This window comes from Rhinolophus sinicus, chromosome 13 (genome assembly GCF_057876585.1).
Source record: "Rhinolophus sinicus isolate RSI-liver-muscle chromosome 13, RSI-T2T, whole genome shotgun sequence".
Lineage (NCBI taxonomy): Eukaryota > Metazoa > Chordata > Mammalia > Chiroptera > Rhinolophidae > Rhinolophus > Rhinolophus sinicus.
In genome coordinates this window covers 16890675-17133756 of record NC_142513.1, presented here as the reverse complement: position 1 = coordinate 17133756, position 243082 = coordinate 16890675, and the positions used below count along the sequence as shown (strand labels likewise).

The 243082-nt window shown below is 46.4% G+C and overlaps 2 pseudogenes; both read right to left on the bottom strand.

Moving 5' to 3' along the window:
* Positions 1-13218: 13218 nt before the first annotated feature.
* On the bottom strand, positions 13219-190322 carry LOC109456243 (large ribosomal subunit protein eL28 pseudogene; annotated as a pseudogene).
* Positions 190323-241918: 51596 nt separating this feature from the next.
* On the bottom strand, positions 241919-242893 carry LOC109456238 (ubiquitin-like-conjugating enzyme ATG3 pseudogene; annotated as a pseudogene).
* Positions 242894-243082: the final 189 nt, after the last annotated feature.

Below are 243082 nucleotides of genomic sequence, written 5' to 3'. Positions count from 1 at the left end.
CCCAGTGCTGATGGCTTCTGTCAGTCATTTCACAGGGCCGAGTGGTGGGGGCAGAAAGCTGAGGCACCACATCCAGATGACCACGAGACCCCATCCTGGGACGACTGGACCAGACCTCTGGGAGTGGGACCTGGGAGTCTGCAGGGTGAAAAGCACCAGACCAGATGATTCTAATATGGTGTCTTGGACACCACAGGTAAAGAAGACAGGACTTGAAGATGTGAGGACCTCAAGACCGGGGAGGAAGGTGAGCCACCAGCTGGCTGGGAAGTCAGGAGGAGGAGCATCAGGGTTGAGTGACAGTTGATAAATTTGTTTTTGCACAGGTCATACATATCCTAACATGTGCCTAAATCCCACCCCAAGCCCACTGCTGCTCCCCCACAGCACTGATCAGAGGGGTTGGAATTCAATTCCAGGCAGGTCCCGGCAGTGGGTACCAATGTCCGCCCACAATGAGAAACACGGAATAATGAGCATTTCATAAAGCTCAAAGTTATTCTATATAAAACACCCTCCTCTCGTCTTTTTTGGCTACGAAAATGTTCTTTCTTTTAGAAAATGATGGTAGTTTTAAAAAATGTTTTCCTTGGAAAAATAAAATACCGACAATTGTACATGAGTCTCCCAATTGAAAACAAAAACACCCAGTTGAAGAAATCCTTGGCTGGGAACCACTGGGTTGTGGGCTAACCAGACTGTGTGAGCCGGCTGGCAACATCAGCTCCAAGCATCCTAACTGGGCAATGGGTCTGCCTGGCCAAGCAACTGAATTTCGAGTGAACTTTCGGAGCAGCTGGGGGACTACCTGTCTTTGTATAATTGGAAGGGTTCAAATTAGCAGGACTCAGCCCCCGTGTCCCTTCCTTCACCTTTAGATAAGATCAGCTATTTCCCACCCTCTAATGACTCATCTGGATTTTTCCTCAGCTTTCTAACTCGTGCTGAAACAAGGTGATAGAACTCTGGATTTCCTGTCAGTTTAATCTGTTTCTGTCATGGACATTGGAAATAGCCAGGCAATTCATTTCCCATGCCGCTGGCCACTTGGAGTGAGTAGCTAGTCTGCATGGCAGACCTCCTGGAGAGGGCTTGTCCCTGGGTCCTTGAAGTTTGCTTCCCCTGGCGAGATCACGTTCTGCCATCTCTGATGAAACATGGAGATGTTCTCTTGTGCACTCTTAGTGGTATTGAACTTGCTCAAACAGGCTGTCTCCTTGCCTGCCAAAGAGATTCCCAACGCAGCATTTTCACCTGGACCTTTGGCCTCTGTGGCCTCAGCCCCTATTTGTGGGTTCTACGGAATGCAGAGAGGCTGGCAGCTTCATGAGGGAGTGGGTATGGTGGTCAGGGGCTCAGGGTGATGCCCAGAGGCTCCATAGCTAAGCAAAGGTCCAGCACTGGCCTGCCCATTGACCACGGCCTGGGCAGTGGCTCTGAATGCAAAGGTGCCGACAGGGCTCTTCACTGGCCCCGGGCTGATGGGGTGAATCCTGACAGGCTCCAAAGGTAGTCCAGGCTCCTTCCTGCCTCTGGCCTGCTGCACCTGGGCCCCGGGGCCCTGAGGGCAGGACAGGCCCATAAGGACCTACCAGTCTGCCCTCGCTTGGTTTATTTAGCCTTTTTCTCTCCATTCCCACTAGCTTTGTTTTCTGTTTCAAGTACTGTGGAGCTTGCTTAGTGTCTGCTGTTACTGTGTTTACTCTTGGTCTTCTTTGCTTTTTTTGTTTCCACTTGTGAGAATATTTTATGCCTTTCATTTTCACCTCTCTGACATTGGCATTATTTCCATTTTTAACCATGAAGTTACTTCCCTTTTATACTGTTCTAAAAAAGTATTTTTACCTTAACATTTCTTTTAATTTCTTGGTCTGTTTTACACTCCACTTATTTGTTTCTACTTTTATTTTGTATTTTTAGGTACAAAAAAAAAAGATCTCATTTAGTTGTTTTTTATATATAAATATTTTGTTTCGTTATTTTCCTTTTCTCATTTTCTTAGTTGTAAACTCTCCTTGACAATTTGCCTCCTGTTTCATTTTCCATTACTCCCCTTCTTTCATATCTTAATATGCTTAATTTGTTTTTGTGGTTGGCAAAAGGCCTAACTGTAGGTGTGGGAGCTGAGAGAAGATGTTTGCAATGGTTGAAACCAACAAAGGACTAACTGTCAAGAATATACAAGGAGCTCCTGCAAATCAACAATAAGAGGACAACCCCAACAGAAAAAGATGGGCAAAGGGAAGGGACAATTTATAGAAGCAGACCCCAAAGACTACCAAGCCTGTGAAGAGATGTTCAAACTCCATCATCAGAGAAACACGAACTAAAGCAACAATTAGATGTCACTTTGTACCCCATCAGATTAGCAAAAATTGCAAAGGTGGGGGATGCCAGGTGTTGGAGGGGAGATGGGGACCTTGGTGCACCGTTGGTGTAGCCATCTTTGGAGAAACCCCTGGCACAACTCATCAAATGAAGTATGTGCATTTCCCGCTATCCAGAAATTCCATGTCTGGGTAAATGTTCCCAACAAAATTCTCACCCTGGTCCTTAAGGAGACGTGTATAAAGATGTTCACCCAGTGTGGTTGTGGAGTAACGTCCATCACTGGGAGAAAATGTGTAGGGAAACTTCTGTGGAGGATACCAGGGAGCACTACAGAGCAGTTTCAAACCACAGACAACATACAACCCGGACCTTAAAAAGAGCTGAGTGCAAAAAGGAAGGAACAGTGAGATGCGGTAGTATCATTTACTATCGTTTACAGTATGTACACACGAGAAACACATCTGCAAAACACATACAGACCAAACGATGCACATTAAAAGGGTTACCTGGAGGAGGTAAAGGGAGGATGGTAGTGAGGATTGGAGGTAAAAGAAAATGTAAAACGAAATGAAACAAAATGGGATGGAAGAAGGAGCCTCGAGTATGTTCTTGTGCAAGAGGCCTGGATTCGAGGACACTTACCTGTTCTTCACGGCTTTAGACAGGTTTACGCGCGACCCCAGGTCGGCAGGTGGGAGGCGTGCACGGCTGGCCACACTGACGTGTGATCTCAGTTACCTGCTGCTGGCCTCCCAGCTCCTCTCCCTGCAGGTACCACTTACACCCTGGGTGTGATCCTCTGATGAACACCAGGAAATGTCTTAACGCTTGCCTCCCCATCGCAGTGCGTTTCTGCTCAGATGTGTTCTTGTGTGATGCCCTTTCTACTAACACTTCTACAAACACCCGTGGTGAAGTTCCTTTTCACCGGCCATCTGCAAGCCAGCCACGGCAGCCCGCCGTATGTGAAAGGCATGTAGCCCTGTGATCCCTTTCAGCGGAGGCCCATGAATGAATTCACTGGGAAAGCCCTCCGCACATAGACAGACAGACTGCTGGAGTGGACGGTAGCTCATAGGGTTCATCTGGGCACAGCTCGTCCATGTTTCCAAGACAGGAACTCACAGGACAGATCACATCCTAGTGAGTCCTTCCTGCTGACCAGCGTCCTTTAGGTGGAATTTATGCTCTCAACCCACAGGGACTGTTGTCCCTTTACTTCAGCTCATGGCACTGTTTCGTCCGGAAACTTCTTGCCCTCAGCACTGGCCTGGATCGTTCTGAGGCTAAAAAGAACAGGATGTGCGAAGGCTTTGAAAATGCCTCCATCTTTTATCATCCAAGGAGCCTGTAACCTTCATCTGTGTTTGCTGTCCCACTACGGCTCCTGACTGTCCTTCTCATGAGCTGGCTGGTCACGGAGAAGCTGTTTAATCAACACCGGTGTCTGGGTTTCCAAGAACCGCCTCATTGTGGGGAGAAATCTGGGCCAGGTGAGTAAAGCAACACGCACATTGGAAGAGGCCACTGGGGCACTTACTACATTTAATCTTATTCTAAACTTTTCATTGCTCGGAGCAAGGGTATTAGGAACCACCTGGCTTGGGCTGAGGACTCAGAAGGAGGGCAGATTCTGGAACAGTTCCCCGATCCAGTGGTGAGTAGGGTCATGGACACCAGCTTCTAGGGAAACAGGCAAGTTTCCTGTCCCCAGATGTATACACCAAGGTCAGTTCTGGGCTGTGACCATGCCTGGCCCAGGTCTGAGTGGGCCCGGATGGAGTAAAGTTTTTACATTTGATTTTGCCTATAGATTCATCCGTTGTTCCAGCCAGAATTAGGATAAAAGATCCCCTGCCTTCCCAGAGCCTTTCCTGACGGCTCTGGTGGTTTGTGCCCAGATGGGATTCGGACACCCATTGGGTGCCAAGAATAACTCTTGCAGGCCACATGGCCACAGCAGTGACAACATGCCTGGGTGTCTCCTGAGTGGTGGGTGCAAGACCACTGAAATCTGAGTCAGATGACCTAGATTTAAAAACAAAAACCTTTATTGAGGTATAATTTACATATAATAAATGCAACCATTTTAACTGGATAGTTCAATGAGTTTGGGCAAATATCTGCACCACGAATGCTCACCAAAATCAAGCAGAAAACATTTCCATCCAAAAGCTTCCCTCCTCATCATCTTTAGTCACCCCCCCCCCTGCCCCCCGGCATCACTATTCTCCTTTTTATCACTACAAAGTAGTTGTGCCTTTTCTAAAATTTCACATAAATGTCTGGAGAAGACCTGGGTTTAAGCCCCAGTCCCACCATTAGATAACTGTGTAACCCTTAGCAAGATACAACTTCTGTCTTCACCTCAGTTTCCTTATCTGTAAACTGAGGCTAATAATAACTTACGACATTCATTCATTCCAGTTTGTGCTGGGGCTGGAGTTAACGCCACTGCACCACTCCCCAAAGGTGTGGGGCCAGCAGTTGCTCAGGAACCAGGGACCTCTGCTCTTCTCAGCCCGACTGTGTCATAGGAGGCCCCCTACTGCCCCTCTCTCCACACCTATCCTAGCCTCCCTGGTGCTATGATCGACACGTCCCTACAACCCCTTCAAGGAGGACTCCTTTTATTTAAATAAGAGACACGAAGACACCCCCAGGAAAGAACGGGATGCAGTGGTGAGGGCCCCCCACATGGACAGAGGTAACCAGGGCCGAGCAGAGAGGAGGGATATGTCTGGGAGATGTCCACAGAGGCATGCACGGGCCTCCCCGAGGACACTGGGGCTTCCTGGGGGAGCGAGTGTGAGCAGAAGGCATGCAGGGCTGCTGGACTCTCCAGGTGAGTGAGTGGTGGCATCAGAACCAGACCCACGCTTAGACACACACTCAGACCCAGCCAGGAACAAACCTGACGGACACGCGCAGGCGCTGCACAGTCAGACACAGACTCACTGACATCTGACACACCCAGAAGCACTTTCAGATCCGAGAACTGCACACACCGTCACACTCACCCCAACATTCTAAATATGTATTGATCGTCTTCTGTGTATCAGGCACTGGGAGATATGGCAGTGAACACAACCGAGTCTCTGCTCCCCTGACTCTCACATGCTGAAAGAGGATCCCACATTCAGGCCGCACCCCATCCTTAGCCAGGGGTATCAAGGGACCTGGATGTGGCCCTGAATTCCACTCTAAGAGTCAAGCCTGCCAGTCTGCTCAGGGTCTGACTGCAGAGTGGGTCTGTGCTGCCCTCTGCTGGCCATTTGGAGGCAGTGACTCCCCAGAAGGGGGGCGGGCTTCCACAGGACAGTGGGCTGAGGGCAAGAGGTACCAGGTGCTTTCCGTCCCTTGCTTCTGGCAACCTGGCAGAGCAAACATGGAGGGGCACGAGCAGTTTGAAAAACTCTTCCCCTAAGTTCTGGTCTCCCTGTTATTTCCTGCATGCCCCACTCCCCTTTCCCGTACGTACCTGGATTTGAAAAGTGAGAGTTGAACCAAATCGTTTTTTTGAGCTGTTTCCTGCAGCACCTCCTTGGCGTGGCATCCTCCTCATAACCCCCAGCTGCTGAAACTGGTTCAGGGGATCCCTTCTCAGCCATCTGCCATCCAGCAGGGATGGAGGAACCCACATCGTGTATTTGGAGGTGGAATCCCAGCTGATGCCTAAGGAGGCCAACCACCTGAGGCTAGCGTGCTGGAGAGGCCAGCCAATAGCACAGGGTCCTGCCAGTAATCCAGGGGACGCAGCCTTAGCCATCCCAGCCTGGAGCCAGGATGTACGTGTAGAGGCCATCTTGGAAGGGGCTACTCCAGCCCCAAGTCTTCCAGGCCTCAGCCTTTTGAATTACCCTCAGCTACGGCCCCAGAAATCCAGAGGGCAGAGACAAGCCATCTCCACTGTGCCTGGTCCAAATTCGTGACCCACAGACTCTGTGGGCATAATGAAATGGTAGTTTTTGGTGCCACCAAGTTTTGGGGTAGATTGTTTTGCAGCTCCGGGCACACCAGTCTGCCACGTCAGACCCAGGCCACGACAGGCTGACGGGTTCTGAAGCCTGGTCTGGAAGTGGAACCCACCGTGGTAATGCTGTCTCCTTGGGAGAACCCCCCTCTGGGTGACCAGTCTGGACATCTGGGGGCTTCTATCCCCTGTGATTCCTCTGGGGTTGGTGGTGCCGACCTAGCAAGCTCCATGTTCCCTTATTTGGGTCTGTCTGACCCATGTTTCTAATAGGAAAATAATGCTTTATGTAGCAAGCGTTGCACCTGAAAAGTTTTAAGTGGAGAAGTGGCACCATGCAATTTGGAATTGCAGACAGTGTCACGCCTGTGGGGTGTGAGGAGTGGTGGGGTGGGAACTGGACCAGAGTAAAGGCGGGGGCACTGAAGATGGAAAGGCTGCGACCTCTGCCCCCAATTCTTTTTTCCTGAAAAGAGGAACTGAGGTTCAGTCACGAGCCTTGCCCAAGGAGGATGCAGTTTGCGTTGGGTCAACACCCCCGGGCTTGCGGTGCCCTCAGGGGCGGGCCAGCCTGCGGAGCCGCGCTCCCCGCGCAGGGCAAGGACTGACCTTTCACCTCCTTTCCCCGCTGGGGCTGCTGGAGCCGTAGTCTCGCCGGCCTCTAGAGCAGGCCCAGGGCGGGATGCTCTGGCCGGTCTGGCGCGCGGCGGCCGGCAGGGGGCGCTGGCGCCCCGCGTTTGCGCCTCCAGAAAACTTTCTAGCTGCGTCCAGACCTGTGTCCTTTCTGGTGCACTCTCGCCGCCTGCCCACCAGGCATGCTCCCAGCGGATTACCTCGAAATGGAAAGAGCGCCCCAGCCCACGCACACACCGCCACTGCCCATGACTGAGTCCCCGGCTCTGCCCACTCTGCTCAGAGCTGGACTAGACCCAGCGGGTCCTTAAATCTTGACCACCTCCCAGAGGAAGGCACGAATCTCCCTAGTTTACAGGTCTAGTTCATGATAATAACGACAGAAATCGAATAATACCAGCCGACCTTTACGGAGTTCTAATTACTGACGTGGCTCGCCAGGGTCCTTCAGAGTGGAGCCTGCGAAGCAGGGGAGGGGTGTAAGGCCAGCTCCCTGAAGGTGGCCACCGTCACAGCGTCCTGCTCCACAGTCAGGGTCCCTGTAGACCTGAGAATCTGACAAGAAGAGCAGGTGGGCCATAGTAAATCTGAGGGGCCAGTGGGATGTCCAGACCATCCCAGGTCACCCCATATCTGCATTTCTTCCATTGCAACCATCCCTTCCGTAGCCTTGAATGGCCAGAGTGCTTGGGCAGTGACCCAGGAACAGGGTTAGCACCTACCAGGGAGCATTGCTCAAGGTCATTAGGCTCAGAGCTACGCTTGATCCCACAGCTGTGCCCATTTGTGCCAGGGCCATGAGGTGGAGGCCATGGCCACAGCCGAGGGCACTTGGGGCCCGGCCCCATCCCAGTCCTGGCCCTGGTCTATTGGAGACCAGCCAGTGAGCAGCTTCAGCTTGGGAGGCAGCCCTGGCATGAGGGAGTGTGTTATGGTGGGGTTATGGGCTTGGCCTTGGGAGCCACAGGGCTGGGTTCAAGTACTGCTGTCGCCACCTCTCAGCTGGGGACCTTACACATGACACTTAAGACTTTGCCTTCATTTCCTCATTTTAAAAATGAAGATAATAATAGTATATATCCTTGTATTAATCATGCTTTTGTGTGTGTGTGTTTTATGATGCTTTGGCATCTTGGGGTCTTGCAAACCCAGGGAGGGACTGTCTCTCCCAGGACTAGCTAAACAACTTGCCTAGAGCACACCTTTCATTTGCAAGCTGACAACCTAAAGCCCCACCGTAATGGTCTCCTTTATTTAACTCACACTCCAAGCCAATATTCCCCCTGCCCTGCCCTGTCACAATGGGGCCAAGTACTAGACAATCAGGGACAGCCCCTATAGCCTCGAGCCCACGAAGATGATTCACACTAACCAATCCTAAACTGCTTCCCTTGCCTTGTCCAGTTCTTCCTGTGAAACCACAACAAAGGCTCTAGCCCCCGCTTCCCCTCATTCCTTTGCCTCCTGACAACACTGCTGCCTCTCCATAGGGCCCTGCATGGTGTGGTGTGCCTCCTTCCTCTTGGGAACTGTGAGTAATAAACTCTTCTTTCAAGGCAGTTGTCTCCGCATCTATCATCTTACCAAACCCGATTGCAACAAAGCCCCAGGTACATTTTAAAACAACATAAGATTGTTGCAGCGATCAAACGACTTAACTTTTCTAAAGTGCTTACAACAGTGCCTGACACATGGTGGATGCTAAGCAAGGAATACCTATTATTACATCTCCTCTGCGCAGTTTGCACCAATTGCCTCCCTCTGGGTGACTCTGAGCACGCAGGCTGTACAAGATGCAGTCAGCGCCAGGTGCCTTGTCAAAGGGCAGCCAGGTGCTCCCTTCCCTTGGCGGTGGGGCTGAACACCGCAAGCTGACAGTGAGTGCCAGGTGAGGAGGGCTGCCAGGCGCAGAGCAGGGAGGGCTCTAAGAGCCAGCAGAGGGGACGCTGTCTTTGTCATTTGGCTGCAGGAACTAACTCCCTAATCAAGGTTTCCATCAACTCCCCCTCCCCAGCCCACTCTCCTGAGAACCCCCAGCTCAAGTGGGGAAATTGCCCATTGATAACTACTACTACTACTACTACTAAATTTACTGAGTGATTCATGACCAGGCACTGTGCTAGCATCTCTTGTGTGTGTGCTAGCATCTTGTATTAATAATTCTCAAACTTTTAAAAAAGATATTTTATTAAAAATATAGCTAACATACAATATTACATTAGTTTAGGTATACGCCATAGTTATTCAGCATTTATACACCTAGAGAAGGGATCACCATGATATGTCCAGCAACCATCTGGCACTGTACCAGGCTATCACAATATTATTGATTGTATTCCCTATGCTGTACATTCCATCCCCATGACTTATTTGTTTTATACCTGGAAAGTTGGACCTCTTATTCCCCTTCTCCTTTCCCTCCTCTTTTTAATTTTTCAGTTACAGTTGACATTCAATATTATTTTATATTAATTTCATGTATACGGCATATGGTTATACATTTATATAATGTAAAAAGTTTTCTATCCCCCTGACTAGTCTAGTACTCACCTGGCACTATACATACCTATTACCATATTATTGACTATATTCCCTATGCTTTACATCCCCATGACTATGTTGTAACTACCAATTTGTATTTCTTAATCCTTTCACCATTTTCACTCTGACCCCCAAACCCTCCTCCCATCTATCACTCTGATAAATCTAGTACCCATGGGACACTATATGTAGTTCTTACAATATTGTTGACTATAATCCTGATGCTATACTCTACGTCGCCATGACTACTTTGTAACAACCAATTTGTACTTAATCCCTTTCCTTTTTCACTCACCACCCCCAACACCCCTACCATCTGGCAACCATCAAAATGTTCTCTATATCTGTTTCTGTTTTGTTTATTTTGTTCTTTAGATTCCACATATAAGTGAAATCACATTGCATCTGTCTTTCTCTGTCTGACACTCCACTCAGCACAGTACCTTCCAGGTCCATCCATGCTGCCACAGATGGCGAGAACCCATTCGCTTTCCTGGCCAAGCAATATTCCATTGTATATATGTACCACCTCTTCTTTATCCATTCTTTCATCATTGGATACCCAGGCTGCCTCTACATCTCGGCCATTGTAAACTATGCTGCAACGAACATATGGATGCACACGTCCCCTTGAAGTAGCATTTTGGGTTTCTTCAGATAAATACCAGGAAGTGGGGTTACTGGGTCCTTCTTTGTCTCTTGTTATAACCTTTGTTTTAAAGTCTATTTTGTCTGGTATAATTATTGCTACCCCAGGGTTTTTTTTGTTTTTTTTTTCATTTTCATGAAATAACCTTTTCCATCTCTTACTTTCAATCTGTGTGTGTCTTTTGGCCTAAAATGAATCTCTTGTAGGCAGCATACTTGTGTGTAAGGGTTTTGTTTTCTTACCCTTTCAGCCACCCTATGTTTTTTATTGCAGGATTCAATCCATTTATATTGAAAGCAATTATTGATAGATATGTAGTTATTGCCATATTATTATTATTATTATTATTATTATTATTTTCCATCTTAAAGAAGTCCCTCTAAAATTCCTTGTAATACTGGTTTGGTGGTGATGAACGCCTTTAACTTTTTCTTGCCTGGGAAGCTATCTGTCTTTCAATTTCAAATGATAATCTTGCTGAGTAGAGCAATCTTGGTTGTAGTTCTTTGTTTTTCATTACTTTGAATATTTCATACAAGTCCCTTCTTGCCTACAAAGTTTCTGTTGAGAAATCAGCTAACAGTCTTATGGGAGCTCCCTGGTAGGTAACTAACTGCTTTTCTCTTGCTGCTTTTAGGATTCTCTCTTTGCCTTTAACCTTTGCCATATTAATCACAATGTGTCTTGGTGTGGGCCTGTTTGGGTTCATCTTTTTGGGGACTCTGCACTTTGTGGACTTGTATGTCTATTTCCTTCGCCAAGTTAGAGAAGTTTTCAGTCATTATTTCCTCAAATAGATTCTCAATCCCTTGCTTTCTCTCTTCTCCTTCTGGTACCCCTATGATGCGAATGGTGTTACACTTGATGTTGTCCCAGAGGTCTCTTAAACTGTCCTCATGTTTCTTGGATTCCTCTTCTTCCTCTTCCTCCTCCTGCTGCTTCTTTTTGCTGTTTTGATTGGGTGTTTTCTGCTATTTTGCCTTCCAAATCACTGATTTAATCCTCTGCTTCATCTAATCTGCTGGTGATTCCTTCATTTCAGTTATTGTATTCTTCACTTCTGACTGGTTCCGCTTCATGGTTTCTATGTCATTTTTTATGCTTGCTCTCTCTTTGTGGGAGTTCTCACTAAGTTCCTTGAGCATCCTTATAACCATTGTTTTGAACTCTGTATCTGGTAGGTTGCTTTCCTCCATTTTATTTAGGTTTTTTTTTTTTTTTTTTCTGGAGTTGTCTCCTGTTCTTTCACTTGCGATATACTTTGTTTCCTCATTTTGGCTGCTTCTCTGTTTATTTTGATGCATTAGGTAGATCAGCTATGTCTGTCAGTCTTGGCCAGGTGGCCTTATGTAGTAGGTTTCCTGTGGGGCCCTGGCCAGTCTCCTTGGTCACCTGAGCTGGGTTTTCCAGGAGTATCCCTTGTGTGGGTTGTGTGTGCCCTCCTGTTATAGTTGAGCCTTGGTGGCTCTTGGCATGTCAGTGGGTGAGATTGATCCTTAGGCTGATTGGCTGTGGGATTTGGCCGTGTCCACAGCTTAGGTTGCTGTGTGGGTGGCTTACCCCACTGAATGGGGTTTGCCCCAGTGGGCTCTGGTGCCTGTTGAGACTGCCCTTTGGGTGTGCCACTTGTGGGGTTAATTGGGTGGTGCTCTGCTCTGGCCTGTGGTGCTCTGCTCTGGTCTGAAGCCACCCTCTAAATATTTTGGTTCTGGGGCCTTTTGTGAGGGGCTCCTGTGCAGGCCCAGGTTACTCACTGCCTGTGACCAGCCAGGAACTACCTAGTAAGAGCTACAAAATAACCTGCGGTTGTTCGCTGCCTGTGTTAACTCTGGAGGTGAGTGGGAGAGATTACAATGCGAACTGAGAACAGCTGCCACCAGTACCAGGTCTGGGGTAGCTCTGCAAAAAGCCAGGACACTCTGAGGCCTGCTGCCACCTGCCGGCTCCTGTAAGGTTCAGCAGCTGATAAAGCCTCCTGTGCTTTGCAAGTTGTGTGAGGCAGGGTCTCAGTGAGTCAGCAGGGTGGAGCCGTGGAGCTCACCAGGCCAATCAGATTCATATTTGGCCTGTGTGGGCGGGCTCAACACAGGAAAAATGGCACCTACCTGCCAGCTGCATGGGAATATGGCTCCACACAGGAAAAATGGGGACTGTCCCTTCAGTCCTAGCCCTGAAGTTACACAATTCAGTCTTTCTCCAACGCTCCCAGAGTCACCGTCCTTCTGCCAGAGCACAGGGTGAGTGCTTCAAGGGCCCTTTAAAAGGATGTCTGGGTTTCCTGCAGCCTTCTGTCCTACGTGGAAGGTCAGAACCCCCACTGTTTTTCACAGACAGAAGTTGTGGGGGCTCCTTTTCCCGGCACCGGTACTCTGGGCTAGGGAGCCTGGTGTCAGGGGCTGCGGTCTCTCACTCCTTCATGGGGAACCTCTGTGGCCAAGTGTGGGGACAGAGTCCCAGAGAGCAGTTTCCAGGCTCTTGGCCTTGCGTGGAAAGGTGCTGGCTCGGGTAGCAGTTGACCATCAGCTATTACCTGTTAGTCATTAGCCACTGATATAACTGTCCGCCGTGGCTAAGTTAGCAAGTGGGGATTGCAGCTAGCAAGTGGGGTGGGTTGGCAGAGAAGTAGACGGCGGATTGTGGATCGTGTGGCTCCTGCTTCCCGTGTCTCCAACCCAGCCGCCAGTGAGAATACAGCGGTATGACTCCCCTATTTATGGCTCCGTGGGTGTTCCTTTTTGGCCTCACCGTATCCTGCGTTCTTGTGTGGGGAGCGGGACTGGAGACCTTGCATGACACAGAGATAGCTATCCTAGTTTTCAACTGTCACATGTGGGTGTGGGACCAGCCTGTTTTGCATCTCTGCCCCTCCTACCAGTCTCGATGTGGCTTCTTTATATCCTTAGTTATAAAACTTCTGTTCAGCCAGACTTCAGGTGGTTCTCCAGGTTGAGTGTTTTATAATTTAGTTATAATTTTGATGTGCTCATGGGATGAGGCAAGCACAGCGTTTATCTACTCCGCCATTTGGGTCTCCTCTAACAGTTCTCAAACTTTTTTTGGGGGGGAGGAAAGTTGGCTGACACTTCATGCTTTATTGCTTTGGGAGGGAGGTGCTCAGGAGTGTCACGGGCTTCTGGCTGCGCAGGATGGCGCTGGCTCAGCGATGGCGGCCATGTCCACGTCTGGGCGGTACTTGTTCTTGCGGATCATGTGCCGGATGCTGCTGAGGGTGGCCCAGGCGCTCTTGTTGCCGGTGGTCTGCACGTAGGAGGTGGCCGGCTTTCGCTGGCCAGATCTCTGCTTCATGATGACCACCACACCTTTGCCGATGGCAGCTGGCTCCACGCCCACTGTCTTGCGGTGAATCAGACCGTTGTAGCGGAAGGAGTTGGGGGCCCTCAGATTACTGGGCTCGGTGCTGGACGTCTGCTTGTTCCGTTTGATCAGGAAGCTGGAGCAGTTGCCTACGACCATCCGTTGCAGATGTGCGGACACGGCAATGGTTTCCCTCGTTGTGGCAGCCGGAGATGGATAGAGGCCAGTTCTCAAACTTTTTGATCTCAAGAACTCTTTATGCTCTTAAAAATTATTCAGGATCTCAAAGAGCTCTTGCTCGTGTGGGTCATATCTGTCACTGTTTACCATCTGAGGAGTTAAAATGGGGAAATTGCAATAATATTTGTTTATAATTTAAAATCGCAGTAATAAACACATTACATGCTAACGTAAATATTTTATGAGCTATAACAATATTTCCCAACACAAAACATTTAGGAGGAAGGAAGCGTGTCATTGTTTTACATTTTTGCACATCTCCATAATGTCAGGCTTAATAGAAAACAGCTGGGTGTTCATATCTGCTTCTGCATTCAAGGTTTTGAGATAGCACATGTCATATAGTCTCTGGAACACTCCACTGAGAGTTAAAAGAAAAATCTTTAATTAGGAGTGAAAAAGACAAATAAATAACATCTTTGTGTTTTTATGAACATAGTTTTAACTACTATGGACACCCCAGAAGGGTCTCAGGGACCCCCAGAGGTCCCCAGAGCATACTTTGGAAACTGCTGCCTTATATATAGGATGGGTAGGTATTAATATGCCCCAGCTGTATAAATAAGGAAACTGAGGTACAGGGGGTTGAAGTGACTTGCCCAAGGTCACACAGCTGGGATTTAAAGCCAGGCTGCCTGGGGGGCGGAGCAGGTAGGTCACTGGGAAAAGGCCTTGACTTGGGTGTCAGTGGCCCTAGCACTCAGCCCTGAAAGACAGGGTAGGGATTGGACATAGACAAAGCCAGTTGGGCAGGATGGGCCAGCGGGGAGGGGAGCTAGGTCTGAAGTGAGGGGGGCTTGGGAGGGGTCGGGGGATCAGTTAGTCACCAAGTGGTCCCGGTGACAGGGCTGGAGATGGCAGCTGGCGGGGGATGCAGCCTCCGCGGGAAAATCAATAGGTGATCAGTGGTCCAGGGGCACCGCTGTTCATCAGGTGCGTGGAGAGGCGGGGGCGGGGGCTGGGAGGAAATATCACTGACCCCCGGCAGGATTGATCAAACAGCCAGACACCCAAGGCCAAACTCACTAATAAAGTGAGACGTTCAGCTCAGCCAGGCGGCTGCTGGCTGAAGGTCTTATAAAAACCGCTTAGCTGGGGAGTTCTTGCTAAACTGTCTTTGTTTCTTGAGGCCAGTGGGAGGGACGACTGGCTGTGGGAGGCGAGCTTGGCTGCTGTTTGGCCGGTCTTTTGCCTTGACACAGGCCTGCCCACAGAACCCTGGAGCCCACATGGCATGTGTGTATGTGGACATGTGTGCTCGCTACAGCACACACCATTTACACACGGCACGTGCATGCACATATCGGCACGTGCTATGGCACATATGTGTACAAATGTGCCTTGCATGTTTGTGCATGTATATGCACATGTGACAGCACACATAATGCCCACACGTGTGCACACACATTCATGGTATAGCACATGTGTATACAAATGTGCATGTGTGTGCTTAAGGATGCATGTGCAATGCTGGGCATCTACCATGGCCACGTGACACATGGGCACACATATGCATGTTACATCACATATGTGTGCACAAATGTGCCTGCCACATGTGTGCATATCCGTGCACATGCCACAGCCCACACCATTTGCATTTGAGGGATGATCATGAGTGCTTGTGGGTTAAATATCATCACTTCCTCTGCCGATCGCCCCAAAGATGCAACATTTGTAATGACAGTCATGATTATTATGGGGGGTGTGGACACAGAAGTGGAGCCTGGGAAGTTGCATCTGAAAGGCTAGGATATACAATAGAGAGAAGATGGGGAAGAAAACGTGAAGGGCCCTGTGGGTAGAAGTTAAAGAATGTATTGGCCGGAAGTTGAGAAAGAGGATTTGGGGGGTGGGGAGAGGTGAGAAAATTAAAGGATAAAGGATGTGCAAATGGGATCCTAGAAAGCAGTGTGAGGGGTGATGATTTTGACATCCTTGACATTCCCTAGCAGAGGAAGAATAGAATGACTTCCAGTAACTTTCCGATTATTGGACGGTGTTTTGTTAAAGGTGCCACCATACTGAGACTGGGCTGGTGGGTACAGCAAATTCATTTGAGTTGAATGATAACATCATGTATATTAAGGGTTGCATTTTATGAAACGCCTTTGTGAACCAGAGATTGTACCAATAGCTTTCCTCGTGCCCTCTCCTACTAGCCCTAAGTCATGTGGTCAATAAGGGATGGACCTGGGATTTGCGCTCCGTCTGCCAGAGCCCACGGCTGCCTTTATCATAAAGACTCTGTACTGATTGCAGAGTCTTTGAGGGGTGCAGTGTGGGTGCCGGGGGACCGAGTGGGTGGACCAAGCCTGCATCTGGAAGGGGGCATTTCTCATCACTGAACCTTGCCCTAAGTTAGGAGAGCAGGGCTCTGGGGTGAGGGGCCGAGTATTTGGCTTGCCACCAGCAGGTACAGCCTGTGCACCCCCAGCCTGCTCATCCAGAGCCCCCATTTCAGACGGTGATGACCACATGGATGCACAGGAAGGGGTGGGGAGGATGTGCCGTGCTCTGGGAGCCAACTTTCACCGCGTTGTAGGTCTTAAACCCTAAAGCCTCTGGGCTTTTATAAAAACATACAGCAGATTCACTGGGAATGACCGAGGACCTACACGACAGGGGAAATGTAAGACCACAGACCACTTGTATCAGAATTACTCGAGGAACATGAAAATGGAGATAGCTGGGTCCCCCCCAGACCTACTAAACCAGAATCTCTGAAGCTGGGACCAAGGGATCTGCATTTAAAAAAAATGTCTTGAGTAATTCCTCTGCACGTTCTGATTTGACTCTGCACTTGCTGTTCCCTCTGTCTGGCATGCTCTCCCTGCAGCTCTTTCTTGGCTCACACTTGCACGCCTTTAGGTCTCTGTTCAAATATCACCTTCTCAGATGCCTTTCCTGCCCACCTTACCTAAAACAACACCGCTTTCATTCTCCACCTCTTTACTCTGCTTCAGTATTTATTTTCACTGCGTGGTTCACTAGCTGAAATTATATCTATGTAAAATACAATAGACAATGCAAAAGGCATGATGCATATTATATAATACGTATTGTATATCAAGGTGCTTATTTGCTCCATTTGCACTGCCCTACTGGAAGAGAAGCCCTCTGAGGGCAGGGCTTGCCCACTTAGTTCAATGCTGCACCCGCCGTGGCAGCACTAGGCCAGGAGAGGTTAAAGTGGGGGAGGGATAACACATGCAAAGTGCCCAGTGCTTAGTGGGTGCCCAACCCCTGATCCCTAGATATAATGACAGTGGCCTGGGCATAAGTGTGTAATATGAAAACAAACAGCCAGGGGCCCTGTGGTTCTGGTAGCAATTCTCCATCCCCCACCCTCACCCCCTGGGAATCAGTGAAACTGTTACAAGGGCACAGAGAAGAAATGTTTCCCCCATTCTCTTCATTGCTTTAGTCCGGCATCAAGCAGATCCTCTTCTGTGTCTCGCCCGTTTACTCCGCTTGCTTTCTTCCTTAAGAATATCAGCATTAATAGTCTCAGCAACTCGAGGCTGAGCAGTGTGGGGTGTTTACCACGTGCCAGGCACCAAAGCTGAGATTTGGCGAGTCAGCGGCTTCCCTGAATCTCTCCCTCCTACCGAGTGCAAGGAGTTCTCCCCAACTCCTCTGAAGGGCTCAATTCTACATCTCAAGTGGACGCCTCCTTAACTCTTTTTGTAGCTCTTGCTTTCAGTCAATTTTGAAAAGCAATCTGTCTGGTTGTTGGGCAGTCTGGTCCAAGGTCAGTCTACCCATTGGCCAGCCAATGACCAATCAAACTCTCCCTCTGGAGAACGAGGGGACACAGACATAGGGAGAGCAGGTGCTCTAAGCACTAAGCCTAGTGCTTTCTCTTCTCAACACTGCTCCTTGTAGCTTGATGAAATTTGATAGAGTGCTTCAAGACTTTAAACTTGACCAAGTGCCAAGTCTTCTTAGGACATCTTGGTGGAAAAGATGGAAAAACATCTACTGGTTTTTGGGGGCCATTAGGTAGGCTATACCAGTACCAATGGGAATAAAACGGACTTGGCGTTTTGCCATCTGAGGATTGGCAGGAAAACTGATGCTGTTTTCTTGGCAGACTAAAGAACTTAGAGGCGCCTAACAAATATGGCGCCTCTGCTTCCTGGATTCTGATGTGCTACCGTCGCCTGGAGGGCTGTCGCAACTCAGAACATCACTCCAGGCAGCCGTCAGAGGAGAGCAGTGCTTTGGATCTGCCATCAGCTTGGGACATAGAACTTACGTGATGCAGAGACCCAGCCAGGATACCCACGGCAAGGCTTTTAGTTCTGGGAAAGACCTTTCTATTCCTTTCTCTTCTGATGTGGGTCCAGTTTCCAGAAAGGTAATTCTGCTCTTTGAGGATGGAGACAGGCCACCAACGAGGACATCCAGAAGATGCTTCCAAAGGGAGTGAAGACACTTGCGAAGAGGCTCCAACATGCGCTCAGCAATGGCAACCTTTTAAAACTAAGAGCTTGCCCCTTCCGTGTGATTATTTTGAAGAGGAAACACTCAGCTGTATATTTACATTCTGGTGTCTTGGTTTACAATGTAATCTGTTACTTCATAGAGGTACTTAATGTCAGAAGAAAAAAAAAAAAAGAACTCAGGGGTGTATTAGATTGAGTGAAGGAGCTCCAAAAGATATGTCCTCTTGGGACTTGTGACTGTGACCTGCTATGGTCTGAATGTTTGTGTCCCCAGCCCCCAAATTCCTATGTTGAAATCCTAACCCCCAAAGCTGAGGGCATTAGTAGGTGGGGCCTTTGGGAAGTGATTAGGTTATGAGGGTACAGTCCTCGTGAATGGGATGAGTGCTCACATAAAAGAGATCCCACAGGGCTCCCTCGGCCCTTCCGCCATGTGAGGACACAGTGAAAAGGCAAAGGCTGTGACGCAGGAAGAGAACCCTCGCACGGCGATGCAGCAACCCGGGTCTAGCACCTCGGCCTCTAGAACTGTGAGAGAGAAATCTCTGTCATTTATAAGCTACCCAGTTGGTGGTGTTTTGTCCCAGCAGCTGGAATCAACTAATATTTCTGAACTTATTTGGAAAAAGGGTCTTGACAGATGTAATGAAGGTAAGGATCTCAAGCTGAGATCATTCTGGAATACCTGGGGGAGCCCTACATCCAGTGACTCTGTGTCCTTATAAGAAGAGGAGACACAGAAACATGAGAAGGGGATGTGAAGACAGAGGTAGAGATTAAAGTGACGCATCTACAAGCCAAGGAATGCTGACCACTGCTGGCAGCCACCAGAAGCTCAGAGAGAGAGTGTGGAACTAAGTCCCTCAGACCCTCCAGAGGGAACCAGCCCTGCCGACACCTTGATTTTGGAGGGCCTTCAGGACTGTGAGAGAATAATTTCTTGTGGTTTTAAACCATCGAGTTTGTGGTAATGAGTCATGCCAGCCCTAGGAAACTAATCCATAGGGGTAGAGTGCTGTTCTCGAAGGAACGAAAGTTGACATGTAAAAGGGGGTTCCATTCTCTCTGTATGTCCCTGGAGGGACGAGGAACTCCCAGACATCCAGCTTGCAGCTCCAAATGACAAGGACTTTCCACAGCACGGCATCCCTGACACGGCCACAGGGCAGCTGACGCTTCTGGTATGGAGTTGAACTTGACAACTTGTGAGGTCTCCCCCAGCCCTGAGAACACATGCTGACATGGCCCAGCCAAATGGGAAGAGAGGCTGGTGTTTCCCCAGATGACCTCGTCCAGTGTTCCCAAACCGTACGATCCTCTGAAGGTGAGCAGCTGCACTTCCTCTGTGCCAAGCCAGGGCGTCAGTCTCTTCATGCGGCTTGGAAGTTGTGGCAGTCAATGCGGGCGTCCCCGGGCAGCCCCAGCCCTCCCTCCTGGGTGCGGCAAAGTAGGATACCCAGCAACCCTGGGTTGCAGCTCCCAGCCCCTCTTCCCTTGCCGCCTTCTGCTTCTTCAACAAGCTTTGGAGCCCTCCCTCCCCCTCTGATCTATCTTCTCAAGGATTCTATACAGAAAGGCAGAAAATAAGATGGAAATTAGCACATTATTTTAGGGATACAAGAAGCAGCAGTGTGTGGCGGACAGGGGTTTGGATTCTGGGCCTGGGTTTGGATCCTGGTTCTGCTACATACTGGCCTCTGGGCCTCACCTTTCTTATCTGAAAAGTAGTTTATAACAGTGTCTGCCTTATAGGGTTATTAAGAGTATGGACTGAGCAAATTGACATAAAGCGCTTAGAACAGTGTGTACGGCACATAGGACGTGCTATGTAAGAGTTAGATTTATTATTACCCTGCTGGCTGTATCTATATTTGTATGTGCCTGTAGAAAGTTCTAGAAAATGGGTAATGATGCTACCTCAGGGGAGGAAAGCTGGGCTTAAAAAACAGGGACTTTCACTTTTTTGCTTTATGTACTGTTGTACTACATGGATTTTTAGAAAAGAAGTATATAGTACATGTAATCATATTTAAAACTAAAACCGGATTTTAGAAATTTCAACTCTTCAGAAGCAAAAGATAAGCTTTTGAAAAAAATGGCAAGATTTGCACCATTTAATGTAGAATACAAGACATGACAGATTGTCATCAATCTCCCTTTCACTGCTTGTGTGCCTGGAAAGCAAAATTTATGAGTGTGCCTGGGGTTGGGGTTGGATTGCCCCTTCCCCAGCTCCTGGGGCCCCTAAACTTCTCCTGCTAGACATGGCCCTGGACTGCAGTTCCCCATAACCCCCCATTGTGGGTCTCCTGGGTCCCCCCCACACCGCAGCATCTGCCCTGGTTGCTAGGGAAACAGCCCTTTATTGAGTGAAGCCATTCCCCACCCAGTCCAGTGATTTGTCCTTGTCTAATTATTACCACTCTTTGCATTTCCCCTTTGGATGAGTAATGGGGGAGGGTCGGGGGGTGGGAGGGCACCGGAGCCGAGGAGCGGTGATTTGTGGGGTCGGCAGCTCATCTGTGAGGGGAGGACATTTATCTTTCTGGAAGCAGAAAACAGCTCAGTGGAGACAAATTCAACAGTTCATGTGGGGATCTGTTTGTGTGTTTGTGTGTTCACACATGGGTCGGGAGTCACCCACCTGGAATGGGCATGCGTGTGGACGGATGGCCTGAGAGTGTGTGCCCAGCTAGCCGACCTCTCAGAGCCATGACACCTGTGGGTGTGTATGGTTATGTGCTCCCTGAGCACGGCTCCTAAAGCTGTGTGTGTACACACGTGTGTGCGTCTGCATGTGTGTGCACCCTTTATACTGTGCCTCCTCGAGCTTCAGGAGGGACACAGGGAGAGCTTCCTTTCTGGGCAAAGTGGCCTCCGCCCCAATGCCAGGACCAGGATGCAGGAGAAATGAAGGCTTATGTCTGTCAAAAAGCATACACATGCAATGGATGTCCACAGCCGCTTTATCCACAGTAACCCAAGCTGGAAAATATCCCCGTGTGCATCAGCAGTAGAACGGATCAACGGACGGTCGTATATTCATTCCCTGGAATACTACGCAGCCCTGAAAACGAAGTCCTGCTACACGATGCGTCTCATGGGCATCATGTTGAGCCAAACAAGCCAGAAACAAAAGACGCTACCTTGTGAGTCCATTTACATCCAAAATGGGCAGCGGGATCTATGGCCAGAAAGCAGGAAAGTGTTTACATTTGTGGGGTAGTGACTAGAAGAGGATTTGATGAGGGGTTTTGGGGCCCAGGTAATACTCTCTTTTTAAAATCTGGGTGCTGGTTTCATAGATGTGTTCACTTTGTAAATCTCCATACGTGGAACATTTGCTCCTTTCTGTATATATGCTATGCTAGAACAGAAAGTGTACTGAACAAAAATGCACGCTGGAGAAAGTAAAACAGGGAGGCCTGGGGCTTGTGGGGAGAGAGGAGGAAGGTGACAGACGGAGCTGTGGCATTAGCTGGGACTAGATCACGTTCGGACTGACAAGCCATATTAAAGATGCCGTGAGCAGTGCAAAGGTGCAGAGGTGCGGGGGGCGGGGGGGGGGTCCTACACAGGTGAATACCATTTTCAGATTTTCATTTCGGAAAGCTCGCCCTGCTGGAGCTGAGAAAGGATGCCAGGGGAAGAAGGGAAGTTGGGAGATGGACAAGGAGGTTCTCAGCGTGGTCCAGGGAGAGACGATGGAAGTTTAGGCTCACGGGAGGCAGTGGGGACAGAGAAATGAGGGTGGATGAGGGACATTTAGGGAGTTGACCAAGCTTGGAGGAATTAGATATAGGGGCTGGGTGGGGAGCTGGTGCAAGAGGAAGTAAGAGGGAGGTGAATGAGACAGCATGAGACTGGGCTCCTTTCTGCAAAGTTCACTGGGGATAACGAGCACCTTTGGCATTTGACTAATGAACGCAGTGGCTTTCATCCCCCATCTGGTGTTGGGAGGCTGAGTCCCAGGCACTGATGATACGTGCACAGCGGATTTCCAGAAGGACAGGCAGAACCTTAGAGGCAGAGAGGCGCTTTCAGGAAGAGTGGGAGACCGTGTCCCCTGCCCTCTCTCTTTCTCTAGGGAGGTGGATGTCAGGCGCCTGAGACTCTGGGAAGACAGCTCAGGTCCACCCTTTCCTCCGAGGCCCTACCCATTCAAGATCATTTCTCAGGAATGACGGAGCCCTCCTTCTCTTTGCCCCTCCTTTCGTTTTATTTTTTTAATTTATTTTTTAAATTTATTGGGGTGACAATTGTTAGTAAAATTACATAGATTTCAGGTGTACAATTCTGTATTACATCATCTATAAATCCCATTGTGTGTTCACCACCCAGAGTCAGTTCTCCTTCCATCACCATATATTTGATCCCCCTTACCCTCATCTCCCACCCCTCACCCCCCTTACTACTCTTTGTTTCAGTCCTGTTCCTGTGTTTGCTCTCCGAACTCTGAACTCCATTTGTCAGCCACTTTCTTGACTTGTATCATCGAAGCATCTAGAGACTCGTCTGCCTTCAGGAAGAGCCGGGTCCGGGACGTCAACCAGGAATCTACTCTGCTTTATCTTTTCGGGCTCCTTTCCGTTCTGTGTTCTTGATTCTCAGCCAAAATGGCTACTATAGCCCTCGACTTCCACCTGCGCTGCTTAGCCACCCCAGAGCTAAGAAGATTTTTCATTTTCATGATAGTTTCAGCATCCACCCAGGATTGACTCACGTTGGTGTGAACCAGTCACCGGCCTGGCAGAATGTGGCGTTTTGCCTGGCCAGGCATGTGTTGGTGCTCACACAGAGGTTGGGTCAGCTGAGCTCAAACCACGTGGCCTGACAGTGAGTGCAGGCTGGTGCTCAGAGTAAAACGGGGGCTAGAACCCATGCAAGGAGAAACGGAAGTGGGGCAGGTAGGACCTGTGAATATTGACCACGGACCCCAACTCTTCCCTGCCTCCGTGACTTCCAGTATTGGAAACTCACCTGCTTAAGCCAGCCCCATGTTTGGCCCTGGCACCCTCCTTTGGCTTCCTGGAGTAGAAAAAATGTGCCCTAATGTCACCAAACCCTGTTCCCATCCTGCTCACTGAGGAGCAGTTGTGTTAGTCAGGGTTCTGCAGAGAAACAGAACCAATAGGATTCCTGTTTGCTCGTCTGGTTGATTTTTTGTTTGTTTATTTATTTTAAGGAATTAGTTCCCAGGACTGTGGAGGCTGACAAGCCCCAAGATCTGCAGGGTGAGTCTGTAAGTTGGAGACCCAGGAGAGCGATTGGTGTAGTTCCAGTCTGAATGTCAGCAGCCTCAAGACGCAGGAAGAGCCAGTATTTCAGTTTGAGTCGCAATGGTGGGAAAAAAGCTGATGCCCCAGTCCAAAGGCCACCAGGCAGGAAGAAGTCTCTTTTACTTGGAGGAGGGTCAGGCCTTCCCCACTCAGAATGGGGAGGGCAGTTGGCTTTACTTAATCTCCCAAGTCAAACGTTCGTATCCTCCAGAAACATTCACAGACACACCCTGAATAAGGTTTGACCAAATATCTGGGCACTCTGTCACCCAGTCAAGGTGACACGTGTAATTAACCATCACAACTAGTGTGGTTGGAAAGTTTTCCCTATGCTGAGGAGATATTTATATTTATTCTTTGATAAATTATAGGGTTTTATCGTCTGCCTGTTGCATTAAGGGCCGGTGATTTTCTTTATCGCTTTATAGACATTAACCTTTATATGTAAAACAACAAAAAAAAAGGTTTGTCGGTTTGACTTTTGACCTTTACCTGTATGTGTTGAAATACAGGCATACAAGTGTTTTGGAAGGTAAATCTGTCTTTTTCTTTGGCAGTTTTGTCCAAGGTCATGGATAAAACCTTATGCATCCAGACATCAAATCATTTTCTTTCTATGTTTTCTTCTAGCCTTTTCTTGTTTTATTTTTACTTCCAACTGTTTCACCCATTAGTTGTTATTTTTTCGACTCTAGAATGAGATGAAGATCTAAATGGACGGTTTCCCAAATAGCCCAATGTACAGATAGCATTTACTGAGTAATCCATCCCTTCTCGACTGATACGTGGTCCTTCAGTTTTCATAGGCCAAGTTCTTAACTCAGGGTTATTTATTTCATTCCATCGATTTATCTGTCTAGTCTTATGCCAGTAACAGACTGCTTTTATTATTGTAGCTTTATAATGCATTTTAATAATTGGTAAGGCCAGGCTTTTTCAAATCGATTTAGCTATTCTCATCTTGTTGGGTTTTCTATTTTTTCACTTGCACTTTAGAATCTGTTTTTATCCCTTTTTGTCACTTGTCATCACAGGGATGTGACTTTGACATTCGCAGGAGGGCTGTTTTGTGGGGACATCGCGGACATGCCCCGCTTCCCTGAGGGGTCCCTAACTTGCCCCTTCTCTTTGGCTGTGGTGTGTGTCTCACAGAGACTCGGAGGGAAATGCAGGTGGTTGTGGCTAAGAAAGCTTGGGTAGACTGTGTGTTCCGTTCCCCCAACTACTTTAGTGTTTCTGCTAAATAAAAGTCCAGTTTTATTCTTATAGGAACTGAGCAGGGAGATGTTTTACACCCCAGTTCTCCCCCGCCATGATCTATGTCCCTTTTACAAACTTATCTCTGGGTTTTTGCTCAGTTTATAAGCTAGGGGCCATCTTTCTTCCCTAAAGCCTCCTTCCACCACAGTCTGGAGGAACCTTGAGATTTCCTGCTGATGATTTAAAGGGCTATAACACTCGCAGGCTAGATTTGTTTTAGTGTCCATAAAACTCAAAAATTTCATAAAACAATTGGTGAAAATAAAATTACCAAAAAATGATATAGTGCCAGCAGACTGTATAATAGTTACGGGAGAAATGGAGACTATGATTCACTGGGGGATAAAAATGACAATGTATTTATTGCAGTGCACTGACAAGAAACTAATTTGTCCCTTTTACTTTTGAGACAGGGCAAGAATCCCGATTTTTCTCCTCTTGCTCTGACTCTGACAAGGGAGCAGAAGGTGGTAGCAAATGGTTCTCGGCTTTGGGCGCTGTGTGTGTGTGTGTGTGCGCGTGTGCACGTGTGTGTGTGTGTGTGTGTGTGTGTATGTGTGTGTGTGTGTACCAACATGAAGAGTTTTGATAACAACAAAACTGTTTTGTCTTACCTGGACCTGTGTCTTCTTGAGCCTCGCCAAAGTTTCCTTAACCTAAAATATGTATGTAAGTCTGTGTATTTTATGTATGTGTGTGAGTGTGGGTGTGTGAGTGAATATATTGTGTGCGTAAATATGTAGGTATGTGTAGGTGTGTGGGTTAGTGTGTATGTGTTATATTGGGCCATTATCACCAATGATTGAAGAAGGTAGCTGGCAGAAAAATGAATATTATTTTACCAAGGAGACGTGTGTCCTAAAGCAAAAAGGAAAAAGAAAACATACCAGCAAAAATAAAAGTAAATGAAAACTTAAGCTGAGGGAAAGAGACAAAAATCAGATCGATGGTTGTTTGATGGTGAAGAAGTGGGTAGGAGATTTACTGCAAGGGGAGGGAACCTTCCAGAGTCATGGAAATGTGCTCTGCCTTGACAAGGGTGGGGGTTACACAGGCATATACATTAAAAAAAATTTTTGACCTATAAACCTAAAGTGCATAAATTTTTATTTTATGTAAATTATACCTCAATGAAGATGATTTTAAAAAATCCTTAGACCTGAAGACAAGAGAAAAGAGAAGGAAGCTGCTTTTAAGCTGATGGATAATGGTCAGACACACAGTCTGGCAGCCCAGAGGGCAGTCTAGTTCCTGAGTGAGTGAATGAATGAATGAAAGAGTGGCCAAACTTAATCCTTCCCAAAGACAGAGTCCACAGTTTAGGATGAAGTCAGCTGCAGAGAGAGAGTAGCCCCTGGGAAGGTCTTATACCCACTTTACAGATGGGGTAATTGAGGCTCAGAAAGGTCACCTGGCTTGCCACTGGTCACACAGCTAATGAGAGGCATTAAAAGAAAGTGACCTGGGCTCAGCTAAGGGCCCAAATTCATCATCCCAATGAAGGGGGGTGAGGTTAGCTTAGGGTGACCCTGTGGGCTGATTGGAGCCTTCTCAGAACACAGGGCCTTACACACACTTGTGAGGAGGCGAGTCCACAGCAGACTCTCAGGGCGGGGCTCCTGCATGCTCCCCCCAGTCGGCTCCCACGGGAAGCCGGCCCTCAGCACACTCCACCAGAATCCTGAGGAGATATAAACAAGGGACAGTGGACAGAAACGGGCAGGGTTGCGGGCATCAGAGGTACCCTGGAACCAGTACGCGGAGAACTTCTCCTGCCTGACTGCCTTTGAGCTGGAACATACGTTCTTGTTTTTTTTTCCCTGCCTTTGGACTTGAACTGAAATATTGGCTCTTCTAGGATCTTGGGCCTGCTGGCGTTCAGACTGGAACCACACCATCGGCTCTCCTGGGTCTCTATCCAGCTAGCCGACGGCACAGCTTCAGATTGGTCAGCCTCCATAATCACGTGAACTAAATCCTTATACGAAATCTTGTTTTTATATAATATCTACATCTCCGTAGCCTATTGGTCCTGTGCCTCTGGGGAACCTTGACTGATAAACCAGACATCAAAGAAATACCAGTGAAAGTCCCGATGACGTGCTAATGTTTCTCATGCCTCTTGATGTATTGAGGGTTCTCGACTCTTGAGTCCTCCCCATCGGCATCTAGACATTTTCAAGGCTCTCCCAATCTAAGGAAAGTCTCCCTCTTGGCCCACGGCCCTCTCAAGCCACTAGCCTCTCGTGTCCCTCTCGCACCTTCCAGTTTCTTTAGACGGCTCTCAAGATGTGCATCTCCCTTCTTTGCCATCAAGCACGTCAACCTGGCATCTCTGCCTCCTTCTCCCACTAGACCCCACGTCCTAGGCAGCATCTCTGTGTGTGGCTACGCGACTCCAGGGGGCGCCATGTGCATGCACTTGGACGTGAATGGTGCCCTCTTGTATACTGCAGCTGCCCTGCTAGAAATCCACTGAACCTGGCAGCCCCCTCCTTATTGATGTTTTCAGGCTCGTTTACCAGGAGGCAGGGGAGAGGTGAGGAGGTTCTATAGGAAAGAGAAGAGGTCCTGAGACAAAGACCCTTCAGGCCGTTTTTTAAACCAGCATTTCTTCCCACTGTTTGCAGGTAAATGGGTACAGGTCTCCTGGAAGGCTATGTTCTGTCTGTTTCCAGTAGGAAACACAGGCTCCAGAGAACACACTTTTATGTGTCTAACTTTGCATTGAAAAGATGTAGCAGATATTCAGTTTAAGCCTTTGAGAATGTGAACAAGGCTCCCTAGCTCTCCCCTCCCACCCACCGGCCTTTGCCAAGGTGCACGGCACAGCGTTGGGCAGATGGGAAGGGTGCAGGCCCTGCCACTTGAACCCAGGTCGCCTGGACACTGGTCCTCTCCAGGCTGTTCTCTAGCCAGCAGAAGGAGCTTTCTAAGACATTACTAACATCCCATCACTCCCCCATATTTGCATGTACGATGGAATTCTGACTCCTCCCAGGCCATGCTCCTTGCCCGTCTGTCGCATCTTTCTGTCTAGCCTGCCCCCTGAATCACTGGTTCAGCCGCACTGGCTTCGTCTGTGTTTCTGGAACATCTGACACTTGCCCATGGAGGGACCACGGCCTGAGCCATGCCTTCTGCCTCCTCTGCGCACCTCCCTGCACTTCATTCGGCTGGTTAGTTCTCAGGCCAGGTTCCAGCATATCCTCCCCTCAGCAGAGTGGCCACCTGGACACTGTCTAAGGGTCCGTGGGTGCCTTCTGATTCTTTATCCCAATGTTTTGTGGGTTCCCTCTTCAGCACTCATCACAACTTGCGATTTTGAAAGAGTTGCTTTGGTTGTTTACTTGCATTTTGCCTGAATGTCCACCAGAAGGTACGGTCCGTGGGGACAGGAGTATCTGCCTTGTTCACCGTGGCACACCCAGCACCGAGCACAGCGCTTGGACATAGAACACACTCAATATAAATGTGTTAACAAGCTGGGTGACTGAGAATAAATGAATGAGATAAAATGGTTGGAAAACGCTGTGGCTTATGAAAAGCCCACCTCCCCTTCCCTGGCTCCCATGACCAAGCAATCCTCGGACAGCACCGTTTCCAGGAGGGGGGCAGGGTGCAAGGAGTACAGGCAGTGAACTTGAGCTGGCTGGGATGGTGAGCTGCTGAAGGTCTGTGCAGAGGGGGGCAGGTTGTACCCAGGTCTGTGCATTGACTTCCTTTTGGTTCTAGAGTGATGCCTTTTGTTAAAACGCAGATTTGGAAGCAGCCAGCAGGATGCTGATGCGGTTAGCCCAGGGCCACGCTTAAAGCGGCAAGATCTGGACCAGCGGGTCTCAAACTTGGACGCACACTGAATCGTCCGGAGGCTTTGCACCTGGGGATCCTGATGAATTGGTCTGGGTGTGGCTTGGGGCGTGGCTTGGGCGTGGCTTGGGCACGGGGGTTTCATAAAGCCAGGTGATGCTCACGTGCCGCCAACGTCTGTTCTGGATGCGGGTTCCTTTATAAATAATTGTGACAAAATTAAGCAATTCATTTATTAATTACTTTCGGAATTATTTTTGTGTTGTCAGAAATTCGTTTTGCAGACGCATACTGCATTTTTAGGGGGGAAAAGCCTTCCTCGACAAGCCTGCCTGCAACAGATCCTAAGTCATGGCAGGGCCTGAAAGTGGGGCGAATGCTCTGGTAGGACAAGGCAGGGATGGGGCTCTGCCTGTCCAAGGGAGGAGGGGGGGACGGAAACAGCTGTGAGTGTTTGGGTTCCAGAGATGGAGGAAGACCTCTTAACTCTTCAGAAAAAATGTATAAAGTAGTGAAATGCTTGAAAAGGATGGAATTTATTTTAAAAGATGCCAGTGAAGGCAGTGGTTTCCAGGCTTATTATCTACACATTGGGGATCTCTAAAACATTCCAGATAAACTCACAATCTTGGGGTGGGACACAGGCACCAGAACTTCCTGTGGCTCCCCAGGGGATCCCAACATGCAGACACGTTTGGTAACCACCTGTTCAGGTGATGAACCTCCAGTGCCCAGGTAGATTCATGCAGAGCACAAAGAGAGAGGCCAGAGGGGGTCAGCTCAGGGATGGAGATGGTGGGGGGTGGGGGTGGGGTTCCCCAAACATAGGGAGGGTTCTCGACTCACAGTGTGTGTGAAATCAGGACTTCAAATCAAGGCCAGGAAGGCCCCCACGAACAACGAGGTGATGCCATTAAGGAGGCCCTTGTTTTGAGAGAACTGTTTATATAAGCCTCAGTTTCCTCCTCTGTAAAGTGGGAATGATATCAGAAGTGTTTTGAGGAACAAAGGAGAGGATGTGGGTGGGCATGCTCTGTAATATGCTGTATAAAGAGGAAGCGCCATATAGCTCTTTGAGCATGGTTTGCTATCTTACAGGGCATGGTTTTTGGTAGAAAAGCATCATGGAAAAGAAGAATTTGTGAATCTAGGCTGTGAATTACCCACCGGTATGAGTCGTGCTAGCTCAAGCGCCACCTTGTGGTAGAAATGTGAGTTGCAGGAGTAGGAGTTGGAAACTTTTTTTTTTCTTGATGGATGAATGGGCTCAAATAACATCTACTCCCGCAGTTTCTCATCCTCTGCACTATTAACATTTTGGGCCGAATAACTCTAGTAAGGAGGGGGTTATATTTTGCAAGGTAGGATGCTTAGCAGCGTCCATGGCTTCTCCCCAATAGGTAGTGCCCCTCCCTGCAGGTGTGATAACCAAAAATGTCTCCAGACTTTGCTAAATGCCCCTACAGGGGCTGAATCGCCCTTGGTTGGAAACCACTGAGCTACAGCAAATAGTAAACAACAATAATATATCTGCCACCAGTGTTGGAGTGCTTAGTGTTTCCTGCACGTTGTCTACGTGTGGGCTAAGGCAGCAGGCCTGTGGGAAGGGGACATTGGCCTCCGCACCTCCAACCATTATGCGTGACGCATGGGCCCGGCAGCTGGCAGGATAGGGATCCTGGAGGCGGTGGGCTGTGCACGTGGGCCTGAGGGTCTCCACTTGCCAACACGAGTCCCCGCGCCTGAAGGAACGCAACATTAAATAGCAAATAGAAACATCATGACAGGCCAAGTCAGAGAGCAGAACCGTGAAAGAAAGGGAAGAGTTTTATATTTTCGTGCTTTCAGGGGCACATGTTTCTTGCTATTTGAACAAGGGGTCCTATGTTTTCATTCTGCACTGGGCCCTGCAAGTTACGGAGCCGGCCGCAGGGGTAGAGGTGGGTGAAGTGAGCCACAAGAACATGGGGACTTTTACCTGACGATAGAGGGTGATAGAGTTTGAGAGCAGCTTTGGGGGAAAAGGGGGGCAAGGAGGATGCTGACCCCAACCTATGACTCTGGACAAGCTCACCCCGAACATTTAAAGGACCTGGGGCAAGAGTGCAAATGGAACCGCAGGCCCTTGGCCCGTCCCTGTCTCCTCTCACTCCAGCTCTGCCTCGCACAGTGAAGGGTGCTGTGTGCATGCATGTGGGTACCCCAGCCCTGTGTCTGACCTCCGTCTATACCCTACTGCTGCTCTTGGGTCACCATCCCCCGGCCAGTGGCGTGGTCGGTCTTGGGAGCATAGATCTGGGAAGAGGCCCGTGCAGCAGACCCTAGGAGTGAGCTTGAGGATATTTGGGCAGAGAATTCTGGGGTGCAGGTACCTGGAACATGATCTGGGAGGAGGGTGTAGGCTCGCGGGGGGCATGGCCCTTTGGTCCCATGCACTCCTCATGTGGAAGGAGAGACTGGACAAGAGGCAGGCAGTCCCAGGTCCAGGAGTGGCACTGACCCCGAGGGAGATGGGGTGTGAAGGGAAGGGCAGTAACTGTTCCTATTTGCTCGGAATGGGTCTGGGAGGGAGGGGGGGCTAGGAGGCCGGGTCAAAGGAGAGGAAGCTGGAATCGGGAAGCCTGGGAATCCTGCCGGGTCCCGCTGCCCCCTGGTGAGGCATCATGGGAGCACCGAGGGCATCCCGGCCTCCCCAGCAGGTTGCACAGAAGCTCTTCACTCTTCCTTCCCAAGGGGACTTTTCTCTTTCCTCCTCCTGCAAAATCTCCTATTCTTTCTTAGCAGCTCATCTTCTAATGAGACCAAGGATACCTTTATCTGTATTAGAAGGTGGGCAAGGCATTCCAAAGGGAGGGACTGGCATGAGCAAAGGCCCTGAAGCAGGAGGCTAGGTGGGCAGAGAGAGGAGGTGATGGAGGGAAGGGTGGAGGGGGCACGGGCCCCCTGGAGAAGGTCTTCCTATGTGGGAGAAAAGTGACACTTTCGCTGTTTGGGCGATGGGTACTCAGGAGGTGTTTGAGTGGAGTGACCTAGTCAGACGGGTGATAGCTGAGTGTGGAGGCTGTGAGCAGAGGCCAGGGGATAAATACCCCAACCTCTCTCTCTTCCCTCCTTCAGGTCTCCAGTGCGTCTCGTTGTCCAAATACAGCCAGAAGCCAGGGGTCAAGTGGTCATATAGGTCACCTTCTTCAGTCACCTAGCAGGGGGAAGAGGCTGGTGAGAGGACCTGGGTGGGCCAATGGATACATCTGGGCTGGGGAGACTGGTAAGAAACTCAGAGAAGTGTCAGGTTGGGAGAACGTGACAAGTTCAGGTGTGGCCTGGCACTCTGAAGAGAAGTCTGGGGAGAGCTGGATTCGGGAGGGGAAGGGCCCTCAACAGTTAGATCAGGTCCCCCTGTCACCCCCAGCCTTGCACATCCAGGTTGGGACAGACGTGGATAAGGAAGGGGGTGTGGGAGCCTTTGCAAGTCTGTCCTGTGGAACTCATTTTCCACTTTGCCCTGGAGGACGCCAGACAGCAGCCTCTGGCTGGGGAGGGTGTACCTGGACCCCTTCCCCCCACCCCTCCCAGTCGGGGCCCTGGCCTTTTCCCCAGTCCTGGGGGTGGGGCAGTTTCATCTCTCCCTTGGCCTCAGGCTGGCCTGGCCAGCAACAGCTCTGTCTCATGCTGTCAGGGCTGCCAGGATGTGACAAGCGGCAGATGGGTCTCTGATCAATGGACCCCGTCCCTGAGCAAGGACGGTGGGGCTGGGAGCAGGACAGGGGAGCAGCTGCTAATGGATGGGCCCAGGAACAGTGATGGATGGGCAGGAAGCAGCTGCCATTTGTCTTGGGGAAGTGAGTGACTCCAGGGAACAGAAGGGAGGGTGGCTGGTGGGCTGGGAGGGTGAAGGGAGCAGCCAGGAGCTCGGAGCCCAGCGTGGCTGGGGAGGTGGGGTCGAAGGTGCCCCTGCTGGGGAAAGGCAGGGAGGAAGCTGTGTCCTGCCTTAAACCAGAGATCCCAGCCCTGGCCAAGAGGATCCCTCTGTGCAGTGTGGAAGATGCAGAGGGACCCTGGACGCTTCTAATAACACAGCAGTGGTTCTGGGTCCTGTGCCCTTGCCTCTGCCTGGTACACACCATCACCCTTATTTTGTCTTCTTGTTATTGTTTTGTTAGTGCCAGGCACCATTTATTTGTTTACTTGCCATGGTCTGTCACCCCATAGACTGTGGCCTCCATGAGGGCAGGGCGTTGTCTCTTCTGTTTGCTGCTGTGTCGCCACAGCTTAGCACCCAGGAGAGGCTCAACAAAGATTTCTCACCAGTGTGAACGAAAGGGTTCAAACTGCAGCTCGGAAGCTTACTGGCTTTGTGAGTTTTCGCCGTCTGCGAAGCCTCAGTATCCTCACCTACAAGATGAGGGTGACTATCCCTCTTCCAGAGCCCCTGTGAAGATGACATGTGGCGGTTGCATCCTCGTAAGGCCTGGTGATGGCCAGTGCTATTTCTTAGAGAAGTTATTGCCAGTGTCTTCCATGGACCCTGGTCACGAGGTTGTCCCCTCTGTCTGTGCAACCCAAGTCTCTGCCCTCACCTTGGATCCCCCCTGGGATGCTGGCCTCCCCTGCTCCCCAGTGAGCTCTGATGGAGAAGCTCTGGCTTAACTCCTCAAGCCACAGCCTCCACCGAGGGTCTGCCCTGGTGCCGGTGGCTCCCAGCCCCTTCTTCACCCCAGTCAGGAAACCACTGCCGACAGCATGTACAGGATAGAGCCCTTTGGAGTCTGGCAGAGCTGGATTCAAATCCTTCTCAGTCGCACCCTCACCAAGTGATGGGTATGAGTCACTTCCCTGAGTGCAGGAGAAGCTATTGGTCCTTCACCTAGTGCTCCTTCATAGGCCAAGGACTACTTCCTGCAAACCCCTGCCACTGCCTGTGTGGCACTTTTCTGGCTTCGGGGTGTTCGGGATGCAAGGGAAGTCAAAACACTGGAGACTTAATGTCCTAGGAGCAGCCAGCCCTCCACAGATGGCAGACAGTTGGTGGACAAATGCCTCAGCTGCCCCACCTGCAGGGTAGGGGACGGTGCTGAGGCGTGTGGGCATCCAGTTGCCCACATTGTGACCTGTTGGATCACGGTCTCTTTACGGGTTACCTTTCCTTCTCTTCCTCACCTCCTCTCGCTCACCGGTGTTTCCAGGAATCACCTTCCACATTCGTCAACTTGCACTTCAACCCTTGTTTCAGGGTTTCTTTCTGGGGGAACCCAAATGAAGAAGACATTGAGCCTCAGTCTTTTCACCCTGAACTTGAGGATAACAGAGTTCCCACCACCTAGTGTGTGTGATGGTTAATTTTATGTCCACTTGATTGGCCACAGGTGCCCGGATGCACGTTATTTCTGGTGCGTCTGAGGGTGTTTCTGGATGAGCTTAGCATTTGGATTGGCAGATTGGTACACCAATGGTCCTCCTCCATGGGGGTGGGCCTCATCCAATCAGTTGAGGGCCTGAATAGAACAGAAGTGGAGGAAGGAGCAGTTTCCCCCTCTTTTTCCTACTTCCCTGTCTTTGCTGGGACCTTACCTCGTTTTCTCCTGTGCTTGAACTGGGATTTACGTCATCAGCGTCCCTGGTTCTGAGATCTTCAGACAAGGATTGAATTACACCACTGGCTCCAGCTTGCAGACGGCAGATCGCAGGACTTCTCAACCTCTGTAATCATATGACCCAATTTCTCAAAATAAATTGCCATATATATGCACATTCTATTGGTTCTGTTTCTCTGGAGAATCCCAACGAATACAGCTTGTTATAAAGATTAACTGAAAAATGAAAAGAGGCAGGTACAAAGCATAGAGTCTGCTTGTGCACGTCATAGCTTAAAGCAAAAGAACTAACCGAGTAATTCCAAAGGCAGTTAAGATCCAGAGCAATGGGATCTTGTCCCCTCAGCCGTCCCCTCTCCTGGTTGAAATGTTCCCCACCAATCGATGCCATTTAATCCTCTCTGGATGACATTTTCTCTTCTCTCACCATAAAGATGGGTCCTTAGCACAGCCAGGTCTGGCCAAGCACCTCTTGAAGCGGGGAATTCATGTTTTAGGTGTGTCAAGGACAGCATAGAGCTACACTGGCACCTCCTTGCCTTATACCTCTGTTGATGAATCCCTCTGGTAATGAATCTGCCAGTGTTAGCACTGGCAGGGTTAGCTCCAGGGGTTCTTACTGCATTAAAGAGGAAACTTACAGCACTTGTCTTTTCTTTCTCGCTGTGTTGTATTTAGTCCCAAGGGCAGAGCTCATGTACCCAGACCACTGGTAGACTGATAATGAAGCATAGCGCTCCCAACACTTGAATCAGATTCTATCATCATAGATAAGCCCACCAGCAAAAGAATCTGTTGAATTATAGAATCGTGACAGATACGGCGTTCCTACTCTGAGAGGATTGGCGACCTTAGAAGAAGAGGCAGAGAAGTCTCACCCTTTTTCCATGTCCCTACCAAGGGGAGGCCATGTGAAGACACAGTGAGCAGGTGGCTGTCTGTAAGCCAGCAAGAGAGGCCTCACCAGAACCTGACTGTGCTGGGGCCCTGGTTTTGGACTTCCAGCTTCCAGAGAAAATAAACTTCTGTTGTTTATGCCACCCAATCTGTGACATTTTGTTATGGCCGCCTGAGCAGACTAAGACAGGAAGGTAAGGTCCTGGACATTAAGCCTGAACACGAAGCCATACTGGGATGACATTTTTGGGGGGGAGATAAAGAGCATATTTTGAATCTGGGGGAGAGATGGAAGTAATTGAGGCAGAGAGTGGACCGGGATAAATGGAAAGCATGAGCACAGTAGTTTGTAGTCCTTCCCAGGAAGAAATAGAGTCTATTTTCCTACACTGCAACACTAAGCTGGCCTCATGACTTGCTTTGACCAATAGAATGTGGTGAAAGTGATCTTGGCAAATTCTCGAGTGATGTGAAATATTAGAAACAACCCACATGGATGTCATTAGGGGATTGGCTAAATAAACAGTGGCACTTGGAGGGTTAAGTGGTTCACATCCTATGTTATAGGAGGACTTCTCAGCAGTCCTGGCTATGATGCCACGGGGCAGGGAGTCTTCTCACCGTGGAACCGGGCCCCTGAGCCCCTGCAGAAGAGAGAATGAGGTGGAGGTGTGAGCCCTGTCTCCCCACCTTCCCCATCCTATCCTGGGTCTCTCCTTCATCACAGTGTCTGCTCATACGCACCTGGGGGCTCATCCTCTGTTGCTCAGAACCTGAGGTCCCCACAGGAGGTCCCCCCCGACCCCCCCACACCCCGCATTGCGGGAGCTGGAGCTCAGTCTCCCTGCAGGGATCCTGGCTTTCTGGGCCTTGCCTCCAATCCCATGGTACCTCTCCCTGCAAGCCTTCTGAGTCTCTCTCCTCTTTTCCCCAGGAGAGCTGAAGGGGCTTAACCTGCCCCTTTCCCAGGAACCCTTCCTGCAGCCAATCTGGGGGCTAGACAGGCCCTGGGTTGGGTGAGGGAAGGACTGATATGTCCTCCCAGCTATGTGTCTGCTTTGAATGGACTCAGCTCCAAGAACTCACCTCTTTAAAATGCAGGGGAGTCTTTGAGCCAAGGGGCTGTCTCATCACCCAGTGGCCTCACCCACCCATTCCCCTCCATGTAAATCCCCAGGCTCCCTCCCCCTCCCTGTGGGGGGACTGTTGTCAGCCCACAATGGTGATGCTTTATTACAGCTCACTTCCTGCTGTGAGTAAATAAGTTTGTCTCCTTTAAATTCCCTGGGCAATTAGGAGAATGAAAGACTGAGCTTTGGATTAGCATTTATTTCCTCCAAACATTTATATGAGGCCATTTTCCCCCCCGCTGACAAATCGGGAAGACTGTTCTTCAGAAAGTCTTGTCTGCAGCAAAGGTGCTATGATTAAATGGCTTGTGTAAATTTGGGGCCATAAATCCTTTCCCTGGGTTAACGGAATTTATTCGCAGCAACTGCCATTACGGGCTCAAAGAAATAATAATAAGCGAGGTTGATTTTGCACCTGTTTCGGGGTAATTAATATGTACACTAAAGGGAAAATAGGTTGTTTTTACAAACTGCCTGGTTTGTGGCTCAGCATTTGGAGTCGTTCTGGGCGTCCTAGGGTCAGCAGCCAGTGGGTACAGGACCGAGGGCTGGGGCTGCTGGGAAGGGGCTTGAGGCGGGGTATAGTCTGGAGGGGGGTGACCTGAAGCTCTTGTGTTGTAGAACACAGACCCCTCAAGTCAGCTTGACTAGTGAGGGGTTGTTACAGGACAACAGGGTGAGCAGGACGTATATGAAACTCAAGTGTGAAGTATTGGACAGAACTTGCTGGTAGCAAATGGGAGAAACTCAAGACAGCAGAGCTCCCAGCACTGAGGGAAATGCCGGAGGACCCTGGATTCTAGGAATTGGGGACCCAGGGTCACCAGGTCTCTCTCTCTCTCTCTCTCTCTCTGCATCTCAGCCTTGCTGCTTCCTCTCTGCTCCCTTAGAGTTGGCCCTGCTAAGAAGCCTCTCTGAAGGAATCCCCAAATCCTCTAACTGGAAGCTCAATGTGTAAATCCCACTCACTCTTTCCTCAGTATCCCCCATGCAGGGATGAGGGGGTGACAGTTATGTCTGGGATGGGGGCTCAGTCTTCCTAGACCCTACCCATTTGGGCCAGAAGAGACCTGTGGGCATCCAGGGATGTTGGCCATCCGCCTGGCACCATTTTGCCCCCTTGCCTAGCTGTCCTGCCTTGTGCCTACAGCCCTTGTCCAGCTGGAGCGCGGCCGTCTGGGACCCCTGCCCAGCCCTGGCCAGATCCCTCCCTGGGAACTCAGAGCTTACAACTCCAGATGCTACCTGTATTTTTGTTCTCAACAGACTCACGCAGGTGGGAGCTTCTTTGGAGGGGAGTTTGGGCTTGTGGCTGAGAACAAGATTTGTTCTGATTGCCTCTGCCTGTTTAGGTCCCGTCTGGTCCTCAGCTGTCCTCCTCCCCCCACTTCCTGGCCTGGACAAGTTGAGGTCCCACGGGGCCCCTCACTGAACCCCTGTGGGAAAGCGGTTGGAGTGACCCGTCCAAACACAAATTTGACCATGACATTTACCTGAGAGGCAGTGAAAATGTAGCAACTGTGAGCTTGGACTCTGGAGCCAGACTGCCTGGCTTTGAATCCTAGCTCATCACTTCTGAGCTGTGAGATCCTGGCCTAGTCCTTCACCACTGTGACCCTCGGTTTCCTCCTCTTATAAATGAGTCCAGCTTGCCTGTTGTTTGTCAAAATGGAAATGAGATGGATTTTATGACTTTGACTATGGATTTTAAGCCAGGAAGACAGAGAAGGGAAAGATGAGCGAGTGGAAGTAGGGAGCATTGCTGATCCTTGAAGACTTACTGGAAAGACAGAATAACTAGGTACGTTGAACTCAGCCCTTCCTTCTCGAAGCTCCTTGGGAAGTCCAGAGAGTGGCTGACTCAGCCTGGGGCAGCCAGAGAAACATTCATAGAAGAGAGGACATTGGAGATGGGGCTTCAAGGGTGAATAGGAGTTCTTCAAGTGGAGTCAGGAGAAAAGTACATTATTTCAGGCAGAAAGAGCAGCCCATGCAAAGTGGGAGGGAAAGAGTTCACTGTGTGTTCAAGGAACAGTGAGGAGGTAGGGTGTGGCCCTACATGGATGTATTCTTTTGAAGTTCACAGCAGAAACTCAGATCTGGAGAAAATATCCAGTTAGACTTTTTTCTTTCAATTGATTAAATCTGATTCTACCCCCTGCCCCCGGCCCCCTGAACTGGTAGGAAATTCACCTTCCATCAATCCTGAAGCCCTGCCCTTCTGGGGTCTCACCAGAATCTGGGGGACTCGGGTGGCATCTGGCAATGGGGAAAAGTCTTCAAATCTGCTCTCTGAGTGGCCACTACAGCTGATTTTCTTCTTGTCTGAGTTCATGGAATTCCTGAAGCCCGTGACATTCTCCACCCTGAGCTCCTATCTGTCCAGGCTGGGTGTCACGAGGCCTGGGGTCTTGCTCAGTGCGTGATGCAGCTACTCCTTGGGTCATCTGTGGGGAGGGTCACGGGCTGTCTGGGACGAAACTCCCTCCTCCCTCCTGGTGGTCTAGGATATCTTCTCCCTGACACTCCTGCTCTGGCCACCTCTCCAGTGGCTCTGAGCTTGTTATCAAAGCCAGGAAGACAACTGGCAGGGACTCTTATTTTGTTCTCCAAAATCCTGGGAGCAGGAACATACAAAAGGCTCTGGGTACAGGCTCAAAATGCAGGGGAAACAAAGGAAAAAAAAAGAAAAAGAAAGAAAGGAAGAGAGAAGAGAGGGAATCTGCTGTCCGAAATTTCTGAAAACATCCTGCCGTGGTGTGATGCAGGAGGGTAGGTGTAGGAGGTGGCTGAAGCCTGAACCGGAAGGGGTTTCAATGTCCGGCTCTGTACCAGGGAGCACGTGACCCAGGGAAGGAATGATAAGGTCAGGTGTGATACTTAGGAGTGGGAGGAGAGGGGGTCCAGAGAAGGACTGCTTCAGTGTCCAAGGGGATTCCAGCTCCCAAGACCCTTTGGTCCTGGGGACAAAGGCAAAGCTAGGTGTTCAGGTCAAACCTTGCACCTCAACCCAAATCCCTCTATCCTCTTTTTGGGATCATCCTGGGAGAGCCCTGGAATAATGGTAGGAATAGCCAGATGCCACCCTTGCTGGTCCACGTCTGCAACATGAGTTAGTGTCTCAAAAACTTCTGTGTGAGTCTGCCAAGGTGGCTATAACAAAGTGCCCGGACGGAGTGGCTTACATAGTACCAGCAATTTATTTTCTCGCAGTGCTGGAGTCCAAAGTCAAGAGAGTGGCAGTCAGTTCCTTCTGAGGGCTGTGAGGGAAGTATCTGTTCCAGGCCCTCCCTCCTTGGCGTGTAGAGGGCCGTCTTCTCCCTGTGTCTTCACATCATCTTCCCTCTATGTGTGTCTCTGTGTCCAAATCCTCCTCTTAAGAGGACACCAGTCATATTGGAATAGGGCCCACCCTAAGCACCTCACTTGGACTTGGTTACCTCTGCAGAGGCCCTCTCTCCAAATAAGGTCCCCTTCTGAGTTCTTGGGGGCTAGGACTTCAACGAATGCAGTGTGGGGGAACACAGTTCAATGCACAACACCTCCCGACAAGTCCGCGATAGGGAGAAAGGATTATTGTCTTACAAATGAAGAGGTGGAGGTTGAGAGGAGTCAAGTTAACTTGCTCAGGGTTTCAGAGCCCAAGAAGGAACAGAGAGGATGTAAACTGGGGCCTGGGGAATGATGTTTCTGCTGGATCTCAGGGTCCCTGTGAAGGCAGAAAGCTGGACGCCTGGAGGGCTGGATCCCGGCCTGGCCTCTCTGCCTTGTTCGAGGCCAGATTTCCTGGAGGGCTGCAAGGAGGCAGGGAGGAGAGAGAATTTCATTCGGAGAGTCACTTTGCTGCTCCTTTGTCTCTCTGTTCATTTCCTTCGATGTGTGTGCATCTTACTCCTCGAGCTAGGTAGATTTTTGCTTGGCTGAGCTGAGATCAAAAAGTAATTTTTCTTTGTGCAACAGCCAATTACAAATTCATTTATTTTCACATTATGGACATTTGGCAAAAATTTCTTTGGCAATTTAGCTCCATTTATAGAGTCTGCATAAAAGGAGACAGTGAGGCTGGGAAAAAAAGAAAGGAAAGGCCCCGGGCAATAATTAAATGCAGAATCATGTATTAGAAATGAGATGTATTTACTATTGTTTTTGAAAATTAATGGTGCATTTTTAGCTTTTATAATGTAATTTAATGATGCAATTCATTTAATAAAACAGAAATAACACATTTTTAACTCAGTCACACAGATTTACTGGGGCACAGCTCGGAACACCTTTTCCAGAGAAAGGGGTTGGAGCGTAATGCTGGGGGCCCTTTCTCTTTCTCTGCAAGACAAAAAAAAAGAAAGAAAAGAAAGAAAAATGGTGTGTGTGTGTGTGTGTGTGTGTGTGTGTGCGTGTGAACGCGTGTGCGCGCGCGCACATTCCCATCTGGGGTATTTACAGGAATCCAATAAAAAGGACATTTTTCTTTTTCCATATTGGTGTTTGTGCCGTTTTATCATAGCACAGGAGCAGCCATTGATTCTGGAATGTTTGGGGGTGTTGGCTGCCCCCGCTTGCTAAGTAAGCCCTGATGCTCAGACCCTGGTGGGTGGGAAGGGTCTGTGTCGGGGTCCATCCCTCCTGGGTCTGAGTGGGGGTGGGCAGAGTGTGGTCTGGGCATCCGTCCCAAAGTGCTGGCCACACTTGCGAGTTCGGGACCTCTGCTGACCTCTGAGCTCTAACACATTTTTCTCACATTCACGTCAAACACCTGGATTTCCACTTGCCATTGGTCCCACTTGGTGTTAAGGCAATGGCGGTCCCTTGTGGATTGACAGGATGCCTGGGAGATAATTTGGGAAAGAAGAGAGGAAGCGGGGTGGTGGTGGGGGGCCAGGGTTGGGGGTGGGGATAGGGGTGGGGGCGGTGTGTGAGTGGGCAAGCACTGACTTGTTCCTGTCACGTGTTGGGCACTGCAAGGGCTGTTTGATTGCCCTGCCCCCCGCTGGAATGACAGCTCCTTGAGGGTGGGATGCATTTCTATCTTGCTCAGGCCAGATCTCAGCCCACACTGCACTGTAAATACTCACTAGATACTGTGTGACCAGCAGACTGACTGATGAAACGCCTGGGCTGAACGCATGATGTGCAGGGAGGAGATGGGTCCTGTTACTCGCCTGTTTTATAGGAGCGGCTCAGAGAGGTTAGGGAACTGTCTGCACAGCTAGTAGGCCACAGAGCAGGACCATAGGCGGGGCTGCCTCAGTCCAGAGCACTTGCATATGCTGTGAATGAATGAATGAATGAATGAATGAATGAGTGAATCAAAGCATGAGTGGAAGGATGGATGGCTTTTTCCAAGGCTACCTAACTAAGGAGCTGGGATTTTAACCCAGATCTTCTGATTCCAAGTCGACAATTTTCCTCTGCCCTCTTTACCATTAGCAGGAGGATAGAAAAGAGGATTTGGGGTTCAGTTGTGATTGTAGGGATGGGTGGTGATGAGGGTTGTTAATGTAGAGGAAGCCAAGGGTCACACAGGCCCAGGTGTCCTCTGGATGTTGGGGTACCTGGGGTACCTGGGGGGTGACTGGGGATGGGGCACAGAATTGTCCCAGGGGTCAAAGGAAGTATCCAAGCCATTTTTAATCATTTGTTTCACAATTATTTATTGAATATCTACCATGTGCCTAGAGCTCACCTGACCTTTTTGAGCCTCAGTTTCCTCACCTGCAAAATGAGGCTAATTTCTCCACGTTTCTCAGCGGGGCACACTGTTGGTGTCTTGAATGGGACAATTTGTTTTAATTGCTTGGCCTGGCAGGGTGATTCCCCACCCTCCAGTCATGGTGAGGTCCCCAAATGCTCCTCAATGTCCCTTTTCAAGTGAAAATAGCAGATTCCTACACATGATGGGAAGACTCAATGAGATAATCTGTACAAGATTACTTTAAACAGAGCCTGGCACACAGTAGGTTTTTCACACCTTCCTCTGCTGTTTCCCTTTCCCCCACCTCTCCCTCCTCCTCCCTCCAGTCCCACGTATCTGCTCTGAACGACATCTGAAGCCCTTGACCCTGCTGCTGTCTGGTCCAGGCTCTCAGCTCTGCCTCCTGCCCTTCCCTGCCCTCCAATCCCCTCTTCCCACCAGGTCTGCAGCTGGCTGCAGCCACCGTGCTCTCAGCCCCCACCCGTCCAGTACTGACACCTAAACTTGGGTCTTGCCCAGCTGCTGCAGCCTTGACAGGAAGGAAGGAAAGTCATTTTCTCGCCAGGAGGGCAGGGTGCTGTACTGACCCTCCATGTTGGAATGTGGCCTTTTGGTGCTGAAAGGCTAGACCTGTGCTCTCCAGTGTGGTAGCTGTTACCCACACGCAGCTACTGAGCCCTGGAAACGTGAATTGAGGGGCGCTGTCAGTATAAAATATACCCCAGGTTTTGAACACTGCATGCCCTTGGGTGCAAGCCGCTGAGCGTCACGTTTCTTTATTTTTCTAGATTTCATTGGAGCGGCTCCTCCCTATATTGATGAGCAACCCAACGTCAGCTAGTCAGGATGATTCTCCTCTCTGGGCCACGTAAATCCCTAAACTCAGGCATATCCCAGTGTTGGGATTCTCACCTCTCTCCCTTGAGCACCAGAGCCAGCCCACTTCCAAGGAGCAGAGAGAGCTTCCAGGGAGAACATGCAAGCCCCTCTCTCTTTCTAGGTTTCCAGGATTTTACCCCCTGAGGCCCAGCTGGACGGCCAGCCTCTCTATGAAGCTGCTCCCTTCCCAATACTGGGGTTGCAGGGTTCTTCCGTGGGATCTCAGAACACTTTATGTACCCTGTGGATTCCATTCCAGACCTTTCCCCCAGCATGCCCTTCTTGGCATAAGCTCCTGGGTGGCCGCACGCTGCCTGACTCACCTTTGTCCCCCATCTACAGGGCGAGGCGTGTGTCCCACACCCAGCAGTGTGGTTCAAAGTGAACCAAGGCTGTCACTTCCACAGAAGAAGCATCTTTGTAAAGGTCCTGCATGGAGCTACCAGCCACAAAGACGATTCAATTCACATCCTGGAGCTCAAGCAGGTAAGAGCTGGAAACAGAAGTTGCCATTTGTCGGTGTGGGGCCACCACCTCTGACACAGACACTGTGCCCCATGTGAATTGAGGGCTCGCTGGTCTCTGTACCATATGCTTTGCATACCTCAGCCCACTTCATCCTCACAACTCTAGTCAGAAGGCTACAGTATCCTCACTTTGCAGATGAAGAATTGAGTCCCAGAGACCTTACGAAAATGGCTCAGGGTCACACCGCCAGCAAGGGGCAAAACTAGTATTGGACCCCATGCCATGTGACCCCAGAACTCGGGTTTTCCACAAAACAGTGATTCTGCCTCTCCCAGGCACACATGTGCAGAACTAAGGGCACGTGGGGACACAAAGACATATAGGCATGCATATATGAACAGGCATATAAAAACACAGAGACCCACATGGATATGTGGACAGACATACGGACACACTCACATTCCCACAGCTGCCCCGATATAAAGAGACACCTACGCATACATCCACGTACACCTACCCCTATATGCCTCCTGAGGCACATACCTATACATGCACCTGCAGCTGTACAGACACACACACCAATATACATGTAGCTACTCAGATATAAATATGTCTACACCCCCCGCATATATCTGCACATACCTGACCTCCATACTTATGCACACCTATACATACACCTGCACTATACCTGCAGATATACCCATATACACGTGGCTATCAGACATGAAGGCAGACACACAATGCACACATTTCTGCGTGGACATGTCCACAGATATGCAGAGTTGGAAGCCTCTCCCACTCCCAGCTAAGCATACAGAGATGTGTGCCCACCCCTTCTCATTTATACCCTCCCAGAAAAACACACAAATACACAACTCGACGTGCTTATAAGGGCACGCACCCCCAGGTATACAGAACACCCACTCCCCAGACGCACACTCGCAGACACTCACTCAAGCGCAATGATCCAATTTAAACTGAAAAGGGAAAACCAAGTTGAAAATTAGAGGGGAAAAAAAGTCCTTCAGAAAGTATAAAGCTAATAAGCTGCAAGTGGTGAGCCTGCTGCCTTCACGATATCAATAACTCAGTATTGGGTTTCCAAAAAGACATCACATAATTTTTCAATGAGAAATCCATGAGCCCTGGAGATGCTGTTATGGTGTGAATTACAATGCACGCGGCTTGTCAGCCTTCCCCGTCAGCACTTTCTCGGACGCCTTCACGGGCGGGAAGTGCTGTGGCTGCAGCAGGATGGTTATTGTTGTTATTATTTCTTCCTTTTGGAGCCTCAAATTAAGAACGCAGGAAGCCAGCATCTCCTTTCCTCCTCTCTCCCCTCCTCCCATTGTACCCAAATCAAGAAGAAGTTTTCTGGTTTGATATTTTCTTGAGCGTGGCTTCTTAGCTCTCAGCACGCCCTCCCTTGTCCTGGAGCCCTAACTGAGAAGAACTAGTTCTTGGTGCTTAGGAACGAGGGTCAGGATATGTGGGAGGGGGCCACCCTCCCTTTGAGCTGGGGCATGTTTGAGACAGCTGGGGGAATAGGAAAAACTGTGTTTTCTTGTTGCTTTCACCTGGCCCTGGGGATATCATTTAGCAGAGGCAGCCTCCGGGGCATTGCTTTCTCCTGAGGTTGCCTTCCGGGCAGGATTTTAGTTCAGGAAGGCGGACCCCGTGGGAGGGGGCAATAAGGTGTGATCTGGGTAGAGGGCGTAAGGCATCCTTATGGGGCCCTGGGCACAGCAGGAATTAGGTGGGCTTGAGGAAGGAGCTGAGTGCATCACCTGGGAGTAGGGGAAGGGGGCCTTGGGTGCCAGAGGTGGAGCTGGGCTCAGGACTGTGGTCATTGTATTACTGTGCTCACCCCTGTTGTGATTCTTCTATTTGTCATGAGAAGAGGATGCTCCAGTTTGTCACTGGTTCCCGAATGTGAGTCTTGGGGCGCCGACCTGAATGTGGGCTGCAGTCAGGAGTGAAGCCAGCCCTGCTGACCACTGACCTGTGAGTATCCCTGTATGCTGCTGAGATATGGGGGCTGCTTGTTACGTAGCACGAATGCAGCAGAGAGCTGCCTAACACAGGGCCCCCAGGGCTCAGCCCATTGTAGCGTTTACTGTCATGGCGGCTCAGGGTGTGGAACCACCCTGGTTACTAACCAGTATGAGGCTTAGGGGTGAGGAGTGGGCGTCCCACAGGGTCTGGGTTCACATCCTGACTCTTCCATTTACTGACTGTGAAGTCTTGGGTAAGTCATGTTACTGCTTTTTGTTTCAGTACCCATTTCATTGGATTAGTCCCTCCTTCTTCCACGCCTCCCTTACATGGTGAGAATCAGGAAATGGCCGACTCCTTTCCTGGCAGCCCCCTCCCTGCCTGCCCAACAGCTATGTAGATGCCAGGCCCACATGCAATTTTGTGCCTCCGGGCTGTTGCTCCGTTTGCTCCTTATTCCTAAATTTCCCTGCCCACCCTGCTCATGCTTCTACAAAACCCTCGGGGTCTCAATTCAAATGTCACCTCTTTCCTGAAGCAGGTGCCCGGTCTTTGAATACCTCTTTGCTACTCCCAGACGGTGCTGTGCTGTGCTTACTCATTCCTGGCCTTCTGGCCCGGGAAGGGGCTTAGGATGACCAGTTGACCTTTCCAGCTTCTCGCCAGAGTTTTAGCAGGACACGCAGAATCCAATACCCTTTCTCTCTTCCTCCCCTACTTAGATTTGACACCTGGCTCACCAAGGGAAGATGAACTGCTTTTGCCTGCTAAGCTACTTGGTGCATAATTTCGTACCTGGCATTGTATGGGGTTTTTCAGGGTAATCATCCGAGCCCTGACTTCCAGGGTGTGTGTGTAGCATGGAGGTGGGTGAGAAGTGCTGGAGTCCTGCCCTGTGGGAGGAGAGTAAGGTCAGGAGGTGGCTGAGCCCTGGCAGGAGGGGCCGGGGGCTGGCCGGGGATTTCCTGGGAGCTCAGGCTCCGTTAGGCAGCTTGGGTCAGGACAACTATGTGGAGATCTCAGTTCTTATCTGGTTTGAAGTCTGCGTTCACTTGCTATTTCCTTCTCTGAGCATCTCAAGCAGGTACCAGCCCTGCCTCTGGGGTCCCCAGTTCCTTTGGAACATTCCCTTTTAGTCTCGGTAGTTTCCTGCAGTTTATGTCTCCTCTGAGATCCAATGGGGTGAGTGTGGATAGACTGGACTGGAATAAGTTGGAGGCAGTGCAGGCCCTGGCCTCTGGGGTGGGAGATTCCAGCTTGGGGAGTGGAGGAAAGGGGTAGGTGCCTAAGGTCTGGGAGTGGTCCCAGAAGGAGTTCACACTTCCGGTCTTGTGCCCAGGACTGGTGCTGTCTCCTCTTAGTGTCGGAGCCTCTGCTTCTGCAGAGACCCAACCGAGCCTGTGGGCAAATAAGATGTCGTCAGCACCGTGGTGCATAGGTGCCCTGTCCATGGGGCCTCCACGCCCTGTATCCTCACCCTCAAGGGCTCTGAAGTCCACCAGGGCAGGCTTTGCACACACTTCTACATCTGACGCAGTGCCACCTTTATGGTTTGGTTTTCACGTAAGATTTTGTTTGAGGAAAGGGCTGAACAAAGGTTTCTAGAGCGCTGCATGACAGCGAACTGTATGGGAGTATCTGTTTGCCCCGCCTGGCCGCAGTGCAGCTGGGGTCTATACGGTACACAGGCTGTGCCGTGCAGGGGCACTTTTCACATGGTCCGTGACGTAAGCTGCGTCCCCCAGGGAGGTGCATTGGGCTGGTCCTGGGTCTGCCTCTGGCCTTGACAATGAGCCCCAACTGCTGGCTTTGGGGCTCTCTAGTGGGACGGTTAACTGTGGTCTGTAAGCTTGACCTTGTGACTCCATTAGGAGTTCCAGAACGGGGAGCAGGTGTTGTGAAGCCTGTATCACTAGGGTGACTTTGGAATAGTCATTCATTCATTCATTCATTCATTCAATAAATAATTACTGAGCCTCTTACTCTGTGCCAGGTGCTGTGCTTGTCATGAAAACAAAAGATTCCTCCCTTCCTCCCAGAGGAGCATTTAGTCTATTGGGAGAGACAGACTGTGAGGAAGAAAACAAATACATCTGTGATTAGAAGTTGACACCAGTGCCATGAAGAAAATAAATAGGGTGCTGACATAGAGCTAAGAGGCGGGGTGCCAACTTAGACAGGAGAGGGAGGGGAAGCCTCTTTGAGGAGGTGACGTTTAGCTGAGACCTGAAGGATGAGGTGACAGCCATGGGAAGAGTGTGGATAAGCGTGTCCTAGACAGAAGGGACAGTGAGTGCAAAGGCCCTGAGACAGCAAAGGACGTCATGTGTCCAAGGAGCCAGGAGAATGCCATTGTGGTTGGAGGGTCAGGGGGAAGTGGGGCCCAAAGCTTCAGAAAAACAGCGCAAGGAGGCTCCAGTTGGGTGGGTATAGGTGTCCTGACCAGCCTTCATTCAGGGTATGAGGATGGGGAGACCTGGAGGTGAAAGCTCTTAACACATCCAAGGAATTACCAGGAAGGAAAAGAAAGAAGTTATTTAGAGAGAACACAGTTATACTTCTGTCTCCAGGGAAGGGGCTGCCTTCACCTCAAATGGGAGAGGCTCTTTGGCGGGGAACAGCGTCTTTAATGGTTGAGACAGGTGAGGACCTTACCTGGACTGGTCTGGATGCCTGAGGGAGCACAGGAGCAAAAGATGATTGTATCACTCAGCTGGGGAGTCCCAGGAACACTGAGATTCCCAGGAAACTGTGAGGAAGGAAAGACAGGCCCTCCACACATTAAAGAGGAGAAGGAAGACGTGGGTAGGGATGTGAGGGAGGGAGAGAGAGGAGAGAGAATGAGAGAGAACAGACCTCTAGGAACCGTCACGTCCAGCCTTAAATTGGAAGTTGTTCCTTGTTCGGCAATGTTCTCTTTACCTTTAATATGAACCATATGTGCAACTGCCTTATATTAATGGAATTGAAGGAATGAAGGGGGGAGGAAGTGTGTAAGTCACAGTTCTCATTTAGGTTCAGGCAGGAAAACAATGGATTCTGACTCATTTAAGAAGCAAAGGCATTTATTAAGGGAATGTTGGGTAAGCCGATGACGCTTTGGCACAGGGACTCGACTCACAGGAATCACCCCTCAACCACTGGGTGGATGTGGCTGGCCTTAGATGCCCTCACGCTCCGTCTCTTCCAAACGCCCCTTCCCTTCCTCTGATGAGATAATGGACAAGCGCAGACTGATGCCGGGCAGGCATGTCTGGCCCCTGTACTTCGTTCTTGGCAGACATGACTGAAAATCACATCTTGGTGTACGTCCTTATGGAGCCCAGAGCAGCTCCGCAGGCCATTTATAGTCCCCATTCCAGGAGTCATTACTAATGGGTCACAGACCACACACGGAATAAAACTTATTTCTATTTCAGGGTTAATACGACACCCTCTTTCTTCCAAGACAACATGTGTGCCATGGAATTGAGAATGTCATTGTCTTAGCGCAAAGGAACCACGATTTCATGCCCTGGGGGTGAAGGGTCCATGTGGGGGGCCACTGATTCTGATCCTGCTGACGCTTACAGGCCATCGAATGTCTGCAGTGCCATTGATTCCTGGGGGGCCCCGAAGGAAATCCGAGAGGGCAGTTCCCCGTGGGGATCCCACCCTTCTCCTGACCACTGTCTCTGTCCTTGTTTGGGGAGGCCTGAGCTTGGCCTCCACCCCCTAGTCTGTGTGCTCTGCTTGGCTCTGACCTCACAATGGGTTCTGTCCCAAAGGCAATTATTTGCTAGCTTTTCACCCACCCGTCAGGCCCAGGGCTGCAGAGAGACATAGGACTGGTGGTTTGGAGACACCTCAAGCAGAGCGAGTCCAGCCAGCGCCCGCCTTGACCTTCCTCACTTGGCCTCCAGGTGGCGGTAACGGGTGTCCTCTTCCACTGGGTTCCTCCGAGCCCTCATAATAACTGCTACGTCCTTGTCCCCAAACTTATCATTGTCAAGTTCCACCAATGGGCTTCTTGCCGAGGGAAAGAGAAAAAGCAAGAAGCATTCAGAATGGGAGCGTGGGCTGTGTTTATATCCCGAGTCATCCCTTCCTTGCTGTGTGACCTTGGGCATGTTCCTCCACTTCTTTGAGCTGTATTCTGTAAAATGGGGAAAACAGCCTCCTGCTGGGATTTTGGGAGGATTAAATGATTTACGTGTGTAGCTCAGTAGGTAAAGGCTGCTACTGATTCTTGTTACTCTCGTTCTTGTCGGTTTGGGATGAAGTTTTAGGGTCTGGCGTGGGGTACAGGTTGGGGACTTGTATAGTCTCTTTTTCTTCCCCAAGAGCTGCTGGAACTAAGCGCTCCCTCATCTCTTCAAGGAAGATGTGACGCCACCTTTGTTTTAGCAGAAACAAAACCCAAATAAATCATCCACAGAGGGACCAGCAGGCCAATAGAATATTCTTAAAAGGGCATTTTGTTTTGTCAAATTGCTCGAGTTCTGGTGAACTTTGGTTGCCATTTGTTTGCAGTATTTCTGGAGGGTTTGTTTGCAGGAAATGAGAACAAGGGGCTGCTCTGATATTTGTCCAAGTGAGGGGGCCGATGGCTTTTTTCCTGTGCACCCCTCGCTGCATCTGTCTGTCTGCTCCTGCCAGCACTCACGCCTGCAACACCTTCACCGATTCAGTGTGCAGCAGGAACAGGGGGAGATGTGAGGGTAGGTGGGGGTTGGGGGGAGAAACTCCCCCCACCCCCCAGTCCTCATTGGGTGCCACCATTAGAGCAAACCCAGAAACCCCTTTCTCAACCTGGGGGAGCTGGCCGGCCCATTCCCACTCCAGCATCATCCAGGCTCGTTTCCCTGCCTCTCATTTTCTGAAAAGCTGTGTGTCAGCACAGGCGTGGCAGGTGTGTTCCCTCCCCGAGACTGCGCCGGTGCCCCAGCATGGGAAGAAAAATGCCGACTCGGAGAGAATCAGAGTCAGGCGCTGCAGTAGCCTCGGGTACGGGAGAGAATTGGTGGGAAGGAAGCACTGGGAAAGGGCCAGGTGGCAGGAACGGAGGGTGTGAGCAGGCTTGCCTCCACAGAAGTGCCCCCTCCTCTCCGCCAAGAAAAGAGGCCCCTGTTAGGTGACTTCAAGAAGTAGGGCAGCCTTTCTTCCTTTCTACAGCCCCTCTCTCTACCTTTTCCTCCTCTCCTCTCTCCCTTCCCCATTCTCTCCCTCCCTTTCCTCCCCATCTCTCCTCCCCCCTTCCCTTTCCTCCAGCCTCACTCCCATATTCACTGAGGACCCCCCATGTTGCTCAGGGCCCCAAGCTGGACACAGCTACATGGAGAGACACCCTATTCTGTTTCCTCAAGAGCTCTCTGCTTAGTGGACCATCCAGTGGGGGGCAGGTGACGATCCTGCCATGTGATCCATGCCCTAACGAAGGTCTGGGCTGATTCTCCTGGGAGGTTTGCTGTGCCAGCAGGGGCAGATAAAGCCCCCACAGGGCAGGGGAAATTTGGCCTGGGTCTCAGCTTTTCAGGCGGAGTCAAGAGGGAACGGCATTCTCAGCAGAGGAAGCAGCTTGGACAGAAGCTCTGGGAGACAGGAACGGGCTTGGTGTATGTGAGGAAGCTGCGACGTTCAAGGTGGCCTGAGCCATTGGTGGCTTTGGGACTCACTCACTCATCCACTGCTCAGCAAGCATGGTGGGCTTGGTGCCTCTGCCCTGACACGGTTAACCATAAATATGTTTAAGCCCCTCCAGTGTGCCAGCCACTGAGCTTAGTTCAGGGCGGACAAAGACAGTGGTGGTGAAAACTGTCTGCCTTCAGCCCGCTCACAGTCTGATGGGGAGAGATCGTCCATGAACACTCATTCAAACTTTAACATTGGGCACACCTGGGCTCAAGTCCCATTTCTGCCCTTTATTGTCAGCATGACCTCTGGCCAATAATGTCAGCCTCTCTGAGCCTCAGGAGTCTCCCCTGTAAAATGGAGGATGATAATAGCCAGGATGCCCTGGGACGTGTTGGCAACTGAATCAGCTCTTGTGTGTAAGGATCCAGCCTGATGCATGTTGTTTCATTTAGCCTTCATGACAACTCTGGAAGGGAAGCAGTATAATCTCTCCGTTTTATAGACCTGGAGGTTGAGCAATTCGTCCAACGTCCCATGGCCAGTAAAGGTGTCGAGTGGAGACAGAAACATAGACAGTCTGACCCCCAAGCCTCAGTATCTAATAACAGCTTCGCACAAGTCAGCATGTGAGCTTCGAACAAAGTGAATAATCAGGAGAATGGGGTTGCACAAAGCTGGCAGGATTCTGGGGATAAATGCAGAGGTGATGGCTCTTCAGCGCTTGTGAGGGACAGCGCTCCATCTCCTCTGGTTGGCGGGAGTGGGGGATGGAGAGTGGGGGCAGAGGAGAAGCAGCTTTGTCCCCACAGGGGTCTGAATCCCTCTCCTCGGCCCCCCCCCCCCCCCCCCCCCGAAACGTGGCTCGTCCTTTCTCTGGATTTCCAGCCCAAGGTGTCTTGGGAATCCAGTGCTCCCTAGAGGCCGTCAGGATTCCTCTCCTGGTAGTTGTGCTTTTTCTGTTCACATGGAACTTTCTTTCTCTTGACATCCTTTCTTCCAGGAGCTTTTGGTCTTTTCAGACCAGCTTTTATGTATAAAGCCACAGACTCCCCTGGCACCCTTTTTGTCCCCTTGTGCTGGCCTCTGTCTTCTATTCCTCTTCTCTGCTTTCCCTCTATTCCGATCTCTCCCAGAGGTTGAATAGTGGGGCTTCTAAGGCCTAAGGAAGGGCTTGGACACACTTTAGTGCTGGGCTAAATAAAAATCAGGGACTTTAGAAGGAGCTGAGAGGACAGTCACCAGAAAAGGGCCCCTTGGTCATTACATAGACTGGCCACACGATGGCGCCCTGGGACCATCAAGTAAATGCCCAGTCTAACCAAAGGGCTTATTCTCTCTCCCATGTTCCACTGGCACCAAATGGTCTCTACTTTATTTCTTCAATGTTGTCCTCCCCCTGCCTCCTCCTTCCTCTTTTCTGTACCTGGGCAGCTGACTTCTGGGTCACCTGCTCACCCTGGGCAGACAGACTACTGTCACTGCCGGCTGAGCTAAAAAGGAGGGGAGTGGAGAGAAGAGAGAAGGGGAGAGGAAAGGAGAGAAAGTAGATGCTAGCCAAGGGGCTAGAGGCTACAGCGATAAGGAAGGAATATCTGGAGTTACTTATGGTCTTGGTCCTATGGACCAAAAAAATCTTTAGGAACGCAAAATAGAGCCTGTGTCTCCATCCCAAGGGACATCCAGCTGTCTGGCTTCGGGTCCCAAACATAGGTCTCACTTCCTGGAACCGTGAGGGCTAGAGATGACACAGAAAGGGATGCCATCAGCTTCCAGGAGACTGAGAAGGAGCAAGAAGAGGTCAGAGCTCCAGCTGGAGGTGGCCCTGATGGCAGACGCAGCTCCGCCAGCTGTGGCCCTTCCAGAGATGTGGTTTGGGAGGTGATGGTGCTGCTAGCTAGGATGGCAGGCTGTGACCAAGATTGAATTTCACACATTCTCAGGGTAGTGACAAGTTAGGATTAAGGTAATGATAACCATTTGTTGTGTGTTTACTACATTCCAGGCACTTCTCTAAGTGCTTAATGTAAATTATTTACATGGATTACCCCAGAAGGTAGGGTACTAGAAGAGGATTTCTAGTGAAAAAATCAAGCCTGGAAAAAAGACAGACTTTGTTTTAACTCAGTCAAGTCCAGGGTACGTGCAAGCCTCTGATTGCAGGGGTGGAGAGAGAAAAATCCCTCCTTGTCAATCGCAGTGTATCCTGGGACCTGTCATTACAGCCTCTTCCATTTCTAACCATTTTCTACCTAGTGGAAGGAACATTCCGCAGCTGGAGTTGGATCCTGATTTAATAAGGCAATAACCAGAGAAATGCATTTCAATTGATTATTAAGCATTTGTTTATTAGGGCTCAGTAGCTCTGACCCAAATAGCTGCTAAGCAGTCATTAAACATCAAAGAAGATGTTTCTGTTTATATATTTTGTTTATTTACCATCATGAACAAACATTATTGCATCAATTAAATGTTGATTATGGGCCCATGATTTGAATTAGATTATATACATAGTGTCAAATCATTTTCCTGTCTCCTTTGGAGATAGAACCCATTTCTGTTTTAATATTAAAAAACGGTTCAATCTAAGTGTTAGAGGCGAGGCGGGCGGGTGCCACAGGGTCGATTCTGGGTGTTTCTCGAGCTGATCTTTCCTTTTTTGGTGTTTGAAGTCTGGGCCACGTAATCATGACATCCATTCATCACTGATTATTCGTGGAGGTGCTATTTCTCCGTTGTAATTCTTTGGTGGTTTTATTTTGGGGGGAGGGGAGTTAGTTTCTTAAAACACAGAACAAAACAAAACAACACCCTGATCACAAGACCCTTAGAGAGTTTCCTCCAGGGTTGCGCCATTGAGGTGCAGAAATGAAACTCAGTTCTCTAAAATCAGCATCGAAATGAGCAGCATTGGGCTCAGGAATGATGCACTGGAAAGAATACAAAGTTTTTGGTCACTTAGTTCAGAAGCATTGAAATAACATAGTTTGGTACCTTTAAAAGAGTAATTCAAAGGAAACTTTGGAGAAATTTCTAAATGTATGAGAAAAATACTTTAAAAAATGAGCTCACATATAAATCTTGGTTTTTTTAAGTCAGAAGAGAAGGGACCCAAGGAGGCATCTGGCTGGGATGAGCCCCATTAGACTCATAACGGAAACCCCTTAGTCCCCAGAATTTGTCCAGTGTATAATCACCGAGTTGGCTGAAGTAGGACTCCCCATGGGAACTGGGGACCCAGATCTTTGGGATTGGGAAGGGGAGGCAAGGGTGTGGCTGATCGAGTCTTTTCCCTGCCTGACTCCCAACCCAGCCCAGAGAAGCCTGTGTTCAGCCCGCCCTGGGGAGGCTGAGTTCAGGCTGACCTAGGTCAGTCCCAGTGGGGTGGAGTGCAGGGGAGAGGGCAGAGGGGTCAGCCAGGATCTGGTTCCTGCCCCTTGGGGGCTGGGCGGGGGCGCAGGCAGGGCTGTGAGGCTCAGCTATGCTCCCCACCTAGGGAGGGGCAACACGGTCATTTACTTATTGAAGAGCTTCTTAAGTTTTCTTCTACTTCTAACGCAGACATTTTCCAACTTTATTTTTTAAGCCTTAGAATTCTTTGACTAAATGAACCCTTTGTGAAAGTGCCATATGTAAAAAGTTTAAACACAGTTGAAGTGTTGGGGGGCAGCCCCCTCGACCCTCCACCTTCCGGTGCCCTGAGGCATCTCTGCAGACATCCCCCTGTTCTGTAAACCCCTGCATGAGTACATGGGACTGGGACGACCCTTGTCTCAAGGCCAGTCCCCATCCTGGGTCTGGGCTGACAATACAAGAATCACTGTTCTGGGGATAAGACCTTCTTCTCAAAGTCCTATGTCCATCTAAGGATATTCTAATTCTGTAGGGCTCGATTTGGCCCAAGAATATACAGTGAACAAGATCTTTAAATAATTCTAATGCAGGATTGGGATGAGAGGCAAGTGAGGAGCCTGGGGCATAACATTTAAGGAGGCAGTCACTCTCAGGGGCTCACCCTATACCTGCGTAACCCCGAGAGTGGGGCTTCCTTAAATGTGACCCTAATCCCCTTACTCGCCTGACCCCAGTCCTGGCCCTGGCAGTAACCCTCTAAAAATGAACACACACCACCCTATGGGGTACCCCTGCATATAGAGGTGCTCAAACGGGGCTTGAATAAATGAAAGCTATTTAACCTGCCATAGCTATTTAACCTCCTGACTCCCCATGGGGCAGACGGCAAAGAGATCAGGCTGGGAGGCAGCATTCATGATCATTTTTATTGCCATTATTCTAAATTTAATTTTTGAAGCTTACAAGGTGCCAGAAACAGTAAGAAAGAATGGATAAACATTCCCATATTTTGCCCTCACACCAACACTATAATATTAAACCCATTTTGTAGATGGGGAAACTGAGGCTTTGAAGGGTTAAGGTCTTGTCCAAGTTCATACTGCCTGTTGGTGATGGAGTTGAGCCTCACACTCATGTCTAATGTTCCTCAAAGCTTGGGATCTTTACCTTTATGTTGTATTGAGAGTCTGTGTATATGGACTTGCCTCAGCAGTGGGGATCACGTCCCCAAATGATCCTCACTCTGGTATAATAGCGTCCAGTAGGGACGGTAGTAACTGTATTGTTTGCCCAGCGAGCATCCCCATCTGCCTTCTTGGAAGCAAATCTTACCTCGACCCTGGCCATAGAGGTCACATGACTCTGGCTGGGCCAGTCAGAATCCCCCATTTCCTGATACATCACGATGGACCCAGAAGTAGACTCGGGACCCCAGTCAAACCAATCACATGCCTTCCCCTGGATTTTTCCGTTAGGAGCTGGAGCAGAAGCTGTCTTCCTCTGGGGTCATTGTGCTAGAGGAAGGCGAGGGGCTGTGGCAGCCAGAGCTCTAGGAAAGCATGAAGACAGACAGAGATAAGAGGAGAGGGAGCCAGATCTGGTGACCGAGTCTTGCTGGCACAGTCCTCCAATTTATATGACATTCCCAGCTATGTCAGAAATTTCCGTTTTCACTGTAGGATTAGGTAAGTTAGTTTTCTGTCACTTGCGACCCAAGTTCAACATTTAACATTAACACCATAGTCCATCCATCCTGAGCCCCCTCTGAACCACTGCACGCCCCCTTGGCATGTCCCAGTGGTATGTGTGTTTCTTTCCCCCTCTCCCTGCTGTCCGTGCTTTTTCACAGAGTGGCTAAGTGTTCTCTGAACACTACTCACTCCCAGGAAGTTCCCAACCACTTATTTTGTTATGTACGCATTTCTTTTTTTATTTTTAACGGTGGCAAAATATGCATCACATAATATTTGCCATGTAAACAGCTGTGAAGGGTACAATTCAGTGGTATTAAGTACCACTGATGGTTATTGTGCAGCCATCACCGCCTTGCATCTCCAGAATGCCCTTTCTTCTTATTTCTGTCTGTCTTCATGCTTTCCTGAAGCTCTGGCTGCCACAGTCCCTCACCTCCCTTTAGCACAATCACCCCAGAGGAAGACAGCTTCTGCACCAGCTCCTAATGGAAAAATCCAGGGGAGAGAGCGTGATTGGTTTGACTGGGGTCCTGTGGAATTATTTAGTGTTTGTCTTTTTGTAATTGTCTTATTTCACTGAGCATGATGTCCTCAAGGGGCATCCATATTGTCACCTCTGTCAGAATTTTCTTCCTTTTTAAGGCTGAATGTATTCCATTGTATGTATAGACTGCATTTTGCTTATCCATTATCTGTTGACGGACACTTAGGGTTTGTCCCCATTTTGGCCATTGTGAATAATGCTGCTATGGACATGAATATACAGACCTCTTTTCCAGACCCTGCTTTCAATTCTTTTGGGCACATATCTAGAAGTGGAATTGCTGAATCGTATGGTAGTTCTATTTTTAAGTTTTTGAGGACCCTCCACACTGTTTTCCAGTGGACGCACCATTTTGTATTTCTATCAACAATGCGTGAGGGTCCCAGTTTTTCCACATCTTTACCAACATGTATTATTCTCTGTTTTCCTGTAGTAGCCATCCTGATGGGTGTGAGGTGGTCTTCATGCATTTTTAATAAGAACAACTGTATCCGTTTGCTGCAGCAAAACCACTCCAAAATCAGTGGCTTAAAACAACCTCCTGTTACTCAGCTCATGAGCCTTCAAAGTGGGCTGAGCTCAGCTGGGTGGCTCTTCTGGTCTTGGCTGGGCTCGCTCCTGCGTCGAGGGCTAACTGAGGGGTGGACTGGTCTAGGGTTCCTTCCACTGGGATGCCTTATTGGTACTTCATGCCATCTGTCGTCCAGGCTCATTCACAGGAAGGCTGGGCAGAGTTCCAAGAGAACAGACTGAAGCATGCCCTGTCTCTTGACACCAAGGCTTAGAAGTGGCACAACATGACTTGCTCTGAATTCCCTTGGTCAAAGCAAATCACCAGGCCCGTCCAGATTCAAGGGGTGGGGAAATTTACTCTATCTCTTGATGGGAGGATCTGCAAAATCAAATTGCAAAGGGAGGTAGCGATGGGAAAGTAAATGATTACCACCATTTCCCAAATATCTATGTTAACAAGTGTTCAATGAGTTTTCCTATCACACAGCCAAAATTTGCGTTTAAGATTTACCTTGATGGGCTCACCCAGTTTGTAAGTTTCAGAGGTTCAGGTTCATACCTACAAGACTAGACTGTGCTGGGCATCGTGGAATCAAGCCCATTAATTCCTCATTCATTTGCTACAAGTCGTTGATTCAGGGTTCGCTCTGTCCTTGCGCTATTAAGGACAACCACTATGCAACTGGTTTTTCTGTCACCTTTAGAAAAATGCCAACTCACACCCTCTCTGCACAACCCACAGTGACCAGGGAAGCCTCCACAGAGCTCCAGAACCTGCTTAAAGAAAGACAAAACTAAATGAAGACCAAAGGCTTCTGAAGCTCAGAGCCTTCCCAGTACCTGGATAAACACAAGGTTAGATTCAAATAGAGCTAGTGCTGGGGAAGCACGGGGAAGCAGGCACCCCCGAGCATCCTTTTCGCCCTGTACATCAGTGCCTGGAGGAGAATCTGGAAGGTTTGGAGAGCGTTTCCGACTTTATCATTTTGGTTACTGCTATAATGATATTGCATAACGAAATACCCCAACATCAGTGGCAAAGGACCAGCATTTACTTTTTTTCTTCCTGGGTCTGTGAGTTGGCTGGGCTTCAGCTGGTTTGGGCTGCACCAGGCTGGACTCCAGGAAGTGGGTTGGGTTCAGGTCTGCTCCCCAGAGCTTTACTTTCCTTAGACCAGCAGCTCTCTGAAGCATCATCTTCTAATGGAGAATGGGAGAAGTGTAGAGGGCAAGAGAACCATCCATAGACATTTCAGGCCTCGGCTTGGCCACACCTGCTGCCATTCTATTGGCCAAAGTGAGTCACATAGCCCAGCCAAACATCAATGGGGTAGACACATAAACTCTGCCCTTAGTAGGAGAGCCCTGCAAGTTACATGGCAAAGGGTGAGATGTATAATCTTAATGCGGTAGAGTAGGAACTGGGACCAACAATACATTTTACCATATTTACCCAGAGAAATTTCTTTTGAGGCCGAGGGATCATTATTAAACCTAAGTTCTGTGCAGGTGAAATGTCATACTTATTTGAGAATGTCTGATAAACTGTGGGCTGGGTAGGTAGGAGGCTATTTACAGGAAAAACCAAGGATTCTTATGAAGGGTGAGCCCCTTCTGGAATAATACAGAGCTAGACCAAAGAGCATATCCAAGTAACAAAACCTCAGTCCTTAAAAAACCGGGTAGTTCTGATCACTGCGTGATGGAAGGCTCTGGTTTCTTCCTCTGCCTGGCCCCCTTCCCCACCATTGACACTTACCTGGTTTCCGGGGAGAGTTCATTGTTTCCATCAAGCTGTGAGTCATTGGGACCTCAGCAGCATTACTGAGAGTCCGGGGTGGGGGTGGGGTTAAACATGAAGGGGAAAGGAGCTTTCTCCCCTAAATCACAGACCTGAGGCTCACAGTGGTTCTAGAGCATCTGCCATGGACAGGCTAGAGAAGTGCTCATGACAGCAGAGACAGTGTTCCAGAGACGCAACGGCACCCATCGGAAGGGGCATTGGTGTGTACCTGTGAGAGAGGCAAGGTTGAAGACAGAGGAGGAGGTGAGCGTGGCCTCTTGGTGTCTAACTTTGGAGAGAGTGTTTTCATCCCCCAGTTATGGCCTGGCACACTCTCCACACATGAAACGGTCTCAACCATACCAGGGCTAAAGCTTAATGCCTAGACAGCCCTCTCCAGACTTTAGGGAGATGGTGTGTTAATTCAGTCCTATTAGGTGATGACAGGGATGGCAAACAATTTTTTAACACCATCTCTTTGTTCATCGAGTATCAATTACCTTCTCTGTGCCTGGCACCATGGTAGGGACAGTTGAATAAGAAACATTTCCTACTTTGAGAAGGTCATCATCTAGTGTAGGACAAACGATGGACAGTGGGCCGAATGGGCCCATCATCTATTTCTATAAGTAAAGTTTTATTGAAACACAGCCATGATCATTTGTTTACATGTTGTCTATAGCTACTTTAACACTGTAAGGGCAGCGTGGTTGTGATGGCTAAACTATGTATTACCAGGTCTTTAAAGAAAATATTTGCCAATTCACTGTCTGACAAGCAGATAAATAGCCAATGATAATACAGAATGATCATCCTGTGACAGAAGTCAGTTCATGGCTTTAGAGGTGGGATGGGGTCAGGGAAGGCTTCCTGGAGGAGGCAATGTCTAATCTGAGACCTACAGGATTAATTTAGTAATTTTGGCAAAGGTATGGGGGAGAGATCCCTGGAGGAGGAAAGCATGAACAAAGCTAGGGATAAGAGAAAACATGGAGTTTGGGGCTTGGTGTAGGTGGAACCTAGGGTGAGGGGGAAGCCAAGGGAAGAGGCTGCCTATAGTTCTGGCGGCACGTTGGGGGGTTGCTCGCCATCGAGGAAGGTGGAGTTTTTCAGTAGTGAGCTGTGATCTGCACTACGCTAGTGATAGGAATGCATTTTGCTCTTTATTTCTTTTAGGGCTGGATTTCATTGTTTCTAATTCACGGATGTGAACATGGACGTGGCAGTAAAGGAACGGGCATTTGTGGAGGCGGGCGGTGGGGGGAGGGATGGAAGGATGGTGAAGGGTTTGTCACATCCTGCCGTGTTTCCCTGAAAATAGGACCTAGCCAAACAATAAGCTCTAATGCATCTTTTGGAACAAAAATTGATATAAGACCCAGTCTCTTTTTACTATAATATAAGACCGGGTCTTTATAATATAATACGATATGATATGATATGATATGATATGATATGATATGATATGATATGATATGATATAATATAATATAAAATACTGGGTCTTATATTAATGTTTACTCCAAAAGATGCATTAGAGCTGATTGTCTGGCTAGGTCTTATTTTTGGGGAAACACAGTAGGAGTGCTGGGAGTGGGTGCTGGTTAGAAAGTTGGGGCTGTACCCTGGCCTTGACTCTGGGTTGCCAAGTGACCAAGATTAACTGCTGATCCCTCTTATAGGCGTTTCAAGATTTAGTCCAGCTTCAGAGCGTCCTGTGCCCACACTCAGCCTTCCCAGTGGGGTCACCACCTGGGACAGGGCTCCCTGAGCTGCGGGTTAAACTCCAGCTCTGACCTTCCTTCCTTTTCCTTCTCATCAGAGCTGTGCCCTTTGCCCATAGGCCCTTCCTCTTCTGGAGTCAATATCCACCCTGAGGACAGGACTCTGTGACACAGGCAGCCACACTTAATGCCTGAGTGTGAGCCACGAGCATCCTTACTCCCCCTCTCGCGCCCAGGGCAGACTTGGTACAAGATCAACACACTTCCCATTGAGTCCAGATACAACCTCAGAACCCTGCTGAACACAGCCCTCTGTGGGTCAGCCAATATATTTCTTACCCCTTCCTTAATCCAGGGGAGAAGGTTAAGCTTGTTCTGCACTTTCAGCACAAATCTAATCACCCCCTCCTCAGGCAGCCAGCGTCTTTTTGACCCAGAATTCAACACAATCCAACAAATGTTTTCCGAGAATTCACTAAGTGTCAAGGAGCAGGGATGAATAAACATGGGCTCTACGCCCTAAGGAGCTCACATTTTGATGAGAGAGGTTGATTTCAGCTACCTCTGAAGTGGCAGCTTTCTCCTACTGCTGTTCAGGGTGGTACAGGGCACACTCCATGCAAAACTGGACTCAGCTTTTCCCATCTGAGATGGGCCATCCTTGCATGTGGCTCTGTGGCCGGGAACTCAGCATCTTGGACCATTAGGCGAGGCAAATGCAGGTGGGGAGGGGGAGAGGACCGCAGAGGAGTGGCAGAGGCTCAAGGCAAGAGATGAAATCAGGTTTGGTCAGGCTGGGAACAAGGAATAGTGGGTGTGGCCTGAGCAATGGGGACAGCACCAGGGTTTCTGGAATGCTCTAATACGGTACGTGTGCTAATAAGCAAAGAGCTCAAGTATCAGTGCCTCAGTCTCCAAAGCAGGAACACAGCAAGAAGGAAACTGAGGCAGGGAGTAGCCGGTGCATGTCTGTGGTAGGGTGGACCCGTGCACAGATTCACCAGGCTTTAGAAAGACTCCATGTCTAGGAAGCTGGAGGGCTGACTCTTCTTGTCTGCCCCATTCTGCCCAGCACTGATTCTAGGATACTGGACAGTGGGGTCTCCCTGTTTAGAACTCCCCAATGCAAGCCGCTGGTTACTTGCTGGGTTTTCGCTTCAGCAAAATGCATGGCTATTGCAGGCTGGCGATGGTCACCCCACCATACAAGAGCAGGCAGTCTCATCATTCCCGGGGGGACACCAGTACCTTCTTAGACCTTGTCACAGCCTTGTACTACTTGCCTTTCCATGGAGATTTCCAGCGTCTACTAAGTAGATGCCAAAAATAGACAGAGGAGGGAGTGTGTGTGAGTGTGTGTGTGTGTGTGTGTTTGTGTGTGTCTGTGTCAGTTTCTATGAATCAGAGAGAGAGAGAGAGAGAGAGAGAGAGAGAGAGAGAGAGAGAAAGAAAGAGAGAGAGATCTACTTCATCAGAATCAGTTTGCAAACTTCATTTCTTTAGGATGAAGAGAAAAAAAATTATTATTAACATATCAGTGGCACCTCCATGCTGAGAACAAGATTACTCTCAGACACACACAAGCTCCCAGGGAGGCACAGAGGCTGTATTTTAAATGTGCTCCGTCTCCGAGTCCCACTCTCCCCCACCCCGCCTCCACTCTCTTTTTATTTTTATTTTTTATTCCTCCAAGCTTGTTTCTCTTGAAATTTCCACCTTGTGGTTGTGTACTGCTGACTTCACATTTGCTGTGGTGTGAACTCCACATCTGTGAATGGATGACAGGAAAGATTAATAGCCCTGCTCCCTTCTCCTTGACTGCGGGCCCAGCTAATGAATAAATAAATAAATAAATAAACGGCGCTCCAATCCCCTACATAGGGACCCAGAGCCGGGGAGAAAACAGTATTTTGCTGAATCCATTCTTTAAGGAAAAACCCAACCTCTAATGATCTCTGATTTACATAGTCGGCAGTTTTTCGCTAAACATTTTACAAAGACACAAAAGTTTGGGGTGGAGGGATGGGCCCCCATGCTCTTGGCAGACGAGGCAGGGGGCCCAAGAAGCCCACAAGCCAAACCGGGCTGCCGGGAAGCTTGGGCTGGTGATGAGAATGAGCCGATTTCCCACCCAGAGTGTCTTAGGCTAGGGATCACTGAGGCAAGTGATGGCAAAGGGGGCAGCGAAGTGACCCCCGTGGGTCCCCACAGTGTCTGTGCTCACCAGGTGGGAGGAAGCATGAAGCCGCATCAGCCTGGCTCAGAAAGTCCATGCTGATCAGCAGAGCGAGATCGTTCTCTCCCTGGCGCCTCCTGCTTGCCTCTAATTCCTGTGAAAGAGAAGCTCAGATGTCTGAGGAGAATGCTTCTCAAACTTGAACGTGCCCCCAGATTACCTGGGCATCTTGTTACGAGGCAGATTCTGAGTCCGTAGGTCTAGGCTGGGGCCGGGATGCGGCATTTCTAACAGCTTCCAGGCGATGGCACGCTGCTGCTCTGGGGACCACACTTTGGGAAGCAGGACGCCAGGGAGACGACAGCTGCTGAGGCGATGTCCCTTCCTGTGTGGGTTTTGTCCGAGACTGCAGGGCAGAGTCACCCCCTCCTCCTGTCCCCAGAGCTTCGCTGTTATTTGGTTCTCCAACCTCGGCTAACTCTATGGCCTAATTATTCCAAGGCACCCAGCCAAACCAGCATGCACACTCTCTCTGGAGCCAGCATGGAGAATTCTGGCCTTTGCTGGTTGCATTTTCAAAGTCCCGTTGCCTTCCACCCCTCACTGGATCTTTCACAAGGTCCATTGCTAGATAGGGAGATGCTGTTTGCAGGGTGCCCTAGTTGAGGTGCAGGCAGGTTTGGAGGCAGCGGAAGTGTCTGCAGCCCTGGTTGGCTGACTGCAGGCCAGGGGTCAAGGGCAGGGATATTGGAGGGGCGGTGAGCTGGGCTCCTCTGAGCAGCCAGGAGTTTGGGGCCCAGACGTCACATGTCCCTGCCATCGGCCTCAACCAGGGGGTGGTCGAGTGTGCCCACACGGTGGTGAAAGGAGCTGACCCAGGTGGTTTTCTGCTCTTTCTCATCACTCAGCCAGGAAGTCCAATGTATCCCGGTCCTTAATTCCCAGCTGGACTCCCAGCGGTGAGTCAGCCTGTGAAAGCCCCAAGGCTGAGCTATGACTCAGCGCAGTGAGCTGACGGTGTTACTCCCTGTCATCCTCACATGACCCCCATCCAACCAGGGGCAGCCCTGCCTGTCCCACTGCACCAGGGGCTCCTGCCCAGTCAGCTCTGCCTTCGCCAGCCCTGCACCTCGTGACCGGAATCTGGGTTTGCTCATCTATAGGACAGGGGCCACAGCACCTTCCTCGTGGGGTGGGAGAGGGTAGAGGAGACCATACTCTCAGGTGCCTGGGCCAGCGTCACAGCCGTTGGACACACCCCCGACCTGGGCATCAGCCATACCTTTGGCCTTTGTATTGCCGCCTCTTTCCATCCCCTCCCCCCTCTCCCATTTACTGGGGCCCTGCTGGGCCCTATCTGATCAGCTCCCTGAGCCTCGTTCCCTCTGGTGTGTTTTATGAAACAAATCCCATGAGAGGCTTTGCAAAAAAAAGTCTACAGAAAAAAAAAAAAAGAAGAATTGAAAAAAAAAAAAATTGGGAAAATTGCGTAACATTCTTCTCTTGGAGTGAGTTGGTTTAACCTTGCTTGGCGCCACCTTACCCAAACTAGTCTGACCATGGAAGGTTTTCAGTGTAACACTTATTAACCACAGGGGTGTCAGGAGATGGGAGCAGCTGACCCCTCTGCTCCTCCAAAGCCTGAACCCCAAGGTGTGGCCAGGTCTGGCACCTGGGCTGTGTTTTGTGGGTGCAGCCTTCTCCCACCCCAGTCGCAAGTTGCAGGCATTTCTCTCCTTGTTCCTGTTTCCTGAGCGTTCTGACCCCACGATTCCCTGGGGCTTTAGTGTCCCACATCTGGGCATTTTAGGCTGCCCCCTTGCAGAGACAGGTGAGAACTTAACCCTATGGGCCCCCAGAGAAGCCCAACCAGAGTCCCTGGCTGTGGTCGACTCCAGGGGATAATGCAGTCACACAGCCCACCCAGGCCATGCCCCCGAGACTGCTGTGGTCCGTGGTCTGTCCCCATCCCCTTGGCATTCATCATTCCAAGAGATGCTAACTGATATCTCACTGCAAGCATCTGCGACTGTGCCAGCTGGATTTGTCTCTGCCATTTGAGGGGAAGGCTGGCAATGCAGACCATTAATGCCCCGGGGGAACCCTCTGCCAGTGCCTGATGGGGCGTATTAGTTTCCTGTGGCTGCTGTAATGAAGTACCACAGACTTGATGGCTTCAAACAACAGAAGTTATTCTTTCACAGTTCTGGAGGTCACAAGTCCAAAATCAGTATCAGTGGGCCAAAATCAAGGTGGTGGCCTTCCATGCTCCCTGCAGGGACTCTAGGAGAGGATCTGCCCCTGGCCTCTTCCAGCTCAGGTGGCTGCTGGCATTCCTTGGTTTGTGGCCCCATCCCTTGGATCTCTGCCTTCGAGGTCACATTGCCTTCTCCTCTTCTCTCTGTGTCAAATCTCCCTCTGCCTCCCTCCCTTTTATGAAGAAGACACTTGCGATTACATTTAGAGCCCACCTGAATAATCCACGATAATCTCCTTATCGCAAAGTCCTTCATTTAATCACATCTGCAAAGTCCGTTTTTGCCATACAAGGTAACACTTGCAGGACCCAGGGACTAGGACGGGACACCTTCGGGGGCCATTATCCAACCTGCAACATAGGGGTTGGAGAACAAACATCGGGCTTCTTACCCCGGGGGTAAGAGAATGCTAAAGCCTGTTCCACTGTCTCCTAGAGTTCCCAGAGGGGACAGAGGGACCAGGCTCCGTTGTCCATAGCGACACACTGCTCAGTGACACACTCTGTTGGCCTCCTTCCCTTCCCGGCCCCACTTCTGCTCTTCTCTAACCAGTGGCTCCTGGGATTTCTTCCTAAAGAAACTCCTTGGCCTCGAATGCTCCTCTCGGTTTGCTTCTGGGGGATCCAACCTGAGGAACCCATGTATCACCAGCCGTCCACAGCGAAGGTGATGGCTTCCATCGGTTATCTTTCAAACTCCAGGAATCTCGGTGCCTGTGCCGTGTGGACACAAGGCTGGGAGTGGTGGATGAAGCAGGCTGGGTCAGCGGCCGCTCTGTGAGGGCCTTGAGTTGCTTCCCACCCAGCAGGATTCTCCCGCTTCCCCTCAAAGCCAATGTCATTCAGCAAAGGGACGGCATCCTGTCTGGATCCATCCTGACATTTCCCAGGGAAACGGGAGTCGTGGTGGAATGTGAAGACCTGGTTCCACCACAGCCACCCTCATCTCTTTGATTCAGAGACTTGACCCTCTCCAGACATTGGGGAAGCAGAGGCCCTTGTTAGTCCGAGCAGCTTGCAGAGGATGTTGAAGCCGACAGCTGCTTAGAAGAAATATCACACAGACATAGAAAGGCCATAGAACTGAATGACCCTCCCGGAACTGGCGTGACTGTTTCTCCACCAATTACAGAGGAGAATGAGCCCTCCATCCAGGGGTGTTTGGGTAAATGCTTGACCCCGGGCTCTCTGGGGAAAAAAGCCCTGATTTGTAACATTTGCCAATTTCCATGGTATAAATACTCCCACCACAGCCAATTTCAAGGCACCAACTTGCCCACTGGCCTGAAACTTGAACAATCAGCTTTTGCAAGACAATATGCGCTAGCTCCAGCCCATCATAACCTGTGTCCTTTATTTCATTATATTTTCTTAAATTAGATTTTTATGTACTGAAAAGGATTTTTATTAAATTTTATTTAAATTTCACACTTACAGAAAAGTTGCAAGAATAGTAAATAGATTCCTGTATACCCTTTACCTTCATTCCCTAAGTATTAATGTTTTGCCATATTTGCTTTATTTCTCTAAGCATGTACATTTATTATTGTTGTTGTTGTTATTAGTCCTTGCAGGCCCATGAGTCTTTACGCCTAGGTACTTCATCATGACCTCCTAGAACCCGTATTTTCTGTAACCACATTGACAAAATATTATCGGATCTGTAGTCTGTATTTATTTATTTATTTGTTTATTTATGTATTTATTTATTTATGTATTTATTTATTTATTTTTAAAAGATTTTATTGGGGAAGGGGAACAGGACTTTATTGGGGAACAGTGTGTGCTTCCAGGACTTTTCTCCAAGTCAAGTTGTTTTCCTTTCAATCTTAGTTGTGGAGGGTTCTGTTCAGCTTCAAGTTGTCCTTTCATTCTTAGTTGTGGAGGGTGCAGCTCAGCTCCAGGTCCAGTTGCTGTTTCTAGTTGCAGGGGGCACAGGCCACCATCCCTTGCGGGAGTCGAACCAGCAACCTTGTGGTTGAGAGGATGTGCTTCAACCAACTGAGCCATCCGGAGCTCAGCGGCAGCTCAGCTCAAGGTGCCGTGTTCAATCTTAGTTGCAGGGGGCGGAGCCCACCATCCCTTGCGGGACTCGAGGAATTGAACTGGCAACCTTGTGGTTGAGAGCCCACTGGCCCATGTGGGAATTGAACCAGCAGCCTTCAGAGTTAGGAGCACAGAGCTCTAACCGTCTGAGCCACCGGGCCGGCCCTCTGTAGCCTGTATTTAAATTTTACCAGTTGCCTTACTCATGTCCTTTATAACAATACAACTTTTTTTTGATTATTGACCCAGGCTCATATGTTGCATTTCTTTGTCATGTGTCTGTCTCTCCATTATTCTGGAATTATTTTCTCCTACTCCTTGTCTTTCATGACATTGACATTTTTTGAAAAGTCCAGGTGGTTCTTCGAGCTCCTATTTGATGTTTAAAGTTTATCCCAAACCCACCCAAGTTCTCTGTTCTCTTTCTGGGTCTTATATTCTCAGTGACACCTCGGCCTTGGTCCTCCTGCCTTCAAGATTTAGGTCTTCGATTAACACTTGCAGACCCAGTTGGGACACTCAGTGCCTTCCTTCAGGTCCATGAAGAACCCACTCCTTCCAAGTGTTCATGAGTGTGCAGAGTGTAGTAGAACTTAAGTGAAGATGTCTTTGGGGGCTGAAGGGTTAACACTACAGGAAAATAGTCTCTTAAATTAACTGTAAGCCCCTCCATCATCAGGCCTTCAGCCAGTGTCGTAGGGCACAGTTTCTTTTTCAGCTTTCTCTCCCCTTTTTTCTCCACTGTTTCCCTTTTTCACTCCCCTCTGCCCTTTCTTTTCAACAGTAAGAAACAGTCCTTGCCACAGGCAGAAAAGTCTAGTTGTTTTCCTTTGTTGGTTCCCTGCCATGCCTGATTCATTGTCTGTCTCAAGTGTCTTGTTGAGGCCTTTTCAACAAGGTCTGCTCCCTGCTCCCAGAGGTGCTAGCTGTTCAGAGGTGCTCATTTCTGTTCCTCTAGGATGATTGTGTGTCACCACCAAGGCACTGGGGACCCCTTGAGGACAGGAAAGAGGAACAGAACCAGCTTCATTGTTGTAGGGATGGTGACAATGATAAAATGAGACGTTTTCCTCTTTCTTCTTCTTCTTAGATGTTGTTATTGATATTTTTCACTTCTCGTTATATTGACTGAATTGACCCCACTGGCCGTTGTGCAGACCTAGCTGCCTCTGTGTCTGAGAGCTTCTCTGGCTCCTGTGGCCTTGTCTGCTCACACTGGCCCTCAAGGAAGGAGATCCAAGAGTGTTTTGTACCTACAGACTTTGGAATCCAGGTTTCAGGGAAGCCAGTGTTTGTCTAACCTTTGGGGCTGAGGAGGACGTTGGTGGCATGTATGGGGCACAGGGCTGGTGGCCCCATTGCCCACTTGTTCTTGGCTTCGTCTCGCAAGTATGTGGCGAGACCCAGGCAATAACAGTAATTTTCGCTTCTTTCCCTACCTTCACACACACACACACACACACACACATACACACACACACACACACACACACACACACACTCTTCTAGGCAACAAATGGCTGTAGGTTTTGGGGGCAGACCCGTCCTTTAGTTCTAGGCCTTCTAATATGATCTGGGGTTTTGGGGGCAGGCGATGGGAAAGCTGAGCTGTCACTTTGAATTGCAAAGTCTCTATCCATAATGCATAAAGGGGCCTCCACGAGTGGCCCCAGCCTCCTGTCGTCCCGTGGCTCAGGGAAAGTAGACGGCTTCAGAGCCCCTTATGAAAATGCAATGTATGACTGCTGCTTTTGGACCAGTGAATTATGCATTCAAGAGTGACAAATTCCAAGGCGCCGCCTTTATTAGGAACACAGTGGCGGGTGGGGTGGATGGTGCTGTCTTCCAAGCTTGTGACAGAATGTTTAATAACTTTTTCTGACTGTGCTTCCCGGAGGTGGTATTTATAATATGTATTTCCCCCTACCTCTTTCATTTTATCAAAACATTGATGCTGGAGATTATTGCTCTAGTTATGCATTTGGAATCTCTTCCTGGGTCAGAGGGCAGCATTATTTGAAATGACAAAGGCAACGATAGTAATAGTTTTTTTTAAAACCAGTCTCTCCCGTGCCTGTGACCTTGGACTTCTTGGCTTTTTAAAGACCCATCTGTCTGGAGGAGTCAGTCGCTTCTTGAACGTCAGGCCTTCAGGCAGGAGACAGCGTGTACCATCTCCTGCCATTCTTTCGGTAGGAAGGGACCTGTGATGGTACCCAGGATACAAGAGTCATCTTCCCCTGGGGTGCTGGCAGCGGAGGCTCATGGAAAACTACTCAGAGATAGTTTGCTCTTTACTTAGATTTCAGTCCAATTCTTGCTGTCATGACCACGCGATGCCAGTTTTATCACCAATAAAGGCAATAAAGGTTCATCTCCAATAAAAAGGTTGGGCAACCAGTGTTCCTACGTGGGATGCTACGTCCAAATGTCCCAGGATTTGTGCTTTTCTGCTTTTCCCAAGGCATTCCTTGCTCAGGTACCCGAGGGACCATTCTAGTGAGCAAATCTGACCAAATCACTCCTCTGTTTTGAAGTCCTCAGTGGCTCCCCATTGCTTATGAGGCCAAAGCTAGATTTCTGAGCCTGGCCTAAAAGGTGCCTGATGATTTTGATCTGCTGACCTTGCTAACCTTCTTGTCACATCTTGTTCTCAGGCCGTGCTCCAGCCAGACTATGGCATTGTAACCTTCATGCTACGTAACTTAGTGACTCCCCGAATATGCTGGGCTCTGACTCTTTTACAACTTTGCACATGCTGTTCCCTTGGCCTGGAATGCCTTCCTCTACTTGTCTGTCCAGCAAATTTTCATCTATCTTTTAAGACCCAACACTGGCTCTGCCTCCTATGGGAAGTCTTCCTTGATTTCTTGGGCAGAATAAAGTTCCTTTCCATGCCCATGTACTCACTGTTTGTACATCTCTCCAATAGAGGAATAATCATGTCAGATTTTAATGACTGGCTGTCTTTCCTCCCACTTCGTTGCTAGTGCAACACCTAGATTCAGTTAGTGCTAAATAAATGTTTGTTGGTTGTTTGTGTCACATCTTGGATTGCCTGACATAGAATCTTGGCAAATTCATTCATGCATTTAATGTATGTATCAAACACCTATTACATGCCAGGTACCACTAGAGCCTGACCTTTCAGTTCTACCACCTACTGGCAATGTAACTTTGAGCAAGTTCCTTAATCTCTCTGTGCCTCAGTTTCCTCTTCTGTAAATGGGGATATTGGTGGAACTCAATTTATGGCAAGTTGGTAAGAATTAAATGGGAGTGTTAGGGACAGCCCCTATTAGCACAGGGAGGGGCTAGCACACTATAATCCTACAATAAATGTTAGCTGCAACAATCATAATATTATTATAATTATATTGCATTATTATATGTTAATATTATATATTTATTATAATAGAAATACTATTATTATTATTCTTCACGTTACTTGCTCTCTTTGAACTCACTGGGCTTCCATCCTTCCCTGGCTGCTTTGCCCTGCATTTGGCAGATGGGATGTGGATCATTTTAATTAGGTTTTATTGAGCTGTTATATGGGTCATAATTGCAGCCATTATTCATTTTCATGGGCCTGCTGACACAGCCTCGATTTAGACATGATGATATCTTGACGAGACAAGTCCCCTTATCAAAAAGATCTTGGATTGAGGGGTCAGAGCTGCGGCAGGAAAAGGGTCCTTCTGAGGCCCCCAAATGCAGCTTCTACGAGCTACACGCCAGGAGTGTTCACCAGAGAAAGAAGCGACTGTGGCTCACAGGGGCGCCATCGGTGTGGATGTTGGGGTCGCCCCCGTGGGGAGTGGGGTCATTCACCCCACCTGGCTGTGTGCTCCAGGCTCACCACTGGATCCCCAGTGCCCTGGACAGAGGAGGCACTGGAAACAGAGGTGCTGAATGAAAGCTGCCTTTCCATGTGTGCCGGAAGGCCAGGGCAGGGAGTGAGGCTGAGCCACAGGCTTGTGATTGGGAGCTGGTGACCGTCCCTGGGTTCAGAGCCCTGTCGTGTTCTTGGGAGCCCCAAGCAGACGCTCAGCGAGGCATTGAAAGTGAGGAGACGCCCATGCAGGCCCATGGCTCGGTCTTGCCCTTCAGTTCCAACTATTTGGATCAGTGTGTTCTTAGGTTTAGGAGAGATGCTTAATATTTGTTGAGTAGATATTCACTCACCTCCTTTGGTGGGTGGAGTCATATTTCCCGGCCCCACTGACTTGATACTTGCTCAGGTGACATGACACATTTGCAGACTTGCTGCCAGAAGAAGCTGCAGACATGCTTGTGTGATCTGGTGTCGGGCCATCTGCATTGCTGGTGATCTGCTGTCACAAAGAGCTTGTCCACCCTAGCTCCAGAAAGAGCATGCTTGGAACAGACCTGAATCTCATTGGCAGCCTGAAGCTAAGTGTAGTCAACTTTTAGCTTGATGCGGAGCTGCTGTGCGTGGCCCAGCCTAGATCAGCTGGGCCACGCAAGGCAGTCAACCTGCAGACCTGGGTACATGAGAACCAATGCTTGTTGTTGGAAGCCTTTGCGTTTTGGGGCATCTGTTATGCAGTGTTTGTGTGGCATTAGCTGACAGATACAGAGGCCTAGGGCAGCTCTGCTCCAATGCGTTTCATATATTGGGCTTCTATGTAAAACTATGTTTGAAATAAGAGTTTCATTGTTGAAAACAGATTGATAACTCTAGCTCAACAGTTCTCGACCAGAGGCGATTTTGCCTCCAAGGCACTGGCAATGTCTGGAGACATTTTTGGTTGTCACAACTCAGGGGGAGTCGTAGCTAGTGGGTAGAGACAAGGGATACTGCTAAACATCTTACAATGCTCCAGGCATCCCCCCTCCCCCACAACAAGGAATTAATTCAGTTCAAAATGACAGTAGTGCTGAGGCTGAGAAAACCTGCGCTAGACCATGTGATGCTCCAGCACCACGTATCTATGCTCCTTCCCTCCCTTTCTCCTTCACTTCTTTCCCTACTGCCTCCCTGCTTCCCTCCTGCCTAAACATTATAGATATATGACCAGCCCTCAGGGAATTTATGTGGGGGAGTGTCAACTCAGACCTATAGGTGTGAACCTGCAAAATAATTATGATAAATGCTATGCAGCCAGTCGTGCCAGAATAACAGAGAGGTCCACCTTCAGACAGGGGTGTTCAGAGAAGGCCTCTCTGAGTGGCTGAGATCTAAGTGAGGGCCTGAAGGAGGAGGAAGAACCAGACATGGAGAACCCATGTTCCTGGCTTTGGGAACAGCAAGTGTGGAAGTGCCAGGGTGGCAAAAAGCTTGTGGGTTGCAGGAAACAGAGGGGCCCCCTGTCTGATGCAGGAAAGGTGAGGACCAACCCTGTTCTCTCCGGCCTTGGGGCTGGATGTTACTGACTGATTTGCATGCTCCACACCTGCCCTGTGGAACACCCGGAAATTCCTGTAGACGCCAGAGTCTTGGGGGCTCATGAGGGTCCAAATGTAAGTCTGGGAAGTTGCCTCAGTGTCATGTTCAATCTATTTTTTATAGGTTTAGGGCTGAAAGTTGATCAGCATTCAAAGTAATGAATTGCAATGTTTTTATATGAGCACCAAAACCCATGGCAGTTTCTGATTCAAACGTACCAGGCGGTGTGGCTTCACCATGACACACGCACCTGCTCTGGTGGGCTCAGCTGGCTGGAGGTGTTGGGGTCCTGCTGAATGATTGTGCTCTCCTCACTTCTGCCTTGGTCCCTTCCAAGGCAGCCTTCATGGGAAAGCCAGGGCACAGTGGGGGTCCCTGTATCCCACTCTGCTCTCAGGAATAAATCCAACCTTTTTGCTGTGGCCCCAAAGGGGCCCTCATGATCTGGTTCTTGCCAGTTCTTCTATCTCATCCCATCCCGAGGGTTCTGAGGACCACACCTTTCCTGCATCAGAAGGGGGCTACTTCTTGTTCCTGGGACAGAGAAGCCATGTGACGTCCTTTCTCTTTCTTTGGACCCGGCATCTTCAGTCTGGCTGTTCCCTTGCCTGGAAAGTTCTTCCATGAACACTTGAGCACAGTGGGCTTTCTTCTATCCTTCTGGCCTCGGCTGAAACATCTCCTCCTTGGAAAAATCTTCTCTGACCACCCTCTCCTAAATCACACACCTCTCCCCCATCCTCTCCCTCCTCCGTCCTGTTCATGTCCTCCCCAGCATGTCACCCACATTGGGGTCACTCTCCCTATGCACTTCCTGTGTGTGGCCCTTGTTTATCTTGGTCACCCAGGACGATGCCAGGCACATGGAAGGTGCTCAAGGAATACCCACTGACCCAGTGAGTGAATGGGTGGGAAGGTATGAATAGCGTGTTAACCCCCTGCCGGTCAGACCACTCCTACGTGACTCAGAGCGGTAGTGTGAGGCCTTGCGCTGGGTCCAAAGGTGTGAGCATGTATGAGCCACGACAGAGCCGTGTCGTGGGCTGGGCTGTGTCCGTCCCCTCATCCCCCTTCTGTATATTGAAGTCCTAACTCTCAGTAGCTCAGAAGCAACCTTATTTGGAGATTGAGTCTTTACACAGGGTAGTCAAGTTAAAATGAAGTCAGTAGGGTGGGCCCCAATCCAATATGGCTGGTGTCTCTATAAAACGGGGAAATTTGGACACAGACGCGCGCAGGAAGCACAGGAGGAACGCCGTGTGAAGATGAAGGCAGAGGTTGGGTGACACGTCTACCAGGAAGCCAAAGAACAGCAAACGTTGCTGGCAAAGCACCAGAAGCTGGGGAGAGGCCTGGAGCCGATCCTCCCTCACAGCCTCAGGAGGAACCCGCCCTGCTGACGCCCGGATCTTGGACTTCTGGCCTCTAGAACTGGGAGACAATGAATTTCTGTTGCCGAAGGCACCCAGGGTGTGGTGCTTTGCTATGGCAGGCTAGCAAACCATGCAGACAGGTTGGAGGCCAGGGGGCTGCCTGGAGGTGCTGTGGAGGGAGGTGCTGTGCAGGGGCTGTATTGGGTGGGGTGGGGGCTAGGACTGGGGGGACGGGTGAGGTGGGGCAGACGCACTTGTGCTAATTCCCACTTTGACCCTGGGCCAGGCAGTGGTGATGGGAGCCGCAAGCTTGTGCTGGCCTGGGGCCCTGACCCTCAGCCCCTCATGGGGTGTGTGTGTGTGTGTGTGTGTGTGTGTGTGTGTGTGTGTGTGTGTGCTGGGGCCTCAGGGTGTGGCAGGGCATGGTGGGGTGCCAGAGCCAGAGGCATAATTTGGACATGGAGAGGAAGAGCAGCGGAGCTGGCAGGACCTTCTCTCCTGGAAGCGGCTGGTCGGCTGTGAGTTCTTCAGCTGAGTCCCATCCCTAATTACTGCCCAGACTGAGCCTCCGGGCGGCTTCGCCCATCTGCAGACTCTGAGATGCCCAGGATCCAAGCCAGGTGCTGGTGTGCAGGTCCTCGTGGCCGGTGAGTGGCGAGAGGACTTTAATTAAAGAGCTAATTACTGTGACTCTCCCCTGGAACAGCCGCAGCCTCCCAGCTGGTCTGGAGGAGGATTCCCCCTTTCAGCTGGGCATTCAGAGCAGTGCTTGAGTGTGGGTGGGTATGTGCGTGCCCAGGAGGTGTGCATGTGTGTGCCCCTGGGTGTGTGTTCATGCACTTGCAGACGTGTGTCGTGTACATGTGTGTGCAGCCCGGTGGGTGCATCTGCCCATGTCTGGGTGAGTAACCATGTGCGTGGCTTGCATTTTTATTTGTGTATCTTTCTGTGTGCAGGGGGTTATCTGGGAACATGCACACGTATGTGGTCGTGGTCCTGTGTATGTACGTGGGTACACATGTGTGAGTAAGCGGTGTGGATGTGAGAAAGCTCATATAATTCTTTTCCCTCTTCTTAGAGCTTTGGTGATTGTGTGTGTATGTCTGCCTGGTCATTGCGCGCGCGCGCGCGCGTGTGTGTGTGTGTGTGTGTGTGCAGTGTGTGTGAGCCTGTGTGTACAAACAGGGCTCCAGCCAGGTAACATCTGCATTTGAACTGGGCTCTCAGAGGCTCTGCCCAAGGGAAGGGAGAGTGTGCAGACTTCAGGGGGTGGGCGAAGGAGGGCTGGTCTACCGGGTGGGTGGTTGGCGGTGAGAAGGCTCAGCTGTCCCCTGATGCCCCATTTAGTTGTGCTGGACCGAGGTGGGTGGCTGTTCTAGTCAGCCTGCCAGGGACAGAGTGGGAGGGTTGGTTCGGGACAGGGGCGGGGAGATAGTTCCATGGGGACAGTGTGAGTCCTCCCAGGGTGAGGGCTGTGCTCCCCGCTTTGCGCTCTGGGGCTGGGAGCTGGAGGGCATGTGTATCTCATGTGTATCTCTGTGTACACACAGAGGGGATCTCCAGGTAGTTCTCATGATGGGACTAGAGGGAGATGGTTTCCTGAAGACTTCTGGGCATCAGGGGAAGGAAACTGAAAAGGGCTCTTTTGATGGCAAAACAGAGTTTATAAGTTTTAAACTCCAGATGAGATCGGGGCCTCAAGCTGGCAAGAAGGAAATTGTGGTGTTTGCAGAGGTGGTGTGGGCTGTTTGAATCCTTGAATGCTGAGCACAAGGGGTTTTGAGGCATCTTGGTGAACATAAAGAAATTGGAAGGGCAGAGTGGGGCCCTAAGGCCCAGGGGAAAGGACTGGTGGGCCTTTAATGACCCAGGAGAGGAGATGGATTGTGTGCCTGCGGCTGGGTTGGGTTCTTACAGAGCGTTAATGGGATGGACAGAGCCCTCTGGATGGTGAGCTGGATGGAGGGAGAACTTGGCACAGTGAAAACATCGATCAGCTCAATCCATGATCTCCTTTTTCACTCTTTCACTGTAAGATCATTTCCCAAGGAGAGTGCAGGACCCCATCTAGCCCCCACTGGCAACTAAGGATGCAGGGCTAGAAGAAAACAGACGTTTCTTCAGAAGTCTCGAGTAAAGTATTTCTTTAGCAGCTCACTAAATAACTTTCTTTTTGACTTTCTTTTTGACTGCCCAACTGGCATGTCGGGAGTTGTGGATGGCACACAACTCACAGACCTAGATATTCCTGGAGCCACCTGTTCCCTTCAGCTCCTTCACAGCCCTGAGGTGTTGGATCTGCTGTGATCCTGCCATCTAGAGGCCTGGAGGGGGCTGGACTAAAATAATTCCTTGGGCTGTCCTCACCTACTAGAGAGATGCTACTGGTCAGGCAAAGCAGCTATTGAAACGCTGGCCTATGTTTCTTGCACTGTAAGGGAGACGGCTAATGAGTTAATTAACTTATAGTAGGAGCAGTAATAATAATGACAATAGTAATTATCAGGACCTATAGTAGCCCATGTAGAACTTTTGTGAGAATTAGAAAAAGGCACCATCTCAAGGCAAATAGGTGATTAAATGTGTTTCCTTTAGGTGGCCAATGAGAAAGAGATGCGTCTCTCTCTGAGCCAAGGTGCATGGCTGAAGGAGTGGATCCCAGGCTGGAGTCTAGCCTCATTTGACACCCTGTTGGCTAGGAGCTGTAGTGTAGGGGTCAACCTACACTGCTGTGTGTGACACCCTGGATGACAGGCGCCATTTTTCAAGTGTTCACTGCGTGCCAGGCACTGCGCTAACAGCTATACGTGTCTTATCTTATCCAACCCTCACAACTGGATGACCCAGGATCATTAACTCTGTTACAGAGAAGGGCCCCGAGGCCCTGGAGGTTCTGCACGTTGCTGGAGGCCACACGGACGTTGTGTGCTGTATCTGAACCCAGGCAGTGTGACTCTGAGTCCAGGCTATTAGCCATGATGCTAAAGGGAGGGCCTCAGGGGGTAAGAGGATGGGTGGACGGTCCCTCAGGGAGGTCCGGGATGGCAGTGCCCGGCCTGTGTATCCTTCCGGATCCTGGTTCCACCCATGTTCTTACCTTATCCGCCTGAGGCCTTCCCTCGGAAGTGCATCCAGGGCAGGTTGGAAGGCTCATGGTCAATGTTCCAGGGAGCAGCCCAGGTCACTGAGGATGGGAGTAGGTGGGTAAATACCCCAGCTCTCCAGCTCCCTTTCCCCTCCACTGGGGTAACACTGAGACTTGTCCTATCCCCATCTCCTAGACGTTCCCAATGGATTGGATCCCATTGCCCGAAGGGGTCACCGGCTCATGAATGGACATTGCATTGGCTGCCTTCCCTTCCCTGCCTTCCCGGGGACCCACTCCCAGCTAAACCATTTGTTCTCAGGTCCTGGTCTCAGGTTCTGCTTCTGGAGGATCCTGGCCTAAGATAGTGGTCCTGTGATAATCTTTCTCAAGCCCATGGCCAGCCTTACCTACCCAGGAAACAGGAGTGGAGCCGCTTTAGGAGAAAAGGGAGTGGTTGTGGAAGATCTCCACACCTGGAGCAGAGAGTGTGCTCAGAGCAAGTCTTTTCAGCAGAGGTTCCCAGGGTGGGGCCGCCCCTTGGGTAGTTTCAAGGGGATCAGGGAAGAGCAGCCTGGGAAGAGAGTGTGTGTGTGTGTGTGTGTGTGTGTGTGTGTGTGTGCATGCTCACGTGTGCACACATGCGCATATGCACACACACACCACACACAGTTTCTGAGCACCAAGCAACGCTCAGCCTCACCTAGTCTCGTGGCCCTGTGCACTGTCAGTTCCCAAACAACAGGGTAAGAGGCCTCCCTGGGGACAAGACCAGGAAGAAGGGAAGGAAACTGGGTGGGTGGCAGGAGTGTCGGGGTGACTAAGAGCCCAGAAGGTGTGATACATAGAAGGTTTTGCACTGGGAGCAAGCACACCCACGTTTGAATCCCAGTTCTGCCCCGAAGCGCTGTGTGACCTTGGGGAAGTTACTGCTCCTCTCTGGGCTTCCCCTGCCTCTGAGATTTTGGTCCCTTTGAGTTTTGCATCTGCCATTACACATCGCTTCCTTGCCGTGAAAGTCAGAAAGTCAGGCCCTTCTTTGGCACTCATTCCCAAAATTGAGGAGATGGGTTCATTTTAGTGAAGTTTTGGGATGTTAGTATATTAGGATTTAGGGTTCTTCAGAGAAACAGACTAATAGGATATATATCTATCTCTATCTCTATATCTATCTATATCTATATCTATCTATCTACAGATATAGATATTATGAGGTATGGGCTCAGACGATTATGGACCCTGAGACATTTCACAGTCTGCTGTCTGTGAGCTGGAGGCCCAGGAGAGCCAGTGGTGTAAGTTCCTGTCCAAACCCAAAAGCCTGAGAACCAGGAACAATAATGCCTGAGGGCAGGAAAAGATGGCGGTCCCAGCTCATATGACGAGAGCCAGCTCACCCTTCCTCTGTCTTTTTTGTTCTCTCCAGGCCCTGGAAGGGTTGGATGATGCCCACCCACATTGGTGAGAGTGATTGTCTTTATTCATCTACCAATTCAAATGCTAACCTCTTCCAGAGATGTCCTCACAGACACACCCAGAAATAGTGCTTTCCCAGCTCTCTGGGCATCCCTTAGCCCAGTCAAGATGACACATAGAATTCACCATTATAGCCGGGGGCAGGGCCACACCCACAGTGCACAGCCTTTGATAAGCACAGGCATCCCTCTTTCTACTTCTCTAGTCTCAATTCCCATAAATTCCCCTCCTTGACTAGGCTCAGCAGTTCAGCTCTCATAGACTCTCCTAACCTAGCCTATCGTGAAGCTGAGCAGAACAAAGTGGGCAAGACAGCCTCTTGACCAGACTCCTTAGAAACCGGCTGGGCTTAGAAATAGCAAAACTGTCATCCTGTTATGACCAGGGGGCTTTTGAGTATCATTTCACATAAACAGAGAGTTTGGTATCTACACAAGATGAGTCAAATAAAAGTAAAATAAATTCTGCACACTGACAGCTCTGTCAGGAGAGCAGTGGCTTTGCAAACTGCTCTGACTGGGAACAGCTCTTTAAAAGGCAGGCCCATGAAGTCCCCACAGAAATCTGCCATGATTATTGTGATTGTCCCATTAGCAGAAGTCGTCACTGGAAAAATAAAAGAGTGATGTTTCCATTTTACAGCTGAGGAAATAGAAGCACAGTGACCTTACGTGTTTTGTCTTATAGATGAGTCAGAATGCTTTTTGCAAGTAACAAAGAACTCAATTAGAATTCTCTTAAATGATGAGGACAATTTATTACCTTGGATAGTGAGACATCTGGACAGAAAGTGGTCTGGGGATTGGGGGATCCCACAGCCCAGCACCTCTTTCATGTGCCCACTTTATGGAGGAGGAAATTGAGGCTGGGTCACTCCCCCACGGTATCCCCAGGATGTGTGCCAGATCTTGTCCCTCTAATTCCCAGGTTCCTTTTCGTCCATGCTCCCCCACCACAATGCCGGTATTGCCTCTATGGGAAAACTCATGCCGCATCTCTGATCTGGTTCCAGGAAGATATTAATACCTGTTCTGCCCCCTCACCCTCTGGTCCCTCTGTCCCCAGCTAATACAGGGATGGGCCCCCTTTGTTCCAGCTGCAGGAGAGGAGAGGGAGTAGGACCAGGGTTGGAGGGCGTTTAAGGGCTGATTTGCAGCAACCTGTGAGAAAGACCTGACTGAGCAGGTGTCTGTGAAGGACACTGAGCTTCTTTGCCCTTCACCTCCAGTGGTGCCTATTCATAAAATGTTTTAGGGAGTCACCGGCTCTCTCTAGGGGGCAGTAGAGTAGTGTTTGGAGCAGTCAGATCTGCTGTATCAGTTTAGGCAATGCTAGCTGCTGTAACAGGTAAACCCCTACATCTCAGGGGCTCAGAACAAAAAAGTTTCTTTCTCATTCACATGAAGTCCCCTGGGTGGGAAGCTCTGAGGCCAGTCTGCTCTCCAAAGCCATTGGGGGATTCAGGTTCATGGAGACTGTGCCTTCAACACGTGGTTTCCAAGGTCACCTTGCATTTCATTAGCCAGAGTCTGGAGGACAGCACATAGGAGGTTGGGCGTGGGCCACCCCAGGGAGTGGCACACATCACTCCTCTCATTCCATGGGCCAGGACTCAGTCACGCAGGTACGTGTAACCCTAGAGGAGACCGGGAAGTGTCATCAGCCGTGTGCCCAGGAAGAAGAGGAAATGAGTGTGGGTAGCCACACCTGGTTTTGCATCTGGACCCTGCTTCACAGTGTTTGTGGGACCTTGACTTCCTGACCATGTTCGAGCCTGTTTCCTCATTCAGGGTGAAAATGGTGGTGATCTCGTGGTCAGCGCTGTGGTGAGCGTCGCTGAATCCTTTTTAACACTCGCGTGGTCCACTCCTGCAGAGCACTTGCCTCTACTGACAATTGTCTACGTACTTGCAGACTTCCTTGGTAATGCCTTCTCCCCTTCAGTGAAAACTCCACTGGAGCAGGGGACACGCCACTCTTAATCAGAGCTGCCCCTGTATCAGCTGGCCTGGAGCCGGGCGCTTAGTAGGCATTCCATAGATGCGTGTTGAGGGGGTGAATGTGTGGATGAATTAATACGAACGCATACGTGCTAAGGTTTACCCCTTTAAAAATTCTTCTTCAGGAAATATTTCTTCCTCTATGTTCCACCGTGGGGTGGTGGGGGGAGGAGGGAAAGCGAGAAGGAGGAGGAGGGGCACCTTGGAGCCCGAGCTATAAATAGCTCCAGTTGGAATCCGACTGCAGATTCCTCCAGCAAAGTCAGCATCCCCAGGACCTCTCATCCTAGATGGGGACCAGGAGTGCTTCCTCATTAATCACGGCTCTTTAATTAACAGCTCTGAGCCTGGAACAAAAGGTGCTTACCGGGAGGACACCAGCGGGCGCTGAACTCTGGCCGCCTGTTTTTATTTGGAGGACCCGGCGCCTTGGGGAGCAGGCCTGGCATGGCTCAGCGCTGAGCCCGGCAGGGGTTGGGGTTTGGAGGGCGAGCAGCTGGCAGGCTGGCTGCCTGTCTCCAGCTCGGACATCACCTCACAGAGCTGACTCGACTCCGAGCAAGTTGCTGGCAGTTCTGTTCTCCCAGGGCCCATGCAGGGGAGGTGGCTGGACAGTTTGGGACAGTTGTCTCAAACCTGGGCATGCTAGAATCACTCGAGGAGCTTTATAAACAACAGTGCAAGGTCCCACGAGGTGCTGAAGTACTTGTTCTGGGACGGGGCCAGGCAGTGGCAGCTTTCAAAGCATTGCAGGCGATCCTAACGTGTAGCACAGGTTGAGGACTGCTGCTCAGGGATGGCCGGCTTGGGGGAAGGCATTTGTTTATCATCGTGGTCTAGATGTAAACGTTATAAAGTTAAGAACTGTGTTTCTCTTGTTCCCTTTTGTGTCCTCACAGTTTAGGAGAGAGTCTGGTCTATAAGTAGTACTCAAATGCTTGTGGAAGGAAGAAAGTCCCTCTGTTCACTTTTTCTAGTTATAATTCCCTTAACTTTTCCTAGTCCACCCTTCACTGGGTCTTTTGTTCTCCTGAAGAAGTCTTTTCACGGATTTCAGATGACCTTGTCTCCCTCCCTACAGTGATGGTGTCAAATTTCCTTAGTTCCTTTGGGGAGAGGATGCAGGGATGGGGTATGTGCTGGTCAGGTACCTCTGTGCTGAAGTACCACCATGCCCCGGAAGCGTGCTTTTGGGCGAGTCCATGCCCTTCTCTGAACCACAGTTGTCTTTTATATCATTTGAAAATAATACTCATCTCCTCACATACTGTCCTGATATTTATAGGACTAAATGACTCTAAAATGCCCAGAAAATGTAAGGGCTCAGAGTTGGTTCACTTCTGAATGTTGAGGACCAAAGTCCACCCTTCCTCCCTCCCCTTCTAGATATAACTGCACTGAGGTAAAAACATGAATTTTCACATCTTCCTCCCGTTGACCTCACTTCTTCACTCTACAGTCCTCCTTCTCCACCTCCAAGACTCTAATGATCCCCTCTCTATTCTGGGCCCACCAGGAATCAATTGTTGCCATTTTCATGCTTCCCAATCTAGCCACACAGGCTCTAGCCATACGGTTTTGTTCTCCAAAACCAAACACTCCAGCATGATGCCTGCACAGCCATTCCCTCTGTCCAGGTGCTGACTTCCCCTAAATTCCCAACTGGCGGTTTAAGTGTTAGAGGTGATCCCTGGTGGTAATCTGGGTATTTAGCACTTTCCAAAAAGTAGTGTTTTCCCCATTCCACTTATTTTCCCCAATCCACGTGCGTGTTTATTAAGGATGCACATTCCCAGATGTCATCTAAAATGGACGGAATCAGACCCTGTTGGAGTGGAGACTGGGAATCTGTGAGTTTCAAGCACCCAAGTGATCCTGACTCACTCTGAAGTTTGACAGTAACTTAGAGAATGTTCCTGAAGCTGGACCCCATTCCAACGGTCCCTCGGGATACCCTGGTGTTTCTGTTTATTGGCTTTACCCCTTTTAATTGCTTTTAGCCATAATTCTCAATCTGGTCCACACTAGATTCCAGATTGATTACACCAGGAGTTCTAGAAGTGGGGCACTGATACTTCTAAAAAGTCTTCTAGGTGATTAGAATGGGTGTCCAGGGCTGAGAACCACGGATCCCTGAGATTCCAGCTTCAGAGAAAGATGGGAATCCTTGGTCCTCTTCTTATTTCAAGAGAAGCAGAATTTTTCTTGTTCTTCCCTCTTAAGTCTTGCACATTGGGACAGACTCTAGCCATCTGACAGCCCCTGGTGTGCAGTGGGCAGACTTACTGGATGGTAAAACCCCCTTTTTACTCATGGACTTGCCTTCACTTCTGCCTCCCGCCTCCACGAAACTGGTGCAGCACCATGGTAATTTTGCCTGACTTCTGTCACACACAGTTTAGGACTCACATCTCTGTTCCCCCACACCATGGGGCTGGCGGGAGTGTGGTATTGTACCATGATTCTGGTTGGGCACGAGAGGGATGGGGAGACCCTCCCGGGATGAACTGGCTCCAGCCATTGTCCAGGAGATGAGTCCTGGTGTTGCTGCCACCAAGGAGCGCTTTGGCCCCTACAAGAGCATCTCCGAGAAGGAGCTTGTCATCTCCTTAGGCAGCTTACTTCATACTGGAGAAGTGGTAGGGGCCAAATTGGGGGCCAAATTCCCCCTGCCCCCTTGGTCCTGGATTATATAAGAACAGCTCTTCACTCAGGTAATTCTCATCCTCAGATGCCACATAATCTTAAATAAGCCTAAATGCCACATCTTTAGGAGCGTCCCTGACTACCCCAAACTATTTGGTGCTCCCACCCCATGCTGCTTCCTGTGCCAAGTCGTTATTTTTATGAGACTTATCACAATTGGTTTCCCTGTTTATCACCTGCCTTTCCTACCAGACGGTCAACTCCACTAGGGTGGGGCGCAAGCCTGCTCTATTCCTGGAAAGAAATAGATGTCACACTTGAATCCCATAGTTAGAGTTCACTCAAGGGGCTATTTACAAGGGTGTGGACAGATTTAAGGGAATCAGTAAGGGGTGGTGCAGCACCCTGGGGCTAGCAGCACTGAGAAACTGTCACTAACCCAGTGACTGAAGGTCAGAGGAAAGGAGTGCTACTGAAACGGGGGAGCAGAGAGAGGACCACTGGGCAGGAGCGGAGGTCTTCAGTGGAGCCAACATGAAGCAACTAGGTAAATACCATGACCTTACTCTCCTCCTGGTTTCTGATCTCTTATTGGCGGAGCCCAACTAGAAGTGAGAGGGGAGGGGAGTGTGTTGGTGCGTTTCATTACGGTCATCCTCACAGGATGGAGAGCAGGATGAAGAAGGGAGAAGGGGATAAGGAGAGGTTGATGGAAGATACCCCACGTTGGCTGTTGTAAGCCCAGAGCCTGGCACAGTGCCTGGCACATAGTAAGTACTTACGAAATGTTCGTTGAACTAGTCAAGTCTGATTCTCTATTGAAAAGCATGGGGCTCCAGGTGAAGCTCCCAGTCCATTTTATTGACCTTCACATAATGGAGTTCTGTGACCCCTCCAAGCTGGGCATGTTTTTCTGAGTTTAGAAAAGTAAGTTAGTTATGTCTCTCAAAAGTGTGCAGTCTAGGTGTGGTCTGATTGGCAAGGAGCAGCAGGACTCTCCCCCTGTAATCTCTCTTACTACAGCCTGAGGTCCTGGTATGTTTTTTGAGGATATGTCATGATGTCTCTTTGCTCTCAAGTGAGTTCCCTACGTACCTCCTTAAGTTGCTGAGTATGTCAATTCAATTCCACTACGCGTATTGGGTCTGCTTTGGACAGTCTTACGAGTGATTATGGGATTAGATCAAATGGCAAATACCATGCAAAGCATGCTTCCGTGACAGACATTGTTCATCACTTATGGTCACTCTTTTCTGTTGTACCTCTGAATCCTTCTCAACACGGTACCTTAGGCAGTCATACCAATCGATTGCAGGTGGTGTGTGAAATAAAACCTGTTTGACATTTTTGTCTTAGGTATTCTTTATATTTGGGAAATGAATGTGCTTGCACAAGCTGACAGAGAGGCTTCTTCCTCAGTTTCTCTGCTGGAGCCCAGCTTATTTGTTGGATCCAGATTTTTGACTTTCTCTTTGTAGTTTGGATTTTATGAGCAAAGCTTCAGTTGCTGGTTTGTACTCCAATTCCCCTCACTTGGCTAATCCGTATTCATCATTTAGATCATGCTATCCTTTTAAATGTCCTCGTAGTCACATCATAAAAAGTAAAAAGAAACTGGTAACATTAATTTTGATAATACATTTTACTTAACCAACATATCCCAAATCTTAGCATTTCAACATGTAATCAATACAAAATTATGAAGGAGGTATTTTGCATGCTTTCTTTTGTATTTTGAAGTCTTTTGAAATTCCGTGTGCATTTTACACTGGAGGCTCATTTCAAATTCGTAGGAGCCACACTTCAAGCATTCAATCGCCATGTGTGGTTTGTGACTGTCATACTGGATAGCACAGGCTTATGGCTAAGGAAAAATCCCACGTCCCTGGGGATGGCCCCAAGCCTGGACCTATTTGCTACTACCTTGGGTTCTCCTTATCAAAACAATTACCGTATTTTATGGTTATGGATAGCTTAATATTTCTCCTCCTCTCTAGACGATAAGTTCAATAAAGGCAGGGAGCCAACATGCTAGTTTTGCATATCTCTTTACCAAATTTGCCTGACATGTACTAGGGGCTCAATAAATACGTGTTGAATGAACAAGTTAATAGGGCCCTCTGTTCTCCAGGGACCCTCCACATTGCCTTTTATGCTTCCACTCCTGTCCCTGCCTCAGTTTCTCAGTTCCCAGTATATCTCCTCACCTCCCAGCCATTGTGTCAGGACAGGTTGTAGCTGGTCTCGTCCTGAGGCACCTGACAGCCAGATTATTAGGAGGCAGCCTAGGCAGGAGCCTAATAGAGGTGGGCAGGGCTGAGGGGGAGCCGGCACTGCGCAGGGGGTGGGCAGAGCTGCCCAGAATGAAGGATGGCCCTGCCCGCTGGCCCGGGGAGGCACCATGCACATCCTTCCCACCGATCGGTGCCAGCAAACGTCCCAGGGACACTGCTAAATGCCTGCTGTAAATCTTGCTTAAAGGGCCATCAAGAGCAGCTTTTGGCTGCGAGCATCTTCACCATTATTCTTTACTAGGCCCTTTTAACGTAACTGGGAACAGGGCAATATTTTGTTCTTCTGTAGCTATTGGAAAGAAGCTCGGTGGAGTTTAATGGCTGAGATCTGGGCAGCAGCCTTTTCTGGAAAGGACCTGGGGCAGCTGCAGGCAGCTTGGGGGCCTTTTTGGGGGTTGGGTGAGTTCTGGGGTAGTTCCTGTGAGGCTCGAGGGGCTGTGCCCTGTAGCCTCTGAGGACGCAGGGGACATTCCACCTCTTCTACAGACCTGTTTAAGCTCCTTAGGTGGGGTGAGGCATTGGATACTTCCAGAGGCCTCTGTTGACTCCTGGGTCCCCGAGTTACTAGGGGTCAAGAGCAGGAGGCTCACAGCAGGGGCACATTTGGGCCAGGCAACTCTTTGTCCCCAAGTCACATGTCCTTTAAGCTTCAGCAGGAACAGTTTTTCCTTAGTACCCATAATGCCCTGCCCCCCCCCCCCCCAATAATTCCCAATCCACTCCTTCCAAGGAATCTGCAGCCCTGGCCCCCTCATCCTTAAACTGTCTATGTAATGTGAAAGCCCCCGTCATACTGTTTCCAAAGAAGCAGTGATTCACAGCCCTGATATTGGGAGAGACACCCTTGTCCCACAATTATTTGAATTAGCGAAATACGTAGCAGTCAAGAGTGCATGTGGTCTCCCCACCAGCCAGTGAATCTTCCTCACAAATATTGATGACCTCCTTGATGACCCTCATGAAGGTTTGACAACCTTGACAAACCAAATGACACTCGGGAAGTTTGTCCAACTCAAGGAGGGCATCATTCCACTACAATCAATATGACTAGAACCTCTTGGATTTGTGCAGTGCACAACCTGGGCAACCACACACAACAGCCCTTTCCTTAGTCTTCATTAGGTCTTCACTTTGGTATGATGTTGAATGTGGGGATAGGGTCTGGTTGTGTGGTTCCCAGAAAGTGTGCTGGTGGGTTAGGCCGTCTCAATAACCAGAGGCCACTGCTGTCACTGGTGTGGGTCTGAGCCTCTCTTCCCTCTACTTTAGAATTCTAGACTAGAGATTGGTAGATTATAGAGTTTTATTGGACTGCAGCCACACCAATCTATTTATGTGTTGTCTATGACTGCTTTCAAATGGCAGAGTTGAGTAGAAGCCACAGAGATCACATAGCCCTCAAAGTCAAAATTATTTACTATCTGGCCTTTTAAGAAACAGTTTGCCACCCCCATTCTAGACTGTGGTGAAAGGAAAAAAGATGGCTTTTAAATGCTCACCTACTGGACATCTTTGGACAACCCAGGGGGCTTTTATTGACTGCTTTAATCAAGCAAGCCCAGACGCATGTACCTCTTCTCTTGCTGTCGCTGACTTAGTGGAATTAGGAATGTCCAAATCTGTTTGTTTTGCACTGTGTTGGCATCTGATTCAAGGATGTATGATCCTAGTGACCGACCATGGGTATGAGAGCCAGTATTCAAGAGCTCATTCTGCAAAGGTTTATTCTACCTGTGAGTGTCAGGAACCAGATGCTGTGGTACAGAAAGGAATAAGGCACAGGCCTACAGGCCCTGCCCTGGAGGGTGTCATGGACCAGTAAGGGGCAACTGTATGCACACAGAAAACTGGAATATGTTGTGAATATTATAGAATATAAACCCTGTGGTAGACTCTTCAATGGAGGCTAATTAGGAGGAGGGGGACAAATGAATAGGGCTTTGAAGTAGGAATAGAAGTTTTCTAGGTATATGAAAAAGGGTGGGTATTCCAAGCATATGGTCTCAGTTCTGATGTAGTCTCAGTCATGTGGGAATGTGGAAAACATTCTTAAAAGGTTTTCCCTAGATCTAATGTTTGATATTATAATCATACACACACACACACACACACACACACACACACACACACACACACAGAAAGACATATGTCTCCATTGCTCTCTCCAGGCACACTTGTCTTTATGCAGATAGACAATTACATGGGCACCTTGGACAGAGATATTCTGGGACATGCTCACATTAGCTTTGTTCAACACATGTGCCTGCAATGCAGTTTTGCACACAGCTGAACATGCATGTGGACACATATGTGGACACTCTGAGGCTGGCGTGTACTTCTGCACCCCCACCCCATGCCTGGGTAGACATTGTCCTTAGTCTTCTGTGAACAGCGTATCTGACCACCTAAACTTCGTCCTTTACCATCACTGCTAAGTTGGACACGGAGTCCAAGAATAAAGGACGCGTTGACTTACTCACACGTTGTGCCCTTTCCCTAGTTTCCACCTCCCCCGTGCTCCGTTCTCCTCTCCCAATGAAACCTTACTTCTTGCAGAGGATACATGGTCGATGCTGTGACCTAGGGACAAAGAGTGAGGTGCTCTGACTAGGCTGGAGCCCGACAGGAAGTCTCAGAGAGCCCACTCTTCTCGAAGGGGGAACCCAGAGGCGCGTCACACAGCCTTGCAGCTAAACACAGTTTCTACCACTGGCTCCAGCAGCTACTTCCTGGAAATCAGGTCCCCAGCAGAATGCCCAAGGCTCACACGTACCAAGATGGGGAAGGAGGTCATTTTCAGACCCCTGGGCGAGTGAGACAGCCACCCCCCGTTTTTAGATGGGAACTTGTGTTCACCTCAGAGAAGGGAGTGTGTCTTTCGTCCTCCTTGCTCATGGGTGGAGTCCTCTCCATGTCTACCCTTGCCTCTTCAACAGGCCTTGGAATCCACTGGGCTCCTCTGTGAGGACCTACAATTAAACTACCCACAGTGAATGTCTTCTCCGTCATCAGGGTCTCCTGACAGGAGTTGAAGGGTTGAGGGAATAGGGGTGTGGCTTTCCCAGGTGGCTGTGAGAGTCCTCCTGGCTGGGAAGGTCTGTCCTTAGGTGCTAACCTGTGCCATTGTCTTGGACATCATTGCTCAGAATGACACCAAAAGGGAGGCAGAGTTCCCTTGTGACACAGGAAGGGCTGGAATGAGGAAGCAGGGCTGGAGGGCGCTGGCCATATTGGAGGACTATGGGCTGGACTTGTTAACCCCTGGATGCCCTCTTTGATCTCCTCTCCACCAAAAAGCAACCATACTGATTAGAATGACTTTAGATACAGTCACCATTGGTCCCTTGTATTTCTAGGGCTGCCCAGTTATCATCCGGGCAGATTTTGGTTTGGAAAATCTGACCCCGCACCTTTAAATGTTTCACCTCCTTTAGCCACGATGAGAAAAAGAGAAGGGGAAGGAAGTTGGAATTGAGGTGTGAGTGGGAGTGAGGGGTTGTGAGAAGGAATGGGAGGGCGGGCTGGATGCTGGGGGACCCCGAGATATTTTCTTTCTTGTCTGTTTTTTCCACCCTATTTCTTTTTCCTCCATGTCAACACCAAACAAGACAGGACTAAAATTAATGGGGAAAGCAGCAATTAGCAAATTAGGTTAGCGGCGTGTTGCCGAGTGGCACGGCTGCCAGGTGCGGGGTCTCTGGCAGGATATTTATTAGGGCCTGTCAGAGAAGTGACACTTTGATAAATGGAGTTAGGTAATCAGCCCCTCTACGACAGCAAGCATTGTGAGGCCTCAGCATGTGTAACTACAGAAGCCAACCTTTGTTATGATTTTAAAAAATTTAACGTGCACAAAAGTCACACAACAGCAGCGTCCGCCTCCACGGAGAGCAGCCTGGAACCCAAATCCTCATGTCCAGGGGAAATCATGGGTCTTGAGTTTTCCTTTTGTAATGGACGACAGGAAAACACAGTCAAAAGCAACGGATGTGGGAAAGTCCGTCTGAGTTTTGGAAATGCATTAGAGTTGGGATGAAAAAAGAAAAAAGAAAAATAGGAGTGGGTTTTAAAGAGCCAGCAGTGGGAGGGTTCTGTTTTCATGGGGATCATTGGCAAGGTGACCACTTGCTGAGGTGTCAGAGCACTGGAGTTGGGCAGGGGCAGCAGACACTGGAGCTCAAGGTGGGTGGCTCTGTCGGAGGGTGGAAAGGCCTGCATAACCTATGCTGCCAAGCATGGCTTTCCGAAGATTCCTGCCCTGGGAATTCCTCTTTCCCTCCCCCCACTGCAAAAAGATGTGACTCGGTTTTCCTCCACAATGGCCAGCTTCCCAGAGGGAGGTGTCAATAACCAGGTGGAGGGTCGTTGCTCAGCCAGTAACAGGGCTTGGCAGGGAGGGCCTGGTCCCTGTCCTGAGAGGGGTCACTGCCATTTCCAGAAGACTTGCCATACCTGGCAGATCCTGCCAAGGCCCTGCCTCCATGTGCCTCTCCTCCCTGGCCTTAAGCCTGCTGCCCTCAATGCCAGGTGTGACCTAATGTCCATTAAGCCCTAGCCTTCCTCAGCTACCCATTGCCAGCACCACTTCTCTGGCTCTGGTCATGTAGCGGTAGTCACGATCTACCAGCTGGTAGTATGATCAGCTGTTCTGGTATCTCAGGTGCCGGCTCTCTAACCCCGTTTTGCTTGGCTGGGGCCCTGATTTGTGGCCCTCACGTCACACCTCCCCATCCCATTGGACACTATCTCTCAGACTCCAGCTACTATCTTGTGTCCTGCTCTGGGTTGGACACATCTGGATGTTGATCTAGGCTGAGTAGAGCTGAATTTGCTATATCTCTGTGGACACTAGATGCTGGCCTGCCGACCTTCCCACCAAGGGGCCAGGGCCACAGCCAGGTGGTCAGCCTCCAGCCTGCCCAGTCCCAGCCTCCTGTTTCTCCCCATCTGCCTCCCGCTGAGGATCAGAGAGCCTCAAGCTTGAATCCGCCCCAGGTATGACTCTTGCGAGTACCTGGGTCTGGGGGTAACCTCTAGCAGGTGTGTCTCAAATGCAGACGCAGGTCTTACCTCTCTCTAACAACATGTCTGAGTGCAAATGGCCATTCATGTGGTCCAAGGGTGAGGGTTTGAGGTTTGAGTTGTGACTGGTTGTTCTAGGTATTGGACACCCGTGTCTCCTGTGTTGCCCCCATATTGGTCCCGAGTCTCTGGGCCTTTCTGGGGACTGGAACCAGAGGTGGATAATAGAACCGACCCCCTTCCCAGCCTGCCTTGTGGCTCATCACAGACCTGTCTCTGCTGAGGGAGACTGAGGTGTTGGTGGTGATGGATGACGGCTCGCGTGCTGAGAGGAGTAGAGGAGCGTGATGTCCTCGTCGCCACCTTCAGGGGCCAGGCTTGTGGCGAAAGGCCGTGTAAACCACGTCCACACTCATTTGCCAGCACCTTGCTGATGCTCTCGCAAACACAGTTCTCGTTGCCATGGGTTTGGGCTGGGCCAGGGAAGCACTGTCCCCTGAACCGGATACAGGGCTCCAGGTGTGCTCTGAGCAGCCCAGAGGACTAAAGAGGAACCCCATCTCGTGCCCCAAGGTTCTGTTTCTGTCCAAACGATCTTATATTTCACAGGAGAGTCAACAGGGTTCTAAAGTCTGTTTCCCTGAGCCGCAGCCTCTGCGTGTGCCATGTACACGTGAAACCGTGTTGTGTGACATCAGAATGATCCCTTTGAATTTCTTCTGTTGGTTTCGTCCCAGCCTTCCAGTTTGGTGAGATCATTTTTGGTTCTGTCAACTCGGTCATTTCTCAGCCTTTGGCAGGGAAGTGTTCCCCTTCTAAGTCTTCACCCAACTTATTTATAAAGTTAGAAGAACGTGGCAAGAACGGAGCCGATGGTCCCCCTCCGGTGACTTCGGCAATCCTCGAGCACTCCCTCGGTGAGCTTTTATTAGCAACAAGTGACATTAGTGTGTTGTGAGAGTTATTTTCTAAAGGACTTTTCTGTGTATTTTTTCATTTGACTGTCACTTTATCTCTGTGATGGACGCAGGAGGTTTTATATAGTAGGTCTGAGTGAGAGACAAGAAAACTGAGGCTATGTGATTTGCCCAGTTACTCTGCTAATACGCACTAGAGCTTGAACCAACCCAGGTCTTTTTTTTTTTTTAATCAGTCATGCTAGTTTGTTGGTTTTGTCTAAACTAAACGACTTATTTTTATTAGCAACTTTTGGGAGTGTAGCATACAAACAAAAAAGTACACAGATCCTACATGGGCCGCCAGATGAGTTTTCACAAAATGTAACCGGCACCCACATCCAGAACTGAGTCTTCTGCTGTCCTGACTTTTGACAGCATAGGTTGGTTTTGTCCATCTTTGAACTTGATATAAATGGAATCATACAGGGCAAGACTCCTGTTTCTGGTTTCTTTCGCTCAGGTTAGCTTTGTGAGATTCATACATGTTATCACATGAAGCTGTGTATCATTCACTCCCTTTGCTGTGGTGTATTCCACGGTGTGAGTACCCTACACTGTACTTATCCATTCTTCTGTTGATGGGCCTTTCTGGCAATTGTGGAAGTACTGCTCCGAACATTCTAGAACATGCCTTTTGATGAGTCTGGTTCACTTTTCTGCTGGATATATACCTAGGATGGGAATTGTTGGGTCATAGGAATTGTGTGTGGGACCCAGACCTTTGATTTTAAAAGTTGTCATTTACCATCGACTCCCATTCACTTATTTCCTTCATGAATGCACCCAAGACACATTGAAAGGGCATGTTCTCCTGTCTTGCTTGACTCTGAGTTGCCTCAATAAGGTTGACTGGGCTACATGTCTTAGCTCCTCTCTGTTAAAGGCACAGCCTGACAAAGCCCCCATCCTGCACGTCCCCTCCCTTACCTTCCTGGCCATCACCTATAGCCACGTGGTCCTGTCGTTCCTCACACCGCCTGGCACACATGCCTTGGGCCTCAGTACGGGCTGTTCCTTCAGCCTTAGATGTTCCAGTCCCAGGTGTCTGCGTGGCCGCCTCCCTACTCCTTCAGTCTCAGCCATGATGCCCCCTCTGTGACATCTTCCCAAACCGCCCTATTTGATGCTCTGGCCTCCCTCCTCGTCAGCACATCTCCTGAGCTTGCCTTGGCTTTCCTCCATGAGCTCATGGCCATTGATCAGACTGTGTATGTCACCTTGCTGCGTGCTGGCTGTGCCTTGTACCTTTTGCAGCTCCCGCCAGGACATGGGTCTTGCCTGTTTTATTCATGCTGGGTCTGAAGTACAAGCACACAGCCTGCCTAGGGTGGCCACTCTATAAATATTTGTTAAGTGAACACTTATCTAAAATACAGATATGATCAGTCCCAAGCATGGGAACCTTGTCAGAAAGTAAATTATATAAATGTCTAACCACTTTGCTGTACAATACTAATATAAACTAATATAAAATAATATTGAATGTCAACTGTAATTGAAAAATAAAATAAAAAAAGGATTAGAATAATTTCTTCTGACATTTGCTGAGGATGGACATTAGAGCTTGGTAATTGCCTCATTCTTTGTAGATTAGTTGCCAGCTGACCAGTTAGGAGGAAAGTCTAGAATTTTTCTTGGGATTGAATCGGACTGTTTCCTTTTCTTGGAAAATCAATATATTATTTATTTTTTGGCCTCTCTAACACTCTTCTTGATTTCTTGAAGGTCCTTCATGTGACTCTGAGATGACGTCAGCGAGATTCGCTGCCCCCACCCCCCACCTTGTTTGCTGTGGAGTTTTTGTATCGTCATCAACTTTCCCTGTGCACCTGCCCCGTGCAGGGCACTGACCGGAGACTTGACGACACAAAGGCACAGAGGACACTTTCTCTGCTTCTGGGGCTTTCTCAAGGGTCAGTGTGGGAAGAAGGCTGCAGCTAAAGTGACAGAGGTGTGGTGAAGCTGCAGGTGGTGAGGGCACATGACTGGGTGGGCAGTGAGCGTGGTGGGAAGAGGGTATGTCAGCAGGGGCCTGAGGAGCTCGTGGACCCTGGTGGGAGTTTCTCTTGCTGTGGATTATGCATTCAGCACATAGTTGTGGAGCTTTTACGAGGGGACAAGCACTGTGCCGAACCATGGGGGAGCTGTCATGGTAGACACAGGTCCTGTCCTGCTGGAGCTCACAGCCTCGTTGAGGTAATAAACAAACAAGAAAACAAATGAATTAAAAGAATATTTTGCTGTGATAACTGCTAAGGAGGAAGTAAACATGGTGATGAGAGTCAAGGTGGGGGGAGAAGAGTTATTTACATGGGGAGGGCTTCGGGGAAGACCTCTCCAACGACCTTCAAGGAGCTGGTCATGGAGAATGAAGGAAGGTCATCCCAGGTCCTGGCAGAAGCTCCACGGTAGGAAGGGGGGGGGTGGCATGTTATAGAAACTGAGAGGAGACCAGTGTGTTGAGTGGGAAGGGGGACAGTGGCACCCCATGAGGTGGATGGGGCAGGGAAGGCTCAGACCACACAGGGCCTTGAGTGACGAGAGAGCATCGGGATTCCTGGTAAGCGCAATGAGAAACATTTTTTGGGGGACAGCATTGTTTTACTTTCATTTTGCGAAGATCCCTAAGGCTACAACATGGTGGACAGATTGGAGAGGGACAAGAGGAAAGGCAGGGAAGCTGCAGGGACAGTGGCTGCTGAAGTTCTAGAAGAAAGGGTGCCACAAACAACAAACAACAACAACCCATCCTAAAGGAAGCTCTATAATGTTTCGTTCATTGTGAATCACCAATGCATAGAGCAGTGCCTGGCAGAAATATCTACTACTTATGGATAATTAATACTACTACTGTTGTAGTAGCAGCTAACATTAACACAATGCTTATGTTCAAATCTTATTTAATTTTCACAGCAACCTTATGATTTAGGACAAGGGGTTGGCATACTGCAGCCCATATGCCAAATCCAGCTTGTGGCTTCTTTTGTAGGCCCACAAGCTTCCCATAGTTTTTAAGTTTTTCAAGAGTTGTAAACAAAACCAAACAAAGAAGAATGTAAGAGACCATCTGGTCCATAAGGCACACAATATTTACTCTCTGGCTCTTTGCACACCTCTGATAAAGAGTACTTGTTGGGATAGGCTGGATTGTGCTGTGTACCAAACAACCTGCAACCTTGGTGACTTAGCCTAACGAAGGTTTATTTCAGAGTCAGCTGTGGGTCTGTGCCACCCTCCAGGGCATCGGTCTGCCAGGCGATCCGCCATCAGGCTATTCCGATCCTGCAGCTCTGATATCTTCACAGGGGAAGAGATGGGCTGAGACTCATGGGTGCCTTTCATTGACTCTTGCTTCTTGTACGTATATTTCATTCATTGGAACGCGTCACATGGCCCTGCTTAACTCTGAGGGACTGAGAAATGTAAAGAAGCACCTGGAATGAGATGAGAAAACAGAGCTTCAGAGAAGTGAACACCTTGCTCGAGCTTACACAGCAAGGAAAAGTCAGGACAAAGACACACGCTAGGCAGATAGGATTTCCAGAACCCGTGATCTTATCTATTACATTCTCCTTCCCTTATATGCTCCTTGTCTCAGCTGCAAACTCCATCTCCTTGCGTTGGAGTGGCTCAGACAAAATGTGCCCATGGTTGTTGGCATATCTCCCAGAGAAGTCTTAGCTCTGTGCCTCCCTCCCCCACCCAGCCTCGGTCCTCCTGGCTCTGACCCCAATGGGGGTGGAAGGTGCCACGGCCTGCGTAACTCACAGCTCCATCGGCTCCCTGCAGTGATGAATGACACCCATCCATCGTGGGCCTTGCTGATGGCCCAGCTCATCTATCATGGCCCGGTGCTCTCAGGTGATATATTAGTGCCTGGAGAATGGATTGCTCAATAGCCGGTCTGCTTGGGAAGGAAACCGAGCCAAAAAGTGGATTCAATCTAATTACCTGCTCACCCTGGTCCTTTGGCAGCCCCTTTTGGGCTCCCTGCAGAAATATGACTTGTAGTTCTTGAGCCACTAGGTTATTCCTAACTCATTGCTGATGAACAGGACATTATTTTGAAAAAAAAAAAAAAAAAAAATCATGGAGGCGCTATTGGCAGGTTTGCTTTATGATAGAAAGCCAGGAAGGCCAGTTGAGTCTTCTGAGGAGGCGTGAAGGGTGAACCAAACAATATTTGGGGGTGACTAATAATCAAGATGGCTCAGAGGTGCTGGGTCAGTGGACAAGTCAGTAGTCAAGTCTGAACTCTGTAGCTTATAGAACTTAGGCTTGTGTTTTATTTCTGTCATTTACTGGTTGTGTGACTTTGGGCAAATCATTTAACTTCAGTTTCATATTCTATACTATGAGACTCATCATCGAGAGCATTAAATGGGTCTCTCTCTCTTTCTCTCCCCACACCCCCAGGTATCAAGCATAGAAACCCTGGTACATAGTAAGTGATGATGATGATGGTGATGGCAATAATGGTTGTTTTAATAAAAATCTGTAAAATTGTTCTCCCTGGTCTCTGCCACTTAGGGGTTGCAATGTTGTCAGGGATTCAAGGCTGGATAATGATGGCTGTAAATTATTTGTTAGTCTCCGACTGAGAGGTGGAGTGGTTAACCTCCCAACTGCTTCAATCAATAGAATATGGAAGAAGAGATGCTATGCCAGTTCTGACTAGCCTTTAAGAGCATGTGTCCCTTCTACATCCTTTTTCTCTGAACACTTGCACTGGGGGAGACCAGCTGCTACATAAGAAGTCCGGTTACCCTGAGACTGCCATGCTGTGTGGAAGCCCAAGCTGGCCGCCTGGAGAGGCCATGTGGAGAGAGATGCCCAGGTGGTCCCCATATCCTCTAGACCGAGGTGCGTGAAATAGTCATCTTGGACATTCAGCCCAGTTCGAGCTTTCAGATAATTACAGTCCCAGCCATCACGGAACTGCAAGGGCGTGAGAGACGCCAAGTGAGAACCACCCAGCTGAGCCCAGTCAACCCACAGAAACAGGATATACATTGCTATTTTCAACTACTAAGTTTTGAGATGGTTTGCTATGTAGTAATAGATAACTGGAATAGAAGCCAATCTGTATAGTGGGTTTATTCACACCCATGTTTATTGAATACCTACTGAATGCCAGGAACTAGCTGGAGAAATTAGCTAGAGGTTATTAATGCTGAGTCCTAGCACGATTCTTTTGAAACCATAGGGTTTCAAGATAATGCTGTAGGGAATGCCTTCAATAAATCAATGTGCTTCTTTAGTCTCTGAGAGGAATACACTGATTCTTTTGCATTACGGAACTTAAAAATTATTTCCTTTGTACCTAAGTTCCATTCCCTACTTACTTGTATGTAGCCTATTCTAATTTTATTTTTACCTTGAACATATATCATAGAATAAGGGTCCTATAGAACAGTGCTTCTCAAATCATCTATGTAGGAGGAGATACACACACACACACACACACACACACACACACACACACACACATAAAATTATATACATATATATAATTTTCAACCTGTTGCAGACTGATACTTTTGAAAGGACAATACAAATGAATTACTGGAAAAATGAAATAAAAAGACATACAAAACAGTGGACTGTTTTTCATTAGATTTATGGTTATATAGTTCTTCTGTCAAATTGTTATTAAGGTTTCTAGACATTTGCTCTCAATTTCTGTTCTTACCTATTACAGATCATCACCAATTTTTGTCCGTGGATCACACTTGGAGCAGTGTTGCTATAGAGTGCAACTCACATAGCTCCCTCACCTCAGGAGATGCTACTGTAGAGAAAGGGAAATGCAGGGGGTACGCAAAGACTCTCCTCTTCCTCCCTCCTTCCCTCCCTCCCTCCCTCCCTCCCTCCCTCCATTCTTTCCTTTCTTCCTTCCCTTCTCCTCCTCCTCCTCCTCCTCCTCCTCCTTCTTCTCCTCCTTTTTTCTTTTTAAAGATTTTTTATTAAGAACATAGCTAACATACAATATTACATTAGTTTAGGTGCACGCCATAGCTATTCAACATTTATACACCTAAAGAAGTGATCACTATGATAAGTCCAGCAACCATCTGACACCGTACCTGCTATCACAATGTTATTGACTATATTCCCTGTGCTGTACATTACATCCACGTGACTTATTTGTTTTATACTGGAAAGTTGGACCTCTTATTCCCCTTCACTTCCTCCCCTTTTAAAATTTTCCATTATAATTGACATTCAATATTAGTATATATTAATTTCAGGTGTATAATATAGTGGTTAGACATTTATATGATTTAAGAAGTGATCCCCCTGACTAATCTAATACCCACGTGGCACTGTACATAACTATTACCATATTATTGACTATATTCCCTATGCTTTAATTTACATTCCCATGACTATTTTGTAACTACCAATTTGTACTTCTTAATCCCTCCACCTTTTTCACCCTGCCCCCAACCCCTCCCATCCATCATCCCAACAAATCTAGTACCCATCTGCACCACACATAGTTATTACAATATTATTGACTATATTCCTTATGCTATACCCTACATCCCCATAACTATTTTTTAACAACCAATTTGTACTTCTTAATCCCTTCCCCTTCTTTCACCCACACCCCCAACCCCCTTCCTATCTACCAACCATCAAAATGTTTTCTCTGTCTGTGGGTTTGTTTCTGTCCTTTTATTTTGTTCTTTAGATTCCATATATAAGTGAAATCACATTGCATCTCTCTATTAGTATGTCTGACATTCCACTCAGTAGAGTACCTTCCAGGTCCATCCATGCTGCCACAGATGGCAAGAACCCATTCCCTTCCCTGTGCAAGCAATATTCCATTGTATATATATGTCACCTCTTCTTTATCCATTGTTCTATTGATGGACACCCAGGCTGCCTTCACATCTTGGCCCTTGTAAACAATGCTGCAATGAACACATGGATACACATGTTCTCTCGAAGTAGCATTTTGGGTTTATTTGGATAAATACCTAGACATGGGATTACTGGGTCTTTCTTTGTCTCTGGATATAGCCTTTGTTTAAGTCTATTTTGTCTGGTATAAGTATAGTTACCCCAGCATTTTTTTTTGTTTCCATTTTCATGAAATAACTTTTTACATCCTTTTACTTTCCATCTGTGTGTGTCTTTCAATCTGAAGTGAGTCTCTTATAGATAGCATACTAAGGGTGGACAACTAAGTTCGTGAACTTTCCACCGTGCTCGTATGTAAATTTTTTTTTTTTAAATCCATTCAGCCCTCCTATGTCTTTTGATTGGAACATTAATCCATTTACATTAAAAGTAATCATTGATAGATATGTAGCTATTGCCACTTTATTATGCATAATTTTGATCTTTTTTTTTTTTTTTTCCATCTTACAGAAGTCCCTCTAAGATTCCTTGTAATAAAGGTTTGATGGTGATGAACTCCTGTAGCTTTTTCTCGTGTGGGAAGCTCTTTATCGCTCCTTCAATTTTAAATGATAGCCTTGCTGGGTTGAGTATCCTTGGTTGTAGGTCATTACTTTTCACCACATTGGATATTTTTTGCCAATCCCTTTTGGCCTGCAAAGCTTCTGTTGAGAAATCAGCGAACAGTCTTATGGGGGCTCCCTTGTAAGTTGCTAGCTGCCTTTCTCTTGCTACTCTTTGGGGTTCTCTCTTTGTTTTTAACCTTTGCCATTTTAATTATAATGTGTCTTTGTGTGGGCCTGTTTGGGGTCTCTTCTTTGGGACTCTGCACTTCCTGTACGTCTATTTCCTTTGCCAAGTTAGGGAAGTTTTCAGTCATTACGTTTTCAAATATGTTCTCAATCCCTTGCTTTCTCTCTTTTCCTTCCTCTCTATGATGCGAATGTTGTTGCGCTTGATGTTGTCCCAGAGGTCTCTTAAAATGTCCTCATTTTTTTGGATTCTTTTTTCTTTTTGCTGTTCTGATTGAGTGTTTTCTGCTAGCTTGTCTTCCAAATCGCTGATTTGATCTTGTGCTTCATCTTGTCTGCTGGTGACTCTTTCTAGTGCATTCTTCATTTCAGTTATTGTATTCTTCACTTCTAACTGGTTCCTCTTCATGGTTTCCATGTCATTATTTTATGCTTGCTATCTCGTTGTGGAAGCTCTCACTAAGTTCTTTGAGCATCCTTATAACCATTGTTTTGAACTCTGTCTCTGGTGGGTTGCTTGCCTCTATTTTGTTTAGTTCTTTTTCTGGAGTTTTCTCCTGTTCCTTCATTTGAGGTGCATTTCTTTGTTTCTTCATTTTGGCTGCCTCTCTGTGTTTTTATCTATGTGTTAGGTAGATCTGCTATGTCTCCCAGTCTTGGCTGGGTGGCCCTATGTAATGGGTGCCTTGTGGGGCCTTGACACAGTCTCCCTGGTCACCTGCCCAAGGTGATCCAGCAGTATCCCTTGTGTGGGTTGTGTGTGCCCTCCTGCTGTAGTTGAGCCTTGATTACTATTGGTGCATCAGTGGGTGGGATTGACCTTCAGGCTGATTGGCTGTGGCGGTTGTCCATGTCCACAACTTATAGGCTGTTGTGCGGGGTATTTACCGTACCGAGTGGGATATGCCCCAGTGGGCTCTGGTGCCTGTTGAGATCACCATTTGTGTGTGGTGCTCTGCTGTAGTCTGAAGCCCATCTCCAAGTATGTTGGTTCTGGGCTCTCTTGGGAATGGCTCTGATGCAAGCCCAGGTCACCCACTGCCTGTGATCAGCCGGGGACTCCCTCGTAGGATTAATAAAGCAATTTGAAGTTGTTCACTGCCTGTGCTAAAATTGGAGGCATGTGGGAGAGGATACACTGTGAACTGAGGACGGCTGCCACAAATACCAGGCCTTGGGTAGCTCCACAAAAAGTCAGGACATCCTGAGGCTGCTGCCACTTGCTGGCTCCCTTAAGGTTCAGCCACTGATAAAGCTTGGTGCAGTATGCAAGTTGCGTGAGGCAGCGTCTTAGGGAGTCATTAGAGTGGGAAGAGTTGTCACCAGGTTAATGTAAATTCTGGTTTGGTGCCAATGCTGAGCCTGGAGCCACTCAGCAAAAGTCTCAGAGCACACTGAGGCCAGTTGCTGCCTGCCTGGGGCCACGGGACTCTCAACAGTTTTCCAAGAAACAGGGCAATGTGGGCGGGGCTGGCTGCTCCTGAGAAAGTGCCTCTGGTTGTGGGGGAGTTTAGTGGGGTGGGGTCCCAGTGAGTCAGCGCGTTAAAGCAGCAGAGCTCACCAGACCAATCAGATTCAGATTTGGTCATGAGGGGGCGGTTCAACACATTAAAGATGGCGCCTGCCTGCCGGCTGCAGGAGAGGAGAACGCCACACAGGAAAAATGGCGGCTGACCTCCAGCCCTTGCCTCAGTACCACACACCTCAGTTTCTCCCCCCCCCATGCCTCTGACACCCCCCTGAGTCACCATCCCTCCACTGGAGCCCAAGGTGAGTGCCCACAAGCGAGTTAGTCTGTGTGCGGTCCCTTTAAGAAAACGGCTAGGTTTCCTGCAGCCTTGCATCCCATCGGCAAGACGATCAGAAACCCCATTGTTTTTCACAGCCAGGTGTTGTGGGGGCTCCTTTTCCTGGCACCAGTACTCTGGGCTGGGGAGCTTGGTGTGCAGCGGGGTCCCTCGCTCCTTTGAGGGGAAACTGCAACTGAGGTGTCCCTCCTGAATTTCAACTGCCATACGGAGGTTTAGGGCTAGCCCCTTTCATATGTACACCCCTCCTACCAGTCTTGATGTGGCTTCTTTATATCCTTAGTTATAAAACTTCTCTTCAGCTAGACTTCAGATGGTTCTTCAGGTTGATTGCTCTATAGTTTTAATTTTAATGTGTTCATGGAAGGAAGCAGGCATAGTGTTTACTCTGCATCTTGGATCTCTCCCATGTGGGAGATTTATTCTTCTTTCTTCTCCTCTTTCTCCTTCTCCAATGAGAGAGACTTGAGTCTCTTGTGTATGTTGTGAGAAAGGAGCCAGTGTTGTTGGAGAGGCTGAAGATCCTGAGAGATGGGTGGACTGATGAAATATTGCCTTGGAGAAGCCTCAATTGACACAATTCCAGGGACAGAGGTTGACACAACCTGGAGGAAGGGCACAAAAGTAAAACCAGTCATGAGAGCCTTGCCTCTCCCAGGATGTCACCAGAATTCCCCACCTGCTTCCTCCCTCGACCCACTAGCTTCCGCTTTCTTCTCTCTCCCCGTCTATTCCAAGATGGCTTAGCCCCATCTGCTTCTGGTCACAGTGGTTTGGAAACATGCTTGGATTCTTTTTTCTGACCCTTGAGAGTCCCTTTCTATCAGCTTCTCAGCTCTGTATCCTGCTTTGACTATGGTGCCCTGAAGCTTAGGTGAGGGTTACTATGTCCACCAGCCCAAACAGTGCAAAACTTCTACTGACTGAGTAGGTTCTGGAGGGAGGAACTTGTGGGCATGTTCAGTGGATGAATCTGTCTGCCTCGTTGCCACAAGTGTGACCTGATGGGCTGGTGACATAAACCCTGTGTGATATAGATCTTCTTTTTGTCTGCCCAGATCTTGTTTCTTTAGGAAACTACCTACCCTGTGGTAGGTAAGTATTTTATCTATAAGTATCTTGCTTACCTCTTAAGGTTTTTGGGGGCTGACACCTTTCCCTCCCAGAGGAGGGCATGTGTCCCAGTCTAGGCCAATCAAAGTCTTTGTTGGGACTTTGCTGGCTGTATTATGAAAGATGATACTGACTTCTTTGGAATATGAGCTTAAAGGACGTAATGGGGCTGGGGCTGCCATAGGCCATCTTACTCACCCTTAGGACACAACCAAGAAATGGTGAGCAAAGTCAAGAGACTGAGAGAAAGGGACTGAGAGAGAGGCACAGAGCCAGGGCAGGCACCGCCCTCCTGCCTTCATTTGACTTCTACTGTGTTCAGACCAGTCCTACTTCTTAGACTTCTCATTGTACGAGCCAACATCTTCCTTTATTTGCTTATACTCGCTTGAATTGGGTTTCTGTCCCTCACAACCACAAGAGGTTGACAAGCACGTTCATAGCCCCTGAGGTGATAAATTCATGGTACCTATGCCACCACTTCCTACCTTCTATTCCCATGATAGGCATTTTTAGTAAATCACAACACTCTTTCTCATGAAAACTAAACTTGACTGCAGAATCCATCTTAGCACAGAATTCCAGGCAGCTTTTCATTTCCACCTCTGCCTGGATCCTGCTCCAAATATACCAAGGTCTAGGGGGTATGACTCTGCTGTTTACTTGATGGAGCTAAAGTCACCTCTGCCCTCCTGCTCCCACCCGGGACCTCCATTCCTCAGGTACTTGTAGACATAGCCTCCCTGTGCTTCTTTGTGCACTGGAGAAGCACCCTTGCCAATGAGTTAATCCCATCCTGAGTCTGTTTGTTCATGTTTTCTGCCCTTTCCTCAGACTATGTCAGTGAATTTTTAACAATGGCCGCAACCATCATCACACAGCTTGGGTTGTTCCCCTAGGTATCCCATTGAAGGCTGACATAGTCTCCTTTCAATTTATTCACCCCACTTCAGGGTGGTCGTTCGAAATGTAAATGAGACCCTATTATTGTCTGCTTATAACTCTGCACTGGCCTTCCTTTGCAGTTAGCTTATGTGCCATAAATGCCAACTTCTTACCATGGCTTTCAAGGCCTGGCATATTGAATTTCTGACAGCCCCTTCAGCTTCAGGCTGGGCAACCACCTTCTCGCTGTCTGCACTGCACCCACCTGAGCTTCCACCCATTGCTGGAATGGGCCATGCTTCCTCCTGTCACAGGGCTTTTGCACATGATGTTCCCATTGCCCTCCCCCCTTGATCTCCTTAATTCCTGCTCATTCTTCAGGTATCATTTCAGCTGCCTCTTTCATGTGGAAGCCCTTATTCGTCTGTCTGATTATGTTAGTAATATATAGCACTTACTTTGTGCCAAGAACTGTTATACTTTATGCATATTCATTATTTCATTTAATCCTCACGTCAACCCTATGAGGTGGGTATTCTTATTCTGTTACACAGATGAGGAGATTGAGTCATACGTTACATCCCCATGTACCTCTGTTTCATACCACTTCACAGACCTGGGATTTTATGTTAATTTGTGTTTTTCTAAAAAAAGTATTTGTTTCCACCCACCCACCCTACTCCTCAGAATGTGAGACCCATACCGTCCCCTTGTCCTTAGTGCCTAGCTCAGGGCTCGACACAGAGTTAGTGTTCAATAAATATTTCCATGGACACTGTTGGCAGCTCTGAGCCCCAGGGGTCTTCTCCATCATTGACACTGGCCCCAGACCCTAATAGCAGCTCTTTTTTATGCAAAGATTTATGATAGGGGTGGAGTATCTAAGGCAGAGAGCGGGGCTGCACTGCCTGCCTTCCAGGCAGCCTTTTGGTGAGCATCAGGCCCTGCAGGAGGACCAGGGCTGTAGAAAAGTGGAGTGTTTGGGGTTAAGGACAAGGCCAGCGGATGGAATGGGGGGAGGGCCGATAATGAGCACAGCTGCTGGGGTGAAGCCAGGCTGCAGAGGCCAAGCCCTGTCACTGATTTCCTGGATGGTTAGAGCTGAGCTCTAATAGCAGCCTTGGTGGTGACAGTGATTGAACTCACTGCCTTGGAGCCTGTGGCCTGGGTCAGGCTGTGGGGGGGGGACCCGGAGCGAGTTGTGTGTGCAGTGAAACAGACACACGTGCTCTGTGTGTGTGTGTGCGCGCACGCGCACGTGTGTGAGATAGCTGGGACTTCATGTCGATATGCGTGCATTAGTTTGAGCCAAAGGATATTGCCGACAGAATGGCAACTTCATAGGGTTCAGCAGAATACACGTGCACGTGGATGGCTATAAAACAAGTTAAGGGGTTGAGTATACGTGGATAGTGCATACGACAGACTCAGGGTGGTCTTGTGCTGTGAGTGCTGTGAATGTATAAAGTATAACAGTTCCACCCTGAGTACAACAGACTCAGGGTGGTCATGACCTGTCCAGAGGACACTGTGTATGTATGTGTGTGTGCATGTGTGTGTGTCTATGTATGATGATGAGGAAAGCTGGATGACTGAGTCAGGGCTTGTCTGTTACACTTAGATAATGACACATGCCCTCTAATAACTGAGTGAGGGCACATGCATCCTCCAACACCTAAGTGACCCAGGGATCAACTGTGTTCTGCAGAATACACTGGACATCCTATGGCCCCCTCCCCCAGCTTGTGAACACAGAAGAAGCTCCAGGGCCCCTCCAGGCACCATTTTTCACCATGCATTGGACACGACACACTGCCCCATCTCACAGCCCTGATGCCCACCATTGCAGGGATATCCCATCCCTTCTGTAGAAAGAACCCCAAGCAGTCAGTATTATTTGCTTCTGGAAGATGAGGCGGAAACAGGCTTGTAGAAGTTAAGTAACCCCGGAATGGTGTAAACAAGCGTGGGCATAATGCCTAGGCTTAAATCTGTGGAGTCAGATCCTGGTTCTAGCCCCTTACTAGCGTGTGGCTTTGGTAAAGACCACTTACATTGATTTCCCACTGTAAATTTTACCTAGCACAATGCCTGAGACGTCATAAGCCTCTCTGCTCTCAAGCTGAGTTTGAAATAAGTACTTTCTCTTATTTACAAAAACATTTACGAATGCCTGTTGTGGGAGTTATTTTGCTATTCGCCAATATTTCTGGTTTCAGCCTCCTAGACACACAGGGTAGGATTGTATTTCCCTATCCCTTTAGAATTCAGGTGCGGTCATGTGACTTCTTTTGGCCAATGACATGAGAGTCAAGTGCTGTGGACCATTCCTGGGCGGGAGGTTTAAGAGCTAACGCATTAGGTGCCATGTTTTCTTTCCACTTTCTTGACAAAGCGAAATCATAGAGCTGGAGTCTCCCCCCGCCTGGCTCCTTGAGTGAGGATCATGAGGAACGGAAATCCCAGCTGACCTATGATAGACATGTTGTGTAGTAAGAAATCAGACTTTGTTGTTTTAACTCAAGATCTTGAGTTGTTTGTTACCTAGCTTATCCTGCCTGGTGCACTTAATATATGCCAAATTCACCAGTTTTGTCTTTTAGTCTGCCTGTCACATAAATACTTATCTTTATTTTACAAATGACCAAATAGGCTTGGGGGCCTGCAAGGTTTATTTTCAGTCAGTAAACAGGATACGTCTTTTAATTTTAAACAGTGACATTTGGGACCTTTGGTATAAGTGTGATCTGGATGTAGAAGAACAGTGACCCAGTCTCAGAAACATTTCCAGAGCGTGACGGGGAATTGTTCAAGGGACAGCAAACAGACTCCTATGGGGAGAAGAACCTGCACAATATTTTCTGACCTGATTCAGACCACAAAGGAATCCCAAGGTAGGTGAGGATGATAATGGATATTTCAACTGGCCTGTCCCCTGCTGGGAGAGTCACTCAACAAAATGCAGAACAGGCTACTTTCATTTTTCAGAGTTACACAAATTATAGATGATCACTACGTAAAATTTAGAGGATTTAGAAAAACGAAAGATTAAAAAATTAAAATTAGAATCTCATATAGTTGAAATTACACAGTATGTAGCCCTTTCAGATTGATTGGCTTTTTTTTCACTTAATAATATGCCTTTAAGTTTCCTCCATGTGTTTTCATGGCTTGAGAGCTCATTTCTTTCTAGCACTGAATAATATTTCATTGTCTGGATGTACCACAGTTTAATTATCTATCTACCTACAAGGACATTTTGGTTGATTTCAAGTTTTTGCAATTATGAGTAGAGCTACAATAAAGCACATGCAAATTTTTGGTGTGAGACATAAGTTTTCAATTATTTTGGGCAAGTAACAATGAGTGTGATTATTGGATCGTACGGTAAGAGCATGTTTAGTTTTGTAAGAAATTACCAAACTGTCTTCCAAAGTGGTCATACCATTTGCATTCCCACCAGCAATGGATGAGAGTTCCTGTTTGTTCACATGCTTGCCAGCATTTGGTGGTGTCAGTGTGCTGGGTTTTGGCCATTCTAATAGGCATGTACCTCATTATTTTAACTTGAATTTCACTGATGACATAGGATGCGGAGCATCTTTTCATATGCTTATTTTTCATCTGCACACATTTCTTCTTTGGTGAGGTGTCTGTCAAGGTCTTTGGCCCATTTTTTAATTAGGTTTTTGTTTTCTTATTGTTGAGTTTTAAGTTTCTTTGTATAGTTTGGGTAACAGTCCTTTATCAGATATGTCTTTTGTAAACCTTTCCTCCCAGCCTGTGACTTGTCTTCTCATTATGTTAACATTGTCTTTCACAGAGCAGAAGGTTTAATTTTAATGAAGTCCAGTTTATCAATTGTTTCTTTCATGGAACATGCCCTTAGTGTTGTACCTAATAAGTCTTCACCGTATCCCAGGTCATCTAGGTTTTCTCCTATGTTATCTTCTAGGTGTTTTATAGTCTTGATTCCAACTATATGACCTTCTGGAAAAGGCAAAACTATGGAGAGAGTAAAAAGATCAGTGGTTAGGTGGGGAGGGATGAATAGATAGAGCACGAGGACTTTTTAGGGCAGTAATCATGGATACATGTCATTATACATTTGTCCAAGCCTATAGGATGCACTTCAAGAGTGAACCCTAATGTACACTATGGACTTTGGGTGATTATGATGTGTCAATGTAGGTTTATCAATGGTAACAAAAGTACCAATCTAGTGACGGATATTGGTAATGGAGGAAGCTATGTATGTGTGGGGGCAGGGGGTGTGAACCTAAAATTGCTCTTTAAAAAGTGCAAACAAATAAGTAAAATCATCTAATATTCTGCTACCTAGCGATAACCACTGTTAGTATTCAGCTTTCCAGACTTTCTTCATATGTACTTTAAAAATAGTGGTTACATTCTGTTTCATAATTCTTTTTCCCATTTAACAGATCATGAATGTTCTTCTCTCTAAGTAAATATAGGACCACATCATTATTTTATTTTATTTATTTATGTTGAACCTGTTTCCTAATCAGTAAAATGGGTACATGTGCTACTTAGGTAAAACACTTTGGAAATGGGATTTTTCCAAAGTCATTTTTCTTCGCCTAACCCAGGATTTCTCAACTTCAGCAGTACTGACATTTCAGGCCAGGTATTAATAATTAAATAATGATTTGTTGTGAGGCGCTGTCCTGTGTGTTGTAAAACATTTATCAGCATACCTGGTCTTTAATTACCTACCTATAATCCTCTACCATTTGGAGAGATGCCAGAAACATTCTACTGGGACATGGGGTTGAAAATGCTCCAGACATTGCCAATTGTCTCCTGGGAGGCAAAAATCGCTGCAGGTGAGAACCAGTGTCCTAACCCCATGTTCATCCAAAAAGGATTTGAGGGAGAAATAAATAAAACAGCCTCCAAGGAGTAGAATGCTGCCTCATGGAGGCTGGATTTGTGACTCAGAAAACTGGGGATGAGGAGCTTCAGCCGCCAGTGAGTAGACGAAGTCCTAATTAATAGATTGACGTAAAGAAAGGGGCAACGAGGGGCAAATGAGGAAGGCAAGGAGCCGAGCCTGTGGTCTCTGAGAATCTGAGGTTCACACTAGTCGCCACGTACAGCGCTTAGCTGACTCCTACGTAGAATTATTTCCTCTGAATGAACACACCGACACCGTGGGAAAGGCGGAAGGGAGGAATGTCAGGTCCAGTGTCCCCACCGCTGAAGGGTGGAGTTCCTGGGACCCACATCCTTATCTTATATGGTTGCATAGTATCTCATCACCTACTACATTTATTTATTATTTATTATTTATTTATTTATTTATTTATTTATTTATTTATTTATTTATATTTCTTAATAATAACAATGAGTCTAATACTTCTGGACCTTTAGGCTATTTGCAAGCTCTTGCTGTTAAAAACAATACTGTGATGAAACACCAAGGAGATACATCTTCTGGCAGTTGCCTAATTACTTCCTTAGAATAAATTCTTCAAAGTGGGATTGCTCGGTCAAAAAAAACGAACTTTTCAAGGGCTTTTGTTACATGTTGCCAAATTGCTTTCCAGAACCACTGTATTAATTTGCAGTACTAGCAGTAATGCATCGGAATGCCCTTTTCTTGATTTCCATGTCAATACTGGGTATTGTCAATCTCTTAAATCTTTGCTAATTCTATCAGTGAAAAAAGTTGTACTTCATTGTTTCAATTTACATTTCTTTAATTTCTAGTGAGTTTAGATTGTTTTTTTAAAGGTGCATTGTTAGAATATCTTCTTGGCAACTCTCTGATGGAATCTCCAGGATGCAGAGGAGAGGACTTGTTCATTCATTTATTAAACATATATACAGAGGCTGCCAAAAAAATGTATACACATTTTAAGAAAAAAAAAACTGTATTAAAATTGTAATACTCAATATATACTGATAACAAAAGATGAATACAAGTCACGTTTGACTTCTGCAATTATGAGAGGTGCTCAAAGTGGTTACCATCAGCATCCAGACACTTCTGATTACGTCAAACTACTGCTTGAGCAACGTTGACCAAAGTGTCCACTTTTACACATTTCTTTTTTGGCACCCCCAGTATATTTGCACGCAGTATGTGCCAGGCATGGCTTTGGTGCTGAAAATACAGCAGGGAACAAGACAGACGCAATTCTTGTTCCAGAGCCCACAGACAGTGTGTGTGTGTGTGTGTGTGTGTGTTTGACGGAAGGATGTGACTGGTACTGGAGACTCGGATCTTAACCGTAGGGACATCAGGTGCCTGAAACAATAGTGAAGGAATGACAGGAAGCAGTGACTTAGTTATACTTAGTGCTGTACTGAGCCATAATGGAGCCTGACGCAAAAGGCAAAACCAGTAATACTAATCTTTATTTGAATTTTGATATTTTGTTCATCATGGATTTTCACATTAACGGTGATTTTTAAAAAGTACTGTCTTATAATATATATATTTTTTTAATTGGGGAAGGGAAACAGGACTTTATTGGGGAACACTGTGTATTTCCAGGCCTTTTTTTTTTTTTTTTTCCAAGTCAAGTTGTTGTCCTTCCAATCTCAGTTGTGGAGGGTGCTGTTCAGCTTCAAGTTGTTGTTCTTTCAGTCTTAGTTGTGGAGGGTACAGCTCAGCTCCAGGACCAGTTGCCGTTGCTAGTTGCAGGGGGCACAGCCCACCATCCCTTGCGGGAGTCGAACCGGCAACCTTGTGGTTGAGAGGATGCGCTCCAACCAACTGAGCCATCTGGGAGCTCAGCGGCAGCTCAGCTCAAGGTGCCGTGTTCAATTTTTAGTTGCAGGGGGCGCTGCCCACCATCCCTTGCGGGACTCGAGGAGTTGAACTGGCAACCTTGTGGTTGAGAGCCCACTGGCCCATGTGGGAATCGAACCGGCAGCCTTCGGCGTTAGGAGCATGGAGCTCTAACCGCCTGAGCCACCGGGCCGGCCCCTGTCTTATAATATTTTTTATTTTGATTGCTGAGTTTTCTTGGTGTATGAGTTTTGCCCCTGAGATGAGTGCCTCATTCATCTTGTCCTAATCCTGGATCTTCTGATAGAGTCCTAATTTTTAAAATATCAGTGCACACACCGGTGAGATCCTGCAACCTCAACTCAGGGGTCTCCTGACTTATAAATAGATGCTGTTCTGACTATACAACCAGAAAGATTTCAAGTCAGTCTAGTAACTATTATTTTGAGGAATTACTCTGTGCCAGCCCGTCTGTCAGGGCCTAGGGATATGAAGTGAGAGCACTCAGTCACCATTCTGGAGGTGAGATTCAGAGGCCTAAGTAAATAATATGCCCTGTAATTGTCCATCAGCGACCCCTGTTCTTAGAAGGACATGGAGGGTGATTATGGCCCCTCGTTCCCATCCTGGTCGCCATCTTTGCTGGATTGATTACCATGTTCTCAAAGGTCTTGGACAACTAAGTATTAATAATGTTAGTCTAAGCATAATTATAATAAGTACAAGCTATTTAAGTGTTCTCCATATGCCAAGCATGACACTAGGCACTTGTAATAGTTAGGACCAGCAAGGAAAACAGAACAGAAACCACTCTAGAGGGAATTTAATTCGTGAGTTGATTACACAGCTGATGGTAAAGTTGAGAAGCTACATAGGAAATGGTGAGGCAACCCAGAGTTTATGCAGTAGCAGAGAGCCACTATACCCCCCAGGGCTGGCAAGACAAAAGAAGGAGATAGGGTTATCAGAGCTCAGGGCAGAAGCTGGAATCTTTAATGGTCTGTTACACAGGAGTTAAAACCATGGGGGAGATTCAGCTCTTGCTAGAGATGTCTTCTGAGAAAGGAGGAAGGAGGTGAGGGAAAATACCCAGATTTTGCCTTCCTCCTGCCTCCCAATCTCCCCCCAGTACCCTGCACTGGCCCAACCCTGCGGAAAACCATCTGACCTTGGAGCTGAGTCAGAGGTCAGCTCTCTTCAAGCAGGGGAAGAGGGAGGGACCCATCTGATAGCAATCAAGTCCCAAAACAGCCCCTCACTGCACAAAAACCTACTTTTAAAATTCTCATTACCTCCCTGGGGTCAAGTAGTTGATTCCATTTTAAATATGAGGCATCGGAAACCCCAAGGAGCTGAGAGTTATTAATATTTACTACAAATTCATACAACAAGTAATTGGTGGAACTGACGACAGGCTTGCTTGGGGCCAAAGTCATTTTTCTTTTTTTTAAATTCTTAATCCCTTCACCATTTCATCTAGCCCCCTTTCCCCCCGCCCTTTGACCCCATCTGGCAACCATCAGTTTGCCAATGTCATGTTTTTCCTGCATCTCTTCCTCTCTGCCTTGAATCCTACCATCATCTGGGCATCTTCAGTGCTCACGTGGGCCTCTCATCCAGTGCCCTGGACTCATAGTTCCTTGGCTGCTTCATCTTCAGTGACCTTCACGTGTTCTTCAGCCTCCAGGACCACCATATTGCACAACTTTAGTGAATTCTATATGAATGATAGTCCCAGAGTTATGCAATGTGATGGCCCTTTTGAGAGCTACCCAAGCACATGGCCGTAGTCTGGACCTCGTCATTACATCTGAACTCTTGGCCTCTGAAATGTTAGGTTCTACGAGTTCCTTCTCTGCTCTCCTTCCAGTTTCTTTCCCTTACTTTCATTGACTCGCCTTTTTGATCTTACTCTGACCCCATTAGCATATGTTCATATTTTTATCCGTCTAGCAGCTCTTCCTGGATCTCCTCTCCTCCCTGCCTAATTTAGGCCTAATGGTCATACCCTACTCCACGACCTTCATGCTCTGCTCCCTGGCCTGTTTTACTTGACCTTTAGCATTCTTGGCTGGAGGAAACCACACAACTGTGGAGTTGGGTTCGTTATACATTCATGATTTCCATACCTGTTTAATTCTCCTGGAGAGTCCCCTCTGCTTAACTGTAGTTTCAGAACTTCCATTTCCCCCCGTAGTAGCTACTCCTAACTTCATGATTGCCCTTTGAATGCCAGGCTGCCCTGTTCTGGGAAAGGTCCTAGTGCCTACATTCAGATGAACTCAGTTGTGGACTAATGCCGATGGAAGATCCCAGGATCATTTGGAAATGCAGAATGAGAGGACAGAGTAGAGCACGAAGATTTGGGGTGTCTTCATAATAGTGATGATAAGGGCATGATCTACCAAGGAGAGATACCAGAGTCACAGGTAGGGAGACTGAGACAGAAGTTGGCCATTTTCTCCTAGTACATGTGAAACACTTCCCCTTCTTGAGGTTTCCAATTTTCTAAGAATTCTGGGCTCAGTTGTTTCACAAGGGTTAACATACTCTCTCTCCATCTTGTGGCCCTGCCATTAATTACTCCAGTGGCTGCAGATACTACACCGAACCAGGTTCTTGTTGTTCCAGCATCTGAGTGGGTTTATTGCCAACCACGCATAATAAAGGACTAATTGTGAGTCCCGTGCACCTGCTGGTTCCCCTTGTGGCTGGGACTCAGGGAGGAGAGAGGGGTTCTTAATGAGCTTGTTGCTCATTAGAATCAAACAATGGGAAAGTTGGCAAAGGGGCCGGAGGTCCAGATGTGGTGTCAGAGAAGGCTGGTTGGCATTTCTGGAAACATGACTTTACAGTCTTGTCATCTGCCTCCTTCCCTGGCTTATGCTGTGACATCCAGTGATAAAAGAGCTGTCATGCTAAGGGACACACCCACTTGTGACCTCATGGCCAAGGGCAGCCACCTGGACGGAGGAGTTGCTGAGTCAATACATGGCCTCAACTGGGAATGCCGGGACCTCAGCCCAAGGTAGAGGGGACAGACCTAGCTGGATCCTGGGTTACCTGAGCTTAATAGATGCAGCTGAGAGATAGAGTGGAAGCCTGCAGGAGGCCACCAGAATGACAACCTCCTGCACCTGGAAGGGCTCTGGGTAATGTCCTGCTTCTGACGCAAGGGCAGGGCTGGGAATAAGGTGAGTAAGTGAGGTGCCCAGAATTTAATAAGACCCCACTCTCAGGCTGCAGAAGTGCAGCAGTGGCATTAAGAATGGGTGTCTCCTAATTTTTGTGGCCAGAGTGCCTCACCCTGGTCTGGGCCCATCGCAGACTAGGCGGGTGGCTGTCCTGGAAGGCCAGACAGTGACTCCTCCTTGATGTCCTCCCTTGGGGCCTGGGCAGGTCAGTGGGTATCTTTTCGTGGTCCCTGGTTCCTCGGGGGTGACGTGGAAGCTCTTCTGGAGGCCACCATTCACTCGGAAAAGGACGATGATGACAGCTAATAGCAACTAGGCAGTGTCTGTGGGGAAGGAGGTCAGAGAAACCCCACAGTGTGGTGCTGACAAGTGCCAGCTCTTGGATTTGAACTTCTGGGGTTAGGCCCTAACTGTTTTATTTACCAGCAGAGCGATCTGAGGCAAGATGCTTAATACCTCGGCATCTCAGTTTCTTCACCTGAAAGCGGCCTGCATCTGTTCCTCGAATATTCATCCCTGTAGGTGAATAGCTATCTTACCTATTGAGAGCAGATTAACGGGTTGATAGCGTCCTGTAGGGAGGTGTGTACTGGAGTGTCTAAGGGTTCCATCTCAGCCATGATCCTATGCAGTATTTTTAATGAATGACTTGGATGAAGAGATAGACTTGCAGATAAAAAAAGGTGAAAGAGAAAACGTGTGAAGAGGCTGAATGAAAGAATCAGGATCTCACAAGATCTTGGCCACCTGAGTGGGGCCCCGTCCTAAAAGGGAACTCAGAAGAGGGATAATGTAGCGTCCTGTGCCGGCCGGTGACACAAGGGCCACGTCCAGGATGGGGCTGCTCTGGCTCAGCACCACAGGTCGGGAAGGTCTTGGGGCTTTTAGCTAACTCTTGAGTTCGTATAAATAAGCAGGATGACGTGGACCCCCCAGAGCAATTCACCCTCAGGTAATGTTAATAGAAATATCACGAGAACTGAGATGCAGGGCAGAGAATTCAGTGGAAGGAGAGTGTCAGACCTAGAGGTATCCAGGTGAAACATAAGCCTCTTTACTTCCCTGAAAAATCTTTGGAGAGTTTGGGAAGGATGTCTGGTTTTCATTCTATGAAGGAAAGAGGCCTGAGAAGATTAGAACCATTGATCTATGGAAAATGGTAGGACTAGGTGACAGCCACGAGGCTGACTGACTAAGGATGGAATGAGATGTCCTTGAAGATGGTGAGTTCCCTGCCATTGAAAGTATTCAAGCTGGGGAAGGAGGCTATAGAGATGATTTAAACATTGAGTGGGACTAGTTGCATCATAATATACTCCCCTTTCGTTCAAGAGGTTCTTTGATTCTCCAGGTTTCCTGATGACCCGTGGAGGTATCTAGACCCAGGGGAGGTGCTGGCCGTGGAGACAGAGTAGCTGCTGGTTTAAGGCTCTCAGGCGGTTGATGAAGCCCTGAGCCCTCGATGGAAGCCCCTAGGATGATATGCACTGTTCCCAAGTGGTCTGTAGGTTTGGCTACAGAAGGATAAACTGAGCCAGAATCGAACATTAGCTAACTCAGTGTGGGGATGAAAGGTCAGCAGACTGTCTTCTAACCATGAGCCATCTTGGGCCTTGGGAAGAACTGGCTTAGGGCTGGAGATGACCAGGGGGAGTCAGCACCTTGGTTTATCCCTCTACCTCATTATGGGTCAGCCATCTGTGGCTTTATTAGCCATTAGTCTGTGGTGTGATGAGTATGGCTATAGGAGTGTAAGTGAAAATTGCATTTAACTTACCTACATTTACAGAGCATCTATTGTGTGCCAGGCATACTGCAGGAGCCAGAGGTGTCGTGAGGAATCACACATGGTTCCTGGGCTGGAGGGGCTCACAGCTCAGTGATGGAGAGGACCAAAACTCAAACAGATGTTTATAGGCGGAGGACCTTGGTGAACAATTGTGATGGGTATAAGAAAGCCCATTGTAACTACCCATGCCTGGGGCAGGGGGCATCAGGGGATGCCTTCTTAAAGTTGGGCCCTACAGGGGCAGTGATGTGGATGGATAAGAGCACATGGTGGGCTTTCCAGGTAGTGGGATAGCACCTGCAAAGGCTCAGTCTTGCAGCATCCTGGTGCATTCTGGGAATGACTTGCTTTTCTGCGTGGCGGGAAGGGGGAGATTCATGACGAAGGGTTAGACTCAGCAGATTCGGAACTGACATTGAATGCCACACTGAGGCATTTTTACTTTGCTCTGTCGGCACAAAGGAGCCACCTGCGGCTTTAAAAATAGGCCAGGGACGTGATCAGATATCTCTTCTGAAGGTTACCTCTTGCGGCTCTGGGTTTGAGGACTGGATGGGGCGAGGCAGGGGACAAAAGCCCAGCTGGACTCAAAGTGTCTGCATGAGGCTCCTTCTTCCTTTGCTGCTCCCACATTGATGCTTCACAGGAAGAGATTTCCTTCCCACCCTTTTCCTTTTTCCTCTGGGACCTCACTGGCCTGGGGAGGTGCCCTGTGCCTGCTTAGTAATCACATGTGGGTTCCCCTAAGAGAACCACGGGGTCTGGGTCAACAGCTGAGCACAAGGGGCAGAAGTCACTATCTGTTGCATGTCAGGCACTTGACACAGTCATTTCCTTTGCTCCTCACCATAGCTCTGAGAGGCTGCAGTTACGCTTCCTAGACTGGAAAATGAAGCCCGGAGAAGTGACAGGACTTGCTTAAGTCTTCACAGCTGATCAATGGCAGAGCTGAGAGTCAAACCTACATCTACTGACTCTCAGTCCGTGCCCCGCACAGTACAGCAGAGTCCCCAGAGTTTGCCTCCCCTGGGGGCTGTGGGCTGAGGCAATCGGTGCACCTGAGGCTGGCAGACGGCCTGTCTGAGGGCCCGGCCGACCCTTTGGGGAAGGCCGACAGAGCGCATCAGCTTGCTGGAGGCCCCCCTGTCCTGTCTGCGGCCTGTCTCCTGCACAGATTAATTGCTGCTCGCTAGGGATGTGATGTTTCCCTGTTCCGGCACTCGTGGGAGGGGTGGGGAGCAGTGCAGCCAGGCTGATCGGGACCCTGTACTGGCACAGCTGGCAGCCTGCACAGCACCCTCATCGGAAAACGATCCATCAGCCGGCAGCAGCACTGCCATCCAGGCCCAACTGCCGAGCTGGCACCTCTGGGCCTCCTCAGGTGTGACAGGCCTCCCAGCTCAGAGCCTCTGGGCCGGGCCCATGTGTCTGCCTCTTGAAAGGCTTTTGGAGGCAGTGGGAGCCTGGCCTGTCTGAGCTTTTCACTTTTGGGGAGTCTTGGGGGAAAACCCCAGGCTGGGTTACGGGCATCTCTTGAACAGAGCCCCTGTTTCCCCACTGTCCACTTCCGAGAGGAGCAAGAACCCCCAAGACACACCCATTCTCAGCGTCCCCTCATAGTTCCAGAGACTTGAGTGTCGCCACATATCCCAGCTGAGATGAGGCTGGACGGTCAGGCAGGGCAGGTGTGTGGCCCAGCGGACTGGTGCGTGCGTGTGTGTAGAAGCACAGATGCGAGGGGGGCTGCCTCCATTCAAAGGGCTCTGGCCCTTCCTGCTCCAGGGGCTTACAACACCTCCCCGAGACCTAGGCCCCATTAACTCGAGCTCCTCAGTTTAGAGAAGTGGTTCCTAGACAGGCCCATGTGTCAGAATCACCTTCAAGGCTTGTTAAAATGCAGATTGCTGGGCCCCACCCTCAGAACTTCTGTTTCATTAGGTCTAGGGTGGAGTTCGAAAATTTGCATTTTTTTAAAAAAAACATGCCCTGCTATACATTATTTCCCCAAGACTTATTTGTCTCATAACTGGATGTTTGTACCGTTTGACCACCATTACCCATTTCATCCATCTCCTAACCCCCACCTCTGGCAACTTTGTTTCTGTATCTGTGAGTTCAGTTTTTGTTTTGATTTTTTTAAGATGCCACATATAAGTTAGATCATACAGTAGTTGTCCTTCTCTGTGTGACTTATTTCACTTAGTACAATGCCCTCAAAGTCCATCTGTGTCACAAATGGCAGGACTTCCTTCTCTTTTTATGGTTGAATAATATTCCATTACAAACACCACATTTTCTTTACCATTCATCTGTTGATGGAGACTTAGGTTGCATCCATGTCTTGGCGACTGTAAATAATGCTGCCGTGAGCATGAGGGTGCAGCTATCTTTTTAGAGAGAGTGACACTTGCATTTCTAACATGTGTCCAGATAATGTCAATGCTGCTAATCCAGGGTCCACATTTTGAGAACCACTGGTTTAGAGAAAGTTCAATCAATGCGTCCCTAAGTCCCCTAAGACTTTGCAGACATCCAGGCTCTCCTGGTTTCTTAGCTCCCACTTAATTTTCTGCTTGCCTCACCAGCCTGCCTTAGCTGTCCCAGACCTGAACCTGGAGACAAAGCTCAGTCCCTTCTGATGACTGACGTGGCCAGCTTACTTTGGTGGTCCTTGGGGGCATCTAGAGCAGGTTTTTTTTTTTTTTTTTTTTTTTTTTTTTTTTTTTTTTTTTTCCAGAGCAATATAACCATAGTTTCATTCAGATACTTGTTTTAATTGTCCTTTGTCTACAAGTTGTTTGAGAGGATCACCTGAGATGATGTTTACAAGAGATGTGTCTTATGGAGGGTGCATACTCAAAGCTGGTTTCCCTCCATCCATCTCTGACTCATTAGTAGAGACAGGTTTGCCTGCAGTTGATCCGCAGAGGAAGTGTGCAGAGGGGAGACTCTTGGGAATAACTCAGCAGCATTCTCTTCCTCTTGCAGCTCACCGTTGGCTGAGGATAAAAGAGACTTTCTCTAACGGGTCCTTAACCCCACATGCCTCCAGAGGCAGGGCTGTCTTCTCTTGGAGTTTGTTCCTCTCACCTGTTACCAATGCCAGGAGCTGGCCTCATGGTGGGTCCCAGCTGGTTGAACTTCATAAAGACCCTAGGCTGTTCATACCACTTTTTAAAGACAAAATCCTGAACTTTACCTTCCTCTCCCATTCCACCTTCTGGGGGGTTTCCTACCTCTGTCAGAGCTATTTATGAGCTGCTGGGTGTCCTGCAACGGCAAAGGGGTCCACAGAATTTCCAGGGTCCTGACAGGAAGGCAGAGGTCTCAGATACCTCCTGGGGCTCAAACTCTCTGCAGAATGGGTAGATTTGGTTGGAAGTCTCAGTTTAAGTATCAGTGATCTGGATTATCATAACCACGAGAAAATATTCCACCCACTACTTCCCACCTGTCACCCCCTGCAAGCTTTGTTTCTGAGACCATGCACAGGCACAGGTTCAAGTTTACCTTTTGTCCTTTTGAATTCCCAGGGGGAATCATTTACGTCTTTCCTTTGCCCTAGTAAATGGGACTCTGCAGTTAGGGAAATAGTCCTGATTCCCTCCCAAGCAAATATAAGGTGCTTCAGTAGAAGGGATCAGGATATACTTTTCTCCTAGACTACTCATTTCTTGCATGAGATATGTAATCTTAACTGCATGTTGCATGTCATGCTTGCTTAGAGCATAAACCAGGGATGAAACAATAGCTAACTCTCAACCCTGCCCCCCAGTCATTGCAATTGGCTGGAGTCATGGGTATCCTGGGCAGCAGGGTACCATCCTCTGATTCTGTTTCCTGCTTCGTCCAAGGGTGAAGGATGCCAAAGGCAGAGCGACTTGTAATGCAAAGGTCAGACAGTTGGTATAGCCTTCTTCAGATGGAGCCTTACCTTCAGCAGGGAGAGTATTTTTTATTTTAACAAGGACGATTTTGTTAAAAATCGTATAATTCTTATTTAAGACACGGGTGATTGAATGAATCACTTTTGCTTTCTGTAACCCTTTAAAAAGGAAACATCAATGCACAAGGCATGGAGTAGAAGGAGGTCGCATTCTGAGACCTGGAATTAATCCCCTGCTCAGGAAAGGAGACGCAAGATTGGGGCTTTTGAACGTTGACCTCAGTCAATGCCTCGGCATGCCCCAGGCTTGCCCTGCCTGCAGTCTCAGGAGACAGTGGGCCCACCAGCCTTTGCTGTGAACCTTGCCAATTTCTCTTTGCACCAATGCATAACGTCGAATGAGGGGCCCCCACCAAGTCTCCTGCTGCTCGCTGCCAGGCACTCCTGATGACTTCAGCTAATTTCCGAGTCTGGAAACATTGTTGACAATGTGATTTCTGAAATGTGAAAGGCGTTATCTCGTCGTGCCATCTGCAGCATGTCTGTCTGAGTTGGGGCTTCCGCTGCCACTCTGCCCCCTCACAGCAACTCTCACTGCTCCGTCATCATCTCCCACAGCTAATTGCTCCAAACTGACAAGGAGTCTTTTTTCATTTAGAGATACAGGGAAATGGAACTTTCTTGCTGATGTTTTCAAGTCAAGCATGCCTTTTGGAATTGTAATTTGATCTTTTGGTTGGGGAGGGGTTGAGGGGGTCTGGTTTCAGCACTGGGTCAGGGACAGCTCCCGGGACAGAAGGAACCAGAAGTAGTGGTGACTAGGATGGAAGGCTCTGGTGATTCTGAGTTACAAGGAGCCAGGTATTAAACAAAACACACCTTGGGAGGTAGTGACTTTTCTGTCACTAGAGGTATGCGAATGGAGATGATTTTTTATAACCTGCTTGGAAAGCCCTAAGTGGAGCCAAGCTTTGAATGAGGGATTTCTCTCAGCTCAGAGTCTCCTGGAACTGGTTATATTCAGCAGAAATGTGAGGTAATCAAAGGACCAGGGCTAATGTAGTAGTTATCAATCGCTGTGTAACAAATCACCTTAGCATTTCAATAGTTTGAAACAACAACAACAACAATAATAATTTGTTTTCTTGCATGGCTTTTTGGTCATTAATTCAGATAGGGCACAGCAGTGATCCCTTGTCTCTGCTCCATGATGTTTGAGGTCTCAGCGTGTGGTTTTGAAGACTAGGGGCCGGCATCATCTGAAGGTTTGAGTAGCGATGAGGACCCGTTTCCAAGGAGGTTCATTTACAAGGTTCATCAGTTGGTGCTGGACGTTGGCAGGAGACCTCAGTTCCTCACTACAGGGGTGTCTCCAGAGGGTTGTTGGAGACTTCATGACATGACGACTGGTCTTTCCAGGGTAAACAATCCAAAGCAGAAGATGCAATGTCATTTGTGATTTACCCTGGGAAGTCACACACTGTCACTTCTGTAGTATTCTTTTGGCCACAGATGCCAGCTTGATACAGCATGGAAGAGCACTTCAAGGGCGTGAAGACCAATGGCAAGGACCCTCAGGAGCCATCTTGGACACTGGCGATCACAGCTAGGCAATCAGAGAGCAAAGCAAGTCCACTAGCTTCTATTGACCGAAGACAAATTCTGAGCTTGCTCATATTGTAGCAGCAGGAAGCTGGCAGAGTGCATTGAGTCCAACAAAACACAGTTGGTCTTTTTAAATTTAAAATTATGTATATAAGGCTGGTTTTCCTCTCTTAGTGCGCACTCTCTCATGTGGTCCCTCCACTGCCATCTACCCTGGGCTTCCACATTTTGCTTCCACCGTTGACCTTTTCCTTGAGCTTCAGATTTGTGTTTCCAGCTCATTCCATCTGCTCTGGCCTTCCATCAGCTTCTCAAATACATCATGTTTTTTCATACTTCAGGGCCTCTCTGTACGTGTTGTTTCCTCTGCTAGGAATACTGTCTCGAATCTGTCGTCTGCATCCCATCACTGGTTGACTCATGTTCCTCATTGAGATCTCAGCTCAAATGTCATTTTCTTGAGCAGACTTTGCTGACCTCTCCTGTGGCAGATTGTATATTCCAAATATGGCTACAGTAATATACTGTATTTTGCCGTGTATAATGTGCAGCTTTGTGCCCAAATTTGTGAGGGAAAAATAAGTATGCACATTATACATGGGCAGTACTAATTCCATATCTATATAAATGTTTTTAATTCTCTTGTCTTTTATTTATGCTTATGAGGTAAAAGTGTAACTCTAGAAATCAATAACGATATCCATATGCAAAATAAAACCCTGGAATACAATAATCGGTTTTGTTGAACTTATGACGAACTTGCAATGACAAAGAGTTCTTGGCCTTCTATGAGGAGGAAATATCGTAAAAATATCGTAAATTTGTTACTGGTACATAAAATTTCTTGTACCTTGTATCTGTCCTTGTGTTTTGTAATTATTTGTTATATAACTTTTTTGTACCATAATGTTAAAAAATAAATGCTAAAATTCCTCTATGATACACAAAACAAGTACCTAAATGTAGACAGATAAACATTTGAATTAAGAAATTAAAATGAAAGATTTTTTTTCCCCTGAAAGTTTGGGCCAAAAACTTGGGTGTGCATTATACATGGCAAAATATGGTATATCTCCCAACCCATATGCTCTTTTTACAATGTGATGTTGACATTAGTCTCTCAAGTGGTGGCTTTGTGTTCCCTCAACTAGAACTTGGGTGGATCGTTGTTACTGCCTTGAGCAACAGAATGTGGCAGAAGTGATGCTGTGTGACTTTCAAGGCTAAGTCATAAAAGGCCTCAGCCTCTCTTCCTCTCCCTCTCCCCGCCCCTCCCTCTCGCTGTCCTTCTTACCCCCTTTTGTCTCCCCTCACCCATTCTCCACTTGTCCACCGTACTCAGCCGCCATTTTGTGAGGAAGCTTGACCAGCTCATGTGGACAGACCACGTGGAAAGCCAACCGTGCCCCTGAAACATGTGAGTGAATGAGCCGTCAGGTGATTCCAGCCCCTAGTTTGTGAGTCTTGCAGCTGAATCGCCAGATGTCCTGGAGCAAAGATAAACTTGTTCTCACTTGTGCCCCTTTGGAATTCCTCACAGAAGCCATGAGAGATAATAAATGCCACTAAATTTGGGGGTTATTTGTTATGCAACCACAGTAACTGATACATCCCCAGACTCCGTCAGGTTTCCTTGTAAAGTGCTAGCATAGCTTCTGATATTTTTCCTTCATAGCATTCTTCAAGAATTTGTAATTTTATATTCCCATGTTCAATTAGTTTCTATCTTCTAGACTGTAAAATTTATGAGGGCAAGCATTATATCCATTTTGCTTACCCACACTTTGCCAGAGTCTGGCATAAAACATGTGTTCAATAAATGTGTTCAATAGACAAATTAATAAATGATCTTTCCCCTTTAATTTCCCACAAACACCTCAAGCTCTACATATCCAAGTTCAAGTTCTTATCTCCTGACTTGGTCCTCCTCCTGAATCTTGGCAAAGGTACCATTGCCTCTTCAGGTACTGAAACCACAAACGTGGAAATCATCGCAGTCTTTTCCCATCCTCCTTCTCATAAAGGACTCCAGGGCTTTCCATTCTACCTCTTAATAGTTTCTCATCCCACCCCCGTTGCCCCGCTTTGGTTTAGTCCCTCATCATGTCTTCCCTGCATCACATCAACAGACTCCCGATCAGTTCACTTCTCTCCAACCCATCACCCAAACTGGCAGGTTGACCTTTCCACGATGCATGTCTCAGCCTGTCATTCTTTGGATGAAAATTGTTCACTGGCTCCACACTGTCTTTATAATAAAGTCCAAAGTCCTCAGTGGTCTCCCCAAGTCGTTTGTGGAGAAAGGTAGGATATAAATTAAACACAACAAAACTCCTACTGAGTCGTACAGTTCCTCAATGATCCATCATGGGCTTACCCGTCTCCTTTATCTCTCAGTACTGCCACTCCACCCCACCCCCTCATAATGTGTGCTCTAAACACATCAAGCTCTTTGGGTTTATCCCATATCAACTGTATTAATTTGGTTGCAAGTGACAAATCTAACTTGAGCTAACTTAGGTAATGACAAGAATTCATTGGCTCCAAGGAATCTAAGGAATGGTTTCAGGGAGGTCCGGGACAAGAATTCCCAAACAACTAGACCAAGGACTCAACCAGTACCTCCATCTCTCCATCTATCCCAGCCCATCAGCTTCATCCCCTCTCACTGTGGGAGGGCTTTCTCTAAGCTGTGTTTAACTATCGTTGCATAACAAACCACCTTAATCTTAGTGATGTGAAACGACAACAATCATTTATTATTACCATCGCTCGTGGTTCTTGAGGGTTAGTTTGGCACAGCTAGTTGATTTCTACTCAGGTTCTTTCATGTGGTATAGTCCGATGTTAGGTGAAGTTGAAGCCATCTTCCTTACTCACAAATCTAACACCTGGTCTGGGGGATGGGATGGCTGGGGCTCCTACGACATTTCTCTGTACCACTCTGTGGTCTCTCCATGTGGTCTCTCTCGTATAGTAACCTCAGGGTATCCATCATTCTTATATGACAGCTCAGGGCTCCAACGGCTGGTGTCCCAGATAAGATTGATGAAAGGTGCATGGTCTTTTCTAACAGAAGTTTGAAGACACTTCTGCCACAGTTTACTCAGAAACTTAGTCAAAAAGTCTCACCCAAGTTCCAGAGGAGGGGCCACTGATCCACCTCTTGATGGGAGGAGCATCCTGGTTGAAAATCACCACATCTTCCTGCTGGAAACCTGATCTGTGACAATTCTTGGGTTCGTTGTCTTATAGTTTTATCCACCCTTTGATTTCAAGTTAAAATCCCCAGGTGGGGATCCTTAGGCCCATCTTGTGTCAGGTGACTCAAGCCCAGTGAACTCTAAGGAAATGGCATGTCCTAGAAACACGGCAGCTCCCTCAGGTGATGTGTGTGGCAGGTCTTGGAATGAGAGTGGTGCCAGGCAGACACTTCAATGAATTGTTTGTGCATGGCCCCAAGATCGGTACCTAGTACCTCTGCATATTTGCTCATGTTGTGCTTTCTGCATGGAGAACCTTCCATGCTCGTCTCTTTCCTGATCACTCTTCTTTGTCCTCCACCTCTCATCTCAGGAACCACTTCTTCCTTGATCGCCCAAGGCTGGGTTAGGTGTTTCCTCCTCTCACTCCCAAAGACATCTATGTTCACCTTCCTTCTAGTACTAACGACACTAGCTCATCATTTATTTCTTTTTCTTCTGTTTCAATGTCTCCCTGTGAGGACAGAGCCAGGAGTGCAGTTTCCAGGCTCTCGGCCTCATGTGGAAATGTGCTGGCTCAGGTAGTAAATGGCCATCAACTGTGATTGGATGGCCATCAGCTGTGGCTAGTTGGCCATCAGCTATAACCAGTGAGCCATTGGCCACTAATATAACTGCGGTGGCTATGCTAGCAAAATGGGAGCTAGCAAGAAGATGGTGGCTGGCAAGAGCAGATTGCAGTTAGCACGGCGGAGTGCGGGTTGCAGATTGCAGAGAAGTGGACAGCAGGTGGCAGATAGTGTGGCTCCTGTTTCCTGTGTTTCCAACCCAGCCACCAGCGAGACTATAGTGGTATAACTCCCATATCTATGGCTCCGTGGGTGTTCCTTTTTGGCCTCACCATATCCTGCGTTCTTATGTGGGGAGCAGGACCACAGACCCCGCAGACTGCCCCGTGTGACAAATGGCTCAGCGAGCAGGGTACGGTGCCGACCAAAGCTCTCCGAAGGGCGGTGGAGCAGTTTGTGCGTGTGAACACTCAGTCTCAGGAAGACCAGGAAGAGCAGCTGCTGGAGAGCTGGACCCCCATGGAGTGGTGGGAAGACGTGGACGGTTCCCCAACCAGCATAGGCTGGAGAAAGTGAAGGTCGTTGCAGCCCTGTGGACTGGAAAGTTCTTGCTGAGGCAGCCCCGATGCAGGACTTGTAATCCCAGGAGGAAACGCTTGCTGAGTCCTCCATGGGAGATGAGGGTGAGTTTGAGGTCATCCCTCACCCCCAGGACAGCCCTGGCGAATGACTATGGACTATGGGAATTGCCTTCCATCCCTAATTTAATGGACCACTTGACTGTTTGGGAACATACCACCATGTGGTGGAACTGGCGGAGGTTTGCTTTTGTGTCTTGACTGGCTGCTGTGGAGAATATGTGAAAAAGACTGGTGGTACCCTGAGAATCCTGGCTGAGTCCAGGAAGTCTGATTGTGCCCAGAGAGAGTGGCAGTGCCCTGAGAGGCCCTGGCTGTGTCTGGCGAGACTCGTGGTACCCTAAGAAGCCCAGGAAGTCTGGCTGTGCCCAGAAGTACTGGTGGTGCCCTGAGAAACCCTGGCTGTGCCCAGAGAGCCTGGCTGTGTCCAGGATATTGCATTCACCTCCAGGGTCCTCGCACAGGGCCCCTCAAGGAAGACACTTGTCATGTAGATTGTGAGGCGAAACCCTGTAGGGGTGGAGTGTGGGGACAGAGCCCCGGAAAGCAGTTTCCAGGCTCTCAGCCTCACGTGGAAACGTGCTGGCTCTGGTAGTAAATGGCCATCAACTGTGATTGGATGGCCATCAGCTGTGGCTAGTTTGATGTCAGCTGTTACCAGTGAGCCATTGGGCACTGATATAACTGTGGTGGCTACGCTAGCAGAAAATGGGGCTACCAAGAAGATGGTGGCTGGCAAGTGTGGATTGCAGCTAGCAAGTGAGGTGGGTTGGCAGAGAGAAGTGGACGGCAGGTTGTGGATAGTGTGGCTCCTGCTTCCTGTGTCTCCAACCCAGCCACCAGCGAGACTATAGTGGTATGACTCCCCTACCTATGGCTCCGTGGGTGTTCCTTTTTGGCCTCACCATATCCTGCGTTCTTATGTGGGGAGCGGGACCAGAGACCCCGCAGGCCGCCTCGCACAACACTCTCCTACCAAACTGTGAATGTCTTTAGGGAAAAAATTTGTATTCCTAGTATCTAGTTCAGGATCTGGCACTTAGTAGGTTCTTGATAATTGCATGTGGAATGAATGAATTAACTGGAGAACAGAGGAAGCTGCCCTCAAAATGAACTGCTGTGTCCCCTGGTGTGAGCAGATGGCCCAGCTGCTGTGTGCTGGGGCAGAGGGAGGCCAACTCCCCCCACAGCTGTTTAGGGCTGTAGCATCTGCAGGCTGCTTTGGGAGTCCTCAACTGGCCTGACAGATGGAGGGGGGCCGAAGGGCGCCAGGTCCATGAGCCCCACAGGCCTTTTGAGCTTCACTGAGGCTGAGGGGCCATAAGAGGCAATAAAAATATCTGGAAGAGGAGATGGTTCAGGGGGAAAGCATCCATGCCAGGTGTGGAGCTTCTTGCAGATGAAATAACCAGTCCTGGGCTGGGTTTTCTGACATCTGCTGTGTGCGTGCTTGGGGTTAGAGAGCCCTGTGAGACAGCACTGAGAGTATGTGTGATGGCTTAAGTTAAGCCAGTCAAACCAGAGACTTAGGGACAAGGCAGACATAAAAACAACTAGAGCTGCCATTTATTGAGTTTTTACTATGTGTCAAGTGCTATGCTAAGCTCTTTGCTTGTATGCTAACTGCTTTTATCCCTATTTGGCAGAACTCCTATTATCTTAGAAACAGAGAAAACTTCAGAGAGGTGAAGTAACTTGTCCAGTGCCTCACAGATCATAAAAAATAGAACTGGGATTTGAATCTGTGTGTCTGACTTGAGGGGCTCAGCTTCTCTGCTGTGTTCTGAGTAGAAACGCCCAGACCCCCAGTGGAGACAGTGAGATTAGACTGCTCCAGATATAGGAGGCTGGGTGAAGAGAACTATTTAGTATGTAAAGATGGCTAATAACAGTCTTAAGAGTTTTTTCCCTCAGTAGTCTCAGCAGAAGCCCAAGATAGACAGAGGCTTATCTCGAAGGGATTTGTAAGTGTGCCTTTGTCTAGTGGTGTGGACGCTAATTAGTTTCACAGGAGAGCCACAAAGCTCTGAAGAGAAATGTACTGATGGAAACATTGCTGGCTGGAACTGAAAGGAACAGATGTGGTACAAAACGAAAAGAGGCCTAAGCTTGTACAGGTGAGACACAGGCTAAGGAAACGCTGCAGTTTCAAACATGGGCGACATTTTACAGTAAAGGAAGGATACCTAGATGACCAAGAGCCCAGAGGGTGGAGCCAAGAGCTATGAATAACTTTTCCCAGGCCTCGATTCCCCATGAAGGAACTGGCAACATGTGACCTGCTAGATTTTAGAACTGTTATGGACAAGTGACTCGTGTTTGTCTCTTCAGTTCCCAGGTCTTCAGCTTAAAAAAAATCTGCAAAGAATCAGACCTGAAGAGCTTCACCTGCACCTGGATCTCATTTACATGAACATGTCCTGGATTTCTAGCTGAAATTGTAATGGGATGAAACTGTTTAGGAGCTTCTGGAAATGCAATTTGCATGTGGGAGAGTATCTGAAAGTAGCACAAATCGTACAAATCATTGGGGGCCTGAAGGTGGACCGTGGCCGCCAGCCTCCAAGATGGTCCCTCATGATCTTTACCGGTTTGTACTCATTGTGTAATCTCCTTGTGGGAAAAGATTCCTTGTGGAAATCCTTCTCAAATTGAATAGGTTTGGCAAGTAATAAATTGATTATTTCAGAAATGATGGAGTGTGACTTTTGAGGTTATGTCTGAAAGACATTAGAGCCACCATCTTGCTATCTCTAGGATCGCTCGCTCTGGGAGAAGCCAGCTGTCATATCATGATGACACTCAACCCGACCTATGGAGAGGTCCATGAAGCAAGGCCCTGGCAAAGTCAAAACCAGCACAAACTTTCCGGTAATGCCAGTGAGCTATTTTGGAAGTGGATTCTCCATCCCAGTCAAGTCTGCAATCCTGGCCAACAGCTTCACTGCTGTCTCATGAGAGAGCTTGAGCTGCAACTACCTAGCCAAGCTGCTTCCAAACTATTGACCATAGAAACCATATGAGATAATAAACGTGTATTGTTGTTTTATTTTTTTAATTAAATGTCTTTGGGTGACATTGGTTAGTAAAATTATATAGGTTTCAAATGTACAATTCTATAATATATCGTCTACATCTTGCATTGTGTGTTCACCACCCAGAGTCAGTTCTTCCATCACCGTATATTTGATCCCCTTTACCCTCTTCTAACACCCCCCTCCCTCCTTACCCTCTGATAACCACTAACCTGTTGTCTGTGTCTGAGTTTTTTGTTTCTTTGTTCATTTGTCTTGTTCCTTTGTTGCTTTCAGTTTTATTTCCCACATATGAGTGAAGTCATATGGTTCTTGACTTTTTCTGTTTGACTTATTTCACTTCGCCTAATAATCTCAAGATCCATCCATGTTGTCGCAAATGGCAGCTTTATTGTCTTACATTGAAAAGTTTTAGGGCAATTTGTGGTTCAGCAATAGATGATTTAATACAGGGTGGAAGTGGCAAATGCTATGAAAAGTCCTTCAGACCTCAGGTGAGAAGAAAGAGGCCCATTGGGGCTTGGAAATCTGCCTCTTATATAGGAATCGGGAACCCCAGGCCCTTGGGAAACCGAGAGTTTGTAGGAAACATGGCATAGGATGATTTCTCAAGAGGACAAGTTAATCTATTCTGATATAAAATGTGCTTTATATTGGTATCTAATTTGTCTTCTTTATGGTCTCATAAAAGTCTCATTAAGGTCTACAACGGGAAGCAGGTACATTTTTCTTCATTGAGGTTTCTTTTAAACCTGACTTAAATTTTGTATAACTGCATACATTGTTTGTATTTGCTTTGTGTAGAAATTTACAATTCGTGTTTTGTTTGCAGCATAAGTCCGGTAAACTGGTACCTCCGTAATTAGCCCAAATTGTTAAACAGGAGAAATAGTAACACATGAGAGTCAGTTTCTATGGAAAACAGACTCAAGCGTCTAATTCTGCTTCTTCATGATGCACTTGAATGAACTGTATATCCAGGTCATCCAAATCTCTTACGGAGTGGTCCCAGCCCGTGGGACTTCTTGTTCAAGTACGGACATGTATTTCATTGGTAACCCAGAGAAGATCTTCACTGGAGACCCGTCAGGCGATGAAGTCTTGTCTTATTCCATATGTTTTACTCTTTTCAGAAGATGAGTGATAGTTATGGTCATTCACATTTGTTGAACATTGACTATATGCCAGGCTTTGTGCAAAACCTTTTACATAGATCATCTTTCGACCCTAGCGACAACCCAATTTTACAGACTAGGAAACTTGAAGGCCAAGAAAGTTCAACAACTTTCTCCAGATAGCTAGCAAGACATTGAAAATATAAAGCTGGAGTTCAAAAAAGATGTCACCGCTAGAGCTACTAATTAGGAGTGTTATGCACAAAAGTGGTAAAAATTGATAAAGAATGATAAAAATGATAAAGATTGGATGCAGTATGGCGAGAGGGAGACGGTGACTGTGGGCTTATGGGATAGGCCACATTCAAGGAAACGGAGAGGGAATGGATCCTAGGAAAATGTCAGAGAGAAGAGGGGAACAAGGATTGTGGAGTATAATAGAAGACAAATATGGTGTGACAGTCTTTTAGATGTGAGAGCTTGGCTAGGTTATAGTGTTCAGTTATTTAATCAAACACTAATTTAGGTGTTGTGGTGAAAGTATTTTGTAGATATGATTAAACTCCATAATCAGTTGACGTAAAGCAGGAGAGATCATCCTAGATAATCTGGATTGGACTGATTTAATCATGTGATAGTCTTTAAGAGCAGAGTTGAGACTTTCCTGAAGAAAAGCAAATTTGTTAATGGGTAGTCTCTGCCCCAAAGTTCTAGCCCTTCCCTTCCTGATAACCTGCCCTATGAATTTTAAAGTTGCCTAACCACCTCCCACAATCGTGTAAGCTAAAGTTTCTTACACTAGATCTCTTCATATATATATCTTTTTCTGATTCTGCTTCTCTGCCTGAAGCCTGACTGAGGCAAATGTCAAGAAGAAAGAGTGGTTAATACCATATAGTGTAATAATATCACAGAGTGTAATACCATATAGACCATATCTCAGTGGTTCTCTGAGAGTGTTCCCCGGAGCACTGGCTTCATTCAATTCCTTCTTCAAGTAAATTTGGGGAATATTAGTTTCAACAAAGTTAAGCAGTTTTCTTTAGCATTATTAAAATAAGATATATTGAATGGTAGCTATGTGATAGGCATGTTATTTCAATTTTTCACTTCCAAAATTACTGATTCATCTTTTTTTTTTGATTCTGATTTGTAACTCCCTGTTTTTGTTTCTTATCTCCTGGTCTTGTTTTATGGATGTTATTTCAGTTTATATATTTTCAAAAATTGTACACATTTTTAATGCTTTTATTATTTCTATTTCTTCAGATATGAATTCTCCCATTGTTTTATTTATTGGATCTCTAGCAAGATGTTGATTTTTATAAGGTGATTTGTAATTATTTTTGAGAGTTCATCTTGATTGTGAGCGCCTCTCCTGCTTTACCTGTAGTCACCATGGGCCGTGGTCACCTCTACCTGAGCTCAACGGTTCACAACTCAGAAACTGGTCTTTCATTCACAGCTCAGAGCTCTCACTTCTTAGGGTTAGAACAGCTTCAGCACCTGAGTCAGAGAAAATATATGCCAGGTTCCTGGATAGTCATCTGTTCTTTTACCTTCCACCATGGATCTGTCGCTCAGATGTGACAGAAATTCTTAGGTAAATGATGGAAAACTATAACCTCTGTTTTCAGGGCAGGTGGAAGCACAGTCACAGCCTCTGAGCTCACTTGGGAGACTCTCTTTTCCCCTGCCATGTATGAAAAAAATGTTCAGCTCCCATTCTTCTGTGGGAATTGAACTCCTCATCTTTACTGCCTGATTCTCGCTCCAGGGCCTGGTGAAACTTCAGCCTCAGCCTCCACTCAGGATTGTGGAATTTCACTCCATTCCTAGTCCAAAGAGATTTGAATTTTATTTCTGATCATGATTATACATATATTTTTAATACTTGAAAACATTTTATATGCCACTTTTATGAGTTTGGAAAAGAAGGGTAGATCGATCATTCTGTAACCTGACAGCAGTCCATTAATACTTCATTTGCATTTTTTCATTTAATTTTCACAATAGCTCTGTGAAGGTATTCTTACTATCTTCACTTTTCACATAAGAAAACTGGGGCTCAAATAGATGAAATGACCTGTCCAAAGTCATTCATCTAGTAAGTAGTGGTAGATCCAGGATTCAAATCCAGGCAATATGACCCCAGAGCTCATGCCTTTAACCACTGCCGTACACTATAGGACATCTCAGAGCCTTTAATATGCTGATAGGCATTGCAAATCTCCAAGAGTGGTTGTGCAGAAATCCCCAAATTCATTTTTACCACATCCCTATTAAGCTTCTTTAATAACTATGGCTCAGAAGACATCCTTTGGGAAAAGTTCTTGCGGGAACTAAGCAGGATAAAAGTTGAGGAGAAACCATTGAAGTGGGCTGTGTAATAGTCAGCTCTTGATAATAAGGCCGTGGTAACAAATAGCCCCTCAAATATTAGTGCCTTATCAAACAACAAAAATTGATTTCTTATGTTACACTTGAGCAGCTGTAGTTTAGCTGCACTTCTGCTCAATATGACTTTCATTTTGGGACTTATGTAGAGGTCATTCCAATCTAGGATCTGCTATTCTCATGACGGAAGAGAAATTCAAAATCAGGTAGAAACTTGCAACATATCTTAACTTCTGCATGGCCACAGCATATGAGTATGCCACATCTACTCACTTGCCGCTGGCCAAGGCATGTCAGATGGCCAAGTCCAAAGTCGAAGAGATGGAAATGTATACTCTCTTTAGAGGTAATGAAGGAGTAATTCATTCCAACAACAATACAATCTATCACAGAAAATGAAGCCATTGATAGCCCTCATGCATTTTCAGTAGTAGAGGGGAGTCAAGTTGAAAACTGTGCTATAAAGGTTTTAGGCGAAGCATGGGAGGTGTGAAAGTGGGAGACAGTAGAAGGCAAGTGAACTGATGATTTTTCATGGTTTCCCATGGCCTCACAGGTCAGTAACAGAATCCATCCAGCATAGGGCATGATGATGGAAGCACCAAGGGAAATGGGGGGGGGGTACCTGGATATCCTCCCTGGTGTCAGCCCCCACCCCATGTTACAAATGTGTTGCTGGCTTGCTCATTGTTATATGCCTTACACATTCCAAAAGCTCATTCCACAAACTTTTTCGAATCTATTTATATATCTTCATTTGCTTTCCTTCCCCAGTTCAAGGGCTCCCTAATCAACAGCGGAGGATGTCCACCCTGTAACCTGAATGTGACATCTGTCATCTTTGGTATCGTTCAAGGAACAGCACTTAACAGTTGTTAAATAGGGGAGTTCATTTTTAGAACGCTGCCAGTTTATCTTCTCCTTTACAAAGGTGATTAAGATTTATTTTTACTTGGATGGAAACAGCTTTCATTGATTTCTGCCCCATAGAGAGATGGGAGGACACTTGCATTAACCAGAGAGGAGGTTAACCCTCTCCTGACTGCCAACTGAGGCTACCCCATGCCTCCCAGGTTATATTTAAAGGGTACACAGAGCCAGAATTGTCTTGCTATGTACAGAAGCAGCAAACCCTGAAGCCAGAGAGTGCGACCTCTATGTGCCCAGCACGGAGGCTATTTGGAGGATCCCAGCTTTTGGGCAACTTCTTCCAGGATGACTATCAGGGAAGTGTGATTAACTCCAATCCAGCTCTATCTGTGGCCTTCCATTCTCTCAGGCTGGGATCTGTGCTGCTTTCTTCTCTCTTACGCTGTACACCCCGGTGCCCTCAGACTCTATATTCTTGTCTTGCAAGAGATACTTCTACCTTTTTAGGTATTTGTTATAGCAGCATCCCACTTCCAGGTATCAAAACATTGACTGGTTTCCTATTACTGCTGTAATAAAGCACCACACACTGGGTTGCTGAAAACAGCATAGATTTATTATCTTACAGTTCTGGAAGTCAGAAATGGGTCTTATGGGATTAAACGCAAGGTGTTGACAGGGTAGCATTCCTTCTGGAAGTTCTGGGGGAAAATCTAGTTCTGTGTCTTTTCCAGCTTCTGGAGGCTGCCCACATTCCTTGACTCTGGCCCCCTCCCATCTTCAAAGCCAATGTGGATGGCCAGTCAAGTATTTCTTATGGTGTTGCCTCTCTGGTTCTAACTCTTCTGCCTTCCTCTTCTGTGTTTAAGGGCCCTTGTCATTACACGGAGCCCATCTGGATTATCCAGGCTACTCTCCTTATTGTGAGGTCAGCTGGTTAGCAACTTTTATTCCGTCTGCAACTTTAATTCTCCCTTTCCATGTGTCGTGCAGGGAGTCATCAGGCGGGGTCTCTGCTCCCGCTCCCCACATAAGAACGCAGGATATGGTGAGGCCGAAAAGGACACCCACGGAGCCATAGGTAGGGGAGTCATACCACTATATTCTCGCTGGCGGCCGGGCTGGAGAAACAGGAAACAGGAGCCACACAATTCTCAACCCTCACTGCACCGCTTGCAGGCTCAGCCACCATCTTCTTGCTAGCCCCCATTTTTTGCTAGCGTAGCCACAGCAGTTATATTAGTGGCCAATGGCTCACTGGTTACAGCTGACGGCCAACTAGCCACAGCTGATGGCCATCCAATCACAGTGGATGGCCATGTACTACCTGAGCCAGCACCTTTCTATGTGAGGCCGAGAGCCTGGAAACTGCGTTCTGGGGCTCTGTCCCCACACCATGTAACCTAACATACTCACAGGTTCTGAGAATTAGGACATGGCCATTTTTTGGAAGGCCATCATTCCGTCTACCGTAACACCTAAGTCTTTTGCTCTTATCAAATCTACAAATGGTGATGATTCTTTATCTGTTTGGAAAGCCCTAGGGGTCAGGGACATAACAGAAATATGTAGAGTATACTATAAATAATTTCAAATGTTTCCTATGATATTCTTATTTTAAAGAGTTCTTTGGCCACTGCAACAATGTGAATTTTCTTTGGATACCTTCTCCCTGTAGTTCCAAGCCTGTTATCAGGTTGATGGCGAACACTTCTGCGTTCTAACCCTTACTCTGACCCAGTGTACCTTGACCGTAGAAAATAAGAAACTTAGTGGATTAGTCAGCATTTTCCAGAGAAACAGAACCAATAGGACACACACACACACACACACACACACACACACACACACATGTGGATATGACCTTTGGTTCCCACCTTCCCACACATGGTGCTTATTAACATGGAAGAATAACTGGAGTTTGACAGAAGCCAAGTTATATTGCAAGCAAAGCAGTTAGGGCATATTTCACCTTCTGGAAATATGCCATGCAGGCTTCACGAGGGACAGGCCAGTTCCTGGAGAAGCATTAGGCTGTTAAAAGAATCTGACATTAGATTTAAATTGACTGATGAAATGGCACCTGATTTGCTTACTGCCAGAGCGTCCTTGGTAACTTTTGGAAAGGCCCAATTTTCTTATTTTGCTATTAATAGGCAAATCAATGGATTAAGAAAAGGATGCTGGAAGCCCTAAACCCAGAAGCATGAAATGTTCTTAAATTCTATAGTGTTCCAATAGAATGCCTGCATTAAGTGATCGCAACGGCCAGGAAGACGATACAGACACACGAAAACAATGCTGATTGTAGAATACCAAATGGAAAACAAAGCAACATACGGAATTGTGGCAATGATTTTTTTATGTTGATGCAAAAATATGCCCAGGAAAAATCTGCGAAGTACTGATATCAAAACATTCATGGTGGTTGTGTTAGGATAGTGGGACCTTGGTTAATTTGTTTGCTAATAAAAACTAAAAACAGCTACACTTTCTTGAGCATGTGCCTAGCCTTATATTCCCCATTTTCGGTGTGTTATCTTATTTAACCTTCATAATAACCCTGTAAGGTAAGTGCTTAGGTGAGGAAGGAGGCCGAGGAAACTGGCTGAGAGAGGTCCATAGAGATAATGTATTAGTCAGCATAGGCTAAGTCATGCTGTGGTAACAAAATCCCAAATCTCAGTGATTTTACAAAGCGAAAGCTTATCTATTAGTCATATCGTGGTCTGATGTGGCTCAGATGACTCTCCTTAGTGGTTCTACTTGAAGAGTGACTTAGGGACCTTGGATATTTCTATCTTGTAACTCCTCCCTCTCAAAGTTCTTATGTCCAGTCACGCAGTTTTATACAAACATAAGCTTACTGTCCTCTGTTCTGCAACTGGCTCCTTTCTTCCCTCAATGTCTTAGAGATCTTTCCAAAAGATGAACATGTAGGTTGATACCATGTTTTTTTAACACCACTTAGAGTTCATACTGTCTTATATTTTCCTAATCATTTGTAATGAAGTCGTTTTTCTCCTATATATGATAGTAAAACTAGAACATTTAAAGTAGCAGTAGACAGAATAGTCATAACAGCAACTTACTGAGGGACAATTTATTAAGTGCCAGCACTATGCAAGCTTTTGTGCGTTACCTTATTTAAGCCTCTTAGTAACTCTGTTGCATGAGAGTTAACATATGTACTTAGCTCTGGGAAGAGTTGGGGGATTCTCTTGATTATGCAAATTAGGTGGGAGGAGGAATTATGTTATGCAAATTAGATGAGGAAACTGAGGCTTAGATGGATTAAGTAACTTGGTTTCCATATAGTATAGTCAATAGGGGGTAGAACCAGGATTTGAATGCTGATTTAACTTTCTTTAAAGACTGTTCTTTTAACCATTGCTCCTTAATGTTTCTAAGTATTTATCAAGGTCTATTCTTGATAAGAGCCATTGGCAGCCACCGAGTCACATTCAATGACAAGAGTGAAAAGACCTCATGTGAAAAGTTACATGATGACGAACTGGTTTAGCAACCACAGAGAAATGCGATGGGGGAGTGACTGGCTATGTGCCTCAGGAGTGGATTGGATCGTCTTTTCTCTTTTTTTCCAGCGTTTGGATGAGCTCTGTGGACTGGAACGGTTAGCATCAGGACTACAAGTTTCCTGTAAGCTGCTCCAGGACAAGATTTTTTAGCTTTGCTTAGTGCAATAAGAGTATTGTCTCAGTCTGTGCTGCTTTTCTTTCTGTGGGATTTTCAGATTCCCCATTTGTCGTCCTGGCCCAGTGCTGGACCCAGATATCACCTCCTCGCTGTAACAGTTACAATACTTTTGCTTTGCAAATTAAAAAAAAGCCAATTTACCCTAGCTTAAATGACAAAGAAAACTTATTGGCTCATGTAACTGAGTAGTTCAGCGATGTCAGCCTTCAGGCATGGTTTGATCATGGTTTGGCTATGTTTCTTTGTGAGTTGTCTGGGTTTTATAATGTGTCAGCTTAGTTAAGTTGAACTGAATTTTCTAGAATTCCCTTTTCTGGATATATATATATATATATATATATATATATATATATATTTTTTTTTTTTTTTTTTTTTCTTTTTCTTTTTTTAAATTAAAGTTTATTGGGGTGACAACTGTTAGTAAAGTTACATAGATTTCAGGTGTACAGTTTTGTAATACATTATCTATATCTCACATTGTGTGTTCACTACCCAGAGTCAGTTCTCTTTCCATCACCATATATTAGACCCCGTTTACCCTCTTCTAGAGCCCCCTCCCTCCCCCCCTCTGGTAACCCCTAAACTATTGTTATATATATTTTTTAATTAGGGTGGATCACAAAAGACATCCTCAGGCAAGATTTAGAGGGCAGAAATGAATCAGCCACCATTTTTGTTTTTTACACGCAAAAGCTCAGAGTCCGGGCAGGTACCTGAGGTTGGGGAGTGCATTGGTCATCCAGTTTCACAATCACATGCTCTATCACTGGTCCTGAAGCTGTGTCAGGGTGTCTGGGCTCAGGAGTTCCTAGCCTGGGGGTGCACATGGGCTGCCAATTCAGGCACCCTCTCCCTGCTTGTGAATCTTCTCTTGGAATCCTTAGTGCCCTTTTGTTCTGCAAACGAGCAGACCATCCAATTACTTCAAAAATGTTTTAATAACGTTGCGCCTCATTCCTGGGCTCAGGTGCAGGATTTCAATCCCTTCCTTCTCAGGATTCTTGGCTCCTTGAAGGACTGACTCACTTCTTACTAAGACATTAAAACACTCCTAGGAGCACTGGGGGAAGTACCCAGTGCTCGGCCAGGAAACTCCTTGTTACATATTTCCTCCCACAAATGTCTCCTCCCACCTAATTTGCATAACCAAGAGAATCCCCCAACTCTTCCCAGAGCTAAGAAGGCAGTGTCTTGCTGTCCACTTTGGCAGAGATCAGTCAGCAGCTGCTCTTGTGAAAGAATTAAATGTCTGCCTTATCAAGCAACCCCATGTACAGTAGTCCCCCCTGTTCCATAAGAGGTACCTTCCAAGGCCCCCCAGTGGGTGCCTGAAACCGTGATTACTGAACCCTACATAAACTGTTTTTTCCTATATATTTTAAAGAAAGCACTTTTACAGCATCTCTGTGGCATATTCAAATGCCAGCATCACTACTCTTGTGCTTTGCGGCTGTTATTCATCACGCTACTCAGAACAGGGCAAAATTTAAAATGTATGAATTGTTTACTTCTGGAATTTTTCCGTTTAATATTTTCAGACTGTGGTTGACCGTGGATAACGGAAACCGCGGAAAGTGAAACCATGGGTGGTGGGGTGGGGGAGGGACGACTACTGTGCTTGAATGGACCATATGTGTTTTTATGAGATGGTCTGTCATTGCTTACCCACTGGATACATACGAAGCTGCTTCTGGAATTTTGCACACAGCCTAGGGCCCATTTCACATCCAAGTGAATTAGTCAAGTGAGAAACTTCATTCAATAAGTACAAGTTCGGACTGGGTCCGAATGTACTGGGAAGACATTGGGAAGAGATTCTTGGAAGGATGGGCAGGGTTTTGAGGTGAGAAGAAGGGCGTGGGAAGGGAAGGCTCCCATAAGTAAAGCTATAGGGGTGAGAGCAGAGAGGGTTCCATTCCTAGGGGAGGTGATCAATCTGGGAGTGGAGGCCTGAGCTCCGGCCCTGCCACTATCTGTACGGCCTCAGCAGTGGGCCCTGCCGTGTGCTGTCCCGTGTTCAATACAAAACACATTTGGATTTGTTAAGTAACGAGAGACTTTGTTCAGCTGGTCATTTAGGAGGCAAAGAATGGGAATGTGGAAGGTCGGTGTCTGGCCAGATAAAGGTAAAATCAGGGAGGCATCTGCGTGTTTTCTCTAAGTCACATGTGGACAGATGGTTCTTTGCAGTAATCTGCCTCCTGGAACAGAAAAGAGTGGGGAGACTTCTTAACCTTCACTATTTTCTAAGATCACAGGCTCAGGTAAAGCTCAGCAGTGTCACCGGATTCCGATGGGCTCCTTTCAACACCTCTGTGTGCTTCTGAGGGCTTAGCTGCTGACTGCTCACCTGTGACCTTCTGCAGAGGCTTGCCCTTGGGCAGGGGTGCTGATGGGCCTCGGGTGGGGTTCCCTCCCACAGCCAGAAGTGCCTGGGGGATGTATGTCCCCTGTCCCCCCTGTGGCCCATAGCGAGTGACTGAATGGTGTGGTACCATTGCCCAGTTCCCCTGCCCCAAGCTAGATACAAGCTGAGAGGTCGTTTATACCCCAGAGCTCCCTGCAGGGTCAGGCTGAGGCCGAGGCTGCGACTTCTTCGCCAGAAATGGTAACTTTGTTCATTCCTCTTCTATCCTGTTCTCCGGAAGCCCTTCCAGGGTTTTCTCAGAGCACCTTTTAAACAACTGCCTTCCAGGTACATCCTTAGCTCAAGCCCTGCTTCTGGGGGAACCCAACCTAAGGCAGCCTCCGTGTCCCATCGGTGCTTTGCGATAGACCATTACTCTGAACACTTCGCTTTAACATCAGATCCCTTTCTATGCATGAGATTCTGGGACGGGTCCAGGAGGCCTGACAGACAGAAGTAGAGCAGCGGACGTCAGGGTGGGGTAGAGGCCCTCCGTCCTCTCAGATTACTCCTACCTGCCTTCTTGACTTTGGGGGTAGCCCCTGCACTTTGGGTGGGCGCCGCTCCCACTTCCCACCCCCTGGGGTTCCAAGGATACAGTGTGAGAGCTCTGGCCTGGATGGCAATGCCCTCTGGTTCTGTGATCTCCTTGGCATCGAATGCTGGTATTTCTTGCCTCAGGCTTTGCGTTGGGAGTGAGCTTATGCTTCTGAGCCCAGGGTACTCCCAGCGGGGTTGCCAGTGTCCTCTCTGGGACCTGATCCCACTGGCAGTGTCCTCCTGGAAGGCAATGGTTCTGGCCAGTCCTGCAGCTTCACAGCGTTCTGAGACCTGTGTTTGCAATGACATTCCCACAAACTGGGATCCCACAGAGTTCCTGGTCATGGCTTTGAATCTGTGCCCGTGGATTTATAGCGATGGCTTTCCCTCCTGACGATCAAAAGACACCATCCTTGGGGTGGAACTTCAGAATCCAGGTTCCCAGGTGTGATTCAGCCCAAGGAGGTATACGGGGGAGGGGGGTTCCATTCAGCTGGCTCGAATGAGCACAGGCCTCGCTCAGGCAGGACACGGGTTGCAGTGGAAATGGAAGGAAAGTTGCAGAGGCCCAGCTGGTTTGGGCATTAAGATGATTCCTATTCTTCTGTCGATGATAAAGACAACAGCCCTACTGATTCCTTTAATACCGAGGCCTTATTATGTGCCCGGCATTGTGCGAAAGGCATCTAGTCTTCACTAGCCCTGTAAAGTAGGTTCTATTTTATTCCCATTGTACAGAGAAAGTAACTGAGGCTTAAGGTTTTGTACAAGATCACCCAACTCATGTGTTGGACTCAGGTTTAAACGCAGGCAGTCTCACTGCCAACAACCCTGTCCTCCAGTAAGCGTGCTCTGGTGCCTCCCCAGACGCACTCAGGCGATGGCCTGCATGCACGTGTGTGGGCACACGTATGTGTGTGGGCCTGGGGAGGCGGGACAGTTACAGCACAAGCAGGAGAGAAGAAATATGATCTTTGCTGTGTGTGGACACTGTGACTGCAGCCAGGCAAAGTGCTGGCCTGTTCTAGCTCAATTTTATGTTTTTATTTAGAAGCTTCAATACCAGAGCCGATGGCAGAAAATGTGCCGTAAAACGCGGGGAGGCCGCTGGGTAATGGCCCCTGTAAAGTGTTAATTGCCTATTGAGACTGCAGACTTTGTCGATGGCAGGGATCTGAGTTATTGACAGGCCCTTATTTATTTTGGGCCCACAAAGTGGGCTCCTCCTCGGAACAGGCTTCCAATCAGTCACGCTTCCCTGGGCCCGCCAAGAAGCACCAGTCAATAAGTCTGCTCGCTGCCTTAACCCTTTGCAGCCGGCCATGTGGTCTGTGGCGCTGGCTCATCCAAAGGCCTGATCACAAGGGAACCTCCAGCCCCAGTGGTCACGAAGGAAAGTCCCAGAGGAGAAGGGTTGATTCTGGGCACGGGACTGTGGGCTTTGCATGCAACTCCTTTGATGCTCACCACCTGGAGAGGTGGTGGCAGGCATGTGTAGGGAAAGCGCAGCCTCGGCTCGGAGAGGGTGACGGAAATGCTTGTTATCACAACTTGTACAACTGCAGACTTTTATGGGCTAACTTGCGTCTCTCCAAATTCATATGTTGAGGTCCTCACCTCCAGTGTTTTCGCGTGGGACGGTATTTGAAGATAGGATCTTTCAGGAAGTGATTAAGGTGACCTGAGGTCATTAGGGGAGTTCCGAATTCAATGTGGCAGTGTCCTTATAGGAAGAGGTTAGGACATAGACACGAGGGAAGAGCATGTGAAGATGCAGGGGGGAAGACGGCCACCTACAAACCCAAGAGAGAGACTGCAGAAGAAACCAATTCTGCTGACCCCTTCATCTTGGACTTCCAGCCTCTAGAACTGTGAGAAAAGAAATTTCTGTTGCCTAAGCCACCCCATGCCTGGTAATTTGTTACGGCGATCCTAGACAATTAATACAAGTCCCAACGAGTTGGCCAAGGGAAGATATTGAGAACATCCCAGAGGACGGGATCTGAAAGAGGCCAAGCCTGGACCCAAAGGAGTCGTTCCTGGAGAAGAAGGGATCCAAGTGCGTGAGCATGCCAGTCGTCTGACGCGATTTGCCTTTTGGAGGACAAGACCCTCTGGCTACTGTGCATAGAGAATGGGTCATCGATGGTGGGTGCAAGAGTGGAGCAGGGAGACTGAGGGCGCTCTGCCTACTAGGCAGGAGAGGACAGTGGCTGGACCGAGCATGGTGGCCATGGAGAAGGCAAGCGGCGGACACATTGGAAATAGACTGTGGAGAGGGAATTGACAGAACTTGCTGATGGATGGGGAGTAGCAGAGAGGAGGAGGGAGCTGACAAGGAATGGGCTCTAGTTTCTGGCTTGAGCAACCCAAGCTTTGCAGGAGCCATCTCCCAGGAGGGACGAGAAATCAATTAGGTGGCACATGGTCACTTGCTTTAAGTGGACTGTCCTCTGTCTAGGGCAAATTTATTGAGTCAAGTTGGTATGAATCTTCCTTTCCCCACATCTCATGCACACCTATGAGTTTTACACAAGCCAGAAATTATGCAGTTGCCTTTTTAATTTCAGAACCTGCCTGTGTTTTGTGAAGGGTAACACCACGTTTTCCTAGTCCTCATCACGCAAAGCTCTATAACTAGTCCTGACCCTACTCCACCCCCCTCCACCCCCCACCCCCGCCATGTGCCTTTTGCAGTTTACATTTGATCTGGTAACTTCTGTATAAAGTATACGTTTTATTGTTTACTATTTATCACATAAAAATGATCATTTGAACCCTTTTAAAAAGTGTACAATACGCGGCATTAAGTACATCCATAATGTTATATAACCATCACTGCTATCTAGTTCCAGAACTTTTGATCTCCTCCAAAGCAAAGCCTGTACTGATTAAGTGGTCATTCCCCATTCCCCTCACCTCTCCACTCTGGAAACCACCAATCTGCTTTCTGTCTCTATGGATTTACCTATTCTGAACATTTCATATAAGTGGAATCATATACTATCATCTTTTCGTGTCTAGCTTTTTCATTTACATTGATGTTTTCAAGGTTCAACAACATGTATCATCCACTGACCCACGTTGCAGCATGTATCAGTACTTTACTCCTTTTTATGGCTGAAAAATATGCCGTTGTATGCATATACCGCATTTGATTGATCCATTCAGCAGTGTTTGACATTTGGATTGCTTTTACCTTTGACTGTTATGAAGAGCTTCCATGAACATTTGTGCACAGATTTTGGTTTGGACATCTGTTTTCAATTCTTTGGGGGTATATGCCTAGGAGTGGAATTGCTGGGTCCTATGGTAGTTGTAGTTTTAACTTATTGAGGGACCTATATAAGGCATATTGAAGATAGCTGTTAACTCCCATTTTAGAGAAGAGGAAACAGGCCCAGAATGGCCTCAACTACCACCTATACATCGTTAACTCTCAATTCTTAAACTGCTGCCCAGGTGTCCTCTATGGTTCTTATACCTATACATTGGACATTTCTATCCGACGGCACCTCAAATGAAGCGTGTCTGAAATTGAATGCACCATCTCCTCTCCCTCAGCTCCATGATAGCTCCATTTCCTATTTCCCATCTCGGTGAATGACACCACCATCCCATCAGCCATCAACCAGCTATCACCTTTGGCCTGTCGAGGTAGGGCCCCATTATTACCTGTGTGACTGGGCAAGTTATGAATCTCTCTATGCCTAGTTTCCTTGTCCAGAAAGTGGGAGGTAATCTCATTGAGTTGTATGAGGATCAAGTGAGATGATCTATCTATCTATCTATCTATCTATCTATCTATCTATCTATCTATCTATCTATCATCTATCTATCTATCTATCATCTATCTATCTATCTATCTATCTATCTATCTATCTATCTATCTATGTATCTATCATCTATCTAATCTGTCTAGAGAAGGGTAGTGGTCTATCCATTGATCCATTTTGATCAATAGGCATCAATATTAACATCTATCTATCTATCTATCTATCTATCTATCATCTATCTATCTATCTATCTATCTATCTATCTATCTATCATCTATCTATATCTATCTTAGCAAGGTGGCTGACACACACTGCGAGCTCAACACATCCTTATTAATACGGACACCTTTTGTGTAAGATGTGTTTGCATCCTGGGGAACGGGAGTTTCACAGAACGCATGTGAGGAAAATGGTGAACTATAGCAATGCAGCGTCAGCAGAACCTCTGTCCTATGGACTCAGAGTACTGCGGGGTGAAGCCCAGGAATCGGCACAATTAACAAACGCCCCAGGTGATTCTGGCGCTCAGCCAAGTTTAGAAACTACTGCATTCAGCTAATTATTTTCTATTATTAGTAAATACCTTAAAAACATAGATTGGTGATGCACTTTCCGATAGGTCTCAATTTCTTCTCACTACTTCTGTTTTCACTGCTATCTGTTGAACTAGTTCAGTGGGACAGCCTTCCCCACCTGGTCCCCACCAGAGCTGTCTTTTATCAAGTTGTGTCTTTGCTATTAGGACTGAAGGCATCTGGGTGTTAAATAAACAATGGCTTCATTCACTTAGACACACAGGGCGATAATGCTGGGTGCTTTGTGACGTACCTTGTCCTGTCCTTTGCAATGTGTGGCTAGTTCTGACCCGTCACAGGTTTTATTGTGCAAAGCCTAGATTCAGAAAATATTAGTGATGAAGGGAGATGTTAAATAGTGTTTCAAGAAAACAAACGTTCTGTGTGCAAATGAGCTTGGAGAATGTGGGGTTGAACGAAGTGAACTGGGTTCCTTCTCGGCATGACTTCCCAGAGCCTTGAATATGCTAACAGGTACTGGTATCCTGAAGTGCAAATAAGCTACAACTTCAAGTGACTCAGGCTGGACAAGGATGGGGACCTCCCAAAGGGAAGAGTTTCCAGGTGCTTAGTTTCTGACACCCTGATCTATTTTGTCAGGGACAGAAACAAAGCTTAGAGGAAGGCTTCCTGAGGCTCAGTGTTGAGGAAAGGGTCAACATGGGGAAGTAGCCGGGGTAGTGGGGGGTCTTGGACATCGAGCATCAGAGATCTATCCATTGAGTCATTTTGATCAATATCCATCAATATCCTTCTGTCCCTACTATCTGGCTCTGAAAAGAACCCCTGTGACTTTTGATGAAAGCTTGCTAGACCTTCTAATGAGCCGGGAACTGGGGCTGCCACCATGTCTGCTGGGTCCAGTGTCACTTAGATGTGTCAGCCACACTGCCCACCATGTTGAATTGTACGTACATCCGTCTTCAACATTATGAGCCACTTGAGGGCAGGTCCTGTGTCTTATTTTTCTCTCTCTTCCCATCTCCTGGTACAGTGCCAGGCACAAAACTTGTGTTGGTCAGTGTTTGTTTTTCCTGCTCCGTCAAGCCACCAGGACAGTTTTGTAGAAAGGGAAGAGAAAGGAAGGCAAGGAAGGAAGGAAGAAAGCTAGAGAGGCAAAGCGGCCGGTAGATTCTCAACGGCTAGAGGGAATGAGGAGAGGGGTCTAAGGCCCTGGGTCTACACAGCCCTTTCTATCCACCACTAGAGAGCACAGTGCACCTAGGAACAGGGTCTGCCCAGGCCTGGCACTGGCCCAGCAGACTCTGCTTAGCCCCCACCCCCACCTCTCCTGGCAACACCCCAGCGGGCAGCGGGGATTTGGATGAGGCTCAGCCCTGCCTCAGACACTTTGCAATCTTAGGCCTAATTAAAACACCACAGACGGTTTGAACCCTGCATTAAAATTTGATGAGGAATTGATCAGCCAAGCAAACAGGAAATTTAGCCGTGAGTGAAGGTAATGTTTGCTCAAATGTGTAATGAAGCCCGCAGGGGATATTTGTGGGGACCACATCATGTCTGGAGTTACTCCTGCTCTTGAGTTTCGTCTTCCCCATGTGCCTTTCCCCTCAACACATCCCAGGACACTTCTAGAGGGAACAGGGACCTGGAAAAGTTTTGGTTTGACTTAAAAATTTCTTTTGCAAACCCAAGGAACTCTACCAACCCTCAACAGTATATTGGAACAATTGCACAGGAAAGAGGCAGACTTGGGTGGAACGGCCATTTGCCAGCTGGTATCCTTAGTTGGAAATAATCAATTTAGTAGTCACTGAGTACCTATTATACACCAGCTACGTGCTAGACCCTGAAGATAGATTGGTATGCAAAATAGTCATGGTCCCTGCCTCCGTGGGATGTGTACTTGAGTAAGAGAGGCTATGGCCCCAATTTCCCCATCTGTAAAATGGAAATATTAGTATCTTATTGTGTGGGGTTGTAGGATGAATTGAATGAGAAAAAATACAAAAAGCACAGAGGACAGGGCCTGCATGTATTAAGTGTTGAATGAAGGTTCCTCTACACCTGTCCTCCCCATAGCCTGCATGTGAAGTCTACCAGGGCTTTTAATTTTTCTCCTATTTAGTTCTCTGCAGGTGATATGACTTAATACTCACTCACTTATATGCTCCCCGCTGAGGGGTGGTAACTGAGGCTGAGGGTAAAGCAAGTCACAAGACTGATCTACTTACCAGAACTGGAATTGGTTCAGAAGTTTTATCAGGAAGATCAAACAGAAGGCCTTCTTAGGTCACCTAGGATAACGGGAGTCTCTGATTGAGAATGTTGTTCTAAAGATTAGGCAGAAAACACTGGAAATTCACACATTTCTTTGGACCCACGCAGATACCTTAACCAGGAGGAAAGGAACCTGGAGTGAGTTTTCTTCCTTTCAGGCTTTCATGAGGACATTTTACCCTATGAGTGGCGATGTGCCCTTAGCTTTCCCTTTCTCTCCATCCCCATCTCCATCCCAACACCCGCTATCGTCCATTTCCATTCCGGTCTCCATCTCCACTCCTTGCCATCCATTCCCTTCATGCCACCAGCATATTAAGATTATCACCATTCTCTTTATCACAAAATATCTCCATCATTGTTTTGGTGGATATACCCAGATTTGGTAGAGGTAACCAGCCTTTCTTTCATTCATGGGCTCATGAATAAGTTTGTCACGCTCTTTAAATTTCTAGGATCATCCCCGTGCCTTAGTTCTAAAATGCATGATCCCTTGCCTCACATGTTATAATATCTCTGAATTTATAATGTACCCTATAAAAAAATGTCAAAAGACAATTTGCAGCCACAGGTAGAAGAATGGATTGTGGCTGTCTTGTCATTGCCTTGTCATTCTCCTAGAACAGGACATTGAATTTTCAAAAAGGTGGCAGAGTCTGGCATGACCAATTCCTATGTCTTGGAGAACTATCCCTCAGGTACGTAATTTCTAAATAAAGCAATGACTGATTTCCAAGTGTAGCTGTTCAAGTTCCTTTACTATGGAAATCCATAAAGGGACAAGCAAAAGTTTGAGTTTAACCAAATAGGAAGTGGGGACAAAACCCTGGTGTTCTTCAATACGCTTCAGATGACAATGTAGCTCGTAAAGTCCCGAAAACAGCCAGAATTTGGTCATAGAATTAGGGGAAACAGCACGTCTCCTTGATGGTTTGCATAACTGCTGGTGGCCAGAAAGATTCATTCAAACGACACTTTGGGCACTGACTTTGATGATGGGGCATTTACTATGAATTGGGTATTTTTCATTTAATTTTATAAATGTCTATTGCTGATCTCTTAGAAATTTATAGGTTGATGTACATTTATTGTATAGCTTCATATCTAATAAAATTCTATTAGTTTTTAAAATTCTTCTATTACTTATTTTATGTTTTCCAGATTTACAACATTTACAAATATCATCTATTTTGATTCCTTCTTGTCAATAGTTAAACATTTATTTCTGTTTCTTAGCTTATTGCATTGGGTAGACATTCCATTAGGATCAGTGTATTCAGATTTTCTGATATTTATTGCATCAATTTAGTCATCATACATTGTAATTTTTCTAGAAAAATAACCTACAGTGTTTTTTCAAGACCCTCGATATATAGCTGTGTAGCATTTTTTCTATTAATTTAAAAATCCCCCTCCTATCTGCTCTCAAATCCCCTTTTTCATTCTTAAATTTATGTAACCCAAATGTTACAGTCTGATGAGATCAGGGTATCCTTAAAAAAAGATCCTGCATTGAAGGCTTCAAGTTTCTATCTCACTGGGCCCATGCATGGGTTCTCCTTATTTCTTGCTGATAAGACCAACCAGTAGAATCTGAAGTCCCATTAATTTTCAGATCCTACCTCCCGGGGGCACCACCATGAATATTTTGGAGTACAAAATGTCAGTCCTTTTGCTGTGCAGATATGATTCATGTAAATATAAGTTTATTTTTACACAGTTGGGATCATATTATACATTGTTTTGTAAACCTGTTTATTTCAGTATGTTCTTTAATGATTTCTTAACATTTTACATACAATATGGATGAACCATATGCTACTTACTCGCTTCCCTGTTGTTTTATAGTCAGGTTGATCTATTTGTTTGTCACCATAAGTAATTTTATAACGCACATTTTTGTAAATAAATACTTGTTCACATTTCCAATTATTTTCTTAGGATGAAATTCTTAAGTATGAATAATTTCAGCATCCTTGATACATATTGCCGAATTACCCTTTGGGAATTTGAACTAATTTAATGCTCCCACCTGCAGTGTATAAGTGCTTAACCCGCTCAAATGTCACCCACATTGAGTTTTCTTTAATCTTTGCAAATGTAATAGATTACAAATGAAATCACATTGCTGTCTTCATTTTCATTTCTTTGATTGTGAGCAGGCTGAACCTTTGTAAAACTTCTTTATTTGCCATTAATAGTTCTTCTTGTGTGAACTTTCTCTGTCTGTCCTTGGACTGTGTTTTCCCCATCTCAGCATTTATCTTCTTACTGCTTTTAAGGGTAATCCAAATCTTAAGAAAACCTTAAGAATAATAACCGTCACACATAGGTTGGAAATAATTTTTTCAGTTTGTTGTTGATTTTTTAATTCCTACAGTTTAAGTTTAGGTCTCTTAATCTTTTTTTGAGATTTATTGCTTTGCATTTGTTCTTAGTGGATTCTGTGATCAGAAAAATATCGACTTCAGTTTTCTCCTGTAGATTGCATTTACGGGGTTTTGGTGGGTTTGGCATAGAGCTCCTTACCGAGTTTCAATGGAAGAACAAGCCTCCTTGGGAGGGAGCGTCCTCTTCAAATGAGACCACCACTTTGGGAAGCAGGAAAATGGAGCAGTCATTGAGGATGAGGTTACTATATAGCTCATCCAATGGTCTGGCTCAGCCTGGTGATCTTGGGATGGCATGTCACAGTCATAGCATTTTCAATCCTGTCCTCTGAGCTTACAGTTTCCTCCTTATATGTAAATCATTAATCAATGTAAGATTTAGTTCAGTGCGTATTTGAGATGAAGCTCTGATAATACATGTGCCAGGCACTTACCACTGGCTTTACATACAGTTCAATAGATAACACACATATGTATACATAACATAACATAACATAACATAACATAACATAACATAACATAACATAACATAACATAACATAACGACATAACAGAATACAATGTAATGTAACTAATGTAACGTAATATAATAACATAACATGACATAAATAACATCACCATACGTGTTATCTCCTTTAAGCTTCACAACGGTTTAGAGAAGCGTATACATGTTCCTAAAGCAGTCCTGTAGCTATTCTCTCCTTTAGTAGCCAAACTGGGATGATTAAGCCCCATCCTGACTTCAGAGCATCTTGTCTTATTTCCCTGAGGGTGCCACCAGCAATGGCGTCCCCAAGGGTGGGTGTTTCATGCGCAGATTCTAACACCGGGTTCTTTCACCAAGCCCTGATGCCATCGTCACTCTTGTAGAGTGAGAAGGACATTCCTGTACTATGTGAGCCCCAGCTGGATGCTTTGCTTAGTTGCACCAGGATTTTGTCATCTGATGGCTTTGTTGGAGCCAAATGTTCCTGCTGGCTTTGGGGTGAATTCCCTTCATCTGCCCAGGTAATAAATAATAGTTCCAAGTGGTGAAGGGACAAAGAATACTTATTCCCCCTGAGTTATGCTCATTCAGTGAGTATCTCATTGCAAAACTGCCTAGGCTCCAAATATATTTCATAGATTTAGAACTTTTTCAGTGGTCATCCTCCTTCTCTCCTCTCTCTCTTTCTCTCTCTCTCTCTCCCTCTCCTTTGTGTGCACACATACACACACAGACACACTCATGGTGTCACACATGGCAAACAACAATTAAGGTTTCAGGTTGTAACAACATAAATCAACTTTGGTTAAATTCAGGCAAAAGGAAATTTTTTGGAAGGATACTTGGGATGTCAGGATTGTTAGAGGCTGGGGACCAAGCTGGATAAGGGCTCTGTAGATATTTGAATCAGGAAGTCCAGCATCTGTCTTATGGCAAGACAGGTCTGGTCAGGAGTCCCCATACCCTGCAGCAATGAGTGGACTCCAGTCATTTCCTACTCTCTCTTTCTTCTTTTAAGCTCTCAGAGAGTGGCTTCATCTCTGTGGGAAGCTGCCTAAACACTGTTACAGAAAATTGATGGAAGACCCCAATATCTTACCAGCCTTTCAGTTCCAATGGGCTCTGCCTACTCTACCTTGTCCCTTTTTATGACCTTGTATCAAAATCACTGTCAGGAATCAAGGTCAGAAATGGGTAGCTTTAAAAGTTTATATTCATACATATTCCTGGAGTCACACATATTCCATGCAGTTCTCACTCAATTCTTTTTTTTTTTTTTTTTCAGTACTATCAACTGTAGTCACCATATTTTACATTAGATCCTTGGACTTTGTTCATCGTATAACTGGAAGTTTGTACAATTTTACCAACCTGTCTCCATTTTCCCACTCCCAGTCCCTGGAAACCATCATTCTATTCCCTGTTTCTATGCATTTGATTTTTTTTAGGTTTCACATATAAGCGATACTATGTAGTATTTGTTTTTATCTGTCTGGCTTATTTCACTTAGTATAATGCCCTCCAGATTCATCCATATTGTCTCAAATGGCAGGATTTCCTTTTAAAGACTGAATAATATTCATATATATACAGGGGGTGCCAAAAATGTATACACATTTTAAGAAAGAAAAAACACTGTATTAAAATTGTAATACTCAATATATACTGATAACAAAAGATGAATACAAGTCACTTTTGACTTCTGCAATTATAAGAGGTGCTCAAAGTGGTTACCATCAGCGTCCAGACACTTCTGATCATGGGGAACTACTGCTTGAGCAGCGTTGAATAAAGTGTCCACTTGTGCACATTTTTTTGGCACCACCTCTCTCTATTATATATATATATATATATGTATATACATATATACATATATGTGTATATATATACATATATGTGTATATATATATATATATGTATATATGTGTGTATATATATGTGTGTATATATATATGGAGAGAGAGAGAGAGAGAGAGAGAGAGAGAGAGAGAGAGAGAGAGAGAGACCACGTTTTCTTTATCCATCCATCCATTGACAGACACTTAGTTTGTTTCCATGTCTTGGCTACTGTGAATAATGCTGCAATGAACATGGGAATATAGCAATCTCTTCAAGATAATGATTTTGTTTCCTTTGGATATATTCCCAGAAGTGGGATTGCTGTATTATATGGTAGCTCTATTCTTAGTTTTTTGAGGAGCCTCCATACGCACTCCTTTATTTCAATTTCTACCAGATAAATACACAAAGCAGCTTCCAAATGCAATAATAATCATGACAATCAGTCCATAATAATGTAATAAATAATTTTGTTGATGGAAAATTACTTTTAGCTACATAACAACCTAAGAATACGTACTGGTTTCGGTCTACTGGTCTTCTTCACATGTATCTTACCAGCAATCCGTTGTAGCTAATTGTCAGGATTAGTACTAGGTAGAAGTACTCTACCTAGTTTTCCTGAGCCCTGTCGATGGGTGGGGCCAGCTGACTTACATGAATGTGTTCAGTTTTATGCTCTATACATATAAGCTAAGGGACCTTGATAGGAACTGCACACCATGTTTTTGTCAGTGAGGAATTGTTTGGCTTGCACTGGTATATTTGGAGGACTGTTTTCTCACAGTAGCTGTGACTTTGCCTCTTTGCCAGCCTTTGTTGTATAGCTCCACGCAACAAGAAACCTCTTGTGTCACTGGAATGTTCCAGGAGAGAGCACTCAGCATCGTGGCTTGGCTAATTGGCCGGGGCCAGAGATGATTTTCCGCCAAGAATCCCCGCCATGGTTTTGCTCCACTTCTCAGCAAAGACTTAAGTCAGTGGTTTAGAGACTTCTCCAAGGCATTGTTACTTTGACAAGATATACCAGGGTGATTGACTGGTCTGCACTTGGTATTATCATAAATAATTAAAAGAAAGCTACACTTATCAAAACAAATGCATCAAGCAGTGTGCCTGTTTTGCTGAATCCTAGGTTTGAAGGGATTAGAAAGATTTAGAAATTAACCAAATCTGTCTTTAGACACTACCCCCAAATCAGTGATTGAATATTGATCTACATCCTGGAGGAAATGACATAATAAATAACCATGGTTTAATGAAACATGGTAAGGAAGTGGGACAGCAAAATTGGGTTAAAATCCCGATCCTCTCTTTATAAATCTGCACTCAAGTAAGCTTGTGTGCTTGGCTTTCTGTTAGTGCATTAATGAGACAGGGTAATAATACCCAGCATTCAGGAGAACTGTAAAGGTGAAATGAGAGAATGTATGAGCAAACACTTTGTAAATTCAATAATGGTATGTAGATGTTACGTGCTTTTGTTGTTAAATATGATATATAGCCCACTTCTCCCTTCCCTCTCCCTGGTTTCTCTCTAAGGCAGGGTTTGTCAACCTCAGCGCTACTGACGTTCAGAGAAGGATAACTCTCTGTGGTGAGAGGTGTCCTGTGCATTGTAGGGTGTTCATCACCATCCCTGGTCTCTATTCACTAGATTCCCGTAGCAACATCCCAGGTACGACAACCAACAATTTCTCTAGACTGTGTCATATGTCCCAGAGGGACAAAATAGACCTTGGTTGAGGACCCCTGCTTTAAGAGTGGAGGAATTGCTGAACAGTTCCTGAAAATTCTTTGGACTTTGCGTCTTTACATGTTAGTGGCATCTCTATTGTTAAAAATGCATTCAGTCATTCCTTGCAACTCTTTCTTCCATTCCATGCAGCTGGGTGCATGTATCAGTCAGATGTATCTAAGTGACAGTGTGGGAACGAACCTTCCCCAAATCTCAGTGGCCTAAAATAGCAAATCTTTGTTTCTTGCTCACCCTGAATGCACACTTCACGTTGGATATGGCTGTCTTCCACATCGACTACACTTGGCGTTCTGGGCTGATGAAGAAGGCTCCATGGGACAATGGGACGTCCTCAGACTGTGCTAGGGGGACAGGAAAGACACGGTAGATCAGGAAGTGACTCCTAGGGTTTCTATGCAGAAGTGACACTGATTATTCCTGTCCATATTTCACTGGCCAAGGTAAGTCGAATGGCTACTGTTGATTTCAACAAGGCAGGGCTATTTAACCTCCTCCCAGAGAGGGGTGGCATAGGTTCCATGACCCGATCCAGTCTCAGGGGTGGGGAGATGGAATTCTCCCCTGGGAAAGGCAGTGACTGTTTTGAAGAAGCATGCAATCTACCAGTTGTTCATACAGGTCCTTTGTGTTCTACAAATATTGCAATTTTTCTCCTACTTTTTTCCTCCTTTCTTCTTCCATGTACCAGCCTGAGCGGGTTAAATTCCCACTATTTATTTTATGCTTTGAGCCTTTTGCACCTCTTTGCTGGCTTTACCAAAGCTCTGTGTTGGGGTGTTAGGCACATGTGCAGCTGAAATCAAGGGCCGCTTAGATACTGCTTTGCTTTTGCTCACATTTATAGCTCACTGGGAACTTCACTGAGGAAACCTTCTAAGGATTTCAAGCAAGGAGGTGGCTAAGTCTATGTGCAATCTGTGTAGGGGGTCACAACATTTTGGTTAAAAAGTCAGGTAGTCGGTTAGTCATTTCCTTGGTGTGTTACTAGAATGACAGTCGCCTGGTTGGGCTGATTTTGTCACTAAATGATGGCGACTGTCTCTTGCTTAACCATCCAGCATAACCTGCCTCCCTGGGGGCACAGATGGAATGTATCAGAAGTCCCATCACTCTAGTAGTGGGACGATGGAAATGAATCTCACAGTGGGGCTGAGAGTCGTACTTGCGTGACAACTGAGGGTTTCTCAACCTGGATGCATGAACCAAATTGACCTCTTCATGACATGGTGTTGGTCAGATATCGGGGCAAACACAGTCATAGTTTATGATTCACAAAGCACTTTCACACCTACAGTCTCCCCTGGAATTGCTTCTTCGTCTCTGTCCACCTAGAGAACTCCTATTCATCCTTCAGAACCCCATTCAGGTGTGAACCTTCCCTGACTGCCCCTCCCCATCCTCTGTGTTCTCACCATAACACCCTCCTCTCCTGGTCTGTGAATTCTTGAGGCAAAGAAGATTGCCCTGCTGGTCTGTGTGTCCCAGGAACTCACCTCTTTGCCTGGCATTGGGTATGCATGTGGAAATGTGGCTGGTTTACTGGACAGCTTACTTTAATTCTTACCATGATTCTGTAAGCCATACAAGGAAATGGAGATTTAGAGAGATTTATTCGTGTGTCCCAAGTCTTACAGCTGCCGAGAGATGTCAAGACAAAAACACATCTCTCCTTATGAGACTTCTTTTCCTGCATCAACATTTGGGCAACTGACCTTCAGTTTGTGGGGTGACTGGTGGAATGTGGAGCAATCTCAGGGCCCTTGATTTTCCTTTTGTTTTTCGGGTTAAACTTGAGTCTTTTAGGCACTGGTTTTTGTCTTGTACAGGAGACCGTGATGGGATGCAGTTTTAGCTGTTGTAAAGCGCTGTGTGATAGGACAGTGTGACCGAGAGCTCAGTGTCTGGGGTCAGAAAGACCTAAATGTGAATCCCAGCTCTTCCTTTTATTAGCTGTGTGGCGTTAGGTAGGGAGTTATTTAGCCTCTTTGTGCCTCAGTTTCTTCATCTGTGAAATGGAAATCATAGTAGTACCCATCTCATTAAGTTATTTTTAATGATGACATGAAATAAAGTATGTAAAAGATTTCAGCACACTGCATATATGAAACACTTAATAATTCTTATTTCTGATTCTCAAACGGTAGATTCTATTTTCTCTTGGTGTGTTGGGTCCTTCCTTCCTTCAATTTACTTTGTTGAATGTCTTCTCTACCATGTACTGATGTCAAAAAGAATCCTTAAAGTAACAGCAGAAACTGCATGATTAATATCACTTTTTAAAAAGATTTTATTGGGGAAGGGGAATAGGACTTTATTGGGGAACAGTGTGTACTTCCAGGACTTTTTCCAAGTCAAGTTGTTATCCTTTCAATCTTAGTTGCGGGGGGGGGGGGGAGGTGCTGCCCACCATCCCTTGGGAGTCAAGGAATCAAACTGGCAACTTGTGGTTGAGAGCCCACTGGCCCATGTGGGAATCGAACCGGCAGCCTTTGGCGTTAGGAGCACGGAGCTCCAACTGCCTGAGCCACCGGGCCGGCCCCCTAATATCACTGCTTGAGAGCCTGGCTCATCTGAGGCATCATCCATTGGTCAATATCAACAATGCATTAGTCAATAATCAATCGCATGCACGATTTCCTTTAATCCTTTTCACATCCGTGTTAGGGAGACCTCATTCTCCCCGTTTTACAGAAGAGCAAACTGACACTCACAGAGGACAATTAACTGAGGGGTTTGGGGAAGAATGGATTGAAGCAGGGTGTGCTCAGACACGTGGGGAGGAAGCAGAGAAGCCCGGTAGCCTGTCCTGTCTCTGTGGCATGTAAGAAGAGGAAGGAAGAGGGCCACCCTTGTGGATGCCAGGAGCTAGTGTTTTCTTGACACTATTTTAGCAGTTTAGGGAAAAGACCAAGATAATTTCCCAAGCTGACTCTCCAGGGAAACGGGGAGTTCTTGAGGGTCAGTGGACCAAGGTCAAGGGGCCTTGGGAGCTGGTCTGCCAAGTATGACATGGCTCCTGACTGCCAATTCCCTTCTGGGAAGGGCGAGGGTAATTCTGAAGGACAAAAAAGTTCAGAAGCCACCAGAGGGAGTCCGCCTCAATCAACTAGCGATCTGAGCTGTAATTAACAAAGGCCAGAGTGAGACTGACTCTCCATGCTGCCAAAGTAAAAAACTCAGCTGTCTACATGAGAACACTCAATACATAAATAAAGCAAAAGCCGATATTGAGTGTTCACTCTGTGCCTTGCATCTCCCTGACCCAATTTCATGAATTCTTTTAGTAACCCTAAGTGTTAGAAGCTATTGTGGTCCCTCTTGCACAGGTTGAATAGTATATTCATTCGTGCATCAAACATGTTTTCAGTAATTCTATGTGTCAAGCATATGCTGAATGCAAGAGGTGCAGCGGTGAACAAGACAGCCAGGGCCTTGGGGCTCAGAGAGGTGAAGTCACTTGCCAAGGTCACACAGCTGAGTAAACAGTAGAACTGGAATGTGCCCCCCTTGATTCCGAGCTCTCACCCACCACATAGCAGAGGTGGTCTAGCTGGGTTCCCCAGCCTTTCTTCACTCCAGATGCCACATGCAGACACCAGCAGAGTCTTTGGAGGCCAAGTGACAAGGCTGAGACTGCTGAGGGGGTCTGGGCAGGCTGATGACCTCCATTCAACTTTTCTGGTGCAGGCGGAAGTGTTCCTGGTGTTGGCTTTGCAAATGCAAAAAAGACCACTGGGTTTTCACCGTTTTTACTTGTTTCAAAAGATGTCACTGCACACCGGGTTTTAAAAACGTCTTCTGAGTTTGTGCCATTGCAAGTGAATGCTCAGTGGACAAACAAGCCCAGTGCTGGATGAGGTCAGAGTTTCTCCAGCGCAGGCCATGGGCAGGTTTACAAACACAAGCCCCTCATTTCCAGGCATAGCTCAGTTTTTCCTACATGGCTTTTGTGTTGTGAATCATGTGAACTAGGCCGTTGTATCCTTCACTGTGCGTGAATCACCACGATCTAGTTACAATGTGGATTCTCATTCACTTGGTCTGGGCTGGGGCCTGCTCACAGCGGGTACTGACACTGGGCTCCTTGCACCACACTTTGCACAGCAAGGATGTAGGCCAGCAAGTCCACGCTGGTTTCCATAGAACCCTAGTGTTCAGCAAGATACTCATCTTACCATGTCCGGTAAGTCTGGGAAATGTTAGAGTAAACAAAGTTAAATGAGCTTCTTTGCTGCAGGACTTCTCAGAACCTTTCCTATGTTAACAGGCGTGTTTCTCTCCAAGCCTTAGATTTGCATGTGGAGTTTCCCTACTTTGTTTTACCAGGAAACCCTAGTCTTCTCCTATCCCCCTCCCGAGAGCACCTATTCACCAGTGTTCTTTGGAACACAGTTGAGACATCACGGCTCTGGGCTTCCTCAGCCTGGAAGCTTTGTGCTCTACGTCAGTGTGTTTTTTTTTCACGCTTCCCCTTCCTCCAGTCTCTGCCTGTGTTTCCTTTCCTTGCTCGGAGATAATTCATTAAAGCAACTCTCCCACTCCCTGCCTCCTTCTTCTGATACACCTTTCCACCTCCAACAACCCCGACTAAAAAACACCATCAATATTTCATAAACTCACAGTGACAAATTTATTTTAATGTGGTCCACTGAGAGCTGGAGATTGATTGGCCCCTCAGAAGCGTGACACGTTTCAAAGCAGGATATTCATGGTGTGTTTTAGTGCCTACATTAGTCAGAGAGGAGCAGAGCCCGGATTTATCATCGTTATGACTTTCTCGGTATCTATTCTCTTCTAGCCACTGGCAGCACCTCTCTGAATGCTCTCTATTGATTGGTTTAGTGTCTTTAAAATGTGCTGGCCAAGGAGGTGGGTGGGGTGGGGTGGGGTGGGGCTTGGGTTGCCATCAAATGGAGCTTATCTTGCTGGAGTTTCTGCATATCCGTAGCCTGTGTTTGGATGAAGCCACCTGGCATTCTTTTTGTTTGTTTGTTTTTAAAGAGGGCGCAGCTCACAGTGGCCCATGCAGGGATCCCACGGCAACTTTCAGACAGCAACTTTGGTGCTACCGGCTTCACGCTCTAACCAACTGAGCTAACTGGCCACCCCTGGAATTCTTTTATTTTTCACTCATGGGGGCATTGGAGGGAGACGGCTGACCTCCTTGATTCACAAAGTGTATTAGTGATTAGAAAATAGAGCACAGGGGCTATTCTTCCAGCTGCCGCTTTGCAAGCCTGCTTCTCTGGCTGGGGAGGTTATAATAGGTCACCCAAGTTCAGGATATCGACATCCAGGATCCTGATGCTTAAGGACTTTGTGAGGTTTTTCTCTATCGTTTAGGACTGACGCAGTGCTCAGCCAAAATTGCCCTCAAAGTTAGGGAACTCCTTCCTCCATGCATTGAGTAATAATGACTATGATGGCAGGCAGCATTTATTGAGCACTTACAACGTGCCAAGTGGAGTGGGATATGCATTACAGACATGGTCTCTTCTCACAACAACCCTGAGAGGAAGGTTTTAGTATTATTATCGCTATTATTACTATTGTTATTATTCCTACTTTATAACAAGGCAACTGACATGGCTTAGAGAGGTTAAGTAGCTGGCTCAAGTCCACGTGGCTGGTAAGCGGAGCAGTGAAAATAAAGTCCAGGACCACCTGACTGTAGACGCTGCTCTGAGCTACTAGGCTTGCCTGCTTTCCTAGCTGCCGCAGCCAAGGAGCTTACTGTTATCTAATTGATGCGCTATATCCAACACATTCTTGCTTCTTCATTAGTGCAGAAGGCGAGGCCTCTCTTCAACAATACTCTTGGGTAATTTAATGTTGCACATAACTTTCAGAGTAAAGAAGCTATTGTTCTTTTAAATTACCCATTTCTCATTAATTCCGATCTCTCCAAATTAGTATGAATTCATAAGCCCATCATACTGCCGTATCACTAAAAGTTGTATGAAATCGTACATGACATGCTTGCCTGCCAGACACATTTCCTCAGTGCCCACCTGAGCACACGCCCTGCCCAGAAGGAATCTATGTTCTAGCAGAAGAGACAGGTGTGGACACAGCTGGCCGTTCACAAAGGCTGCTTGTGATAATAAGATGGAGGGACACTGTGTGATCCGAGAGCTGAGGACAGGACACTTAACTCTTCCTGGGGACTTTTTCTGGTGATATATCAATTGTGCTGGGCCTGGAAAGGTGAAAAAAGATTTCAAGAAGCAGAGATGGGTCTGAGAACCCTCTAGTTAAGGGAGTGGTGTGGACACATATTGTGTGTGTCAGGGACGGACAACTTGAGTGACTGGAAATTGGAGAGAAACCCTCTGAGTTCATTCTTCCTTCCTGTATGGGGAAGTGTACTAACGCAGTTTTTCCCCATGTGCATAAGGGCGCATTAAGCAAAAGGGCTGCAAAAACCAATCCTAGTTCCACTTGACTTCCATTAGAAAGTCAAAGATATTTATCTGTGGGAGGGAGAAAAAAAATCCTCCAACAGATTGAACCAAAGCATATTTACGAGAAGGGAGTTGAGGCAGCCAGCAGTTAATCCTGGCGAAGGCAGACAGCAGCCATCTCTGCTCAGTGGGGTGGGTGGGTCCCTACTTAGCAGTCACCTTCCCACGGAATCATTTTAGAGGGATTTTGCCAACTCTAGGGTTTCCCCTAAAATGAAAGCTTCCACCTCACTGCCGTGGACAGTAGAGTTTCTCCCATATTGAGGGAACTTTTGACTTCATATTTGCAGGGTCCGGAATTTAGCCTCACCTTTGATCAGGATATAATAGAAGAACATTGCTCTGAAAGCCAGCTCCCCAGGGCTCCCAATTCCCGAGAATGTTTTCCATCCTTCCTTTTTTGGAGAAAGGAATGAAGGTCAGGGATACCTGCTCCTGTCTGGAATTTACTGTAACAGCCAAAACATCATAACTGTTTCCAGAAAAGGGTTTCTCTGGGGTGGTCTGCAGGCAACTTACATCATAACCACCTGGGGTATTTCTATTAGGTGGGTGCAAAAGTAATGGCGGTTTTTGCAGTTATTTTTAACATTTTAAACTGCAATTATTTGTGCACCAAGCTAATAGAAATAGATTGCCAGGCCCCACCTAAAAACAATAGAATTCAAGTCTCTGTGGGTGGGGTCCAAAAAACTATACTAAAAAACAAAAGAAAAAACAATAAAACCACTCAGAGATTCTGATGCAGAAGAATGCCATGCATAGTTGGGCAGGTTTGCCCTGTATAACACTGGGGTTGCCATTCACACCACAGTAGATGGGACAGGCACTCCCTAGATTTGTGCAGTGCAAAACCTGCACAGCTGTTCACAGCAACTTTACACGGCAGAGAGTCCTTTGGAGGGGATTGGCATGTATCAAGTCCAAACTAACTCGTTCTGCCTCTCCATCTATAGGGCAGATCAAAGCTCCCCGGGGCCCAGAGTAGAGCTGCCACTCAGGCTTTGCACAAACCTCTTTCTCCAAAGGAATACCCAATTAGAGTCTTCACCTGTCAGCAATTGGTCATGTAGATTTAGGCATTTTGGTAAGAGTCTTGATCACTACCGACAACCTTGATTTATTGTCATGTCAATGAAATGTGTTAATGCTTATCAACTACTGCTGCTGGGGGCCAGACACCTATTAGATATTTAATAAATGTTAGGTCCATCCCCTTTCCCCTTTGCCTAGCGTTTCTGTTGATTGGATTTTATCATATATACTCTGACTCACAGGCTCACCTTCAATGTCACACTCCAAGTTACAACTGGACTCTGGTCCATAATCTCCCAAGGCTTTAGTTTCTAGAAAATAAATGAATTTTGATTTCCACATCTTGATTGTGCAACATTTTAAATTTTATTTTAATAGTATTAGATACACATAGAGCTATGGGAACAAAATTCCAAATTTTTATTAAAGTTGGAATTCTCTCAGCAGTGACTGCTGGCCTTCCAGCCACGGGGAGTTTTGTGGTGCTTTGTAACTACAGATATTTCTGATTTTCTTTGTGGAAGGAACTCTCTGTGTTTGGAGCTCGCTGGCATCCTGACCCTGAGTCACTGCTAGACTGGGAGCTTGAATTCAGCAGCTCATGGAGGCCTTGCCTCCTACTGTCTGTCTCTAAAACCGCTAATAAGTCTGAGACTCCTCAGTGTCAAGGTTGGAAGTGTTGCCAAATTATCTCCTGATAAAATTGACAAAACTCAGCAAGAAGCAAAAATGACATGGAGGAGAGTCTGCAGGGCCAGAGGACCTAGGTTGGAATCATGGCACATCACTTACTTACTGAGCTTGGAAGAGTTACTTAAACTCTCTGAGCCTTGGCTTTGCCATCTGTGAAATGGGGCTAAGCATGTTCAGCTCATGGGCTGAGGGATGAAATGCAGGGTGCTAACATATGTGGAGTGACTAGTACAGTGTCCAGTATGTCCCTTTATTTATTAAAAATGTGAGGGACTGTAGTGGGTCAAGCATGGGGAATATAATGGTGAACAAGGCTCCAAAGGGCTGCTATACTCACAGATCTTAGAATTTACTGGGGGAGACTGAAAATAAGAAGTCAACAAATATAGTCTCAGAGAGGAATACGTGCCAAGAGGGAAGTTGGGGCTCCTTTAGATTGGATTATCAGGAAAGCTTTTGAGTGGAGGTAGCGTTTGGTCTGAGACCCAAATGATGAGAATATGTGAAGGAGACAGACAGCCACACAGCAGAAAATGAGCATTTCTGATGGCATGAACAGTATATGCAAAGGCCCTGAGGCAAAGTCAAGTCTGATGTGTTGGAGGACATGAAAGAATGCTGGTATGGCTGGAGGAGAAGAGAGACAACATGAAGGACGTAGATCAGGATATGGATTTATATTCTATTTTCTGTGCAATTGAAAGTATGCACAGAATTAAGGCTACTTTACCTTTTCCCATCTATGAGCTCAGCTGCTAGGATTCATATCTTGTATCAATTAAGAATGTGTTCAGCTGCGAGTAGCAGAAAATAGAACTAGCTTGTCTTAAATAATAATGGGTATGATTTTCTCATATAAATCTCTTCAGAGGTATAAGGACACTGGTACTGGTTCAGCAGCTCAACAGTATCATGTCTCTGGGCTGGCTTCCCTATGATTCTCTTGGTTTTCCCCTCATGGTCACAAAATAGCTGCCACAGCTCCAAGCATTACATGCTCACACCATATTTGGAGGTAGGAAGCAGGGGCCAGTATGAGAGCAGACAGTTTCTCATCAAGTGCCTCTTTTTCATAAAGTCAGAGAAAATGTTCTCAGGCAGATTCCTACGTCACACTGGTTATCACACACACACTGGAGTGATATGCTGAGGTCAAAAGATCTCCACCTGATCCTTGAACAAAGTTAGGGTTTTATTGGCAGGAAAGAAGTCGGGGGCAGGTAACCATAGTGATTCCCACACTCCCCATATGTCCACTCACCTCCCTGAGTAAAGACCACCGAATTTTAAATTTTGACTCCCAAGTAGGGTCAGCCGCTCTCAGAGGGTTTTCAGTCTTCTTGGAAGCTTCTTTTGGACTTTTTCCATTTTCCTCTGACACCATCACAGGCCACTCGTCCCCCGTTGCTCTTTAGCAAGTCAAAGGCTCAGGATTTAATTAAAAGCAAAACTTGACATAAGTGTTTTTAATTGTAATAGAAAAATGCCGCCTGTTTTACAAAGGTGACAGTTTGCAAACACAAGTGTGAACGTCTTCCTTCCTCCCTTGTGGCGGCCCCATCACGGAGTGGCAGGGTGGTGCAAGGAGGTAGATCTGGTGTGAATGACTTGTTCCCGCAGTGAAGGAGGCAACCTGAATTCCTCCTGAGGAACACCAGCCGACATCTGTCATCAGGTACACTTAGCTAACGAGATGCAAGGGGCAGCCTCCAGTACCACCATTCCACCAGCCTTCCGGCACCCCGGGAAGAGAGACGTCTCTTCCTCTCATCTTGGAGAACTGGGGCTTGCGCGGCATGCTGCAGAAACCAGACTATCTTTTCCTGAGGCCTGCATCTAGTTGAGAAACATCTGTTCATTCAGTTGTCAGGATGTTTCCCAACGTCTGTGTGTTTAAAGGCCAATCATCTGGCTGGGAGGCTGTCTTTGCATTTTTCTCCCGGAAGATGGGCCATGTCGATTCAGCCTTGGTGTACTCATGGGAGGCCACTGGGTCTCCTAGAGGGAAGACTGTGTCTCTCTCAATCTTGTTTTGAAGAGAGATCTCTAGAGTGTAGAAATTTAGTAAATATTCAGCTGCAGGGGACAGAAGCTGACTTAAACCAGCCCGAATAGAGAATTTTCTGGAGATATCCAAACTCTGGCCAAATCCGTGTGCAGGAACCAGAGATGGGCTTCTCACACATCTGCTCCTCTTCTCCTTCTGGAGACCTGCTCCCTTCGCATGGAGACCTGCTTCCTTTGCAAGGCTCCCAATTTCTGCTTCTCCATGGATTTTTTTTTTTCCTCAGTTCAGTGCTGATTCTAGCCTCAACTCTACTTGACCTTGCAGTTCAACTGCTCATTCACTTGTTAATTCAGGGATTCATTAATTTATCAAAGAACCACATGGAAGTAGGTATATAATTTCAAATGGAGATAGCTCCTAGAAGGAAAAAATGATGTATGGTGTGCTACAGCTGGCTGAGTCATTCTTCGTGATGTGGATCCCACAATCACAGATGGAGAATATGATTGGTTCAGCCTGAAACAGCTGGGCCAATCAGCAGTGACTGAAGGGAGATAAGCTCGCACACAGCCAAGCCTGCGGAAGGAGCATGTGATTTAAACGTGGGGAAAAGGGCAGGGAGGAAATACTTGACGTCTCTCCTCCAGAGAGACTTTCAAGTTAGACATCCACCAAGTTATCTTTGATGGATCTCACCCACATTAGGCTTTGTTCTTAGAAAATCACAACTTACATGGCTGAACAGGCTCAGAGGTCTGCATCCTAGAGGCTGAGCACGACTGACCACTGCCGTGTCCAACCTGGCTCACCTGGGCAGAGAACCCTGGGTCCCAGGTGCCAGGTGTGGCCAGGTGTCCAGCTGCAGATAGGTCTCTGCTGATGGGTGGCTGTATTGAAAGGAACATTGAATCTGTTTTTAAGAGGGCCCCTTTCATAAAAATGAGATGAATATCCTAGGATGAATGGCAGTAATAGACACTGAATGCAGCAATAGCTGTTTAATAAGTTTCCCAATGTTTGAGGCCAAAGCTTTGAGTATTCACTTAGCATCATGATAAGAGCAGGTCACCAGAAAAGGAGTTTTTTATCTTCTCATTTACCCAGCATTGATGGAGGATGGGCCACGCCTGACCCAGTGCCAGGCATGGAGACTCATAGAGAAGTCCACGGTAATGGCCTTGCCCACAGACTGCAGGGTCCCCCTCCTTGAAGAGTTAAGAAACAGTTCACATATTTAGGTCCACAGAAATGGAAACAAGCTGTCCTGGCGTTTCAGGGCTGGTTGGCTCAAGCCGGGACTTGTAGGAAGGCTGTGTAGATGGGGTGTAGAGCAAACACTCAGGGTTCTGAGGGCTGTGGGAGGCCTGGCCAGAGATGTCCACCTCAGGCAGCTTGGGCCCGACTCCTTCTGTTCTCTGTCACTTGGAAAAGGCGGGTTTCCTCGGTCCTTGTAGCTCTCCTGACGTGCTACCAGCTAATAGGCTGGGCTGTATTTCAGAAGAGTTACTACCAGGGAAACTTAGCCTGTAAGTCAAGCACTTTAGTTCTCCAGGCGTGAAAAACAACACTCTTTATCTCCGGCCATGCCTGGCTTTGTGAGCTGTGTCTAACGGCCACGGGAGGAAATATACCATGGCCGTGTCAGAGTAGTGTCCTGTTCCTGTTAGCCCGCGGCCCTCCGTCCCCATGTGAGCAAAGGGCTGGCGTCAGTCTTGGCCTGCGATGTGGTTGCCTTGAACCAAATGTGTGTGTGTGTGTGTGTGTGTGTGTGTGTGTGTGTGTGTGTTTTAAACCATTCAATTAAACAAAGCAAAACCAAACAAAAGCAGAAAAAAAAAGAAATGAAAATAAAAATCCCTACCGGATTTTGGGAGCGTTAAATCTAATACTGCGTGGAAAGAACTTAGCACCATGCTGGGTCCATAGCAAGGACTCAACAAACATCAGTTGTCATTCTTATTATAATGGATGACTCTGCTATACACGCTTCCAGCACAGGGCCATGTGAGTCTAAATCCAGACTGCTGGTGTTTATCCTGGCCTGTTTTTCTTTGTTGTCCCACACCCGGCCCGTATTTGGGGCATGCTTCCTCCAGGAAGGTATCCTGAATCTGTGGCTATGGGGCAGGTTTGAATATTACCAAAGGAAAACTTGGCCCAGTTGTTTTCTCATTTATGTTTTCAGCTTTGACTTATGTGTCAAGTCTTCCAGGAAGCCTTCCTGAGAAGCACCCTCCTTTATGTTTCAGTCCTTTTTTTTTTTTTTTTAACAGCTCCTGTATATGGAATATTGTATTTGCCAAAGAGGGCCACAACAATATTTCCCTTCCTCTATGCTCCTTGACAATGTGACTTTGTCACTCTTCCCAGTGAGTGGAGGGGTGTATGTCCTCTCTTCTTGAACCTGGGTGGATCTTTTGATGGCCTTGGCCAATAGAAGAGTGTGGAGGTGATGTGGTGTGGCTTCTGAGACTGATGGGAACGTCCCACGCAACGTCTACCTTCCTTACTTGGGATGCTTGCTGTCAGAACCCAACCACCAGGCTGAGAAGGAGGCCAAATTAGCTCATGATAAGAGGCCACATGGAAAAGTCACGCATATGGTTCCAAAGGAGAGCCCAGCTGGGGTGCAAACGGACAGTCAGCATCAGCTGCCAATCATGTGAAGGAAATGCCTCCAAATGAGGGGTTGGCAAAGGTTTTCTGTAAAAGGCCAGACAGTAAATATTTTTGGCTTTGCAGGACATACAGTTTCTGTTGTAACTACTCAACTCGGCCATTATCATTCAAAAACAGCTATAGACAATACATAAATGGATGGGCATGGCCGGCTTTGGCTCATGGGCTGTCGTGTGCCAGCCTATGCTCTAGACGATGCTTACCATAGCCATTGAGTCATTCTCACTCTTCTAGTCATTCCATGTGAGCTCCTGTGGAATTCCTGAGCCACAGCATCCATGAGTATAATAAAAGGGTTGCTTTCTGCCAAGATGTTTTGGGTTGATTTGTACAGAGCAACAGTACGTGGATCAATGTATATCCACATTATTTTATGATTATCTGTTACTGTGCCTGTGTCTCCTTCTAGCTTACTAGCACCCGCCAAAGGTAGGTACCAGATCTTTTTCTTTTGCTTCCTCCTTCGCCTCTTCTTCAGCAGGTCTAGTATTGAGTGCCAGGTGTTATGTCAAATGCTTTATATGAATTGTTGCTTTTGGTCTTCCCAATGTTTACTGAATCTCTATAAACAAAATGAATCTCTATGAGGTTAGTAAATTGCCCAAGGTCACTTGGAACCAAGGTGTCCTAGATTCCAGGGCCCAGGAACTTAACCATGATGCCATCTAGCCTCAACGTTCATTGTATGCCATAGAAGGAATTCAAGGAGTGTGCACTAGATTGTCAGAGACAGGAGTCCAAAGTCCGTCAGAGACAGGAGTCCAAAGTCTCATCCCTACTCCACTCCCAGGGCCTTGCAGAGTTCCTGGGGCATAGTGGTTGCACAGTAATTTTTAGTTGGGTGAATGGTTGAATGAGTTACTGGCACACGTTAGGTTTCTCCTTTTGTTGATTTCAGACCCAGCTGGGCTAATGTAGGAAGATGTCCCCTGGTAGACCATTTACTCTAGTGAATGAGTGTTGTGTAGATATGGTTGGTATCTTGTCCATACCTCCTTGGTCTACTCCAGCTTCCTGTTTCTCTCTGCTGGAGGATACACTTTATTTGAGAGAGTGGCGTGGCCTTCAAATAGGGCTGGTCAGAGATGTGGGGGAGTTAATGTCCCGAAGCAGGCCTCAACCAATGAGATGGGAGTTGGTGGATAAGTACTCCAGGTTTTTTCTACAGGGCTGGAGTCCTGATTTGTGAAAATATTCTGCTATGAATCCTTAAACATGGCTACTGGAGAGCCCTGCCTTCTTCTCTCTGGGAACAAAGGGAATTTCCAATTCTTTCTTTAATGTCAGATAGGGGTGGTATGGAAAGTTCTACCCTATCTTCTAGAAGCTGACAGGGACCTTTTTTTTTTAAAAATTAAAGTTTATTGGGGTGACATTGTTAGTAAAGTTAGATAGATTTCAGGTGTACAATTCTGTAATACATCATCTATATCACATTGTGTGTTCACCACCCAGAGTCAGTTCTCCTTCCATCACCATATATTTGATCACTTTTACCCTCATCTACCACCCCCCTCCTCCCTTATCCTCTGGTAACCACTAAACTATTGTCTGTGTCTATGAGTTTTTGTTTCTTCATTTACTTGTCCTGTTACTTTTTTGTTTTCAGTTTTATATACCACATATCAGTGAAATCATATGATTCTCTACTTTTTCTGTCTGACTTATTTCCCTTAGCATAATAATCTCAAGATCCATCCATGTTGTCGCACATGGCACTATTTCATCTTTTCTTATGGCAGAATAGTATTCCATTGTGTATATATACCACATTTTCTTTATTCAATCATCTATTGAAGGGACATTTTTAAAATTCTACTTGTATTTAAGAAGATTTTCATGGATAACAGCCATACCAAATTTATCCATCCATCCATCCATCCATCCATCCATCCATCCATCCATCCATCCATGCATCCATGCATCCATTTAACCATTAATTCATCTATTTATCTAAAGAATGGGGCCATAGTGGAAGCCCATTCTGGGACAAACTCAGTGAGGAAAGTGAAAGGGGACAGCTCATATATATTAATAAGTCTCCCCTGAAGGATTTAAGGTAGCAGTATATCCCTTCCTAAATTTCTCCCTGGGCCGGTGTTGAACCCAACATCCTGTCATTATCATGAGCAAATTATTGACAAAATGTATTTTGTATAAAAATGAGAGAGACAAGATTGTGTGAGAAGAGTAGATAGAATTGTTTCACCAAGGTAATTCTGGCCACTGCTCTTTTTACATAATAGGATTTCAATGGGAAAAGACCCTTTGCTCCCCTCCCATGTTTCATGGTTTTTTCCAGTAGAGGGAGGTATTGGAATCATACTTCTCAGGAGTGAGGCCCTGTGTGAGATGAGTAGGCGAGTCTGTGCTGCAGTGACAAGTGAATCTCCAGATCTCAGTGGTGCAATGCAATACACGTTTAAGTCTCATTTATACAAAGTCCAGTGATGGAGTTGCTGGTCTGTGTCTTTCCTGGGCAGCTTTCCTCCAAGTATGACTCAGAGACTCAGGATCCTGCTATTTTGGGATGCTATCAACCTCACCACTCTCAACTTGAATTAATTGGCATTTATTTATAGAACACTCCACCCAACAACAGCAGAAATCACATTCTTTTCAAGTGCACATGGAACATTTCCCAAGATAGACTATATTCTGGGCCATCAAACTAATCTAAAGTCTCAGAGAATTTAAAAGGATCCAAGCCATTTATAATACCTTCTCTGATCACAGTGAAATTACATTAGAAATCCATAGCAGTAAGATCTTTGCAAAACCCCCTCATATTTGGAAATGAAATACCAGACTTCTAAGTAAACAACGGGTCAAAGGAGCAAGTAAAAAATATTTTTAACAAAATTAAAATTAAAACACAACATATGAACATTTGTGCAATGAGCCTAAAGCAGTATTTAGCAAGACATTTGTAGTACTAAATGTCTATATTAGAAAAGAAGAAACATCTCAAGTTAATGACCTCAGTTTTCACCTTAAGAAATTAGAGAAGAAAGAGCAGATTTAACCCAAAGTAAGCAAACAAAAGAAAACAATGAAGTCCAGAATGGAAATCAATTACATTGAAAACAGAAAAACAATAGAGAGAAACCGATGAAACTTGAATGGCCTTATAGCGATCAAAGGAATTGAATTTGTAGTTAAAAACTTCTACAAAGAAAACTCCAGGCCCAGATGGCTTCGCTGGTGAATTTTATCAAACATGTAAGGATGAATTAATGCCAGTTCTACACAAACTCTTGCAGAAAATTGAAGAGACTTGGATATCTTCGCCAAAATGTCTGCTCTTGTCAGTTGTACTCAACATTGTGCTGGGGGTTCTAGCAAGTGCAATTAGGCAAGAAAGAATAAAAGTCATCTGGATTGGAAAGGAAGGAATAAAACTATCTTTATTCACAGATGACATGTTGTTTATATTTTAAAAATCCCATAAAATATACCAAAAAAGCTATGAGCGCTAACAAGAGAGTTTAGTAAGGTGGCAGGACATAAGATCAATATATAAACACCTGAAGCTGAAGCTGAATAATAATGAATGTCAACTATAATTTAATATATGTATGTATAGTCACAGGATGTGGAGTACAGCATAAGGAATAGAGTCAGTGGAGTTGTAACAACTGTATATGATATCAGAGGGGTAGTAGACTGGGGGTGGGGGGTTATCACTTTATGAGGGGTGTAAATGTCTAACTATTACATTGTTTTGTACACCTAAAACTAATAAAATTTTTTTTTAAAAAAAATCAGTTGTATTTGTATATATTAGCAATGAATAATTGTAAATTGAAATTAAAAAGCAATAGCATCTACACTAGAGTAAAAATATGAAATACTTATGGAGAAATGTGACAAAAGATATGAAAGATCTATACACTGAACTACAAAATATTGCTGAGAGAAATAAAAGAAAATCTAAATAAACAGAGTGATAGACCTTGTTCATGGATCAGAAGGTTCGATATTGTTAAGAAGTCAGTTTTTCCCAGAGTGATCTCTAGATTTAACACAATTCTGATCGAAATGGACACACTGATTCCACAATTCATATGGCGGTGCTAAGGGGCTGGTATAGCCAAAATAACTTTGAAAAGGAGAACAACATTTGAGGGCTTATCCCATCTGATTTCAAGATTTATTATAAAGCAGCAGTAACCAAACTCACCAGTCTTGGCGTCAAGATAGATAGATAAAGGTAATATAATGAGAGAGTCCAGAATTAGACTCATATGTTTCTGGACAACTGATTTTTGACAAAGATGTAGGTAATTCAACGGAGAAATGATAGTCTTTTTAACAAACGGTCCTGGAATATTTTAATATCCATATGTAAAAAATATAAATCTTCATTTATACTTTCGACCATACACAAAAATTTTCTTAAAATGGATCATGAATCGAAGTGTAAAACATGAAACTACAAAACTTCTAAAAGGAAACAGGAGAAAATCTTTGTGAACTTGGATTACGCAAAGACTTCTTAGATAAGACACCAAAAGCATGATCCATAAAAGAACAAATGGATAAACTGCACTTCATCAAAATTTAAAACGTCTAATCTTCAAAAGACATTGTCAAGAGACTGAAAAGACAAGCCACAAATGGAGAGAAAAGCTTTGCAGAGCATATATCTGCTAAAGGATTTGTATCCAAAATATACAATGAACTCTCAAAACTCTGTATTAAGAAAACAAACACCCAGCAAGAAATGAGCAAAAGATTTGAATAGAGACCTCACCAAGGAAAATAAATAGTTGCAACTAAGCCCAGAAAAAGACGCTTAAAATCATTAGTCAAATTAAAGTGCAAATTCAAATTAAAATGCAAATCAAAACCATATGAGAACACTACATACCCATTTGAGTGTCTAAAATTAAAAAGGCTGATTACACGAAGTGTTGGTAAGGATATGAAGGAACTGGAACTCTCATACATTGCTGGTGTTAATGAAAATGGTACAGTCACTGTAAAAAACAGTCTGGCAGTTTCTTCAAAATGTAAACATACAGCTACCATAAGCTCTAGCTATTCCATGCCTAGGTACTTGACTAAGACTTATACACAAATGTTCATAGCAGCTTTATTCATATAGCTCCAAACTGGAAACAATGCAAGTGAGCATCAATAGGTGAATGGATAAACAAATTGTGACACAGCCACATAATGGGATGGTGCTTAGCAATAAAAAAAAAAGGGATTAACTATTGATATGAACGAAGTCAGGCAATTAAGTTCATGAACTAGTCCTAGAAAAAGTGCCACATACCTCATTGCTGAATATCACTGTGGTCACCTTTGAAGTTCTCCCCTTGGGAAGCTATGCACTGATGCCAGCACCTAGTCCACCTTTCAAAGCAATGTTGGAACTCTTTTTCTGGAATGGCCATCAGAACTGTTGTTGTATTACCCTTGATGTCCTGAATGTCATCAAAATGTCTTCCTTTCAATATTTCCTATATTTTTGGGTAAAGAAAGAAGTCATTGGGGGCCAGATCAGGTGAGTAGGGAGGGTGTTCCAATACAGTTATTTGTTTACTGGCTAAAAACTCCCTCACAGACAGTGTCATGTGAGCTGGTACATTGTAGTGAGGCAAGAACCGTGAATTGTTGGCGAAAAGTTCAGGTCATTATCGTCTAACTTTTTCACGCAGCCTTTTCAGCACTTCCAAATGGTAAACTTGGTTAACTGTGTCCAGTTGGTACAAATGCACAATGAATAATCCCTCTGATATTAAAAAAGGTTAGCAACATCATTGCAAGAAATTCACGAACTTAATTGTCAGACCTCGTATAACAACATGGATAAATCTCAAATTTTTACGTTATACGAAAGAAGCCAGACAAACTAGAGTACATACTGTGTAATTCTATTTCTATATTAGGTTGCTGCAAAAGTAATTGCAGTTTTTTCAATTATTTTGAACCTTTTAAACTGCAATTACTTTTGTACCAACTTAATAAAATGTTAGAAAATTCAAGCTAACCTATAGTGATACAAAGCAGATCCGTGCTTGCCTAGGGATGGAGGCAGGAAAGAGATGGAAGGGGAAAGGAGAGAGGATTACAAAGGGGCACAAGGAAGCTTTTGGCAGTGATGGAGCTGTTTACTCTCTTAATTGCAGTGGTGATTCCACTGGTGTATACATATGTCAAAACTTCCCAAATTGTACACTTTAAATATGAATATGTATAGTTTATTGCATGTCAATTATTATCTCAATCAAGCCATTAAAAAATGGGACCTCTGGCTGCTTTGTTGAGAAGAGGTGATAAACCTCAGAGAGACCCATTAGGAGATCACTGCAATATTCCACGTGGAGAAGGGACAGAGAGTGGATTCCATGCCATGTCCGAGAGATATGGGGGAAGTGTGTGGGCTGAGTGTGTGTCCGTGAGGGTGAGATGGGCAGAGGCCCAGATTTCCTGGACCAGGCAGGGACCTGGGAGTTTCATCTTTTCTCTTGCTCGCAGCTATGGGTGAATCGGGGATGGGAGGTTACTGCTTCCTTGAAATAACTGGGCCCTGTGGCCTTAATTCAAGCTGAGCTTCCTTGGATAATGGGAGGAAGGCAAGATGGCCAGGGCACGTGAGGAGGATTGCAGAGCAGACGAACCAAATTGGTGACGTTGGTGCAGCCTGGAAATGTGGAAAGTTGAGTCCTAAGGACCCTCTTTCTCCCCTCCCCAATCTCAAACTCACCAGCCCCTGAGCTTCGTGAGTGACTGAGCACTCGGGGGTGTGAGCGTGGTACGCAGGAGCGTCTGTGTGTGTGCCTGTGTGCAGGCTGACCACCTCATGCCAGCTTGCCTGGGGCCTTCCAGGTTTCAGCCCTGGAAATCTGTGTCCCGGGAAAACTCTCAGTGCTGGAAAAGGTGGAAGGTTTGTCACTCTACCTGTATGCATGAGTGAGTGTGTGTGTATGCATGTGTGTGTTTGTGTATGAGTGTATGTGAGTCCTTGGGTCTGTTCACATGAGTACGATTAACTACAAGACACACAGCTATGGGAAATAGGATATGCCAGGGAGTGTGTGTCCACCTGTGAGGGTGTCACTGGGACTTTGTGGATATCTAAATGCAAATTTCTTTCCTTTTTTTTTTTTTTTTGAAGATCGAATTAGTCTTTATTTTCACTGCAAACATTCAAATACAGAAACTTCTCTATTTACTTTCAAATTAAAAATTTTAATATATAAACATTATACTTTATGAAATCCTCATCAGTCTACACACCATCGACAGATGGAGTTAGCAGCAATATATCATCATTTTTGTTTCTGCCATCACGTTTCTTTTTTAAAAAATTTTATTGGGGTGACAATTGTTAGTAAAATTACATAGATTTCAGGTGTACAATTCTACATTACATCATATATAAATCCCATTGTGTGTTCACCACCCAGAGTCAGTTCTCCTTCCATCACCATATATTTGATCCCCTTTACCCTCATCTCCCACCCCCACCCCCCTTACCCTCTGGTAACCACTAAACTATTGTCTGTATCTATACAGAAGAACAGACTCGTTCTTCTGTTGTTTTTGGTTTATATACCACATATCAGTGAAATCATATGGTTCTTTGCTTTTTCTGTCTGACTTATTTCGCTTAGCATTATACTCTCAAGATCCATCCATACTGTCACAAATGTTCCTATATCATCTTTTCTTACCGCCGAATAGTATTCCATTGTGTATATATACCACAACTTCTTTATCCATTCATCTATCGAAGGACATTTTGGTTGTTTCCATGTCTTGGCCACCATAAACAAAGCAAAATGCATATTTCTTTATTCCCTCCCTCCCGTATCCCCTTCTGCCGTTCCGGAAAGGATCTGAGATGGCCGTGGGATGGTTTCTCTGTACGGAGGCACAAGTGCTTTGGCCCCAGTTTTCAGCGATGTGCTTTGCATAGGGTTGAATTCTGTATTGTACAACAGGCCTTCTGAAAATATATATTGTGCCTTTATAAATCTTTAATGCGAAGCACTTAGTGAGGAGCCCATAATCCCCTCATTTGAGCTGCATAAAGGAGGCCCTTGGGGGACTGGGCACCTTCTGTGGAGGCCACGTCAAGGAGGACTGCTGTGGGGCAAGGATGGGAGGTTCCCACAGATGGAGGGTGGAGCTTCCATAGATGGAGGAGGTTCCCACAGACAGAAGATGGAGGTTCCCATAGACACAAGGAGGCGGTTCCCACAGATGGAGGGAGAAGGTTTTCACAGACAGGGAGGTGGTTCCCAGAGATGGAGAGAGGAGGTTCCCACAGCTGGAGGGAAGAGGTTTTCATAGCTGGAGGGAGGCGGTTCCCATAGATAGAAGGAGGAAGTTCCCACAGGCAGAAGAAATTGGTTCCCACAGGACCACAGGTAATGAATGGTTAAAAGCCATTAGGCTATAAGATCTGATTTAGGTGTTGCTTTTGTAAAAAGATTCACTCTAGAAAGGGAGAGGATTCTGGTATTTTATTGGTATCTAGTCAGGCTGGTGGGATGAAGCAGGATGGCCCTGGGAGGTGTGGCACATAGTGGGACTACAGTGGCTTTTTTGGAGCCAAAGGCCTGTGTCTTCCTTAACGCCAGTTGTAGACAGTGTGCACTTGGGGCCCGCCTCAAATCCCTGCCTGGAGACTCTTCCCATTGGGCATCCACAGTCCCCACGACACTTCTTCCTGCCGGCTGTGTTGATTGGGTCAAGGGGTGGGCACCTGCCTATGGCCTGCTTGTCAGTTGTCAGATAAGAAGGCCAATTGGATCTTTTCTTACGAATTTAACTCAGAGTTGTCAAGACAGGAGTCGGTGGTGGGAGGCATTTGAACAGGAAGTTCATGGCCAGTGGTGGCAGGGGTTGGTGTCTTGACAACCTAATTTATTTGAATTATTGGGTGGCAGGTGGGCGGTGGGTGGACAGAAAACCTACAGTGGAAGAAGCCAGTCTGAAAGAGGAAGCTAAAGCAGACTGCAGAGAAAAGTGGCGATCAAAGGACAGAGACAGGAAGAGACAGAGAGAAAGAGACGAAGGGATAAAGATTTCCCTCTTGCGTCACTTGGAGCATGTTTGAGTCCAAGGACCTCCCAGCGCTGAGCGTCTGGGTCTTGGGCACCATCTTTGCCCAGGCAGGCGCAGAACAAACATTCTCTCCTTGGGTCCTCCTATAGGACCCACTGTGTGGTGTTTCCTACTTTATTGCTGAGGAAACTGAGGCTCCAGTTGACACATGCCCAGGGGCTTACGACAGGAAGGATGCAGAGGAAAGACATTCCCAGCTGACCGCTCTGCAGCCACACTGGCTTGTGATAGCCCAGTCCTGCCTAGGAAGCCTTGCGCTTGCTGTCCCTTTTGCTTTGCCCCTTTGTCAGGACTCTTTCTCTTGATGTCCCTGTGGGGGGCGGCTTCTGATCCTTCATCTCTCAGCTTCGTGTCACCTCTTAGAGAAAACTCTCCTGGCCACCCTGTCTAAAGGAGCCCCTCCACCTCATTATTCTGTATCTGAGACCCTTGGGGTGGCTGTTACTGTTATCTATTCAGTCGTTAGTTTTTGTCCACATTGCCCTGATCACAGTTTGTAATTTTCTTATTTGTGCAATGATTTAATGATTCGTGCCTTTCTTCTCGTTTCACCTGTAAGCTCTATGAAGACAGACATGGACAGCATTTTCACTATAAAATGTCCATGCCTGGCTCAGAACTTGGCATATACTGGTAGATGGTGTTCAGTACATGCTTGTTGAATGCCTGCTGGGGTCTTCATGTTATCTACGAAGAAACGGAAGCATGCAAAGATGAAGGCATTTGCCAAGGTCTCCCAGAAGACAAATAGCCGGAGCAGGGGTTGAACCAGAGTCTGAGGCCACATTCTCCAGTAACTGTCATGCTAGGACACCCCGTGTTTGTTACTCCTTTGTGAAAAGTGCCTTTCTTCTGGGCTGGAAGCTATGGTAGGAAAGGCTGCCTCCTGTTTCCATGCCTGAGAAGTGAGCCTGCCACTACCATTCATCCTCTGACCTGAGCCACAGTGGTGAGGACCAAGGCTGGGGGTCAAGACAGCTGGGTGCAAGACCCAGCCGTGCACTCATTTTCCGTGGGAACTTCGGTCGGTCAATTTCCTGTGTGTGTCTCACCTCCCTGTGTGATAGTTCACTTTGTGCCAACTTGGAGGGTGTTTTTGGGTGAGATGAACATTGGATAAAATCTTATCTCCCCTAATGGCATAGATGAACTTTGGATAAAACAGACTGCTCTCCATAATGTGGGTGAGCCTCATCCAATCAGGGTAAGGCCTGCATAGAATGAAAAGACTGGCCTCTCTGAGCAAGGGGGAATTCTCCAGCAGACAGCCTTTGAACTTGGCACCACTGGCTCTCCTGAGTCTCCAGCCTGCTAGCCCACACTGCAGAGCTGGACTTGCCAGCCTCCATAATTGTGGGAGACAATCCCTTGTAATAAATTTACACACACACACACACACACACACACACACACATACACACACGTGCGCGCGCACACACACACACACACACACACACACACACAGAGCAGGTCCTTGAATAATGTCATTCAACGTTTTGTTTCATGTCCTTTCGTTATAATGCTGATGAGATGCTGTGGGAACTGAACTTGTGTTTCTATCAATTACCCTGTGTTACAATGGGTCGGTTTCGCTTCAAGTCACAGAACCTGTCGATAGTATATGCATCCTATCTGCTGCGTTTCTCTGGAGAACCCTGCCTAATACACTTTGCTAACCACGTGGCTGAGGCCCCGAGCGCCCTGTGCTAAGACACGGACACAGTGTCAGGAACATGGTAGGGTGTCAACTAGTTTTCTCACCCCATCCCCATCTCCCTGTCACCTCACATTGCCATAGCCTTCAAGGTTCCTTGTGTGCAAAGAACAGGTGGGTTTGACACCTGACGGTGATGGGGAGAGGGCTCTGCAGGTTCCACAGGTGAAGCAGAGTAGCTGATGAGGACCCTGCTGAGCACAGGCACTCAGGGCCTCTCCCTCTGGGAGTGGGCTGGGGATATTAACACTCTTGGAGGCAGGAGGCCAGGCACTGGAGTGGGGTGGGGACTGAGGGGTGGGAAGGGGCTGCTGTCATGCAAGGGGAGGGCACTCACTGAGTAGGTGTGAAGGGGCAGTCTGACCTCCCTGTCCCTGCCACCCAAGGCCAGAGGGGAGCCTGGTGGCCACTCGTGGGTCTGACCCCCTACACCCTGGCTCAGCTATGGAGCAGGAGGCCCCAGGGAAGGAGGTGGAGGTGGGGGACCCACCAAAGCGGAGGTGCCTGGAAAGCTGTCCTGCTGTGCCGCCCCCGAAGCAGCTCGAACACACGCAATTATAAGACAGTGGGCAGATGACAGAGTTAGTTAATGTAACAAGCCCTTTAAGCATTTAGCCACATTCGAGTGTTTAATCAGCTGTGTAAAGTGCAATATCTATCTTTCAATTTTATGCCATTAGGGGAGACAAGATTTTGATTAGGTACTTAATCTGTGCACGGAAAAAACAGGCCCACAGCAAGCCCGTGATGGGGAGGGAAAGGGACATTGGGCGGGGGATTCGATAAAGGGGAAAGACAGAAATTTAACATAAAAGAGAATTAGTGCAGCTCCTTTCAATTTAGTGCCCAGGCTTTATGGCCTAATCAATTAGAGGCCTGGCCGGGGCTGCTGGGAAGCGGCTCGGCTGGGCTGCAGGCTCGGCCATATTAATTCCCTTCATTATGTGGGGGTCAGGCTGAGGGCTTTGTGGGGGCTCTGCAAAGGAGTGGGTCACTTCCCGGGCATCGGCTCAGGAAGCAGGGGGAAGAGGTTGAAGGGTGTCAGGATGGACAGGAGAAGTCCTGGGGGCCCTGGGGAGGGAGGTTGGGATTCTAGAAGGGTGGGGCTGAGAGGGCCCTCGGAGCGTGCACGGCCATGAGGTGATATAGAATGGTCGGCTGGCCCTCTAGCTCTGGAGTAGGAGAGACCTGGGCTTGCATGCTAGCTTTGTGACCTATTGGCTGTGTGACTTTGGGCATATTGCTTGGCCTCTCTGTGCTGCAATTCTCTGTAGAACCACAACTGTGGCCACCCCAAAGGGTTGCCATGAAGAGAAAAAGAGAAGGTGCCATGCAAAGGGCTTAGAATAGTGTGTGGCATAGAGTGGACATTCAGTGTTAGAGGTCATTGTTGTTATTATTATCCTTCTTTCTAATATAACTATGTGTGTCTCTGAAGGGAAAATTTTAACAGACGTGAGCCCTTTAGCTGCCACCTCCACCAACACCTCCATTTAAGTCAGTGCTCACTTTATACACCAGGCATTATGCTGGGCACTCTTTCAACTACTAACAGTGGTTTTTCCAGGTTGGTGCTATTGCCTGCAGGTTACAGAGGAGGAAACTGAGGCACAGTGCGGGAAACAGCTTGCCCCATGTCACCCAGTCGTGGAGGCTCCAGAATCAGCACTTGGGCCTTTCCTGTCGCGGAGTGCTCTCTCCCTGATGACATGACAGAGTTTAGTGGGACTGAATTCCATGATGGCTGAAATCACTAGGAGACGGGTGGCATCTCTAAAAATACCGAGAGGGCTCGAGATCTCAACAAACCACATTCCAGTTACTGAGCAAATTGTAGAAATATGCCGAGGTTAGGCCAGTGGCCTTTATAGAATGACGGAGCCTAGAAGACTCGGCGAATGAGTTGATATCCTATAGGTTTTCTGAAAGGTGGAGAAACTCGTGGTCCATGAGGGACACAGGATAAAATGGAAATGAGCACCCTGGTGGCTCCTCTGTGGCCCCACAGTGTCCCCACAGAATTTGGACCTGACCTCAGTGTCTGGAGACCCCAGTTTGAAACCACTGGAGCTGGAAGTAAGCTGGATGTGAGGTCTGGTGAGATTCTAGATTTTATTATTAAAGAAAAGCACTTGAGAAAGAGGGAACCACTGGGACCAGTGGGCATGTTAGACTGAGAGAATGTTCTTCTTCAGCAGATATGGGGAGGACGAGAGGGGCCAGCGAAGGTTTATTGGGCACTGATTGGCTGACTTCTCGCTTAGTAGCTGTGGGACTGTGGGTAAGTTACTCAACCTTTTTCTGCCGGTTTCCTCTGTTGGAACCTGGGGGTGATCACGGTTCCTTCCTCACAGGCTGCTTGTCAACATGCATGAGCTGACATATGTCAAATGCTGAGAACTGTGTGTGGCACTGACTAGGCATTGGATAAATATCAGCCGTTATTGTCACTGGCTATTATCTCGGCACTCTAACTGCCAGACCCAGCACTGGGGACTTTTTGAGCATAACCTCACGTTATCCTGGTGGCATCTGTGTGGGCTTTGGATATGGTGCCAATTGCACCAGTGAAAACTTTAAGTTCACAGAGTTCAAATGACTTGTCCAAGATCACAAAGCTGGTGTGTGATAAGAAGGAGAGCATTTCCTTGATCTCTAGTTGCTTCTAAAGGCCTTTCTGCCCTAATGGTCCCTTGACAGCAAACAGCATGCCCAAGTGAATCTATACTCCAGCAGGGCATTTGGGAAACAAGTTCATTCAACATATATTTGTTGAGCACCTATTATGTAACATGCACTACAAGCCCTGTGAAGGCAGGAATCGCATCTGTCATGAACACTGCCAGGGAGTAAGCACTTAATGTATATTTGTATAATGAATGAATGAGTGAGTGGCAAATGAGTGAATGAATGGCATACTGTGCTAAATCCTCAGCATCCTTAAGAGAGAGAGTGGAACAATGTGAATTATATGATTTTCCTGGTAGGTGGATGCATAACTGATCAAGTGGGAGGCAACATAATAGAGTGGAGAGAGCAATGACAAACTCTGGGTTGGAATCCTGGACCATCTCCTTACTGGTCGAGTTGGTCTTGTTCACCATAGTGTATAATAGGTGCTCAGCAAAAGTTTGTCAAGTGACTACATAAATGGGTGGATGAGTGATAGAGATGGCCTTGCAGTCCCATTATGGATGGGACACAGATGGGAAGGATAGAGTTTATTGTGCAATTGCACCAGGACTTCACATACTCTCTTCAGGGGGTGGTACAGGATTTAATCTCCCAAAATAAAATTGGACACATAAAAATGTCAGCCATGGCACTTGGATCCTGGAAACCAGCTCTACAAACATAAGCTTGGAAGAGGAACACAACTTGCCCTTGAACTTCTGATTTCATGGTCGTTTGGAGCAAAGGTTGGCAACATTTTCTGTAAAGGGCCAGATGGTAAATATCTTAGGCTATGAGGACCCTACAGTCTCTGTTGCAACTATTCAACACTACCACGGTAGCGTGAAAGCAGCCATAATAAATGATACATAAGCAAATGAGCTTGGCTGTGTTCCAATAAAACTTTATTTATAAATACAGTCGGCCAGCAGATTTGGCCCATGAGCAGTTGTTTGTCAATTCCTGATTTAGAAGGTATCTCCCCAGGAAGTAATCTTTCTGCGTGCAGCTTCACACCCAAATTAATTAGCGTTGACCCTCAGCAGCTACACCCTCATTTTATAGGGGAGAAGCCTGAGAGATAAGTAGGCAGAGTCTGCTATAGAGCTGGACTTAGCGGGCTGCTGTTTCAGATGTAACAACAAATATCAGTTACCACTTAGGGAATGCTTGTGGGTCTCACACGTAACACGAGCATCCTTGACAACCCGGGGACGTGGGGCCCATTATTCTTCCCATGATTCTGTTACAAATTGAATAAACCATAGCTCAAGGAGGTTAAGTGACTTACTTATGGTCATCCTGCTAATGATTTAACATTTATTTACTTAAGAAGATTTACTGAGCATCCACTCTATTGCAGACACTTTTGTGTAGTTGGGGTGCAGTAGACCCCTGATCTCAGTGCGCTTACATTGTACTTGGAGAAGGTGGATACTAAAGGTACTAAGCGAGGAAACAATGTGGGATGTCAGATGTATATAATAGCCTATCAGTCAGGAGACGCTTAAAACAACACATCTTCCTGGCTTAAAACAAGTTTCGGCCAACGATGGCCCATGGTCCAAACGCTGCCCGTCGCCTGTTTTGGTAAATCAAGTTTGATTGGATCACAGTCATGCCTACCTGTTTATGTGTCGTGTAGGTCTGCTTTCATGCTACAATGGCGGAATCGAGAAGTTGCAACAGGAATTACCTGGCTTTTAAGGCCCCCCAAAAATGTATGACCCCTGGCTTAAAACAATAAAGGTTTATTTCCTGCCCAGGCTTTGTGCCCTTCTGCTTATCAGTCATTCAGGGACCCAGGCCAGTGGGGCACACACAATCTTAATGTACGCAAGGGAAAATAGGATTCTGGAGGGTCTCATGTGGACAATTAAATGCCTGGGCCCGAAGTGATGTGTGTCATTTCTGCTCAGCATTTGTTGGCCCCACCTAAGAGAAAAGATCCAACTTTGCCACAGGCCTGGGAGGTGGAGAGCTGGAAATATTTGGTGCGCGGGTCCGATGAGCACAAGTGCTTTGGGAAATAGGGTGCATTGATGGCGAGTGCCAGGAGCTTTTCACTTTTACATAATGCAGCCTGGGAGGGCATGGAGGAGAACTCAACTGGGATTTGAGCCCAGGTCTGCCCAGCTTGAAACAATGTCCTCTCAGCCTCCACGCTATGTGGCTGCACCCTCCAGGGCCCATGGAAAGTGGGTGCTGGCAAGGTCACTGGATGGTCAGATGGGAGAGCGTACCCCCTTATGAACTCCTGCTGGGGGTCCTCCTGGCCCTGCCCGTTGCTCCCTTATTCCAGCTGTGGGGTTTCTGTCTCTCACGTGTCACAACCCCGCAGTGGCCATAGCCAGTCTTTGCTGGCCAGTCCTGGAAGGGATGGGCCGGGGGAGCAGGGCGAGAGGCCCTGTCTGGGAGGGAGTGACTGCGAAGTACTACATTAACGTTATTAATAACCCTCTCAGCCTTTATTGAAAAGATGCTCTCTGCGTCTGAATTTGCCACTATGGCAACCCATTTATTAAGGCGGCAAGAGCTGGAGTTGCTTCAGACCATATTTATTACCCTGATTTGCTGAGGGAAGGCTTGGCGCCCAGGGCTGGGGCAACTGGGGGAGAGAATGTGTTGTTGCTTAGAGGGAAGGTTTTGGCTCACCTTGCCAGGAGGTCAGCGAGGGATGCATTTTCTCTGTCCCAAGTAGGTTACGACTCAAATTGCAGGCAGGAGTTGGGGGCTGATCCTTCTCTGTGTAGGGTGCTATCGAGTGCGCCTCATGCCCTCTTCAGGTGCACCCCAATGGGGTAGGTGAGGCAGGAATTGAAGGTCTTAGTGAGTCCACAAGGAGGACAGCAAGAGTCAAAGAAGCTGAGGGAGTCCCCAAGGTCACAGAGCTAGTGGCCAGGTGGGTAGTAGGAGTAGCCCAAAAAGTCAGGGACGCATTTTTCTATAAAAGTCTGAACTAGCACTATTTGGCTCTCGCTCTTCCTCTTTTTGCAGCGATATATAACAAACTCTTTAGCATCAGAAAAATACCAACCCACGATGATGACACCACTAGCTGACTCAGCCAGCACTGGGCTAAGAGATGTCTATTCACGGACCTGTTGGAACTCTCACAACATTCCTGTTCTATTGTTCTATTGTTATGGTCCTCCTGTCACAGATGAGGCAGCTGAGTCCTGGAGAAATTAGAAAACCTGTGTCAAGTCACAGAGCAAGTAAATGGCAGGGCCGAGACTTGAATCCAGTTTTGTCTGATACCAAATGTGTTCTGGCCCCTGAGGCTGTGTCACCTCCTTTCTTCTGGTCGCCCCCTTTGCAGAGGCCAGAGGAACGGCATATGTGTGCACACCTTCTCCAGTAACTGCTCTTTTGGGTCCAGGCCTGGCCTCTCTCACATCCCTTCCTCTGGGATGTTCTCAGGACGTACCTTTGGCCAAATGGTTGGGATTGGTATTAGTATGCTGGGCCGCCATGACAAATCCCCATGCGCTGGCTTAGGCAACAGAAATGTATTTTCTCACAATTCTGGAGGTTAGAAGCCCGAGATCAAGGTATCCACAGGGTTGATTTCTTCTAAAGCCTCTCACCTGGCCTCACAGATGGCCGTCTTCTCCCTGTGTCTTCACATGGTCTTCTGTCTGTGTGTATGTCTGTGTCCTAACCTGCTCTTCTTATAAGGACACTGTCATATTGGATTAGGGCCCCCCCCAATGACCTCATTTAACTTTAATAACCTCCTTAAAAACCCTCTCTCCAGATATGGTCACATTCTAGGGTACTGGGGGTTAGCATGTGAATTTGGGGGAGGAACACAATCCAGCCCGTAACAGAATTCAAAGCCAATTTCCTGGTATCTGAAGTTCTCTGTGGTCGGCCTAGAACATCCGTGTGGTTCTGCCATGGAGGCACCACCAGCAACTGGCTTCTGTTTTCCCTGAGAGCTGTCCATTTCCCAGGCCTCCCCTGCTGGAACCCAGGGAACACTGGTGCCACTTCAGAATTGCCCTCCCAGAAGGGTGAACGGCCTAGGACGCCCAGGGCAAGGCCGTCTTCTCTCCTTCCAGGCCCTGGGCATTCGGGCCCCACAGCTGCCTCTTCCTTCGCAACCTTCTTGCTATTTCCCCTTGAAGATGTGCTTCTAGGTGTAGCTGGAATCTTCAGCCCGGCCAGTCCTGCGTCTGTGGTCTGGTTTTTGCTTTTTATCAGTGCTCCTCCTCATGACTAACTGTGTCCTTCCTTCTCTCCCTCCCTTTTTTCCTTGCCTTTCTGTCCCCCTCTTTCTCTTCCTGCCTCCTTTTTCTTCCTTTCTTTCGCTCTTTCTCACTCGCATTCTCTGTCCATCTGCTCCAGGCTGGGCACACTGCTAGGTGTGGGGGATTCAATGGTGAACACAACGAAAAATCTATAGCAAAGGCAGATGCCAAACTGAACCTCCTGAGGTAGCCCTGTTCTCACATTTCCCCCAATGAGAACATCTTTTTATTTTTCGCATTTTCTTTTTTTTTTTAATTAAAATGTATTGGGGTGACAATGTATAGTAAAATTGCATTAGGTTTCAAGGGTACAATTCTGGAATGCATCATCTATATATGATAACATCTTCTACAGCTGCAGAACAATGGTCGGGACTAGGAAATTGACATTGGCCTGATGATACTAACTCTCCCTCCCCTCCCCTTCCCCCTCCCTCACTCCCTCCTCCTCACCCCCCGCCTCTTCTCTCCTCTCTCTCTCTCTCTCTCTCTCTCTCTCTCTCTCTCTCTCTCTCTCTCTCTCGTTCTAAATCATTGACTTTTAAATTCGGAAAAGTGTAAGACAAAAAAAGTTTAGGAAAGATCCCTGCCAAGCTAGTGTTTTTTATCCCAAATACATAAAGAACATTTGGGTTGGAGAGAAAATTAGGGAGAAAACATGGGAATTAGAGGTAAGGATTTTGTTCCAGAAAGGACAGTCCAGAGCACCCTCCTGCTTGTTTCCCTTGGATGATTGGGGCAGCTTTCGGATGAATCCACATCCTCCATTCTTCCCCCTGACTCTTCAATCCATCCGAGCCATAGCTGCCAGATTTGCTGATGGTCCATATCTGATTGTTCTCTGTAACTCTTGTTGCCCTCTCGCACCCTCCTACCCCTAAAACGTGAAGTGTAGACATCTCAGGTCAGACCTCCAGACCCTCAGGCACGACCCCCAGATGACCTTATCACACGCATCATTCTTGTATCTTTCTTTCAAGCTTACCTGTGAAACTTCAGTACCTGACGGGATCCTACCACTGGTGTGCGTGTTCGTCTGTTTCCCACCATCTGGAAAACGCCTGTTCTCCAATTCTACCTACACAAATGTCACCCACCCTCAGGGTCTCAGCACAGCCACCCCCTCCTCCCAAAGCACGTCCCGACTTTCATGTGTCATTCAGGTGGGAGCTCCACTGTTCCTTCCTAAGTGAAGTCTTCCTACCCCACATCCACAATGTCCTTGCTCATTTTCTTGTTATACTCTCAGTATCTGGAATGATTTGACTGGTTCACGTGTGTCCTGTCTTCCCACAGCGTGTGAGTTCTGAGAGGCTGGGACTATTGGTCTTCGCCTCCACTGTTCCCCCAGCACCTGGAACAGAGCATGGCCCTGAGTCAGAGGTATTTGGGCCAGACTGGTTGACACGTAAATGTAGTCGTTATTTTCAGCTAAAATAATAACAATGATAATGGCGATAATAGTAAAGTGTTATGGCGTGGTTAGCCTCACTCTCCTCTGAATGCCACTACTCTTTGTCTTAGTTTTGATGTAGCTGCTCGATGTCATGATGTAACTATAGTTACGTTTATGTAAGTCTAGCTCTTCTTCCTATTGCAAGAATAATCTGTACTTTAATCAAAGACTTTCTTAGTTATTTCTTATTTATTTATTTTTATTAAATTTATTGGGGTGACATTGGTTAATAAAATTATATAGGTTTCATGTGTATAATTCTATAAAACATCCTCTATCTATCGCATTGTGTGTTCACCTCCCAGAGTCACTTTTCCTTCTCTCACCAGATATTTGACCCCCTTTACCCTGTTCCACCTCCCCCTACCCCCTTACCCCCTGGTAACCCCTAAACTGTTGTCGGTGTCTGTGAGTTTTTGCTTGTTTGTTTGTCTTGTTTGTTTGTTTCTTTCAGTTTTATATCCCACGTATGAGTGAAATCGTATGGTTCTCAACTTTTTCTGTCTGAATACAGATGGAGAACCCCTTGACCCACCTCATCTTACTCATTTCTAGATCTCTTTTAGGCCCTAACTCAGGAGCTGGCACCTGAGCCATCTCGGTGAATATTCTGAATGGACAGACTCTTGAATGAATGAGAAAAAGCAGCTATCCTTGCTCCTAAAGTCTCAGTTGGGTGCCCTGATCCCTGCCAGCAGCAAGGGGCCTCCCCTCCCTCTCCCCCACCTCCCCTGCTGCTCTTTGCCTCTCTGTCTCCTATCTCAGGGCTCTTAGGACAATAAGTACAAACCCATAAAGCTCTCTCCAGTGTATCTTGCTTACCGGCTCTTATCAGAAGAGAGGAGAACTGAAAGGCCTTTCAAAAGAGCCATCTGTTAGTTTTCATAAAGACATTATCTGCTTCCCATCACAAGGCTTTTGCTGTCTCTGACATGTGTCTGCCCTCCCTCCATACACTCCGTCTGTGCCCGGCTGCTGGAGGTGGGCTGCAGACGGAGTATTTATCTAAAAGTGAACAGATCTGACTTATAAGCAAGCCTGATATTAAATGTATAAATAATGCATCCTGTGGCATTATTTATAATGCAATAACATCCCTATAATGTAATAAAAGTATGCAGGTTCCCAGCTCTTTTCTTAACCCCTTGATGTCTTGGAGGGTACTGTGGGTCTATCAGCTCCCTCAGTCCTTCAGGGCTTGGGAATGGGGTGTCATCTGCCAAACCTGTCTGGGCCTGGCTTCGGCACAGCTGAGCCTCTTGACGACCACCAGAAGGAAAACCTTGGCCCCCACATCTGGAGTAGTGATTTCTAAACTCGGTGCAAGCCAGAAGGCAGGGTTCCCGTTTTCAATCTACTGATTTCGAATCTCAAAGCATGGGGAGAGGACATTTGTATGCTTCGCCAGCCCCCCTGGTAGATTCAAACACAGATACATGAGTTGCTCTTGGGCTAGTCCTGACTTGGAGCCGGATGGACTATTAGGTACCCCCAGCTCATTGCTCTGGGACTCAGAATCAAGCCAACCTCCTGAGGACTGCACAGGCCTCGGGCCTCAGTGCCAGGTCCAGGTCACCTGCCCAGCAACCACGCCCCTCCTGCCACTGAATGCCACCTGTGTGTCTGGGCCCGGCTGACCTTGGTGCCAACTGACATCTCCCTGGTTGTCTGAGTCATGCTGGCTCCTGCGTCTCCTCACATATCACAGGGCAGACAGCTCTGGGTAGACCTCAGGGGACCAGTGTTGACTTGCATACCTGGAGGCTGGTGACCTGCAAATTCCTGGTCTGCAGCCTGCCCCAGGCTCCCAGTGCTACCCAGAAATCTGCCTCTTTTCAGGTCTCTCTGCTGTCCTCCAAAGTCTCATTGGTACCTAGAATCTTCAGAGCTCCAATCTCCCTCCTTGTTCACAATGAAAAGACAACCTCCTACAATGGGTCTCGGCAAACTTCTTCACTCTGCCCACCTTCCAGTGTATCTTCTCCTGCCTCCATTTGTATTCCTGCCATAGGAGAGGTTTACTGTTTCTATTATGTATCTGATTGTAGGCTGATTCCCTACCTGTGCTCTGAACCCCAACCCCACAGTCCTCCCAGGTAACTCCGTCAACCATCTCTTCTCTTGAATCTCCAAACACTTTCCCTGCCAATTTTCCACCAGCTTCTAAACATATTCAATATCTTTCACCCAACCACCATCATTTGGCCTAATGCATCTTCTAGCTACTACCCTCTCTGTCTCCCCATCTCAACGAATATGACATCATAGAGGTGTGTAGATAGAGTGACTATTGTCAACACAATGACAATATATAGTGAATGTGCTAACTCATCTCGTATTAATTTACTGAATACTCACAATAACCTGATGATAAATTAATGCTAGGTGAGTTAACATCTGATGAAAGCATAGGGAGCTTAGGAAACTTGCCCAGAGGCACACACTAGCATGGGATTTGATCCCAGGCAGTCTGATTTCAGAGTGTCTACGCTTACTGACCCAGTTCTCTTACCTTCAGTTACTGCTCCACAATTTGACTGCCACTTCCAGGTCAGCAATGACCTCTGTGTTGTTACAGCCACTGGGAATGTGGGGACTTGATTTCACTTGGCAGAGCACCAGATAGCACTGACCTCTTCATCCATTTTTGGAGCCCTCACTTTTTTCGGTTCCCAGGGTCTCGCACTCCTTGTTTTCCTTTCATCTTACTGGTCACTTCTCAGTCACGTTTGCAGACTTCTCTCTTGGCCTCCAAACCTTACATTTTGAGGAGCTCCAGGGTTCCATTCTTTGCCCCTTTTTACCCGACACACTGTCCCAGGTCTTCATTTACCAGTCACATTCCAAGAACTGGTTCTCATCACTAGGCCAGAGGTCTATTTATTTGCCTGATATCTCAAAACGAAGATTTCTCGAACTTAATTCATCATGTCCCCAGGTCACCTCCTCCTTTTCTCTTTCCTGAGTCAACAGCCATCAAGCTTTTAGCTGGTTGCCCTAGCTGAAATTAGCATTGCATTTCTCTCTCTCTCTCTCTCTCTCTCTCTCTCTCTCTCCCCCCTTCTCTCTTTCCCTCTCCCCCCCACCTCTCTCTCTCCTACTCTATATAATCAGTCATCAAATTCTCTCAGGTCTACCTACTAAATCGTCCCTACTCTCAACTCCATCAACTTTGTTTTTTTAACTCCTGCTTTTATTTTTTTCAGTTTATTTTATTTTTTAAAAAGGTTTTATTAAATTATTGCTAACATACAATATTATATTACTTTTAGGTGCACGCCATAGTTATTCAACATTTACATACCTAAAGAAGTGGTTGCCAGAAGTCCAGCAACCATCTGACACCGTACCTGCTATCACAATATTATTGACTATATTCCCTGTGCTGTATATTACATCCTCATGACTTATTTGTTTTATACCTGGAAATTTGGCCTTCTTCTTCCCCTTCACTTTCCCCCCCTTTTTAAGTTTATCAATTATAGTTGACATTCAATATTATTTTATATTAATTTTAAGTGTACCACACAGTGGTTGGACATTTATATAATTTAAGAAAAGATTCCCCTGACTAGTCTAGTACCCACCTGGCACTATACATAGCTATTACCATATTATAGACTATATTTCTGTGTTTTACTTTATATCCCCATGACTACTATTTTATAACTTCTGAATCCCTTCACCTTTTTCACCCTCCCCCCACCCCCTCCCATCTATCACTCCAACAAATCTAGTACAAATATGACACCATACGTAGTTATTAAAATATTATTGACTATAATCCTTATGCTATACCCTACATCCCCATGATTGCTGTGTAACAACCAATTTGTACTTCTTAATCCCTTCCCTTTTTTCACTCACCCCCCAAAGCCCCTTCCATCTGGCAGCCATCAATATGTTCTCTGTATCTATGAGTTTGTTTCTGTTTTATTTATTTTGTTCTTTAGATTCCACATATAAGCAAATTCACATTGCATCTGTTTTTCTCTGTCTGACATACTCCACTCAGCACAATATCCCCTAGCTCCATCCATGCCGCTGCAGATGGCAAGAACCCATTCTCTTCCATGGCCAAGCAATATCTCATTGTACATAAGTACCACCTCCTCTTTATCCATTCATCCATCAACAGACACCCAGGCTGCCTCCACAGCTTGGCCATTGTAAACAATGCTGCAATGAACATATGGATGCATGTGTCCCCTCAAAGTAGCATTTGCATTTCTTCAGATAAATACTGAAAAGTGGGATTACTGGGCCCTTCTTTGCCTCTTGTTATAGACTTTGTTTTATAGTCTATTTTGTCTAGTGTAAGTATTGCTACCCCAACTTTTTTTCATTTTTTTAATTTCCATTTTCGCGATATATCTTTTTCTATCCTTTTCCATTCTGTCTGTGTGTGTTTTTTTCAATCTGAAGTGAGTCTCTTGTAGGCAGCACATGCAAGGGATTTGTTTTCTTATCTTCAGCCCTCCTGTGTCTTTTGATTGGCGCATTAATCCATTTACATTGAAAGTAATTGTTGATAGATATGTAGCTATTGCCATTTTATTATTCATAATTTTTATTTATTTATTTATTTATTTATTTATTTATTTATTTATTTATTTTTTACCCCTATCGTAAAGAAGTCCCTCTAGGATTTCTTGTAATACTGGTTTGGTGGTGATGAACTCCTTTAGCTTTTTCTTGTCTGGGAAGCTCTTTATCTGTCCTTCGATTCTAAATGATAGCTTTGCTGGGCAGCGTAATTTTGGTTGTAGGTCATTGCTTTTCATCACTTTGAATATTTTGTGCCAATCCCTTCTGGCCTGTAAAGTTTCTGTTGAGAAGTCAGCCAACAGTCTTATGGGGGCTCCCTTATAAGTTACTAGTTGCCTTTCTCTTGCTGCTTTTAGGATTCTTTGTTTGTCTTTATAACCTTTGCTATTCTAATTATAATGTGTCTTGGTGTGGGCCTATTTGGGTTCATCTTTCTTGGGACTCTGCACTTCCTGGACTTTTATGTGTATTTCCTTCACCAGACTAGGGAATTTTTCAGTCATTATTTCTTCAAATAGGCTCTTAATCCTTGCTTTCTCTCTTCTCTTTCTGATACCCTATGATGCGAATGTCATTACACTTGATGTTGTCCCAGAGGTCTCTTAACCTATCCTCATTTTTTTGGATTCTTTTTTCTTTTTGCTGTTCCAAATGAGTGAGTGTTTTCTGCTACCTTGTCTTCCAAATCACTGATTCGATCCTTTGCTTCATCCAGTCTGCTGGTGATTCCTTCTAGTGCATTATTCATTTTAGTTATTGTATTCTTTACTTCTGACTGGTTCTTTTTTATGGTTTCTATGTCCTTTTTTAATGCTTGCTTTCTCTTTGTTGGTGTTCTCACTAAGTTCCTTGAGCATCCTTATAACCATTGTTTGGAACTCTATCTGGTAGATTGCTTGCCTCCGTTTTGTTTAGTTCTTGTTCTGGAGTTTTCTCCTGTTCTTTTATTTGGGATGTATTTCATTGTTTCCTCATTTTGGCTGTCTCTCTTTTTGTTTCTATGTATTAGGTAGATCGCTACACCCCCCAGTCTTGGCTGAGTGGCCTTATATAGTAGGTGCCCTGTGAGGCCCAGTGGCACAGTCTCTCTGGTCTCCTGTCCCAGGTGCTCCAGGATTGTCCCTTGTGTGGGTTGTGTGTGTTGTTATACACACATAGGTGGGTTGTGCCCTCCTGTTATAGTTTAGCCTTGGTTGCTCTTGGCATGTCAGTGTGTAGGATTGACCCATAGGCTGAGTGGCTGTGGTGTTTGGCCATGTTGACAGCTTACAGGCTGTTTTGCGGGGGCTTACCCCACAGAGTGGGATTTATCCAAGTTGGTTCTCGTGCCTGTTGAGACCACCCTTTGGGTGTGCCACTTGTGGGATTAATTGGGCGGTGCTCTGCTGTGGTCTGAAGCCAACCTTTAAGTGTGTTTGTTCTGGGCTTTCTTGCAAGGGGCTCTCCTGTAGGCCCAGGTCCCCCACTGCCTGTGAGGGGGCAGGAACTACCTGGTAGGAGCTATAAAGTGATCCGCAGTTGTTTGCTGCGTGTGCTAACCCTGGAGGCATGTGGGAGAGGCCGTGCTGGGAACTGAGGACAGCTGCCACCAATAGTGAGCCTGGGGTAGCTCCGCAAAAAGCCAGGACACCCCAAGGCCTGATGCCACCTGCCAGCTTCCTTAAGGTTTAGCCACTGATAAAGCCTCGTGTGGTATACAAACTGAATGAGGCAGGGTTTCTGGTAGTTACTAGAGTGGGAAGAGTTGTGGTCACCAGGTTAACGTAAATTTTGGTTCGGTGCCAGTGCTGAGCCTGAAGTTACTCAGCAAAAGTTAGAGCACACCAAGGCCAGTTGCCACCTGCCTGGGGTCTGTGGGACTCTGATAGTTTTCCAAGAAAGAGTGCAATGCAGGCAGGGCTGGCTATTCTTGGAGAAAGTGCCTCCAGCGTTGGGTGAAGTGGGTTCTCAGTGAGTCAGCAGGGCACAGCTGTGGAGCTCATCAGACCAATCAGATTCAGATTTGGCTGTGAGGGGGGCGGGCTCAACACAAGAAAGATGGCGTCAGCCTGCTGACCGCACAGAAGGATCCCTTCAGTAAAAATGCCGACTGTCCTCGTTCTGACACCCCCTGAGTTATTGTCCCTTCGCTGGAGCCCAAGGTGAGTGCCTGGGAATGAGAGTCTGTGCACAGGCCCTTTAAGAGGATGTCTGGGTTTCCCGCCACCTTCCACTCACCTGGATGGTTGGAATCCCCAATGTTTTTCACGGTCAGATGTGAGAGCTCCTCTTCCCAGCAGCAGTACTCTGGGATGGGGTCCCTTTGTGTGGGGTTGGGGTCCCACGCTCCTCTGGCAGGAACTTCCATGGCCGAGATATCCTTCCTGGTTCTCAACCGCCACACAGAGGTTTGGGGTTAGCTGGTTGCATGTCTCCGCTCCTCCTACCAGTCTCGATGTGATGTTTTTATGTCCTTAGTTATAAAACTTCTGTTCAGCCAGACTTCAGATGGTTCTCCTGGTGGATTGTTCTATAAGTTAGTTATAATTTTAATGTGGTCATGGAAAACGGCAAGCAGGACGTTTATCGACTCTGCCATCTTGGAGCTCCTTCTCTTAAACTCCTCAACTCCATTAACTTTTTACTCACCTCCTGAAACCTTCTTAGTCTATGCTCCTGTCATTTTCTTCTTGCATTATTGCTGTAGATTTCCCACTGGTCTTCTGAGTTCAGTCTTGTGGCCCTCTTGTAAAATTTTTCCCTTAAAAAAATAATTATGAGCTATTTAAAATATATAGTAAAATGATGGGGAACGTTAGAACAGACACCCATTAATCCACTACCTAGATTTAACATTTATACGTTGCCATCTTTGGATTAACTAGTTGAAAAATAAAATGTTACAAATACAGTTAAAGAAATGGGCACCCCATTCTTTCTTTCCAACTTTCTATCCTAGAGGTAATTACCAACTAAAGTTGGTGTACAGCTTTTCTTTCCATGTTTTTAAAATTTACATGTCAATGTGTATCCACACATGGCATAGTGCACTGAATATTTAAAATTTACATACATTTTCTCCCTTCTAAGGTGCAGATCTAAAATGAGCATAACCGAGCATTATGGTGTAAACACCTTTACCAGATACTGTCAATTTTTTTTCACAATGGTTGTATCCATTTATACTTCCAACAAGAATTTTTCCGAATTTCCATTTCTTCACATCCTCACTGCAACTCATAAATACTTAAAATATGAAGAGTGAGTTGTGCCTCATTGTTTTAATTTGTGTTTCTCTGATTGTTAGTGACTTTGAGAATTTTTCACATTTGTCATTGGTGTTTTCTATAACTTGCTGGTTCCTATCTTTTGCAGATTTTTATATTGTTTGCTTATTAAAATTAATTTTAGGAGTTTGTTTATACATTCTAGAAACCAATCCATTGTTGGCTAAGTACTTCCCTTTTACTTTATTTATGGTGTTGTGTGTTCTTTCAGAGTTTTAAATTTTAATATAGAAAAATATTAATCTTTTTGCTTTTGGTTTGTGCTTTTTGGTCTTGTTTAAAAATTTCACTCTCATGACATCATAAAGTTGTTTTGCTATATTTTGCTCTATAAGCTTTACAGTTTTATTTTGTTTTAGGATTTCAATTTATCTGATATTAGTGTGTGTAAGTGGTGTGAATATGGGTTTAAATTTTATTTTAATTTTCATATAGATAAGTCAGTTGCACAATACCATTTATTGAGAAAACCATTTCTCCAATGATCTGTAATGTCAACTCTGTCCTATACCAAGTTTCTTCATGCATGGGTAAGCTTTGGAGCACTTTATTCTTTTTCTTTGGTTTGTTTATCCTTACACCAACACTGCATATTTTAGTTGCTACAGCTTTATAGTTACTGTTTTTAAAAATTGAGGTATAATTTACATACCATAAAGTTCATTCTTTGAAAGTGTGCTATTTGGTGGGTTTTTGTATATTCCGAGTTGTGCAATCATCACCCCAATCTATTTTAGAATATTTTCATCACCCCCCAAAGAAATTCTATACTCTTTATCACCTTCAAATTCCGCATCCCCTCAGTCCTAAGCAACCACTAACATACTTTCTCTCTTTATAGATTTGCCTATTCTGGGTATTTTATATATGTGATTAAAGGTTTTCAAGGTTAACCTATGTTGTAGCATACAATAGCATTATACTGTTTTTAATTCCTGAATAATATTCCATTGTATGGTTATACCACAATTTGTTTATCCATTCATTAGTTGACGGGCACTTGTTTTTTTTTCTTTTTTTTTCTCTTCTTGGCTATTATGAATAATGCTGCTATGAATTTTCATGTACAAATTTTTGTATGAATATATGTTCTTAATTCTCTTGGCTATATACCTGGGAGTGGAATTGCTACGTCATCTGGTAACCCTATTTATCTTTTTGAGGAATCACTACACTATTTTTAAATTAGCTGCACCATTTTACATTCCCACCAGTATTGTATGAGGATTCCAATTTTTTCCACATCCTCACCAATACTCATTAATTTCTATTTTTTTTATTATAACCTTCCTAATAGGTGTGAAGTGGTATCTCACTGTGGTTTTGATTTGCATTTCCTTGATGACTAATGATATTAAACAACTTTTTTTTTCTTGTGCTTATTGGCTATTGCAACTCTTCTTTGGAGAAATGTCTATTCAGACCCTTTGCCCATTTTTAAACCAAATCTTTTTGTTGTTGAGTTCTGAGAATTGTTACTATTTATATCTAGTAGGGGAAATTTTTCCTCTCACCCTTATTCTCTTCCTTTTTTTCTCTTCCTCCTTCTTCAAAAATATCATGGCTGTTCTTTGCTCTTTACTCACCTTTATGAATTTAGGATCAGCTTGCTATGTGTCACAATTTTTTATTTTGGCAGGTTTTTCATTGAATTTAGAGACGGATTGCTTTGGGAGAGAACTACCATTTTCTAATATTGTCCTCCAAACTATGAACATGGTATATCTCTCCATTTGTTTGGATCTTCTTTTTGTCATGTTCTGACAGGCTTCAGCTGCACTTCCTTATGGAGAAATTCACTGCTTTTCAGTTATGCACATGACCTTGCAAAGCCCTCTTCCCTCAGGTTGAAGTGCTGGGTCAGTTTACCAGGATTCCCTCTCATTTTCCTCACGTGGGTTTGACAGTTGCTTTTCCTTATCATGTACTCTCTGATATCTTCACATTCAGATTTGAGCCCTTTAGGAAACTCCAAGAGCTCTCAGATCCCTGAGCTTAGAAGAAGATGGAGAGGTAGTGTTCCAGATTTTTAGGAAAAAGCCTGGGTTGGAGCTTAAGGTATAGAAATTGATGGGATGCAACCTGCCTTCAAAAAAGTCTTGACATGTCTTGATGGATGCTAACCTATAAACAGACAATTATATATTTAGCTTCTAGATAAGAAAAATGTTTTGGTATTAAGGAAAGGAGCTGCCTCTTAAAAGTGGGCCACTGCTTCTGTGTTAAAGGGACAGATAAGAAGTCATTGTGAAGAATAGCTCTGAGAAGAGGGACATAAGTGGGGCCCTTTAGTTTTGAGGATTTAAAGTGAAGAGTCAACCAGTGGCTTAGGAGAAAGACTGTAGGCAGAAATTTGTTACGGTTTCACAAAGCCGTGACAGACACTTCTTAGTGTCTGGAACTAGACAGCTACCAAGTAGAGGATGAACAAATATTCACCTAGGGCTACAGAGCAGGAGAGAAAGAACCTAATTGTTTGAGGCCGTATAGGTTATGAGAACTTCTTTGCTTGAATAAGATGTGCAGGGCAGAAGTCAGTTGGGCACACAGTGCACAAAGGAGAACATAGTAGGAGGGAGAGGGGAGCCTGGACTTTAGACCAGGACCCAGAATGTGTGACAAAGACTGATCCTGGCTGAATATATCACTGAAGCTGAGACTAGATACCTCTTCTGACCCACCCTCAGGTAGAAGTGCCTTGGAAAAAATGACCGTGTCCTCCTTTCCACCACAAGGGCTTCTTCAGAGGCATTGTGTTCCATGAGATGTTTCACATTTCAGCCTCTAGGTGGCACACCTGAGTTCCAGCAGCTCCAGTCTGAAAAGAGCCCCATTGACTAATAAAACAACAGCGAGTTATCAAAAAACAGTGGTCCTGGGGAGACGAGAAGGACATCCTCAGAACATATGTGGGGGAGTTCAAACTAGTGTTTCATTATAATAAAAACCCTAACCCCAAGGGGGAAAAGCCGATCAGATCAGTTACAGTGATACAGTGGAGCGTTGAGCAATATAATACCATTATTAATTCAGTTTTCACTCATTATGGAATGTCTACTATGTCCCAGGAACTGTTCTAGGTACTGGGCATGCATATAACCATTCACAAAAGCAAACCCCCTGCCTGTAGTCTAGTTGTGGAGACAGGCAACAAACAAATAAATAAATGCTTGGGTACAAAGCACCGAAGAAGACAAGAGGAGGAATTAGTAGTAAGTCAGAGGCACGAGGGGATGGTTTTCAAGAGTAGAGGTTTGCAAGCTGGAACAGGAGCCTCCCATGCAGACCCAGCCAGTGGAGCAGGAACAGAGAGGAGAGGGCATAGGGAACGGGGGAAAAATACGTGCCCAGACCTGGAGGCCTCAACCAGGCAGAGGAAGGGCTCAGGGAGGCTTCTGGGAATCACTCCACATTGCTGGACGTGAAGTGCAGAGAACAAGGCCACAGAGGTGTTCAGCACCCGGGTCATGGTCGGACAAGCTAAGGAGTTTGAGCCTCACTCAGTAGCAATGGGAAAGCAGTGGGGCGTTTTTAGTGCAGGAGTGGGGTGGGCAGGTTTGCAGCAGCATCTGAGGTGATGGACTGAAGTCAGGGAGACCAGTTGGGAGGTAGTATGTGCAGGGGCCCAGGAGCTGTCACAGCAGAGATGCGGGGACTTGAATTAGCACAGTGTCCATGCAGATGGAGGACAGGAGGTAGGCTGGACTGAATTGGGGACTGATTGAACTTGGGGGGTGTGGGGGTGGACAGAGAAGTCAACATCACGTCCTAGCCCCTAATCCGGGTGACCATTCGCACAGCCAAAGATGCAGGCGTCTTAGCCCCATGCAGCGTCTTCCTGACCCCAAAGGCATTTTTATTACTTTCAAGTGTGTAGAGTAACCAGCACTGAACTAATAAAGTGCAGCAGTTCTGCTTTAATGAGCAGAAAAGAGTAATTTGTAATTAGCATCTACATTATTTGTACATAATGAGTGCTTCCAAGTCCTTGTGGCGGCTGTTTGTCTTCCTAAGTATTCAACGCCCCTTCCTCTCAACCATCTTGTTGACGCTGTTTATTTGTACTCTCTGTTCCCAAAAATACACACAAGTACATATGCACACATTTGCACATTCATTCACCTGCAGCCATCTGCGGGTTGTCTGAAGCCAGAGCGGCACATGTAGGAATGTGCAGCTACCTCGTTCACTCCTGTGTACGCGTCACCCCACACTTGCACGCACAGCCCAGGCACACAAACACTCACACCTACTCATAAATGTATGCAGCACATATATACACAGGTACCCATTCCCTGTGCACACATGCCCAGGAAGTATAAGTACACAGAACGTGTGTACTCACGAGAAACCCACAGATACAAACTTGCATCCTGAAGTCGGTGCAAGCGGACCTCTGTGCACACACATGTCCTTGCAGGTACATACATACATGCTGGGAAGGGTCAGGCACTCAGGCAGTCCTTTCCTCAAGTATGGATGATATCAGGCCTTGGTCATTTCCATCTTGTCCAAACATTTGAGGTTTGGAGGCTCTATTTTCTTTCTCCCAGCATCTTGCCCTTGTCTGGCTCACCTACCACTGTAGCTGATACTGTAACCTCCCGGTCACGCTCTGCTAGCTGGCCTTATGAAGGTCTGGAGAACTGAGGGCCTATTTGTACCATAGCAACAGGTCAAAAGGTGGACTCCTGCCTCCTTGGGCCCCGGGCTGTGCTTGGGCAATAAGCATTAAACAGTCCTAGTTAATATCATGTTTTGGGGGCCCCCAGCCAACAACTATGCCTGGAGATCAGGAAGAAGCAAGCAAACACATGCTGAGCACTAATTAAACACCAGGGCTTTTCATCCACATTACCACGTCAACTCTTTCTGCTAGGATTTTGAGGTGGGCATCAGGATGCCTTGTGTTGCAGACATGGAAACAGAAGCTCAAAGAAATGCAAGCACTTGCTCAGGGCTGCACAGAAGTGAGCTTGAGCCCAGCGGAATCTCTTATGTGATTTAATCTCCACTTCTCCTCAGCACTCTGCCCTCTGTCCTGCTGGTGCCCCAAACAGAGTCTGCTGGAGCAGATATGAGAGGGTGACAGAGCGGGCAGTTGTCCTGGGTGCCTCTGACCTCCCACGAGGCATAGCCTTGGGGGCTGAAGATGGGCCCTCCTGGGGAAAACACGGCACATCTTTTCTGACCTTGATGTTTGCTTTTGCTGTGACCCCAGGGAAGCAGTTGGTAAAGTCTTACTTTCTCTGAGTAATCTGAGTGAACGCCATACCTCAGGTTCTCCCTGAAAGCGATGTTCCTAAAATCCAGAAAATCGGGTTTGCAACAGTTTACACTGAGATACACATCCCAAGTCCAAAAGAAAAGCACCAGGTCTCTTTTTGGGGTTAGAAATGTCACATTCCCTAAAAGCTGCTAAGTCGCATCGTCGGACACCTGCCAGTCAGTGATCTCGTAGTCTCGGCCAAGCGTCGTGCTTGGACCAGGGCACAGGCAAAGCTGAGGGAGGCACCAGGCCACTTTTGGTTTACATTATCGGAAGCTTTTTAAAGAAAAATAGCAGTACAAATACTTTTACAACAAGTCTTCCCTTTCTGCCTTAATATGCCTTATGAGGAAAGTAATAATAACAATCATCATCATAATAAAAGCTGATGTTTATTGAATAGCTACTATCAGCCAGTCCCACGATGACCTCACTGTGCGAAATGCTTCACATGCCATAGTCTATTCAGTTCTCACAAGAACCCTCTAAAGTTCTGGTCCCAGGATGAGATCTGTGGCTCCTATTTTTCTGTTGAGAAATGAAAGAGCAGTGAGGTGAAGTGACACAGGCAACGTCCGCAGGTGTGATCCAGGTCTCCTGATTCTTAAGACGGATCTCCTGTCCTTGTACTATTAGGGTTAGAGAGGGCAAGGACGGATGGAGTGGGGTTAGGGCCACAGGTTAGGGTGCTGGGAACTACACGCCGCTGTGCACTCCGAGTATCTGTGGCCCTAATGCTGTCACGAGCAATACTTTCCAACCAAGTCTTCTGGGTGTGTGACTTTTAGCGAGGGACTAAGAAAGGCGCCCATGCCTCCCTTGCTGGTACCACCTTGTTTAATAGTGTTCGCCAATTTCCACGGTGTAAATATTGACACCATGGTTGACTTAAGCTACCAACTGTTTAACAACTGGGAACCAAGGGGGAGAGGGCCGAAAGGCATATATAATAATTGCATATTTAACACTGGGTTCTCTGGCTCCAGCTCACTGTGGAGCCCAAGCCTCCAGCAATTAACCTTTGGCTACTCCTGGACTCAAAGGAGGCCAGGCCGTGGGAACAGAACCCCAGAAGGATATTTCAAGGCAGATTCTCCATTGCCTCAGCCTGGATGAAGCTGATGGTGTTTTACTTCTTCCTCTGCCTCCCTCAGGGAGAAAACAAAGAGTGGATCCCAGAAAGGCCAGGGCCTCTAATCTCTCAGTAAAAATAAAAGCCTTTGAAAGGAGAGGAAGGTGGTTGGGTCTACCACAGAGAGCTGGCACGGCTCGGTCTCTGGAGGCCAGGGCCATGGGCTTCACGAGCAGAGTATGGACAGAGCTGGCTGGCGGGGAGGAAACGGCTGCAGGAAGGCCTCCAAGACCCTCTATCCTGTCTCCGTCACTCCCACACAGATTAACGAGCCCCAGGATGCCCTTGGTGTGGGCCAGCCATGTTCGAGGTCTCCCCAAAATAGACAGGACGCCTGGTACCTCTTGCCATGGCCCCAGCTATTGTCTTTATGAGCCTTGTGGGTTCAGGGATCATATCCTAACGCTTCCTTTTCATGCTTAATCACTACCCTGATGGATGGACACATGCACAGAGAGCCCGGGAGGCTGTGGAGGGCAGTGCAGGCTCTGGGCAGCCAGGCCCCCATCGTGTGCATGTGGGGTGATCTAGCACCGCTGTGTGTGTGTGTGTCTGGGAAGGGGGACATGGGGCAATGTGGAGCCTTTGCAAGGACACAGAGGTCCTTTCTGCCTGAGGCTGGCTGAGGGGAGCACCAGGCTCAGAGTTGGTGCTAGGGGTGGGGACAATGTATGGGCCACAGTCAGCCACTAGGGGGCAGGCCCTGACAGCAGGTGGATTGGACTAAACCTTGTCAAAGCTCAAAAGGACTGTGAGAGGACTGACAGTCACACAGAGTGGGTCCTCTGGGTCTTGGGGCCCTCTCTAGGACCGGTGAGCTGCAGAGAAGGCCTGAGGAAGTCTGGGAATAGGAAGCCATTTGTAGACTTCCTTTATCTTCTTAGTCTGTGGTCACAGGATGATGATGAGCTGCACTAGAGCCTTGAGAGGGATGGAGACGTGTGCTGTGGAAGGGGCTGGGGCAGGAAAAAGATCAGGGAAAGTCCTGGGATAGAGAGTCAGGAGCTGGTGGCTGCTGCCCAGGGACACGAGCTAGAGGTGGGAGCTCTTCTTGGCTTGTGTCCCCTGGGGCCTGCCTGGCCGTGCCAGTGTCGTGTTAGCTCTGCAGTGCTGAGCTTCGCTTTTTTTCAGCTTCTCCAAAGAAGCCCCTGCCCTTCCGGCTCTTAGTAATGGCTGATTCCGGCAGTTTGTGAACCCTCTGAGCCTGCTGTCTGCCCAGGGTAGAGTTTTGCAAGGATGTGCTATGGAGCTGAAGGTGAAAACCAGAGGAGCTTGGGATTTACACTGAGGAGAGAACACTGGGGAGCCCCAATACTGGGAGCCCTGATAGAAGCAAGAGCCTGCAGCCATCCATCCATCTGTGGATGCATCCATCCACTCATTCATCCATCCTGCTGTCCATGTCCTCATTTGTCCATCATCCATCCATCCATCCATCCATCCATCCATCCATCCATCCTTCCATCCATGCATCCATCCATTCACCCATCCATCTATCCATTAATCCATTCAGTCAATATATGTCCTTGAAGCTTACTCTGTGCCAGGCTCTATTCTAGGGCCTGAGATTACAACTGTTGACATGACAGAAAAGGTCTTCGACTTCATGAAACTGCATTTGAATAGCAGCATCCCAGAGACAAGCCAAGTCACTCATTATGACATCCAGATGGAAACAGATGGGTCTTCTCTTAGCTATCAAGGCAGCAAGCTCCCTTCACCCCCTGCCCTGATACATACAGACACATTTACAATGCATGTGAATGTACCTCAAGATGTACGTGCCCATGTGTGCTCACAATGCATATCCTTGAATACATATCCACAAGGTCACTTTGCACACACATACACACTTGAATGCACAACTATCTAAATACCTGTGTACATATGCGTACAAATTCACGTGTACATGGGCACACAAGGCACGTGCACGTATTTGCACATATATGCATATATTCCCAGGAACACACGGGGCACATGCGTGAACATGCGTGCGCGCGCACACACACACACACACACACACACACACACACACACACACACTTACTAGAGTGCCCAGTTAATCATTCAAGCACCCTGGGATATGCACATAAATACATATAAATATGCACACGTGGGCAGTTTGGATCTGTATACATACAAGACACATGTGCCCACATATACACAATCCCACTCACACAGGTCACATGCACATGAGGCTACACATGAGCACACATGTGCATGGAAGTGCCCCCTCTGACGTGGCCCGTTTCCCCAAAGCTCCCACACCCTACTATTTCGCCATCGCATCCTGGGGAATTATCCATATCTCTGACAAGAGAATGGGTTACTAATGCAGCCACAGAGCTGTTTTGACACTTTTGATGAATAACATTCAATACTATTAATTGGAACAATTGCTTTTCATTTAACTAAATCACGGGCATTGCTAAACTAAATTGAAAAGGAATGTAATTTTGCCACGCACTGCTTTAATATGGGCCTCTAAATGTCTTCTCCCTGAAGGATTAGTAACTTAATCACCCACCAGTGATAACTGCTTTCCAGGCTCAGCTGGGAGGCTTCCAGAGCAGCCTGGCTAGGAACAGGCTGGGGGACCGGTGGCAGCTCCCCCCGCCCCAAGCTTCCTCTCTCTGCATTATTCATCTCAGGGAGCACGGTTCCTTCCCTTCTCTGATGCCAGAGGGACCCTCAGAGACCATCTCCATTTTCCCTTGGTCTTGCCCCTTTGTCTGTGGTCTGTCACCCAGGGTGCTGAATGTGGTGGGCCCAGACTCTGTTTCCGGGCCTCTCTGAGCCTTGCTGAGCCCTTCTCCTGAGAACCCTGGCCCTGGAATCCCAGGGCCTCTTAGATTCCCAGGGCAGCCCAGAGCCTGCCCGAGCTTCTGGAGGCAGGTTGACATGGGCCAGAAATTCCCTATGCATTACCTGGGGGAGCAAGGACCCTTCTACTCCAGCCAGGCAGGCTGTTGGAGGGTGACCTGCTGTCCTGGTTTGCCTGGGACAGAGGGATCGCCAGGGCATGGAACTTTCAGTGCTAAAACTGGACAGTCCCCAGCAAGTGGGGACTGCTGATCACCCTACCTGTGCAGCCTCTGTGCCTCCAGCGAGAAATCAAAGTTATCATTTATTGAGTGCTTACTGTATGCTAGGTGCTTGACATACGTTATCTCATTTAATCTTTGAAACAATTTTATGGAGATGAATTCTATTAACATACTCTTTTAGAAATGAGAAAACAGACTCAGTTTTTAAAACCATATCTAAGATCTCATGGATGTAAACATAACACGAATAATAGCAGCTCATACGTATAAGAGTTTGCTTTGTGATAAACACTTGTGCTAGAGTTTCAACATGCCTCCCCATGGCAACCTTGGAGACAGGTACCATTTCTATCACTCCCATGTTATAGATGAGGAAACTGAGGCTCACACAAGTGAAGGTTATTGCTGGTCCGTGCTAGAGCTGTGGTTCTGGAAGGAGAGTGTCTCTTCTCAGCACCCAGGCAGAGGGCTTCTGGAGAGTGAAGGCCCCAGAAGACTGGAGTTGCTGAGGTTAAGTGTGGCATCCTCTAGGTACAACTCCTTGACATGGTACCTGGCATTGGGTCCTTGAGTGGATGGATTCTGTAAGTGCTGTGGAGTCTGTTCTGTAAACCCATCTTCTTGCTCATCTCTGCCAAATGTAGGCCCCACTTGTAGTGTAGCAACATCCTGTTCACAGGTCTTTGTGTCTGCCTTGCCTTGCCCTCCCCACCCCCCACCCCAAGGCAAACTTTCTAAATGCGCCTCTGAGTTGTTGCTCCAAAACACATACTTAAAGGGGAAGGTGCCCATTTCGAGAGGAAGTAACATTACTGAGCCCTTACTAAGAGGAACACACTGTGCCAGACACTTCGTGTATATTCTCATTTAATCCAACAACATCCCAAAGCATTGGGATTATCATACCCATTTCATAGTTCAGGAAACTGAGGCACTGAGGGTAAAGGGCTAGCCCAGGTCCGTGCACTTAGTAAATAACAGGACAGGCCGAGGTGTAGGAATCAGGCTGTTTGATTTCACACAGTTGATTTCTCTCCCTAGATTGGGACGGCTGTTTTCCAGAGTATAGCTACCTCCGACCTTCAACTTTCTCCATCTGTGGGGAAGCAGCTGGGTGGGATGGTGAAGCTCGGGGGGTCTGAAGACAAACGCTTGTGGGTCTGGAGCCTGGGGCTTCCCATTGCTCAAGGGATCTTGGGTTTTGATTGGTTTATCTGCATATGTGACATGGGGATTTGCACTGTCCCCACTTCATTGTCCTTCCTACTGGGATGGTTGCATGTGGAGCTCAGCTCAGGGCCTGGCGCAGAGCAAAAGCTTAATAAATGATGGCTGCCATTATTATTGTTATTATTTCTGATGGTTTGGAAGGAGGTTCTCTGGAGTTCAACACAGCAGACTGCCAAGCCCTGCCTTCCCTCTGCGTTTTATGCTGCCTGTGCCCTTGAATTTCCCATTAACTTAATAGGTCTGGGCATAAGAGAGCCCTCGTACATGGGATCCCAGAGTCAATCAACAATCCACCTCTCACTGCTCCCGTTCACTGACATCAATATGTATTGATGGAACACCCAGGCTGCTTGGGGCCCTGAGGCTGCCCTTGAGGGTGTCATCCTTTCGCTGAGCCAGGCGGAGGAGCTAAGACAGCAGATCTCCCAAGTGTGGCCCCTAGACCAGCAGCAGCTGTTGCATCTGGAAATGAGTTAAAAATGAAAACTCTTGGGCTCGCCCCAAGCCCTACTGAATCAGAAAGTGTGGGGGTGGGGTTCAGGAATCGGTGTTTCAATGAGTATTCCAGATCATTCTGAGGCATGCTAAGGTTTGAGATACATTGGTCTAAGAGAGCAGAACACAGCTATTCTTGGAGAGCCTGTGGAACCTGGGCATGGAAAGTGGTACTCAGAGGGGGTACCGTTGAGGAGTGGGGTGCCCTGACCTATGAACTCCTGCCCCTCTGAGGTTTAGGATGAGAGGATGAGCCTGGGCTGCTGCTGGCCCATCTGGCCCTTTTGGTGACTCAAACAAAGGTGCCCCTTCCTCTGGGTAAATGCAGTGCTGCTGGTGAGTGGAGCAGGGGCTAAGCTTCCATCTTCCTTCGCCCCTGCCTTGTGTGAAGGCTCAGGCACACACTATGACGGACGTGGGAACGCTTGCAACATGAAGGACACACCATGCCTGTCCTCATCTGGGGGCTGGCTCCTGGGATGCTGGACAAGCAACCGGCGTGAGTCCGCCTGCTGCCCTGAGGAGAAACGGAGCCGTCAGAGCGCAGTTGTGAAGCCAGCACATCCTGGCTTAGAAGACACATCCTGCTCTGAGCCAGTCCTGGAGAAAATAACACAGGCCTTTGACAACCTCTCAATGTGCAGGTCCCTCTAGATCATTGTCCTCCTGCCAGAGACAAGTTAGCCAGACGCTGATGGAGAGATCAAGCAAGCCACTGAGCACGGCTGAGAGAAGCCTCCTGGCCCAGCCTGCTCTAATCAGCTCCCCAACAGCCAGCTCTCTTCCTCTCTCCCTCTTTCCTCCCTCTCCCCGAGGGGACCCTCCCAGACCACCCTCCGAGGCCAGCTGGTGTCCCTCCCATTCTGCTGGCCGAGGCTACCTTGGGCTGTCCCCCCGCCCCCCAGGTTCACCCTCTGGGAACACTTGCCCTCCCGCTTGCACTCCTGTTCTTGTTCTTAGGGGCTGGTATCCTCTCACTTCACCCTGGAAGCCTTCCTAGATCTTGGCTTCAGCTTGGAACACTGCTTGAATTGTTCTTGGGGAGCTGATGGGGCCATGTGCTCTTCTACCTCTCTGTATCCCCTGCCCCAGAAGATGACTTCCTGGAGGCAGGGGGCTACCTGGGTAACCTCCTCCTCAGTCTCCCCAACTAAGACCTTCTCAGAGCAAGGCCAGGTCTCTCTCTGCCTACGAACGAGTTTCTTTATTCAACATCTGCTGCCACACATTTTGGACAGAATGGAGGGAGAGAGCCCTCGCAAGCCCAGCTGCAGGGCCCCCTAGACCGGTCTCACTGGCACTGTGTACAGCCCAGGTGCCCACACCTGTGGCAGGTCACCCTGGGGCTACTACCCATCTTACAGCCCCCAGAGATGGTCTGGACCTCTCCTTCCCTAATGCATGCAAGTGGGTGCACCTGTCCACCCATATACATACCCAGCATAGGTGTTCATGAAAATGTACCACTCTCCCTGCAAGCTCAGCCTCTAGCGGAAGTCTGAGGGGCAGCTGGACCAAGTGTCCTTGGAGACTCACACTTGTTTCTGTTGTCTCCATTCCAAGGCAGCACCAATTCTCACTTTTTCTGGCTCAATGTTGGATAAACCCCCTGTCCCAAGTCCTTTTTAGTACAACAAAGAGAGGACTGCAATTTTAAAAAGACTGATATTAAACAATGAAGAAGTGGAGCCCCCAGGAGGAGTTTCTCAGGCAGACTGTGGATGGGGCTCTGACTAGTAATCGGGTTAGAAATTGGTGCTTTCTAAGCCAGACAATTCTGCGTATCTTGTATTTCCGTTCCCATTCCTTAGCGAGCTTCTTTAATGTCTGTTCCATATCGTCCACCTTTAACCTTCTCCAGAAATTTTCTTCTCTGAACGCACAACTATTTTCTGGGTCCTGAAGTCAGGAAAACCCAGGTGACATCGTCTCTGGGTCCTGTGACCTCTGATGCCATGAGGTGCCACTCTCCTGCCTCTCTTCTCCCTCCTCCTCCTCCTCCTCCTCCTCCTCCTCCTCCTCCTCCTCGCGCTCTTCTTCTTTCACGTTGACATGTCCCAAAGATCCGTGCTCCTGGATCTCTTTCCCATTTCTCTTGATCACCTCAGCTGCCCCCATCACCTCTGCGCATGGCTCCCAAGTTCTGCTTCTTGCTTCTATGAGGGACCTTTTGAGATCTCCATGGCACTATCCTTCAGTACATCCAGCTTTCTGGGGAGATTCCCAAATGTGGTCCCTGCCAGTATGTCCAACCCAACACGCCTCATATGAAACCCAATGTCTTCCTTCTCACACGAGCTTTAGTTTTCTGCCTCACTCTTTGTGCTGAAAATAGTTTCACCTGGACTTGAAAATTAAAAGTATTGGTGTTTCTTTCTTCCATTTTATTCTCTTCCAAAAATATGATTGGCAAACTCCAGAATTTTCCCACCATATCCTTTCCTCTTCTATTTGCCCTCTTTGTGGTCTGGACCCTCACTTACTCACACTTGCCCCACTGGGGTCTTCCTCTCAATGGTAACTTTCTGTTCCATTCATCAAACACAGGTTGCCAAATTCATCTTTTCCTTGCCCAGTCAGGATCATGCACTCTGCTGCTTAAAACTGTTCTAATACAAATGCCAACTTCTCCCTGAATCCTTTTGTTTGGGAGTTTTCCATGAGTGTAAGGCATGGACTATGGAGCCAGTAAGATCTGGTTGAAATTCTGACTCTTCCCTTAAGTGAGCATGTGGGAAAGTGAATGGCCCTCAACAAATATGATTTCCTTGATTTATTCAAGTACAAATAGCTTTATTTTGACTTTTAATAATTTCCATACTATCTCACCTATCTCTCTTTTGGTATCATAACTTGGTTTTTTGTATCTGGCTACTCCTATTTTGTATACGTTTTTCTCTCTTTTATTACTATCAAAACAGAACGAACTCGGACATTTTGAAACATAATAAAAACTATTTAGAAAATTAGTACATATCAATATGTATGATCTCAGTGGCCACAGCTGTAATTAGATGCCAATTCATAGCATCTTCATTTCTACTTGGACAGGAGACATCCGACTGACCACCAAAATCCATCCTGTTTCCTCCATTTGTAATAGTCTATATGTGTGTTTTTATGCCAGTGCCACACTGTTTTAAATGGGAGAAAATATTTGCAGACTATATTTCTGAATAGGGATTGCTATCCCAAACATATAAGGAACTCCTATAATGCAATAGCAAATGCACCCCAAATCCTTATTTAAAAATGGGCAAAGGACCTGGATCGACATTTTTCCAAAGAAGACATATAATGACAAACAGGTATAAGAAAAGGTACTCAGTATCACTAATTATCAGGGAAATGCAAATTAAAACCACAAGTGAGATGTCACCTCATACCTGTTAGGATGGCATATATATATACACACACAACCCAAAAGATAACAAGTGTTTGTAAGAATGTGGAGAAATGGGAAGGCCTGTACATGGCAGGAATGCAAAATGGTGCAGCCACTATTGAAAATAGTATGGCTGTTCTTCAAAGAATTAAAAATGAAATGACTGTATGACCCAGTAATCCAACTTCTGGGTATTTATCTAAAAGAATTGAAATCAGGATCTTGAAGAGACATATGCACTCTTTTTGTTCATTGCAGCATTATTCACAATAGCTAAGATATGGAAACAATCTAAATGTCCACCAACAGGGGAACAGATAAGAAAATGTGGTGTATACACATACATACAATGGAATATTATTCAGCTTTTAAAAGGAGGAAATCTAACAATATGCAACAACATGGATGAACCTTGAGGACATTACGATAAGTGAAATACGCCAGTCACAGAAGGGCAAATACTGCATAGTTCCAATTATATGGGGTGTCCAAAATAGTCAAACTCATGGAAATAGAGAATAGAATGGCGGTTGCTGGCGCTGGGGGGACGGGAGGACAGGGAGTTGCTGTTCAATGGGTATGGAGTTTCAGTTCTGCAGGATGAATAAGCCCTAGAGATCTGCTATATAACACTGCCGACAGTGAGCAGTACTGTACTGTACACTTAATATTTTGTTGAGGGTAGCTCTCACGGTACACGTTCTCGCCAAAATAGGAAAGAAAAAAGGAAAGGAAAGCTTGGTCATGCTTGAGAGTCATTGTCATTCCAGAATGCATGGAACTTCTTGGTTTCTAAGGAGAGGAATCTCATAGAAAATCTCTTATCTTGTTTTGGCTTCGGAGAAGGCTTCCATCAGCATGGACTTAGCTGGTTTGCCCTCTTTTAGTGAGGCAGGTCTGGCCCTGTCACCTGGCAGCAGGACCAGGCGGCAGCAGGACCAGGCGGCAGCAGGCGTGGGGTGGGAGGCAAGCTCAGCCGGTGGGTGTTCCGCTGAGCCCCCAGCCCTGCCTGAAACCCGAGCAGCAGCTTCCTTCCCCAGCCAGCCTCTGGCAGAACTGGTACATTGCTGATGGGCCTGCCTGCCCATCCTTCATGAATTTTTATTAAACAAAACTGTAAGCAGATTGATTTTGTCCTCTTTTATTGCATTTTTATTTAATTCCCTTCCATGGTGGAGGCTCCATCATGTTACCGCAGAGTAAATTACTCCGGGGCATCAGGCCAGCCCCGTGGAAAAGGGCTGGAGCTGGCTTCCCAAGAGCACATTTACCGCATAAGAACCTTTATTAGCCGAGAGTCATTGATTTTTATTTTTTTTTCAGGTCATAGCCCCTTCACCATCCTTTAAATAAGAGAATATCACAAAGTTATAGTGGAAGGGAGATTCTGTGAGGTCAGGGTCATGGGGTGTCAGCTTGTCTCCAGGTCTGACCACCTTTGCACCACCCACAAGCCTTGACCCTGCACCTACTGTGTGCTGGGTCTGGTCACATGAGAAGCCTGGAGAAGGCGTAGTTTGGGGGGAGTATTGGGTAGAAGGGAAGGTTAAGTCCTGGAACAAAGCAATTTAATATCATTTTCAAAAGTGAACGGTGGTTATAGTTTAGCCACAGAACTCTATACAAACTGGACACCACGAGTATTCGAATTCAACTCTGCTCCTCCTTTGGAGCACCTGTGTTTATACTTCAGGTGCAGGACTTTGGGATTTTTTTCTTAGGAACTAGAGAGACACTGAAGGTTTTGGAGCAAGGCAATAACAGGATATTATCTTTGCTTCAGGGGAATTAATCTGGCAGTGGAATATAAAATGAATTTGAGGAGAGTTCGGGAATGGGGTTAGAAGCTAGAAACCAGGACATTTGTTAAGAGGCTAGTGCTATAGTCGAGGCACAGGCAAGAAGCTCCCGAAGTGAAGTAATGAAATGGGAGGAATGGCAAGGTGGAGACAGGTTAAACAAGAAGGGAGCAGTCAGAGGTGACCCAGGTTTTTTGTCAACTGCAGAAGGACTTTTAAGCAGAGAAGCAGGTTTGAGCAAAGGAAACGGGGAGCTGAGTTTTATGCATGTTTATTTAAAAAGTAAAAAAAAAAAAAAAAAAGCATATATACTTGTTATTGAAAAAATAAGGTAAATTGCAGAAAAATTTGAAAACAGAGACAGGCATAATTAAGAAAATAAAAACGATTTTCCATCCCGCCACTGTGATTTGCCTTCATAATAGTTCATACATTCTGGTATATTTCCTCCTAGATAGATAAATAGATAAATGCATCGTGTTACTAAAGGTTCTTCAAAAATATGATTCTTAATAGCTGCTTGTTACCTTATCATCTGGAAACACCAAAATTGATTTAACTGCCTACCTATTATAGGACTTTAGCTGGATTTATAGTTTCTTCATACTATAAATAACGGTGTGGTGAACATCTTGTTGTAAACATCTTCGTCTGCATCTCTGACAAATTTCTAAAGTAAAACTGAGTGAAAGGTTATCATCTTTTTAAAGGCTCTTAATTCATATGGCCATACTAGACACTGATATAGTATATTCACATGTTCATGTCATAGCACATTCATCAATTCTAGGATTTTTTTTTTAATCTTTGCCAATTTTATAGTAAGAATACCACTGTTTTAGTCTTAAATTATTCACTTTTTGAATTACTAATACTTTTATAATAATTTTGAGTGTCCCTTTGGTCATTTTTTAAATTCCTTCCCATTTGAGAATTGTATCTTTTGTCCATATTTTTAATGGAGAGTTCATTTCTTTTCTTACCTATTTATAACAAAATTTTATATTAAGGTTATGAAAGCTTTTTCTATCATATGCATTGGAGATTTTTATTTGTTAATTCTCATTTACCTTTCAAATTTTATATGGTGTTTTTGACAAGTAGAAATTTTGAAGTTTTGCATAGTTATTTCTATCAATCGTCTCCTTTTTGTTGTTTTCCCTTTTTGTTACATTTCAATAATCCTTCTCAGATTGAGATCAGGTAAACATTACCTATAGCTCTTTCTAATTCTTTGCGATTTTATTTCTTTTATTTATTCCCTTAAGTGAGGTATCAGACTGGTTATCATGAATGCAGGCTCTAGAGTCCATTAGCTGGACCTCAGTTTGGATCCTGGTTCCCCTACTTACCAGCTGTGTGATCTTGAACAAGTTACTTAACCTCTCTGAAACATTTTTTGAATCTGAAATGGGGCCGATATTTATCTCATTAATTTGTTGTGAGAATTGCAGGCTATGATGCATTTAAAGTGTCTAGTACAGTGCCTGGCTGATAGCAGACATTCAAGGTTAAATATTGTTATGTTACATTCTGTCAAGTGTGTACAATTTTGATCTCCATGAGGGCTGTGGTTGTGTCCTGTGTCTCTCCATGTTGCATGTCTCACCCGGGACATGTCTTAAAATATATTCTTAGTGAATATTTGATGAATGAATGAAAGGAAATGAACAGATTGTGTTTTATAAGTTGTAAAGGTAAATGGATGCCTGCTTCTGAGAATCCACTTTAAGACGTTGAACTCATTTAGAAAGGACCAGAATAGTAATATGTGTTTTGAGAGTGAGGAGGAAACTTCTCCACCAAAGCAAATGAGCATTGTTTTCTCATTAGCCATAGCTCTCCACTCAGGGCTGTGGGTCTGTTCAGACACCTTTGACCTCTGACTTCTGGCCCCGGCCCATGCCTACAGGCTATTCCCCACTCCTTTGAGTTGGTCCATAGAGAATTTTAAGAATTGGTAAGGCCCTTTGAGGTCATTCGGTTGTCTAGACTTCCAGCATTTATGTTTCAGCTGCCAAAAACTGTTTTTCTAAAGAATGTTATCTTGGAAGGCCAAGTGTAAAACAGACCAAATGTAAAGATGCTGTGGTTGAAAGACAGGGTCATAGGTCAGACTCCTTCTGTTGCGGGGGTTTTTACATATGCTGTTCCTTCTGACTGGAGTACAATTCCATCCTCCCCTGTCCTGATTACCTAGTTAAGTGTTACTTTTCTTTTGGGACCCAACTGAAATAACACCTCGTCCAGGAAGCCTTCCCTGAGCTTTCTCTAACTAGATCAGTTCCCCTGCTATATGTTCCTTGCCCCGGGTACCTATATTTGCTAGCACACACCTCAGTTGTAAATTTACATTTATTGATGTTTATTTCCTCCTACCAGACTTTGAGCAAATAGGAATGAGGCCATGATAGGTTAGTTCACCATTATTTCTTGAGCATTGACTGCAAGGCCTGGCATACAGTATGTGCTCACTTAATGTCTGATGCCTTAATCAAACTGCATGATCCAATCCCTTCCTTTTCCACATAGAACAACTATTTATCATGTCCACTATGTGCTAGATGCTCTTCTGGGTACTGGCATTATACTTATTTAAGAGACAGACATGCTTCCTGCTGTCAAGGAGTATACGTGTCGTCAGGATGATGGGTGACGGAGGAAACATCCTTAATTTCCATGGTGATAAATGCATCAGATGTCGATGTAAGATTTCACCGGAAGATAAAGTTCCTTTATTGGAAAACAACTGGCAAATTTCTAGGCCAGCACGTTTTGCTGGCGATGAAGTCAGAGGTTACGAGTGGTACTTAGAATCCTGTCTTGGTGGTTCATTCAGAATGGGAGTGTTTCCAAGACCCAGGCATCTTGTCAGGGTGGAAGGGGAATTACCCTCTGATGAATACTGGATGGTGAGTCCGTGCCTCCCAAAGATGCCAACGAGGGCACCTACTGGGCCCACTTTAATAAATGAACAAGAACTCAGATTCCTTGTGAGCTCATCAGAATTAGGTTGTCAGAATCAGCTGCCATGCGCCCCTCCTATCTGATGGTTACTTCTAGGGAGGTAGCTGGTCTAGAGAAAAGACAGGCCCCTTAGTGACTGCCCAGGGCCCTTGAAAGAAAATCCACACTCCTCACAAGACCCATGAGGTCTGTGCTTTTTTGGTCCTGTCTCCCTGCCCATCTTCCTTTGGGTTCTTGATCTCATGTTGCAGATGTCAATCTCAGGTCCTGTTTGAATGATTCCCAGTTGCAAATCAGGGAGGCACTGATGGACGCATGGTCCATAAGTGAGGGACCATTAGGGTCCGGGACACAGGTTTAGATAGGAGCCCCCTCCCTGTTTGGAGCCTGCCTCTTTTCCATCCCTTCTAGAAGTTGCTGGGCTGATGTTTGTACCTTGGTGGGCTCTGATGCCAGCTCTGGCTGGGACACCCTGGAACCCACTCCCACAGGAGTGTTTCTGAGGGTGTGAGAGCCCAGCAGAGAACTCCCAGCTTTCCCTCCTTTGCTGCCAGGCTGCCAGTGCCAGCGAGGAGGAGGCCCCCTCCTGCCTTTGCTTGTTTCCCTTGATTGTTATGTAATGTTCGGCAGCGGGAGGTAAATTCCTCTCCAATTTCCAGGCCTGTTACAGCGCATGAACCCCACCATGGGGAGCCACAGTGATTGAGCTCAGCAGCCAGGTCCCATGCTGAGTGTCATAAATCAGGCCTATTACCCACTTCTCCTGGCAGATGCCACCGCCAAAACCTGCCCACTCTGCTCTGGAAACCCAGCTACCTCTGCACACAGTAAACCAGGGCTGGCATATCCACTGGGAATTTGGGGGCTCTACATCACACCTGGCTGGGGATTACCGGAATCTTATTCTGAAGGGACAGGAGGTTGGTTATACAGCCCTTGCTAGTGCATCTCAGCTCTGAAGTCCTGCAGCCTGAGGGTCAAGGAGCAAAATCAGGGCATGCTCTCCTGCCACCTGGATTTCCTGCTGTGGTGGCCTTCTGTGTGCTTCGCCATACACATAAGGACCTGCAGGGAACTTGTTAAAAGTACACTATTCCCAGTCCGTTCCCCAGAGGTTCTGATGTGATGGGTCCTCCTCAGGACGTGAGAATCAGCGTGTTTGCGACTTTCCTGGTGATTCTGGCACAGGTCGCTCCTGGACCATTCTCTGAGAAGCGCTGCTTTAAGACCAATTGTAACCCTAAAGCAATGCCTGTAAAATGAACACCTATAAATCGAATCCTTCTTTTCCATTTCCTTCTATCATTTCGCTGAAGATGCGTTTCCCAGGGGAGGAAGATGTGGGCTTCAAAAATCAATGGCAATCACACTGAAGAATGAAGCAAATCTTTGACTATGACATATTTAATGGGCAATAATAATGCTAATAGTTGAGGGGGAAGTCCCCCAGTAAGAGGTTCTGCTGATACTTACAATGCTGCCGGGGAATCTCGATTTCCTGTTTCTCGTTGGCTTTATCCCTATGACTAGGGTGACCCCAAGCTCTGCCTAGAGTGGGTCAGTCCCAGTTTATGCGGGTTGTCTAGCGCCATTTTTACTAATTCCCCGGTTGATTCTCAAAAGTCCCCATTTGGATGACAAATGTTTACCCTGTCGATGTGCTGTGGGGAGGTTCCCCTTGAGACCTCCCATTTTCTTCCAAAGGGGTCTGCCTTGCGGGTGTCTGAAGGGTTTTTGTCAAATTGATGCCAAGTCTGCATTTGTACATTCAAGTTCCCCTTGACACTGGGCCGGGATGAAAGGCAAAAGGATACCTTTGGCCAGGTACTTCTCCCCCTTTCCAGGAGGAGGTATTGCGGATAAGGAGGGACTTCTCATGTGCTGACCAGGATGACAGATGGAGCACTGGGGGTGGGGGGGGGAGGGGGGGCAGGGCAGCCTTCTCTGGGCGTCCAGTCCTCACTTTGGGTGTCTGAGATAAGGCTGCACTTTCCTGTTGAGCATTAACACACTCAGTGATAATAAACCCGGATTACCCTACAAAACATGGTGAAACAGGAACTGCAGTGTTTTCGAGTTAGACGGGGCTAGATCTGACGCCAGCACTGCCTTGTAATGGACGTGTGGCTTTAAGTAGGTTCACCATTTGGAGCTTCATTTCCCTTATTCGTAAAGTGGGGGTAATAACCTTCCACCTGGCAAAAAGGCTTGAGATAAGGTTTGTAAAGCGTGAACACTTCACAGGTAATCAATAAACGGTGACACTTAGTATAATCGTAATCATAATGACAATATTACAAAATGAGGTTTACTGTTTTAAAAAATGTTTCCCAGCATAGTTTTTTTGGTGATAGTTTTATCCTATTTATTACGTATCAATTTCTTCTCTTGGAACTCAGGCCATGAAGGTGAAGCTATGGAGCTTCCCCAAGAATCAAGACATCCAAAGAGTGGAAATAGAAAACCCGCTGGGTGTTAGAAATAACCAGAAATCTTTAGGGGAGCTCCAGGAACTGGGGGTTTGTTTGTCAAGAATTTTGGTGTTATGTGGGGACTGTCCGGGGCCCCTTAGAGATGTTGCAAATTCAGCAAGGTATTCGAGGTATGTGGAAATGCAAAGTGGGTAAGTGAGAAATGGGCGAGGGAGGAATTCAGGGGGATAGATCCAGGATAGCCACCTCTATCCCTGTGATTTCTGAGAGACCCTGTCATATGCCCCAGTGGGGACACACATATACCAAGAGCACATTTGGCTATAAAGAGTCTGGAATCGGGACAAAAATCCTGCAGCACACAGGACCTCATGACCAGAGGCTGTAGCTGCATACCTCCACAGTGGGTACCAATGGGAAGCCCCCAAAGAATCAGGTGAGACCAGCCACACCTTGCTGATGCCAGCACAATGCCCAGGGATGAGACCAGAAGCCCCTCCCCCATCACAATGATGTTAACACCTTCGGGAAGGGGCGGGGCTATGGGGTGCATTAACCATATTTCTAGGTGCTGTAAATTTGACACTTTAACATTTACTCTGCATGCATATGCCAGCTGTGCCCCGCTTGGCACAATCCAATGATTTGCCTAAGTTACCTTGCCTTGGCCTCCTGCCTCTCATGTCACCCACCCACCTCTCTTCCAGAAGAGTCCTTTTCTCCGGGATGTACTTTTCAAATACAAACCAACCAATCCAGAGCCCACACCCCCATCCTTCTCTTTTATGGGACTCTCACACTCCAGGCCACTATCTACCTGCCTTAGTCACTCCAGAGCCAAGTACCAGACAACTAGGGAAAGTCCCTAGTCCCCAAAGTAGCCAATCCTAAACCTGTTTGCCCTGCCTGGCCCGTTCCTTCCTGCAGAAGGCGTCACCCCTGACCAGGGCCTGCTTTGCTTGCTACCATTTGATGTGGGTTTGCGGGAGCCCCAAGGAATGTCTTCACACACTGACTGACAGGTGCTGGGAGAGGCCCCAGAATGATCTGGACCATTGTAGTATAAAAATATCAAAGATGTTGATGATCATGAAGAAGAAGAAGGAGAAGGCGATGATAATGATACAAACGGGGAGCAATGATGACAACTCAAAGTGAGCACTTGCCATGTGCCAGGAATAGTCATAAGCATTTCACCTGTGTGTTATCATATAATCCTTACAACAACCCCCTGAGGTAAGGACCATTAGTATCCTCACGTTACAGAAAATCGGAGACCCAGAGAGGTCTACCTGCTCCCCCCAGTGCATTTGGTTAGTAAGTGTTGAGGTCAGAATCCAAGGATGTCTAGTCAGAGCCAGGAAAATTCTGACTGGTGGTGGGACGGCAGTTGATCCCTGCCCCCCATCCTTACAGCCAGTTTTATCTCTGTTTGTAAATTCATGACAGCTTGAACTGAATTAACGATGACAGTTGGGTTCTTCGAGTTCTCCTTTGAACCCTTTGCAATGTCTTAAGTAAAGACGTTTGGTAAAATCTCAGCACATCTTCATTTTCTGTTGATGTGGGGGTCAGGATTGCATTGTCTTTTCAAATGTACTCTTTCATAATAGGTTAGGCATCAATAAAAGATTCAAAAATGCATGTTCCCAGGTCCCATGTCAGCCCTACTGAGTCACCATCTCTGGGATTGGGGCTCCAGGAATCTGCATTTTGACAAGTTTTCCGGGTGGTTCTGTGGCCATCACGCATGGCCCGGTCATTGGGACATTTTGAGCTAGACAGTTGACAAGGCCCCTGTAGCTTTGGTCCTCCCGGATTTGAAAATGGATCTGAAGCCCTAGGGTTATCATTTGACACCACTCATCTTCTTCCTGTTGGGGATTTCATGAAAAAGGAGTTCCTGGCTAGGATTTGCAAAGGAAAGAAAAGGTCAAACCCCTGCTAAGGGGTGTTTGAAAAGCCTTCCAGCCAAGACTTTTCCTTCATTCTTTTCTAAAATCCAACGAAGCTGACTAACACAGCCCCAGCTGAGCTGGTGCTGGGCCTCAGCTCAGACCCCTGTAGACAGTGCTGAAGGGGCCCCGCTTAATCGGGCGGCACTTGCTTATTAAGCTGCAGCCTCAGTTTCGCGATGGAATTATTCTATTTTTTATCCTTCTTCCTTCAATTCCTAATGCAAACAGCAATCCTTAGAAAAGCAACATTTATTAAATCAAGAGGATTACAATATCAATGGGACGTTATCATGCAATAACCTTCTATTGATTTGTGTATTGCCCGTAATGAAATCAACTGGAATATTATTTATTAAACATATTGATTAGCAAAAAATAATTTGCAGGGACAGAAGCCTGATTCTGCAGGGGATCCCACTGAGCTCCGTGTGTACATACAATTTTTCCATTTTGCTGGGGGGAAAAGCCATAGTGAGTGTCTGACCTGACACAGAACTGGCTCCAAGATGCAGAGCCCTCAAGTGCATGTACTTGGCTGGGGGTGGGGGGCTGTCCTGGGCAGACTCTCAGCATTTGTCCAATCTGCCAGGGAGGGTCCAGGACAAGCTGCCATTGTGTCTTCACTACAAGGTAGAGAACCAGTGTTTGACTATCAATGATTCTCATTCCTGCTTATCCCAGGGAGAGAGGGTTGGAGTGGGGAACTGAGGAGTGGCTGGGAGTTGGGGAACAACATTTTGGTTTAGGTTCTCCCAAAAGCAGACACTGAGACAGATTTGGGTGCAGATAGTTTATTTGGGAGGTAACTCCAGGAAGCACAGTGAGTGAGAAAGGAGGAAAGGGAGCAGACTCATCTTTATGCATTATTGATGGGCTATTGCTGTGGGCAACAGGGCTCAGTTGTGCTGGGGACCCTCTTAGAAATGCTCACCAAAAGGCAAAGAAGCTGGGGCATGTCTCACTAGTTCCAGCCCCTCGTGGGTTGAAGGCTGCTCCTTGCTATCTTCATTCCCCAGCATCTCTTTCATTTCCAGATGGTCCCACGTGCTGGCCGAGCATGTTTCCCAGACATTGTGTAGGCTCAGGCAGAAAGACACAGGTGCTAGGGGCACAAGCCTTGCTAGTGTGTGGGAACTGTCCAGCGCAGCTATAAGATCTCTGGGGGTGTCAAGGGGATGTGGGAGGTGCCCCAACAGCTTCTCCACAGAAGTACCAAGGTTCATTCAAAGACAGGTTCTCTTCTCAGCTGCCTTTGACTTTTGAGTCCCTCTTTGCAGGATTTCTGCAACTAGAGTTCTCTCTCTCTCTCTCTCTCTCTCTCTCTCCTCTCTCTCAGAGAGGATCTGGAATTTTCATGGTCTGATCCAGGAAGAGCAGTAATGAAAGAAACAGCACATTGCTGAGTGCTTACTAAATGCAGTTACCGTGTTTCCCCCAAAATAAGACCTAGCCGGACAATCAGCTCTAATGCATCTTTTGGAGCAAAAATTAATAGAAGACCCGGTCTTATAGTAAAATAAGACCGGGTCTTATAATAATATATAATATAAAATACCGGATCTTATATTAATTTTTGCTCCAAAAGACGCATTAGAACTGATTATCCAGCTAGGTCTTATTTTCGGGGAAACACGGTATCTTATTCATCCTTATAGAATCCCTGTAGGTGAAGTAATTATTATTCCTGTTTTGTAGGTGAGGAAACAGAGAACAAAAGAGCAGGCAGAGCAGGAAATAAGAGATCTGGAATTCAAGTCAGTTTGCCTGACTGCAAAGCACATCTTTGGCTTCCGGCAGAAGGACTCCAGGCATGTAATCTAGGGCTGGATTGCTGGGTAGGGGATCTCAGCTTCGTTCCTCTTAGTTCTGACTTTGAATGAGGAACTTAACCTCTCTGAAGTTCAGTTTTCCTGTCTGCTATGGGAATATTAATAGCCCCTGCCCCATGGGCAATTGTGAGGGTTAAATGACCTAATGGAGCTTGGTTATTACATAGTAATTGTAGTTAAAATCAGCATAGATATCAACACCATTACCCACCCCTGGTCTTTGTAGCAGTAAAGTGATAGCTACTATGCTGTCCCTGACCTATTTATTCTATGTCATCTCTTGTCCTTCCCCTCTCTACTCTGTGTCACAGGGGGACACTCAACTGCTGGCGGCCTTTTCCAGACTCTGCATCAAATAGTCTCTGGCGGGATTCCGCCAACCGGAGGCACTGATGGGAGATTGGAGGGTGGGCGGCCAGGAGAGGCTCGGGCACTTCTCTGTCTGTCTTGGGTGGCAGTGGCTGTGTTTTCTTGATGACCCCTGTTCTCATGGGACACTTTCCATCAGATGACCTTGGTCCCAGCTCCAGAAACCCCACCTCCTCCCTCTGTCCCTTAGGGGGTGGCAGCTTCCTGCTGTTGTCTGTCTCTGGGTTTCCTCACTTTTGTTTCTCAGCCCTTTCATCACCAGGGTAGCCAATTTCCTGGAACAAATTCCCTCTATTTTAAATACTTAGGTGGCTTGTTTTCTTTCAACATGTTCTACACAATACCGTCATTTCCCTCTCTGACGTGATCTCATGGTGCTACTGCCGAGGTCTTTATGCCAGACACACACACAGGCCAGGGCAGTGGTGGGGAGAAATGGGATCAAGGTGATTGAGGAAAAAAATCTGTAGCAATTGTCAGTCACCTGCTACACACCCTCTTTCCCCTTTATAGCTCATTTCAGGCTTGGTTCGTTTCATCTTTATTATGCATAACAGCAAATTTGGCATTGCCGTGCCCATCTTACAGATGAAAAAATAAGATGCTTAACAGAGGTTAGAGTTGTGCCAGCTCCAGATCCTTGCAAGAAGTGATATAAAGGGGATTCCAATGAGACCTGTCCAAATGAAAGTGACACTACTGCCCCTCAGTCACACGAAGGTCTTCCTCTTCACCACCATTCGCTGAATCTTAATGCCCGATTCTCTTGTTGTTAGCTTAAGTACAACGGGTGATGACTAAGGAGGCTGGCAGAATAAAAGTTGCTGGCACATCCCAAATTGACTTTGTGGTGATGAAAGGAGCAGGGCAGTTCCTGGGAGTGTAGACAGGCCTAAAAGGTCTTTAATGCCACAGGCCAAAATTTGGATGTCATTCTGCAGGCCAGATATTCACACGTGTCGCAAACTCCCAGTGACGGCCTTGGGCTTTGACACAGATGTACTCACACACCTACAGGACACGTGACCTACGTGTCCACTATATCAATAATACCTTGAGGGCAATTGCTCATTGTGGGCTGGGACATGGAGACAGAGGTCTCCCATTCCCAGAGCCATGCTTTGAGAACGTGGTGGTTGTAGGACATATGTCAAGTCAGGAGATGGAGTCTTTCTCCCTCCCCTGCCATATGGGCTGGTCTTACAAATAGCTTTCTATGGAAATGATGCTGTGTGAATGCTGAGGCTTGGGTCATACGTGATATACAGCTTCCTCCTGGCGCTCTCTCTCTTCGCGGCCTGTGTCTTTGTAGCCTTGAACCTCCATGTAAGAAGTCTAGGTACCCCGAAGCTGCCACCTGGAGAGCCCATGCAGGGAGACCACATAGAGACAGGGAGAGATGCCCAAGAGGTCCCAGCCACCCTAGACCCCAGTTGTTTGAGTCTTCCCAGTGTAGATACCTGACACAGGTGAGTCTTATGTTTCTGACTCCGTCGGAGAGGGTCGGGAGTAGCAGGACTCCAGTGCTGTGCTGAGCCGTATTGGAGCCTGAGGCAAAAGGAAACAGTAATGCTGATCTTGTCTTTGTTTAAAATAATGAGGTTTTGGTCATCATGGATTTTCTGAATTAATTTTGATTTAAAAAAAAGTATTGGTTAAAATATTCCTTATCTTCATGACAGACTTTTATGGTACCTCCCCTCCCACCCCCCTTAAAATTTGTGCCTGAAATGAGGGCTTCATTCACCTCATGCTCGTCTTTAAGCAAGAGCTGAGAAACCTTAAGCAAGAGCTGCCTGGCTGGTTCCAGTTAGAGCAGAAGAAACACGTGAGAATGATAATATTGGGCTGATTTGTTTTGCAGCAGTAGCTAACTAATACAGAATGCAGTAGAACTCTATAGCCAATTTGCCTGCATTCATTTATTTGTTTTGTTTAGATTTTTTTTATTTATTAAGTCGGAGTTAATTCAACCAAAACAATATCACAAACTACAAGTAAACAGAAAGAGGAAGAGGACAGAATTAACTGTGATGATGAAATTATGATGAAATACACAAAAGTATGGGGAGTAACATCAAACACCTGTGTACTCTAAGCCCAGCTCTGCCAAAACCTAATATTCCCCCACCCCTTTTTTTTTGCGTCTGATAACAATATTAAAGATTAGTTTGCCTGGATTTAAATACTAACTCTACTATCAGTTAGCTAGGTGTCATTGGACCAGTCACGTAATCTTGCTGAATTTAAGTTTTGTCATCCACACAATGGGCAGAATATCAGTACTTTCTTCACGGGATTGTTGAGAGAATGAAATGAAATGGTCCACTTAGCACACTGCCTTGCCTACAGTAAGTGTTCAGTAAATGTCAGCTACCATTATTTTTGTTTTTGCTGTTGTTAGTAGAACTTGAAGAGAGAACCTTGGAGAGTTCTGCCCGGACAATTTCAGGGAGGAAGCATCCTCTCATCAGATTGCATTGTACCATAGAAAGAGATTGCCCTACTTGCTACATTTTCATTCCAAGATGGCGTATCACTGCTGGATTTTAAACCCAGGCAGGATATTAGCAATCGAAAGTATTACATGTGGAACTGTCTGATAGATGAACCAAAGACAAACCAAGCTCTTGGTAACCATACCACTCTTAGGACCTCGGACTTCAAATAGAGCCGTGTTTCTGGAATTCAAACAGAACTAGACAGTTTGTCATGTTCCATCTGGCTGTGTTGCATTTTAGTTGTGAATATTTGTACAGTGTATGCATGGGAGTGACTGGAACTAGAGTGAAAGCATGGATTGCTGAGTTTGTCAGGCATGTTTCTGTGTGACTTGTCTGCGTGCGTGTGTGTGTGTGTGTGTGCGCGCCTATGTGTGTGTGTGTCTGTGTGTCTGTGTGAGAATGGCAGTGTGCCTGTGCACATGTGTATGTGTGTTTGTGAAAGTAAACTCCAAACAGGAAGATGCTGTGCGCCCATCACAGTCACTAGTACAGAGCAGGCACTATTTGTAGAATGAATGAATGGATATGTATGAGTGAGTGTGTGTGTCCATGTTCCAGCGCAGACTTGGGCTGTCTTTCTAAGAGTGAGGGGATGAATGTTGGAGAGAGCGTGGTGGTACTGGTGGTGCTGGTGGTGGGGGTGGGGGTCCTACATCTGACTGTGTTCAGGTTTTTGTTAGCCCAACTTGAGTACGTGAGGACAATGGAATCTTCTTGCAGTCCCTGACCCCAGCTGTGCTCCCCTTGCCTTGCCTGCAGAGCTCTCCTTCCCACCAGCCTGGAGCCAGCCGCCCATGTAGGACCTTTGCTTCTGTGTGCCTTCCGGAGGACACAGATGGCAGGAGCAGGGAATCGGAAGCACTTGGCAATGAAGCAGCAATTCACTGCGCAATCCCTTCGGTATTCATCACAACAATGCCCACTCTGATAGGCTCTGCGCGCTGAATGCAGCTTTCAATGTGCAATCCGGCAGGAATTACTGCGCTGTGTGGGCCTCATCACGTCCACTTATTGTCAAGTGGTGCTGAGAATTCTCCCACTCGGGATGAGGGAACCACTTGTTTTAGCAACTGATTTCCGAAACCTCCGCTGGGTTGGGGCTTCTGCGAAGCTCCCGCTAATGTGTTATTGTTCCTGGTTTGTGTTTTGGACACTCATGTGCTCTGCTGAAGTATGTAAATTGCCATAATGCGAGGAAATGAGATACAAAAATAACTCCGGGGCAGCACACGCTGGAGGAGCGCTGAGATCCGCATAGCCTTTCCTGGTTCTGCTTTGGGGCCAAGCAACATCTTTGGCAGGCGGTGCTGGAGACAAGACCTGAGGTGCCCTGGAAGCAGTTCTCTGCAATGGGCTGACTGCGGCCCCACCTCCTGCAGTTGCCCAGCCGGACTGTGGGAGAAAGGTGGGGTGAGCCCCTCCTCAGGAAGGAAGTGAGGGGCTGCATAGTGACTGTCTCCTTCTTCCAATGTCATCTATCACTTGGTCAATTGAACCAAAGTTTATGCTCTTGCTGGGGGATCTGCTGCCCACGCCCAGAGGTCAGATTTGCATCCTTCTTGGCCCATGATCTATTTACCTACCCCTTTCCCTAATCTAGGCTGTTGGCAGGGCGCTGACCCCCACAGACTTCCAGGTCAGCTGTTTTCTGTTGGGTTTTGCCAACGGGAAGTACTGGCGGGGACTCGAGGGCAAAAGAAGGGAGGACAGGAAGGGGGGGGCGCCTCTCTGACTCAGATGGTATCCCCAGATGGCCCCCTCCATGGATGTAGTCTCCCATGGCCCTAGTTGCCAGCAGATGACCCTCGCTCTGGTGATCTCACACCTCCCTGGGACCCCAGGCCTAGGCATGGCGGTGATCTCCTGCTGTTGCTTACCTCTGGGTTGACTCACTGGCCCCTGTTTGGCTTCTCAGCTTCTCCATCACCTCTGTGACGAATTCCTGGCATTAAAGTCCCTTTGGTTTAAATGGTCAATGGTTTCCACTTTTCCCTATGCTCTGACTGATGTGTTTGTCAAAGACACTTTGGACCACCAGATTTCTTCCTCCATCACCTGTTGAGGAAATGGATAAAAGAGCAATGAGGCACAAGGAAACAGGCCAATTCTCTATAAGGATAGAACTGAGGGAGAATTAATAATAATAATGAAACTATCTAACATTTGCTGAGCCTCACACGTTGGTCAATGTGCTCAGCACTTTATTCTCATGATCTTATTTAACACAATAACACCTTGAGGTGGGTGTTACCATCGTTTTATTCTATACAAGAAAACTGAGGTTCGCAGAAATAAGGTTGATATAGCTCATAGTGTATATGCGTGGTGAGAACTGGAACCCAGTCATTTTATTCCAGGGCCCAACCTTCATGATGTTCTTCTCCCTTCTCTAGTAACAGTATCCAAAGTGTAGTTGGTGGCACAGTAGTTCTACCTGATGCTACACAGAAGAGAACTAAAAAGGTGCTTCCATGGTGAAATAAGCTTGGGGAAAATGGCCTGTGCTGTCTCCACCTTATTTCGGAGATTTGCAGTGCATATGATTGTATGAAAGACTTTGACAAGTCCTGCATCAAAGAGGCACATTTATCTCAATGAACCCAACGTGTTGCACGATGGAATTGTTGTGTGCAACCCATTATGGGTGGTCGAGGCAGCAGAGGTTTGGGAAATATTGTCCTAAAGAGGGAATTCATCTTCAGTACATGTGGTTTAAGATGAATCAGCTGAGAAACTCTTCAGAGAACAGAAGGTCGTACAATTGCAGATTGAGAAGTGACTTAGAGAAGATCACTTCAGATGCCTCCCCAATCCTTAAATTATTCTCTCCTATCCGATCAAGGTGGCCCTGGCCTTTACCTGGCCTGTCCAGGGGCTGAGGACCCTCCTTCCCAGGCCACACAGGATATTGTTGGAAGTCTGGGAGGCTGAACAACATCCCCCTTTTTGTAAGTCCCGCCCCAATCAGTGATAAAAAATGTGGGATATGATAAAGCCAGCCTTAGGACCTAGGACTCACCAACAGGCATTGGCATTTGTCTAATAGACAATGACGTGGTTACTAAGCTACATATTGTATTACACGATCAGGCTTTTCTCCAGTCAAGATTTATAAGTCTTGATCAAAAGACTTCAATTTTCCAAATATATATGGATATTTGGAGAGAATTTGTCAAAAAGCCACTGGAAGCCAAGACTCTATGGTCTAGGACTCACCCTGTTTACATTCTTTCTTCAGCTTATTTTAACCAGTTTAATTGATTCAGTTTAATTATGTTGTCCAAATCTGTGTGCAACGTCTACTGGAGAAAAATCTCCAAATTCCTCCTGAGCATGTAAACTTGTTATTTCCAACATGGCGTGTCCCAAACTGGACTCTCAGTCCTTTCTCCCAAGACCCTCTCCTCCTCTATTATGCAGCTGACAGAATGGCAAAACTTTCCATCCAGTGTCAAAGTCCTATCTGGATATTGGAAGCCATCCAATCAGTGGTTAGACCTGCAGATTCTCTCTCAAAACACCTGCCTTCTCTCTCTTCCAGATACTATCATCTGGGGTTCGGCTGCACCCTAATTTGCTAAGAAGACACCCACAGTGTCCTTTTATCCCCCTTCTTCCAACTTTGCTCACATACAAGCCATTCTCACAGAGCAGGCAGAGAAATCTTTCTAAAATACACACTTATTCTCTGGTTACTGTCTTGCTTAAGACTCTTCAATGGCTCCCTAGTGCTCTCTAGATAATATACCCACTCCTTAGCTAAGGGGTCTTAGAAGGAGTTTTATGACTTGGCCCCTGCATGACCCTCCAGCCTTATAGTTTTCCATTCTACAGTTAAATGGAGGCCAGAGCATGGTGCAAATCCACCTTTTGCTTTTCCAGCTGAGTCTCTAAAGAATGCATGCCATGTTCTCCCCTGCATGGGAATGAGAGTCCATTCTCTTTTTTCCCCCTCCTTTTTTTCTTTCCTCTTCTAATGATCTCCTTCATCTCTTGCCTCATTTTCACTCATAAGTCCCATTTATTTTATTTCAATGATAAGGAGCTTAAAGAGGGCTGGGGCGTGAATTTCGGGTCTTCTAGGTTCTACTAGAGGGAAATGACCCTTTCAGGTCTAGCTTTAGAGCGAGGCATTTACAAGACACAACCTTTTTTTTGTTTCTTTTCTTTTTGCTTATATTGACTGTGGTGGTTATGTTAACCAATTCTATCTTTTTCTTCTGTTTTTTTTTTTTTTTTTTTTAAACAATGATCTTTTATTTTCTTACCTTGATAAGGGTCAGGGACTCCAAAGGAATTAGCAAATCCTTCAACAGGGAAGAGGGTTAGAAGCTTCAGAAACCCTATTCTGTGATGCTAAGAAGAAAAAAGACAGTGACAATAACTATAGGAAAGCCACAACGTTTGCTGTTATTGTATATATCATACATAAAACCCTGTCATAGTCATTCCCACGGCTCTAATTTCCTATGATCGAACTGGTGCTCGGATAGGTGGAGTAAATTGCCTAAAGACATACAAGGAGAATGCACTAGACGTGGGACTGCTACCTAAGTCCAAGAAAATGTGTCACTTATTGATAAGAATGTGCTCTGCCCTCCAACCAGGGCCACTGGGACCACGTGGTCTGAAAATGCTTTGCAGGGTGTGGCAGAGTTACCTGCCAGAGATTCTCACATCGCATTGGCTCATATAACAGGATGATGGGTACTCTCAGAACCCTCAGAGCTCTGTCTTTGCAGAGGGCAATGTCATGGTCACCCTGCATCTGTGGTTCCCTCCAATGAAGCATTAGCCATTTCCTTACAGACCCACTTGCTTGAATTTCCTGCCTGGTCTGCTCCATTCAATAGGACAGAATAGTAGAGGGTCCTGGGTCAGGCCAGGGCAGGGAGGTTCCCATGAAGATCTGGAGAGTCATTAGCATATTAATGCTCAGCCTCCCCACTGAGAAGTGAGCAATGTTAGGGCTCATTTAATTGGAAATCTAAAGGACAGCACCTGCCACAGCCTACACAGAATTTATGCGTGTCTGTCTTGAGGAGCTTGGAGGAAATGAGATGATTCACGATGGGGCCACCTGCCTCCTGATTTACAGCTCATCATTTACATGTTGCTGAAATCAATTGGCATGAGTGGAAGGTCGTACTCAACTAGAATGGCGTTCACTGAATATCTGGGCACCTGGTACTCTAGTCAAGTTGTACCTGTTCATAGCCCCCAGATTCCTATGATCAGAGGAAACGACAGAGATCAGAGCAAAGAGTTTCATCATGTGCAGTGCCCAACCCCAGGGAGCTCTGGCCTAACTGACTTCACATATGTGGGAGACTGAGCCATTGTGAAGAGTGTGAGATCTGGAGGAAGACATTTACTGGTTAGACCTATAACCTTGGGGGAGACCACTTCACATTTCCTAGCTTTAGTTTTCATCTGTACAATGGGAGTGATAACAATACCAATCACATAGGGCTGTGATATTAAACGAGATGCAGTAAGTATTTAGAACAGGGCCCTGCATATGGTCGTGCTTGTTTATGAGACGTTATAGCCGAGTAGTTAACCGGTAAAGGAACGGAGAAAAACTACACAATCAGAAGACATTTAATAAAATGGCAACAACTACATACCTACCAATAATTTCTTTAAATGTAAATGGATTAAATGCTCCAATCAAAAGACTAATGAATAAAGAAGATGTGGTACATGTATGCGATGGAATGTTGCTCAGCCACAAAGGGGAATGAAGCCTTGCCATTTGCGACAGCATGGATGGATCTAGGGGGTGTTGCGTTGGGTGAAATGGGTCAGACAGGGACGGACAAGTGCCATATGATTTCACTTATATGTGGAATCTGAAAAAACAAAATAAACGAACAAACAGAACAGAGACAAACTCATAGATACAGAGAACATTCTGATGGTTGCCAGATGGAGGGTGGTTGAAGGGCTGGGTGAAAAAAGATGAAGAGATTAGGAACTGCAAATTGGCAGTTGCAAAGTGGTCGTGGGGATTTAAAGTACAGGTCAGGGAATGTGGTCAGTAATGTAATAATTATGTATGGTGTCAGGTGGGTGCGGGACTTATCGGGGGGATCACTTTGTAGGTTGTATGGGTGTCTAACCACTGTGCTGTATACCTGGGACTAATAGAGTATTGAATGTCAACTGTCACTGAAAAATGAAAAAAAGGAAAAAGATTACTTGTTATAGACTGCATATTTGTATCCTTCTACCCCGCACTCTAAATTCATATGCTGAAACACTGATCGCCAAAGGAATGGTATTAAGAAGTGGGGCCTTTGGGATGTATAATAATTAGATCATGACAGTGGAGTCCTCATGGTCAATTTGATGCCCTTATAAGAAGAGATATGCTTTCTCTCTGTCTACTCTCTGCCATATGAGGACACAGTGAGAAAGCAGCTGTCTACAAGCCAGGAAGCAGGCCCTCATCAGAACTTGACATTGATCTCAGACTTCCCATTCTCTCCAACTGTGAGAAATATCATATTTCTTTTGTTTAACCGAATCTATGCTATCTTGTTATAGCAGCTCAAACTGACTGAGACACTTGTGTTTAAACCCTGGTTCTACCATTAATAAGTGTAAGACCCAGGGAAATATAGTCTCTGAGTCTCAATGTTTTCATCAGTAATCTATAGATTATAGTAGATAATAATGGCCCTATTTCTCAGGGCTGTGGAGAGTTTGTGTCAAAGGCAGCAACATAAGCAGAGCACTCAACATGGTGTTGGCCTGCTGAGTGTTCATTCAACGTTAGCTGCATGGAGAAGGTCACGACAAGTCTGGATCTGGACTTGTCAGGCCCCAGGCTGAGCAGATCTGCTTTCACAGTTTGTCATGCATGAACCGTGAGCTGGCCTGTTGGCTCTCTCCACGTGCATTTTTTGTAACAGTCACGCTTCTTATCTACAGGATCAAAGATACCCTCTTCTTTCTTGACATACTTTTGGACACATCTATACCCCTTGTTGCTCACATCTTTGGGCGTTCCCCATCTTTTCCCTTCAAAGTTCCCTTCTTAGAATCTACCCTTAGTCCACAAACGTATCAACTCTCCTTTGACTTAGGAATTGGAGTTCTCTCCACAAGGTTGAGCTTGAAACACCAGAGTCCTGGCAAATGGATTCTTCCCATGGTGGCGGCTGTGTTGACCTCTATTTGGGATTTGACCTCAGCTATTTCTGGGACATGTTGTGAGGGGTCTGTGGGTATGAGGAACAGCTTGTGGCCCTTGCTTATAACGTAGAGCTCTTTCTTCTATTGACTGATAGTCCTTGGCAGGGACCTAATGGCCCCCTGCTCTGACCACTGGGCAGCAGGACCAGGGCTGACTTGGCAGCCAGCTGCAGGCGTGCACGGAATGGACCTGCTCGGGGAACTTGCGCTGAATAGAGAAAATGATGAGCGAGGATGCAAACATTAGAGGGTATTTTTCCTCCTTCCTTTTTTTTTCTTAAAGAGTTAATAAGTGATGTTAAAGGTATAATACAGAATTAGCATTTTCCTTATCAAAAAGTTATTTTTAACACTGAAAAAAAATCTTAGTGGGTTGATATTTTTGGGAAAAGTTAGTTGACTTATTTCTAGTGTAGTTTCCTGATTTTCTTTTTAAAAACAAAACCAAACCCATAAACGACTTGTGATGCATTTTATAATCAATGGGTCATAATAGCTAATACTAAGTGCCTTCTGTGTGCCCATTCCTGGGTTTGGTGCTCTACATACCAATCTCCTTTCAGCCTGAAAATGACCCCAGGATGTAGGTATTTGTATTACAGTAATTGCTCCGGTTGTCCCAACTTCCAAACGCCAAAAATCTCAGTGGCTTAACACAGTAACATTTTATTTCTCCCTCTTGCACAGTTCCATGGGGCTGGATGGCCTTCTTTGCGTTGTAGTTACACCATCTGGAACACCTGGCCCCCAAGGTCACCACTTGGGAGGACTAGAGACTTTCATAGGACGTGCTTAAGAGTCAGGCTTGGCCGTGGCTGACATCACTTCCACCTACAGCTCACCAATCAGAACTCAGACCATGTCCCAGCCCAACTGCAAGGGAGGCTAAGGAATGTGGAGGGCCATGCCGATGTTTGGTCACTAGAACTATCTGCCACATGTCATTTCTATTTTATAGTCAAGGAAATGGAGGGTCATGATTTAAGCCAATTGCTCTAGTCACACAGGTAGTAAGAGGAAGAGCCAGCAATTGAAGTCAGTTCTCCTGACCTCAAAGCCTAGACACCATACTAGGGGTCAACAAACTAGGGCTCATGGCACAAATCTGGCCCACTGTCTACTTTTGTAAATAAAGTTTTATTGGAACACAACCATTCACACCCATTAATGTGTGGTCTACGGCTGCTTTTCTGTTACAACAATGTTGAATATTTGAGGCAGATTATACAGCCCACAGTGTATAAAGTATTTACAATGCCGTTATACCATATATTGGCAGGGAAATATATATATACGTGTGTGTGAATATATATATTTGGGGGGAATATATATATGAGCTCATTTTGTATATTGCTGACCCACTTGGTAGGAAACTGAGAAGTTGGAGGTTCTGACTTTAGTTTTCATCTGAGCTTGCCCCAAAGGGATTAAAATCTTATTCCTGCCTTTTCTCTACCTTGAGGCTCTTTTCTGGGACTAGAGGGTTTCTCCAACACAGGACATTCAGTGCTAAAACTGGGGCAGTCCCAGGCGAACTGTATGTATTCACCCTGAGTAAAGGCCACTCAGAGTGCAGGCTCAGGATACCCTGAACTCCCTTAAGACATCAGGCACCAGGGACTCTGATTCTTGCCCCTATGGCCAGCATTTTCTGCCACATCAGCACTGTTCGTATATTTTCCAAAGCCCATCTGTGCCCACAAAGGAGTGACTTCCTGTGTGCCTGGGCGGCCCTGTGGAGGCTGGGTCTTGGAGAGCCCGTTTTGGATTATAAGCCTTTGAAGACATCTGCAGGGATGGGGTAATTCATTCCAGAAAAACTGCTCTCTTTGCCATGCCAACCAGAGACCAGGAATGGAAATGAGCTTTGTAATTACACGGGGCATTTTCAGAGCCACCTGCTGGCTCTGGCAGCTGGCTGAGTTGCTTCAGTGTGGAGGTGCTGGGGAGCGGCCCGGCCTGTGGGGTCGGGCTGCTGGGAGGCCTCGGGTGGGCTTCCTGAATCAGGGCATGGGCTGCTGCCTTCGAAGTCCTCTTGCACCTGCATCCAGCTGGGCCTGCAGGGAATTGATGCCAGGAAAGGTCTTCTGTGAACTTAGCAGCAGTGCCCTCCCGTTGCTCAGAAAGACCTGGACTGGGGACTAGTCCTGATCTATGCCGGTCACCTCAGCACCAGGCTGGGGGAGCAGGTCAGGCGCTGAGCACTGAAAACTACTGAGGGGCTTATCAGGAGCGCCTGCTCCCACCCTCTTCCTGGCAGATTCAATCACACTGCACATTCAGACCGATCCAATTCAGACCTCAACTTCCCTGTGTCTCAGGTTGGTTTCCCCAGGAGATGCTGAGATGCAGGTCAGGATGCAAGATGTTCGTATGGGATCAAAGCCTGTGATCCTGTGACAGCAGGACTGGGGAGAAGGAAGAGTCAACTTGGGGTGCAGGTGCAACAGAGGCTGGGCCAACCCAGAAGAGAGCATCTCCCATCAGAGTTGTCCTGGGAGAAGTCGAAATGGCTGAGCCTGTGTACCCTTGCTTTGCTCCACCACAGGATGTGTGGGCTTCCCCAGAAAAGATGTCACCAAGGGTGAAGGGGCTCTGTGTAACTGAGACAGACACTAAAGGAGCTGAGCACTGGAGTTTGTTCTTTGACTGTACCCCTTGCAGATGGGTATTGAATAATTTACTTGAAGGGCTTCTGGGAAGGGCAGGGGAGGGGAGAGCAGTGCTGCTCAGACTTTGACCAGGAAAAACTGGTGAGGGAAGCAGCCCCTAGACTCTTGAGAGTTGCTCAACCTTGGCATTGGAACATCAGCCTCTGTAGCATTGTTCCTTTTCATTCTTTGCTTTCTTCTGCTCCTTCCGTGACTTTGTCAGATCTGCTTTGGGCTTGTTAAATGCTTGTTCTTCATCTCCTGCTCGCTTCGTCATGCTCTCACTAGACAATTTAGGCATGTTTTCAGTAGGGGAATGTGTTAGGCTAAAAGGAGCTAAAGATGTTGGTGTGTACGTGTGTGTGGAATAGCTTTGAACACGTGTATGTGACTCTATAGTTCATGTTGATTTCTTTGTTTCTGCCTTACACAGTGCTGTCAGTTATTTATAATAATTCTTATTTTACAGATGTGGAAACTGAGATCCAAAGGGGCTCAAGATATTGTCCTCTATAATAAACATCTTAGACATGATGCCAAAGGGCAGATCGAGAGTCTTGGCTCTGAATGACATTGATGCTTCACAGTCCTGGGTGTGCTTTACGCTGTGGAAACTTTTCTTAAAATAAAACTTTATATTAATGCTCATTGTCTAAAATGCTTGGTGAATTGAGATGGGAGGGTATAGTATTCTGTCTACCATTAGTGTGTGGTAGGGAAAAAGGTTGGTTTATGGAATCCCTAGGACTTTGGGGAGCCTGATTTAAAAACCACCATATTATACAAGCAGACAAAAGGTATAATTTTACTAGCCTGGGGTATAATTCTGTCCTTGAGAGTTTTGATAGAATGTCTAGGGAATCACTGGTTATGGGATTCTGTAATGTCAAACTCACACTTTCTACTCTTTAGATACGTGAGGCTTACTATTTGCTGGGAGTAGATGTAGGGTGAATGTGCTAGCTTCTGGGATCACAGCTTAGCCCTTCCAGCACTGTGCAGTCCTCTCCCTGCTCGGCTTCAGCCAAGAGAGAAGTGAAGACAAGAGGCCCCTGAGCCTGCACTCTGAGTGGCCTGGAGCTAAGGCCTTCCCCCAAATAAGGCTGACAGTTATTGTAGTGGTAGCAACAATGATGCTTTTTGAATATTTGCTCTCTATGGGTTAACCACTGTGCAAAAGGAACATACATTTAATTCCCACAACAACGCAAGGTTGTATTTTTATCTCATTTTTATAAACGAATAGAATGCCCAGGGTCACATAGCTGAGATTCAAACCCAGGTCTCTAGCCTCTAGTTCTCACATTCTCACTCCCTCATCCATCCTGACTCTTCCAGACCATCCTTACCAGAACCTTCCAGATGGGTACCTTTACTTTCATTTGATCAAGGTCACTCACGTAGGAAGGGGACATACCTGAACACACGTGCATCTGATTCCAAATCATGAGCTTGATTGCCTTCAGAGAGAGAGAGGGATAGTACAATGAGCCAGATATACTATTGCTGAGAAATCACCGTTATATACGGGTTCTGATTTACTCCCTAACTGTTTGTGAGAATAGTGTCTGTCTAGAAGCAGAAGTAACCTCTGTTCTGCTATTCTTATTTGGAAAAACTATGTATGTATCTATGCATGTATGTATGTATGTATGTATGTGAAAACACACTAGATTAAGAGAAAGCTTTGTTTATTTCTCTGTTTTTATAGATTAAAAATATGGGCAATCATCTGGCAATATTGGGCAAGAGAAAAAGTAAGAAGGTAAACTTAATATTGAAAATGAAAGGAGTGTAGAGCTATAGCTAAGAGGATTATAAACAAGAAAATAATAAGAATAATATTATAACAATCAATTTGAAAACTTAGATAAAATAGGCAATTTTCTCAAACATATATGACCTAGGTTATCTCCAGAAGAAATAGAAAATATGAATAAACCCATGTTCATTAAATAAATTGTATCAGCAATAAAAAAAATCTTCCCACAAATGCATTAGGCAAAGATGGTTTTATGGATGTCTTTTACCAAACCTTCAATGAACAGTTATTTCAGAGAATACAGAAAGGTAGAAAATTCTCCAACTTATTAAATGGTACAAATTAACCTGATACCAAAATGGAAAAATACAGTTAAATAGAAGAATTATAGGTCAATATCACTTACAAATATAGATGAGAAAAACTTAAATAAAATATTAACAAACCAGTCCAGCTAAACAGCAGCAGCAACAGTAACAAAAACAAGGACAACAAAACCACACCTTGACCAAGTATAGTTGATCCTAGGAATTCAAGGATGGTTTAACATGGGAAGATCTATTAACGTAATTTATACTATTGTCAGACTAAAGACAAAAAACCACACACTCATTAAAATAGATGTAGGAAAAGAGTCAGCGAGACTTGGTTTCATACTCCCGTCTTCTTTTTGAAAGCAGCCCAAAACACATAGAGAAAAATAAGTAGAAACACAAATTAATTTTGAACCATACAAAATTGGCAAAATGTGGACCGAGGTACAATGAATAACTTAAATAGAATGGAGGAAAGTCAACTGCAGGTGCCTGTGAAAGGACATGAAAAGACAGCTGGATTACTACATGTTATTTATAGAATCATGCATAGGCAGTACGTTTTTTTTTTCTTTTTTTTTTTTTTTCTGACAAAAATGCATATATCTGTAATAAACATACAAAAACATGGATGAAAAGGCAAAACTCCAACTTCAGGATATTGGTGAGTTTGGAGCCATAAAGAGAGGAAAGAGATGTGGTGGAATGCGAGTTTCTGATTTCTATCTGGAATGTCGTTTCTTAAATAACTTTGAAGCCAATATGAAAAAAATAGTGTTTGTTAAATCTCAGTGGTGGGTATGTAGTTTTGTTTTATTATTCCTTGTACTTATGACATTTCATAACTGAAAAGCTAAATTAATTAAATTTAAAGTAATACATGCTGACAGAAAAAAATTCAATAAGAAAAGCACAAAGCTGAAAAAAAAATTCCTGAATTCCCACTACTCATAGATAGCCCACATAGCCATGAATAGGATGCATGCAAATAACAAATATACTATATTTTGTGATATGCACATCTCAATAATAAGAAATCAACACATAATTACATATAACTTAGTGGTTAAGAGTTTAGGTTCTGGAATCAAACAGTTCAAAATCCATCTCTGTCACTTACTTGATTTGATTACTCTCTGAGCCTCAGTTTTCCCATCTGCAAAATAGGAGCAGTGATACTATTTATTATTATATAAATTCAATAATACAATAAAGCACATAGCTGGATATATACTAATAAGTTATCCAATAACATCTTTTTATCCATGGGATCCAAAAAGAGTAAGTGATTTGCCCAAGGTCACACAGCACAATAGCAGAGGCAGAATGTAACTCAGTCTTCAATCTCCTATTCTAATTCTGTCAAGTGTTGGGATTCTCCAGGTTCCCAAGGCTTAAATCCTCAGATTCCTCTTCCCTCTTACTTTCTGGCCATATTTAATTAGCTACCACATCCAGGAATGTCTTCTGTTCAAGTATCTTCTGTGTTTATATGGATCCTTCCCAACCCATAGATGCTGTGTTAGTTCAGGTCAACTTCATCTCTCACTTGAATTCCTGTAAAAGAATTTCATTGCCAAAGCTCTCTCTTGCTTTTTCACCTAACACCTTCCTAAAAGCATGTATGAACATTTCAAAAGTCAGCCAATAGATTTATACGTTTAAGTGGTATTTGGTCCCAGAGATAAAAATACTTTCTAAAAATTTAAAATAGTCATAATTTTTGACTATATATTTTCTATGATTTTAATTTTTTGTTTAATGATTTCAGACTTATAAAAAAATGCAAAAATAATACAATTAATTCCTATATACTTTCTCTCATATTTCCCCAAATGTTAGCATTTTTAAAGTTTGTTTTATCATGTGTTTCTCTTTATATTTTTATTATTTTATTAAGAACCATTTTCAGAGCCAAATGTGGATGTGACGCTCCTTTACCCCAAATATATTAGTTTGCATTTCCTAAAAACAAGAATATCCTCTTACATTATCACAGAATAATTATAAAAATAAGGAAATTAGCTAGCATTAATACAGTTCAATTAAATAATCTACAGATCCTATTCAAATTTTGCCAATATCACTCTAATGTCCTTTAGGAAAAAAAAGTTCTGATCTAGATTCAAACAAAGATAGCTCATTGCATTTTGCTGTCATGTTCTTTAGTCTCCTTTAATCTGGAATAATATCTTCTTCCTCTGCCTTCGATCGACCTTCACATTTTGAAGAGAGGGCATTTATTTTGTAGACTGTCCCACAATCTATTGTCTAATGTGTCCTCACGGTTCTGATTGGTTTCTTTAATTTTTTAAGGGTTTCTTTAATTTTTAAATAAGTTAATATTTGTAAATTGCTTAAAGCACTGCCTGGTACATAAGTCAGCTCTGAAAGAATATTTGTGAAATACATTTTGATCCTTTCCTTTACAAATGAATACACACTTGACCAATTCAAGAACAATGAGTACTTGAAATGGAAGGTCTGCTACCGTGTTTCCCCGAAAATAAGCCCCAGTTAAGATCTCAGCCAGATGGACATGTTTGGTACGTTATGACGATGTTCCAGAAAAAGATGACATGACTGTAATTGAATAAATGTAGATTGTTGTACATGGAAAAAATAAGATATCCCCTGAAAATAAGCCCTAATGGAGCAAAAATTAATATAAGACCAGGTCTTATTTTGGGGGAAACACGGTACTTTGGGAATGCCTAGATAGTTCCCTCTTTGTTTCAATTGCTTCACCTTTCTGAAACCTGTGTTTCTTATAATTAATATCAGCATTTATATTTCCCCTTTTCTGTATGTCCTCAGGATAACGTAATAAAAGCAGAGTGAAATATACCATTAGATCATTACTCAGACCCTGGCATATGGTTGAAGATGCTAATGCTGCCAAAGCTGAAAAGTTGGTCAGTGTACAGGGCCACCTCATTCCTGGGGCTCAAGCATTCAAAAGCGGTGTCTAAAAGGTGCTTGTTCCCTCCCCCTGCTCACCTCTCCCTGCCATCCTGCCCAGGTGTGCATACCGCCCAGAATAGTCCCACATCTCCTGGATCCTTCTACCACATGTGTCTTTCTTATCAGACCCCTGCAGCATTTCCGCTCTGTATCACTCAGTCTGGCACGAAACAGAGAAGGATTTTATTCTGAATTAGCTGTTCTCATTCTCAAGCCCCATTCCCCCAAATGGGCTGGGGACTCTTTGTGGTAGGTACAATTGGAGGTAAATTTAAATTTTTAAAATTTGACTTTCCTTGACAATTTTAATTTCAGGATATTGTATTTAAAGATAAAGGATACATAAAGTTGTTTTTTTTCCTCATTTCATTAAACATGGGCCCCATAAAAAGAGCTGGTATTTATTGAACAATTACTTCCAACTACTTGCCACTTATCATCCTAAATAATTTACATGCATTATTTCATTCAACACCCACAGGAACTCTATGAGGTGACTACTGTTAATATTCCCATTTTATGGAGGAGGAAACTGAGGCTCAGAGAGGTTGAGAAACTTGCCCAGGGCTATGCAGCAATTAAATGTTAGAGACAGAATTTGATTCTAATCAGGCTAACTTCAGAGCTTGTGCCCTTAGCAACTATGTTATTCTGTTTCCATCATCATCAAAAGTTCAAAAGAGCATTTTTGATGGAAGCAGAGGAAAATGGGAGGTTCATTTGGAATGAACTAAAATTTATTGATTACCCCCTGGGTGCTGGGTGCATTTGTTAGATGCTTTGTTATATATTTTCTCATACTCTTCAGCACAACCCTGGAAGGGAAGCAAGTACTCCTGTCATCTTTATTTACTGAATGAGGAAATCGAGGAACAGAGAGGTCAAGTGCCCTCCCTAAGGGTACACAGCTCAGAGATGATAACTGTCTCTGGTGTGATGAGGCAGAAAAGGATTAATAAAAGTGAACCTGAAGGGGGACTGCCCAGGCCTGCATCCCCTCCCCAGAGACCGCCCAGGCTCATCCCCTAGAAATACATCTGAGATGTCTAAACCCTCATAAAAAGAGGAGACAAGACCCAACTGGTAGTAACTGGTTCTTCTCACATGTGCAAACTGTTAAAATCTGCCTGTTAGTTGAACTCTAGCCTAATTATAATGCTATTAGAATGGAATGAGCATTAAGGCTCTCCACCCTCCCCCCCCACCCCGCTGTGGGTTTTTCTGTATGCATTCTGGGTAAGAGCATGCGCAGGAAGAAACTAGTTATATAACCATGTCAGTCAAATGACCTCAGTCTATACGTCACACCTCCTGCCATGAGGAAATTTACCTACACTTTGCCATGTAAGAAAAAGCTAACCTAAAGTTAGGGGCAGTCATCTGCCCCGGGCAACTTTTATGCCAGCATTTATTTCTTTCTGAATAAACTTACTTCCTTGCTGTCCTCATTTCAGGCTGAGTCTGTGAATTCTCTTCACCTTTTGCGAACGACCAGGGGTTTATTCCAATGACACAACATGGTACATTAGGCTAAGTCTAGTAACACAAAACTCCAGTCGTGTCTTACAGCAGTGCCTCTGCTCTCAAATGGACAATAACTCCGCAGCAGTGCAATCATTCTTGCACTGAATCCCCACTGCCTCACGGGGTCTTTTGGCTTCAGTGTTTCCCAGCTGACACTGCCAGGACAGGCTTCTGGGAAAGCCAGGGAGTGAAAGAGGATGCTGCATGCTCCTGTCCTCTCCTCCCTCTGGCCCTTCCTGGTGGAAGTCTACGGTTAAAACGGCCCACTGGGGCTCACTGTAGGCTTCCGGGAGAGTAATGCTCTGCTCAGAGGTGACAGAGAGCTCTGTGGCCTGCCCAGCCGAGGTATCGGAGAAAGATCCATCACCTCTGAGTGATCGGTGACCCACAGGTACCGCACGTGGAACCTAATGACCAGTCACTCAATTACTGGCTCAGTGACATGTTTACAAGGCTGAACTTTAGAGGGCTATTAGGGAGCAGACAGATGAACTATAGCTGTGCCTGCAGGGCACCGCTCACCCAGCCCAAATGCCTCTGTGGATCCATTACCCAGTAATTAGGGGATTTTTAAGTAGGAAGCAAGGAGTTAAATTATTGCTTAGACTATTGCTTCACTTGTCACAGTGGAAAGTGCTGCTCTGGGGAAAGAAAGAAAGAAAGAAGAAAGAAGGATGGAGGAAAAACAGGAAGGGAGAGAGAGAGTAAGATAGAGAAGGAAGAAGTGGGAGAGAGGGGAGCTTCTGACTAATCGAGGTTGGGGATGAGCGTTGCACTCATTTTTCCAACTGGTGACTGTAATCGGAAGGTGCCAATGACCACCAGTGAGAGAAGCAGCAGGTCCGGAGTCTGGGCCACCAGAGCTATGGTTCTTTTGAGTCACTGTGGCCACATCATCTGCTGGGGCAATGGCAGCTCACAGGGAAGATGAAGATAATAATACAAGAACAGTTACCGATGGTTAATTGTGTATGAGGAGCAGGGAACTTTGTTAAACATCATCCATGCATCAGCTCTCCTGGTCCTCTCCTCCATGGACAAGGTGGCCATCGCTGTGGTCCCTGCCTATCATACGAGGACCCTGGGGCACCTCTGTGTAACTAAGAGATAGCACTGGGTGACCCACCTAATGCCAAGGCCAGGCTTTTGAGTAACTTACCATGCGGCTCCATGAGGCTCTCATTATCCTGGATGGCAAGACCTGCCTCTTCGGCAGAGGTAGACCTCACTCTAGACTGACTCTGCCTGTTCCAGACTTACCTCTGCTTAGCTCAGTCCCACCCTTATTTCCTCTCTGGAGCAAAATTGGCCACTGCTATTAATTTTTAATGTGTGTGTGTGTGTGTATACATTAATTATTGAAAATATTAAGCAAAGATCAGTTAGACAGGATTGTATAACTGACTTCCATGCACCCATTGCTCAGCTTAAAAAAATAACCTCTGTCCAACCTTGCTTTTCTGTGTCCTCCACATACTTCCTTACTCCCTCCTGTATTATTTTGAAGGAAACCCCAAGTATCATTTCATTTCTAAACGCTTCAGTATGTATCTCTATAATATAGAGATTATTTTAGAAACGATTAAAATGCTTTGATTATATGAAAAATATTAATAACTATTATTCAATCTTTTCATAGTTCCCAATTTTATTATATAATTTAACAATTTTATTTGTTTGAATTAGGATCCAGATATGCTCTATATACTGCAATTGGTTCATAGGTTGTTTAAGTCTCTTTTAAAAACATCTACTTTTTTTTTCCTTGAGCATAACTTGGAATAAAACGGGTTGTTTGTCTTAAAGAATTCCCTCCAGTCTGCATTTTGCTGAGGGCATTTTAGTGGTGTGGTGAAACATGTTCCTTTGCTCTGGTATTTCCTGTAAATTAGTAGTTAGATCTTGAGTTCTGATCAGTTTCAGGTTTAGTTTCTTGGCAAGAGTACTTCATGCTTCATGGTACCGGGTACTTCTGTTAGGAGGTCTCATTGACTTCTGAGGGTGGAACCGTCCGTGACCATTTTAATCAATGATATTTTTAATTCCATCATTCCCTTTTCATTCATTTCTGGATTACTTTTTAAAGAAAAGCTTCTTCCCATCAACTATTTGTCATCTTGAGATACAGTTTATGTAGGAAACTCAAGTTAATGCTTGATTCTTTCCCTTTATTTTTCAGTTTTCAAAATAATTAGTTCTCTCGTATTTGATGTAGGACACCTCTGAGCCTCTTTTATTATCGCTATCATTTTTTAAATCATGGATTGTAAAGCATTTGATGGGTTTCTATCCTTTGCAGTTGTTCTCTTATTGAGATCCAAATTCTCCTATGTCTGGTCAGGGGGAGACTCTTTAAGTTGATGCCTATGTCCTTTTGACATGACGTGACCATAATGTTTTCGATAGTTTCTTACAGTTTGGTTTGACAATATGTCCCAGACTCATCTTGTACATTTTCTCTTCCAAACCTAGACTCAGCCCTTGTTTCTTTCAAGGCCATTGGACACATGAGTTTTATAGGATGTAAAGATTCTTTGGATGGTGGGACCAACACACTGACACTTGGATGGGTGAAAGGCAGACCTCTTTGTTACTTAGGGCTCCAAATGAGAGAAGACGGGAAGGCTGACATGCAGGGACACATAGGGAGTTGCACCAGTGACAGGGTCACAGCAAGCTGGAGTGTAGGAGGCAGCTTATATATGGGTGAGCCAGGTGGGTTTTGAAGTCTTCCTGGAGATTGGCATATTTGAATAATTACATGGGCTTCTGGGTTTAGGGGCTGTCCCTAGCTAGTTGTTTGGCACCTGGCCCTGGAGAATGGGACCTCAGTAAGGGAGGTGGTTGGTGTAGAGTCTTAGCAAACTACCTACAAAGGGGGTTTGAGAGTTTCTAGCTATGTTTTCACAACTAGCTCAAGGCAGTGCTTGTGAAATATATTATAGCATGTCAATTGAATTCAGGGCAGACCCTCAACCTCTGGAAAAATATAAGTTAAAGTTGGGTTCAAACCCAATCCTAAGTCTTGGACCAAATGCTAGGAATTAGAACAGGGAAATCAAGCATGTGGCATATATGCCATTACCATCCTTTCTCTTGATCATAGCAGACATTGCTAATCAAACATGATTGTGTCCTTATTGAGCCTGGATTTAACTTGGAATCCTTCTCAACTACCGTCACAACAAAGTTGGCATGTAACTGGAAACCCTCCAACCATCCTTCATTAGAAGAGGGAGCTAGTTCAGAGGCATGTATGAGGATGTCTAGGTCCCCTGAAATCTATGGGTAGTGTATATAATTCTAGATCCCACCCATTGGAGGGCTTGAGAGTCCCTCTTCTTATGCATTGCTCAGAGACTGGGAGGGTCTGAGTCATAAAGGGCTGGGCCCCAGTGGAGGGAGTTGCATGGAACTGAAGAAACATAGGTCTAAAACTCTTACAAGTACGGTACCTAATCAAAAGAAATGTGTCTCGAATGGTGGAAACGTGGAGTAATAGACCAGAGGGGGAGACCGTTACAGAAGCCAATATTTTCCCCACATAGACAGACCAAGACCCATCCACAAGGCATGCTCTGGTGTGGAGTTTGGGCCAGCATCTCCAGGTGGGACAAGGGCTATTTGATCTTTTTGGAAAACACAGCTGCCCAACCTCAACTTCTCCCCAAAAGCGAGGCTACATCTGTGTCCTTTCCTGAAGTGTTTTATTAATCATTTCATCCATATTTCTTTCCACCTCAGACTTCAAATTTTGATTTCCTCTGGTATTTATAGCAACACCTGTGGTTTTTCAAAATGCAAAAGGCATGTTTTAGGATGAAGATATTTTCATAGAGGCTGGCTAGATAGCTGAGATTCACCAAGAGGCAGTTGACTCAGGTGAAATGCAGCCAAAGGGAAACCAAACTTTGTTTTCTTGACTTTTTTTTTTATCTTTGCAGGGAGAGGGAGATCACTGATCAATTTCAATTTATGTCTCTTCTCCCTTGGTCATCCAGACTCAATTAGTAAATATTTACTGAACCCCGACTATGGGCCAGACTGTGTACTAGGCATTGAGGCCACTAGGAGGGAACAAAACCAGATGTGGTCCCTACCCTCCTGGAGCTCTCTTGGGAGAGAAAGAGATTAATTGGATAATCCTATAACAAATGGAAGGCTTGTAATATAGGATTTGAGATAGTGAGGAAAGACATCCAGAAATGAATGATGACTGAGTCTCAAAGAGGATGTGAAGGAGTTAGTGAAATGGAAAGAATTATGTAGTAGGAAGGGAACTCCAGGCAGGGGGCACAGTCTGTGCAAAGGCCAGGCAATGGGAAAAAGCGTGAACACTAGGTGAAAATAAGGAAAGTAGTAGAGCGGCTGGAGAAAACTGAACAAGGGAGATAGGATAGGTAATGAGTTGGAAAGGGTACCCAAGAACCATCAAGGCAGGACCTTGTAAGCCAATCAGATATGGAATTATTGAGAAACTTATGATGTTTAAACTTCAGTGCCTCTCACTTGCATGGGGTGCTTCCAAAGCCCGGTTTCGCGGAAGCTGACAATCCAAATAGTACTTCCGTTTACTTATTGCACAAGGAAACTTGGAAGTCCTCTAGCACCTCACAGCATATATATGAAGTAAACTTGATAGAAGATTTTTCAAATGTATCAGTAATTCTAAAAATTGAGGTAGTAGTTCCAATAATAAATCTGTGAAGTTGAAAAAAAATAAAAACACTGTTTCACTCTACCCTGTCAGAGTAAAAATAATTCAGAAGGTCTGAATACCCTTCTTTTCTCTTTATGGAAAATGATATTATAAACTCATTGTCAAAAGAGGAGCAGATCAAAGAGTATGCAGACAACAAATGTAGGAAGAATTATTACAGAGTTGTAATAAAATGTGCTGATTAATAAATATTAAAAAAATATTTAAAAAAATATTACGTTACTTTGTAGGATTTTGTAATGTTATCTGTCACCTTTAAAAAAACAGTTTGTTGTGATTTATTTTCTTCTTCTAACTAAATATCCAAGTTTACGCCTAATGTTGAATCCCGAATTTTGTATTCTTAGCTGATCTGCCCACTGTTAGTTTGTTGATTGTTAGTATCAACTCTTCACCAAATTGCCAGGGCTATGTTGAAATATAAATCTTTCTCAGGTCTCTCTACCTCTTAAAAATCCTTCTTTGGTGTGAGTGGGTTGAATCAGGCTCACCCAGAGATGGTCAGTCATTCTGAGGCAGGAGGTGTGTTGAAGAGAGAGGCTGGGACACAGGGTCCCCTGGCCCACCCATCATTATTACAGGATCTTCCTGGTGTGTTTGGCTTTAATCTAATAACAAAGATTCTGGGCGGTGGCCGGGAGAGAACTGAACTGCAGAGCTCAGTGTAAAGTCTGACTCTCTCACTTACCATGTGGTCAGGTTTCTGAATGTGTAAATCAGATTAAAAGATTCTGTGAAGGATCCACTAGAAGATAGTGATTGATGGAAAGACTGCATTAAAAATATAACATTTCCTCAATAGCAACTGAAATGGAAGTGTCTGTACTGAGGCAAGAAACACACAGCAGGTCTGTAAGGTCCTTATAGGGACACAAAACATTTTTTGGGGGGTGGGGGGTAGTGGAACATTTTTAAAATTAAATGCATATGCATAGAAGTCCATTTATTAGAGAAGTTGTACATATTGGTGAATATGGCCAATGGTCACATCTATGGATTATGAATCTTTAAAATCAGAACCAATAATTAGGATACATTCTATGCTCTGCTTGTTACACTGTGAAGTGTCTTGTGTAGTCATAGCCTATTGTTGGAATGACAATTTGTATACAGTTAAAGAAAATTAGAAGATGCCTATGACCATCCCTCCTTCTGCATCAGTTTCATTGACTTTCTTATCAACTCAGCAGGCCTGCACGGGTGAACTGAACACAAAGGAGGTGGTGGAAGGTTACGGTGATTTAAATGGTCGTTGTTTTCTTCTCATGATCTTGACTGATGTCTTCATGCATGTGCTCACCTGTTAAGCGCTGCCTTTGTTCATCATAGCTAACAATCATAGTCATGGTACCTGGTAATGTTTAGCGTGCATGATGTAGGCATCGTACGTTCCGGTTTGCAAACTAATGTCATCACCATCCACATCCGTTTTTGTTTTCCAAGCTTCTAGTACTTTCCTTGTGTCTAGAGTAGCCTCCTCTGTTCCCAACAATTCACTCTCTTTCTAGTCTTCCATATCTGCAGCTTTTCTTTCTATCTTCCTCTTCTTCCTCCCCACGTGACCCTGAGCAAATTTGGAGTTTGATGCTGTACTTGCTTTCCGGTGTACTCTCTTTAATGGCTTTGGTTTATTCCTAAAATCCCTGTGTTGTGCTATGTATCTACCCAACCCCTGTCACCATCATTTTCTTCAGTGAGAGCTCACAATTCATGTGAATATTGCACTTGTTTGCACCACGTGTGGCATGGCACATTTTTTGGTTAACAAAAATTGCTTCCTATTGTTAGGTGTGCCTTCACTTTCATTCTTTCCCTTAGCCCATCACCCTATTGGATAGTGGTAGACTAAGTAATCTCCAGCTGCCACAAACTTCTCTGGGGTAACGACACCTATTTCCTTAAATTTCGATGCCTTGAGGACCAGGGTCAGGGACTCATTCAGTTCCAGTGCCTTTCCCTTTACTGTGTAAGTTACTTTTGAAATTCTGTGTCTGGAGCAGTGGCCAGCCCTAAGACAGGACGGGAAGTGCAGCTGAGGTAGGGACCAGGGAGTCAGAAATTGTCCCCACTGCCACCAACTTCCATCACATGCACACATCCTTATGAAGTGAGGACTTTGCAGGTCCTCAAAGCATCTTCTGTCACTCTCAAGGTGCAATTACAGTGAAACACACAAAAATCCTCTCAAACCTCTAAACCAAAGCATCATAATTATGAAAAGTCATCTACTGCAGATGGATGGAGAAGTGAAATACTCAACATATTGCCAAAATAATTGAAACAAGTT